This window comes from Suncus etruscus, chromosome 7 (genome assembly GCF_024139225.1).
Source record: "Suncus etruscus isolate mSunEtr1 chromosome 7, mSunEtr1.pri.cur, whole genome shotgun sequence".
Lineage (NCBI taxonomy): Eukaryota > Metazoa > Chordata > Mammalia > Eulipotyphla > Soricidae > Suncus > Suncus etruscus.
Window position 1 is genome coordinate 26,593,017 of NC_064854.1, and position 233,700 is coordinate 26,826,716.

General features: G+C 39.3%; 1 protein-coding gene, 2 non-coding genes and 2 pseudogenes across 3 annotated transcripts; 1 reads left to right on the forward strand and 4 right to left on the reverse strand.

Moving 5' to 3' along the window:
* Positions 1–8,413: 8,413 nt before the first annotated feature.
* On the reverse strand, positions 8,414–158,341 carry DNAJC1 (DnaJ heat shock protein family (Hsp40) member C1). Its single transcript, XM_049777841.1, has 12 exons — positions 158,097–158,341; positions 109,430–109,531; positions 108,900–108,946; positions 101,247–101,412; positions 100,290–100,387; positions 99,280–99,373; positions 68,400–68,490; positions 61,512–61,675; positions 27,403–27,522; positions 10,679–10,727; positions 9,469–9,866; positions 8,414–8,601 (listed from the first exon to the last, which is right to left on the reverse strand). Exons 1-12 carry the CDS (start codon positions 158,316–158,318, stop codon positions 8,533–8,535), a joined length of 1,620 nt encoding a protein of 539 aa, XP_049633798.1. The 5' UTR covers positions 158,319–158,341; the 3' UTR covers positions 8,414–8,532.
* On the reverse strand, positions 45,980–46,143 carry LOC126014576 (U1 spliceosomal RNA). The gene has a single exon (XR_007497602.1). It is a non-coding gene; the product is annotated as a U1 spliceosomal RNA (small nuclear RNA).
* On the reverse strand, positions 80,689–80,816 carry LOC126014943 (uncharacterized; annotated as a pseudogene).
* LOC126014934 (uncharacterized) lies at positions 122,680–122,798 on the forward strand (annotated as a pseudogene).
* On the reverse strand, positions 138,120–138,283 carry LOC126015280 (U1 spliceosomal RNA). The gene has a single exon (XR_007498161.1). It is a non-coding gene; the product is annotated as a U1 spliceosomal RNA (small nuclear RNA).
* Positions 158,342–233,700: the final 75,359 nt, after the last annotated feature.

A 233,700-nucleotide genomic window follows, 5' to 3' on the forward strand; every position in this document is an offset into this window, starting at 1 on the left:
CTTTCCTGCCCTTTCCATTCACACCTTTGCTCGCTTTATTGCTTTGTTGAACTGTAGTGGTGGGAATGGGCATCCTTGTGCTTAGTAAGCTCCCTACTGGCCTTATCTGTGTTTCTGAGTGGCTCCTGATGTTCTTGGCATTGCTTGAGAGGCAACTCCTGGGTGGGTAGAGTGCGGAGAGGGGATTATTTTTGGTTCTCACCATGGAGCTTGTCATGTGTCCTTTCTTACATTCAGGTATGTTCTTTCTGTATCAATTTTTTTTTTTTTTTTTGGGTTTTTGAGCTACACCCATTTGATGCTCAGGGGTTACTCCTGGCTGTCTGCTCAGATCGCTCCTGGCAGGCACGGAGGACCATATGGGATGCTGGGATTCAAACCACCGTCTGTCTGGATAGGCTGCGTGCAAGGCAAACGCTCTACCACTGTGCTATCACTCCAGCCTCAGACGTAAATTAATTTCACCAAACCTGTTTTGAAATGATTGGCCGGTCAGAAAATTTTTATTCCAGGGGCCGGGCGGTGGCGCTAAAAGGTAAGGTGCCTGCCTTGCCTGCGCTAGCCTTGGACGGACCGCGGTTCGATCCCCCGGTGCCCCATATGGTCCCCCAAGCCAGGAGCAACTTCTGAGCACATAGCCAGGAGTAACCCCTGAGAGTTACTGGGTGTAACCCAAAAACCAAAAAAAAAAAGAAAATTTTTATTCCGATTGATGTAACTCACTGATGACTCAACTCAGGGTCAGATCAGTACATGGCAAATGACTGTTTTACTGTCTTGTTGAGTTTGATTGGCTTGTGTTTGGGAAATTTTGCATCAGTGTTCATCAGGAATCTTGGCATGTAATATTTTTTGAGCATCTGACTTTGGTATCAGGTTGTTGCTGGTCTTAGTGAGTTTGTGTGTCTTCTCTACTCTTCGGGATTTTGGCAAGAGTTTGAGAATAATTGGCCTTAGCTCTTTGTGGGTGAAATTGCCAGTTATGCCACCTGGTCTGCAGTTTTCTTCATTGGGAGATTGCTGATTAGTGACTCAATCTCCTATGAAAATTGATCTGCTCAGAGCTTCAATTTCTGATTTGACTATTTCTTTTTTTTTTTTTTTTTTTTATTTATTTATTTTTTTTTTTGGTTTTTGGGTCTCACCCGGCAGTGCTCAGGAGTTACTCCTGGCTCCATGCTCAGAAGTCGCTCCTGGCGAGCACGGGGGACCATATGGGACGCCGGGATTCGAACCGATGACCTTTTGCATGAGAGGCAAACGCCTTACCTCCATGCTATCTCTCCGGCCCCTGATTTGACTATTTCTTAGAATTTTTTTTTATTTTTATTTTACTTTGTGAGTGTATTTAGAGTATAGTCCATTATACCATTAGTCTTTAGTATTTCTGTGATGTCAGTTTGTAAATCATCCTTATTTTTGTTTTTGGGCCACACCCTGGATCAGCTGTGTGCAGGGCAAATGCTCCACAGACTGTACAGTTCTGGCCCTTAAAAATTATTCTTTTCTGGGGCCAGAGAGATAGCATAGCAGTAGGACATTTGTCTTGCCATGTGGCTGACCTGAGATGGACCTGGGTTCAATTCCCAGCATCCCATATGGTTCGCTGAGCCTGCCAGGAGCAATTTCTGATTGCAGAGCCACAAGTAACCCCTGAACGTCATCGGGTGTGACCCCAAAACAAAACAGAATAAATTATTATTTCCTCTTAATGATTTGGGCTCCTTTGTCCCCTTGATTGAAAGGTCTGTTTTCTTTGCTTTTGTCCCCTTGATTGAAAGGTCTGTTTTCTTTGCTTTTTCAAAGACACAAGTTGCAGATTTAGTAGTCATCTTCTCAACTGTTTTTCTGTCATGTTCTGTCATGTCCCAATCTTTTTTCCCCTCCTAGTTTCTTTTAATGGGGGGGGGGGGTTGGGTTTTTGGGTTACACCCATCAGCGCTCAGGGATTACTCCTGGCTCTATGCTCAGAAATCGCTCCTGGCAGGCTCGGGACCATATGGGATGCTGGGATTCGAACCACCAACCTCCTGTACGCCAGGCAAACACCTTACCTTCATGCTATCTCTCCAGCCACCCTCCCCCTTAGTTTCTTAAATTACAAAAAGAAAATACTGCCTCAATGTCCATCTCACCTCTAACCTTCATTCATTCATTCATTCATTCATTCACTTATTTATCGGTTTTTTTTTGGCCACACCCAGTGACGCTCAGGGTTACTCCTGGCTATATGCTTAGAAATCGCCCCTGGCTTGGGGGACCATATGCGATACCGGGGGATCAAACTGCTCTGGCCCAAACCCTCCTTTTTTTTTTTTTTTTTTTAAACTTTGAGGTGACAGGCAGGGATCATGGCCCTGCCGATGTTGCCAAATTCCCAGCTTCCTTTAAAGTGTTTGAGTGTGTGTGTATTGTTTTTGGGGGGTCACACCTGGCAGTGTTCAGGGATATCTCCTGGCAGAATTTGATGGGACCATCTGGGGTGCATTTATTGTTCGGAAGAAGTTGGGGGAATAAGGGACGGATATTCCCCCCTCCCTCCTAGAGATGGACATTTTAAATTTGAGTTAAGCTGTCTGCTGCCCTGGGGTCAGATGTGACTGTGTGAGTGTAGCCTGGTTCCTAGTAGGTGCGTGCACTGAACACAGCCTGCAGTTCTGGGCTGATCACCTGCTGATCATGTCTGCAAGTCGGTACCTGCTCACAGTTTTTTGTGGTTGGGCTGTTGGTGGTCACACCCGCTGATATTCAGGGGTTATTCCTGACTGTGCTCAGGGATCACTCCTGATGATATCAAGGACTTTATGGGATGCCGGAAATCAAACCAAGTCCTTGTAAGGCCAGTGGGCATATTTCAGGTCATTTTCCCTGTGGTCTGAGGGTGCTGCTTGTTGCTGCTAGCCTGGATCTTCACTGCCAGCCTGAAGCCCCTCAATAGCAGGTAGTGGTAGATTGTCTGGGCTCAGCACCATGGGGGTAGGGGGCTGTTGGAGACCTCTGAGGCACTGGGGCTGCTGGCACTCAGGGAGCTCCCCAGGTCGTGCTTGGTTCTACTTTAAGGCTCCAGACAGCAGCGAGTTGGCCTTTGCATGCACTTCTGTGTCTTGAGTGGGGAGGTCAGATCCGTTCCCGGTCGCTGCCTGGACGGATCTGGAGCCGCGCACCTGGAGACAGCGCAGGTAGGGCTGTGGGTTTCTACGAGGCCTTCCCGAGCACTATCAGGATCCAGGTGGCCTGTGCGCCCGACCCTATTCAGATTGGAGTCTTGGGTCAAGCCATGGCCACTCACAGCCATTGCCTGGAGCCCCATTTCATTTCCCATTTCCATTTGGGCGTAGGACTGATGGTACATACGATCCAGGTGTGATGGGCACCCAACAGACCCGTCTGTAGACTCAGGCTGGCGTCGGAGGGAAATTGGCCTCAGCTTCCGGTCTTGTAGAGGACATATTTCAGGCAGGCAGGAATCCTTCCTGGGTCACCCCGAGCACCCACTCACCTGACCCTTAAGCTCTGCTCCCACTGCACCTGCTGTGCGTGATGGCACCCGCTCAGGGGTGCAGGGTGCAATTGGGAGGGGTCACCCTGGAGCAAACAGCTTCCTTCTGCCCCAGCCATCGGGACTGGGGCTCCTGGTCAAATCTTTGTTGTTTTGGGGCCGTGCTCAGCGGTGCCCAGGCCTCATTCCTGGTGATGCCGGCGTGCACCAGTCCTGAGCCATTTTCCAAGTCTCAGAGCTTCTTTTTCCTCCTGAGGGAAGGTGAATGCTCCAAGTAATTAATGCTCGAAGAACCCCTGGGTTATGGCCCACTGGTGCTCCAGGTCCGGAGGCGACATGGTGCCAGTGACGAACCAGTCAGGCATGGTTCTTGTAGCCTGGCTTTATCTCCTGGCTCCTGAGATTCAGGACTAAATGAGACCAAAGATCAGTCTGAGTTTGTTATTGGAAAGAAACAATGGCGACCCCATCTTTGATTACAAACTAAATCCCTTCCAGAATAGAGACCCTTATATTCTGCATGGAGCAGCAGGTGGTGTCCTGGAAGGTCTGTGTATTGTTAGCTCTTGGTGGGACCTGCAGCAAGAGCTCTTTTCCTCCCTTTTCCTGGGCTGTCCCTTCAATGCTGCCTTCCGCCCACATACCCCTTGTCTGCTGTGAGCCCAGCTATGTGGAATTCATGAGTTCAGACCACTTGTCAAAGAAAACCAGGCCCACCATTCTATTGTTCTGTGCAAAATTGTGCTTGTAAGTTTCGTTCTCCCCACTGTCCTGTCTCTGGCCTAGTGGACGTGTTTCTAGTGTTCAGAGCTGAGGAACCCTGTGGGTGGAGGCAGAGCCTGTCTGCTTTCAGGCCCAGCCTTCTCAGTAAACCTACATTTCCACCGGGCTAGTTTCCAGCAGAAGCCATCCTGCTAGGTGTCCCTGAGGGAGGTCTCTGTGAGTTGGGCAAGGGTGAAGTGGTGGGTGGTGCTGAGGCAGCAGGAATTGAACCATGGAATGCCCTGGGGTGCACCACCATGAGCAGGAACCTCACTTGTTTCCATGAAATCGTCTGAAGCTTGGAAAAAGTCAGACACTGAGTCTGCCTGTCCGTTTATTTGTTTTCAGTTGGTGCCAGCAGATGGATTTGTGGGAAGAGCCGAGGCCTGAGCTGGGTGCCTGGTTTTTCTGGTTCGGTGGCCTCCACAGGCCCTGCCAGGTGCTCCAGCCCCAGGGGTACAGGCTTGGAGCAAAGGGCACCTTGGCAAACTTGGAGGAGCTGAAAAGTGCAGGTTATAGGTGTCAGAAATTGGTGCTGGCTCCTTTCTTCCTCCAGGGCTGGGGTAGGGATGCTTCACGTCTGTGCTATCAAGACAGCCACTATCTAAGGGGCCCACTTTGGGTCCTCAGCTGAGCTCCTGGCCCCTGTACCAGGGTAGCCCTTTTTCTGGAGCCACCCTAGCCAGCAGCGCACTGCAGTCCTGGAGGGAAGCTAGAAGCTTTAATGGGCCCTTCCTGTCCCCTGGAAAAGCTGTCGAAGCTGAGTGCAGACTCGTGACCCACACTGACACCTCCAAGGGCAGCATCTCCCTTCTCCACATGGGCTACATGTTCTGTTCAGGGCCATGTCCCAGGCTGAGACCCACGTTTATAGAATAGGACGGGAGGGGGGGGTGATGGGGGGAGAGAGGGAAGAGTGGGGAACAAAGCACCTGCTATCTCATGCCAGAGGGACAGCACAGAAGGGGAGCTCTTTCCTTGCCCAGGGCCAACCTACGTTATATTCCTGATAGCCCACAAGGTCTTGTTTGCCAGGAGTAACCCCTGAGCGATGCTGGGTGTGACCTCAAAACAACAAACTGTGACAGTCTTAAACTTGTTACATTTCTGAACAGTAATGTGAAAATGCAAGTTTTCCTAGATAACAAAACATCCAGGTAAAAAAGCCTCTTTGAAGCCCTCATCCCATGAGCATTTTCCGGGAATTCTCTCCCCTCTGGACAAGGATGGCTCAGGGGTCCTGGGTGCCCTGCTTGGGATTGTTGGTGGATGATGCCAAGGTCCCTGAGGTGGGTTTCTTTTAGCCGGTACTGCATGCAGAATTTGGTTGCATGCAGTCTTTGGCTCTGGGAGTTTCTGCAATGAGGTCCTTTACGAGTCTTCCTGGGGATTTTCTTCCTGGGTCTCTGGGACTCCAATGATTCTTATGTTGTTTCTGTTGTTTATCAAAGACTTCTTATTTCCTCTGTTCACATTCTTTGAGTACTTTTTCCATTGTCTGAGCTTTAAGGCTCTTTTCCAATAAGTTGATATGCATCTCATCTTCTAGCTCACTGATTCTGTCCTCAGCTGCTGTTACTTTGTTGGAGAAGCTTTCCATTGAGATTTTCATTTCACCTGCCACATTTTTCAGTCCCATTATTTCACTCTGGAGTTTTCTGATTTCTATTTTTCATATCCTCTTGATTCTTATTTGTGGTTCCTTCAGCTTGATCCATGCTTTCTGTGAGTTCTATGAATATCCTCCACATTTGTTTTCTAAATTCCTTATCTGAAAGGCTAAATAAGTGGTTGGGACTTTTTGGGTCATTATAGTTGCCACCATCATTCTCTGTGCATGGTGTTGGCCTGCGTAGTTTCCCCATTGTCACACTTGTAGTCGTGCAGTGCTAGGGCTCATTGGCAAGGAGATGTGTGAGGCCGAGAAGCAAAGCAGAGCAGCGGTGCTCCTCTGTCTCTGCCCTTGGTCTAGGTCCCTGAGTTGGGAGGACTGGAGAGACCGACCAGCAATGGAACCTGCCTCGAGCTTCTACACACTGTCACACTGGGGTGCAGGCTGGCTGGGTGGATAATGGGTCAGGGGGAGGTGGGGTTAGGGCTTCCCCTCTGAGGGTCATTGTCCGCCCTGTTCCAGAACACATCTGTGGAACCCGGGCTGCTTTGTTTCCTGGTTCTCTCAGAAGGTATATGGGTGAGCTCATGTGGAGTGTGGCAGACATGGGGCTCTCTAGCTCCCCCCTGGCTTGTGGCTATAACACCTCACTTGGATCACCGTGATCTCTGGGATGAGCACCAGGGTAGCTACAAAGTTCTGTTGGCCTGGTTCCCCTGGGTGGTACTCTCAGGAGCAGGGAGGTCGGGTCAGCCCAGAGTGGCCCCTTCCTACCACAAATGCAAACAAGAATCTGGGGTCTCCACAGAGACCTGGGGACATGGCAAGGATGGGGGGCCTGTGCCCTTAGCTGCTTCCTCGGGGTGGTCTGTGTCACCAACAGGTGGCTGTTGGGGAGACAAGAGTGGTGACAGGGCTGAGAGGCATTTCTGGTTGTGGGAAGTGAGGGGCATACACAGACATGGGAGTCACATAGGCAGGGGTGTCCCTATGGTGGCCTTACCTGGGGCACAGGCAGTGAGACCCCAGAGCTCAGACCTGGCAAGTTCTCCACCTGAGGACAGAGCTGGGGGTAGGGGGCAAAGGGGGGTCTAGATCGATTCCAGACAAGCGGGGGTGGGGTAGGGGCTATGTCTGCGGCTCTTCTGCTTACCCCAACCAGATCCCAGAACTGGGAGGGGAAGAGGTCGCAAGAGTGGGGTCCCCAAAGAGAAGGTTCAGGAGGCTTTTGTGGAGGGTCTCAGCAGCAGCAACAGCCTTGGGAGCTGGTGCAGGGGCAATAGGAGTCAGCTCTAGTGTCCTTCCCTTCCAGACACACCTGAAACGAGGTGTTGCATGGGTCAGACAGACAGACAGACAGACAGACAGACAGACAGAGGCTCAGGGCCGCTTCAGGCCTTGACAGAACCAGTTGCTCCTCAGCCCTCAGTGCGCAGGTCAAGTTGGCTTGACAGATGGCTCATGACTTCCAGGGTCTGACTCAGGTTGGCTTGACTGATTACTCCCCGGATCTGACTCAAATGGTATCTAGGGGCAGCAGGCCACAGTGGCATGAGCCTTGGGAGTCAACTCCAGGAAGAACAGGATGTTCCCTATGTAAGCTCACACTCTAAAACAGGCAAAGCATTCCTCGTAACAGGCCGATCAACCCCACATACTCAATGCCCATATCCAACACCGAGAAATAATTTCTGCATTAATCTTTTTCACTGCAAGGAAAGAGTTTGAGTTTAGCCATCCTTGTGTGGCCGCCTCTTAGGTCAGAGTAGTACAGCAGCGAGATTCAGGTTTGACTCCTGAATTGGAAATCATGCGGATGGTGCTCCGTGCAATTCCTGAAGCTGAGATTTCTGTGTTTCTGTATTTCAACAAGAAGTTTAAGCTGGGGTGATGGCTCCAAAGGGCACTTGCCTGGCATGAGGAGACCCCCAAATTTTTTTGTTTGTTTTTGGCCTCACTTGGTGCTCCGGAGTTACTCCTCCTGGCTCTGCACTCATGGGTCATTCCTAGCGGTGCTCCGGGGATCCTATGGGATGCTGGAGATCAAATCTGGGTCAACAGTGTGCAAGGCAATTAAATACCCTACCTTATGCACTATCACTCCTGCCCCAGACCCCAGGTTTGACCCGTGGTAGCACATAGTCCCTCAAGCACCACCATTCCTTGAGCTTCAAGCTGGGAGCAACCCCTGACCAGGGACAACAGACATGCCTGAGTTGGAGGGTGCAGAGGTACTCATCTAGCCAGGAAGAGGCCCTGGATCAGCCACAGCCCAACAGTTGGTTGTTTGAAACAACAGTCCCCTCTTTTCACAACTGTTGCCGCAAAGCCAAGCTTTTCCCCCTCAGGCCCCGTGACTGGCCACCTCAAGGCTCTCTGGACAGTTCTCTGGACAAAGGAAGATGTTAGGGTTTGGTTTCCTCACTCTTATGTTCATTCAAAGTCACATTTACCTGATGAGAAAATAACCCGGCAAGTCTCCACTTCCTCTTTCCTTTTAACGTGTATATTAAACACGGTGGCACAACATTTGCTTTAAATTTTTTAATTATTATTTTACTAAGGCACGTGACGTAGAGAAATACTGAGGTACAGAATGCAAGTTTCTGCATAAGATTTTTAAAAAATTCTCTTGGAAAACGAACACCTTCCAGATTGTTCAGCTTTTCGCTTGTTTTTTCTTTTGTACCAGTTCAACCAGCAGCTTGTAGCGAGCAATACAGTCTTCCTGCAGAGGAAAGAGGGGTGAGCCACGGACTGCCTCCCTCCAACCCCCAAGGCACTGCCCTCAGCCATCCTTGTCATGGTGGGGGGGGGTCACCGCCTGGGTCAGGACTGTAGCATGCCAAGAACCCCAATTCCTCTACCATGTTCTGGGGGGGCTGTCAGACCCCCAGCAGAGACAAGGCCAGAATCTGCTAGTCTAGACTCCCTCAATCCAGCTGCCAGTCGCCTGAGTCCAGTTGCTGCCCTGGATGGGGGGACACAACCACGTGAGGTGGGGTGATTTTGGGGCGCTTTTGTTGCTCTCCTTTTGTTGCTCATCAAAACCCGCCTGTGTCTGGTTCTGATTCTGCTCCCTCTTCACTCCTGCTCTGGGGTATGGGGGTGACTAGAGCCGCAGAGCCCCCACAGTGGAGAGACTCTTGCTGCAGGGGTAGGGACAGGGACCACCCAGCAGGTCCGGCTCAGAACTTGGATGTAACAAAGGAGAGGCCAGAGCGATAGCACAGTGCAGAGGGCGCTGACTCGGGTTCGAGTCTGGCATTCCATAGGGTCCCTCAAGCCCTGTGACATCAGGTCGCCAGTGACGTCACAATTTCACTGTGAAGTTACACTGGCCACCACACAGGGCCCTCGGCAGGGCAGGGGCTCCCTTGAGGAAGGGTCCTGAGGGGAGAGACTTGTGCGAGAGAGGGTGAAGGAGTAAGTGGGAGAGAAGGGCAATCTGGGACAGATGGGGGAGGAAGGGAAACTGCTGGCAGGTGATCTTGGGGAACTCTTCCCTGGAGAGAGCACCCCCAGGCTCTCGAGTGACCATGTCCCGGGGTCACTCAGACTCGGGGCCCGGAGAAGCGGGGTGCCCTGCACCCACCTTGCTCTTGGACGGGACGCACTTGGCGATTCTGTCCCAGCGATCAGAGCACCCCTTGGGGTACTGCTGCAGGGCGGCTTCCAGAAGCTTCTGCTGGCTCTGCGTCCAAGGCTCCTCCGCCGCACCCCGCTCCTTTTTCGGGACCTCCTCATCGCTCCACCCGTTGGCTTCCAACACGTCAAAGTCCTTCTGCCTCTTCCCCCGGGGCCTCTCATCGGGCTCCCCCTTGGCGGCCCCGGGCTTCCTCCTCCGAGGCCTGCCGTCGGGGACCCCGGGCTCGGCCTCGGCCTCGGCCTCCTGCTCTTCGGGCGCCGGCTCCCCGCCTTCCCGCCAGGTGATGCAGTCGTCAGGCCTGGGGTTCTGGGGCGAGGCCGTGAGCTCCGAGAGCCGGACCAAACCTAGGAGCAGGGGGGTCAGCGTGGAAGGGCGCAGATGCCTCCAAAGTGCTCCACATGCTCCCACCCCAGCTCTGGAAAGATGTGACTGCTGCCTCTGGTGCCGCTCACCAGGCTGCCTAGCCGGGCGCTCGGGGGCTCGGAGGGGAGGCCTGACCCGGCAGAAGAACCTTCCACGCTGTCCCCGCTTTGGGACCTGCACCCGAGGGACCCAGAGCGCCCCACAAGGCCCCAGCCCTTCTTTCCTGCTCGGAGGGAGCAGCCAGGAGCAGACCCATGGGCAGACTTCGACGGGCAACGGTGCCCAGGTGCCTGCGGGCGCAAACAGCCTTGTCCCCCCTTCCAGCTGTGGAGCATGCACTTACAATGATCTTTCCTCCTGGGCATCACTCGGCCCCTAATTCTGTGGCCATTTTAAGTCCATCTTAGGGGCTGGAGTGGTAGCTCAGCGGTAGGGCATTTGCCTTGCTGACCCAGGATGGATTCAGTTCCATCCCTGGCATGCCAGATGGTCCCCTGAGACAGGAGCCAGGAACAGTGTCTGAGCCCAGAGCCAGGAGTAACTCCTGAGCGCCGCTGGGTGTCACTCCCCCCACCCAACAAAACAAAACAATCCATCTTAGTCCCTAATGGATGTGAGGGTGGAACTGGTGCCAACCCTGAGCCCCTTTTGCAGTGGTTTAAGGCTGAGGATGACACGGTGGGCCACACACAAGCGCCACGTAGATGCTCCTGAGCACCAAACCAAACTCTGGACAAGTGACTTGTTTGGAAGAAGCTGTGTTGCATGCAAGGGGTGGCATGGGCTCACTCACCTGGGGGACAGGTAACCAGGTCCTTCAGCTGCTTGGCCTTAGCCGTCACCTGTTGGAAACACAAAAGCCAAACTTTCTTACTCGCACTGACCCGCCCGAAGACCAGACACAGGTTCGCCTGAGCAGAAATGTTTGTTAGGGGTGAAGTCGAGAAAGACCCTCAGCCAGCCACCATCGAACAGGGGTGGGAGGTGTGTATTGGATTCATTTCCCCTTTATAAAAAGCAGATAAAAGCCCACACAGAGTGGGATTACAAATAGAGTAAGATGCATGACTGGATTTTGACCAAGACAAGATCTACATGACCAACACTTTAAGCAGAGCTGAGAGAATTCCAGTGACCTCAATAGTGTCTACAAGGCAGATAATCACAGTCTGTGTTTCCGATGCATATGTCTTAATATTTATTGTAGACTTTAGTTTTCTTAAATTTACCATTAATTTTACTATTAAACATTCCCATGATATATTATTAATAAACGATGGAGTAAAAATTACTTAACAGTTTTCATGATCAGCTCATTCTCTTCTGCATTTATCACAGAAACCATTCTTCCTCCCCACCCACTGTTAGGGATGTTTTAAAGTTGAGATAATGTCTTAGCATGATATTTGGCAGATATTAAGGGCTCGGTAAAGATGACCTAGTACGAATACTAATAGTAACATCTACAAATAAATGACATGGATCACTGATTTTTTCACACTAAGAGCAGAATTAGAAACGAGTAGGTAAGACCCTCACGTGTAACTGACCTGTTTGATCCTTGGCACCGTATCTGCCCCCGAGTCCTGCCAGGAGTTATCCCTGAGCACAGCCAGGAATAAACCCTGAGCACAGCTGTGGGTAGCACAAAAAACCCCAAAAGATCAAAATAAAATGGAAAATAAAAATAAACCTATTTTTCCATTCTGGAGAATCCTATGTTCCTAAATAAAATCTATTTTGCTTTAAAAAAAAATAACAAAAACCATTGGATCAATTAATGAGTTCACAGAACTATAAGGATACATAGTAAAACACAAAATTTTACTTTAAATTTTTTATCTATTTTTGGGTTTTGGTCCTCAGTGGTTCACACAGGAATCACTCATGGAATGGAGTGATTCTGCACTCAGAAATCACTCTTGGCGGGCTTAGGGAGTTTTCTGGGCTGACCCAGAGATTGATCGGGGCCAGCCGCATGCAAAACAAGTTCCCTACCCACTGCAGTATCTCTCTACCCCCCCTCCCCATTTTTATATCCTTGCAGTGAACAATTAAAAAATGAAATAAGTCTGTCATCCAAAACAGCATTTGTTTTCTGGCTACACTAGCTGTACTCAAGGATTACTTCTGGTGGGGTTCATATCATGAAACCATATACCCTACCCACAACTAAGTTTTTTTTTTTTTTTTTTTTTTTTTGTGGGGCACAACCTGCTTGCTCATGGCTTACTCCTGGCTCTATACTTAGAGGCAGGACTTGAGGGGCAATATGGAGTGTTGGGGATGAACCTATGTTGACTGCATGTATTATTACTCCAGTCACTCCATAAGTCTTTTTTTTTTTTTTCTTTTAGTTTTTGAGCCATACCCAGCAGTGCTCAGGGCTCTGTGCTCAGGAATCATTCCTGGTAGGCTCGTGGGATCATATGGGATGCCAGGGATAGAACCTAGGTCGGCTGCATGCAAGGCCAATAAAATGTCTCACCCACTGTGCTATCGTTCTGGTCCCACAAACTAATCTTAGTTTGATGTTATATCCCAAAACTTGGAACAGTTTATTAGTTCTAGTGGCTTTTTGAGGAGTTTATGTTTTTTTTACACATAAGTAAGTGAAGTGCAAGCAGATAATATGGCCACCAATAAATTTATCTCTCTCATTTATATATCTGATGTCTTTAGTGAAATGAGAGGGCTATTTGATATTGAAATATTTAATGTTCTCACATGTCCCATAATAAATTTTCAGCTACTGAATCATGCCATTATAGGAGGTCAGTGACAGGTTTATATTCAGCAAAGATTTCTAGCTTCCTCTTGGAAGACATCTATTTTGACATAGTCTTACACAGATGAGGTGTCTCTTCTTCAGTATCTGGCCATATAATATGGGCTATGAAACGGGGGGAAGATTCTGGATTAATTCCGTTGTATTCATGTGTGTACTAACAGTTACAAGGATTGCAGAATTGTGGGAAAACAGGTCCCCTTATATTCTGCTGTGAAATATACAACACATTTTTAACCTACAGCTGTACTCAGGTGAATTGTAAATTATCCCAAAGATTCTCATAAGGAAGTTTATTCTGGCAAGAGATAGTTTATTTTGGACAATAGAAGTTAGTGTGGAACAAATGAAGAAAATCAAACGAGGTCTCATTCTCAAAAGTGAAAACACAAGTGAGATAACCAAAAACTCAAGATGGACTCGCTGCATTTCTTGTTTTTTAGACCATACCCAGTGGCACTCGGGTTATTCCTAGCAGGCTCAGGGGACCATATGGGATGTCAGGGATCGAACCTGGGTAAGTCATGTGCAAAACAAACACCTAACCACTGTGCTATCACTCCAACCCCTTGATGCTATTTTTTTGGGGACCTCCCAAGGTCACACTATGAGGCATTCAGAAGGTTATATGGTGCCAGGGACTAAAGCCGGCATATGCTCTGACTGCTGTACTAGCTCCCAGCCTATGTCTCAACATCTTAAGTATAACTAAGTGTACGTGAAATCTAACTGTGAGGTTCACTGTTTTGTATTTAATTTTGTATTTTAGTGTGGCTTGAATTTATCACATAACTGAAAACTACTTGGCACTCAAAATCAAGAGCACATTATTAACTGGGCAGTAAATCAATTACCTGAAAATCTTTCCAACTGGTAGAAAGCATTGCTGTTGGATCTTTTTATTTGACTAGTGTCCTTAAATTTCCCCCTTCTGGATTCTCCTTCTGAGTAGAAGAATTCAAGAACTAGTGTACTTCTTAACCTATTATTGTTGAGTTGTTAGCCAGGTCTCCATCCTGGAAAGAAGATGCCACCACTGCTACTACTGATGTGTTCGCAACAGTCACCCTTTTCCTCACTTTCTTTTACTACACACTGTTGCCTGCAACTGGTTTCAGCTATTGAGAGGCCCTAGAAACTAAGACATTTCCTGATCCATGACTCCTGTGAGCTGTTTTTTCGAATTCCATAAGACCACGTTGCTGGCTGAAGTAATCTGGAATTTATCCTCTCTCAGATATTTAAAGTCTTAGGGGATATGTATACTTCCTTTGTATGTTTCTTAATTGTGTTTCCTCAATAGGTATAATTCTTTATATTATCATTATGTAGATATAGCTTCCCCTCTTCTCTTTAGATTTGCTAGTAGGAATTCATAGTATATAGCATAGATAGTATCAGAGTTTTGTGCTATCATATTCCCCTTAGGCTCCAACAGTATCCTTTGACTCCGTTCTTCTTGCCTGGGAGCATTAAAATCAGAGGATTTTAGAAACAAAGAGGAGTTATTATCCATTAGGAATGGGAACTCCAAAATTTCTTTTACAGGGGATCCTTCCACCTGAACATTTGCCATAGTGACTTGACTTAGGCTTTAGTCGCTTAGACATTGGCTGATCACCCCTGCACCCTGGGTCCCATCTATGGATCCAGCACAAGTTTCTGTACATACACCAATAATCGACCTGCTATCTGTCCTGTTCCAGGACAGGCCCTGGAACTGCCTGGGCACCAACTTGCCCCACAGTGGGATCATACACTACCCTGAATATGATGTAAAAACAGCAATGTCTTGCTTTGAACGCAAATTTCTCTGTCTCACCACCTCATCATCTCCTGGTGATGAAACCAGGAGACGCCTTAAAACATCCTGACTTCGACATACGATATGTGCTAGCACTAAGATCTCTAATTACTGACACCTTATGGGGACAACCGTGATTGAAGAGAACCTTTCCTGGGACCATAAAGACTTTGGGGTTAGAAAAATTAGTATGCCTGGAACCTATAGTTGGTCTTATAACAGGATGTTTCATGGATAGGGACACTGTTTTTAGGCCAAAAGTTATTTTTTTCTATTTTTCCAACTTTTGCTGCACCTATGCAAAATAATGCTGCCCCTTTTAACTTTTTTTTGGTTTTTGGGCCACACCTGGGGATGCTCAGGGGTTACTCCTGGCTATGCGCTCAGAAATCACTCCTGGATGGGGACCATATGGGACGCTGAGGGATCGAACCGCAGTCTGCTCATGGCTAGCGCTGGCAAGACAGATGCCTTGTACCACCACTCCGGCCTCCTCCTTTTATCTTTTAGATAGAGGCAGCCACCTTTTCTTAGGACCTTGGTGTGCAAATTACTTTGTTTTACCTCATATTTCTTTATTTTCTGCAAAGTCAAAAGGGGAGATGTTGGGTTAACCGGTTCCCATCCTATGTAGGATATGCTTATTACTCATTGGTATGAAGTACCTTTGGATGAAGGCATTCTTTGGATCAGGGTGTAGTCTTGTGTTTCTTAACAAAGATCCCAGGTCTTAGGGAAAAAAACATTTGCAGTTTTGGTTTTCCACCGCTGAGCTATCTGCTTCTTAGGCATGGAAGGCTTGTGTATAGAAGTTCCTAAACTTGTTTTATCACCTTAACTCTGTGTGGATTATTTCCTGCATCAGACTTTGCTTCCAGACTCGTATTTTTCCAATGCCCTGGGATTGGAGCATGAGGCTTCCACTTCAATAATGAAAGGGGACCTTCCATTAACTTCCTGGTTGCCTGTAAATAATAGAGATGACCTTTCCCTAGACAAAGTCCTTCTGCCACAGACAATAGTGTGGCTTTCAGTTAGTGTTAGTTCATCAGCAAGAAGCTGAAGCAAGTGCCACAGATCCACCCATCTTCCTCTTTTTAAAATGAATCATTTGAATTTTTAGCCCAAGAACACATTTTAAAATTGCATTAATACTTTTCAATATCTCCTCAAGGGCCAATAGTCTATTGAGTGGCTGTATCTCTAGATTCTAACATGAGGAGTTAAATGAATAATTCAGGGCAAAAATAAATCTCTACTATAAAGTATGGTGCTAATACCAGATCATAGATTATACTGGAAAATCAATTCCCTCATGAATAAAATCATCTATACCATTCAAAGTGCATGAGATAATAAGGAATAAATTAGATCCAGTTTGAAACACAGATCTACCCTCTGGTGAGAGAAGATTCCTGAGAAAGATTACAAAATCAGACTTCTTACAAAAGATTACAAAACCATCACTGAACGCTTAAATACTTTGTGCTCAAACTTATCCCATTTTAACTCAGTACTTCAAAATCCAGAACATTTCACCCTGAAGATATTATCTAGGTAAGATAAAGATCAGCACAGTCTTTTGTGTTTTAAATCAAGTTTTAGGTATATATTTTAAACCACAAGTGCAATGTATTTAAAGAAGAATCAGAAAATCTATGTCCTCCTCCTAGATTGCATTTAACTAGCTTTTTACAAACTTCCATCACTTTCTAGAACTCATACATGCAGTAAAAGTGATAGTGACTATTAAATAATTTTCATAATGCTATTTCTCTCAGCTTCCTTTTGGAATTGCATTTTACAGATAAAGAAACTGGAGGGGGGGAGGTGCTGGATAGATAATTCCTTTTTAGTCTGTTGTCCTACTATGGTTATCTTTGCTATGAATAAGTCAGAATGATCCATCTGGATCTCTCTATCCTGTGTTCAAAATCATTTTGTAAAAAACTTTATCCTCTCGTGCCATTAAGAGCTGACCCTGTGTTGAGGTGACCAGGTTCTGAACACAGAGAAAGTGTGCAGTGTCACACCCTGTTGGCAGGGAAGCCTTAAGGTGCTTGCTGTCATGCAGTAGCCCTGGGTTTGATCCCTGGCTTCCTATGGTCCCCCAAGTCTGCTAGAAGTGATTTGTAAATGCAGTCAGGAGTAAGTCCTGAGCACGTCTGGGTCCTCACTCCTTCCAAAAAAAAAAACAAAAAACCAAAAAAACCCAGTAACAAAACAAAAATACAGATGCAGAGTCAGGAGTAAGCACTGCGAATTTCTCCACACTTAAACACAACACACACAGATACACAAATAAACAAAAAACCAAAATCAAGTATCTAACAAAAATACAGATAAAGAATCTTAAGTTCAGTTGAGTCTGGGAGCCTCAGTGTCATACAGCTCACAAATAGGTGGATTTAAAATTAGTTTCTTTTCAATTCTGTTCTTCATACATTTCATTTCTTTTTAATTCAAATATTCTGTCACTCACTGGATGTGGCATCAGTGAAATTTCTTCCAGTTGTCAAAAGCCACATATTTTTTTTCTTTTTTTTTTTGGTTTTTGGGCCACACCTGGCGATGCTCAGGGTTACTCCTGGCTGTCTGCTCAGAAACAGCTCCTGGCAGGCACAGGGGACCATATGGGACACCGGGATTCGAACCAACCACCTTAGGTCCTGGATTGGCTGCATGCAAGGCAAATGCTGCTGTGCTATCTCTCCGGGCCCTAAAGGCCACATCTTGATTTAATGTAGGCCTGGCTTTACTTCTGGGTTCTCAATTCTGGCTTGCTGGTCTATTTGTCTTCACACCCATATCACACTGTTTTGATTTTTGTCTTTGTTTTGTAAGTTGCTTTTTCTTCTCTTACCAACAAAAATAAGGGTTTAAAACTATTTCTGGAGGACCAGAGAGATAGCATGGAGGTAAAGCGTTTGCCTTTCATGCAAAAGGTTGGTGGTTCAAATCCCGGCATCCCATATGGTCCCCTGAGCCTGCCAGGAGCGATTTCTGAGTGTAGAGCCAAGAGTAACCCCTGAGCAAAGCTGGGTGTGACCCAAAAAAAAAAAAAATTTTTTTTTCTGGAAATTAAAGTTTGTAAAATGTACAAATTTAGGGGGTCAAAAAGGTAGTAAATAGGAAAGGAGCTTGCTTTGCAGGCGGCTTTGATCCAGGTTCGATCCTTGGCTCCACACCTCAGCTCCATGATCCCAGGTTCCTGAGTGCAGCTGTGAGTGGCTCCACTATTCCATAACACCAAACGTATTACATCCCCAAGGCCAAATATACACACGTACACACAGTGATAGGGAACGATATTAAAGGTAACATGTTTAAATTAAACAAATTTTATTTTAAATATTTTAGTTTTTGGGTTTTGATTTTGGGTCACACCCAGCATTCTCAGGTACTCCTGGTTGTACACTTGCTGCATGCAAGGCAAGTGCCTAAACCCTTGGACCAGCTCTCCAACATCCAAAATTTGCTTTGAAAATGAAGATGGGGCTGGAGCAGTAGCACAGTGGTAAGGTGTTTACCTTGCACACAGCTGACCCAGGGAAGCACAGGCCAGGACAAGTGCTTGGATTCTTGGCAAAGGTGGCTGGGCTTCCTCTATACTCCTGGCTTCACCTTCTGCAGCCCCCCTGCACCTCTCAACAGGTGTGTGCACTTTTGCCTCAAAAGTCTTGATAAGCATTGGTCTATCTCTTCTCCCTGGAATATTTTTCTCAGACAAGCCTGCTCCACATCCTGCTCAAATCTGATCTCTCAGATCCGCCTCAGAACTCTGGATGTCAACTCTTTCGTCTCTGACCACTCACTGACGGTTTGGATTTCTCTTTCCTTCCATGCAGGCAGGTTCTTGGCACGGTCTATTAGGGCAATTTAGATGTCTGCATGGTTGAAGCTTAGCTGCAGTAAAATTGGTGATTCTAACTGTGTGGGAGGGAGATCTGAGTAGGAGTGCCAGTGAGCACATATTCCTTCAATTATACTCCTGAGGAGAAATTAGTAACCTTGTGCATCTGAGTGGACAACTGTGCTAGAGGAAGGGAAACGTGTTTTGGGGAACAATCTGCCACTGGCTTCCACAACTATATACTAAAAGACTGATCCAGATGGGAGCACAAGCCCACGCTTAAGCCAGTGTGTGGATAGAACTCGTGGTCCCAGAAGAGTACTGCCCTATATGAAACTATATAAAATACAAAAAATCCATTAGGGTAACAACATATAATTATGACCTGGTAAACAATGCTCAATAGAGAGACTAATACAATCCTGTGATTGCATTTTTTTTTTGTGCCACACAAGCAAATTCTTTGGCTTGATCACTACATCTTTAGCTAACTCAAATTTAGACTGTCCTTTTGTTATTGTTTTATTATTTTATTTTTTGGTTTTTGGTCACATTCAGTGATGCTCAGGGGTTACTCCTGGCTCTGTGCTTAGAAATTGCTCCTGACAGGTTCAGGGGACCATGTGAGATGTGGGGATCAAACTGGAGTCTGTCTTGAGTTGGCTGCGTGCAAGGCAAACTCCCTACTACTGTGCTTTCGCTCTGGCCCGTTACTGCTTGCTTTGAGTGGTGCTCAGGGGTTACTCCTGGCTCTGCAATCAGGAATCACTCCTGACAGTGCTCAGGAGACCATCAGGATTGAACTTGGTTGGCTGATTGCAAAGCAAATATACTCTTTTTTTTTTCGTTTTTGGGCCACACCCGGCGGTGCTCAGAGGTTACTCCTGCCTATCTGCTCAGAAATAGCTCCTGGCAGGCATGGAGGACCATATGGGATGCTGGGATTCGAACCAACCACCTTAGGTTCTGGGTCGGCTGCTTGCAAGGCAAACGCTACTGTGCTATCTCTCTGGCACCCCCTTTTTAAATTCATAAATATAAAAATGTTCAGGTTCTTAGACAGACCATCTTCTATCTAATCCTCCTCTTTTTCCCAGTATAGACTTACAGCTTCTCCTTTCTTGTGGATTCTTGGGACTGCCATTCACTGGGCTAGATCAGAGGATCGCAAACTTACTTAGTCTACTTGCTCCATTTCTGGGGGAAATATATTCTTCAGAGTCCCCCAGAAACCTACCTTCTTGAGGGAACAAAGCACCCATCAATTGCACCCATGGTTACCATCCCTGGATCATTCCAGGGGCATTGCCCACTTTAGAAAAACACAGGGCTAGATCCACACTATTGGTTTCCATGTCAACCTAACTCTTCTTTTTCTGGAATATCATTTAGTAACTTCCTAGGAAAGAACATGCATCCTCATGTATTTAGTACCACACTCTGCTATCAGAAGAGCAAAGGTCAAAGACCTTGCTCACCAGGGTCCAGTGTTGCTAAACACCTTGAAGCCATTCTGAGTTTCTGTAGTGTCTTTCTACCCTTGAAGCCTGAAAGCTCTTCTGTCATCTCTATGAACATGCATTTTCCCAGGACCTTTTAAATAGACATTATTTGACTCAGAAAGCCTCTTACCAATTGGTCTCAGGTGTTCCTAAAACCTGGAAAATATTTTCATTATAAGTTCTTCTAATTCTAATTCATTTTTTAAATGATCTATTCTTTTTCTTTTTTTTTGTTTTGGGAGTGCACTCAGGGGTTACTGCTAGCTCTGCTCTCAGAAATCGCTCCTGGCATGCTCAGGGGACCATATGGGATGCTGGGGATCGAACCCGGGTTCAACCCAGGCCTGCCCCGGGTCGGCCATGTGTACGGAAAACACCCTACTACTGTGCTATTGCTCCAGCCTGTAAATGATCTATTCTTTAGGAGATTTTTTAGATATACAACACTTTCAACTATCAAACTATTTATTCCCCTTTTCCTTTGTTCAAGAAGTTCAACATTTTTTTCTCTGAAATACTAATCAATACTAAGAAGGTAGCAACCTAAGATACAAAATATCAGAGAAAAGAGCTAGAGAAATTAAGTGTATAAGATGCTTTCCTTGCATGTTGTTGACCAGGTTCAATCCCCAGCATTCCATATGGTCTCCTGAGCATCATCAGGAGAGATTCTTAAGTATAGCAGGGGCCGGAGAGATAGCATGGAGGTAAGGCATTTGCCTTTCATGCAGAAGGTCATAGGTTTGAATCCCGGTGTCCCATATGGTCCCCAGAGCCTGCCAGGAGGAATTTCTGAGCGTGGAGCCAGGAGTAATCCCTGAGCACTGCGAGGTGTGACCCAAAAACCAAAAACCAAAAACCAAAAAAAAAAAAAAAAAGTATAGAGCCAGGAGTAAGTCTCTAGTTCTGCCAGGCATAGATCCCAAACAAACAAATCAAGATTTTATAGAAGATATGGTCAATATGCTGAACACTTGATGTATTAATGAGCTAACATAACTGTATTTTTGTGTAAATTAGGAGACAAATTATAAAAATGAGTGTAACTGGGGCTGGAGAATGCAGAAGGATGGTGGTTGAAATCCCTGCATCCCATATGGTTCCCCAACCTTGCTGGGGGCGATTCCTGAGCGTAGAGCCAGGAGTAGCCCCTTAGCGCTGCCAGGTGTGACCCAAAAACCAAAAATAAATAAATAAATAAATAAATAAATAAATAAATAAATGAGTGTAACGTATGGTTAGGGAACTGCAAATGGAAACAACACAGATATTATTTCACGCCAGTGAAAATGGTCCATATCTAAGTGTAGACAGCCAATATTTGGGTGATTGCTGTGAGAAGAAGCCTCATCTACTTTTTTCCCCCATCCACTTTTTCTTTGTTGTTTTTGGGCCAGACCCAGTGGTACTCAGGGGGTTCTGTGCTCAGAAATTGCTCCTGGCAAGCTTGAACCGGGGACCATATGAGATGCTGGGGATCGAACCCAGGTCTGTCCGGGGTCGGCCGTGTGCAAGGCAAACACCCTATCACTGTGCTATTGCTCTGGCCTACCCTCATCAACTGTTGGGAATATCATATAGTTCAGCCTCTATGGAAAGCAACATGGGAATCATTCACAAAACAGGAAATCTATCACACAACCACTTCTTGGCATCTACTCCCAACACACAAAACATATAAGGATATATGTAAAGGTTCACTGCAGCACTTAGTACGATAATCAAGATGATGGTACAGTGGGTAGGAAATTTGCTTTGCATGTTGCCAAACTGGGCTTGAACCCCAGCATCCCATATGCTCCCCAGAGCACCACCAGGAATGATTCCTGAGCGCAAAGCCAGGAGTAACCCTTGTGCATCAACAAACATGGCCCAAGATATGGAAAAAATCCAAATGCCCAACTATGAATGAATGGATCAAGCAGTTGTGGCATATATATGCAATGGAAAAGAATACCATGCAGCTCTAAGAGAGAACAAAGTTATGTGATTTACAACAATGTGAATAGAACTAGAGACGATCATACTGAGTCAGGAGGAAAGGGACAGATACAGAATGATCTTTTTTATTGGGGCGGGGGGGGGGGGGGAAACGCTACACCCGATGATGCTCAGGGGTTACTCCTGGCTATGCGCTCAGAAATCGCTCCTGGCTTGTGGGACCATATAGGGATGCCAGGGGATCAAACCGTGGTCTGTCCTAGGCTAGTGCAAGCAAGGCAGACACGCCTTACTGCTTGTGCTCTAGCTCCAGCCCTCAGAATGATCTCTTATAATGTTAGTTCATTAAAGATATACAGCATTAAAGATATACACAGTAGACTGATATTTTTCTGCTCATCTATTTAAACAAGTTCTCCCAACAGGCATCTCCTCTCTCAGTCGAGCCACATTAACATTGATAATGTTAGAGCCCCAGTTTTACTTTTCAGACACACGAGGGGGAAACCCATCTCACCACACCTTCTTACTTCTCACTGTGGCACTAAGCTAATTATAAACGTCTGTTTAAATTCACTCCCTGTTCTTTGTTTGGCTGCCTACCTGGATCTTTCCCAAGCCAAGAGAAAATCTCCACCAGTCTGTTATCACAAACAGAATGCAAGAGATTAGTGACAACTGAGAGAAGCAGAATCAGTTTACATCCTTTCAGTCAAGAGAATGATATTACTTCACAAGCGAGAAATCTGAGGCTCCCTGACCTTAATTTAGAAAATCTGCAGTTAATAATCACATTAAAGTTGATTTTACATGCCAGACAGTTTTTGTTTCCTCTGTTTTTCTAATTCGAGTGTCCTTTGTGCTTACCCAAATTATTTGCTGAAAGACTATATTAACATTGAAGGTTTTAAAATCTATAATCAAGTATGTCTTATATTGTAGGCATATCTAAATTAAAATATCCTTTGCATTAACTCTTTCCAGACCTAGATAACATTACTAGCACTTGCCCAAAATGGAATTCAGCAATATAATTAAATGCAAAATTACTACAAGAAACTCCCTTCTTAACTGAGAAATATAAGGGGCTTTTCAGTGTCATCTGTTAACAGAAACAGAAACACAAAGATTTGACCAGGGTAATCTCACCCCACCTCCCAAAAGGTCAATTCTTTCTCGAAGGAAAGAGAATGAAGCCGGAGGCTACACGTTTCGCTAGGAAAATGGGTCAGAGAACAGATGTGGAGAATTGGTCCAGGTGATGAGGCTAATACACAGAGAGCAGATGACAACAAACTGAACTTGGTTCCTTTTTCACAATCAAATACGTAAAGTAAACAAATCTAATTAACACCACCAGTGAGAGAGTTAAGTGCACTTCTGAAGTGTGGCTAGCTTTCTTCCACTTAACCTTCTACTCAAGGAACTGTCTTAGCCGGAACCCATTCCAGTGGCTTCCCTGGGACTGTTCTAAAACAAATAAGCTGGTTCTTCACTCACCTGTTCTCTTGTAGGCTGATTTATGGCCTTGCTGCATCTTTTTTTTTTTTTTTTTTTTTGGGTCACACCTGGCGGTGCTCAGGGGTTACTCCTGGCTGTCTGCTCAGAAATAGCTCCTGGCAGGCACGGGGGACCATATGGGACACCGGGATTCGATCCAACCACCTTTGGTCCTGGATCGGCTGCTTGCAAGGCAAACGCCACTGTGCTATCTCTCCGGGCCTGGCCTTGCTGCATCTTGTGTCTGCACAGTTACCAAAATGTCCAGTAGTGTGGACTACACACACAGAATGAAAACTGTCAATCTAGCGAATACATATACAGTGCCACGGAAGAAAAGTTGCAAAGGCATGTAGTGTTGAGCTTCAAGTTTAAATCTACAAAAAGCTTATTTTCCAGGTATTTCTGGTACTCTGAAAATAAAAACTCTACTTGAAAATGAATATCACAGATATAGAATCAGTTTCCCTTGGGTAAATCTTAAAAAAAAAAAAAAAACACAATTAAAACATATGGGATATGGGCCTGGAGAGATAGCACAGAGGCATTTGCCTTGCAAGCAGCCGATCCAGGACCAAAGGTGATTGGTTCGAATCCCGGTGTCCCATATGGTCCCCCATGCCTACCAGGAGCTATTTCTGAGCAGACAGCCAGGAGTAACCCCTGAGCGCCGCTGGGTGTGGCCCAAAAATCAAACAACAACAACAACAACAACAACAAAACCCCCCAAAAATATGAGATAAATTTGCAAAAGTTTTATTTATTTATTTATTTATTTATTTATTTACTTATTTATTTATTTTTTGCTTTTTGTTTTTTTGGGTCACACCCATCGGCAGCACTCAGGGGTCACTCCTGGCTTTGCGCTCAGAAGTTGCTCCTAGCAGGCTTGGGGAACCAATGCTGGGATTCGAACTGAGGTCAGTCCTGTGTTGGCCATGTAAATGCCTTACCACTGTGCTATCGCTCTAGTCCCATATTTGCAAAAGTTTTATAAGATGTTTTTATTTTCTTATCAAGCTGTTTTATATCAATAGATTTTTTTCCAGGTCTATGATAGTAACTAGCCTTCTCAAGCTTCTGTTGGTTTTATTATTATATATCCTTTGCATTCAAATTTTCACCTCTTAAAATGTAACACGGGCTGAAATGATAGTACAGAGGGTAGGGCATTTGCCTTGCACAAGGCCAACCCAGTTTCCATTCCCAGAATCCCACATAGTCCCCAAGGCTGCCAGGAATAACTCCTGAGAACAGAGCCAGGAGTAAAACTGAACACTTCTGGGTGTGACCGCCAAACCAAAACCAAACAAAAAAGTAATGATAAAAGCTAATTGAAAATATCACTCTACCTAGTTTCCAACGTTTTTGGTATTAACTACAGGGTATCCTGGAAATATTAAAAAATAATTTAATAAATATTAAAAAATATTTTCAAGGAAGATGGTAAGCCATTTTTCATTAAGTGATTTAGGGGCCCTTTTACATAAATAATTTATAATATCAGTGATTTGTGGGATGTCTTGAATTTGGGCAGACATTTATTGATGAAATCATTAGTTTATTTATCTTAAGGCTATTTGTAAAATATGATTAAAAATACATTACAGGGGCCAGAGCAGTGGCGCAAGTGGTAGGGTGTCTGCCTTGCACAAGCTAACCTAGGACAGACCATGGTTCGATCCCCCAGCATCCCATATGGTCTCCCAAGCCAGGGGCAATTTCTGAGCACATAGCCAGGAGTGACCCTTGAGCGTCACTGGGTGTGGCCCAAAAACCAAAATAAAACCCAAACAAAAACCAAAACAAAACAAAAACCCCAAAGTGCAAACATTACAGTAGCATTCTAGCTGAAGAAAATATATTCTTTTATTTTTTTGGTGGTGGGAGCCCACCCAGCACCGGGGTTTAGATTGTTCTAGGTTCAGTGATCAAAAATTGCTCCTGAGTGGCAGGCTCAGGGGACCATATGGGATGCTGAGGATCAAACCTAGGTCATCCGCATTCAAGGCAAATTCTTAGCTACTGTGCTTTTCCTCTGGCTCTGAAAATGTGTTTTTATAATTATTCTATAATCATTAAAGATGTCTAGTCTCTTCACAAAAAATAGCTCCCTTCCCCCGGTCAAAATAAAAAATCTATGGTCCAAGAACTATTTTTCCATTTGATCAGACTTTACTTCTGAAGTCAGAATAATGCAACAAATATTTAGAAAAACAGAAAACAGTCCTTTTGTTTTGGGACCACACTCACCGGGGCTTAGGGTTTATTTAGTCTTGGCTTTAAAATTGTTCCTAGTGGGGCCGAAGAGATAGCATGGACATAAGGCATTTGCCTCGCATGCAGAAGGACTGTGGTTCAAATCCTGGCATCCCATATGGTCCCCCGAGCCTCCAGGAGCGATTTCTGAGCATAGAGCCAGGAGTAACCCCTGAGCATTGCTGGGTATGATCCCTCCCCCCCAAAAAAAATTGTTCCTAGTGATTTTTTGGTGACCACATGGGATGTTCAGGACTGAGCCTGGGTTTGTCACATGCAAGGTAAACAACCTACCTGCTAAATATTGCTCTGGTCCCAGAAATGTAATTTAAGAAAGAAGAATCTCGGGGCCGGGCGGTGGCGCTGGAGGTAAGGTGCCTGCCTTACCTGCGCTAGCCTAGGAGACGGACCGCGGTTCGATCCCCCGGCGTCCCATATGGTCCCCCAAGCCAGGAGCGACTTCTGAGCGCATAGCCAGGAGTAACCCCTGAGCGTTACCGGGTGTGGCCCAAAAACCAAAAAAAAAAAAAAAAAAAAAAAGAAAGAAGAATCTCGTAATAAAAAATAGTTATATAAATTAAAATTTTCAAAAGTAGTTCCTATTCAGAAAAGTAGTTCCTTTTCATAAAAGAAAAAACTTTTAGCAATCATTATGCAGGATTTTAAGTGTGTATTATTAAAATATACCCCAATTGTGTGAAAAAAATTAAGAAAAGGCATTTGTAACATTTTTTTAGTATTTTTGGAAAAGTAGTCAAGAATACTTAGTATCATCTACAAAAATAAAAATTCTCCATTTTACAAACATTTACTGAATATACATATGTCATGCACCAGGCACTATGGTAGGTGGTTTTTGTAAAATTCTCTGCTCTACAGTTCCTTGACTTGGAACTTAACACAAAAACTGAACACAAAATGTTTTTTTGTTTGTTTGGGTTTTTGAGTCACACCCGGCAGCGCTCAGGGGTTACTCCTGGCTATACACTCAGAAATTGCTCCTGGCAGGCTCGGGGACCATATGGGATGCCGGGATTCGAACCACCATTCTTCTGCACTGCAAGGCAAACACCTTACTTCCATGCTATCTTGCGACCTCGTAACACAAAATGTTAAGTAGAAACTTTAAAAAAAATAATAATAATAAAAAAGAAACTTTTCCAGATAAAAATTTTGCCTATTGAATATAACATTCAGTTTCAGTAAGTTACAATAACCTAATCACAGATGACAATGCTAATTAATAATGGTAGTCTCTATGTTTGAATTATATATCTCTTCTATATAATATACAGATACAAGTTTTTATATAACTATACATAGCTTATATATACACAATATTGAATTATATATAACTAACAATAGCTATATAATGTCTATCTATCCTATTTTTGTTAAAAAACTTGTCAGAGTGGATGGTAGATACAATCCTTGAAATAAAAACAAACATAGAAATATCACTCATTTAAATAATGCAAACCACCTGTCTAAATATCTACAGCAATCTCTACTTCAGCGTTAAAAAGATCCAGCTGAAATACAACTTCTCCAAGTCGAATCAGTCTGAGAACTGTTTTTTCCACAGAGTCAGGGTCACTATAAACACAATAACTAGCATTGTGTTTCTGTGATTAGGTTACAGTAGCTTAAGTCTCCAAACACTGGAATTCCTCACACAGCTGCTAATTGTGATCAGGGGACTGGCTGACATCTGCTTCTAGCTTATTTCATTAATGGTTCACTTCCAGGTCCTAAAAGAATTGTAGCCTTTCTCCAAAGATAATGTTGGACCTATCTATGCCTGCCTGTTACAGTGGTGACTTGTTCTGGTTTGTCACTCTCCATACAATGCAAATCTGAGTAAACTCACATCTGTCACCGATCGACCCAATTCATGGGCAATCTTTTCCCATCGACCTGGAGTCCCTCCTGGGAACTTAACCATACTTCTAGTCAGCTGGCTGAGGTCCTCTTCTGTCCATTCAGGTGCCTGCACAACAGTCAAAAAAAAAAAGTTATCAGGATAATGTTTGGTGAAACATTTCATAAGTTTGAAACAAATTATTGCCAATATGCTTTAAGAGAACCATTAAAATGCTTTTCTGTAGGCAAATGTTTGAGTTGCATCTTTAACAAAATGCAAAGCTATAGCAAGCTTTTACATTTTTCCATGTATGCCAAATAAGAAAGCAAAAATATTGTGATGCTGGGCTTTTGAAGACATTAGGGTGAGGGATGACTCAGTTTTGCGTTAAAGTGAAGACCTGTTTTCTGCCTCTGAAATGCATCTGGTCACTGTTGTAAACAAATGAAAACCTAAATAAATAAATGTGCTAGTTAAAATCAGGACATACTTATTTTATCTGTTCTACAGAAAAGTAATTATAAAAGTAATCATTTCAAGGAGTTTGTCCAAATGCTAGCATTTTATGTTTCAATTAAAAACCCTTTTATGACTAGAACTCAAACCATCATGTATGTCACACAAAGAAACATTTTATATTTTTTTGGTTTTGGGACATACCCAGCATTGCTTAGGGAACCATATGGGATGTAAGAAATTGAACCTAGGTCAGCTGCGTGCAAGGTAAGTGCTCTCCCCTCTATATTATAAATCTTGCTCTAACATTTCTTTTTGAGCATTGAAGAGCTGAACAAAATTTTAAGTTGTATATAAAATCCCTTAAATGTTACAAAAACATTCTCTTGCAACAGCAAAAGTTCTAAGCAAACTGTCTCTATGTTTGATCAGTGTTAGGTGGTTAAACTAACAGTTGCATAAATAAAAAAAACTATCAACTATCAATTACCAAGTTAAAATTATTTTACCTTCCAATTTAGTACTATTTCTGACTAGAGGCAGTAACCACTCAGATATTAAACAACCGTCTTAGAGCAAGCAGAGAGGTGGAGGAAGCCCACCTTATTTTTCCTTTAATTAAAAAGAAAGCAAAAAAGGGAAGAAAAGCGTTGAGGAAACCTTTTCTAATCACCATTTCCGATAATGAACAGGCATACATCAGGCCGTTTGCATTACAGAACCATCAGTACAGAACAACAGTCAGAGGTGAGTGACCCCAGGGACTATCTCCACAGCTACAGCAAAGCTTCTCCCTGACACTAATCCTCCCTGTCATTCTCCCACTGTGTTCTAACCACACTGACATCCGCCTGCCTCACTGCAAGCTTAACGGGGCCTTTCCTGACTTTTTACTGTCTCCCCCAATCAATGGTTCAAGCGTGCTCTTTTCACCATGTCCAAATGGCAGCTTCACTCCTAATCAAAGTGCACTGCCCCCGTTAAAGGGCTTTCCGAAAGGCTCTCCCATTTGCATTCATTTGCAAAGCAAACTACTTTTATTCACTTTGTTCTGCTATCAAGAATGTTCCTTGAAGCAGATAAATTGGCATAAATACAACCTGCCACTTAAGAGTCAGTAAATAATAGCCAATAGTAGGGAGGATTTTATCAATCATTCTATATTGTATCCACTAAAAGCTGAAAGCCTTAAACATATTCATCAGTACAACCCTTACCATGCATGCACAAATTCACTTAGATAAAAAGGTGGCCCACATTGAGTATGCCTGGAATTTCTCTGATACTTAATGAATTATCAGAAATTCTCCAGGTCAGATCAGTGAGAAATGTATTTTTGTAAGAAGCTTATTTGTTTTAATTTATCTGGGAGAAAAACTATTATTCAGATATCATTTAGGGGCACGTAAACTTATAGCAAGGGCATACAATGAAAGCACCAAATTAACACAAAGCACTCAAGCCACAGAGTATATCAACATGATTTAGTGCTGTGTAAAGTCATCTTATTTTTGCATTAAAACAAAACGCAAAATTTTGGAGAGGGCAAAATTGGCTAATATGTCAGTAAAATATAAGCCATTGTTTCATATAACAAGCTAATTCTTTGAAATCGTTTCTATTTTTCATAGACTGGCTTTCCAAATATGCTGCCTGTTGAAAATGTATATTACAAATTAATTTGATTTTAATTGCTTGTTAATGAGACTAAAAACAGCCTGCTTTTTTATTTTTTGTTTTCTAGAGTAAAACAAATTTAAAATTCTTGATACTGAGAGTGCATTAAATCATTTTACCCCTAAGACCATCTTTCCTTTCAGTTTCATAGCTGTTTCACGGACATCGTTCTTTTTATTAATTTTTTTTAAAAAAAAGATCGATAATAAGTAGTACCCTAATCTGACATCTTTGAGGGAATCCTTTTTAGCAATTCATTACTCTCTCTCTTACAGCTGTAAGGCACTTTGGTGAATGTGTAATTCCTCAGCGATAGTTAGTTGTGTCTTTAGAAGTAACAGAGCCTACTGTGATCCAGCTTCTAGAGGCAGGCGCGAGGGTGGCCGTGGTGTGAATGCATTCTCCTTGTTCTAATCTGGAGCCAACTGGAGCTGTGAAAGTCAAATGAATGCATCAGCATACTGCTTTGCCACTTAAAACCATGTGTGTCCAATATTACTGAGACACTGGGCCAAAAATTCATCTCTCCAGTAAAGTAATGGAAGCTACCACATGGTGTGGGGACAGCTGTTTGACTGCACAAGCATTCCAATTTTGCATCAGAAAAGCCCCTCTCTGGGAATAAATCTCCATACTGAATACAAAATAAAAAGTCAAAAATTTCAAATGATTCAATAGTTTAAAATGTAACGAGCCCCAAATATATCTACAGAAGTTTACGAGCTGATAGGAAAAAAATGTAAATTGTTTTCCCAAATAATGTTCCTTTGGGATAGATTTCTGTTCTAAAGCAGCTATGTCTAAAGATTTGGTTTCTCTCAAATTCCTTAATATTCTTGGAAGGCAGGCTTCAGAGAGGGGGCGGGGGACACATAGTAGGTATTTTAAGTAACCTATAAATGCTTTTCCCCTCACAATGTTAGACAATAAAAATGTTAATTACAAGGTATATAATTACAACATTTTCTTACGTCAATTATAAAAGGTTCATATTTAATAAAAATTGAAATGAACAAAATTTCCAGTGAAACTACCTATTAATAGGTCATTATATAGGTTAAATCATAATGAGGTATTGCAATTTTGAACTTGCAACTTATAAATTGAGCTGCATCTATTAAAAACATTTAATCAGAACTTTTACCTAATCATTTACAGTCTGGAAAGACAGCATGTGCCTGGGTTTGATTCTGCACTCGTGGTTTCCCAATGAGCCCAGATGTGGTCTCCAAATAACTATTCTCTACTGATTTTGTGTTTTAGACTGCATTTGCTGAACAATTTTCTTTTTCAATTTAAAAATGGAGGTGATGGGGCCGGGAAGGTGGCGCTAGAGGTAAGGTGTCTGCCTTGCAAGCGCTAGCGTAGGACGGACCGAGGTTCAACCCCCCACCCCCGAGTCCCATATGGTCCCCCCAAGCCAGGGGCAATTTCTGAGCGCATAGCCAGTAACCCTTGAGTGTCAAACGGGTGTGGCCCAAAAAACAAACAAAAAAAAGTAAAAATAAATAAAAATAAATTTAAAAAAATGGAGGTGATAAGTGTCCTTGACTACATATGGGACAAGTAGTATGTTAAAAAAACAAAACAAAACAACTAAAGCATCTCAAAGGTCTCTTAAGACAAGAGCAATTTTTGGGGCAAGAGCAATAGCACAGCAGTAGGGCATTTTCCTTGCACACGGCTGACCCAGAATAGACCAGGATTTGATCCCTGGCATCCCATATGGTCCCCCAAACCTGCCAGGAGCAATTTCTGAGCACAGAGCCAGTAGTAACCCTTAAGCATTGCTGGGTGTGGCCCTGAACAAACAAACAAACAGAACAAAAAAAAAAAAAACTTTTTATTTTTTTTTTGGTTTTGGGGTCACACCCAGCGGCAGCGGCGTTTAGGGGTTACTCCTGGCTCTGCGCTCAGAAATCACTCCTGGTAGGCTCGGGGGACCATATGGGATGCTGGGATTTGAACCACCATCAGTCCTGAACTGGCTGTGTACAAGGCAAAAGCCCTACTGCTCTGCTATGCTATCTCTGGCTCCAAAAACTTTTTAGAAGGCTCCATCCTGAAGATGCCAAGTTGGCTCCTTCAGCAGCACTCATCACTTCCTGTGGTGCCTGGTAAGGCTTCCTTCTCGTTGGCTTGGCTACCATGTTCGAAGTGTGCCCTAAAGGTAGCAAAATCTTTCAAAAAGTTTGCCACCTAGGGTTGGAGAGATAGTATGTGGGTAAGGCTCTTGCCTTGCATATGGCTGGTTGAGTTCCATCCCAGCACCCCCACACTCACTAAGAGTGATCTCTGAGCATAGAGCCGGCAGTAAGCCCTAAATACTGCCAGGTATGGCCTCAAAATCAACAAAAACAAAAATTAAAGGAAAAAGGTTGCCACCGGCAAGGTAGATTCAGAAATTCAGAGTAAGTGATAAAACTTACAGCTTACACAAAAACTTACTTTGTTTTGGGGTTAAACCTGGGGGTGCTCCAGGGTGTTACTTCTGGCTCTGCACTCAGGAATCATTTCTGGCAGAGCCCGAGGGGGATGCTGGGGTTGAACCCATTTAGCTATGTTTAAGGGGAATGCCTGTTGAGGTTCATCGAGTAGGGAGTTTGCCTTGCACGCTGCTGACCAGGGTTTGATCTCCAGCACCCCATGTGGTTCCCCGAGCTGCCAGGAGTAATTCCTGAGTACAGAACCAGGAGTAATGACTGAGCAACTCTGGCTAAAAAGGCTGAAAAAAAAGGAAGCGCCTTAGCTCCATAACCACTGTCCTATCGCTCTGTTCTGAAATTTACAGTAATCAAAGAGCACTATGATGACCAAGTAGGGATCAGTGCATGCTTACACAGAACATCAGCTACTAAGCTAGTGTCCACCTAGCCTGGAGGATCAGAGGAAGCGACCACTGCATTCTAGTAACGATGTTAAGAATTAGACTGGTGGGCCCGGAGAGACAGCACAGCGGCGTTTGCCTTGCAAGCAGCCGATCCAGGACGTAAGGTTGGTTCGAATCCCGGTGTCCCATGTGGTCCCCTGTGCCTGCCAGGAGCTATTTCTGAGCAGACAGCCAGGAGTAACCCCTGAGCACCGCTGGGTGTGGCCCAAAAAACAAACAAACAAAAAAACCCAAAGAATTAGACTGGTGGGGCCGGCGAGGTGGCATTAGAGGTAAGGTGTCTGCCTCGCAAGCGCTAGCCAAGGAAGGACTGCGGTTCGATCCCCTAGCGTCCCATATGTTCCCCCCAAGCCAGGGGTAATTTCTGAGCGCTTAGCCAGGAGTAACCCCTGAGCATCAAACGGGTGTGGCCCCAAAAAACCAAAAAACCAGAAAACCAAACAAAAAGAATTAGACTGGTCAGCAGAAGGAAACTTCTCTTACCTACAGGTAGTTTGAGAAAATTAGTTCAAATTCCTTGTTCTCTCTCTTTTGGGAAGAAACAATAAACCCCACACAAAAATATCTTATCCACCCTTTCAAAAAGGATTTTTTAAAAACAGGTCATTAAGGTTTAGATGTTTTGGCATACTGTTAGGAGCTAATTAACACAGGAAAATTATGGCCAACTGCAAAGGCCTTGAGGTGAAAGCACATCTAAGATGCCTAGCAAAAGGATGGGAAAGACTGAAGCAGAGCAAGCAAAGAGGGCAGAGGGAGGAGATGAGGCCAGAGAGATAAGGAGGTCAAATCACATCAGGGTTTAGAGGTCACTGCAAAGTCGGGCTCATTCATTCTTTACTCTGCATGACACATGAAACAATTGGAGGGATTTCCCTCCTCTTTCAGCTGCTTGTGTGCTGATTCTGTTTGCTGAGAAGAGTTTATTTACCAAGGTGTGGGTGGGCCAGCTAGTCACTGATGAACTCTGTAAGCTGGAAGAGGAGATTCCCACAAGGCAGGAGTGAACGCAGGTGGAGGGGACACAGCTGGCCCAGGAGGACCGCACAGAAAACCACGTCAATTAAGTTGTGCTCCTTTACATTATGGGGCTAATAATTTACCACACTGGCCTGACAGTTGAGTGATGCTAATCTGTGGAATTTTCCTAACAAAGCTGGATTAAAAACAAAAACCAAACATCTACTTGGGAATTTTTTTTTCTCAACTAGTGTCGAATGTAAGTACAAAATTCTGCATGCTCAATACTTCCAAGGAGGACATAATAACTAGCTCAGGAGAGAAGCTACTTCAAGATACGGAGGAGAAAAGTAGGGCATCGGGGTCAAACACTTCAAATCCTGTTTGAGAAGTTTGTGAGTCAGAGCCCAGTACTGGAAGGTCTGCATAGCTGAGCTCTTAGATCAGGGATCTTCTTGGCTCCATAAAACTTTTTGCCTCTATTAGTTCTTTCCTTAGAGCAGTAAATTCAAGTTAGGACAGAGATCTGGACAAGGGCAACTAACTGCTTCTCTCACGATCTTTTATCCAGTCTTTCTGTCCCAGATCCACCTTCAGCTTGTGAGTTTTTATAACTTGAATTCCCCTCATCTCATAGCAAGGCCTCCCTCCCAGAGAGGAGGGAAACAAGACCCAAGTAGTTACTGATTGATTAACCACTGTGCTCCACCTTCTCAAGTTTTATCAATACTCTCCATCAGCCAGAATTGTTTCTTTCATTGTCTTTGTTCTCAGATTTATGCTGATTTACTCTCTCTCTCTCTCTCTCTCTCTCTCTCTCTCTCTCTCTCTCTCTCTCTCTCTCTCTCTCTCTCTCTCTCCCCTCTCTCTCCTCTCTCCTCTCTCTCTCCCCTCTCTCTCTCTCTCCTCTCTCTCTCTCCCCTCTCTCTCTCTCTCCCCCCCCCCCCCCGTTTTATTGGGGGTTAGGGGCACCCAATTGGTGCTCAGGGAATTGATAGTAGCTGCTCTGGCAATTCTCAGCTAACAGGTAACAGCCAGGGTGGTGAAGGCTACACCAAGAGATTCTTGGGGAATGAAGCCCTGTATTATCTCCCAATGCTCTTTATACCTATTTTTCTTTTCTATTTTGTTTTGATTTGGGGCCATACCAGTGACTGCTCTAGGGTTGCTCGTGGCTCTGCACTCAGGAATCACTCCTGGTGGAGCTTGGCAGACCAGACCTGTCATGTGCAAGTCAAATCCCAACCCACTGGACTATCTCTTCGGCCCATTTTGTGAGAAGTCACCAAAAAGTAATGATAAGTAAAGATGATATACTTAAAAATTTAAATGGAAAAATATGTGAAGTAGTATTAAAAACTGATAAGATCACATTATTCAAATACTTGAATGGGAATGTGAAATGTACGACTTTACCAACAAAACTTTGATAAAAAGGGCAGGTTGGCTCTTGTGACTCCATAACAATGGTTCTGTCTTAACTTACAACCTACCTAAGTTCCACTGCCATGCCTTCACAGCCTTCAGAAATAGTGAGGATTTCACAAAATTTAAACAAGACACCCTGTATAGATTTATTGAATATGATAGGAAATAGACACAAATGCACTTGTCTTGCCAAAGCCACTCAACTACTACTGCTGTCTAAATTCTTCAGCATCAGAGAACCCACTGTTTTAAAATATTACACATGGTCTTAGACAGTGACTCAATGAGTAATACATTAAATATTTGGCACTTAAAAATTATATTGATAAAGTGGAGCCCCACAGACTAGTTCCTCCCCCATTAGTTAATAAGGTCCAATAAATTAAAACGGGGTCTTTAAGGAATGAAATCCATTATACTACACATATTTAAAAAAGGGGTGATTATCCCCACTGTTTTTGCCATTTAGCAGCCCAATTTAGCCTGTTCTTAAATGTGGGAAGAATGAACAGCACCTCACTGTGGATTACTCAACCTTCATGCTGTGGATCTCATTAAGGCCTCAATGGCTGATATTATTGAAGCTACTGCCTCCATCTCATCAGCAAGTGGTAAATATTTTGTTACTATCAATTTTGTGCAGAGGCTTTGTTTTGTGTCTGTCAGTGGCCTCTTGAGTGCAGTTAGCCTTCACCTCCACAAAGATGAGGGACTTTTACTTTGCTGCACAAGGCCCTCAGAAGCCGTGTCATTGCAAACAGCGTTTGAGGGCAAGATCCTAGGTTCTGGCCTCTCCGGAATGAGAAGTATGACATCCTCTTGAGTTTTTTTCCTTTGAAATTCACCTCATTCAAGATACTCACAAGGGGAAGAGGCATCATCGCCTCACAGGTGGTGTAAGTGCCTGCCACCTTGGCTGACATCTTGAGAAGTACTTGGTGACCCAAATGTTACACACCTTTGATGCTGTCCGACGGTTGCTACTGACTTTCTCAGCTCTTACAACTTCTTTACATTTCTGGGGGGTTCTAGAAGAAATCTTTTGTCTCATTTACAAATTATATTTAAGCTTATTTATGTGACTATTTGCAAAGTAGCTCACCTTCAATGGGCCCCACTCTTTCTCTTACAACTAAAGACTCTAGAATTCTATACAAATGGCAAGATAATAGATGCTCCTGTGAGTGGCCCCCAAAGACTCTTTCCAGGGGACATTTGGCAACCTTCTCTGTGTTAGAATGTCAGTTGAGTAGGAGCAAGGGCTTTAAAGTGGCCAAACCACAAATAGCTAGACTTTCCTAAATCAGACTTTTCGTCTCAAACTCTTTATAGAGAGCACTTGGCTTCCATGTTTGAAGCCCTGGTTTTGATCCCAGGCACCACCGGAGTAAGACTGTTGATAAACATGGCAAAGGAAATCACAAATTGAGGGAAAATTAATAACAATACCTCTATGATTGCTTATCCATTTCCTATTGAGAAGATGTAAAAATATGGCTGCTATGCACGGACTTTGTTCTGTTTTATTATTTGGGGCAACACCTGATGGTGCTCAGAGCTTATTCCTGGCTCTGTGCTCAGGGATCATAATTGGCAAGGCTTGAGAGACATATGCCAACTTGTTATATAGTAAGTGCCCAAGAGAGGATTCTTGACTAATCTGATGATCAGACCCAGATCTGTACTACTGTACGAGGAGTATTGACATTCACATTCCTGTCACAAAACTGGCTCTATACTCAGGAATTCTTCCTGGCAGTGCTTGGGAAATCATATTAAAAGCTGGGAATTGAACTTGGGTTGGCCACGTGCAAGGCAAGTACCGTACCACCAATACTATTGCTCCAGTATTTGCTTCAGATGTATTACATAACTTAAACTATACAACCATCTGAGATAGTACTGTCCATGTTACATAACAATGAGAGGTTATATAATTGTCCAAGATCTCATAAATCTAATTCACTATTCAAAACCTATCCGTACTCCCCATTTCCTAGGGGGCAAATTCAAGTTTCTATTCATGAATTTAAAGACTGGGGATCCAGTTCTGGCCTCCCTCTCCAGTTTATTTCTATCACACATCATTATCCCTTAGATATTCAGAACCACTGGTGAAGCATTCAGTGTGTTTCTGCTCTCTGGCTTTTGGTTATTTCCCCTCTGTTCAAGAATCCTATCATCTGTATCATCTAGCTAATAATCTTCCTTCATTAGGAAGTTTTCCTCTGTGATGCTTTTCTAACTTCCAAGATACTGACGTTTCCCTTCTCTTATTCTCACTTTATGCCATTATGGAATTTTGTAAAAGTAAGTAAATTATATTATGACAGTATCTTTATGTAACTGTTTCTTTGTATAGAGTTCAGTCCCCTAAGTTTTGTGATTCTATCTTTCATTTACATATCTTTTGCAAATTATAAATGTATAATATAAATATAAATTATAAATTCATTATAAACGAATAACTGAACAATGAGGATTTGAGAGAAAAGTAGAAGAAATAAATGGATAAGAAATAGATGAGCACCCTATTAAGCTCCTCTTTGAAGGTAGGAAATTCTAAATGTATTATTAGAAGAGAATATAGCCCATACACAAGAGGGAAATGATAATAATTATCAATTTCTCCCTAGGAGGAAGGGTTCTCAAGATGTAGATCTCTTGCTCAATAAAGTTACAAGTCTACCAAATATACACTTTCAAGTCTCAAGGGACATTTTTATTTAGAATTTATAGCTCTTAAAGTTAAATGTGATCTCCAGGGAACAAGTTTTCTGTCTTCAAGCAGAAAAATTACTATATTATCTTATTTGGGAAAAATAACTGAAACCAAAAGAAATTGAAAGATTTTTTTTTTAAACACAGAATTTATGGTATGGGGAAAGTAGAAATCTGTAGTATTCTTTCCATTTTATTCAACTATGGTCATACATATTGGTTAATGGTTTTATTATTCAACAGAATAGCACTTGAGTCTTAGTTTATTAACTGTTATCCTCTTTGTACACTGAAATCTAATTACATTTTGTAAAGAATGATGGGCAATATTTTCTACTATATTCTTTTAGAACAGTCTAATATCAATGGCTTGTCATATTATTTAATAAGATTTAATAGCATTAAAAGGGATTGGAATCCATTTGACCTAACAATCTTCTCTCTTTCTATACACACACACACACACACACACACACACACACACACACACACACAAACACAGTGGTGCTCAGGGGTTGCTCCTGTCACTATACTTAGAAATCACTCCTGGCAGGCTGGGGGTGAGGTGGGTGGCCAGAGATCATATGGCATGCAGGGGATCGAAACCAGGTCGGTCAAATGCATGGTAAATGCCTTACCTGCTGAGCTATCATTTTGGCCCCATAATCCCATTCTTATAAGACATTACATTTTATTTTTTTAGCTCAGCAATCCATGATTAGTTGTTTAAGTTACAAATATGTATTAAGCTGTCACTGATGATGGGCATATAGAGTAAATCACAGAGTATGAACGTATATATTAGGAGCACTGGAGTGTTCATGTTGAGCATGTGGGAGGCCTGTGTTTGATCTCCAGCACTGCATAGTCCTCAATGATCTAGGAGCAACCCCTTAGCATCAGTGGGTGTGGGTCCCAAAACTTAAAAATAAAACACCTCTTCCCCAAACACACGTCAGGCTGGAGATGTGGGTCAAATGGCAGGCTTGCATATGCAAGGCTCTGGGCTCAATCCCTGGAACCAAAGCTCTGGCACCGCTCTGGTGACTCTGGTGGTTCACAAGGAGTGGCCCCCACAATATGCCATATATAAGGATCAAGATACATTTCATAATCTCCTTTCTAGTTTTATTTATTTATTTTGTTTGTTTGTTTTTGGGTCACACCCGGCAGCACTCAAGGGTTACTCCTGGCTCAACGCTCAGAAATCGCTCCTGGCAGGCTCAGGGGACCATATGGGATGCCGGGATTCGAACCACCGTCCTTCTGCATGCAAGGCAAACACCCTACCTCCATGCTATCTATCTCTCCATCCTCTCCTTTCTAGTTTTATTACATCATCTGAGAACAAAGTCCTAGATTCTCAGAAAAATAAAATCCTAAGTGTTCAGAAGACATTTGATGCATTGAGAGACTATATGGTCATTGAAAGTATCACCATTAAAAAGTGAAGGCTTCTGTAATTTACAGAGAAAAAAAAACCAAACAATCCAGGAGCCAGAGCGATAGCACAGCAGTAGGGCATTTGCCTTGCACACTGCTGATCCCAGAGAGACCCGGGTTCGATCCCCAACATTCCCCAGAGCCTGCCAGGAGTGATTTCTGAGTGCAAAGCCAGGAGTAACTCCTGAGTGCCACTGGCTGTGGCCCCTCCCCAAAATGTTTGTGATATTCTACTGTGAATACCTCTTCATTGAGGTGTCCCACCTACACCCTTATTATAGGACTTAAAAAAAAATCCTAGACTTGGGGCAATTAGAAAACAGTATTTACATTGCCTTCAGTCTGGGGTTTTGACTTTTGGGTTAATTGTTCAGAACCATTGAATTTTTCCCATTCTCCATTCAAAGAAAGGCAGTCTTTTAAGACTAGGTTTTATATAGGAGATTCAACTCTAGATCCCTATAGATCCAAAAGCACATATTTTGTCTTCTGGTACTAAAACTCCAGGTACCAAAGTATTCTGTGGTGTTAGTTTCTGCTTATTTCTGTGGTTTTGAATTGTTGTCACTGGCAGTAACACTACAATATATATATATATATATATATCCTTTAATTATTTTAATAAATAATATGATTATATTATTTTGTTTTTATTACTTAAATTTGAATCTAATGGGCAGGGATTGACACTGACAGTAATAGTTAATAGTTGGGAATGATCACTCTGGACAAAAAATGGTTGCTGAAAGGAGGTAAGGTCATATGCATGATATCCCTCAGGGGGACACTGGACATTGGTGGTAGGAAATGTACACAGGTAAAAGGTGTTGGGCATTGCATGACTAAAACTTGAACAACTTTGTATCTGTATTTCATAGTGTTTAAAAATAAATTAAAAAAAATTAGGGGCCGGCGGGTGGCGCTAGAGGTAAGGTGCCTGTTTTGCCTGCGCTAGCCTAGTATGGACCGCGGTTCAATCCCCTGGTGTCCCATATGGCCCCCCCAAGCCAGGAGTGACTTCTTAGAGCATAGCCAGGAGTAACCCCTGAGCGTCACAGGGTGTGGCCCAAAAACAAACAAACAAAAAAAAATTAAGGGCAGGATTCAATCTTTCAAGTTGCTAGGAAGTTCTCAAGAATTAATTTAGACTTAATTCCATGTCTAATCATTCACTTTGTCTATACCAATATAACATGTATAAGCATAGTTAACTTAGGGGTTTGTTTTTGGGCTGTACATGAAGATGCTCAGGACTTACTCCTGGCTCTGTGCTGGCAGACTTGGGAGAACAGATTGGGTGCCAGGGATCAAACTTGGGTATGCTCATGAAGGGTAAGTGTTTAGCCATTACATTTTACTCTGACCCTTACCCTATAGGTTTTGTTTGTTTGTTTTAGGTACTCCTAGCTTTATGTTCAGGGGCCATATGCAGTGCTAGGGTTAAAAATGGATTGGCCACATTCAAAGTAAGCATAGCTCCTTAACCCCTACTATCTCTCCAGTTTCTTAACCTATAATTTCTGGGACTATGGGAAGAATCCAGAGTTGTTTTAGAAGATACAAGAGCTAATGATTTGCAATTAGATGATTTGCATTAGAACACAAACAAATAGGGGCTGGAGGACAACACAGCGGGGAGGGCATTTGCCTTGCACAGGCAGGCCAGGATTTGATATCCAGTATCCCATATGGTCCCCATCAAAAATAATTCCTGAGTGCAGAGCTAGGAGTAACTCCTGAACACCACCAGATGTGGTCCAAAACCAAAAACCAAAAATGAAACAAACAAAAAAAGAACAGACAAACATAGAACACAAAGAAAAATATATTAGCATAAATACTCATGTTTGAAATCTAGATTTTATAGGTACTAACATTTCGACACATTCTTCTTACTCTTCACTTTCTATTTAATCCAGTTTCCTTAATTCAGAAAGATCCCTTTGACAGTTATTTTTGTTTTTGTTTTTGTGTCACACCCGGTGGCACTCCGGGGTTACTCCCGGCTCTACGCTCAGAAATTGCTCCTGGCAGGCTCGGGGAACATATGGGATGCTGGGATTTGAATCGCCGACCTTCTGTATGCAAGGCAAATAAATGCCTTGCCTTCATGCTAACTCTCCAGCCCATCTTTGACAGTTCTTAATAGTATTTCACTTGTGTCTCTCTTTCTTTTAACTGTTCATGATTTTTGCCTCCTCCAAAGATAGTCATGTGGAGCCCATCATTCCTGTCTAGTGAATGAGCGGGTAGATCTTGACGATTCATCCTCTCTCTCCTCTGACTCTGCTAGTTACCCCATTCAGTACTTAATTATCTGCTTCTCACACCAGCATAAGTTTCTAACTGGCATTACTCCTTCCTTATGAATCATTAAATATTTCTAAAATACAGACTTAATGATATCATTTTACTATCTACAAAATTGGATTAAAAACTTTAATTTCATACTTAAAATTGAGACTTGGCTGAACCCACTTTTACAAACTTGTTTCCCTTAGCTAAACGACATTACTCTCTATTTCCAGTAATATGCTTTGAATAGCTCTGTCTCAAGAGTGCTTTAAATCAGTCAAGTTCCTCTCTCCAAATGGTTTCTCCCACCCCACTTCCAAACTCTTCATAAGATACTTCTTCCCACGGTCCATGGGTAGAAATAAACTTGCTGTTTTCTGAATTGCAAATGTAATTTTAAAACACACAAAACACAGTATTCTTCAAAATATAGTTATTTAGGTTTTCAACTAGATGGAAGAGTAGGTAAAAACATGGATTATGAAAGTTAATGAAATGGGTTGGATCATGTTTCTGCCACTTAATTCTGGGAGTTATTTTCCTTTTTTGTATTTTAATTCTGTCATATATCATGAGAAAAATAACAGTATGTACCACCTGGAGTTGCTGGAGGATTACATGAGCAATGTAATATATAGATGGTACCAGTCACTTAACATATAGTAAAAATACGTCTCTTTGCATCAAGTAAACACATGATTTTCAATATTTGGGGGCAGTCAGCAAGTCTCTTTCTAGCTGAAAAAATATTACAACACAAAACCCCAGATAAGGGGCTGGAGAGATAGCATGGAGGTAAAGCGTTTGCCTTTCATGCAAGAGGTCATCGGTTCGAATCCCAGCGTCCCATATGGTCCCCTGTGCCTGCCAGGAGCAATTTCTGAGCATGGAGCCAGGAGTAACCCCTGAGCACTGCCGGGTGTGACCCAAAAACCACAAAAAAAAAAAAAAAAAAAAAAACCCAGATAATTAAAAAATATATATACACTCAAATAAGAAATAGTGCCACAAGAATGCAAATAGCCAAAAGATCACAGTAAGACAAATTTGTAACAAATAGAAATGACAGCCCAATGTAATAACATTTTTATTATTGACTTATTTTTTGGTTTTGGGGCCACACCCAGCAGAGCTCAGAGCTTATTCCTGTCCTTGTACTCAAGAGTTACTCCTGGTAATGCAAGGGGGACCATCTGAGTGCCAAGGATAGAACCTAGATTAGTTGCAAGAACACTATTTGGTCCTCTCTTGCTCTGAAATGGTATTTTTAAACATTTCATCTAAAAAAGGCAAAATGGGAGAACTGAGAACATAAAAGTTAAGAAACTATTAATGCATAAAACAAAATACCAGAGTAGGGTGGTTAGCTATGCGGCATTTCCAAGAGATCAATAAAAAAAGAGAAAAACAAAAGCTAAGAAAACTTAATTTATAAAAAAAGAAGCTAAAAGAAAGAACAACTGTAAATTTCCAAACATATGATTGTTACAAATTGGGGTTCAAGTACATATTTGAGAAAGTGGAGGATGAATAAGTCTTGTTTTAAATAATGCTAGATTGAAGATACATTCTCCCCTTTTTTGTTTTTGGGCCACACCTGGCAGTGCTCAGGACTGATTTCTGGCTCGACAGTCAGGGACCATTCCTGACAATGCTCAGGGAACCCTATGGGGAATGGAAACCCAGTCCACTGCATGGTGTGCAAGGCCCACCTGCTGTAATATTTCTTCAGCCCAAAGACACCTTTTTCTATGATGTGGCAGCTTCCTATGGGTTGCTACAAAGGAAAGATGTGAGGTCTTTGCAGCTATATCTTGAGCAACTCTCAGAGTAGTTATTAAATATGCAGCAAAGATGATCTGGCAGGAGTAAGATGGAAGATGGGCAGGATTACAGAGTGCAGTAAGAAAATTCCATCACAGCCCTACTATAATTTTTTTTTTTTTTTTAGCTTTTTGGGTCACACCCAGTGGTGCTCAGGGGTTACTCCTGGCTGTCTGCTCAGAAATAGCTCCTGGCAGGCACGGGGAACCCATGGGACACCGGGATTCGAACCAACCACCTTTGGTCCTGGATCGGCTGCTTGCAAGGCAAACACCGCTGTGCTATCTCTCCGGGCCCAGCCCTACTACAATTTAACATGGTCTCTCATAAGGTTCTTAGTTCAGCTATTGAAACTGTCAAAGGATGTTCTGATGAGCGACATATATGAACTCAGTAATTGGGAACACCCAGTAATATCTATCTCTCTAGTTGGAATGTAAATTCCAGGAGAAGAGGTTGTTATGTTCTCAAATGTTTCCCCAGGGTTCAGTTCAGTGCCTTGCACATGGTGGTCAGCAGATTAAGTATTAGCTGAAAGAATGAGTAAAACACAGTAAACACTTTTCAATCTTCACTGTAATAGCTGGATCATATGCAAACATTTTTCAAAAAGTCAGAATGAGAGGGACAAAGTTCTTAGAACACTTATATTAAATGAATATATTATTTGTATTAAAATATAAAAGTGAAAAGAAATATGTATCATCACTCAAATAAAGTTAATTTTCTTTTATTGTCACAAGCATGTGCCAATAATTGGATTCAAATATTTTTGTTGGTTCTATAAACTAAGTTGAAGAGTCTAATTCTTTTTTTTGCTTTTTGGGCCACACCTAGTGATGCTCAAGGGTTACTCCTGGCTATGTGCTCAGAAATTACTCCTGGCTTGGGGGACCATATGGGATGCTGGAGGATCAAACCACAGTTTGTTCTAGGTTAGCGCACGCAAGGCAAACACCCTACTGCTTACACCACCGCTCTGGCCCCCTGAAGAGTCAAATTATTGTTATTATTTTTTTTTTTTTGGTTTTTGGTTTATTTCCTGTGCCCTTAAACTTTCAGTTCTATGAGTAGTTTACTACTAAGTTCATTTTTTGTTTTGTTTTGTTTTGGGGCCATACCCAGCATAGCTCAGGGGTTATTCTTGCTCTGCACTCAGGAATCATTCTTGGCTATGCATGGGACACCTTATGAGATGCTAGTGATTGCACCCAGGTTGGCGCATGTAAGGCAAGAACCCTACCTACTATATTATTGCTCCAGGCCTACTACTGAGCTTTTGCTATTCATCTCAGTATTCAGAAAGTATAATCACATTATTCCACTCATGCAGGTTTAGGTTGTATGAGAAGATATGCAAAGAGACAATGGTCATTAAACAAGTTTTAGATAGTGACAGCAGAAAAGTAACTGTATTCTTTCTTCCTTTCTTCTTTCTTCTTTCTTTCTTTTTCTTTCCCTCCCTCCCTCCCTCCCTCCCTCCCTCCCTCCCTTCCTTCCTTCCTTCCTTCCCTCCCTTCCTTCCGTCCTTCCTTCCGTCCTTCTGTTTTTGTTTTTTGGGTCACACCCGGCAGCACTCAGGAGTTCCTCCAGGCTCAGAAATTGCTCCTGGCAGGCTTGGGGGACCATATGGGATGCCAAGATTTGAGCCACTGTTCTTCTGCATGCAAGGCAAATGCCCTACCTCCATGTTATTTATCTGGCCCCACTGTATTATTTCTTTTGGTATTTTAGTTCCTACACAGTGGTGCTTTGGGGGACCACATGATACCAGAGAAAAATACTGGGATTGGCTGCATGCAAAGACAGGAAATATGTATAATGTGTTTAAAGAAATGAACAATGTGGGCCCGGAGAGATAGCACAGCGGTGTTTGCCTTGCAAGCAGCCGATCCAGGACCAAAGGTGGTTGGTTCGAATCCCGGTGTCCCATATGGTCCCCTGAGCCTGCCAGGAGCTATTTCTGAGCAGACAGCCAGGAGTAACCCCTGAGCACCGCCGGGTGTGACCCAAAAAACAAAAAAAAAAAAAAAAAAAAAAAAAAAAAAAAGAAATGAACAATGTAAAACAATACAAGAATTAGAGATCTTTATAATTTACCAAAAAGATTAGAGAAAGTTTCATGTCTCATGTAGAGTCAACATTGAAATAAACTGAGTAGACAGGTTCAACACAGAAGCCATCCAGAATAATGACGGCCTGATACATATCGGATCAGAGCCTCAGAAGGAGGCAGAAGAGGGGACAAAGGTTACTATATAAAGTGGTAACTGGAAAATCAGCCTATTATCAATTAGTCAAACAAATTCCAAGGTATCACATGCATACCTAGACATGCATTGTGAGATGACAAGTTCTTTAACATTCCAGAAAGCAAAATACAGATTACTTTAAAAGCAGCAATCATTAGAGAAGTGACTTAGTGAAAATGGAAGTTAGAAGACAAATAGCATCAATGTGCTAGGAGATCATTGACAGCCTAGTATTTTGCAGTGAAGATGTTTTTTTTTAAGAGTGAAAGTAAAGGGGTAGAAATATAGTGCAGTGGATAGAGTGTTTGCCTTGAACACAGCTGGATGATACTCAAGCCCTGAGACCCTCCAGGAGTTATCCCACAAGCTAGGTGTGGCCCCAAAACAGGAGGCCAGAATTCAATACAGAATACAGAGGCCAGTACAGCAGATAGGGTGCTTGCCTTGTATGTGACTGACCTGGGTTTGATCCTTAGTATTCCATATGGTCTCCTGGGTATCGCCAAGAGGGAGCTAGGAATAATCCCTGAGCATTGCCAGATGTGGCCAAAAAAAACAAAACAAAACAACCCCAATCAAATAACAAAACAAAACAAAAAGAATGAAAGTAAAAATACACAGAAAAAAATTTTTATTTCAGGGGATAGCGCGAACACAGTCCCCCATCATCATAAATTATGCAGCTGAGTTTCCCACATTTGGGGAAATCGCAGGGGTCAGTACGCCCGGAGTGCAATGAGCGAGCCTCACCCTGGGGAAACCACCTTCCTGATCATGGAATTGCCCCTGCCAGGTAAGTATCACACAGAAAATTTTACCACAGACAATCTCTAGTTAGAACAGTCTAAAGGATGTACCTTAGGAAAAATAAACTGATTCCCAAAAGAAAATCTGAGAAATAAGAAAAAGAGAAAAGAAAAAGAATACTACTTGTAATGATTAAAACTAAGTCAACTAAAATACATTAACAATATAACAACTAAGGTAGAATAAAGAGTTATAATGTTCTGGGCCCGGAGAGATAGCACAGCAGTGTTTGCCTTGCAAGCAGCCGATCCAGGACCTAAGGTGGTTGGTTCGAATCCCGGTGTCCCATATGGTCCCCGTGCCTGCCAGAAGCTATTTCTGAGCAGACAGCCAGGAGTAACCCCTGAGCGTCAAATGGGTGTGGCCCAAAAACCAAAAAAAAAAAAAAAAAAAAAAAAGAGTTATAATGTTCCAACATCTTAATGTTATTTATGAAAATTTTGCAATTTCTATAGTAACAGATTTTGCAATTTGTGTATTAAAATAGAAATTGTATAACTTGCAGGCTAGTAGAAGGAAAAAAACAAATGGAAAAATAATCAGTCAAAAAGGAGGGAAGAAAGCACAGAAAAAGAAGCATGTTTAATTGGAGATATAATTAGTGTCAATGAGTGAGTAGTCAAATAAATCTGAAGTTCAGGGAAGAAGTCCTATGTAAATATATACACTTGGGAGTCATCAGCATAGAAATGGAATTTAAATCCAGAAGATCATTCTGAAAGGAAGAACAGGGAGAAAACAGAAATCTGAAGAAAAAGAAAAATGGGGGAGGAGAAAGATGGGATGTATTGGTGGTGGGAATGTTGCACTGGTGAAGGGGGGGTGTCCTTTATTATAACTGAAACCCAACTACAAACATGTTTGTAATCATGATGCTTAAATAAAAATATTAACTTAAAAAAATAAAGAAAAAGATAAAGCTCTGAGCATTCAGACATTCAGAAGGAAATAAAGGACATACTGACCTTGATTTTTAAAGAAACAAAGAGCTATACTGTTATAACAACAAAAATACCAAATGCTGATCAAATATTAGGCCACAAAGATAAAATAATGATAAATGTTTAGACACAGAAACCACTTCTGTGACAATCTGATTATGCAACAAAATATACCAAAAATGGTGTTGAGAACAAAAGGGTAGCCAATAATTATAAACCTAACAATATTAAATTTTTATAAGTTTTATTAATCTCTTCAAAGTAATTAAAGAAAATAAAATTGTGAATTATACTATTTAGAAATCTAAAGAGAACATTCATATAAAATGTCTGGTGATGATATAAGTACTCAGATGAAAATTTATAATGTTAAATGCATTTGTTAAAATGATATAAAATTAAATGGGAAAAAAGGCAAAAGGTGGGAAAAAGTAATGAATAAAAAGAAATTAAAAAAATTAAGGGTCTGCAGAGATAGCATGGAGGTAAGATTTTTGCCTTGCACACAGAAGGATGGTGGTTCAAACCCCGGCATCCCATATGGTCCCCTGTGCCTGCCAGGACCGATTTCTGAGCAGAGAATAAATAAAAAATACAATGAGATGACTTGCATACCTTAGAATGGTTGTACCATCCTAAGAAAATAAAGTATTTATTTATTTTTGGTTTTGGGCCACACCCGGTGATGCTCAGGGGTTACACCTGACTTTGTGCTCAGAAATCACTGCTGGCTTGGGGAACTGCTGTCCGTCCTAGGTTGGCGCATGCAAGGCAAACGTCCTACTGCCTGCACCACAGCTCCAGCCCCAGAAAATAAAGTATTTATAAACTGATGATAAAATACAAGAGCATTTGGATGCTTCGAAAAACTAACATTTCTAAAAAAACTAAAAGGAGTCCAGCTGGGAAGTGGCTTGCTTTGCATGCAGCTGGCCTACGTTCTATCCAGCACCTCATATGGTCCAGTCTACCAGGAATGATCCCTGAGTGCAGAGCAGTAAATCCACACATGTTCACAGCAGCAATATTCCCAATATCCAAAAAGCAAAATCAGCCCATATGTTTCATTGCTGTAGAGTGGAAAAAGAAACCATAGAATATGTTGTAAATATATATGTGTGTGTATATATTACATTTTGTATATATGTATGTATATTATACATAAATATATTATACATAAATAAATATATATACTGGCATATTATTCAGCCATCAAAACTATCAAGCCTATAATGTGGATAAACAGCAAATTATGCTGTAAAAGAAGGTAGGAACAAAAGTAACCTCTACTGAGATTTCATTTGTAGGAACTATCCCAGAGGTATGTCTAAAGAAACAGCTGCAAAAGTGGCTGCTAAGGCAGCTGGGGCAGGGCAGGAAAGGGAAGCAGTTCCTTGATGAGCAGAGTCCCACAAGGCTAAGGTCTAAGGGATGCACAGCATTGGCCTGTAAAAGTTAATTTGGGGGACTGAGAGATGGCTCAAAGGGCGAGAATAAATATTTGCAGTGGAAGCCCTTGGTTTAGTCCTCAAGCACAGCTGGAGGTGGGGGTGTAGTGGTGTCCCCAGCTCTGCCAGAGGTGTGTGGCCCTCCAGGTCCCCGCTGAGCAATAAATTGGCAGGATGAGAACTGCAGAATCCATCTGGGCACACACACACCCAACACCAATAGTGCCCACACACAGTTAAAGGAAGTTCGGTTTCATGTTAAGAGAATTTCTTCTCAATTAAAAATTCTTGTTTGAAAAAAAAAAAAACCACATTGGGAGAATCCACTAAAATGAAAAAAGACATTAAATACCTGGTATATTGACTGTATCATGGAACCACAAGAACTCTTATAAACTGGAGGTAGATGTATAAACTGATTAAAATTACTTAGGAAAACTGGGAATATTTAGTAGAGTTGAAACACATGTATATCCTGGCTCACAGCCTAGTAGGTATTGAAAAAAGTTTAAAGATTGAACTAATGAAGTTAACACTCATTTGATTTAGGCTACATTGGGTAGTGCTCAGGAGCTGCTCTCTACAGTGATTAAGAGGACAATGTGGTGCTGTGGCTCCTGCATGCAGGACAAACACTCCAGTCCTTTGAGCTCTCAATCTGGCCTAGCACTTTAAGGCACTGCGCTAAACACTAGGACACAAAGTAAAAAGACAAGGCCTTTCCCCTCTTCAACAGTCTGACAGATAAATACTTATAGCTGGTCCAATTGTTAATTACAATTAGAGGCAAGTCTAAATTTTATTTCTCTATCATTTCTAGAATTTCTTTTCAATATTGTTGCTTAAAGTCATTATAAAAAGGGTAATGATGACCAGGCCGGAGCAGTGGCTCAAGCGGTAGGGTGTCTAGCTTTATTAATGGTACTTTCCCATTATGTTAAAGCGCTAGAGAGCATGGCCTATCATTTACTCCTTAACATGCTTAAATATATCTTTCCTTGGTGTCTTTTCATTTTTTGGGGGGGGGCACAACTAGTGACACTAAGGAGCTAATTGCTACTGACTTGGGGGGTAATTTGGGATCAAACTGCAGTCCATCCTTGGCTAGCGCAGGCAAGGCAGACGCCTTACTGCTTGCACCACTATTCTGGCCCCTTGGTGTCTTTTCTTTTTTTGTTTTTGGGTCACACCTGGCAGCACTCAGGGGTTACTCCTGGCTCTATGCTCAGAAATTGCTCTTGGCAGACTCGGGGAACCATATGGGATGCTGGGCTTTCAACCACCGTCCTTCTGCATGCAGGGCAAACACCCTACCTCCATGCTATCTCTCCTGCCCCTTGGTGTCTTTTCTTAACATGTTTTTCTTCCAAGAATTAATTTCATATTTTTTTAGTATATTTAGGTGAGGAAAATGTGATTTTTCAGAAAATTTGATGGGGTCTGCACATGCCATTATCTTAACACAGATTCAACATGGAAGAGAAGAAACTGATCACGTTGATGAGGCAGTCAAACAAATGACAAGCAAATAAATTAGCATTCAGGAAAATATTTAGGAATTATACTTTAACCTCTCCTGATATAGTAAACTATATGTCTTATTTTTTTTTCAACCATAAGACACACCTTTTCCTCCTAAAAGTGTGTCTTATGGAGTTAATGCTGCCTGGAGGTTAAGCCTGAGTGCAGGGGAGGAGAGCATCTAAAAACTATGTTTGTCTTATGGTCAAGTGTGTCTTATAGAGAAAAAATATGGTAATTAATGGGACTGGATTAGGAAATACAATACAAAGCACAAAAACTTAATTTTGAGTTCAGAGCAATGGCGCAGCAGGAGGGAGTTTGCCTTGCATGCAGCTGACCCAGGACGAACTGCGGTTCGATCCTCCCAGTGTCCCATATAGTCCCCCAACCCAGGAGTGTTTTCTGAGCACATAGCCAGGAGTAACCCCTGAGCATCACTGGGTGTGGCCCCCCAAAACTCCAAAACAAAACAAAACAAACTTAATCCTATAATATACAATCAGAAAAAAAATACCTTATATGCTAATAGTGAAATCAGAAACACATGAAGATTTTGAAAAATTCTTTCTGCATACAACTACCTGGTTATATTTTAGGTATTATTGAAAATCTAGTCTTGAAAATAGAAATCTACCATGTTTACCATTTCTATTATCTCCTTCATCCTACAAAAATTTTAATTTATTTAAGTATGCCTTTGATATAACATCATAATCCTAACCGAGACAGAAATGGTTCATTTAGAGGGGCAGGGAATAAACAGGATATGGTATTCAGCCAATCAGTAATATATTACTTGACTGAAACAAGCAACAGGTTAGTTACTGGGAAGAGTGAAGCCTTCTCAGATTTCAAAGCAACATCAGTGTAATGAGAGTGAAGGCAGAACCGAGCAGGTGGCATGGGAGTTGCCATTATCTAAAGATGTCCAGGCTTAACTAAAGGCCTTCTTTAAAGACTTAATTGTCAACATCATCTCGCATTCTTCAAATTAACTACAAATGGTTTTCAATGTAGAAAAAAATTTTTTTTAAGCTTTTGGGCCACACCCAGAAGTACTCAGGGGTTATTCCCATCTCTTCACTCAAGAATCATTCCTGGTACTCAGGGGACGATATGAGATGCCAAGGACTGAACCTGGGCCAGTCATGTGCAAGGCAATCACCCTACTCATTAAACTATCTCTCTGGCTCTCAACATCGAAATTGAAAAACAAAACAAAACAAAATTACATATAAAAAATTAAATGTCATGTCAGAAATTATTATTCGTTTGTTTCTTTGTTTTTGGGGTTATACCCGGCAGTGCTCAGAGGTTACTCCTGGCTCTATGCTCAGAAATTGCTCCTGGCAGGCTTGGGGGACCATATGGGATGCTGAGATTCGAACCACCGTCCTTCTGCATGCAAGGCAAACACCCTACCTCTATGCTATCTCTCCAGCGCCTGAGAAATGATTATTAAAAACTTTCTCAGCTATCTATGAAAGTCTTTGAAATGAGATTTTATAAAACTAAAGATTAGGGCATGTTTATCTGTAGATGAAAACACACCAACATGACCGTATACCCATTACTTTTTAAGAAAGCTATCTAAGACAGGGTCGGGTTCAATTCCTGGCGTCCAATATGGTCCTCTGAGCCTGCCAGGAGTGATTTCTAAGTATAGAGCCAGGAGGAACCCCTGAGAGGCACTGGGTATGGCCCAAAAAACAAAAACAAAACAAAAACAAAACAAAACAAAAAACAAAAAAAAAAGAAAAAAAGAAAGAATGCAAGCTATCTAAGACAAGTTGTGTCAGCCCCTTGAATGTATATTTCACTTAATTTTCAGTATTTGCTTCCTATTAATACATATACATATATACATGCATAAATGTGATGCAAGCAAATTAATGTATAAATCTCAGGTATGTACTTCAGTTCTTACAAAGATAGTTTCTAACTCTATGCCTTTATTTTGTTTTAGTCTGTAAAACCTGACATCAAAACGGATTATTCTTTATTTTCCCCTCACTCAGTGAAAACTTCTCTAACAAGATGAGCTAAGAAGAATACATCACAGCATGGGGGCTAGAGAGACAGTGTGGGTAGGTCTTGCATACATCCTACCAAGTTTTGAACCTCTTCAGGAATAAGACCTGAGCACAGCAGGGTGTGGTTCCCCCCCCAAATAAAAGAAAGTAGCACAGCATAATATCAACACATTGTTTGCTTTTTATCACTCAAATGTGTGCTAGTTTCAGTGTAGACTGAAGTAATTTATGTGACTTCATTTGTGTCAGCAGAAAATCTGAATATAAATGAAATAGATTTGATGGGAAGAAAAAGATAACCTGGGAATAGTTAAAGATTTGGTGTGGACTTTGCTTTTGCCACAGATTATACTTTTCTTGGGCTTCAAGTAAAATTAAATAGGGGAGACAAGTTTATGGATTTGTGGGGCTGTGTACTACATTCCAAGGGAATAGAAGGTGGCTGTGTTGTTCACTGAGGCAAGATTGGGGCTGTGGTGAAGGTCCTGTTTAGGTGGGCATGACAGAGGACAGTTTCTTGTGGTTCTCATGCCAGGTCAGAATCTACAGATTCTGGCTGGAAGACAAATGAAAACTCACCATGGAAGGACTCAGGGCTGCTCATACGACTAAGTGGCCATTTCAAAGTGGTACTCTTTGTGGAGAGATCATTTGAATGATCCCACAGAATGATGACATGGATTTCTTCACTGATGCGGATGGGCTAAGAGCTATAAATTTGTTTGGAAACTTTGAGATTTGGGGAATAGGGGAGTTGGGGCCACAGTAGGTGGTGCTCATTTCTGGTAGTAGTGAGAACTTTACCCATGCTATCATCTTTCCAGTTCAAGAAGTCATTCTTTTTTTTGGGGTGGTGGTGGTGGTGGACTGGGCCACACACCTGGCAATGCTCAGGGGTTACTCCTGGCTCTGTGCTCAGAAAATGATCATGGCAGGCTCGGGTGACCATATACAGTGCCGGGGATTGAATCTGGCTTGGCTGCATGCAAGGCAAATGCTCTCTGCCTCATTTCAATCAGCATAATAGTTTCCATGTCCATACATATATAGGAAAATTTCATGACTTCATTTTTCCTAACAGCTGCAGAGTATTCCATTATGAATATGTACCACAGTTTCTTTCCTTCCTTCCTCCCTCCCTCCCTCCCTCCCTCCCTCCCTCCCTCCCTCCCTCCCTCCCTCCCTCCCTCCCTCTCTCCCTCTCTCTCTCTCTCTCTCTCTCTCTCTCTCTCTCTCTCTCTCTCTTTCTTTCTTCTTCTTTCTTTCTTTCTTTCTTTCTTCTTTCTTTCTTTCTTTCTTTCTTTCTTTCTTTCTTTCTTTCTTTCTTTCTTTCTTTCGTACCACAATTTCTTTGGCCATTTATCTGTTGAAGGGCATCTGGGTTGTTTCCAGATTCTGGCTATTCTAAATAGCGCTGCAATGATTACAGGCGTGCAGAGAGCATTATTGTATTGTGAAAAATCCCCTTTTTGCATATAATTTGGCTTACTAAAAATTCCACTTTTCTAAAGTCACATATATGAATGTTGTTTTCACACACATGCTTATTGGACTTACAATATAGAACTATATTGGGAATTAGGAAAAAACAAAATAACTTATAAATTATGCCAGGCAATCATAAAAATAACTTTAACTTCACTTTTCATCTAATATTCTAATTATTTGGACACCTGCTATTTTATTTTAAACTGTTTCTAATAAAGTATAGCTACATTATGGGAAAAATGATTTTAGTTAGATCTTTCCAAGAGGTTAAAAAGTGTACAAAATCCCATAGATAAATGCTTACTTTAGTTATACTACTCAAAGCATGTAAAGTTCCTTTTTAAAAGATGACAATTTATATATGATTAGCAAAATATAGCAGAGTAAGTATGAAAATCAAGCAAATTCTTGTAAAAGGGAGAATAAAGGTTGCAATGAGTTACTGTGAGTTAAAATGAGTTATTTAAAATGCAAAGCACAAAGAACAACATCTGATACTCAAATGATGTTAAAACTGATATTTATGAAAACTTTATACTTTCCTTTGTTGGCATAAAATTACTACAGTAAAATCAGCAACAAACAGTATTTTCCTTATGCAACTGACTTAACATGAGCTAACCAGAGGCATTGTACATATCTCTCACTGCTATGTACTGCACCCAGGACTCTCTTCCCTAGAAGTTCCTGTCTGCTTGTGCATGGTTTAGTTTGTGAGTTTACAGCAATGGTAGTGAGACCTTTATACATAAAACTAAGCCCCAGATTATGTCAGTAATATACAGTGAAACTCTAATTGGAACTCAGGCCTCCTAATCTCAAGACTCCAGGATTTGGGGTTGAGGGTATTGTGTAGGGTTCAAGCACAAGCTTATCTCACCCTGTGCACAACCCTAAACATCACTGGTTCCTATTGAGCACCATGTGGGGGACCTGGAGCAACACATCTGGGGACTCCAGCATGTAATTGTTTATCCTGGATGGCTGAAGGTCACCAAGAGTGATCCCCGGGGCTCTGAACACCACACTAGCAAGCCTCCACCACCTTGACCCCCCCCAAAAAAAAAATCCCACCAAAATCCAATGTTTTGATTTCTACTTTCCACATTAACACATTCTCTTCAGCAGAAATCACTATGATAAGTTACTTTGGACAAGTTGAATAATTTAACAAGTATTTATTGAGAGTATATATTTTATGATAGTTTAACATTGAAATTCAAATGAGAAAAGACTATGGCCTTTAAGCAAGGCAAACCAGAAAAGGATCAGCTGCATAATCACACTTCTGCATATAAAACTCTAATGTGATCTCACTTTTTTCTGGTTTTAAATTTTTCTCTTTAATTTTTTTTATAAAGGCACTATGATTCACAAAGTTGTTTCTTTCTTTTTTTGTTTTTTTGTTTTTGGGCCACACCCGGCGGTGCTCAGGGGTTACTCCTGGCTGTCTGCTCAGAAATAGCTCCTGGCAGGCATGTCCATATGGGACACCGGGATTCGAACCAACCACCTTTGGTCCTGGATCGGCTGCTTGCAAGGCAAACGCCACTATGCTATCTCTCCGGGCCCACAAAGTTGTTTCTTTTTTTTTGGTTTTTTGGGCCACACCCGGTAACGCTCAGGGGTTACTCCTGACTATGCGCTCAGAAGTTGCTCCTGGCTTGGGGGACCATATGGGACACCGGGGGATCGAACCGCGGTCCGGTCCGTTCAAGGCTAGAGCAAGCAAGGCAGGCACCTTACCTTTAGCGCCACTGCCCGGCCCCACAAAGTTGTTTCTTAATAGAGTTTTCTCTTTAAAGGAAATGGTAACTTACAAAATTATTCATAACTGAGATTTAGGTATATTATTCATCACCAATCCCACCACCAGAGTCAACTTCTCACCAGTGTTCCCCCCAGCCCAGCCTTCTTCCTCAACAGGTGCATTTTAAAGTTTGGTTGTTGTAGTTTGACTCTCATGTTCTCAGTGTTGCTGACTGAGGCCCATAACTACTGCCCGCAGTTCTCCCATCTACCTCTTCATACTTCCACTCTTGATTTCTTTCTTTCTCCATTTACACTCACATCAAGGGTGATCTCAGCATCCCTCCTTTTGTACAACTGAGTTCTCTTGCCCAGTTATTCAACATACCACCGATAAGTGAGATCTTCCTGTGTTTGTGTGACCTCACTTTAATTGATTACATATGTGATGTATTTTGAAGACAAAGTACATCTACTTTGAAACGCTATACTCTAAAATACTAGGAATTGGGTTCCAAATTATGAATTTAGTATTTTGTTAATATATCTAATAATAATAATAAAACTAAATTTGAATTTAGGAATATACAATTCAACCTCTAACACAAAATTCAGGAAAGACATGAAGTAAAAGGTTAAGATAATTTGAGGCATAGCCAAAAAAATTTACTAATAATATTAAATACAAATGGATTAATGCTCACCCAGGATTTAATAGACAGGAATACTTAAGTATCATTATAAAACTATATACAAATAGAAAGCAATTTATTAAATGGAAACCCAATAGGATTTAAAAGAAATACGGGGAAATTAAATACTTTGAACTGAGAGAAAATAAAAACAAGGTATTAAAATTTTGGGGACACAGCTAAAGGCACTATAAATGTTTAAATATGAATATGTTAAAGATATACCTACTTTTAATAAACCATTGTTCAAAGGCATTTATAGAATTACTAGAAAAGAGAAATTTATTAAATCAAGAGCTTTCAAATTTAGAAAGTAGCAAATCAAATGCAAAATAAGTAGATTAAAGAAAAATTAATAGCAAAACTTAATGAGATGCAAATCTGAAAAATGGAAACTAGAAAAAGAGTACAGTAGGTATGGAATTTGCCTTGTATTTGGCCAATCTGATTTCTATCCCCAGCCTTGTCAGGAGTGCTAGAGTACTTTACCAAAATAAAAACCAAGACAGAAAAATCTGGGGCCTGAGCAGTGGTGCAAGTGACTAGGCATCTGCCTTGCCCGCGCTACCCTAGGACAGACCTTGGTTTGATCCCCCAGCGACCCAAATGGTCCCCCAACACAGGAGCGATTTCTGAGCGCATAGCCAGGAGTAATCCCTGAGTGTCACTGGATATGGCAAAAAAATAAAAACAAACAAACAAACAAAAAACCCAGAAAAATCTAATGTCAGGGGTGAGATACCGGAGCAGTACAGATAACACAGACCACGACAGATTTAAAACGAAGGAATATCACTACCAGTGTTTGCCAGTAAACTCAACTTGGGATGAAAAAATAGAATCTTTTCAAAGATAACAAGCTATTTTTTAAAAAATCTAGATAAAGTGATATACAAATATTTGTAAGAAATACAAGAGAATACTTCCCAATATTTGAATTATGAATATTTCCCAAGATTGAAAGAGAAAACCTTCTCTCACTATTTAAATACTGGATTGGAAGTCAAATGCAATCAATAATGTCTCCTAAATTGTCCTAAATATAGACATATAGATTAATAGAACTGAACTAGTAAACCAAATAGGAACTCCAGTAATAAATCAGCACATATATAGTTCATTGATTTTCAACAAAGGTCCTGTGACAACTAGATGTGAAAAAAATCACCTTTTTAACAAGGGGTACTGGACTCGAATTTGTCAAATAAAAAAGAAAAAAAGTGTGAACCTTAACCTTCACCTTGCATTATATCCAAAGGCTGACTTAAATGGAGAACAGACAAATATGACTAAAACTATAACATTTCTAGATGATAATATAGGAGAAACTCTGATTTCTTCATGACATGAAGGGATCAGAGAGAGAATACTGAGTGCTGGACCTTGCCACGCCAGTGTCTGCTGTGTGAAGGCAAACTCCCTATCCCTCCAACTCTCTTTACATTTCTATCTAAAGTATTTAATCAAGTTGTTAGTGTTTGCTGAGATGTTTTGAACTGAATCTACTAATTAATTTCAGGGAGAACCGAAATCCTTGTATGATTGGTTTTTGAATCATGAACATGTTGTAAGACTCTTATGTCCTTTTCTTTTCACAGCAACATCTTTTGTCAAATTTATACTTAAGTATTTATTATTCTCTAAGTTATTATTCTATAAGTTTCTGATGTTCCTTATAAGTTTGCAGAAACACAACTGATTTCCATAATTGACCTGTTACTATACACATTTCGAAAATCATTACTTCCTGTAGCTTTTTTTATTCAAATAAATTTTTATATAAGTGATATTATTTTTAAATAAAGGTGGTTTTCTTTTTCCTTTCCATTTTGGCCAACAGTAATCTTTGAGCCCTGAGTCCAGAGCCAGAAATAAGGCCTGAACAACATCAAGTATGGCCCTGAACCGAAACCAACCAACCAACCAACCAACCGACCAACCAAAAAAATCCCAATGATAACAAGAAATTTATGTTATAGAAAAAGAGGTATAAAATAAAATGTAAGTCATAAACTGGTAGCCAAGATTTGTAAAACACAGGTAACAAAGAACTTACATCTAATGTATGTAAGAATTTTAAACTTTCTGATAAATTGAAGATTTGAATAGATTTTGGCAACTGACTTGAAGAGACTACATTCTAAAAGAAGGTATCTAGTATGCAATATGAACTTAATCCTGTGTACACCCAGCACCAGAGGGTAAGATTCACCTAATCTTCCCGATAGCAAACAAAAGAAGATATTTACATGAAAATTAAACACAACAGATACTCCCCATTATTAATCACTAGGGAATGGCAAATTACAATCACTATGTGATACTCCTACTCTTTCACCAGAATTGCTAAAAGGAATAAAAACAGCAAAGACTAGCCAGGATCTAGAGCAATGATAGTTCTCACAGTTTGTCAAAATGTAAAAATCGAACTGCCATGTGGGAAAACATTTTGGCTGTTTCTTAAATATTTAAGTGCATACTTCATCAGATATAGCAGTTGCTTACTCCATATAAGGCATTCACTTAAAAGAAATGAAAGCACATGGCCACTCAAGGACTTGGGCTTACATATTCTTAGTGGGTTTACTGGGAATGGCCAGAAACTAGAGAGAAATCAAGACCACCAATGGGTAAATGAATTAAGAAAACTAAACTCGGGGCCATAGACATAGCATAGTAGTAGGGTGTTTGCCTTGCATGTGGCTGACCCAGGACGGACCTGAGTTCAATTCCTGACATCCCATAGCCTGCCAGGAGCAATTTCTCAGCACAGAGCCAGGAGTAACCCCTGAGCACTGCTGGGTTTGGCTCCAAGCCCCCCTTTTCCCCCCAAAAAAAAGAAGAGAGAAAGAGAGAAAAAGAAGAAAGAAAAAACAAAACTCATACAACAGAACATATTACTTAATCCTACAAAGATACACTATCTGAACATGAAGAAACATAGATACACTCAGTGAAAAACACAACAAAGCACACATTGTATAATTCTGTATTTGTGGGTCTGTGCATGCTGAGTGACTGTAGTATCAGAAAATGAATTAATCAGAAGTGTAGGTCTGAAGATGAGATCCAGGGACCATGGATCAGAGAGCCTGCCCCACAAGTAGATGGCTAAAAATTTAAATCCCAGAGTGGTTACATGTGCTAAGTACGATCTGTTTAAGCTCTTCTGTTTGAATTTCAAAACTCAGGACTCAGGGGCCCTGGGCCCTGTCCATGATTTCTAGTAACACAGTAGGCAAACACTCCCAGTGAAGTACAAGAAAAAAGGGAAGTGCAAGTACCAGGTCAACAGTGGAATTTGGCAAGCACATGTGTGGGCATTGCAGTGAACCATTATCACTGCATTTTTCTAGCATCCCAGAACTGCAACTCAAGAGCCACAACTAAAGTCTGTAACTCTGAGCACAAACATGGCCAAATGCCTCAAGGAAAAGGAGTAAAAAGACCTTGGTAAGTCCCATAGCCATGACCCAGAGCCATGAAAACACACAAGCACCACAACCAGGAGTATGTGTGTGACCTAAGCACACAGCAAGATCATTAAGAACAAAGGGAAGAAAAAGGGGAGAGGGTATTTTATAAAAGATTTTAAGGGACAAGAAAAAAATGTTTATAGTAATAGATAGCTCAATAGCTTGATTCTCAAGATGGCTTCATAGATGCTTGCATGACAAAGGTAGGTGGGCCTTTAAAAGATGACTGAATCATAAGGGTGGGTAGGGTCTTCCTGAATGGGTTTAGTGCCCTTATAGAAGAGATTCCAGAGAGCTCTCTCACTTCCTCCACCATGTGAAGACTCTTAGAAATTAGGGATTAGGAATTTTTGCCTAGGTATTAGGAAGAGGGCCCTAAAAGATAGAGTCTGCCTTGATCTTGAACTTCCCAGTCTTCAGAACTTCAGAGAAATAAATGTTTGTTGTTGAAGTCACCCAGACTATTATACTTTTGCTATAGTAGCCTGATTGGACTATGAAAAAAAATTCCATTTATAATCATCAGACAGCAAATAAAACTAAACCATGATGTTAAAAGTTAGGACATTCTTGGGGCCAGAGCATTGGTACAGCATTAGGGCTTGCATGCGGCTGACCTAGGACGGACCACAGTTTGATCCCCAGTGTCCCATATGTTCCCCCAAGCCAGGAACGATTTCTGAATTTCTGAGTGTATAGCCAGGAGTTCCCTGAGCGTAACTGGGTGTGCCCCCCAAAACAAACAAATAAACAAATAAAAGTTAGGACACTCATTACCTCTGGGTGGAAAAGAAAGATAGAAACTAGATACTGGAGCTTTTGCCTTGCAGATGGCAGAGAGCTCAGTTTGATCTACAGCATCTTATATGAACCCAGAAACTACACCAGAGTAACCCCTAAGTGCAGAGCTAAGAGTAATCCCTGAGAGGCACCAGATGTAATCCCACAACCAAAAACCTAAAAAAGAAAGACAGAAAGAAAGAAAGGAAGGAAGGAAGGAAGGAAGGAAGGAAGGAAGGAAGGAAGGAAGGAAGGAAGGAAGGAAGGAAGGAAGGAAGGAAGGAAGGAAGGAAGGAAGGAAGGAAGGAAGGAAGGAAGGAAGGAAGGAAGAAAGAAAGAAAAGGAAGAAAGAAAGAAGAAAGAAAGGAAAGAAAGAAAGAAAGAAAGAAAGAAAGAAAGAAAGAAAGAAAGAAAGAAAGAAAGAAAGAAAGAAAGAAAGAAAGAAAGAAAGAAAGAAAGAAAAGAAAGAAGAAAGAAGGAAAGAAAGAAAAAAGAAAGAAAAAAGAAAGAAAAAGAAGGAAGGAAGGAAGGAAGGAAGGAAGGAAGGAAGGAAGGAAGGAAGGAAGAAGAAAGAAAGAGAGAGAGAGAAAGAAAGAGAGAAAGGAAGGAAGGAAGGAAGGAAGGAAGGAAGGAAGGAAGGAAGGAAGGAAGGAAGGAAGGAAGGAAGGAAGGAAGGAAGGAAGGAAGGAAGGAAGGAAGAAAAATAGAGACCAGAAAGAAGCCTGGTGAGGCTCTGGCCACAGATATTATTACTTGATTTCAGCAATAGTTAACATTATTCCACTTGAGCTGTATATCTGTATTTTTATTATTTCTCTCTATGTATTTAACTCAAAACACATTTTTTGTTTGTTTTTGGGTCACACCTGACAGTACTTGAGTACTTCTAGCTTTCTACTCAAAATCACGCCTAGTGGGATCAGTGGACTAAATGTGTTACTGGCACATCATACCCACTGTACTATTGTTCTAGATCCCTCAAAACACAATTTTTAAATGTCCAAGATGATAATACAGCAGGTAGAATATTTGTCTTACATAAGGCTGCCCCAGTTTTGACACTTGGCATGACTTATGCACCCCCTTAGCATCACCAGGAGTGACCCCTGAGCGCAGAGACAGAAATAAGCCCTGAGCGCCACCAGGTGTGGCTAAAAAACAAAAATACAATACAACAAAACAAAACAACAATAACCAAACAAAACTTTCCACATTTAAAAAAGATGATTACCTGTTTTTTTTGTGTTCTGTTCCTGTTTTCCAACCAATCATCCATTTGCTCCTCAATTTCTTCTATAGAAGTTCCATGATCATAAGACTGAATGTATGTACTTTCTAAAGGTGTGTATACTGGAAATTCAGGTTTCTGTTTTTTAACTTTAACTTTCTTCTGTTCTAAAAATGTTTTGAAAAGAAACAGTTATTAAAGTTTGTTAAGAATAGGGGCCAGGGCCCGGAGAGATAGCACAGCGGCGTTTGCCTTGCAAGCAGCCGATGCAGGACCTAAGGTGGTTGGTTTGAATCCCGGTGTCCCATATGATCCCCCATGCCTGCCAGGAGCTGTTTCTGAGCAGACAGCCAGGAGTAACTCCTGAGCACCGCCGGGTGTGGCTCAACCCCCCCCCCCCAAAACAAAACAAAACAAAACAAAACAAAAAGAATAGGGGCCAGAGATAGCATGGAGATAAGGCGTTTGCCTTTCATGCAGAAGGTCATTGGTTCAAATCCCGGCATCCCATATGGTCCCCCAAGCCTGCCAGGAGCGATTTCTGAGCATGGAGCCAGGAGTAACCCCTGAGCACTGCCAGGTGTGACCCAAAAACCAAAAAAAAAATTGTTAAGAATAAAAAGGGGGGCTGGAGTGATAGCACAGCAGTAAGACATTTGCCTTTCACGCGGTCATCACAGGACAGACCCCAGTTCAAATCCTGGCAACCCATATGATTCCCCCCAGAGCCTGCCAGGAGCGATTTCTGAGTGTATAGCTGGGAGTAACTCCTAAGCGGCACCGGTGTGACCCAAAAACTAACAAATGAAACAAAAAAGAGTAAAAAGAGGGGCCAGAGCGACAGCACAGTGATAGGGCGTTGGCCTTGCATGTGGCTGATCCAGGATGGACCTGGTTCAATCCCAGGCATCCCATATGGTCCTCCTAGCCAGGAGCAATTTCTGAGCACATAGCCAGGAGTAACCCGAGTGTCACCAGGTGTGGCCCAAAACACCAAAAAACCAAAAATAATAATAATTTCTACTATTTTATGCACAGATTGTCTTAAAGGAACACATATAGCATATTTTGTTATTGTGCAATAACTACTGAGTTATTTGCTTTCTTAGATATAGAGAGGCCATACTCTGATGTTGGGAGAAGGGTGGTGATGGTTTCAGGGAACATAAAGCCCCTAATATTGCTAAGAGGCCACCAGAGCTAGTTGGAGGGGTGTGTGTGGTGATAAGAATTAAACTCACGATCTCTTACACGTTAGGCATGTGTTCCACATGTGCTACACCATTTGAGCTATTTCCCTTGCCCCAGCAGTATTTTATTTATATTTTTGGTTTTGGGCCATATGCAGTGATGCTCAGGGATCACTCCTGATAGTGTTTGGGTTATCATATATGGTGCCAGGGACCAAACTGGGGTGAGATGCCAGCAAGGTGAGTGCCTTAATCTCTTTACTATCTCTCTAATTCCCCATGCTCTGTGTATTTGATTAGCAAGATCATAATAGTTAAACCTGAAAAAAAAAAAAAGAAAAGGAAAAGAGACTGTTATCAAAAGTAGCAAGAGAGAAATGAGATCCTACAAGTAGGGGCAAACAATTCAAATGTTAACAGACAAGAAAATAATGGCACAAGATTATTCAAATATTGATAGAAATGTCAATAAAAATACAATATTAAGTAATAATATCTTTCAGAAATGATAGGAATACCATGATAGCTGCACATGAAAGAAAATTGGCAGTATTTGTTATCAGCAAACAGAAAATCATAAAAGAACTTGTTTTGTATTCTGCAAACCCCATTTGAATCTTCAGTACCACATAAGGTCCCCTGAGAACCACCAAGAATAGTTGCTAAGCACAGCCAAGTATAGTCTAAATACGTCTTTCCCCAAATCATAAAAATGGGACCTGGAAATGACTTACTGGGAAAATATCTGCCATGTAAGCATAAGGTGAGGAGCAAGTTTGAACCCCAGCAGAGTCCCAAGTGTTGAGCAAGCTTCTAGAAGCTCTGTTGTTTGGGATGCCTGGTATCACAATAAATTGTGTGGTCTCTGGTGTCTGAAAATCAAATATGTGTGTTCTGTGGCAAGCATTATAATCCAAATATATAACCCTTAGCAAGCATTGAAATGAGTGTGGCCCATGTCACTGCAATAATGATAACAAAAGTAAAGGGGGGGGGGAAGTAAAGAGAAAATAAAAGGCAAGTCACAAAGAAGCTGGAGAGAATACAGGGGGTAAGATGCTTTCCTTGCATATGCCCAACATAGGTTCAATCCCCGCATCCCATATGGTCTCCTGAGCACTGCTAGGAATAATTCCTCAATGCAGGGCCAGGAGTAACCCCAAGCATCATCAGATGTGACCCCCAAATTAAGAGGTAATAAATGAAAAATCAAGCTACAGAAAAGGAGAAAGTATTATAAACTATGTCTTAAAAAAAGGAATTATATCTAGAATATATAAATAATTCATAAAATGCATTAGTAACTAAATAATCAAATAAAACAATGGTCAAAGGAATTAAGAAAAAAAACTGAGGACACAAAAATGGAAAACAAGCGCCTAAGCACCAGAAAGTGTGTTAATGTGTTTCAACACCACTAGGAGACCAACAGATGGCCAGTAGGTATAGGAAAAATTGTTCTTCATCAAATCATCAGGGAAATGCAAATCATATCACTTCATCCCAGGGAAACTGGCACACATCAAAAAGAGTAGAAGCTACTAGAGCTGGTAGGGATGCAGGGGAAAGGAGCTTTTATTCTCTATTGGTGGGGCTGTGTCTGGTTAAGTCTCTATGGAAAACAATGAAGCATTTAAAAAAATGAATGGAGTTTCTCTGTCCCAGATTCTATTTCTTGGCATCTACTCCAGGGCCTAATGTTTCTGGGCCATACCCTGCTGTGCTCAGTGATCTTCCTGGCTCTGTGCTCAGTGATCAATCCTGGCGAAGCTCAGGAGATCATGTGGTATCAGGGATAGGAGGGCTGCAGAAAGGGCTAACTGTGGGTCAGCTGCATGCAAGGCAAACCCCTACCTGCTGTCCTATATCTCTGCTCAAGTTTTTGTTTTTAAATCATATAAAGTACAGACTAAAAAGACAGGAAAATATTCAGATATATTTCTATCCTTCTACCATTCTCCTTGTGTGTAACCACTAAACTATAAATTGTTAAAGTGTAAAATTTATGTTATGTATTTTACCACAATAAAAATAATGGAGGCCATGGGGCCAGAGCAATAGTACAGCAGGTAGGGAGTTTGCCTTGCATATGGGCAACCTGGGTTTGGTCCCTGGAATCCCATATAGTCCCTTGAGACCACCAGGAGTGATCCTGAATAGTAGAGCCAGGAGTAAGCACTAAGCATCATTCAGTGTGGCTGAAAAGAAAAAAATAGGTATTGGATGTAGGTCTTACAATCAATTTCTCTTTTTATTCCTCATTCATGTGTTTTATTTCTTAAAGAAATTCCATTTAAATCACAAAACTGATTAGGAAATTTATAATCAAGAAATATGTGCCAAAATTTTCAAATATAGACAACAGTACTTTTGCATAGTCTTCTCAGAAGGATATTTATAAAAAAGCACTCTTCATATTTCTCCTTTGAAACACCATTTTTAAAGTGCACCACTACTCAGTGTAGTTCTAGGGTAGGCCTCAGAGGATACTGCACAATCTCAGCAGTAAAGCAGATAGACTTGAGGGCAGATTAGCAATTAGGTCATGAAAAACAGGCAGCATAAAATAGCACTGCTAATCTGCATGAGATGCATTTACTCAATTAAGCAGATGAAAATGTTATTATGAACTCAGTATTCCAATGACGGTCTTTAAAATCAAAAAGGATAGGGGCAAATGAAATGCACACTGGGGGATTTGGGGATTTTATGTATTAATTCTAAAGTATACAATGCAGAACACTGTAATGAAGTTAACAAAATAATTAAAAGATTCTTTCCATGTAACCATTAGAGACTACATTAAAAAATACATGACAGGTTCTGACATTAGTAATAGCAATGTGAAAGTTCTTTAATATTCTTAATGTTACACCACCTTTTCTAAATATACCACTGATGTTTTTAAAAAACATGAGAATGTCTAACCACTAGCCTAGCATGAGTACTGTTTTTCTTCTGCTCCCTGGCACTTACTTTTTCCATTTCAGTTCTAATAAATTGATAAGCTAGTGATGAATTTCAAATTTGAATACATTCTTACTGGCAAAGCTTTGTTCCATCTACCAACAAACTACAAACTGATCGAATGATCAGGGCCATCTCCTGCAAGAGGTATCCCCATTCAGGGGTCACAAATCAGGTTATATGGGGCTAGAAGCAAGAAGTTGTGGACTTTAAATTGATTGGCTGTTGTCTAGGGTGTTTCATAATGTCCTTTTATAGCTAGATATCTAGGGTGGTATGCTGTGGTTTATAGGGCATTGGGTTCTGCATCATTATTGCTGGGGGGCAGTATATTGTAGTTTATAGGATATTGGGTCTGCATTATTATTGTTGGGACAGAAACTTAGCCCTACATGGAACTTAGCCTTGTTTAGCCTTAAATGGAAACTTAACTTGAGGTTGTAAAAATGGAGTCCCTTGGGACAGAGCTATAGCAGGGCATTTGCCTTGCATGTGGCCAACACAGGACAACACTGGGTTGATTCCTAGCATCCCATATGGTCCCTCAAACCTGCCAGAAGTGATTTCTGAGCGCAAAGCCAGGAGTAATCCTTGAGTGGCACTGGGTATGACCCAAAAACAAAACAAAACAAAAAATGTAGTCCCTTCTGGCCCAGGTTTCACTGTGTTTCATTGCACATCTTTCTAATGACAATAAAACAAAATAATTTTCAAGTTGGTTTGGGAATTGCTATCAAACTCTTAAGGAGAACAAAAATTGTTGAAAAATTTTCGAAAAATGGTCAGATTCTTTAAAAAGAGTTTCCATATTGTGATATTTTATGCAAGTAACAATTACATAAAAGTTAAACTGGCATGTGGCTCAGTATATGAGCTCTTGACTACTGGCAACACATAAACACACACACATACCTGCCCACCCACATGCATCCACACCACACCCTTTTTTTTTTTTTTTTTTTTTTTGGTTTTTGAGTCACTCCCGGCTGTGCTCAGGGGTTACTCCTGGCTCTATGCTCAGAAATTGCTCCTGGATCGCTCAGGGGACCATATGGGGACCATGCTGGGATTCGAACCACCATCCCTCTGCATGCAAGGCAAACACACTACCTCCATGCTATCTCTCCAGCCCTACCATACCCATTTTTCTAGGGATGGCTTAGTAGCAGAAGTTTCTGCCTTGTAAATATGAAGTCATGAGTTAAATTCCTGTTCTCTCCAGCACACTGGCCAGGTGTTATATTAGTATTACAAATCAAGTTGTGTGACACTCCTGTGGGCAGTGAGCAACATAACCTAAAGTGTGTGAATTATGGTTGTTACAGAAAGTGGGAAGGGAAAATAACTATTTCAACAATTACTATCCAGTTTCTATTTTGATCTTAGGTCTTTTTAGAATAATAATAATTCTTTGCCCACTCCATCTCTCCAACATATACATCAACGAAGTTTTGTATATAATCAATATAATCCTAAATTCATCCCATTAATTATGATTCTTCTTTAATTTTGATTTTTTTGGGTTTTCAACAATATTTGGAGGCTACTCCTGCTTTGAGCTCAGGAATCCTCCGTGATCAGCTGGGGGACTATGCAGTGGCAAGGATGGAATCTAAGGCCCCACATGCAAGGCATATGTTCAGCCTTATTTGTGCCAGGGACTCTTTAGGGTACTTGGATAGACAAAGTAGTGGAAAAAATAGCTTCTCTAGTCTCATGGCCATTACATTCTATTGGGGAAAAGGATCATAGACACATGAAAAAATTCATTAATGTTTTTCAGTGTTCAGTGTTCTGAATAAAAATAAAGCAAGATAAAGGGGTAGTTTGTACGTGTACTGGGAAGATGAAGAAATGGAAACATTGGACAAAAAGATTTTCCTAAAGTCAATAAGAATGGTTTACAGTGTTCAATGAAAGATTTTAATACATAGATAATTCTGTTGGTTTTTCATATTACATCATAGTACAAGCAAAACAAAGACCTTCAGAACAAAGTCATTAATATTTTTAGGTCTCATTTAATACTGTAACGTTAAGTTAGATGATCAATTAGAAATATTTGGCACTGGAATCGGAGTAGCACAGCGGTAGGATGTTTGCCTTGCACGTGGTTGACCCAGGATGGACCGAGTTTGATCCTCAGCACCCCATATGGTCCCCCAAGCAAGGAGCGATTTCTGAATGCAGAGCCAGAAGTAACTCCTGAGCACTGCTGGGTGTGGTCCCCCAAAATATTTGGCACTAGTCAATAGCAATTACTGGAATAATTGGAACATTTTTGGGCTATTTAGATTTTGTATACCTTCAAATCATAAGGAATAATGTTGATTTTATTTCTTGTTATGGAATTAATGGTGGTAGGTCATTGCCGATACAGTATTTAGTGCACAGAATAATTAAGTGCAATGGGGGCTGGAGAGATAGCACGGAGGTAAGGTGTTTGCCTTTTATATAGAAGGTCAGTGGTTTGAATCCCGGCATCCCATATGGTCCCCTGAGCCTACCAGGAGCGATTTCTGAGCGTAGAGCCAGGAGTAACCCCTGAGTGCTGCCGGGTGTGACCCAGAAACCAAAAAAAAAAAAAAGAAAAAAAAAAGAATAATTACATGCAAACAACTGGTTAGAGTGACTCAATGCATGGAATTTTAAATTGCTGAATTTAAGAAAAAATGTAAACAGTTTTCTTTATGAGAGACTGCCAAACCAAGTAAGGCAATGTTTAAGAACCTACTTTGAAGTATTTCAAGTTCAGCTCTGGTCTGTGCATCTTCCTTTTCCTTCAGTCTTGTTTCTTTATATTTAGCATAAAACTGTCCCGCATCCTTAAAAGAAGTTACAAATAAATTACATGAAAAATCAGTTTGCTTGGATTTTCACAGTACTTCCTTTTAGAACAATATTAATTTAAATGTAACCTTTCTGTTTATGTCTTTCAATTTAGAATGAAGTGAGTAAGAATTCCTCTAAAGTTTCTTTTTAGAGACTGAGACCAAAGTTGTAGTACTTCAGAAATACAACAAATGGGGCTGGAGTGATAGCACATTGGTTAGGGCATTTGCCTTGGACATGGTCAACCTGTGTTCAATCCCTGGCATATGGTTTCCCTGAGCCTGCCAGGAGTGATTTCTGAGTGCAGTGCTAGAGTAACCTCTGAGCACTGCCAGGTATGGCCCAGAAACAAAACAAAACAAAAAGGAATGCAACAGATGTATCCCCTTCCTGTTTTCTTCCATTGTGTATTTTTATTCTATTGTAATATTGCTTGAGCAAAAAAGCAGAAAAACATCAAACTGAGTTCCCTCATATAATAAATTATGAAAACTAAAAAATAATAACAACACTATTTTCATATTAGTGCCTGAACTCCAAAAACTTTTCAAAATTATGTGCAAATCTGATTATGAAACCTATATGCCCACATAGATACAGGGAAAGATTGCTCTTCCTGCTACTCTTAGAGAGTAGGTCCGTTGGGACCAAAGTGATATCACAGTGGGTAGGGCATTTGCCTTGCAGACCTGGGTTCAATTCCTGGCATCCCATATGGTCTCCCAAGCATACCAGGAGTGACTCTTGAATGCAGAGCTAAAAGTAACTCCTGAGCATTTTTTTTTTAGGGTTTACTTCTGGCTCTGTGCCAAAAACCAAAGACAAAAATCCAAAAAAAAAAAAAAAAAAAAAAGACAAGAAAAGAAAAGGTCCCATCATGGACAGACACCTCATTGTCAACATGTAGTGATGAATGTCTTTAGGAATAATGGCACAGGGTCCAGATTGATAGGGTCTTCAATAATCACATAATAAAGACCTTCAATAATCACAGAATGAAAAAAAAAATCCAGGTTGATGCTCCAGGGCCTGTGTTTCCTAAAGTAGGCAAAACTGCCTGCAGGAATAATGCTGGAATGACCCAGGGGTCAGTTGAATTGTCTGGTGCCCAATGGGAGCACTGAGAAATTTGTTTTTTCTCCTGGAAAGGCGGCAGCAGGGCAAAGAAGTTTGGGGATTTCGGCTTTAAGTATATAAAGATGCCGAGAACGGAAAAAAGTGAAGCAGACTATTCTGTACCAGCCCAGAAAGAAAAGTCAGCTTCTATTCTATAGGAACACTACTATAGCAAGCAGGCAACGCTGTGTGGGGCTTTCATTTCTCCACTTATGCTCTCCCTCTGGCTAGAATATTTTGCTCCCTTGCCATTATTCCGATTTAATTAATCCTATTATCCTTGAAAAGTCCTTTCCAAGAGTTGAGTGAGTGAGTGGCTTAGTGGAAAAGCATATGCCTAGTATATATGAGGTCCTGGGTTAGACTCCTGGTAAAACACACACACACACACACACACACACACACACACACACACACACACTTCAAGTATCACTTTTTTTGTTTGTTTGTTTTTGTTTCTTGGGCCACTCCCAGTGACACTCAGGGATTACTCCTGGCTATGTGCTCAGAAATCGCTCCTGGCTCGAGGGGCCATATGGGATGCCCGGGATCGAACCCAGGTCCATCCTGGATCAGCTGCGTGCAAGGCAAATGCCCTAACGCTGTGCTATTGCTCCAGCCCCAAAGTATCACCTTTTTTTGCAAATTGTTCTGACCCTGGATGAGTAATTTTACCCTACATTACTACTTCTGTATTTAGATATACCTTGATGGTTCCTTATATACTAAGGTGTTCTCTCCTAGAGTAAGTACTTGTTCACTGAACTAAACTGAATTGAAATATTAAAAATAAATGAAAGGGCTTGATAACTGATGTGAAATAAGAGCAATCAAGGTAAGCTCCAGAATAAGATAAGACAGATTTTTTTTATTCTTAAGATAAGACAGATTTTTAAGAACCCTAAACAGAAAAATCAGACCCTTTTGAGGGAATTTTATTTCTACAAGAAGCAAAGGAACAAAAAAATTTTTTTTAGTTCTACTTTGATTCAGATATTTTATATGTTTTGGCAGCCTCAGCAGGTTGTGCTCAGGGCATACTTCTGGCTCCATACATAGGGATTGCTCCTGGCAGGTTCAGGGGGCTATCTGGGTATCAAGGATTGAATCTGGGGAGGCAACCAAGCACCTTACCCACTATACTACCTCTGTCCCCTTGATTCAGGAACTACAGAAGAGAATTATCACCTCCTAACTCTGACAGTCCAAGTTAAGGCTTCTTCCTACGGTCGATGACTCTTCTTAGATTTATATTAGAGCTTTCTGATCAGATCATAAATTAGGGAAATAACTAATTCTAAAACCACTGAATCAATAATAAACTATGTCTCTTATTTCTATCCCCCCTTTATGTGACCACATTTGCTTTTTGTTTCTGAAGCCATACTTGATATTGCTCAGTTCTTATGCCTGGCATTATAGTTAGAGATCACTTCTGGTGGGGCTCAGGAGACCATATTGTAGAGCTGGGGATCATTCCTGGGGTGGCCATGAGCAAGGCAAGCATCCTACCTGTGACTACTTCTAGTAGGATTCCCACAATCCCTGCATCAGAAACATCATTTGGGAGTATAGAAAAGAGCATGTGAAAAAATCCAACTTTTTTTTCTCCCCATGCTCACATGTACTTTAAATTTCAACAGGGTTTGAAATTAAGATATGAGAAACCTGTGGTCTTTCCAGATCCCTGAGAAAAACTCAATTCTGGAATATAATAATTGAGTGAATAGTATAAAATTGTTTCTTTTCAGAGCAGTTTTTAACAGTAAAAAATAGTTTATGAAGCATTGGTTTACTGAAGAGAGTAGAGACTCATGCAGATAATGAGCTGAGAAAGGCAGTACAAAGTGTTAATGCATGTGCTTTGTATGTGGAGAGAAACTGGTTTGATCCCTGGCATTTTATGGTTCCATGAGTACCACAAGGAGCAACCCTGAAGCATTCTACAAGGAGTAGCCCTGGGTACAACTCCACTACAAAACATAGAAGACAGTTCAATTACTTAGGAGAGGTAAAAGAAGCTGGGCATGGAAAATGAGGAAAGTGGTGGTGGGAAATGAACACTGGTAAAGGAATGGGTGTTGGACCATTGTATGACTGTAACAACTACGAGCAAACTTTTAGCTCTGTATCTTAGTGATTTAATAAAAAACAAAAATGCAATAAGCTAGATAGAAACCTAGCTTATTGGTGTAGTGCAGTGAGGCATAACAAAATTATTAAGAGCAAATTCTGGAGCCAGACTCTGTCGTTTACCAGCTATGTATAAAGAACTAACTTCTTTAGGGCTAAACGTTCTCATCCATAAAATGGAATAAATAAAAAGAGTAGGGTTCGATCCCTCGAATCCCATATGATTTCCCGAACCTGCCAGAAGTAGTTTCTGATGCAAAGTCAGGAATAACCCCTGAGTGCCGCTGGGTGTGGCCCAACTCTTCCCCAAATGGTAGATTCATAAAACTATTATAAAGATTAAAAATTAACAAAGGAGAAGAGTATTAGAGAGAGTACAGGAGTTAAGGCATTTGCCTTGTATGTGTCTGATTCTGGGTCAATCCCTGGTACTACATGGTACTCTGAACAATTCCTGAACATGGAGTTAGGAGCATGGAGGTCTGAGAACCAATGGGTGTGCTTCCCCTCAGTTTACATACATATACCTTTTTGTTAAAGATATATTATATAAACAATATGTTAAATCAACCAATTTAATTAAATTAATTAAAATCTATTATAAATTTATTATATTAATATTAATTTATAAATACAAATTACATCATATACAGTGTAATTTATACAGTATATACAATATGTAGTATAATATATATAGTATTATATATGATATGTTACATATATACACACACACCTTTATTGTTCAAATTTCATAACAGCAATGTTTACTAAGCACCTTATTAGGGGGAGTTATCCTAACCCACACTTAACCAGAATTCCTTTTATAGAATCTTGCTTATATGACTTTTATTTCTCTGCATCATCTCATTTAAAAAAACTTTTGTTAGGTAACTACAACCTTTTATTTTTCTAGTGGTCCTAGCAAATATGTGTATTTTTCTGCAAGTGCTTCTTTTCCTGCTATAACACAGAATCATTAAAAACTCATGTTTGTAGTATTCACTAAAACCAACATCACACTTATCTGAGGATAGTAATGCAATAATAAGAACTGTAATATATTCCAAACTAATTCTAAAGTTTTTTGTGTTTTTTTTTTTTTTGGGTCACACCCGGCAGTGCTCAGGGGTTACTCTTGGCTCTATGCTCAGAAATTGCTCCTGGCAGGCTTGGGGGACCATATGGAATGCCGGGATTCGAACCACCGTCCTTCTGCATGAAAGGCAAGCGCCTTACATCCATGCTATCTCTCCGGCCCCTAATTCCAAAGTTTTTAAAAACATTCCCTAACCTCACTGTTCTAGACCTTCTTTTCTTAAACTGTGGGTTGTAATCCTCCTATATAAGTTTGCATAACTTGAAACAATTTTTCTTAAAATAATTTTATTATTTATTACAAGCAAATGTTGGATTGGCATACATGTATATATACCTATATGCCTGGGGTTCCATAAAAATTTCTCAGGAAAATAAGGGTTGTGATGGGAAAAAGTCTAAGAAGATTATTTTAAGGAAATAAGCCTGTTTTTCTTTTGTGCCTTTATTTCTCCAGCATATATTTATATGTTCCTCTTGGTTATTTTTTTATAGCCTACTATAATTTTTTCAATTAAATCTACAACATAATTTCTCCAGGAAGCATTTTTGTTTTAATAAACCTAGTTAATAATAGTAATAATATTGTAACCCACAAACTACATTGTTGTACCCTTTAAAATATACCGCCAAACTATGAAGTTTTAAAGAAGAAAGCAATCAAATGCTGAGGCAGCTTGAGACTTTATATTAAAAGGAGCTGGAGATGAGAAGATTAGGGATAACCTGAAACTATTACAAACTGTCTTAAAGATGATGCTTATAGGGCACAAAAAAATAACATAAAGGTTAAGGTGCTTGCCTTGCATGTGGCTGGCCCTGGTTTGATCTCTGGTACCATATATATGGTCATCCAGAGATGGTGCAAACAATACCTCATGTAAAAAAGAAAAGAAAAAGAAAAAAAAAAGATGAGAAGGAAAAAAGGAGGATTATTATTATTATTATAAATTATTATTCTAGACATGAATTCTGATTTTGAACGAATAAAGAAGAGCTTTCTAACAATTTAAATTATGTGAAAAGGAAATAGACTGATACTGAAGGTAATATCCAGGAGGTTAATCTTTATGCTTTAAGTGGGATTTATGCATTCAAATAGATTTGAATAAGATCACTTGTTTTCAATCTTTTCCTTCCCTGTTGGGTTTACAACACCACACCTGGTGGTGCTTGGTTCACATGTAAGGCAAGAGCCTTATCCCCTATTAATTTCACATTTTCACATTCTTTATCAGGGGATAATGCATGTGAATACATGAAACTATTAAGTAGTGAAGAAATATTGTTGCACTTTGAATCCAGAATAAGCCCATTTACTTACAAAAGTCATTATGGTCTTAGGGATATAAACCTCTTAAACATTTTTGTAAATACTACCTGGCACACAATAGTTGCTTAATAAATATTTAATGAATGAATAAATGCTTGCTTTAATCAATTAGAACCCTGCATTGCCTACGTTTTACTTTATTACTATAATAAACCCATAAAGTTTACAAAGTTCCAGATAAAATTCTTCTATTTGAAAACAAGTCAACCTCATGGATAGAACACAAACATAAGTTTTTACTCTAAAAGCAATGTTTTTAAAAGTTAACAAAATTTGTAAGAAGGTTCAAAGCTGTCTGCATAGATATAAAAAGTGAGATCGATTTTACAGTAAAGAACTACGACACACTTGAAGAATTTATATGCTGTGAGTGTTCTTTGTATGTAGTAGTAGAACATGAACTCCAGTATAAGAATATTAAGCAGTTATATTTATTTATATTTATTGAACCACTACTGTATGCATTTTACTTTGTAAGACTATATGGATACCATATGATAAGCAATGCCCTTAATATTGAATATTAATCAAAACATAGAATATAAAGTACATGAAAGTAGGAATATTTTTTTTCATTTGGGGGGTTTGGGTCACAACCAGCAGTGTTCAGGGGTTACTCCTGGCCCCACGCTAAGAAATCGCTCCTGGGCCCGGAGAGATAGCACAGCAGTGTTTGCCTTGCAACAGCCGATCCAGGACCAAAGGTGATTGGTTCGAATCCCAGTGTCCCATATGGTCCCCCGTGCCTGCCAGGAGCTATTTCTGAGCAGACAGCCAGGAGTAACCCCTGAGCAACGCCGGGTGTGGCCCAAAAAGCCAAAAAAAAAAAAAAAAATCGCTCCTGGCAGGCTCAGGGGACCATATGGGATGCTGGGATTTGAATCACCAACCTTCTGCATGCAAGGCAAATGCCTTACCTCCATGCTATCTCTCCGGCCCTGGAATTTTTCTTTTGTTTTTTGTTTTTTGTTTTTTTTGTATTTTCAGAGCCTAGAAGAGTAGCTGGTACATAGTAAGCACTTGATACATATTTATTGATTGATATTGGAAGAGAGAGTGGTGCTCATCCAACATTCTATTTGTTTTCCCACAATTCTTTGTCCTCTTGAGATTAGGTGGGGTCATGGGGCTAGTTCTGGATGGGCTGTGGATGGAAATATCATGTGTCATTCCAAACCCAAGCACAAAAACTCATGTTATGCTCTAGTTCTTTACCCTTGTCATAATGAGCATGGAGGCCACGTGCTCCAGTTAGATGAAATCATCATTGTTCTGAGTCCTTTAACTGCTCACTAGAGAAGAATATCTCCTTTCTTACAGAAAGAATATACTATGCCACTGATAGAGAAGTGGTCTGAACTAGAAAAAGAAACGAAACTACCAGAATGTCAGCGTGATCTGGACCTTGGATTTTTGTTTGTTTGTTTGTTTGTTTGTTTTTAAGCGTTCAGCAGTTATTCCTGGCTCTGCATTCAGAAATCACTCCTAGCATGCTTCAGGAACCATAGGGAATGTTGGAATCGAACCCAGGTCTGTCCAGGGTTGGTCTCATGCCAGGCAAATGTCCTACTGCTGTGGTAGTGCTCTTGCCCCTGGAGTTATTTTATACTGATTCTAATCTATCTATCTATCTATCTATCTATCTATCTATCTATCTATCTCCCACTCTCTCTCTCTCTCTCTCTCTCTCTCTCTCTCTCTCTCTCTATATATATATATATATATATATATATATATATATATATAGCAAGTGCTATCAAGTTAGTACAGAAATCAGCGATGGAAAGTTCTTAGCTGATCTGATTAGAAAAGGCTACATAACAGCCACTATTTTACTAAGCCTTGAAGTAAGTTATGAGAGGAAGGTATGTTTATGCCATAAACCTTTCTTCTAACATTATTACATAGTTCATTTAAATGATTAAAATAACACACTGAACTGGCACTGTACATCAAGTTCCGTTTACCCTGATTTCTCCCGACAAGCTTCAAATGCTAAACAAAGCAAAGAAAACCTTAAAAAGAAAGGAGTTGACCTAGGTTGGCCTATGTGGGGCTATCTATGGTACCATGTGTCCTAATGGAAGTCAGAAATATGGTGAAGCACTGAAGAGAGGCAATAAAATGAAGAAGGCTCTATTGTTTACAATGACAGCACAAATCCCCTCTAAAGTTTGAAGCTTACCTTAACACAATAAAATAAAATATATTTCTGAAATCTTTCTGTAAATAAAATGCCCTCAGATTCTACCATCTTATTAACTATATTATACTCTCAGAATTACATGTAGTTACAATAAAATTACAATGAAAATTTCACAAAAACCTTAAAAACATTGTAAAAAATTGCAAATTTTGAATGATCAAACATTTTGGACAGAACCATAATTCTAAATTCACAAGAAATTATAGAAAACAATATAAGACAAAAAACCAAAATCTATGCCTTCCTTGTCTGAGCCAGTAGTGATTATGGTGAAAACTGATAGCAAGGCTTGATAGCTTCTTTTTTACATTTGGGCTCAGAGAGAGAGGAGACCATAAAAACCATCTATATAACTCAACTCAACAATTTTTCTGCAATTTTTATAGTCACTATGATCAGCCTGAATACTCTGATAGGTGATTTAAGATCAGACAGCTTATTCAGTCACTATTATGGTAGTTAACCAGTTGTTTAAAATAATTTAATCTTTCCTAAATTTTTCTAATATTTCATATTTCTGTTATCTGCTTTATGTATTATCTCAATTACACAGCTGTATCACTTGAGCAAGCAGCCTCATAAACCTGAGTCAATAATTTTTTATTCATAAAATGAGTCTGTGTATCTCTAACATTCTGAGTTTTTCCTTTGTTCGTTTTTGTTTTTCTGGGGCCACACCTGGTGGTGCTCAGAGATTACTGCTGACAGTCTTGGGGGATCATATGAGATGCCAGGGATTGAACCTGGGTCAGCTGCTGGCAAGGCAAATGCCCTACCCACTGTGCTATTGCTCTGGCAATTAACATCCAACATGTTTTTCTAAAAAATATTTTATAGCTCAAGCAAGAACCTATAAAATTCTATTTTCTGTTTTATAAATTAGAATTTATCTTTGGACTTCCAAAGAAACAGAATTTGTCTTTATGGCAGGGTGGTCTTCCCAGTTTTTCCTATAACCTTTTGTCATTTTGTTTTTTGGGTTTTCCAAGCAATATTCAGAGATTCTAGGAGCTACTCCAGTGATAACTCAGCTGACTAGATCAGAAAACTCAATTGTGGGCCCAGGGGTGCTGGTAGTAGCACGGTAATACTTGCTACTGAGAGGGGGGGCAGAACACTGAGCACAGGGTTGATCTCAAAACGTTACATGCAGGCATGTAAAATAGCCCTGTGAGCAAGTTTCCTGGGCACCTCCCTTACCATTCTTAACAAAGCATGGGGTTTCAACCTCATACATTTTTTCCTATCTTATTTTTTAAAAATTCATTTACACATTTCCTGAGCAAAGTATGTTTATTCATCAAGTTTTGTTGTTGGAGTACTAAAAGTAGCTTCCTCAATGGCTGGAGAGAGAGAGCACTGTGGGTAGGGCTTTGCATGCAGCTGACCCATGTTCAACCTCCCATATCTCATATGGTCACCCAAGTCGACAAGGAATGATTCCTGAGTTGCAGAGGCAGGAGTAACCCCTGACTACAGTTGGGCCCGGGTCCCCACCCCCCGCAAAACAAAACAACAAAAAAATAAGTTTTCTAGCCCCAGAGTTATTTATTACTAACTCTAGGAGGCCAGGCATCTTAGCTTACTTTAAATGCCCCTATTTTTTTTAATTTTTTTATATTTGGGCCACAACCTGTGACACTCAGAGTTTACTCCTGGCTACATACTCAGAAATAGTTCCTGGCTTGGGGGATCATATGGGACTCCAGGGGATCAAACTGCAGTCCATCTAGGTCAGCTGCTACCGCTGCACTACCACTTCAGCCCCATCCCCTGAATTTGTTTTTAAGTTTTCCTCTCTTATTAGCTGTGAAGAATATTTTGTTTACATGACTGTGATGAAGCCCCAGCAAACAGAAACAAAAGGACTAGATAGGAAGAGTACCCTCCAAGCTTGCCCCTAACCAGTTTCCATGATCAATGTTCTTGGGTGAGACAATCTCTCCATTTATTAAAGGTTCAGTAAATATTTACTCTCTTACAGAACTTTTATTTTAATTTTTTAAGAGAAAAGTCATTCACATAAGACAAAATTCTCTATTTTCCCAACCTTGGCTTCTAGACAACTATAAATCCTGATGGAAGAAGGGAAATGTATGCTGGAAATTTCTTTCTTTGTTTTGGCCCCTACTTTTTTTGACTCCCTCCTGCTTGAGCCACCAGTCCAACCCCTATGATGGACATTTCTTACAATTAACTGTAATTGAATGTGTTCACATAAGATCAGCTTGGTAGTGAGGTCACATGAATCTAGGACTTAAAAATGTATAAAATTTGCAGCTTTAGGCAATTGACAACTAAAGGAATTTTATATTTTAAAATTTATATTACTGACAACTATTAAATAACCATAAATTAAAGGTGATCACTTGAGATATTTGGTACCTACTAATTTCTTAGTAATCAAATTATTATGGGTCAAAATATATGAGCTTCCAATACAGACAGGTATGACAAAAATAAATTATAAGAGTTAAATTAGGGGTCGGGCGGTGGCGCTAAAGGTAAGGTGCCTGCCTTACCTGTGCTAGCCTAGGACGGACCGCGGTTCGATCCCCCGGTGTCCCATATGGTCCCCCAAGCCAGGAGCGACTTCTGAGCGCATAGCCAGGAGTAACCCCTGAGCGTCACCGGGTGTGGCCCAAAAACCAAAAAAAAAAAAAAAAAAAAAAAAAAAAAGAGTTAAATTAAAACATGTACATAGGGGGCCAGAGTGGTGGCACAAGCAGTAGGGTGTTTGCTTTGCATGCGATGACCTAGAACGGACTACAGTTCGATCTCTCGGCATCTCATATGGTCCCCTAAGCCAGGAGCAATTTCTGAGCACATAGCCAGGAGTAACCACTGAGTGTCACTGGGTGTAGCCCAAAAACCAAAAAATGTTGGGGCCGGAGAGATAGCACAATGGTATGGCATTTGCCTTGCATGCAGCCTATCCAGGATGAAGGTGGTTCGAATCCTGGCATCCCATATGGTCCCTGAGCCTGTCAGGAGCAATTTCTGTGTGCAGAGCCAGGAGTAGCCCCTGAGCACCACCAGCTGTGACACAAAACCCAAAATAAATTAAAAAAAAAAAACCCAACAATAATGTACACAGAATCGTTTATAATTCACCTGTATTTTGCTATTTCCATCATGACTAGGTAACTACCTACTTAACTAAAAAATATGGGAAGTATTTTGGAGACTAAAATAACTTCTTGCGAGTGACAGATTGACGATGATCAAGAAAGAAAATCAGTTTAGTCAAATCCCAGATCAAGGCTACTCCACTGAAAACTACCATAAGGATAGACATAAACAAAGATTATTAAATCACGAGGGCTATCCATTACCACTGAAAATTAGTTCTAGCCACAGAGTACATAATTCCTTGCAATAGTACAGAGGTAAGGCACTTGCCTTGCAGGTAGCCTGCCCTGGTTTGATTCCAGCATTGCATATTGTTTGTGGCGCATACCTGGGAGTGATCCTTGAGCTCTGCCAGATGTGCCCCCAAACAAACAAACAAAGCACACAATCCCACTCTTGATATAGGCCAAAGGCTCCTAGTTAAATTCTAATGCATATTCCATATATTATGCCCTGTTTTCTTAAGGCTCAAGGCACATTCTTTTCAAGTCTCCCAGCTTCTCTGCAATACCTATTTTCTCTGATGTCTTCTCATCACTTTCTTTAGAGCCCTGAAGTTTCCATTTACTCCTCAGTTTATACTTTCCCAATTCTATTTGATTTGTCTTTTTACTTTTCTTTCTATGCAGATGATAAAGGACAGATTACTGTGTCCCCATATAGAGATCATGCATCTTTCTGAGTGGGTCTTTCCATAGAAAATGACTGCTATTAATTTAATATTACCAAATATTTTACATTTGTCAACTATTTAAGTTTTTACTTCTTTGGCTTCAGTCTTCTAATCTATCAATTCTTATAATTCTCCCAAATATTTTTTTCAGAGCAAAGAAATACAATTTAGGAGTGGTGGTAATAAGGGTCTTCTCAAAAAACAATAGTAACTATATATTTTCACTCTACCTATCTGATCACAAGGCCACTGTATTTTTCTACCCATTATGTACTTTAACTTTCCTAAATGTGTATACATATCTTTGACAGATGTGTGTGATACAAATACTTGACTGCATGGTCAATGAACTTTATTCTGTCTAAATGTGCTTTATAGATTTTTTCATTAAGTTTATTTATTAGAGCATAAATTCCAAAATGGGAATTCTCAGAGTCTGGAGGTCTGGAACCTAGTCTGGCTATTAGCAAGATATATATGATATGTATTTTTGAAGTAATTACAGAATGTCTTTCTCAGTTCTCTTTAGTCTTTGATATTTTTTATTGTCCTAGGATAGAGGATGTATATGATATTAAACTGAGAAGAACAGATACTACACTCGATTTTAGCCAAAAGTCTGAGAAGTGATCTTTTTAGCCTTTATTATGTAAAAATTACTGTGTCCATCTGAAAAATTTTGCACACTATCTATTAGATAAAGTGTACATCCCACTTGCTCATTTATTTATTTTTTTGTTTTGTTTTGTTTTGGGGCAACACCTGGTGACGCTCAGGGATTACTCCTGGCTATGTGCTCAGAAATTGCTCCTGGCTTGGGGGACCATATGGGTCATCGGGAGATTGAACCAAGGTCTGTCCTAGGTTAGTACACGCAAGACAAATGCCCTACCGCTTGTACCACTGCTCTGGTCCCAAAGGCTGACTGTTTTTATTTTTGTTTGTTTTTTTTGGGATCACACCCGGTGGTGCTAAGCGGTTACTCCTGGCTCTGTGCTCAGAAATCACTCCTGGCAGGCTGAGGTACTATATGAGATGCTGGGATTTGAACCACAATCCGTCTTGGATTGGCTGCTTGCAAGGTAAATGCCCTACTGCTGTGCTATCTCTCTGGTCCCCACTTCCTCACTTTTTTTTCTTCTTTGGTTTTTGGGTCACACCCGGCAGCGCTCAGGGGTTACTCCTGGCTCTATGCTCAGAAATCGCTACTGGCAGGCTCGGGGACCATATGGGATGCCAGGATTCGAACCACAATCCTTCTGCGTCTAAGGCAAACATCTTACTGCTGTGCTATCTCTCTGGCCCAACACTTCCTCATTCTTTAAAAGTCAGTGCTGATGGTTCCTCTTTTTTGTTTTTGCTTTGCCACCCTAAAAAAAGATAGTCTTACCTCTCTGAATATTTTCAGAACTGGTTATAAAAGTGGGACACCATATTATGTCCAATTCAATTATTTTATTGCCAATAAAAGTCTTATAAGACATATTCATCTATATTGTCCTTTATAGTGCCTCATTCTAATAAATGTTTAATACCATTTTATTAAACTTTTTCTAAATATAAACCAATGAAGCTTTATATATAAAATGATATAATTATTCATATTTGTATTTTTGAGTAGGGATAGAAACAAGTTTGCCTTCACATGGCTAACCTACGATGGATTGTGGTTTGATTCCCCCAGTGTCCCATATGGTCCCCCAAGCCCGGAACGATTTCTGAGTGCATAGCCAGGAGTTGTTGTGTATGTAAATATTTTGGGGGATTACTATGTTGCTCACCCTAATCTGATTAGGTGATTGTGCCCTACCCTGGGGTGTGACCTGGCATTCTGCCCCCACCCTAGGGTAGGACCTGATTCTGCTTCCACCATTGGTTGGTATCTGATCCCACCATTGGGTGGGACCTGACTCTGGACTATAAGAGCAAGGGTCTGTGGAAGGCGAGGGCCTTTTGCTGGCTGGAACTGAATCTGAGTCTTTGGACTTCAGTTTTGTCCATCCGAATAAAGCAAATATTTCCACGAGCCTGATTGTCTGCGAGCTGTTTACCCGCCGTTTCACCTCAGAACCGTGGGCTAGACAGGGTGGCAGACGCGTGCTCCGAGCTGGAAGAAAAGGGCCTCATTCTCCATCCCTCCATCAGTCAACCTCTTCAGGGGCTGACCTGCTACATAATGGCGCCTGGACAGGGACCTGAACCCTGGACCCTCAGAACTGTAAGTGAAATACTTCATTGGAAATTTCCTATGCTGACCATCAAATGGTTTCTGTGGTTAGTCATGTGGATTTTACCACCCTTAGTCTTACGCATTGGTGCTCTAGTATACAAGTGGATCATTCCATTTTGTTTAAAACTAATTGGTTTTGATCTAAGGACAATCACTGCAGTTGGATGGTTGTGGTCTATATTTCAAATGAAAAGTGTAGTGTCTCTAGCCATCATAGTTTGTGGAATTTCTGTGTTGACTAACGTTATTATGAGCATAGTTATTTGCTGTTATTTCTATTTAGGAAATAGAAAGTGTAGAAATGGTGAGGCTAAAACCAGTATAGATAATAAGGAAATTTATCTGACGAAAACTCAGACCAAGGTGCAGGCTGACGAATCCAGCCCCACCATCAACAATATAGAAATTTTTGCTGGAAGAAAAACAACTCAGAATGTTAAGCCTGATTCTAGTGAATTGCTTGACAGTAGTGACTCAGATAATGATCTACCTCCAGTGCTAACTCCACGAAGTATGCCTCCTTCTAGTCACAAAATTGAATCGCAGAGCAGAGCAGATTCAAACGATGAACCACATGCTCGGTCTCAGAGCTCTATTCAGAATAATTTTGCTAATCAGGCCTTATCCCCTATAGACGGGGTAAATGTTTCTAACTATGTACCCTATCAGATGGAAGAATTAGATCGGTTTAAAAGATCATGTAAAGAAAATGGGCCAAAATTGCCATACAGTGTGGAGTTATTAAGACTTTGGAGTCATAACTCATCTTGGACTTTGTATGATTTTAAAAGAATCGCTGAAATATGCCTGTCGTCTAAACAGCGAACTGAATGGGAAATGTACTATTCAGAAGGCGTAAAAGCTAAATTATATAGTCCGATGGTATGAAAAAGCAAGTGGCAGGTGTTACTCTATCGTATGAATTATTAATGGCAGAAAATCAATTTGCAAATATTCAGACACAAGCAGCTTTACCTAAGGAAATCTTAAATTTAATCAGGGAGATTGCATTGTCAGCATGGGAAAAAATTGATTCTAACAGCATTGGTAGAGGAAACTTTTTAAAAATTACCCAAGGCCCTTATGAGTCATTTGCAGAGTTTGTAGGTAAGATTAAAAATGCTCTGAAGTTACAGGTGGAAGATGAGGAGATTAGAAACTTCCTAGTAAAATCATTGGCCTATCATAATGCAAATTCAGCCTGTAGATTAGTATTGAATACATTAAATGAAAAGTCAGATCTGAATGATTACCTTTATGCCTGCCGGAATGTCTATGTGGAACCCCAACCCTCACCCCACTTAGACTCAGTACAAACCATCCCAGTTACCAAGGGAACAATGACTTACTCCCCTCCGGGACAGAACACTTTCCGGAAACCAGGTCTTTGCCCAAAATGCAAAAGGGGTCGCCACTGGACGAAAGATTGCAGATCCAGAAACCTCATTAATAATAACCTAAGTAGAGGTTTCAACACAGTCCCCAGGAGGCAAATCGCCTGCTACCATTGTGGAAAACAGGGACATATCAAAAGAAATTGTCGTCTCCTTATAAATTCAGCTCCCCAAGAACACACATACAAGATGCAGGGAAACGCCTACAGGGCCTCCCCCCAGGCCCTTCCAAATCAGGGGCAAAGTTCACAGACAATAATCCTTCCAAGCCCAGCCCAAGAAAATTCATTACAATAAGGGAATTAATCCACTCTACTTCAGGGAGTGCCGGATTAGACATATTATGCCCAGAGGACATTACAATTTACCCAGGAGCATGCCCTTACATGTTAGAAACTGGCATTGTAGGCCCGCCACCCCCAGATACCATGGGTTTGATTCTTGGCAGAAGTTCCCTCAACATAAAGGGTATATCAGTAATCACTGGTGTCATTGACTCAGATTCCATGGGAGAAATCATTGTAGTTATTACTGTACCAGTTACATGGACCTTTAAAAAAGGAGAAGCGATTGCCCAGATAGTAATAGTGCCTTATGTCAAATTTGGGACTTCAGATAAGACTAGAATCGGAGGTTTTGGAAGCACAGATCCGGGTGCTGCTCAAAACCCAATCGTGGCTCTGGTTACTAAATGTAAAGATGAACACCCAATGATCAAACTTCACTTGGAAGGCAAATCTTTTGATGGAATGATAGATACGGGTGCTCAGGTTACCGTAATTTCTGATAAAGAATGGCCAGAAAATTGGCCTCTTCAGGAAATCCCGTATTCCCTAGAAGGAATAGGAGGCCTGAGTTCCTGTCTGTTGAGTACAAGGACTATACTATTTTACGGCCCAGAAAATCAAAAAGCAATAATCAGACCTCACGTGGGCCCATTTTCACCATCCCTGTGGGGCCCTGACCTACACAAACAGTGGAAAGCAGAATTCCACATCCCATTAGCTCCAGAAGAGCCCGAACCTTCTTTTGATTTAAAAACCAAAAATTTTTAGTGGGGGCCACTGCCGTAAAAACACCAGCACCAATAAAAATAAAATGGAAATCTGATGAACCAATTTGGACAGGTCAGTGGCCCCTTAAAACTGATAAATTAAAGGTGCTGACAGAATTAGTGGAGGAACAGCTAAGTTTAGGACATATTGAACCATCTTTTTCTCAATGGAATTCACCTATATTCACTATAAAAAAGAAATCCGGTAAATGGAGACTTTTGATGGATCTTAGAGCTATAAATTTATCCATGATACCTATGGGCAAATTGCAGACTGGTTTACCATCACCTGTAGTTATTCCAAAGGAATGGCCACTAATTATAATTGATCTGAAAGACTGCTTCTACCATATTCCTATCCACCCAGATGATAAAAAACGTTTTGCATTCTCAGTTCCTTCTCTCAATAATACCCATCCCTGCAGACGTTTCTAATGGACTGTTCTCCCCCAAGGCATGCTGAATTCCCCAACCATGTGTCAGTTTTTTGTAGATAAGGTTTTGAGCCCTGCTTGTGAAAAATTTCCTCAAGCCATGATATTTCATTATACAGATGATATCTTGCTCACAATGAACAACGAAACAGATTTACAGGAATTATACTCTTATGTTACTGACTGTTTACAAACATCAGGACTGAAAATAGCTTTAGAAAAAATACAGATAATGCCACCGTATCAATATTTGGGTTTTATTTTGGACCGGACGTCTATACGTCCACAAAAATTTTCTATCAAAAAAGAAAACCTCAGAACGCTTAATGATTTTCAGAGACTTTTAGGTGACGTAAATTGGCTCCGCCCTGCACTAGGAATCCCAAATGCAGAGTTATCTAATCTGTTTAAAACGTTGGAGGGTGACCCTGCTTTAGATAGCCCGAGAAATTTAACAACAGCTGCCAAAAATGAATTGGACATCTTCTTGAGCAGATTACAAAAATCGTTTCTCTCAAGATTCATCCCAGGAGAAAAGGTATTACTGTTAATCTTCCCTACTATAGAAACCCCCACAGGGGCCTTGATGCAACAGTCAGGACCTTTGGAATGGGTGTATTAACATAACAAACAACCTCGCTCAGTAGTCCCCTACTTGCAACTGATTTCAGAGATTATTATCAAGGCAAGACTCAGATCTATATCTTTACTAGGTTTTGACCCAGATATAATAGTTTTGCCAGTACCAAAAAAGGAAATTGAGTCAATATTGCCAATTAGTGAATCTCTACAAAGGGCCCTCTCAGATTTCACAGGAGAAATATCCTCCCATTATCCAGCAGGAAAAATTTGGGACTTTTTAAAGAAAACTCAGTTTGTTATTTCTTCAATTGTTCGGGATTCCCCTATTCCCAATGCCAAGGTTTTTTACATTGATGGATCCCAAAATGGAAAAGGAGGAATAACTGGAGACAACATTAATATGACCATAGATACCAAATATAAATCTGCACAGAAAGTTGAATTAGCAACATTAATTTACCTATTAGAAAATGTATCTGAAGCCATGAATATAGTTTCTGATTCTTTGTATGTGGTAAATTTATGTCATGTGATAGCCACTGCATCCCTTAATGCTAATAACCCGATCATACAGGACTTACTTAAACAATTACAGCAGCTTCTTCAAAAACAAACTGAGCCCATCTTCATCACACATATTAGAGCCCACTCAGGTCTTCCAGGACCTATGGCTCAAGGAAATAAAACTGCTGACTTGCTAGCAATGCCTATATTTAAATCACCTGTAGAGGAACATTCAGCCCTACACACAAATGCTCGCCGTTTACATGTGAATTACCAAATTCCATGGAGGCAAGCTAGAGAAATTGTAGAAAACTGCAACGTATGTGCACCGTTAACAAAAAAGACTCACATAGCAGGAGCAAACCCAAGAGGCTTACAATCTAACGAACTTTGGCAAATGGATATAACTCAAACAGATTTATTTCCAAGGAAACCTTATCTTCATGTTGTGGTGGACACTTATTCTCGGTTTATGTGGGCAATTCCTATGTCTTCTCAAAAATCTAAGGCTGCTTGTAGTTTTCTTTTACAATGTTTCTCTGTGATGGGTATTCCATATTCTATAAAAACTGATAATGGGCCAGCCTATGTTAGCAAAACTTTTGAATTTTTTTGTAAGGAATGGCAGATAAGACATCTCAGAGGAATTCCTTACAATTGTAGGGGACAGGCCATTGTAGAAAGGACTCACAGAACCTTAAAAACTCAATTGCAAAAAAATAGAAAAAGAGGTTTACCACCAACGGATTTGCTATCTTTGACTCTTATCACACTAAATTACTTTAACTTACCCCAAGGGGAAAGCTACACTGCAGCGGAAAGACATTTTAAAGAAGATATTCAGAGACAAGAAACAACCCATAAACCTATTTGGATCAAGGAGGATGAAAAATGGATAGCTGGCTATCTTCTCCTAAGAGGAAGGGGTTATGCCTATGTTTCTATAAATGATGACCCTCCCAAGAAATTTTGGGTTCCATTACGTCTTGTTAGAAATCGGGCTAGCACAAATGATCAGGTTCAGACTACAAACTCCCCTTCAGAGAAAAAACAGAATACTTCAGACACTAACAGCAGTAATATTACTAAGGTCTCTGGGGCAGGGAACGATTTAGCTGTCACACACCATACAATGAGTGAGACTGATGGTAGTGATAAACCCTTACACTCCGAGATGCAAAAGGAAAGACAGGAACCTGTCTTAACTGGACTCCAAAATATAGGAAACTCTTGCTACATGAACTCAATATTGCAATGCTTGTATAATATTTCAGACTTAACTCAGTATTTTTATAAAGATCATTATAAAAAGGATATTAACAAGAAAAATCCGATGGGGCATGAAGGTAAATTAGCCGAAGAATTTGGTCGGCTCATCAAAACCATGGGAAATGGATTTCATAGATATATCAACCCTGAAAGCTTCAAAGTAACAATTGGTTTACTTAATGACCAGTTTGCTGGACACAATCAGCAGGATCCTCACGAACTACTGATGTTCCTAATAGAGGGATTACATCAGGACTTGCTTACTGTAAATCTAATGACAGACAAAACTACACATCTCATGGGAAATGAAAATTATGAACAATTTAGTCCAGAACACCAAAAGGCTCATAAATCTATTATTTATGATCTCTTTCAAGGACAATTCAAATCTATACTCCAGTGTCTCACTTGCCACCAAAAGTCTGAGGTTTATGAGACATTTGTTCATTTGTCTTTGGCTATTACATCTACAGATAAATGTACATTACAGGAATGCCTCTCTGAATTTTTTAAGGAAGAAGAATTAAGAAATGACAACAAAGTTCTGTGCAACAGTTGCAAAAATAGAAGGGATTTTTCAAAGAAAACGTATTTATGGAAACTGCCACCAGTACTTATAATACACTTGAAACGTTTTGCTTTTGATGGCAAACAAATAAAAAAATTGCATACTTATGTAGATTTTCCTTTAGAAGACCTCAATTTAGAGGAATTCACTTCAGAGAATAAAAGCAAGATTAAGAAATACAACTTATCATCGGTGTCAAACCATTATGGTAAAGTTCACTATGGACACTGTACTTCATACTGTAAAATTGCTGCAAAACAACACTGGATCAATTTTGATGACAAGAAGATCAAAAAAGTCCCTAATACATTGGTGAAATCCACAGCAGCATACATCCTGTTTTATACTTCTTAGAGATCTACAATGAACACCAGATAATCATTTTACTTCCTTATCAGTTGCTATTAATGCTCTAGGATTCTTTCCACAGGCATGATCAATGAATATAGATTGAAAATCATGAATCCCCAATGTGTTTCCTTGTAGGATGGATTTATGTCTTAATTTCATTATTGCTCTAGGTCTCAGTTAATCATGAAATTTTACAAATTAATTTAGTCAAGGTTCACCTGAAAGAGAAATTTCTCATCATATTAATGTTGTTTTTCTTTCTAGGTATACTCATTTAACGACTTTCACTCTTTTTATTTTAACATCATTGCTTTATTTCCCTCAATTTAGGTTTTAAGATGCTGACATAATGATAATTTTAGGTGGACTTTCTTCACAGTGCTTCTTGCCTATGATTGATTATCATAAAGTTACTGTTATACAATAACTTCGTATATATACTGATATACACGTATAGTAGAGTTGTCCATGTTTGTATTACGCATGAAATTCTCTTTCAGATCTGCTAGGCAAAACCATAAAAAAAAATTTTTTTTAGTGAATTTGAAATGATTTATCTAAACAATTGCCGGCTATTACATTTAAAGGAGCTTTTAGTTGATTCAGCTGAATTCTCTTTTCTTTTGCTCTATTTTGGATCCTTTCCAACAAATATTTTTTAGTATGAGTGAGTGTTATGGCCATATTTTTTGTGAAGTCTGTGTATGTATGTCTTGTTTAGTGTCTGTCTGTTCTGCATATTTTGTATATAGTTTCCTTTTTCCTAACTTTATCTTCCCCAAATTAGTCTTCCTTATCCTTCCTTCTCTCTTCCTAGTCCTTAACATTTTAATTTTCAGGATTTCACATGTGCAACCCATCTCCTTCACCCACAACTACAAGCTTCCTGATCTCGGCTGGAAGAAGAAATCCGTGACTGTTGGAGTTTTACACCATATATGCTGCAAACTTGTTGGAAATGAAGCCACCTGGAATTTGTGTCACAATGTAACCCCAGAGAAAAGATCCATGGACAAGACCCACGGTCTCTGGATCCCAGTTAAACTGTGCTATCTGAATTTCTGGTTTTCCATCCACATACACAATGCTATTGTTGACCGTTTCTACAATGGCTACCCCAAGATTGCACCGATCCCAAAGGAAATACAGAAGCCCAACCAACTTATGATGTAATGATGTAACGCTTGGGGATGCCCCAACACATGGATGACTGTACTGGCCTTCCTTCTTCATTCAGCTTGATGTTATCTCCTGTACAAGGCTTCAACCCGCTTTTCCAGACCCATCAAGTGTCTTCTGCCGGTCTTTTTGGAGTTCCAGACCCCTCATATTTACAGATTGGTATTGAACTCTGTAGAAATTTCATCTGTTGTTTTTCCTATAACTGTAATCCTTTGAAGTTATATTTGGTACTACACTTCTTTTGACTATCGTAATTAATGTTTTTCTATTTTAGTTTTTAATATTAGGAATCGATGTTGTATTACATTAATGTTTTGCTTTCTTGACTTTAGGTTTGTGAGTTAGATATTATTGTCTATAATTTCCTAAATGATATTTTTGTCTGTTCTCAGGGTTTTTTGCTGGGCGCATCATAGGCAAAATACTAGGTTTATAGAAGGTTCCATCCATTTTGGATGGGCCCTCAAGTTGTTTATTTACACAGGGAGGGTCTCTGCCTTAAACATTTTGTTTTGGTTTGTGACTTAAGCTCCCATCTATAAATAGTCGACATCAATTTCAGACATCTTATGGACTTCAGACAGGATAAAGAACTTGGACTAAGTTCAGATACCTATTGATCATCATTGCAGTGGCTCCCCACTGTGCAGAGGGTGTATGAGCCTCTTCTTCTGAAATAAAGGCCTAGTTCAATGCCCTCAAAGATGGGCTTTCTGGTCTACCTGAACTTGAATGAAAATGGAGCTGGAGATATAGCATGGAGGTGAGGCGTTGGCCTTTCATGCAGAAGGTCATTGGTTCAAATGCCGGTATCTGCCAGGAGCGATTTCTGAACGTGGAGTCAGGAGTAACTCCTGAGCACTGCCAGGTGTGACCCAAAAACCAACAACAACAACAACAAATAAAGAAAAGGTGCTTCTCCTTGCCTGCTACACAACCTTTCTGGTGTCTCTTCGAAAGATCTATGTACGTCTTAGATTTATCTTGTCAGGAGCTTGTAGTTGATTCCTTGATACATGTTTCTGGTTTTAGACACCCTGTGCTTAGGTTAGAAGTTTTTCTTTACATTTTCCTGTGATGCGCTTATGCAAACAGCCGCTCTTTTATTAGTGACTAATTTTTCTTTTAATAATTGTAGACAATATTGTTTGTTTACTAAAAACAAAAGGGGGAATTGTTGTGTATGTAAATATTTTGGGGGATTACTATGTTGCTCACCCTAATCTGATTAGGTGATTGTGCCCTACCCTGGGGTGTGACCTGGCATTCTGCCCCCACCCTAGGGTAGGACCTGATTCTGCTTCCACCATTGGTTGGTATCTGATCCCACCATTGGGTGGGACCTGACTCTGGACTATAAGAGCAAGGGTCTGTGGAAGGCGAGGGCCTTTTGCTGGCTGGAACTGAATCTGGGTCTTTGGACTTCAGTTTTGTCCATCCGAATAAAGCAAATATTTCCACGAGCCTGATTGTCTGCGAGCTGTTTACCCGCCGTTTCACCTCAGAACCGTGGGCTAGACAGGGTGGCAGACGCGTGCTCCGAGCTGGAAGAAAAGGGCCTCATTCTCCATCCCTCCATCAGTCAACCTCTTCAGGGGCTGACCTGCTACAGGAGTAACCTCTGAGTGTCACTGGGTGTGGACAAAAACCAAAAACAAACAAAGGAAAATAAAAGCCTGTTTAGGGATCTTAGATGTTAAGGTGTAAAAAGTAAACTTGGGGCTTATGCTGAATCAGAACTGCTACTTTTCCAAAACCCACTGGACAATCATATATATACAAGAAACACAATAAAAGATTGAGTATTTTTTCCATACCCCTGAAAAGAGTGAGTATTTTAAGGAAGAATAGGAGAGGAAATGATTGAAGAACTAATGATGTGATAAGAACAAGATTAGGGTGAAAGCCATTTGAAGTCTGAATCTCCTGCTTTCAGTTGAGATGTTCATGTCTTTCTTTTCTTTTTAGGTCTGAACCAGGCAGTGCTTAGGGTTGACCCCCATCTGTGTTCAGGAGACCATGTGGTGCCAGGGACAGAACCTGGGCCTCCTGCATGAAAAATGTGTGCTCAGTACTTTGAGTTCTCTCTCTGCTCAGGAAAACTCCATTCATATCCAGAGATAACTAAATGAAGATAACCCTACAACTCAATTTTAACTAACTTCTCATGAAATTCTAGGTGACCACAACCCACCCACACACCCCAGGCAAATGCTCGCGCACGCGCGCGCGCGCGCACACACACACACACACACACACACACACACACACACACACACACACACACACACACACACACACCATATAAACCCTGTGGGTGTGGGTGGATTTTTTTTTGTATTTGTTTATTTTTGGGCCTCAGAGGTTACTCCTGACTATGAGCTCCAAAATCGTTCCTGGCTTGAGGGACCATATAGGACACAGGGGGATCAAACCACAGTCCGTCCTAGGCTATCGAGGGCAAGGCAGATGCCTTAATGCTTGTGCCACTGCTCCACCACATCCCTTGTTTTTTAAACATTACTTTATTTAAAAATAAAATTCTCCTGGGGTCAGAGAGATAGCACAGCGGTAGGCCATTTGCCTTGCAAGCGTCTGACCCAGGACCAATGGTGGTTTGAATCCCGGTATCCCATATGGTCCCCGTGCCTACCAGGAATGATTTCTGAACACAGAGCCAGGAGTAACCTCTGAGTGCCATCCAGTGTGGCCCCAAAACAAACAAACAAAAAATGAAACTCTCTTAACTGTTACCACCTTAAGTAGAATACTGCATGTTTACAGATATTGGTTGTGACCTGTTTCTGTCAGTGATACTTGTTTTTGTAATTATTTAATTAAATTAAATATTTTATAGAACGTAAGGTATAAGTGAGTAGAAAAGAGAGGCCTTTGAAAACCAAAAGGATACTATGTGAAACTAAAAATTGCTATTACCTTAAATAAATAAGTCATTTATAAAAGAGTGAGAAAATAGGGGCCCGGAGAGATAGCACAGCGTTTGCCTTGCAAGCAGCCGATCGAGGACCAAAGGTGGTTGGTTTGAATCCCGGTGTCCCATATGGTCCCCTGTGCCTGCCAGGAGCTATTTCTGAGCAGACAGCCAGGAGTAACCCCTGAGCACCGCCGGGTATGGCCCAAAAACCAAAAACCAAAAAAAAAAAAAGAGAATTGAGTTGGACAACCTTCTTCAACCAAGTTATCTGGGGAAGACTGAATAATAAAGGGGTTAAGGCACTTGTAATTCACGCGACTGAACCCAGTTCAATTCCTGGCACCAGTTATGGTCCTCCAAGCTCAGGAATGATCCCTGAGCCAATAGTAAATGTTGTATGGCCAAAAAATCAAAGTAACACAACAATAACAACAAACACCCAGAATCTGAGAGTACAGATCTGGCTTATGTAAGAAAAAAGCTCAAGGTCAGAGTGACTGTATAGGGGGTAAGACATTTATATTTGCCTTTCTGCTTCTGACCTAAGTTTGATCTCTGTCACTCAAAATAGTCCCCCATGCCTACCAGGAAAGATGATACCAGAGCACAGAGAGGAGGCCCTGAGGATAGGTGGGATGTCCTGAACCATTATTTTTTTCTTTTTTTTGGGGGGTGGGGTGCCACACCTGGCGGTGCTCAGGGGTTATTCCTGTTCAGAAATAGCTCCTGGCAGGCACGGGGGACCATATGGGACGCTGGGATTCGAACCAACCACCTCAGGTCCTGGGTTGGCTGCTTGCAAGGCAAACACTGCTGTGCTATCTTTCCGGCCCCACCATTTTTCTGTCATATCTTATAACAGACTGGAATGATAAACTTTTCCTCTTTCATTAAGTTTTACGTATACAGTATACAACAATGACTTTTTTTCAAATAAGCAACAAGACAATTTAAAAGCAAAATTTAAGAATTTAAGTTAGTAATTATCTCTAACAATACCTATGATTATATAAGTATTAACTATTAAGATGAACTTAATATAGAGGCTACCTCTAGCAAAGCTTGGAAGCCTGATACATGTCTCAGCATTATGGGGAAAGCTATGGTGCTGGGGCTGGAATCAAGAGCCTCCTGAGTGCTAAGCATGTACTTTACCACTTGAGCTATTTCTCTAGCCCGAAGATGAACTATATTAATGAAAAAAACAGAAAATAACTTTTTAAAAGCTAGAAAAAAATACTAGTGATTTTCTTTTTATTTTCCTATTAAATGTAAAATGTTTACTATGAGAAAAAAAGAATAAAACAAAATACTTGGAAGCATTTCCTTAAACGATTAGGATAAACAGCTCTACATACACAGAAAAAGCAGGCTTATATAGGTAGAAAATATATGACTTCCTATTTTTCTAATATTTATTTATTTATTTTGGTTTTTTGGTCACACTTGGTGATGCTCAGGGGTTACTCCGGGCTATGCGATCAGAAATTGCTCCTGGCTTGGGGAACCATATGGGACTCTGGGGATTGAACCGAGGTCCATCTGAGGTCAGCTGTGTGCAAGGCTAATGCCCTACCATTGCATCACTGCTCCGGCCCCTCTAATAGTTATTTTCTGAAATATATAAGTTACAACATCAAAAAAATCTCAACATTTGCACATAATGTTGTATGTAATATTACATACTTTAAGACATTACACTTATGTCCTAGAAATTTTCTAACACGATACAATAATTAAAACTAGCAAAATATGGGGCCATAGTGATAATCCAGGGGTCGGGCATTTGCCTTGCATGAGGCCAACATGGGCCAGATCTGGGATCTATCCCTGGCATCCCATATGGTCCCCTGAGCCTGCCAGGAGTGATTTCTGTGCCTGGAGCTGGGAGTAACCCCTGAGTGGCCCAAAATTAAAACAAACAAACAAACAAACAAAATAAGCAAAACAGGTATTGCAGAGTAGTAAGGCAGTTAGGTGTCTGCCTTACACACAGACGACCTGGGTTTGATCCCTGGTACTGCATATGGTCCCCTAAGTACCACCAGGTACAATTCCTGAGCACAGTCAGGAGTAAGCAAACAAAACAATTAGCTAAGACAGGGGTCTCAAACTCAATTTACCTGGGGGCCTCAGGAGGCAAAGTCAGGGAGAGGCAGGGCCGCATAAGGGATTTCACACACAAAAAAAGTCCTCAAACATCATTATTAACAGTTTTAATTATTTCTTCTGAACATGAATAACATTGAGTGAAGATCATGAACAGTTCTTCTGAACATGGCACCTTTTGCCTATTTCTTGCTGCCAGAGACTTGACAGCGCTTCTTCTCACAAATCTGAACCACATTTGGCTTTAGAGAGGAAGCAGTTGAGACCCTCAGTATGGCTTGAAGATGATCATCATTAAGTCTAGACCTGTACTTTGACTTATTGAAGTTCAATGTGGAGAATAACTTTTCACACAAATATGTGCTCCCAAAAAGGCACATGGTGCGCTTGAACATTCGGGAAAGCTCAGGGAAGCTTGGGGGCAATTCTCTCAAAAATTGCCCATGCATGTCTGCTTTTCCACTAATCTCCCTGAACTTGGCTTTGAGATCAGAGTTGTACTGAAGGTCAATGAGCTCCATTTGAAGCACAGGAGGGGCATCTTGCACATCAAAGGAAAAGGGGTCCACAAAAATTTGGAAAGTGGCTCTGTGCTTTTTGAAGCCTGCAAATCTGTGATCAAATTCCTTCTCTAGCTTAAAAATAGCATCAACATATTTGTCACCACTGAATGGTATGCCTGCATCCACAAATTCCTTGCATGCTGGGAAATGGCAAAGGTTTGTCTGAGAGAGCTGGGATTTCCATAACAAAAGTTTTGTGGAGAATGCTCTCACGTTGTCATAGGCAGCACTGATAAGCTGCCCTGGGCCTTGTAACATCTTTTTTTTTTTTGGTTTTTGGGTCACACCCGGCAGTGCTCAGGGGTTATTCCTGGCTCCAGGCTCAGAAATTGCTACTGGCAGGCAGGCACGGGGGACCATATGGGGCGCCGGGATTCGAACCGATGACCTCCTGCATGAAAGGCAAACGCCTTACCTCCATGCTATCTCTCTGGCCCCGCCTTGTAACATCTTGTTTAGTACATTTAGCTTATGTGTAATGTCAATAAGAAAAGCTAAGTCGATGAGCTATTTGTGATCACTCAACTCAGAAATAGCATTCCCATCCTTCTCCATGAAGGCTTTCACTTCTTCTCTCAACTCAAAAAACATTTTCAGGACATTTCCCCTGCTGAGCCAATGTACCTCGGTGAAATAGAGCACATCTCCATATTCTGACTCTATTTCTTCTAAAAAAGCATGGAACCTCCTGTGCTTTAAGCCCCTGGATCTGATTTGGTTGATGCATTTCACAACAACAGACATCGCATTGTCACACGGCAGGCATTAACTGCAAAGAGCCTGCTGATGGATAATGCAGTGAAGAGCAATGGCTTTCTCTACGCCCTCCTCTTCATGTTTTTATTGAACAAGTGCCACCTGTCCATTTTTCCTCCCTGTCATCAATGGCCCTGCATCAGTTATTATTCCAGCAAACCTCTTCCATGGCAAACCTGCATTCTCAATGGCATCACACAGATGCTGAAATATCTCATTAGCGGTGGTCTGGCCATGCATTGGAATTATTGTGAGCAGCTCCTCTGTCAATTCAAAATTGCAATCAACACCACAGATATAAATTGTGAGCTGTGCAGTGTCTGTTATATCTGTGCCCTCGTCAAGAGCAACTGAGTATGCATCAAAACATTTGGCTTTCTCACACAGTTGATGATAAATGTCACTTGACACGTTAGAAATGCGCTCTGCCACAGTGTTGGCAGAAAGACTGATTTTGCTAAACTGACCTTTCTTTTCTGGACAGATAATACTTGCAGCCTGTAACATGCATTTTTTAGCAATCTCTCCTTCTGTGAATGGTTTCCCTGCCTTAGCAATCATCTCACTAACCATGTAACTAGCTTCAACTGATGCAACATTCTCTTTGGTTGCTTTCTTGAAGAAATCTTGTTGCCTCATTAGACATGCTTTAAGACTGGCAACCCACTTGGCTCTCTCATTTCCTTGATATTTTGCACATTCCTCAGCATGTTTAGTTGAATAATGGCGTTTCAAGTTGTCTTTCTTGTGTACTGCAACTTTCTCTGAGCAAATAAGACATGTGGGGATGCCCCTGTGCTCAACAAAGAAATACTGCATCTCCCACTTTTCCTGAAATTGTCTGTGCTCGTCATCAATCTTTCTCTTCACTGCAGGCTTTGATGAAGTCATGATGAAGGTATGACAAAATCTAATTCTGCAATAAACTTCTCTCCCTTAGGCCTCCGATAATGCAAGGGACAGCGGGCAGGAGCAGCGTAAATGACGTCTGTGCTAGGCACAAAGTATTCACAATTATTCACTTACCGAATATTCGCAATAAAAAATCGCATTAGTAAGAAAAAAAAAGCATTGCAAAAAATCGCATTAAACATTTGCATACCCCGAACGGAACTGCTTGGGGTATGCGAATGTTTAATGTGATTTTTTTTACTAATGCGATTTTTATTGCTATTATTCGGTAAGCAAATAATCGCGAATACTGCAATATTTGAAGGCCGGTCGTGGGCCACAAAATGTTGTAAGGAGGATCGCAAACGGCCTCCGGGCTGCGAGTGTGAGACCCTTTGAGCTAAGCAATAGAATAAAATATTCTTTAGTTTACTACTGTATTTTCCGGTGTATAAGACGAATTTTGAAACAAAAAAATGTCAACCGAAAATCGGGGTCGTCTTATACACTGAGTATATCCCGAAAAATGTTTCAATATGCTGCTAAACGAAAACTGTCTGAATATTGCCACAAAACGAATTTTCCAACTCGATCCTGCACCAATCACTGCAAGGCTGCTCGACCGCCTCTCTAACTCAGCCAATCCAAGCAGGCTTTTTATGCATGCAAATTAGACAATGTTCTGGACCCAAATCTACACTGTCAAAAGCCTGCTCAGATTGGCCAGAGTCAGAGAGGAAGTCTATAACCTTTGAACCTTTGCTTGTTGTGATTGGCTCACTGTGGTTTATACAGTTGCAGCACAGGAACGTTTTGTCTGATACAGCGAATATAGGCCTAAACCTATGTTTTAACTGCAAAATTAGGGGGTCGTCTTATACGCCGGCAAATACGGTAAATAAAACCATAAGAGACATTACCATGTAAGTATAATATGCACCTACAGTTTGTTTGATCAAAACTATCAACAAATAAAAGACAGTATGGTAATAATATCCAGAGACAATAGAGATGAGAGTCAGGAGGACCATCCATGGCAGGAAGCTTGAAACAAGAGCTGTGAGTGCATTTAGAATAGAGAAGGGTCCATCATGACAATGAGAGTTGGAACTGATTACTCTGGACAAGAACTGGGTGCTGAAAGAAGGATACAATGACATGCATGGTATCCCTTCATTATCAATAATGCAAAGCACAGTGTCAAAACGGAAAAAGACACAGAGAAAAAGACAGAGAGAGAAAGAGAGACGTAAAATGTCTGCCCCAGAGATAGATGGAGGGGTAGGTGGGAGGGGACACTGGTGGTGATAAAGGTATGTTGATGAAAGGTTGTATTCATTCTATGACTGAAATTCAAGGATGAACAATTTTGTAACCATGGTGCTTAAATAAAAAATTTAAAAAAAATAGCAACAAAACTTAAGATTCCCAGTATGAGACAAAATGTCCTCAACTCTTATGCAAATAAAATGGAAAATAACATACATTTTACATAATGAGAGATGCTAATATAAAGACTCTTATACTGACTTAAATGCTATTTAAGTAAGTGATAAAACTGAGTTCTGTTTTATTTATTTTTTGTTTGTTTTTGGGCCACACCCGGCAGTGTTCAGGGGTTACTCCTGGCTGTCTGCTCAGAAATAGCTCCTGGCAGGCACGGGGGACCATATGGGACACCGGGATTCGAACCAACCACCTTTGGTCTGGATCGGCTGCTTGCAGGGCAAACACCGCTGTGCTATCTCTCCGGGCCCAAGTTCTGTTTTATTTAACTAGATATGGAGTAAGTTCTTATTGCCTTTTTTTTTTTTTTTTTTTTTTTGGTTTTTGGGTCACACCTGGCAATGTGCAGGGGTTACTCCTGGCTCTACACTCAGAAATCACTCCTGGCACGACACTAAGGGGACCATACGGGATGCCAGGATTTGAACCACCGATCTTTTGCATGCAAAGCAAATGCCTTACCTCCATACTCTCTCTGGCCCCAGTTTCTATTGCTTTTACATGAGTTCTAAAAACTTTATTTTTCATTTTTTATTGTCTGAAATTTGAAGATAATCTTGAAGCACCAATTATAGAATTGATACTACTGAAATAATTTTAAAACTATTCTAAATTAGATTTTCATGTGCAAAAACTCTGTTCAACTCAATTGGCATGATGAAACATCCTCTGTATATTGGTATTCAAATAACAGGCATGGCATAAGCTACCTCATGAATAAGTAAAATGAGAGCATCTAGTATTATATGAAAGCGGTACATTTTACCTGGATTAGATGAGGCAATGCTTTTAGTGTAAGGCAAAACCAAATTCCCAGCTTGCATGGAAGCAAATCATGCCATTGTGGTTTCATCAACAACCTGAAAGGGAAAGAAAAGAGAAACAAAATGTAGAAAGCTGAAGAGATAAATATGTTCATAAAAGTCATGAATAATTTTTTGCTATTTTCAACAAAAAATGAAGGCATTTTTTTCAACAAAATTTATGACTGCTAGAACCAAATCTGACTTTAATCATTAAACAGCACAGGCACAACAAATGCAGTACGTAGAGCAAGTAAAAGAACTGAGGCTAAGACTGGGAGGAAGAAGGCTCCTAATCAAGTAGAAGGATAAAGAAACAAAACCCCTCTTCCCAACCTGGACTTCTCTGTTGAACAAAATGAATTCTTAAGCCTTATGATTACTTCAGCTAAAAAGACTGAGCATCATCAAAGTGTTCTCAAGTGCTGACAAGCAGGTATGAAGACTGTAAACAAACCAATACATAAAAATTAATGTCATCTGCTGTTCAGGGAAACATCACTCACTGATGCCACCAGGACAGAAGACAGGCAGGACAGTCTCTGATCTCCATCTCACTCTAGTCCAGTTTCTGCCCTGCTGTGTCAATTTTAAGCCCTTTATTTCTTTCTATGAATCAATAGAAATAGTGGTATTTTTCCGAGTATGCTGCATATCTCTATATTGTCACTCTTCAGCGACACACTAAAGTGATCCAGATTCTGCTAGTAATTCTGAGGTCCAGTATAAAAATGTCAAATTGTGAGAATTTGGAGATTTTATTTCTCAAATACATATTAAACCTTTATCAGAAAAATAAAACCCTTTTGCTTAAGATTAGAATTAGTCTCATAAACTATGGCACAGTTAGTCTTCTGAATCTACTACAGTTGTAAATGATTTTAGCATATCTGAAATGAACATATGTACAAAACAGAATCACACTTAAGACATTTTAAAAGTTTCAAATGATAAAATTTTTATATGCTCCTACCTTTCATTTTTTTCTGAAGCACCAAGTTTTGAAAGATCTACATTCTTGCCTCCTGCCTTTTTTTTCTTTTCTCTCTTTTTTCTACTAAGAAGTTCATCCTTAATGTGGAAAGAATTACGGTTACAGGTTATCATTAATATGTACTCTTCAAGGATTATCAAGAATCTCCTATGAAGGGGAAACATTATAGAGGAGCATTTATGCAAATATATGTATGGTCCAATGTGATTAAGTAAAATCATCAATCTTTAACAATAACCGTTGCCATGGTATCCAGTCGTTAAACACACATGAAGTTCAGCGCTGTCAGTCATGTGAATCTCCATAGCAATCAAAGTTTTCTAAGGAGAAAGCATTCAACTTACTTTCTCTCATTTGCCCAACTTTAATAATGTCACTTCAAAAAGAATGAGTCAACCAACAGATGTTAATTCATGAGCACCGATAAATGTTTTACTGTCCTGAACATATAAATAAATATTATAGCAAAATAAACAATGTCATTTAAACAATAAAAGGCTAAGAAAAATAAAACTTTCTAACCAACTGATCTCTGATATTATAAATTTATGCCTAAGTTTTGTATAACATTTAAAAATAAAACTTTTTTATATACAGGGCCTGTGACAAAAATTTCTAAAATTGTTTTAGAAAAATTATTGTTTCTTGAAAGGTGATAATTAAGAGAATGTAGTTCTCTCTTCTCATTTTCAGAAGGTAATTGGACCTTCATAAAGTTTCATAACAAATTCATATACATTTTTAAAAAAGGATAATTGCTTCCACTGTCTTTGCACTTAGAATTGCACTTGAAATCATATACTGAAAACAAAGTACAAAGTAATTTGCATGAGAATATATAGGAAAATGTAAATTTTCATCAGTTGAAAAATAAATGTCTAAAATTCCTTATAAAATTAGGGAAGGCAGATTGTCTGATTTATTACCAATACTTACCAGTTGTTTCTCCAGGTAGATTGACCAAACCACAGCATAATGACCCACTGTGAGAATAATGAACAAAAGTAATGCCAGCTCAGCATTGCTCATTTTTCTCACCCGCCTGTAGTAGAATACAGGCTGTCTCCAATCGGGAAGTCCATTGATCAGAATCTCATCATACCTACAGTAGCAAATATAATATTTTTTTTGTTGAAGTTTAAATAAAAAAAAAAAAGCTATTAACAACCTGTATTTGTAAAGAGGGAAGAAAAAGGAATTTCTCTTCCAAATCAGTAACATTTTAATGATCAACATTACAATTGTCTATAAATTCAAAATTATGTAGATCTAGTCACAACTTTCAAAAGGGTACTTACTTGGCAATATGCTTATGGATACAAGGTCCTATTTGCACGGCACCCCAATGATGTGACTCTTCAAATGACAACTAAACTGAAGGAGCCATGTAGTCTACATATCTTTCATGGTCTGAAGTTAAGACCATACCATAAAAGTCGGCAACAAAGGAAAGAATCTCAATGGGAGGGAAAAAAAATCAAGATAGGCGCTCCATATGTTACCATGAAGTAATTATTAGTAGAATCAAATTCAGGATAAATTTTCTCAGAAGTATTTTAATTTACACAGTTCAGATTGAAATGTTTACATACATTATTAAAGGCTTTTAATGGTATAAAAAAAGCCTATAAAATGAGCGCCTCTTTATTTTGTCTTGCTAACACTTAAGAGAATGAAAAATTTCCAAATTAGAAAAAGAGGGCAACAACCAAAGTATGTGGCAGATTTCTCAATAAAAACTGTTTATCTGCAAACATTTAACTGGCAATTTCCTCATTTTTTGGCTTTGCTGGATGGGAAGAACTGAACAAATAAAAAGCCTTCCTAGAATGTCTTTTAAGTCAGTTTTCTTTACAAAATCTCAAGGGAAGTTAAATTTACCTCTAAAGTTACTGACGCTGTTTAAGATTAAAATGCTTAAGGTTAAAAATCAGGAATAACATTTATGATTATAAAACTCAAAATGATGACAAAAATTGTATATTCAAAAACACACGACCTGTTAATTGAACTTAGCACATTAAATATTCTAATCACACTATTTCCAGAATTAAATCTTCACTGAAAGGCCTAATTTGGTGCAACACATTGACCAAAATATTTTAATTAAAAATATTCCGAGTTAGTCGCAGGCCTAATTACAGGAATAGAAATAGGGCCTATATTGTCAGGCAGGTCAGTAGAACTCAGTAGTAGGTTTTTCTCAAGTAAATTGACCGATCTAGGAATAATAGCGCAGCTGCTAAACTGCCAGTCTTGACATGTAAATCAATTTAAATGCAACAACTGCACTAGCTACTTTGATAGTTATTAAATTGATACCTTAGAGATATGCAAAAAAATAAATAAAGCAAAGGATTTATTACAGACAACTTCAGTAGAAAATATTGATTATAAATTCAAATTTTATTAACAAATCTAGAATGTGACTTTTGGATCAACTTAAGCTATCGATAACAGAAGACCAGAAATAAACTATGTTCAAAATAAAAGACATTCATTAGTATTATTAAAAGTTAAAAAATGTGTAATATACAAGGAGCGACAAATTAAAGTATGATTGTGCAATAGCTAAACCAGATAAAATATGAAATTAGTATCTCCTCTTTCAATACTGATTACACTTCTTTAAGACTATTATCAAGGCATAATCTGATTTCATCAAAAACTATAGCTACTGTCCTCAAAAAAATTCATGTTTAAATCTCTCTTTGATAAAAAGATAACTTCCTTGAAATTAAAAACGGATTGTTAAAAAGATTTGAAATGATATCATACAAATTACACTCATAAAGTCCATGAATATTAAGCTCTGAATTTGTTCTAAACCTATTTTACTTCAGGTTTATTGAGAAGAAAGAAAGGTAAACATAACAATCATTATTTTCAGTTTAATCTCTTTAATACAATGTTTTCATGTAAAAAGTTTGGTTATTAAAAATAAAAATATGTAAGAAAATGGCAATGATTTCTTATGAAAAAACAGGATTAAATTATTAAGTTTGTTTCACATCTAAACCGTATTGAAAGAAAGCATGACAGCATTCATATCTATGAATCTCACTTGGGTTTTTCTTTATCATATGAAATGCTAGGTACCTATTAATAGATACAATTTTCTAACTCATATGTAAAGTGTATTTAGTGCACAACCAAATTCAAGATAGCAAAACCTAAGCATTGAACACATTACTCAGAACTAGATATCTACTAGGTCATGTGTGCCACTCTAAATAACATTCTCTAAGGATTAAGCTTAGAATCAATGCTCTATTGATTTTACTATCAATGAACATTATGGCTGAGAGGACTGGCCATTTAAGGGAAGATAGCTTCCATTATCATTCAATTTTTAGAATATACATGGAAAATGGTAAATCACTCCCCTTCTGAAAATACTGAAAAAAATTAAGTTATTTCTTAAAATATGTAGATACTTTGTCCATAAGTTATTTAAGAAAAAAATATGTTAAAACAACTAAAATTTGAATTGACAAATGCTTTTTCTACATTAAATATATAAAGTATATTATAGTTGACCTTAAGTTCTTCTTAATAATTTGTTAAAATGAGATTTATCTTTAAGACTGTACATGTTTTAATCTCTAAATGAACCTGGCTTAATCTCTATGAAAATTATACTAATGCAAAAAATTACATGAAAACATGAATCATTATCTTAGAAATGAAAAAGTTAAGCAATTTCAGATATCTAAAACACAACCTAATATGAATTTACTTCATTTGATTTTTTCAAATGTACACAATGAGCATAAAATAATGATTACATAACATTAGTGAGTTCCATTCTATAATCTGCAATTCATCAAATATATTTAGTCTAATACAAACATTGAAAATAAATCTGGAAAAATTTATTAACCAGTAAAAATATGTAAATTAAATATTAGCATATTTAGAGATAGAAAATAGTAATTATAAAACTAAAATAAAATTGTTCATTTCAAGCTTAAAACATTAATAGAGCACAGCAGGTAGGGCATTTGCCTTGCATGTAGCCCACCTGGGAAGGGATCCAGGTTCGATCCCCAGTATGCAATATAGTCCCCAGAACCTGCCAAGAGCAATTTCTGAGTGCAGAGCCATGAGTAACCCCTGAGCAAACCAGGTGTGACCCACCCCCTCCAAAAAAAAAAAATTTATGAACATCTTTCTAGGTCACATTTGATCTTTACAGTAAAAAAATTAATTATATAGATATCATAAATAGGAATTTAACTGACCAAATTCTATAAATTATGTTTTAGTATCTATTTGATGCATATATATACCAGAACTTTGGTATACAGCATTTTCTACAGTAATAGTTATTTTCTATTTAGCAGTTAAGGAACGTAGCAAGATAGATTCCTTATTCTCAGATTAACTGTGTTTTTCTTTAAACATATATATCTTATCATATAACTGATAATATGTTAATATGTTAAGCAAAGTTTTAATAACTGATAATAGAATTGTTAAAAATCTATTAGTGGATTAGGTTTAGAAAATATACTTTTAATTGGTTTTGTAAATAAAACATTTTAAATTAAAAGATTTTCTGAATCTACTTTTATAACTGTAGTAACATGAACTAGAGCAACAGAAAAAATAAAGTTGCACATTGTGTTAGCAAAAGAATATTAAAAATGTGCAATAGATTTTCAACAAAAGTACCTGCTACTAAAGCATATTATGTTCTAGGACACATATAATTATGTCCTAACTGATATCTACTCAGTTCTAATATTAGCTAATACTCAGTGTACTTGTGAAGAAATTTGTTAGAACATAGCTGAGTTGCTACTCCCCCAAAATGAGAATTATGTAAAGAATTCAAAAAGGGGTGCTAGGCTAGATTTCTCTAGACTAGATAAGGAAAATGTACAGTTCCAAGTTACAGTTTATGTCTTTAGTAAGGGAAAAAAAAACATTTGTTTATTCATTATTGTATTCTTAGGAATTACTCAAGAAAAATGAAAAGCATCTGTTTATAAAAGTTGATGGCAGCATTGTTCATCATTGCCAGCAAGTGGAAACAACCTAAATCTCATTGGTGCATTCACCATAATCCATAAGGTGGATTATGAGATACAATTCAACCACACAAAATAATGAACGGCTGGTAAATGCCATAATATAGATGAAAGTAAATTATGCTATGATAAAAAACTGTCACATGTAAAAGATGACCTACAGCATTACTTTATCTGAAGTGTACAGAAAAGACAAATTCAGAGATACAGAAAGGAGATGAGTGATGGAGGCTGGTATGAGAGGAAGAACTGCTTGCAAGGAGGTTTAAGATAGCTGAAAATGATGGAAATTGTGGTCATTAGTACGACTATAAATTTACTAAACATCATTGACTTGAACATTTAAAATAGCATTTAAAAAATTTTAAATTTTTTATTTGTTTGGGGGCATTCCCATTGACTCTGTGCTCAGGGGTTGCTTCTCAAGTACTCAGGGTATTACGTGTACTGGGGATAAAAAGAACCCTGGGCTGATAGAACTCCAGGATGCAAAGCCTACACTCAGTCCTCTGAGCACACTTGGAAGCCTAAAATACCTGTTCTTTATGAAAAGCTAACCTAAATCAAAACATTTTAAAAATAAAATTGTCTTTACTTTTAAAAAGGGTTATTTGAGGCCAAAAAAATGGTTCAGTGGGTAAAGTATTTGCCACCCCTACCAAGTCTGCCAGAATGCAGAACCAGGAATAAGATGAGCACTGCACAGTGTGGCCCCCTAACAAAAACAAACAGGGCTGGAGAGATAGCACAGCAGCGTTTGCCTTGCAAGCAGCAGACCCAGGACTTAAAGTGATTGATTTGAGTCCAGCGTTTCATATGGTCCATCCTCCCTGCCAGACAGGAGCTATTTCTGAGCAGATAACCAGGAGTAACCCCTGAGCACTGCTGGGTGTGGCCCAAAAACCAAAAAACAACCCACAAAAACACAAACAAAAAACCCCAAACAGTTATTCAATTTGTTTGATCAATTTTATTGCTATTACCTTCTCTAAAGTACCTGATATCAGGGGGCCTGAGTGATAGCAGTAGGTAAGGTGTGTGCCTTGCATACAGCTGACCTGGGTTTGGTCCCTGGCATCTCACCTGGTCCCCTGAGCCTGCCAAGAGTAATTTCTGAGCGAGCCAGGAGTAACCCCTGAGCACCTCTGAGCATGACCCACAAACCAAAAACCAAAAAAAAAAAAAAAAAAAAAAAAAAAAAAAGAATGTACCTGATTTCAGTGAAAATACAATTATTTATAAGGAAAATTATTAAAATAACTGATAATTTCCCATATTGCTAATTTCTAGACAGTTTCACACTTAAAAGCATTATTTAATGAATAATTATAATATATAAATGGGGTACCAAAAGCCAATTGTCAGTATCAGGACAAAACTTTTCTTTTTTTTTTTTTTGTTTTTTGGGGCACACCCGGTGTTCAGGGGTTACTCCTGGCTGTCTGCTCAGAAATAGCTCCTGGCAGGCACGGGGGACCATATGGGACACCAGGATTCGAACCAACCACCTTTGGTCCTGGATCGGCTGCTTGCAAGGCAAACGCTGCTGTGCTATCTCTCCTGGCCGCAAAACTTTTTTTTTAACAGATTAAACCATGTGCTCTTTTCCCCCCTAAAGGAATGATAAATAGTTAGGTAATTGTCTGTTGAGGTGCATGCATTTCTCCTATAAGTTTAAATACTCATAGGTCATCTGGCCTCAGGCATAAGCTTTAGAGAAATGGTCCTCAGCTTGATTAGTTAAGACTTTTGCCTCAAGGAAAACCAGTTACCAAAGAGTTACTTGTGCCTCAAGGGGTATAAATACTATAGCTGTTTGTGTAACTGTCAGATCCACTTTTTCTACTAACACTGAAAAAACGCAGAGGGAATTAATCCCAAAAAAAAGAAAATGTTAGAATGTTTTTTGTTGTTAAAAAAAAAAAAAAGAATGTTTTTTGTTGATAAAGAGACAATTAGACCTATAACGTGATTTGTGAAGGTTTCTGTGAAGATCTAATTTCTGTACTGAAAGAAATTGTTACAAAGTTTACTGACATTTATGATGATAACCAAAAGACAAAATCTGATGCCCAAAATATAGGGAGACCAAATAAATCCAACTCATTAGACACATTTTTTGATGTGTGAAATAAACGAGGGACTCAATGGGAAAAACCAACTAGAAAATATGTGTAGACGGACCAACATTTCTTTCAACACACTTCTAGGACTCTTTCAACACTATGGATTATCTCAAACTAGAGGAATGTCGACTGTGGTATCTGGACCAATGCCAGTCCTTGTTATAAAGCAAAGAACTCAGTCAACGGAGTGTATCCTGAATCTTGCTTTGGGATGTGACAAACTGAAGTATTCAAATTGAAGAGTTAAGATGAGAAGCAGGAGTGGTAGTTAACGCGTTAAGATACCGAATAATTCCAGACAATGCACTGGGAAATTATTAAGAATGTCACTGCAAACTGGGGGGCTGTCTCTAGTAGCTCCCACAGAGAAGTGGGTGTGGGAGGTATTTAGACTGATGTTAAAATCCCAAAGACAAAGTTGGGTTTCCTCCCCTTCTATTTCTCCTCTTACCGTGGGGCAATCATTTTCAAAGTATAGACACCCTGTAGCTTATGGGTGTCGCAGTTTAGCAGATCACAAGCATTGCTACTCAATTTAAAAACAACTAGAAAAAAATATACCAGCCTGCTTTACAGGCCAAGGGAGTGTTTGGTGAAATTTTTAATTGTTTGTCTATCCTGAGACTTGATACAAAATGCAATGCTTATTGTGGGTCTGATTTTAAAAGTTGGAAGCCAATTGTCAAATTCCACACTTTCTAAGGATGCTATGGAAGGGTCCTCTGCCAATCTTTGAAGTCTCTGGCACAATGCATATTATTACTATATATATTATTACTCTTCTGAAATGGTGGAGCTGAGTCTCAGGATAAGGGATGAGTCTCAGGATGAGGATGAAATTCAGTGGTGGAGGACAAGGGAACGAGAAGGAGGTGAAGGAAATGGGAAGAAGAAACAGGTAATTAGCTTCTGCTCCTATTTTCTGCAGACTTATGCATGTCTGTTCTTCCACTCACAAACAGGGCTTCTTAGTTTGAGAGTGAAGAAACATAAAGAAACAGTAATATCTGGAAAATCACAATGGCCCACTTATAAAAGATTTAAGAGATAGAAACAACAAAAAGAGCACCACTGTGCAGAGGAGTTGTTACTGATCTCTTAAAAAAAAAAGGTGGGCATTTGTTTTAAGCCAAGTGGTATTCAAATTTCCTAGGGAAATAAAGATATAAAAATCATAGCTAATGAAGCAATGACTGCTAATTTATGACTTGTGATCTTAAACTCTATAAGAACTGAATCAATCAGTGAGTATGTAACCAAAATTAGTGCTGCAATTAACATACATTTTAGAACATATTTCTGGGAAGAAACAAAAGAAAAATACGAACTTACAATAAATAAAATTTTAATGAGACAATTCTTCCCTTTACAAATGGAGAGGCATCAAACTTGAAAGTCTTAATTCAAAAGCAGAAATGAACACTCACCTCTGCCTTCGCTCATCATCCTTTAAAACTTCATAAATGGCCACCAGCTAAAACAGAAGCATTACTTTAAAATAAAAATCGTCTCAACTATAAGACATCGCTTAGAAAGGGCAAACACACTATAATTATGTACAACAGGAAATCATATATCCTCATATCAAAAATGAATAGATGAAAAATGGATGTCTTTAAGTAGTACCTTAAGGGGTGAAAAATGATTCATATACAAATGTGTTCTTTGTGAAAGATGCAAAAATTATAAAATAATAAACTATTTTAAAATGAGCTTTTTTAAAAAAGCAAAAGCTACAATTTAAATATGAAAATTGTAACAATCAAGATCCTCCAGAATTTAGACTAATATCAATGTTGAAAAAATATATTTTGTTAAAAAAAATCCTCAAACTCCAAAGATATACATTTGTATTATTTTCAAGTGGAAATATTCTACAGATACATTTTATGTCCATGATCAAGTTTTTCTGTAAATTTCTCATGAAATATATGTAATAACAGCACATTTCACTTACTTGTCTAAACTGAGTTTCTGCATTTTCATCCTTATTCTTGTCTGGATGCAAAGTTAGTGAAAGCTTACGATATGCTTTTCTAATGTCTGAGGATGAAGCATCCTGGAGGTGGTGGGGGAAGGGGGAAAAACACAAAGCAAACTTTGTCAGAAAGAGAAATTCCCAGAACCTTGTTAAGATCTGAGAAGACAGCCAACCAAGTGCAGGACCCCAGGCAATGTAATTTGAGCAATCAGCCTAACAACCAGGCGGTGCGGCCTGACCCACATGACTGAACAATTATTCAATCTAATTTGGCTCTCCTCTTAACTTTTCATTACCATACAGTCACTTAAAGAAGACAGTATTTGGCAAAACTTTTCAAACACTTGTCTTCCTAAAATTAACCAATAAATCTTTTTTTAGTAATTACAAGATCAAAAAGAAACAAATTAAAAATTAATACAGCCGTGTTCCTTCAAAGAAAGTCTTTATTTGAGAATCTTAAAGCCAATTTCTGGATCCCAGGCTTACCATATGTGGTTTCTTCATTGTTATTTATATTGAATTACTAGCCAGCAACAACCTATGGAATTTCAGTTTCGCATGTCAAAAAGTGTGCCTACTTGAGGGCAGCTACATTTGCTTTTAACCAAAGTAATAGTGAGAAATAGTTCTATACATTATCTTACTTTTGGCGTTAAAAGGTGTTTTTGATGTTTTGCAAAATATAAGATTGCCCGCAATTTATATATTGCTAATGTAGTTTAAATACACTTTAAAAGCCACTCGTTCAGTAAGAGTACGTTGGATTATATGAACATTAAAATTTCACTTTATGCAATTTTGTGTGCACAGGTAAACTAAACATCATTTTACAAGACCAGTATATATTATATATTAACATACTGTTATGTAGGACTTAAAAATATCTCCTGGGCTGGAGAGACACTACAGTGGAGAGGGTGTTTGCCTTGCAAATGTGGCTGACCCAGGCTCAGTTTCTGTCATCCCATTTGGTCTTCTCTGAACCACCAGAAGTTAAAACCTGAGCACTGCCAGGTATGGCCCCAAAACAAAAATAAAACCCCTAAAAACAAAACCCCTCCATTTCCACTATGTTAAAATGTTATCCCAATAATAATAGAGTAAAATGACAGTAAATAAAATATATCTATGATTTTATCATTAAATATTTCGCAACTTTTTAAAACCACCTTTTAAAAAATCTCAAATAACTGAAAATGAAAACAAAAATCTGTGTACCTAGGACTAAATAGCTGTTAAGGAAATAGAATTGTAGAGAGGCAAAGTGAGACTATAATTAGTCTGTCAAGACTTCCTTTACAAACCATTATTTTCACTACCAATTTTCTAGGAGCTTACTGCTCCAGGCTCTAATTATTCTTAAAAGTTTCAACAAAGGTGTAAATATTTTTGTCACTTGTGGAAGGCCAAGGAGCTATAAAATTAGCAAAGTAAGTTTTGCAGGCAATATAGCTGTGATTTTCATTCTAATTGGTTTCATGGAATGAACACTTTCTCTACCTTAAACTATAGGTAAACTGTGGCCAAAGCAGATGATCATTTACTGGAAATTCTTGTTGGAGATTATGTTGAGTGAAGAAATCAAGTATCATTAAAAATATTCTCTAACTGGAATTTTAATTTGGATGATATGAAATTGAATTCTATCATATAAAAATTATTTCAAAGAGATTATTTACTTCCTAATCTTATAAAGTAATATCTCATGGCATTATCTGTGAGTTATTTAAAAATGACTAAAAGTCACATTACCGGAACCCTTTTGTAGTTTTACCATGACCCAAATACTGCCAAAGTAGGTATCTTGAATATAAATATGACCAGATGGTTCTCCTATTTCTAGTCTTTTGTAACTCCCAAATGCTTTCATCATCTGTCTCTTTTCCAAGCTTTTTAGCTTTATCTCCCTCCAGGTTGGTCCATCCTCCTGTCCCCTATCAGGAAGCTGTTCACTCAGCTCATGTTATTGTTTTGCACTGAGCAATAAACAAAGACAATTCTCTCCAGACTGGACTCTCAGGCTATACACACAGGCCTTCTTTTCTCTGGATGATTGTCCCAGTAGGATTATTTGACTACAAATCTTATGTTTAAAAAAAATAATGGAGATTTTCCTATGACCAAGACATCCACAGACAAGTTGCACAGCAAAGAGCTTATATATGTGTCTAAGTTGAGTTAACTACTTAGTGAATTGCATAGATTCGAATCTATGACCACGTGGTGTTGGACATTTAACTTAGCATATAAGTGTGAGGGCAGGAGAGATAGGATTATTACTGGTGACACTCTGAAGTTGCCAGGGCTGTGTTAATTTATAGAAGCATTTTATATCATATTTGTTTGACAAAGCTAAATGTCAGAATATTTGTTTCACATACTCAGTGGGAATATGGGAGACCTTTTATCTTGCAATGACAACATTTGATTGGGCCATAGGCAAAGTGACCATCATTAAGACTGTCACCTGCTTTTCTGTACAAGACAGCCAAGAAGATGCCATGGAACACAATCTCCGGAGCCCAAACCCAATAAGGGCCCCAGCCAATGAGGTGAGTGCTGATCCTGCCGTGTGTTTGGGCATAAGAACGCCATTATAAAGGACTGCTGCCTTGCTTCCTGCTTTTCTGCAGACAGCCAAGAAGATGCCATTGAACACAATCTCCAGGGCCCAAACCCAGTAAGGGCCCCAGCCAATAAGGTGGGTGCTGATCCCTGCTGTATGTTTGGGCATAAGAGAGCCATTATAAAGGACTGCTGCCTTGCTCCCTGTCTGCTTTTCTGCACAAGACAGCCAAGATGATGCCATTGAACACAATCTCCAGGGCCCAAACTAGGTAAGGGCCCAAACCAAGTAAGGGCCCACGCACATCTTCTAACCCACGAACCCCCGCACAGCACATAGTAAAAACCACTATATAAGTGTTGCAATGGGGAAACAATGCAGGACAACACCAAACATAGAGAATGAAGATGACCTGAAAAGTACCAACCACCTAGTTAGCCTCTCAGATAAGAAGTTTAGAGTATTAATATGGAGGATGCTCAAAGAATTCAAAGCAAGCATAGATTGAGGTGAACAGACCATAATGATAGAACTCAAAACTGAAAAAGGAGGTCCAAAAAACTTGGTAGATGAAATGAAAACCTCAATGAAAAGCCTCTCCAATGGAGTAACAGAAGCTGAGAATGGGGTCAGTGAGCCAGAGGATGAGATGCAGAACAACTCCATACAGCAGAAGAGATTGGAAAAGAACCTTAAAGCAAACGATCAGACAATGAACAAACTACTCAAAAAAAAAAAAAAAAAAAGACAAAAAAAATAACAACGTGAACAGATGAAAATAGAAGTCTTTTATAAACTCAACAGAAACAACATAGGAATCATTGGAGTCCCAGAGACCCAGGAAGAGAATATTAAGAAGAGCTGGAGAAAGTGTGAGAAGAGGAAGGGGAAGAGGAAGAGGAAGAAGAAGAAGAGGAGGAGGTAGTGGAAAAGAGGGAAAAAGAATAAAGAGAAGGGACTGGAGAGATAGCATGAAGGTAAGGCATTTGCCTTGCATGCAGAAGGACGGTGGTTCAAATCCCAGCATCCCATATGATCCCCCAAGGCTACCAGGAGCGATTTCTGAGGTAGAGCCAGGAGTAACCCCTGAGCGTTGCCGGATTTGACCAAAAAATAAATAAATAAATAAATAAATAAATAAATAAATAAATAAATAAATAAAGAGAAAGAAGAGGAGGAGGAGGAGGAGGAGAGGAAAAAGAGGAAGAAAAGGAGGTAGAAAAAGAGGAAGAGATATTAAAATTAAAAAAAAGTTTGGAAACAAAAAAAAAGAAAAAGAGGAAGAGAAAGTATAAAGGAAAAGAAAAAAGAAGACAAGAAAAGAGGGAGAAGGGGAAGACGAGGAAGAAGAAAATGAAGAGGAGGAGAAAAAGAAGAGGAGGAAGTAGAAGAGGAGGAAAAAGAATAAGAGAAAGAAGAGAAAGGAAGGAAAAGAAGAGAAGAAAAAAATGGACTGAGGATTTATTTTTAATTTCTTTTCTTATAATAGTGTCTTTGTTTAAGCACCATGGTTATAAACATGTTTGTAGTTGGATTTCAGTTAAAAAAAAAAAAAAGAACTCTCAATAATATAGATAATATGACTCTAACAGCTCAGAGAAGATTCTGTTGTTCAGTCCTAGGGAATTTTACAATACTTGTTGTTATTCATCTCAATTTAACCTCAATCTTATGTTACATTTCAGAACAAATTGAGCTAATAATTTATGTACTGCCATTCAAGGAATGTTTATATAAATAAATAACTTTTATGGTCCTAAACTAAATTTAGAATTAACATAATTAATTGATAATTTTCTCTTTGTATAGATTTCCAGAAGTCTAAAATTTCTACCATTTTAGTACACTTTTTTCACTTTATATGTGGCTTATATATCGTAATTATTGACAGCAATTATATAAGAAAATATTGGTTATATATGAAAGTATATTTTACATAATATTAAGAGATATGAAGATGGCTTTCCTGGTAGGCATTTGTTAGATAGAATAGTAATCATAGAAAAATAACAGGAAATGTTTAATGGGTTTGGTTAGCTGGTACTCTATAGTCAATTGTTAATAAACAAATGACTGAGCACCAAAAAAAAAAAAAAATGTCAACATGAAGAGATCTACTGAGCTTATTTACCAAGATATTTTTTCCCTTCCAAGTATGATGTGGGATTGGGTATGCTGGACATGAATTATAGTAATATGTAAATGAACTAAGGAAAGGATATATGATCATCCTTTAAAAAATAACATCCGGGCCCGGAGAGATAGCACAGCGGCATTTGCCATGCAAGCAGCCAATCCAGGACCAAAGGTGGTTGGTTCGAATCCCGGTGTCCCATATGGTCCCCCGTGCCTGCCAGGAGCTATTTCTGAGCAGACAGCCAGGAGTAGCCCCTGAGCATCAAATGAGTGTGGCCCAAAAACCAAAAAAAAAAAAAAAAAAAAAGTAATGTCAGTCAAAATGAAAAAGGATGAAAAGTCAGAAAATCTGGAAAGATTAAAGAACTCTAAGTTAGTTCCTACACTGCCTGGAATGATACTAAACATATAGCTGGGAGTAAGTACAAACACTTCCCACCCATGGAAAGTGAAAAACTGAGTAGAAATATATGGGCCAGAGAGATAACACTGCGCTAGGGCATTTGCCTTGCATGCGACCTACACAGGACAGATGGTGGTTTGAATCTCAACATCCCATATGGCCCCCCCAAAACTGCCAGGAGCAACTTCTGAGCTCAGTCAAGAGTAAACCCTGAGCACTGCCAGGTGTGACCCAAATACCAAAAAAAAGAAAAAGAAATATAAGAAGACGAGACAATTAAAACAAAATAAAAACTCCCAACTTTCAATAAAGAAAGTCCCAAACTCAAAAACTGAACAATGTTGTTAGTAATTTATTTGGGGGGGGGGGGACATGAAGTGAGGATAGGAGGGACTCTCTAGTGTTACTCAGGAGACCTGGAGGACCCAACTGCAATTCTTGGCCAGCTGTGTTGGCAGGACACTTCTTTGCTGTACCCCCATGAAGCCCATGTGGTTCTGGGACTCAAACTTGACATAAGGCATGTACTATTGTGCTATTACTGTAGTATTTCCCAGCCCTACTAAATACTATCAAATAGCTAATGAAGTCTTCAGTCTTCCTTCAACTCTTCCCAAAAGTAAAAGAGAAAAGAATACTTGCTAACTCATCCTATGAGAGCTGATACCAAAGCCAGGCTAACAACACTAACAACAAAACTATACAGAAATATTCCTTTATGCCGGATTTCAATAAACTTTTAGTTAACAAAATCTAGCAATATTAAAAGGATTATTTATCAATCAACAGTTTTTGCCTGTGGACTGATACAAGTTGAAGGATTACTTGTTGAAAATCACTACTATAAACCGTGACCAAATGAAATTTATGCCAAGAGTAAAGGTAATCTATGAATGAAAAAAATCAATGAATATATAACAATGTAATTGTGCTAGAGAGATAGTACAGTTTTGTTTTTTGTTAAAGTAAAAATAGATTTTATTTGGAAGTACTGAGGAAGGAAGGACAGGATAAGAAAGAGAGAATAATGAATAAAATGCAAGCTTCTCCAAAAGTGGAGAGAAACCTGGTATACAACCCAGCATATAAGTAGGACAGTGTGCATCTCAAGAGGTGAGATGCAGGCGACATGTGTTCTGGCACCATATACCCAAGAAGCACATGTGTCTCGCTTATTTCATAGTTTTATGTGGTCTTTCTCCCTTTTCTATTTTTTCTCCCTTTTCTATTCTGCATAAAACAAAGAAAGAGAGAAATCTCATTTGTAGAATTCTAAAAGATAAAACTATAAGGCATGATAAAGGAATGATTTATTCTACTTCATTGCTCCGTGGTTAATTTAGGACTGTAACCAGAGAGAAGATATACTATAATTTCTTTTTCCTGTTACAAGATAGTCTAATTTCTATGATTCAGGAAGCAAATAAGCAATCAATAAAAGCAAATTGATATCAGAATATATATTTTCATGCTGGATGTCTCTTGTATGCCTTTTTTTTTTTTTTGTAGCTTTGGAAGCCACAAATTTCAAGACTCTTATTCCTTTGAGGGAATTTCATACTGCAAATAGAAATACTTACAAATTAGAAAGTATCAAATATTTGTCTCTTAAAAATGAATATTTTGCTCTTGCATGTTTGTCACACTTGACTTGTTGACCAAAATTTCATCAATTCACCTGTAATGATTCAAGTCTACCATTGCAAAGATCTCAAGAGAAAAAAAAATGAAAAGGCAGATATAAGCTAATAAATTCTAAAATCCATTTCTTCTATGGCTCAAAGATTGGTCATGGCTTGAATGGGGTGGGAAGGTTATGGCAAAGTTAAGTGGAGAACAACTGTGAAAGATGTGGAGGAAAAATGTGTCTGTGGTTTATAAGAGAAAAGAGTTTCACTATTTCATGTGATCTGGGAAGACAGGTAAAGGCTACTGATGCTAGTGCGTCTTTGGGCATCATCTTAGGGGAGATAAGGTAATGGAATAAAAGGTTCTACAATAAACAACATAAGAGTCTATTTATCAGGTCTTACAAAGGTGATAAATAGAATGGTCATTAGAGAATACCAAGCATCTGCTATCAGCACGTGCATTTTAATTTATACTCATATAATAAAGTGTGTGTATAGTACTTGGATAAAATATGGAATATATCTGGTTCCAGGAAATATCCTAAAAAAAGATTATGTAATTGTTAAATAGTAAGGTTAATATTCTATCTAATTAGGATAAATGAACATATAATAATCAAAAAATCTAAATGAGTTTAATTTTATTTATAATTTATCTAAAGAATAATAAATCATTAAATTCAATGTTCTGAAGTAAATAAAAATAACTTAAGAGTAAGGACCATGCTATAGAAATTATACAGTCTGAAATTTAATGGAAAATTTTTGTTTGTTTGTTTTGGGGCCCTAGAGATCAGGGGTTACTCCTGGCTCTGTGCTCAGGAATTACTACTGGAGGGTTCAAGGGACCATATGGATGCCAGGGATCGAACCCAGGTCAGTCACGTGCAAGGCAAACACCCTCCCCACTGTGCTGAAATTAAGTTAAAATAGTATTTTTATAGGCTATGGGAATGGCTCAAAGAACTGGAGTACACTATTAGAAGACCATGAGGTAAAACTAGATGATATGGGAAGTTGGACTAAGAGTTGTAGCACAGCACAAATATTTAGGCAAAATCTAAAACAAATTTGAATAAAGCCAATCTATTTCTAAACACTGATCATCATACAAAATGATACATTGTTACATAGATATGCAACATAAATAACATTATATAAATACATAACAAATAATCAAATAAAGAGCATTTTCCCTTAATTCTCCCAATAGAGAAGTTCCAGACTACTAATCTGGCCTGCTTCTCAAGCCTATGTTACCCTGGAATAGTAATTCCCTTTCTTTCTCTCTGCTTTTTCCACTCTGAAGAAGTCATGTCTCTCTTGAATACACATTCTTTCATGTTTTATATACAGTTTGCCTCATGACAGGACTATTATTCAACTATGATTATAAAATATAAATTTGTTAACGGTTTTTCTTGTTTGGTTTTTCAGGCCACACCCGTTTGATGCTCAGGGGTTACTCCTGGCTAAGTGCTTGGGGGGGACCATATGGGACGCCGGGGGATCGAACGGTGGTCGCAATCTTTCCTTGGCTAGCGCTTGCAAGGCAGATACCTTACCTCAAGCGCCATCTCACCGGCCCCAAAGGTTCTATTTTTATATCAACTAATGTTTAAGGGTCAATGAATTCGAAGATTCTATAAAACTTATTTTTGCAGACCACTATACTGACATCTGGATGCAAATACATTTCTTTCATAAATCAAGCCTACTTCACTAAAAAAGCATTAATATAAAATTTATATTTAAAGGTGAATTAAAATAACCTTTACTATAAAAAGCACACCAATATTAATTAAATTAACGTGACCTTTCACTTAGTGGTATTTACCTTCATAAAAATGAAAGACTACAGACTAATTTCAGAGAATTTGTTCATCAATATACTTTGTTCTCTACTTCTAAAAGTCGAGGGCTAAGGAGATAGCTCAAAAGGGTGGGAGTGGAGGTTTTGCACATTTGAGATATCAAGTTCAGTCAACAGAACTACACACCCTCTACCCTTGAAGTCCTGGGTATAGTCCTCCAGGTTCAAAGCACCATGAAAAAATTTCTATTAAAAAAATAAAAGGAATATATTACTAGAAAAGTCATCATTTTTCCCCTTAAAAATGTAATTTTTAGAGACTGGAGATTCATGCATTTTTGGGGACAACTCAAAAATCATTTATATAACACAATTTCATATAAAGACCTCTTTTAAAACAAATCAAGATTTAAGAAACCAATTTAAGATTTCTAGGCTGCCTGATTTCTCTTATACACACACACACACACACACACACACACACACACACATTATATAATAAAAATTAACTGGGAAGAATTGCTAAGTACTAGAAATAGATAATATTTTCAAAATAACAAGAGAATCAAATTGTTTCTAGCTGCTTAATGATTATATTTAAAATTATACTGAAGGCAATCCAGTAATAGATATAAAAATAAAAAGTTGAACAGAGTAAAAGACAAACCATACTCAATCACATATATAATAAATGGAATGTTGAACTGCCCAGATATATTAAAAATTGACCATCTGTATTCTTAAGTCTGTATTGACAGTAAATACGTAAGCTAAGACAATGCCCTTTATTTTTATAAAATAAATAAATAAAATAAAAGACATGTATCAGGGATTAAAATGGGCCTTAGTGTGCAAAGCATACACTCCAACCCATTGAATTTCTAGTCCTCAATATGGTTCATTAAGCAATATAACAATTGCTACAGATTTCATTGTCTATTATTATATGTTAAACATACAATTTAATAAAGACTAATGCTAATGTAGGCTACATTGCTTGGTTTTTAGTTTTGGGGCCATACCTGGTGGACTTCAGGAAACTTTATGGGGTGCTGGGGATCAAACCCAGGTTGGTTGTGTTCAAGGCAAACATCTTACTGTTGTACTTTCTCTCCAGCACACATATTTCAGTAAATTGACTTACAGGACTAGGAAGATGAGTATCTTTTGCATGTAAAAGCCTCAGGACCCATAGGTGACATAGTTTATTTCATGCTTCTTCCAAGCTAAGCCAATAGTAACCCCTATGTACTACTCAGTGTGGTTCAGAAGCCAAGAAAAACTATTAGTTTGTGAAAAGAGAAATAAGATCATCCCTTTCTACTTGACTAGCCTGAGGTTTTGCTGTTTATGAATACTGATAAAATGTATTGCAATGATGTTTACACTATGAATGCTGAGTTTTATTTATCACATAATAAACTTTACTAGACAGTGTTAGTCAACAAAACACTTTAAGTATTGATATTACCAGAAACATAAAAAACTAAGCAAATTAAACTTTAAATATTGAGATGGTACTCCATAACAATATGCTGGTTAAAAAGGAAAAACACAACTCAGCCACCTCAATATAAAATAGAGGAATTTTTCCTTCACCAATTCAAAACAATTTTCAACTTGCCTTTAGCAAATAGCAGCTGCATGCTTTAATCTTTTTCCCCTTGAAAAAGGTTTGACATGTAAAATTAACTGGATACATAAACTGACTTCTTCATAGGGCAAAAGCTTCAGAGCAATGGCAAATACTTTGGATTCCCTTTAGTAAGACATTCCCCAAATTGCAATTTAAACTGAAACTTCATCATATTTGAACTGACTTAATTTTATCAGTAATACTATTGGTGAGCTACTATTATAGGTATTTATGAAAACATAGCAATTCTTTTCCTTGAAAATGTTCTATCCTTAAGAAAAAGAATATCTGTTTTGAGCTCATTTCCTCACACAAATGAGCTAATTCAATACAATTATAGTTGTTTAAATTTAACATTGATTTAAAAAGTGCTTGAAAAGTATTAGTCATTTCTTAAACATGTGCTTTTTCACTAGAGCTCAAAAATCAGATAATCAGATAAGCAATCAGATAAGAAAAAAAGCAGCGCACACCTTTCTACTTAGAAGACTCTTACTACAGAAGTGAAGAACAAGCAATTAACATGGCAATGTTAGCAACTTTGTATATCCCCAGCTATGAATATATACCAATTAGTTTGGTGAAAAATAAAATCAAACTATCACTTAAATATAACTATCAAAAGCTAAGACAACTATTTTGCTTTATTTAAGAATTTTAGTGAAGGGGGCCAGAGAGATAGCACAGGGGTAGAGCATTTGTCTTGCAAGTAGCCAATCCAGGATGGATGGTGATTCGAAACCCAACATCCCATTTAGTCCCCCATGCCTGCCAGGAGAGATTTCTGAGCACAGAGCCAGGAGTAACCCTGAGCGCCGCTGGGTGTGACCCCAAAACCAACTAACCAAACAAACAAACAAAAGAATGTTAGTGAAGAAAGTAAAAATCACTGCAAACATCTCATGTTTCTTATATAATATTCTAGTATATATTCTTTCAATACAAATGATTATCACATATTATATAAACCAAATATTGCCTGTTTCCCTCTAATACTTTGAATAGAAATGTAAAAAAATACAATCAATTTTTTCTTATTGTTCACAAATAAGATATTAAAATCTACTTTTGACATTCTAAATGGAATACTGAGATTAAGTCATTTTTTTAACCTAAAAAATGACAATGTAATTTCTATATATTATAGATCCCTTATGTGACTATAAAAGGAAAACATTTCCGCTAAGAATATTTACTACAGGGGGTGGGGAAAAAAAGAATATTTACCATGAAAATTATGTGTGCTTTTTCAAAAAATATTTTAAAGGGAAAGCTGAATTGGGAAAAATACTGTGTTCTCTTTTTATTTTATTTTTTGGTTTTTGTGTCACACCCAGCAGCACTCAGTACTCCTGGTTCTCTGCTCAGGAATCACTCCTGGCAGGCTCAGGGGACCATATGGGATGCCGAGATTTGAACCACCTACTTTCTGCGTGCAAGGCAAATGCCTTACCTCCATGCTATCTCTCCAGTCCCTACTTGTGTTCTCTTAAGAACTGAAATGTTGAATGATAAATGGGTGTAATAACTAACAATAAAGAACATGTTTAACTATGGTTAATACTTTAAGTACCTGATCTGATTTCTTACTAATTATCTTTTAATAACTTGTTAAATAATAGCATTTGTTAGGAACATTTCAGGAACAATTTCAATATACTCCTTTTTTAAAAAACATACCAATAATGAAATAGAATTTTAAGACACAGGCATTTTCCCCAAAATTATTAGTGGACTTGATTTTCCTATTTTAATTAATATTCCCATTTAAGATTATTAAAAACTTACTCTGATCCAATATATTATGTAAAATAATAATAAAGCATATTACTGAAAGATGCAGCAAAATGTATCATTTTCCTTGGAAAGTACGGAAGCTCCATCTAGAGGCTTCTCCCTACTACTGTCACTTGCCATATCAGTAATATCACCTAAGAATGTAATATTAAAATGTCAGAGGTTCCTTTTGTATCTACCCTTTTGTAAATTCATAATGAGCTCTTGCCCTAACCTTTTCAGGGCAGCTCTAGCTCCATCACTGCCATCAAGTTAGAAAGACATTTATGTTTCCTGTAGCACTTAACATCTTTTTAAGGTTCAAGAAAGGGGTATGTGTGTTCTTTTCTCCCTGTGCTATTTATCTTAGTCTAAGAAAAAAGAAAATAAAGTTGCCTTTTGTATCTAGACAATGGTACCACACATTGTTAGCAACCTGAAACTTTTTCAGGATGTTCTTATTTTGCAAGTCATATACTTTGAATTAAATAATTATTTAGTTTAATGATAGAAAAGCCTATGATCATGATAGGAATCATAGTTAGGGAAAGATGAATAATAATCAAAATTAATCAATTCTAGTGTATTAGAACATAAAGCATACAAGTATATATAATATATTAATAAATTTTATGTCTAAAAGAAATTAAAACCAATGTGATTAAAATATTTTAACTGCCGCCCAAAATAATATCGGTCTGTATAAAGTAAACTCTTTCATTGTACACTCAAAATTCAAAATTACAAATCTCACCATAATGTCTTCAGTAGCAATGGAATGAAGGATTGTTAGCATTAAGGGGGAAAAAAGGAAAAAAGAAAGAAACTTCAATGAGGAAACAAGTCATTGCTTCAAATAAAAATTACTTAGTACATATTTTAATAAATATTTTTTTCTTCTTAAGGAACATACACTTTCTGAATTACATTGTAGGAATTAAAACTGAAGAAACTGTGAAAGTCAGAGAAAAAAAGACAAATTGAACTCATGTCTCAATCATAGCTCCATAGGTGAATGAGGTTGTCACTCATAACAAAATTTTCAAATAATTTAAAAATAATTTGGGTCGGGGCTGGAGAGATAGCATGGACGTAAGGTGTTTGCCTTTCCTGCAGAAGGCCATTGGTTCAAATCCCGGCATCCCATATGATCCCCCGTGCCTGCCAGGAGCGATTTCTGAGCGTGGAGCCAGGAGTAAACCCTGATCACTGGCCGGGTGTGACCCCAAAACAAACAAACAAACAAACAAACAACTTTTTGGGTCTATGGCCATACCACCCTGAACACACCCAATCTTGTCTGATCTCAGAAGCTAAGCAGGGTCGGGCCTGGTTAGTACTTGGGTGGGAGACCGCCTGGGAATACAGGGTACTGTAGGCTTTAATTAAATTTTATTTAAAAAAAAAAGAAAATAATTTGGTATAAAATAATGAGTAGAAAAACAATGAAATCTCATAGTCATGTTTAAAACTCTTCCCAATGGCCAAAATACATATTAATAGAAAATTTCTGGGCTGCTGGCAAGATAATACAGCAATTAAGGTGATCCACATGGTCCTCTGAGTCTACCAGGAATAAGACCTGAGCACTACTGGGTATGGTTAAAAGCAAAACCAAAAAAGTCCATTCTTGTAGAAGTACATACAAACATATACAACGTATATATACGTATATATGCACGCACCAAGGAAATTTGGAATACTCTAGCTTTATTCTTTGATTAGATTTTTTAACTCAGAAACTTATTAATAAATCAAAGAAGTTGAGTTACTATAGCTTTGCTTTCAGAAATAAAAACTCAATTAACACAACAATAGAGCGGCAGCCCAGATTTACTAAATTCCTACCATATTCCACATATTTTTTAAATGTTATTATATAATTATCGCAACAATCCTTTAAGAAGGTACTACTAAAAGTTCATGGCATACTTAAATAGGTGACATTTATATATTTTTAAATTATAGTATACTTCAACAAAGCTGGTAATATCAAAGTACTAGAAAAAAAAACTAAAAATTTTCATTCCTCAACCCTTCTTAAGTTTTGGTAAATTTGTAGTTCTGAAATGTCACTACAATCTAGTTTTAGAATTGTTCCATCAGTCCAAACAGATTTCTATTGCCTATCTCTTCTGGACATTTCATATACATGGAAGGGATAAAATTTTAAGAAACAAAACTTGGAGCAAAAATTTTTTTTGCAAAAGATTCTGCATTTCAAGTTTTTCCTAAAAGTTATAAACATGCTTTGCTCATGTGTAATGATAGTGTGACGTAGCACCTACCCTTCTTTCCTTCTTTCTGTTTTTGTTTTTGGTCCAGACCCATTGATGCTCAGGAGTTACTCCTGGCTATGTGCTCAGAAATTGCTCCTGGCTTGGGGGGACCATATGGGATGCCAGGGGATCGAACCTCCATCCGTCTTCGCTAGTGCTTGCAAGGCAGACACCTTACCTCTAGCACCACTGCTCCGGCCCATCCTTTCCTTCTTTCTGACAATTTCCACTCTTACATTGCTTAATAAACATTATTCTCATAATTGACTTTTCTTCCTATACTAATTCCATTACATATTCTGAGAGTTTAACAACAACAACAAAATCCCACAAAAATAATACTCAACACATACCCTTTAAGTTAAGATGAGTTTATCTTAAATGTACAAAACATTTTATTAAATTTTTTTTAGTTTTTATTGTTTCCTTGGGATGTCATGATTTACAATAGTGTTAATTTTAGGTTTTAGGTGTACAATACTACTACACACCTACTAGCAGAATGCCAATGTCCCCTTTTGCCTTGGCAGATCATACCTACAGATAAATGCCAATGTTCCCTCCTTGCTTGTCATACTGAGTTCTTTTGGCAGAATCTCAGTATTTGTTTTCACTGGCCACTGTATTCCCTTTCTTTATTACTCAACATTTGAATGAAATCACCTGGTATTTGTCCTTCTTCTGACTCACTTTACTTAACATGAATGACATTCTACAGTTCTACCTAAGCTGTAGCAAAATTTTACCTTTTATTATAGTGGAACAGTATTTCATTGTGTATATATACCATAGCTTCTATATTCTCTTCTGTTATTGGGTTCCTGGATTGTTTCCAGATCCTGGCCATTACAGTTAAGTAACGAATATAGGTGTGGATATATCTTTTTGAATTTATGATCTTATATTCTTGGGATAGATGCCAAGGAGTGCAATTATTGGATCACGTGGTAGCTCTGTTTTCAGCTTTGGCAAGGGCTGCCCAACAGTATTTGGATCCACTAGGGCAATCCCTGGCAGTGCTTGGGAGGCAATGTGCCACCAACAACTGAACCCAGGGCCCTCTGCAAGCCAGGCATATGCTACAGCCAAACCTTTGAACTATTTTCCCAGTCCTTTCTTCAATTTTTTTGAGAAATCTCTATACTGTTTGAAAAACATTTTTTGTTGTTATTTTTGGGCCACACCCTGTGACATTCAGGGGTACTCCAGGCTATGCATTCAGAAATCGCTCCTGGCTTGGGGGACCATATAGGAATCCAGGGAATTGAACCTCAATCTGTCCTAAATCAGATGTGTGCAAGACAATGCCTTACCACTGTGCCACAGCTCCGGCCCCTGAAAAACATTGTTTTTTGGGGGGGTCATGCCCCGCCAGCGCTCAGAGGTTACTCCTCTGCAAGCAAGCGCCTTACCTCCATGCTATCTCTCCGGCCCCTGAAAAACATTTTTAAAACTGATGCAGGGGCTTGGATAGTACAAGGTTTATAGCAGATCCCAGTTCAATCTTTAGCACCACATCAGGTCCCCCCAAATGCCTCCAGGAGTAGTCCTTGAACACAGAATCAGGAATAAGTCACGAACACTGCTAGGTATGTCCCCAACCTCCCAAAAAGGAAACAAACTAATGTCAAATCCATTTAAGAAATATCTCTAAAAATTTGGAATTATATCCTCCAAGAGCATTCTAATATTCCCCAAATTGTGGAGCTAGTCTTGACTATTTTCTTTCAGTCTATACTCAGCTTATTAGCAAATTCCGATGGTTATTTTTTCCTTCACATTTCAGAGCTTTAAAGTTTTCTTACAAAGATCATACACAAAATAAAAAATATTTATCAGGAATATTTAATTGATCGAGTTAATATCAAACACAAGTTGCAATAAAAAAGGGGAAGCAATGGCAGAGATTCACACATTTAACCCATCTGCAAAACCAGCTCCAGCACACAACACCCCAGAGTGTCTTAATAAAAGGTGCCGCAGAATGCGCAGATGAGTCTCCAAGCTGGCATTGCAGGAGTTTTCTCTATCTGGTTCACAGTTTTCTCTCTGTTTAAGGAAGCAGGTTACTTCCTCATAACCAACTACTTGAATCCCACAAACCTTCTGAAAAAAACAAAACAAAACAAAACAAAAAAAAACCCTGGTGATGACCGTATGTCTGGTGGCTTTTATATCTTTTATAGTGCTAAAGGAAAATGAAACTTCTTTGAAGATCTTCTGATGGCTATTTCTTTTGGGAGGTGGGTGGGTGGGCTCACACCTGGCGGCGCTCAGGGGTTACTCCTGGCTCTGTGCTCAGAAATCACTCCCGGCCGTCTTGGGGGACCATATGGGTCCCGGGTCAGTCTCATGCAAGGCAAATGCCCTATAGCTATGCATGCTATCACTCCGGCCCTCTGATGGTTATTTCACCAGAACATTGATGCCTCTCCAAGCCACCATCCTTTATTTGCTTAAGCCATTAAAACACCTTTTAACGTATCTCCCAACTTCAGCACTTCCTTGGCCCATGTCCCTGTTCTGAGCACAGCAGTCAGGTCAAAACAAAAGTCAATTTAGTTAAAACCTTTCAATGTTTTTTTCATTTTACTCAACAGTGAGTTCTAGATGGCTAATTTTGAAAATAACATCGTAAATTTATAATCTTAAACTTATAATAACCTAAACAACTTAAAGCTATTTAGCTAAGTACTAAGACATTTTTGTTTTTGTTTTCTGTTTCTAGGCCACACTCAAATGCTCAGGGGTTACTCCTGGCTCTGCACTCAGGAATTACTCCAGGGAGGTTTCTGGGGACAATCTGGGAAAGGGGATCGAACCCAGGCCAGCTATGTGCAAAGCAAATGCCCATTGTACTATCACTCAGGACCCCATGAAAGAGGATATATTTTAAGTCATATATCTGATCAGTATATCGCAACAAGAAAGGCAAACAATGCTATTTTTTAAATGGCAAAGATTTTAATTAGTTCTCATAAGATATACAAATGGCTTAACACATGAAAAGATGCTGGATCACCATCAGTCATCAAGGAAATGCATGCTAATACCGCAACAGATTCTAATCTACAACTACTAGAATAAATATGATATTGTCTTGGTTTCTTTTGTTTTAGGCCACACCAACTGTGCTCATGGCTTCCTCATGGCTCTGCACTCTGGGATCAGTTCTGGTGATCTTGGGGAGCCATATGGGAGTCTAGGGTTTGAACCTGATCAGATGCATACAAGGCAAATACCTTACCTCACTGTCCTATTTTGATGGCCCATAATGTGATTTTTAATAGAAAATATTAAGTGAAGATGCGGAGAAATCAGGACATTGCATATTGTTGATGGAAAATTAAATAATGCAGCCATTGTGGAAAATAGTATGAAAGTTCTTCAAAAAGTTAATCACTGGAGGTAGTACAGGAGACCAGAGTGTGCCTCATATGTAGTAGACAATACGTGATTTAATTTCCAGCCTCCCACCCTGTAAATCATGGTGTCAGGGGTCAGTCTTGAGCACAGAGCCAGAAATAGCCCCTATGTACCTTGAGGTGTGGCCCAACACACACACACACACACACACACACACACACACCCATAAGTCAATCACCAAATTATATTATGCAATTCTTTTCATAATATATGCAAAATAATTGAAAGCATGGTCTAAAACAGTTGTAGACTGTTACCAATGACTGATACCAATGACCATGGTATCATTAGTCAAAATAGCTAAAAGAAGGAAACAATCCAAGTTCATCAATAAATTTATGTGTATACTATAAAAATGTCATGTATCCATACAATGAACTATTATTAACTCATAAAAAGCAATGCTGTAACATGGAAAAAGTTAGATGGCTATCAAATAAACCTTTGTCTGATTCCATTTTTTATGAGGTATCCAGAATAGGCAAATTCATAGAGAACAAAACTGACTAGAAGTTACCAGGGACTGGGAGCTAACTAAAAAATTTCAGTTTGGGGTGACTTAGAACTCTGAAAATGTCTGGCAGTCAAGTGGTACAATAACACTATGCATATACTGGGTGCTACTTAAACATATACTTCCAATTACTAGGCCAGTAAAACCCCCTGAACACTACATGGTCCCAAAACTCAACCTCCATAAAATTAAAATGACAATTTTTGTGATGCCTATTTTATCCTATTTTTTAAAAGTCTACAATCATAATAAAATCCCTAAAGACCTAAAAATGGCTGAGCATGTTACCGAGACTTGATTTCTTATTATTATCTCTCTGATCTCATCTTCCACATTTCCCTCTGACTTTTCACATGTCTGACTCTTTTGATGTCCCTTACACACAGGGCACAGTCCTGCTCAAAAATTTGGCATCTGCTAACCCCTGGACCTAAAATGGCTTTACTCCTTTACCTTTATGGCTTATACCTCTTCATTTCATTGGGGATCTACTAGGGTCACCCTTCAGGGAAGAGTGCTTTTACTAGTTTGCTTATAACTGCAATTCTTTCCAAACCTTTTCTCGCCGTCTCTGCTTTACTTCTTCCTCTAACATTTTAACAATTCACTGGAATATGTAGTTCTATATTTCATGTTATTTATTGTTCGTCTCTTCTACCAAAATGAAAATGTACAAAAATCTACAATTGTTTGTTTCATTATATGTCCCTAAAATAGTGCCAGGTCAGGGAGATAACTCTGGTCTATAGTAATAGAGCACATTCTTTGTTTATACAAAGTTAATGTTACCCACAAATTTAATAAATGAAATAAGATACTGTGAACACCTAATGATCAATAAGTATTACATGGTCAATAAATAATAATTATTCTAGTCCCAAATATAAGACTACAACTTATATATAACATCATAAAGTTAAATATAAGATTAATGAAGATTTGTACTTCTTTATTTTTCCTGTTTCAATACTTCTATTATACCTCTAAGCAGTTTAATTAAGTCAACTAGAATAAACCAAAAAGTCTTTCCTTACTCCTTAATCTTTGCTAGAAATGTGGAGGATGCTCATTTTCAACTAAAATCTATTCTATATGAGCTGACTTTATTTCTTTTTGGTGGGGGAAGCTATGTTTAATTTAGCTTTTGTATGCGCACATTTTTGTTTTTCTACATGTAAGTAATATTTAATTGGGAAGGTAAATAAGGACTGAATGAGCCAAGTGGGTGATACATGAAAGTTCAGTGAGTCTGTCTAGGTTCAATATCAGTCCTGAACAGTGATCTTAGAAACATAGGGCTAAGAACGAATGCAAAATATTCACAGGTTGAAAGTACAATGGAATGTATCATCTCTCAGTGATGACTGGCCTCACCAAGACTCAGAAATAAATTAAGTGACTCCCAAAGGCTTTTTCTAGCTTTGAGATGTTCAACAGAGGGCAGCTATCCTCTAGAACAATCTGCTTTCATTTCCCATGCCATACTCATTTTTTATGGTATCTCTCAAATATTTTAACAGGCCTACTGGAGGTATAATTTACAAACACTGACAGCATATGACTCAATTGACTTTCAATAAATTCTTCCAGCTGTGCAACTTTTACCACAGTCCAGTTTTAGAACACTTTTTTTCACTCAAATTTTCCTTATGCCCATCTGCATTCAATCTCTAATCTCCAACTGAAAGCAAGTACTACCTTTATTTTCTGTCTCTTTAATTTTACCTTTCTTAGAAAATTCATATAAGTGGAATTGTGCCAAGTGTAGTCTTATGTTATCTGACTTCATTCACTTAGTGTAAGGCTTTGAGGTTCATATATGCTGCACGTATCAGTCATTCTTTTCCCTCCTGGAATACTGAGGACTTCCTTATTTTATACCACCATAATCCAGGTTCATCTCCAGTCTCTTCTGGCTCCGTTCTGGCATCAATCATTTTTCCAGGTGGCTCTAGTTCTTTTTATTTATTCCCTGAATTTTTTTCAATTTCATTTTTATTTATGTAATTTTTATAGATAATTTAAAATTCTATTTGATACTTTTGAAATTAGGATATAGGCTAAGTCCCTGTAATGAGAGTCTAAAAATTACAGTGCGTAAGTAAGAAAATTAGCTTGCTTCTCATGTGGATAGTCTAGAAATAAGAAGTGCATAGCTGGAGGAACAGATCGACATATACCTTAATCTCTGTGTGCGAATTCTAATTCAAGTTTTCATTAACTATCGTTACACAAAGGGAATTGGGCCATGGGAACACAGGTATGCCTGCTTAGGACACAGAAGCATCACACATGACTTCTACTACATCAGGATCTACACCTTAGCCCTGGTCACATCATTTCCAAAGAAAGATAGTACAAGTATTTCTTATTTTATTTGATTTTTGAGTCACATCCAGAGAGGTATTCCTAGCTCTGCACTCAGAAATCGCTCCTGGCAGGCTCAGGGAACCGACTATATGGGATGCTGGGATTCGAACCACTGTCCGTCCTGAATCAGCTGCTTGCAAGGCCAACGCCCTACCTCTGTGCTAGCTCTCCAGTCCCGAGTATTTTCAAGCATGGCAACCATACACCAAATAATCAGCAAGGAAATCTTTGTAGATAACTTGCATAGCAGAATTTTGTGCCAATTAGACACCAGTTTCACTAAATTTTCCACTGGAGGATTTATTCTTTTTTTTTTTTTTTTGGTTTTTGGGCCACACCCTGTGACACTCACGGGTTACTCCTGGCTATGCGCTCAGAAGTTGCTCCTGGCTTCTTGGGGGACCATATGGGACGCCGGGGGATCGAACCGCGGTCCGTCCTAGGCTAGCGAAGGCAAGGCAGGCACCTTACCTCCAGCGCCACCGCCCGGCCCCTGGAGGATTTATTCTATATAAGTAATATAACTTAGGATCACAAACTTGCTGAGACAGACTTATGGCTACTACAACCTTGCAATAGAGCACCAAAACATCCCGAGGAATGTTTATTTTTGTCAGCTGAGCAAGACACTTAAAAGTTCCCCCTCATAGTTTATTCAGTACTTTGTTTCAAGTGAGGGAATCAGTCACTCAGGATCAGTCCATCACATTACAGTTATATGTGCTGCCCACTCTTTCAAAACTGTTCAAGGTTTCTTGAACAGTAATTGCAGATCAAAAAACAAAATGCAGGTTAAAAAATAAGTCAACAGGGCCAGACCAGAGTAATAGAACAGCGAGTAGGGTGCTTGCCTTGCACATGGCCAAACTGGATATATCACCGAACCCCACATAATTACCCCATTCCTGCCAGGAGCGATTCCTGAGCACAGGTGTGTGTGGCCTCAAAACAAATATGTCTTAATCCATATAAATTAGAAGGAGCATGATTCTTACCACAAAGTGGAAATGTTATTACTTCTAAACAAATCTGACAATCCTGGCCTTTCATATTATAAAAAAGAAAAAAAGAAAAAAAAATCACTGACTTTTTGAAAAGAGTGATTTTTTTTGAAAGGTCTTTTAAAAAAAAACAACACAACAATGTCACCATTTTTCAAATCAACTTCCAACTTTGTTTAGAGCTTTATAAATCGCACAGTTAATGGAAATGAAGTAGTATTAAAAACTTGCAGTTTATGAAATTAGCCTCGGGGAATGAAAATCCAGAAATAAACTGTATATGCACACACACAATGACAAAAGAACAGGAAAGTCTACCTATTGTTGGTGGATTGGGGGGCTTGTTACTGGTTGTGTGTTATGGTTTCTCAATTCTGTACAAACCAAAATTCCCCTAAGAAGAAATCTTGTAGCATCCAATAATTAAACTGTTCTAATTATAGTATAGGTGGTTAATGTGCCTCCTAAAGACAAATGCAGTACAATGAATGAAACCAAGAGTTATCAGTTTTCATTTTAACACTAACCACAAACAGTAAACACAGGCTGTCTAGGAAGGAAGTAACTGTATCTCTATTACCAGAGAAAAATCCAAAAGGAGGTACATAACAGGCAACCAAAATTATCTTTTAATGTTCCACTCAATACTAAGATTCTACTCGTTACAGTGTTACTCACTAATAGAAGTCTGAAATACTCCAAGCACTTGATTAGAGCTCATATTCTCTCAAAATTGTTAGATTCAGGTTTGTCTCTGACATTTGTTTTGAAATGTAATTCTTAGCTTTCTCTGTTGGGTACAGTAACATTTAGGAATACTTGTGTCCTTACATTTTAGTTTATTTCCTTAAAGTTTCAGCTATTATGCCAGTGTTGACAAAAATGGAAGAAATGAAGATTTCTCCAGTCTGAAATATGACACTGAAGAACAGCAACTCACAAATCAGACGGATCTTTACTCTTTTTCAGTGAAAGCAAGTTGAACCTCTCTAGTTGAAATGAAAAAGATAAGACATTTTTACCCTATCGATACAGAATAGGGCCTGAGAGGTAGTACAGAAGTTGAGGAACTTGCCTTGTATGTGCCTGCAGCAGTGGTTAGAATTCTTACAATGCAAATGCTTCCCCAGCACAGCCAGGCAGCCCCTGACTACAAAACCGGATGTGGCTTCTCAAGCAACAAAATTAATACAGAATATATTCTACACAGTCATATATGAACAGGGAAAAGAGGTGGTATGATGCACATGTACAGTATTAGTAAAACAATGCTCTCTCCATGTTAAAAACACACAAAAGCCCAGGGACTGCTCAGTGGCATGAGGCAACAGGTACAATGAAGGCACCACCCCAAATGCCAAGGCAATTCTAGTGGTAGTGTCATTCGCCCCCATGCCCCATATGTGATTTCTGGAGCACTGCAACTAAGTGTGTGCAAGAACCACAACTACGGCATATCAAATTCTGGTGAATACAATAATTAAGTGTTTAACCACAGGTAAGTACTACAATCAAGTGTATGAACATCGCAAGCACTAAGTCTGCATGACACCCAGCCACAGTGGCAGCAGCAACAGGGGAGAAGAGAAATGAAAAGGAAAGTAAAAGAAAAAAAAGAAAAGAAACAATATCAATAGAAAGTAAAGGGATTATAAATTAATGTAGCTGGGACAAAAAGTAATTTGGCTGTGTTAAACACATTTTTACTAATATTTACTATTATATTTCATTCTTTTTGAAGATGCAGATTTCAACGAACTAGATAGATTTCACCATCTAATGTTTGGAAAACACTGCTCTCAAAATTGTGGCAATATAAGACAAATCAATAGGTTGTTCACCATGAAATTGTTTAAAATTAAAAAAATGAATATAATGCATATGTCTATTAATAGGTAAGTAACTAAAATGTATTATGAAGCAGTTAAAGATTTAAACTAAAAGGGCCAGAGTGATAGCACAGCAGTAGGCATTTGCCTTGCATGTGGCTGACCCAGGATGGACCTGTGTTCAATACCTGGCAACCCATATGGTCCCCCAAGTCAGGAGCAATTTCTGAGCATATAGCCAGGAGTAACCCCTGAGTGTCACTGGGTGTGGTCCCAAAACAAAAAAAAATACAAAACAAAGATTTAAATCAAAGATCTTTATATAGTATGTACATTCTTTTTTTGTTTTGTTTTGTTTTGTTTTGTGGGTCACACCCAGCAGTGCTCAGGAGTTACTCCTGGCTCTGCACTCAGAAAACACCCCTTGCAAGTTTGGGAAACCATATGGGATAACGGGAATCGAACCACCACCTCCTGGGTTGGCCACATGCAAGGCAAATGCCCTACCACTATGTTATCTCTCTGGCCCAGTATGTATATCCTTAAAAATGACTGTAAAAAAAGAGAGGCATAACAATAGTTTCAGAATGACATCACTTCAGTAGATTTTCAGCACTACATTATATAATATGCATATATGTATAAATTTAAAAATGAACTAAAGTATATATATATGTTTAATCTCACAGTGGGAAGGGTTGTTGAGATAGAAAAGACTGACTATGAAATATTTAGATCTATACATAATGTTTTGATTTTTAAAGATTCAAATGTTGAGAAAATATTTGGAAGAAGAAGTAGAGTAGAAGGGGTGTAGAGCTGACAAAGAATGAACTATATAGATGAGTAAGAACCACACATATATTATCCATACACTTGAGTCAAAGAATGGGGGGACTGCAAAAAGCTAAAATCATAAAGGTGAAGGAAAGATTAGGGAGGTATGTGGCAACAGCTGGGTGGGGGGGTTGCTGGAGAGAGAATGAAATGGGCTAGAAAGGCAGGAAGAAAAGGCCTAACAACTGGTAAACGGATCCATTTCTCATTGGTGGTTCAACTGTATAAATAAAAGGGTGGCAGCTTAGTGGGAAAGTACTTAGCAACTGTTTACACAGACAACAGAAAGTGCCACTAGAGTGGCAAATTGAACTGTGCAAGGCCAATTAACCCTTTCACCTTGGTGTTTTATACTAGCTATCTTACTTACTGTGCTTCTGTTAGATTTACACTGATATGTGTTAAGACCAAATGCAATTATAAATCATTGTTACGTGTATTGATGAATTCTACAAATTCCATGAAGTACATCCATTTTATTTAGTGTTCTGAATACCTTCCTTGCTACTCTCATCTGGTTTTAATTAAGAAACACTTTTAAAAAGAAGAGAGGTTATCCAGAAACTCAAACTACATATGTCCTTTATTAAACTATAAATTGATTGCTATTCAAGTTTTTTGTCTAATGGATTTGTAAAGTTGGGCATGTTGTTTTTTTTCTAAATAAATTAAGGGAAAATGAGGAGGCAATATATTTAAATGGATAAAAATACAATGAGAAAATCCTAATTAGCATTAAAGAGATTTAAAAAGTAAAAATAACCAGCATCTGCACAAGCAGTTATATTTGTAATTTACTTTGCATCTTGAATGGCTGTGTAAATTTAAAAAATCTTAACAGCAGGGGCCAGAACAGTGGCGCAAGCGGTAGGGCATTTGCCTTGCACGTGCTAACCTAGGATGGACCACAGTTCGATCCCCCAGCGTCCCATATGGTCTCCAAACCAGGAGTGATTTCTGAGTGCATAGCCAGGAGTAATCCCTGAGCCTCACTGGGTGACAAAACAGTCTTAACAACAATAGGCTTATTGCTAGCAATCAGTGTTTCTGATCCCATTATAGCTATGAATCTTCTTTAAACTTTACATTTGAGGGTCGGAGAGATAGCATGGAGGTAGGGTGTTTGCCTTGCATGCAGAAGGACGGTTGTTTGAATCCCGGCATCCCATATATTCCCCCGAGCCTGCCAGGAGTGATTTCTGAGTGTAGATCCAGGAGTAACCCCTGAGCACAGCTGGGTGTGACCCAAAAACCAAACAATAATAATAATAAACTTTACATTTGAGAGCAATGAAAATATCTACTGCATATTCCAAAACACCTTGAAAAACATTCTATACTAGAACTATACTGTAACTATTTAGGAAATGACTAATGCTGTGAAACACTGGTATATGTATAAAGAAAGGCCTAGCTTCTATGGGCCAATAATAAAAGTTTGTAATTATATAATAGAAAATTAAGGTAATTCATAAACATGTTTGTTTATTAATTTGTTTAGGGGGGCTCAGGAATCTCTCCTGACAAGTTTGGGGGACTATATATGTGATACTGGGGATCAAAATTGGGTAGATCAGGTGCAAGGCAGGTGCCCTACTCATTACTCTCCAGTCTATATATACATGTTTATTAACCCCAAAGCTCTCTTTTGGGGGGCTGGAGAAGTAGAAGAGCATGTAGAACACTTGCTTGCATGAAGTCCACTTGGGTTTTATCTTAACACCACATAAGGTCCCCTGAATACACCGCCAGGAGTTTTAAGCCCTGAACACAGTCAGCTGTACCTCTTGCCCCCAAAGAACCCCTCTTTTCCTATCCTAACCTATCCTATCCTACCCCTATTTTGCTATTCATAGCTCCCAAAGTTACTGTTAGCTAAAATTCCATGTTAGTTTTCTCTGGTAATAAATACTACTATGGAATGTTGAGAGTAGTCATTTGTTTTTGTTTTTCTGTTTTAGTCAAATGCTATGGTAAGAAACATCTATAAAATGCTACTGTTGTTTTGGGGCCACCCAGCTGTGCTCAGGAGTTCCAGCTCTTCACTCAGGTCAGGGCACCATAAGTGGAGTTAGAGACTGAACCTGGGTCAGACCACGTGCAAGGTAAACAACTTACCACTGTACTATCTCTCCCCTGACCCCCAACCATTGAATTTTTTTTAGATGGGGCTTAATAGTAAGCACAGTGTACTTTGTAAACCCATGAAGATCAATATGAGATCAAAAAGGTTGCACCTGCCTTTTGAGTTTAGAGATGTTACCAGTTCTGATTTTTCCTGGTGCTATCCCAGGAGAAACAAAGAGTTGGGTCTTCCTCTTGATACAAAGTTAATTGATTTCTAAGATTACATTAAACTCAGCAGAGAAAGAGAAAGAGAGTGTCTTTTTCTTTCTTGAAGTCTTTTTTAGAATGCAGGCCAGCCAGTAGGTTCCCTTCATTATTTTCTAGCACAACAGCGAAAGTCACCTAATCCAAACAAGCAGCATCAGTAACAAGGAGACAAGGCCAGAGATAAGCAGCAGAAAGGGTAATCTATTCTCTTAAAGAGACAGTGCATGGTGAAGGGGGCGGGGTATTATATTTATGACTGAAACCCAACTACGAACATGCTTGTAATCATGGTGCTTAAATAAAGGAGAGAGAGAGAGAGAGAGAGAGAGAGAGAGAGAGAGAGAGAGAGAGAGAGAGAGAGAGAGAGAGCACGCATCACAATTATTCTGAGGAGGAGGGAGAGGGGAGAGAGGAGAGAGAGAGAGGAGAGAGAGAGAGAAAGAGAGAGAGAGAAAGAGAGAGGAGAGAGAGAGAGAGAGAGAGAGAGAGAGAGAGAGAGAGAGAGAGAGAGAGAGAGAGAGAGAGAGAGAGAGCATAACAATTCTTCTGAGCAGGTACCCAGAGATCCTGAACCTGTTGAAACTCTACTCTGGACCAATCCTCAAAGTTCTAGAATTAAGTGCTTAAATAAATATCGGATAAGATCCAGGCATGATTTAGTGATTAAAACAAAGAAACAAACAGGAGCCAGGAGAAATAGCACAGCAGTAGGGCTTTTTTTTGCCTTGCAAGCGGCAAGGTTCGAATCCTGGCATCTAATATGTTCCCCCATGCCTGCCAGGAGTGATTTCTGAGCACAGAGCCAGGAGTAACCCCTAAGCGCCCGCCGCCGGGTGAGGCCCACAAAACAAACAAACAAACAAACAAACAAAACCAAAAAAACCAACAACACAAAAAAATAAAAAAAGATATGCCAAGAAAACATTATTACCTAAATGTTGTGATACAAATAATATAATTAAAATGTTATTTCTCTAAAGCAAATATTACCAAATTTTCTTCAGAAATTTATGTCCCTGTTAGATAAATTCTAACATAAATCAAGATTAGAATTCTAAAAGAGAAATGCTTTCTAGAATTAGTACCTATTATTTTAACCCAAGCAAGGATTATATGGCTTGAAGATCTCTATTCCTATTTCTCTTCTGAATACTGTACTCCAATATCTGCAGCCAATTTTGGATCAGAGTTTAGGATTGATAAGGGACTTAATACCAGAAACAGAAGCTAGTAGTTAATTCCTATTATTATTTTTCATGTTAACGAAAGCATCTTAATAATTCAATATTTTTAAAAGCCAGGAGAAAAAAATTGTAGGGCTGGACCTACATATAATCATCACTCTGAGTCTCCACCTCAGCACCTGATAATGAAAACTGATAACTAGTCTTTTCTCTCTTTTGGAAAGCTGTAAAATAATATAACATAAAAATTATTTGAAAAAATGGGACCAGAGAGATAGCATGGAGGTAAGGCATTTGCCTTGCATGCAGAAGGCCGGTGGTTCGAATCCCGGCATCCCATATGGTCCCCCGAGTCTGCCAGGAGCAATTTCTGAGTGTAGAGCCAGGAGTAACCTGAGTGCTGCAGGGTGTGACCCAAAAAACAAAAACAAAAAAAAAGTATTTGAAAAGTATACATTAACATTTTTAAAATTTCTAAGTGTCAAGAGGGAAAATTGCACAGACAAGTTACTTTTCTATATTATGTCTACCAAATCAATACATAAGACGGCATTTAACTACAAAAGCTTAAAGAAAACATTTTCCTTTGTTTTGGGTCCACACTCGGCAGTGCGAGTTTACTCCTGGCTCTGCGCTCAGGAATAGCACCTGGCAGGCTTGGGGGACCATATATGAGATGCCAGGGATTGAACCCAGGTCCATCCTAGTTAGGCAGCATTGTAAGCAAATGCCCTACCACTGGAGTGCTATCACTCCAGCCCCATTAAAGAAAATATTTTAAATAGGATGTCCAGGTTCTTTCTATGTAAGAAATTTTTGTTATCTAGAGAAGCATCACTAACTTTCATCCTAAAGTTCTTCTATTCCTCAAAGGTCCTTCCTCCTTCTTTTCCTCACCAACCCAATATATCAGGATAATTTTTTTTTTCAGGGGATAGCGCGAACGCAGTCCCCCACTACCACAAATTATGCAGTCGAGTTTCCCACATTTGGGGAAATCGCAGGGGTCAGCAAACCTGGAGTGCAGTGGGTGAGCCTTGCCCTGGGGAAACCACCTTCGTGATCATGGTATCTCCCCTGCCAGGTAAGTATATATCAGGATAATTTTTCTTGACTCTTTTTAATAAACAATAATCAAGAATTACTAAAGAATATAAAATACAAAGAGCAACCTAGAATTCTATCTCCCTCCACCAAAACAGGAAAATTTTAGAAAGGAAGGAAGGAGGCCTACTCACCACCAGCAAGTTCAACAAGAATTTCCATTCTCTTTTGGTTTAAATTTTTTTTTATTATTAAGACTCTGTGGTTTACAAAGTTGTTCATAATAGAGTTGTTTCAGGAACCAATTCCACCACCAATGTGTCCCCCACTGTTTTAATTCTTTTTTGAAGCAAATTTTGTAGTAGACATATATTGATAAAGTAATTTTTGAATTCAGAAAATCTCTCCTTTCAGTAAAGTGGGAAGGTCAATTAGCAAATGAACAGAGGAGCTCAGAACCTGGAAAGACAGGGAGAGCAACTTCCTTCAGTGGATATTACCCAATCTAACTGACAGCACAAACAGGCTTCCTGATTACAGACACATGCGCAACCCACAACTGATAGAATTTTGTCTTGCATCATTATTTCCTGTCTATAAAGAAAAGAAATCCTCTCACATTCTTCTTTCAAAAATCTCATAAAACAGCACAGAGCTGGAGAATAATAAATGAAGGCTCTATTAAGATAGCAGAGGTTTCTGAAATAAGCACATTCATAGACATAAAAATATATTAGTGATTACCAAAGAACTGAGGGAATTCTGGAAATTATAAATTCTAGGTTAATAAGCCTTGATGAAATTCTGGTTGGGATGATGTAAATTCTAAAAATAGTCAGTGATAATGGTTATACAACACTATGAATGCTCTTAATGTCATGGAATTATAAGCTTAAAATTATTCAAATGTTAACTTTTATGTAATATATATTTTACTTCAATTAAAAACAAACCTAAGGTTGCTAGCTTTCCAAACTGACATAAAAATTCTCACAAAGAGGGGCCGGAGAGATTGCAGAGCAGTAGGGCGCTTGCCTGGAGTGTGGCTGACCCAGGACCAGGGTGGTTCAAATCCTAGCATCCCATATGGTCCGCCTGTCAGGAGAAATTTCTGAGCAGAGAGCCAGGAGTAATCCCTGAGCGCCACTGGGTGTGGCTCAAAAACAAACAAAATTCTCACAAAGAGGGGCTAGAGAAATAAATAGCACAGAAGGTATGGTATTTTGTCATGAACGTGGCCAACCTCAGCAGCTCATATAATCCCCTAAGTACCACCAGGAATAAATGACCTTTGAGTGCAGAGCCAGGAATAACCCAAGTGCCATCAGGTGTAGCTCCCCCCCCCCCAACAAAAAAAAAACAACAAAAATATTCTCACAAAGAAACACTGGGAAGCAGAAAACTTTTAAAAGTTATGGTATGGGGCCGGGCGGTGGCGCTGGAGGTAAGGTGCCTGCCTTGCCTGCGCTAGCCTAGGACGGACCTCGGTTCGATCCCCCGGCGTCCCATATGGTCCCCCAAGAAGCCAGGAGCAACTTCTGAGCGCATAGCCAGGAGTAACCCCTGAGCGTCACAGGGTGTGGCCCAAAAACCAAAAAAAAAAAAAAAAGTTATGGTATGATGGGGCCAGAGAGATAGCATGGAGGTAAGGCGTTTGGCTTTCATGCAGGAGGTCATCGGTTCAAATCCCGGCGTTCCATATGGTCCCCCGTGCCTGCCAGGAGCAATTTCTGAGCCTGGAGCCAGGAATAACCCCTGAGCACTGCCAGGTGTGACCCAAAAACCACACACACACACACACAAAAAGTTATGGTATGAGCAGTTACTGAGTAAAAACGATTATATATGAAAATCCTTTGAAATGGTGTAAAATTGCGGTTTACCAGAGGTGTTTCAAATTTCCATGTTTCTCTGATTTTATATAAAACTTAAATGAAAAATTTAGTCATATATAAGAATCGTAATTACAACGAGCTACTTGTAACAGTGAAAAATACCCAAAAATAAAGATCTAATTTTTCATCTCTATTCTATAAGTTAATGGTTCATATATCCCCACTTTTTATAGCAATCTAGTTATTTCCTAGCATTTCATTTTACTTTATGGGGATTACTATATAAACTGTTTGTTTTCATAGTAGTTGTTCTAAAAATTACTTTATTATCTTAATGTATCAAGATCTATTACAGACTAATAGTGATCTAATTATAGAAATGTAAATGCATTATACAGAAATATTTCTTCCATCCTCTTATATATACATATACATATATATATCCTTATAAGGATAGTAACCTTTATATAAATTCAACAAGTATTATTGTTTTATCTTATTACTCTTTATTTTAAATTTTATTCATTTATATTCTTGTTTTTGGGGGGCCACATTCAGTAGTGCTCAGGGCTAATCCTGGCTCTGTGCTTTGGGATCACTTCTAGTGAATCTTGGGTTGCATGCAAGACAAGCACCTTACCCAGTGTTTTTCTCTCTCTTCCTTTCTCTTTTTCTCTCTCTGGCCTCTGTAATTGGTTTTTAATTAGTTAAACTATATCATAATGCTTCATGTTTATTTACATATTTATTTTTTCTGTTAGTTTTTCTTCATATATACTGATTTATATACTGACTTAATTTTTTTTCATTTCTTTTCAGCATAAAGAATTTCACCTAACATTTCTTGTCAGGCATAACTACTAGCAATTAATTCCTTTAATCTTTATTTTTCTTTAAATGTCTTTCTTTTGTCCTGTTTTTGAAAGACAATTTTTCTAGGATTTTTCTAGGATATAGAAGTTTTAGTTACATTTTCTCTCATATTTTTACTTTCAGTCCTTTAAAAATGCCATCCCATTATTTTATGGCCTCCCATTATTTCTGATGAGATGTCAGCTGCTAGTCATATTCTTTTCAAGCTGTACATAAAAAATTCTATTTTCAAGATTTTATTTTGGGGCCTTACTCATCAGTGCTCAAGGATGACTCCTAGCGCAGCACTCAGGATCAGTGTTGGTAGGCTTGGGAGATCACATGTAGTGTCAGGGATCAAACTCAGGTTGGCCTTGTGCAAGCACTACTGGTTATACTATCTTCTCCAGCTACTATTTGGTTTTACTTTTAAAATGCCTATGGCCTTTATTGATATTTTCTTTATCATCATACTATAAGAAGAACCTTATTTTCTTTTTTTTTTAGTTTTTTTTTTTTTGGGGGGGGCACACCCGGCGTTGCTCAGGGGTTACTCCTGGCTGTCTGCTCAGAAATAGGCACGGGGGACCATATGGGACACTGGGATTCGAACCAACCACCTTTGGTCCTGGATCGGCTGCTTGCAAGGCAAACGCCGCTGTGCTATCTCTCCGGGCCCAAGAACCTTATTTTCTTTATTTCTTTGGATATACTTATACCAACTCTGAAGTTTAGCATGTAATAATATGTGAACATACTTAATGAGTTTCTATTAATTTTTTCCCAAGTGTGAGTCATACTTTATCATTCTTTGTATGTGGTGTGATATTTTGTTGAAAACTGGGTATATCTGACAATATATTTGAGCCTTCAATTCTGATTTCCCTTTGAATTGGAACTTGTCTTGATGCTTTCTTTTTTTCTTAGTGAGTTAGCCTCAAACTACTCTATGTGATTTGGGGTTGCTATAAAATCTGTGATGGGTTTGTTCCCCTGGGTTTTATCTTTAAGCCTTTCTCTATATTGCTCCTGTGTCAGAAACACTTAATGATTGTCAACCATTGGTCAGAAGTCGTATACAAACATATTGGCCGGTAAGGCTCTCAATTTGGGGGGTCAGGGTGGGAGGTACTCCCAACCAGGAACTTTATCTAGCAGTGGTCTGAAACCAAGTGGTATTGTGAACTGAACTTCACACATGTAAGGTGTGTGCTCTACTACTTTTCACCACTTACCTAGGTCAGGAGTCCAAAATTTTAAAATGGATCTTTGTCTTGGTTGGTGAATGGAATTTATTCAGAGTTTAAGTACTTTACGTGTCCTCTGAGGCTCTTGTTTTCTTTGGGACCCTCTTGTGTCTCCTCCGAATATGCACAGGCCTAGAAATGTGTGCATTGTTTAGCTAGGAATGTCTAAAAGATTTAACTCCATTTTGAGTGTGCATAACGTCTTTTTTTAATTTAATTTTAATTTTTGTTTGGGTTTTTGGGCTACACCCAGTGATGCTCAGGGGTTACTCCTGGCTATGCGCTCAGAAATCGCTTCTGGCTTGGGGAACCATATGGGATGCTGGAGGATCAAACCGAGGTCCTGTCTGTCCTAGGCTAGTGTGGGCAAGGCAGATGCCTCACCACTTGCGTCACCACTCCAGCCCCTACATAAAATCTTATAAATATGCAGTTTTCATGTTCACCATGGATATATGGGATCTTACCAAGGTCTGCACTGACAGGCATATCAATTGAGTGTCCTATTAATTTTCTGACCACTCTGCTAAATAACTATTTCCCATATTAGAATAACAATCACAGGCAGGTTGTGAAACAGACATTATTCCTTTACCACTGAAGTAGTACTCTTGAACTCAGGAACAAGAGAACTTTCTGTGTTTCAGTACAAATCAGTCAGCCTCATTTAGCAGGGAAATTGATGGTTCTCTTAGCTGAACTTGTCCAGACTAAATTCTGAGAGCTAGAAGTAGGATGGTTGCAATCTCAGGCAAAATGTTATGGTCTCGCATATCTCTTACCTGAAAGTTACAAACTTATTAAGTTAGACAAATCCTCAACTTGTCATATGCATGTGATCACCATTCATTGAAAATAGTTATTTAGAAAATTTTTGCTGATTTATCATTGTTTTGTGGGTAGCAGATTTGGCTAAGCACCTTACTCCAGTTCTTTTTTAGCCAGGGGCCATATGGCCTTCTAAAGAGTCCCAAAGATAGTTCAAAAGTGCACACAGGTGAAGATCACATAAATGGGGGCCACAGCACAAGACCAAAGGCCAAGTAGTAGTATAGGGGTTGGAAAGGTACAGGAAGAAAACAAAATTAGAAGAAACTATAACTGGAAAAAGGTTGAGAAACACTGCTCTAAATATGGTCATCAAATATTTATCATATGACCAATCATGAAAAAATAAGTGAAATTCTGCACTTATATATGAATCTTAAACCCAGGAGACAGAGTGATAGCACAGAAGGTAGGGTGTTTGCCTAGAATGCAGCCAATCCAGGACCAAACCAGTTTCGATTCCCAGCATCACATATGGTACCCTGGCCTGCCAGGAGTAACCTGAGAGCTGTCAGGTGTGGCCCATAAACCGAAACCAAAACCAAAACCAAAAAAAAAAAAAAAAAAAAAAAAAAGCTTAAAGAGTATTCAGGGTCAAAATTCCAGGGTAAATATATATTGTATATACTTGAGATATTTCCTTCCATAAAATTAAAAAAAGAAAATTATAAATGCAGAGTTGTAATTAAAAAGACTATGGTAGAGAAAAGTGTTCAACCAGGAGGAGGAGATAGCACTGAAAGGTGGTAAAGAGCTATGTATGAAACCCTATTAATTAGCAACAGTGATTGTGAACTGCAGTTCAAAAACATATAGCTAAATATCCCTACACACAAAAAACTCACAGGGGCTGGAGAAATAGTATAGTGGGTAGGCTGCTTGCCTTGCCTGTGGTCGACCTGGATTAAATCTCCCGAATCCCATACGATACACTAAACACCCTAGGAATGCAGAGCCAGAAATAAATCAAAACAAAACAAAACAAAAACAAAAACAAAAACAAAAAACCTAACTCACAGCCATAAACACAGTTTAAGATATAGGCCTACCAGGTCCTATACAAATTGGTAAAAGAAATGAGAAGTTTAATCCTCAAGAGAAATGAGGACCCAAGAATTCTCTATAAAAGACCCAGGATGAAAGTCCAGCCCAGAGTTTAGTGATTGAGTCACAGACCACAGACACTATCTTCTGTGAAAACGATAAAAAAAGTAGGATGGCTACTGTCTGAAGCTCCAGCTTATGAAACGCTATGTAACCAAAAACCTTCAGATGTCTTCCATGACTTAAGACCCACAGCAGTGACCAGGTCAATGACCAGCAGTGACGAGGCCACATTCATTGCTGATGGTCTTAAGTGATTGCTGATTTGCAATGGCTGGAATATAATCTCAGAAGGGAGACCCAAAAGCTGCCAATTTGACCTGATTCTCTTCCAAATACCTCAAGGAAAAGAGCAAAAGCCCCTAGCAGGGTGTGGGGGTTAAGAGTAGAGAGAAGCGGTCTCATTTCAGTTAAGATGAGCCTGGAAGATCAAATTCTAATTATTCATTCATTTATTTATTTATTCTAATTATGAAAGAGAAATTATTTCCTTCACAGTTTAGCCACCCATGTGCTACATTCATAATAATCTAAAAATCCAAAATGTTTACAGACAAAGGTAGGTGTGAAGCAGACAATCTGCACAAGTATACACAACGAGTCCTATCGGTCTATAAAATTTTTGTTTTTGTTTTTGGGAGGCACTAGGGTTATTCCTGGCTCTGCACTCGGAAATCGCTCCTGGCAGGCTCGGTGGACCATATGGAACACTAGGGATCAAACCCGGGTCCATCCTGGATCAGCTGCATGCAAGGCAAATGCCCTACCACTGTGCTACCAGTCCAGCCTGGTCTAACAATTTCTGAGTACAGCTTTAATTAAAATCAAACCTGTGGCCCTCATGATCAAAGTTAACAGAGCCCAATGATTTCAACTCCCCAAAATTTCCTATTGTGGCATCCCAGGAATAAGTATTAGTCTCAAATCAAGGTTAGTGTGATTCCAAAACAACTATGGGTAATGTGTTTCAGGCCTTCTTTTTTTTATCTCAAGACTGTGAAAACAGAGCTCTCAGTTTATCTGTATTTTTTTCAAACAAATTTACTGAGCTACCACTTATATATGATGAATTCTACCTATATTTCCCTACTTCCGAATATCACTACTGTTGTAGAACAAGTAATTATCTCCCCTGTGCATCTTTTTTTTTTTCTTTTTGGTTTTTGGGTCACACCTGGCAGCGCTCAGGGGCCACTCCTGGCTCTACGCTCAGAAATTGCTCCTGGCAGGCTAGGAGAACTATATGGGATGCCAGGATTCACTGTCCTTCTGCATGCAAGGCAAGCGCCTTACCTCCATGCCATCTTTCTGGTCCCCTCCCCTGTGCATCTTATATTAAGGCACAAAAATAACTTAGAGAGTATATATATATATTCAGATATACTCTTGAAGAAGAATGCAAATTAAGTTGAAAGTAGGGATAAGAATTATGATTTGGGCTTTACATAAGAACAATTTCCACTGGGTACTATTATCCCCAAACTGAACAGATTGTCTATAATGCCCACTGTTAGATATAATCAACACAGATTGGATAACCATTGCTGGGAATCTACAGAAGAAATTACAAAATGAAGAAATAGGTTAGCTATTAATCAGGAATTTATTACTGATTCTTTTTTGTTTGGGGGTCACACTGGCAGTACTTGTGGGTTACTGCAGACTCTGTGCTCAAGGGTTGCTCTTGGTGGTGACCGGGGACCATGTAGGGCCAGGACTTATGCCTGGGATAAGTTCCTGGTCGTGCTCGGAGGACCATCCAAGAGGCCAGGGATTGAACATAGGTCAGCTGCATAAAGGCAAGGGCCCTACCTGCTATACTATTGCTCAGAACTACTATTGGTTATTTAACTTTTGTTTGTTACCCTCAACATATAATTTTAACCTCTCTGATTCCACACCATTTTCCTTCTTGTATTAGGACTATTTAACACATCAGTCAGATAAAAGAATAGAGGAGGAGCCAGAGAGATAGCTCAGTGAACTGTAAACTAAGACATACTTTGCAAGCTGGGACCCTGACTCAAGCCTCTGCAACCTATGGCCCCTCTACCAGAAACAACTAGCAGACAGTCAAGAGAAGCCCCAAAGTGCTAGTAGGTGAGCTTCATAAAACAAACATGCAGCAGAATAATAGATATTAAAATCTACTTCTTTATTTGCTTGTGAAATCCCAAAAGGCAAAGGTAAATGACTGATACTCAGTCTAAAGGAAAGTTATCTATCTTATTAGGAGCTATGGCGAGGTGGCAGAGAATACAGTAAAGTAAGAATGACTTTGAAATTTGTGGTATAAAGTAACAAAGGGCCAAAAGATTGCTATGCAAACAGAACTGCATTTGAAATCTTTTAAAAAAGTCATTTAATTAAATAAAGACATCAGGCTGGAAAATGATTGACTTGCATGCAGCAGACCCAAGTTAATTAGATCCCCTACACTCCCTGTCAGGTTCCCTGAACCCTGACAGGAGTGATTGCTAGGTGCAGAGCCAGGAGTCAGCTCTGAGCACAGTCAGGTAGGGGCCAACTCTTCCTCACAAAAAAAAAGGGGGAAAGATACTATAAAAATCAAAACAATCAAGATGAATATTTCATAACAACTAATATCTTGATGAATGAGTTTCAGAGTGCATTGAAAGAACAGGCAGCTATTAAAAGTTAAAAATCAAAAGTTAAAATTAAAAGTTAAAATCACAAGGTAACAATACATATTCTTGTACAAGTTAGCACTAAAAACCCATGATGCTATTAATAACACCTAAAAGAAGCACAGAATATAAGAGGTATTTGTGATACATGGATGGAAACAGAGTGTGTCACACAGAGTAAAATCATTCAGGAAGGACAGATGCAAACTGATTTTATTAATTCATAAGTGGGATATAACGAACACTGCACATAGGAAATAACTAATGGCCAAAGGCAACAGCACCTGTGAGCTATCTATGGAATTGAGTTTATCAAGTGTACATGTGTGGATGGAGAACTGCAGGGAGGACTGGGAGGAGGAAAGAGCATAGATGAGAGAGACCTTGAGACAAAGATAGAGGAATGGATACTCTGGGGGCGGAAGTGTGCTAGAATGCTATATGCATGAAACCTTATAATCAACAATACTGGAAATTACAGTGCCTCAAATACAATTAAATATATATACATATATATAGCAGGCAAGTCAACCAAAGTAATTACCAATTTAAACGGATTAATTCAAAACACCCTTAGCAAGTAGACCTACAAAATGAAAAAAACAAAAACAGAAAACCTACACTGCATTAAAATACACACAGGCACACAAAATGAACTATAAAGTGTGTTCATGAAAAAAAAAAGAAAGTCTAATCAATTATTTTCTTTGACAATATCGATCTATCTTGCAACACAGGATAGTTTACTTTAATTCTCTAAGCTATGAGTGCAGAGCTAGGAGTAAGCCATGAGCAACAGCCGGGAACAGTAAAAACAAAACCCAAAATTAATATTAGTTTAGCCTGCAATTGTTTTATTTTTCAACTCTTTGTGGCTCCACCCAGAATTTCTCAGTGCTTACTTCCAGTTCTGTGCTCAGTTTCCACTCCTGTTGAGGTTTGGGAGACAATACGTGGTACTAGGGATTGAACCCAACTCAGCTGTATGCAAGGTGTCTTACACATTGTACTATTTCTCCAGCCCTTTGCCTGTCTTAATGTGGTTTCTAGAAACAATTTAAGTATTGATGAGCTTGCCTGATGTAGATTACATATATATACATTATGCACATGTATACTGAATTGTCTGTGCTAAGGATTCAATGATATAAAAAGCCTGTCATCTGTGAAAAGTAACTGTCAGAACTTGCAAGCAAAATCCAGTCTAATTTCATAGTGCCATAAAATATGCGTTTGGATAACTCAGAATTTGTATTAAGCTATATATTCCAAAATCATTTACATTCTCTTCACACAGAAGACTGCAACAGATCATTAAAGCATCCCTCTGAGTTATTGCAAACTCTGCAAATGCTGAATGGTCATTCCATCATCCAGAGTACGTAATCAAGTGATTTAAGGATGTCAATCCATCAAAGACTTCCTGTTATCTTTTATATTTAGGTTCTTTGTCAACATGTTAACTGCTTTGTTTTTATATATGCTAAATAAAGATATTTTTTCTAAATAAAGATCTTTAGTACAAAATTTGTTTGATAAGCTGTTATCAGGCAGTGTGTGTCTGTGTGTGTGTGTGTGTGTGTGTGTCTGTGCGCGCGCGCGTGCTAGCACACTTATGAATTTTCCCTTGGGAGAAAAGCAGCCGAGCTGCATGCCTTCACAGTGCTTCTTCAACCTCTTTCATACTATGATATTTTACAGAAATTCTGTCTAATGCTGGAATAACTGCTTGGTTGTTCAAAAGAAGGCCTCACAGTGCATTTACTTGTTGAATACCATTGGGTAGTGTGGCTGTAAAGGAACTTCAAAACACTGCCAGACGTCTCTGACCCACAGTTTAGTCTCACCTGGCTCATTTTGATCTTACTTATTATGCCTATAGTTGTGAAAATACAACCCCTCAACATCTTTAATGGCAATGTCCAAAGAAGGCCACAAGATGGAGATATTACTCCATTAGAGTTTACTTTTAGGCGGATGCATTTCTTTGTGTACATTTACCTCTGCAGGCCCTACTTTCTTCCTCAGGGCATGCTCAGCTACTACTAGTATCTCTAGCATTTATTCTGGTTCCACTGTCAGCCTAATTTTTCTCTCTTTATAAAAGAAATATTATGTACCAAACACTTTGTAGATTCATTAAAAGCAGGAATAAAATGGAATCTCTTCTAGCTTAAGATTCAGCAACCTCTAATAATATTTTTATTTATACATTTTTTTCCTGTAGGCAAAAAGTATTCAAAATTTTTTTTCTACCTGGGCCAGAACAGCTGAGGTAGTAGAACACACATTGACATGTGTAAGAAACCGAGTTTAACTCTATCACCTCTAGGAGTGTCCATCTTTTTTCCACTGTTGCTGGTCTATACGCATTGTGGGGTGTGGCCCCTTGCATACATTCTTCTGCCTTCTAAAATTATGGATTTACTTCATGAGGCCATTGGTCAGAACTCCTCCAAAACTCCTCATACAAACCACTGTCTGAGTTTTACCTGAAATTTATATTCTCATCTCTTTATTCAACCAAACTATACTTAGAAAGGCCTATTAACTCAATTTCATTACCAAATAGTTATATGAAATCCAAATAATTATAGATATAAGTAAGAGATCATGTCAAGGACTGGAGCAGCAATACAGTGCGTAAGGTGTTTATCTTGCATGCAACTGATTGATCTCAGGTATCCCATATGGTACCCAAACTTCAACAGAAATGATTCCTGAGAGTGGAACCAGAAGTAAACCCTGAGCACTCTCTAGTGTGTCTTCCCTCTGGTCCTCCCCCCAAAAAGTAGAAATCTAATTATCTAAAAAAAATTGTTTTTGGTTTTATGGGCCACACCAGGTGGTTAATCCTGGTTCTGCGCTCAGGGGTCATTCCTGGTGCTGGGGAATCATATGGGATGCCAGGGATTGAAACAAAAGGTGCTGAGGATGGAGCCTGCGTTGACCTGTATAAGTCTGTACTATCTCCCCCAATCCCAGGCTTTGGATCCCTCCATTAACAAATCATTTTAGATCCTACATTGAAAATAGGGAGACTACTATAACATGGCAACTTCCACCTATGAGCTCAGTAGAGTCCCCGCAGGTTCCCAGAGATCACCCACTAAGTATGGTCCTCCAGTCATCTAACTGTGAAAAGATCCCGATTTCTGAAAAGGACTGTGACTAGGTTTGAGAATGTCCTGTTGACTTGACATCTTTTCACATCCAAAAAACCTGAGCAGGCACAGAAAACAGGCTGGTAGAAATGATACAATACTTAAATACATATAGTGTTTATAATGATTATAAAGTGACTGGTAAATTAGATGACATATAGGGACCCAAAGAGCTTATTAATAAGTTTTGTCCTCTGTGCTCTCTCTAATCTAGATTTAAAGACAGCAAGCTCAAGAGAAAAGTCATGCCAGGAAAAGTGCCTTATAGAGAATCATGATTTCCCATTGCTTAAAGCTGTTTTGATTGATTGGTTCTCTTTAATCAAGCAAAATAGGCCAATGGCAATCTTCTGCCAACAAGGTAATTCACTGCTTGATGGAAAAATGTAAGCAACGTACCAAGAGATCAGCAGTGTTTCCTTAGGGAAGTCTCTGACCACCAAATAAAGGACAAGTGAGCAATAATTGTCCTTCCCTTACACAGGCTTATTTTCTTTACACTTTATAAACTCTGTACATCTGAGATACAATTAAGCTTAAAAGATTAATTCCAATTTAATACCTGAAGTCCAAATATCTTGTAAGCACTTACTAATCGCTTTTCTTATGTTCACCGAGATTCAACATTCTTTTGAACAAAAGGATGAAGTTATTAATACTGCAAAATTTATGAAAACTTAGTTTGTCACAATTTCAATGAACATATTTCTTAATGAATACGACACACTTATTTTTGGCTAGACACAGGTATGAGAAAGACTTGGTCCAGGAGATAATTATTTTAAAATAATTAATTGCCACTGACCCCATGAATCCAGATATCCAAGGAATGGGAACTGTTAGTGGAAACATAAATATAACATAGTGAATTAGAATTTAAGATAAGTGTGGAAGGTATTTCAATATATCTCCCTAATTTATCACTTCTTCTACCCTATCTTCTCCAAAAAGATGCAACATTCAAATTAGAATATCATGAAAATAATTAAAATCATTCCAAAACAGGTTGAACCTCTCTCTGATACATCATCTCTATACATGAAACCCCTAAGACTTCTAGAATCCTTTCCAAGATTTACATTTAGAATCAGCCTCAACGGGGCCGGCGAGGTGGCGCTAGAAGTAAGGTGTCTGCTTTACAAGCGCTAGCCAAGGAAAGGACCACGGTTCGATCCCCCGGCGTCCCATATGGTCCCCCCAAGCCAGGGGCAATTTCTGAGCACATAGCCAGGAGTAAGCCCTGAGCATCAAAAGGGTGTGGCCCGAAAAACCAAAAAAAAAAAAAAAAAAAAAAAAAAAAAGAATCAGCCTCAAACCTTAAAAATAGACAGGAAAAGATTTCTTCACTGTATCAAGCTCTAAAGGTGAATTACAAAAATAACTTCTGAAAGGAAGTTAACTTCTGATAGTATAGGGTACTAAGGTACTTGGCTTGTACATAGTTCAATAGAGTTTGATCCTGGTGCTACCTAAGTTCTCCCAGCACCACCAGAAGTGATCCCTGAACATAGAGATAGATGTATATCTTAAGATCCAAAGGGTATGGCCCCAAACAAAAATTAAATGTAGATGCATATATCCATATATATGTGTATGTGTAAAAGTTTGAGTAGAAATCTTCCAGAAACTATTAACTTGGGGTATTAATGTTTAGTTTGGTTATCATATTCATATTTTTCATTTAATAAGAATGTAAGCATATGTTGTATATCTAATTATGGAGTAAATATATTTTTACCCTAAAAATGAGTCAATAATTGTGAGCTCAATCCCTACCATTACTTGGTTGCAACACCAAGAGCAAACACTGAGCCAGGAATAGTCTCTGAACACCTTGGAAAGTGACCCTAACACAAAAGGAGAGTTGGGGATGTGACTCAGCATTAAGTAGAATACATGTCTCCTATATAGGTGGTTGTGAATACGATCCCTGCTGCTGAAAAATAAGTTAATAAGGGAGCTAACACAGAAGGCTCATAAGACACGAAATAGCTTGCTGAAGTGCTACAAGTCATTCATTTCTATCCTAATAATGCGATTAAATATATTAGATCTGGTGGGTATGAGGATAAAATTGGTATCTCTTCGGTCACTATCATCCTGGCCACAGTTTGGAGAATGAAAATCTCAAAATAGTTTTCTAAATTAAACTGTATCCAATTATTATCTTTACTCTCTCCTAAACTCATTTTTCTAGACAAGCTAATATTGATCATTACACTGAATTCCAACAAGTTAACTCAATTCTCAGAATTCACTTGAATTGTCACCAACTGATCACTTTTCTCTCTTCAAAATTCTTGACTTGAAAGAGACCATCTTTTCTTGATTTGCTTCCTATTTCATATCAAGTCCATCTCCATCTCTTTTGCTGGTTCCTTCTCTTTGCTGATCTATGACTTAAAGTTTGGAATACCCTTGGTTTGACAACTCTTTTTTTCTATTTTTACTTTCATTCTCCAGGTAAATATATTTAGTCTTGTGGCTGTCAAACACCTTTTAATTATCCGAGAAAATTTCTATGTATAGGCCAAAGCTCTCTCTTTGTAACTTCAGACTTCTATAACTAACTCCATGCCAGCTTTGCTTGAATGTATAATGGCCTTAAAATTATCATGGCCATAACCAAATTCCTATTTCCCTCCCCAACAATCCTACTTAATTCTGGCTGCTTCAACTCAGTAAGTGACAACTAGAATTAAACCAGTGTTCCTTCAGTTACTGAGGCTAAAAGCTTTAGAATTACCATCAGCTTACACCATTCAAAATATTAGTAAATTATATTAGATCCATACTCATAAATTAATATATAATATATGTTCAATTTACTCCAGAATTTCACCACTTTGTACCCCTAGGTTCACTTCACATTCTAAACAATTATTCCCACTAAGCAATTAATGATTTAAATACATATGATCCTCAACATAAAAAAAGTGATCCTGGGGCCGGAGAAGTGGTGTAGCAGTACAGCGTTTGTCTTGCATGTGGCTGACCTAGGACAGACAACGGTTCGATCCCCCAGTGTCCCATTTGGTCCCCCAAGCTAGGAACGATTTCTGAGTGCACAGCCAGGAGTAATCTCTGAGTGTCACTGGGTGTGGCCTCCCCCAAAAAACTAAACAAACAAACAAAAATGTGATCTTTCTAGTGCTGGTGAGACACACGGTAGGCAAGAGATTTGCTTGTCTTACAAGCAGCCAACCCCTGGTTTCATTCCCAGCACCACATAGCATCATCAGGAGTGATCCCTGAGTGCAGAGTTACAAATAAGCCAATGGCATTTGCCTTGCATGGGACTGACCCATGATGGACAGTAATTCGATCCTCCAGTGTCCCATATGGTCCCTAAAACCAGGAGTGATTTCTGAGCACATAGCCAGGGGCATCTGAGCATCACAAAAAACAAACAAACAAAAAACAAACAAAAAAAAGAAAGAAAGAAAAAGAAAAGAAAAAAAGAAGAATAAGCCTTGAGATCACCAGGTGAGGCCCCCAAATCAAAACAGCAAAAAGTGATCATCCAGAAATTTAAGTCAAATCAAGAACTTGTTTTGTTTTGAGGCCACAGCTAGTGGTACTCAGGGATTACTCCTGCCTCTGCACTCAGGAATTCCTCCTGGTGGGCTCAGAGGACCCATAAAGAATGCCGGGGAAAGAACCTCGGGTCGTTAGCATGCAAGGAAAATGTCCTATCCCAAATCAAGGACTTCTTATGTTCATCACCCCAGTACACCCAACTGGATCCCAACATATTTATGAGTATGGATCTACAACAGGGGTGGCAAACAGGATTTTTACCCTCACTCAAAATGGCAAAATGCAATATGTGTTTAATATATTATTGTTAAAATTATATGCTTTTGTGTGAGTGTTTGTCTGTTTTGGTAGGTCACTGCATGGTGTGGCTCTCTGACTCTCACAGATTAAAATTTTGGCTCTTTGTGTCAAACTTGTTTGCCAACCCTGATACAACGTATTTATAAGAACAAAACTACTTATAATTGCTTACAGATACATCAGCATCCCAACTTCCCAACTTCCAGGACTTGGATTTCTTCTCCTACTGTTCCTTTATTCAATTGGCTCTAGCCACACATGCTGCTTCATGATTCCTTCAGCTTACACAATTCTGCCCTTCCTTAAGAGCTTTCTCCATGAATGCAAATGATCCCATTCTCCTCCTTCCTTCATTGATCTTTGCTGATCATCAGATCTTTATATTTATTTGGTTGGTCAGTTAAGTGTTTTCCTGCTACCTAAACATAAATTTCCTAGTGTCAAAGCTTGTTTTGTGAACTCCAGCATTTAAAAATTCATAGACACAAATATATCTCTATTGCATGAATAATAACAAAAAGGATTTGTGCTGAGAGTTTAGCTACTAACTATATTCTAGATTCTAAAGTAGGTAGTACCTATTTCTAAAGAAAAGGTAGGCTCCCTCACACCTCGTCTAGTCATCAAAAAAAATTGTTTGGCTCAGGCCAGTGAGTTGGCGCAGCAGTAGGGTGTTTGTCTTGCACATGGCAGCCCCAGGATGGACCGCAGTTCGATCCCCCCAGGAGCAATTTCTGGGTGCAGTCAGGAGTAACCTGAGCATCCCCAGGTGTGGCCCCCAAACAAACAAACAAACAAACAAACAAAATTGGTTGGCTCTGGCTAAGGAGCTTTAAGGACTTTATTTTTTTTAATATCTTCTTTATTTAAGTACCTTGATTATAAACATGATTGTAGTTGGGTTTCAGTTATAGAAAGAACATCCCCCTTCACCAGTGCAACCTTCCCACTACCAATGCCCCATATTCATCCTCCCCCACCTCTTGCCTGTATTTGAGCCAGGCATTCTACTTCTCTCATTCATTAACATTGTCATGATAGTTGTCAGTATAGTTATTTCTCTAACTGCACTCATTACAATGTGAGCCGGTCCTTCTAGCCCTCATCTCTATTATCTCTGGGTATTATTACCTTACTGTCTTTTATTTTTCTTAAAGCCCATAGATGAGTGAGACTATTCTGTGTCTATCTCCCTCTGCCTTATTTCACTCAGCATAATAGATTCCATGTACTTTTAAGGAATTCAAAAAAAAAAAAAAAAAGGCTGTATTGATGCTTGAGAGATAGTACAGTGGGTAAAGTCCTTTTTCTGCATGCTGCCCACTCAGGTTCAGTCCCTCCAGCACTGCCAGGAGTGATCCCTGAGTATAGGGCTAGGATAAAACTGATAAAACAGGCTGTATTAACAAGCTATACACAGAGGGGACCACTTATACTAGCAGCCCAGGGGAACAAAGGAGGGAGATATGGGATGCATGCTGGGAACAGGGTTGGAGGGAGGACAACACTGGTGGTGGGAATGCCCCTAATTCAATGTCACTATGTACCTAAAATATTACTGTGAAAGATTTATAATTCATTTTGGTCATAATAAAAATTATTTTAAAAAAAGCAGGCTATATTTTACTTTGCACAAGGCTGACCCTTGTTCCAATCCAGGTACTGCATATGGTTCCAAACATACCAAAAATCAACTCTGAGCACAGAGCCAGGAACAGCCCTAAGCACCTCTGGGTATAATCCTAGCCTCCATCCCACAAAAACAGGCTATCAAATTTCTGAGCCCTGAAAATATTCCAAAAATGTTAAGAGTCCAAGTTAGGAGCCAGAGAGATAGTACAATTGCCTTGAACATGGCTGGCCGACCAGGTTCAATCCCACTGTACCATATGATCTCCTGAGCATTGTCAGGAGTGATTCCTGAGTAGAGCTAAGAGGAGCCCCTGGACATCTCTGGGTGTGACACACACACACACACACACACACACACACACACACACACATTCCTGAGTAGAGCTAAGAGGAAGCCCTGGACATCTCTGGGTGACATACACACACACACACACACACACACACACACACACACTCCTGAGTAGAGCTAAGAGGAACCCCTGGACATCTCTGGGTGTGACACACACACACACACACACACACACACACAAAACCACACATATACACACACACCAAATAAACCCGAGTCAAAGTTAAGTAATTTTTAAAAGAAAAAAGAAATTGTCCCAATTTGTTTTGCTGTTTTAAAAAAAAAAATCTCTGTGAATTTTTTCCACTTCAATATGACAGTGACTGGTTAGAGAAACACAGTTTTTTACATTCTATCTTCACATACAATCCTACATCTTTGACCATCCTCTTAAATGTACTGGTTGTTTATACTGACTCATTCGGAAAATTAAATTACATTAAATTATAAAATTATGTGATCATTCATATGCAAAATTAAATTATACAATTAAAAATTTATACTTCTGTTAAATTTCTGTGTTCTCTCATGAGGACTAAATTTTGCATGAATAACTAGAAAGCATCTTCAAGATCTTTCCATAGGTTATGCAGGAGACTAGTTACATAATTTAATCAAGCATGACTAATTTTAATATTCTCTTAAACTAAAGGCATTTTAATAAGCTAGTCGTCACAGTTATATGTTTATTTATTTTATTGGGGAGTTGGACATACCCAGCGATGCTCAGAGATTACTACTGGCTTTGCACTCAGGATCCACTCCTGGCGGTGCGCAGGGGAACATATGGCATCGGTCAGCCACATGCAAAGCAAATACCGTATCCCTATCCTATCACTCTGGCCCCTACATTCATTATTTCTGCGCTCACAATCATAAACTTGGAAAATATATTTTGCTTTGATGTCACGAATTGGCACTAGGGAAAGATAGCCAAATAGATCTGTCACTTCTGTTTATTAGACTTCTTAGTATAAAATACTTGTCCTTCATAACCATAATGAAAGAGGAATTTACTAAAAAAAAATCCTAATGTCAAGGCAAAGAATATCCACTTTGTATTTATAAATGAAATATCATTTATTGTTGGCCTCAACTTGGCACTGCCTTAAAAAGATGCATTTGATATTAAGTCAAGTGAAATGTGTCTTGGCAGTAGATATGTTATGTGTGCATGTGTTTAAAGGTTCCACAAGTATCCCAAGCACTTTATGAACGACTCCGCCACGTTGTCTGAACGGTCTTTCATCCCCAGAATTTCCAAACCAGTGACCTATATCTATCCTCTGCTTCACAGAAAGGATTGACCAAGGCCCCTCGCTGACATCTCCCGAGGCAGAAGTAAAAGTGAAAAAAGTCACAAGCTACCAAAGACAAAAAAAAGAAAAGGAAAAGAAACTGGCCCGAGATCCTGGTGCCACTGTGGGCCCATCTTGCAAGCATTCAGAGGACAATCCGGGGAAGTTTCCCGGGCTCAGGCAGTGGGTTTCACCACTCGTCCAGGGGGAGCTGAACTACGGATCCTCCAGTTCCCCAACCCCCAAAACACACCGGTGACCCCGATCTAGGAGGCCAGGAAAGATTCCCAATTGCAGCGTTCAGCAATCCGACCCCAGTGCATTCATTCCCTTCTTCCAGGAGGCTCGGTGCAATGAAAAGGTGCAAACTAGGGGCATTCTTGCCCACTTCAGAAACATGTCAGGAAAAGGGGAGCAGTCAAAGCTTCTACCCCTACACCCAACACCTTCCAGCTGGAGATTGGCAGAGCTCAGAAGCCGCTTTGGAGACACGGGGCATCCTGTCAGTCAGAGCATTTGCAAGCAGGCTGAGAGGCCTCCTGGACTGAGGGAGGGCGATGCCGCATACCGAGCAGGAGTCGGGGATGCTCCGGTGTATATGTGTGTGGGGTATCCCCCAACTTACCTGCTTGTACCCTGAGAAACTAATAGAAGAGAAATGCCGCAGACCAAGCTGAAGTCGAGGATGCTCAGGTGTGTTGGGGGAAGGTGTCCCCCAACTTACCTGCTTGCACCCCGAAGAACTGATAGAAGCGGTATGCCACATACCAAGCTGGAGTCAGGGATGTTCTGGTGTGTGTGTGTGTGTGTGTGTGTGTGTGTGTGTGTGTGTGTGTGTTGGGGGTATCCCCACCTTACCTGCTGCACCCCGAGAAACTGATAGATAGAAGAGAAACGCCGCATAGCAAGCTGGAATCGGGGTGTGTGTGTGTGCGCGTGTGGGGGTCTCCCCCAACTTACCTGCTTGCACCCCAAAGAACTTATAGAAGAGAAATGCCACATACCAAGCTGAACTCGGGGATGCTCGGGGATGTGTGTGGGTGGGGGGGTGAACCCCAACTTACCTGCTGCACCCCGAGGAACTGATAGAAGTTGAGCTGCACCTCCTCCACCAAGTCGAACAACTCCAGGTCTCCGCTCTCCCAGGCGCGCGCCGGCCCCGCGCCCGCCGCCAGCAGCAGCAGCAGCAGCAGCAGCAGCAGCGGGGGCAGCAGCGGCCGCCACCTCAGCAGGCGGAGCGGCGGCGGAGGCTGCCGCGGGGCGGCCGGGGACGAGGGAGCCGTCATCGCCAAAGGTCGGCCCCCGTTTCCCTCCGAGGCGCCGCGCGGACGTGGCGGCAGCTCCTGTCAGGCAGGGTCCGCTTCCGTCGGGCAGCGGCGGCGGGCCCAGGGCGGCTCTCCCCCGACTCTCACCCCCGGGGCCTACCAACAGCTGGAAGGCGCTCGCCGCTGGAAGGCGCCGGGCGGCCCAGGGGGAGCGGCTTCCCTGGCGTCTCAGCCTATCCCGGGCGGCGCTTCCGGTGACGTCACGTCGCCTGGCAACGGAGAGGCGTGGCGTGGCGGGGCCGGAAGTGGGGCCGGCGTCTCGTCACGTCTCGTCTGGTCCGGTCTTGTCTCTGCCCCTCAGGCTGGTGCCCTGAGGAGTTGGGAGGAAATCGATCTCTCTCTCTCGGCTCCTCCTCCTTCTCCCCTGGGCGCGCATGCGCGTGCGCGCACTCGGCCCCGCAGTTCACTTTCTCGCCGATCTGAGCGAGACGTGGACGTTTTTGCAGACGTGACGCGTCTACCTGCAGGCGCCTTCCAGATTCCTAGTTTGTTTTGTTTTGTTTTGTTTTGGGTTTTTTTTTACCCCTGAAATCGATCTCTGAGGAGACTTGGAAAGGAAAGGCAGATTTGAAGAGTGATTTTAAAATTTTTTTATTGATATCTTTATTTAAACACCTTGGTTACAAATATGATTGTGGTTGGGTTTCAGTCATGTAAAGAACACCCCCTTTCACCGGTGCAATATTTCCATCACCAATACCCCAAATCTTCCTCCTTCCCAACCCACCCCAGCCTGTACTCTAGACAGGCTTTCCACTTCCTTCATTCATTCACATGGTTAGGATAGTTCTCAATGTAGTTTTTTTTTTTTTAATAATTAGGATGCCATTGCATCCTTTTTTTTATTATTATTTATTAATTTATTTATTTATTGGTTTTTCGGTCCACCCGGCAACGCTCAGGGGTTACTCCTGGCTCTATGCTCAGAAATCGCTCCTGACAGGCTCGGGGGACCTTATGGGATGCCGGGATTAGAAACCATCGTCCTTCTGCATGCAAGGCAAACGCCCTTACCTCCATGCTATCTCTCCGACCCCTCAATGCAGTTATTTTTCTAATTGCACTCATCATTCTTTTGAAGATTGATTGATTGATTGATTGTGGCCTTGCTTTTCTTGCACCTCAACCATTCGGCAAATATTTGGGAGTACCTGAAGCTGAGGCCCAATTTTGGGAGGGAGGAGAGTCTGGCAAATGGAGACTGTGATTCGAGAGGGGAAGTAGAGAATCAAAGTTGGAACAAAGACAGAGCCTCCTGTTTTTTCACATGGAATAGAAGCTCTGAGGCACACCCTAAAGTAGAGTCAGACATGGTGCCTCTCAAGTTTGGGAGAGATGGAGCCTGTAACCCACTTCTGATGAAGGGTTTTCCTTTCCAGATCTGTTTCTGAGGTCTGTTTGGAGATGGGTTTTTCTTTTCATAATGAGGCCTGTTTCTAAGCCTATTTTGAAACTGCGAAGTTCGCTGGACCGTTCAGTCAAGATAATTCAAGATCAAGCTTGATGAAAAGGCTGCAGCAGGCTGAAAGTGATATCAGCCTCATCCTGAAGAACAGAACCAACATCTGGATTACAGGCCTGAAGCATACTTAGACTGGGCCTTAGACCAGTATCTCCAGACTGGTTCTCGCTAGGGTGCTAGATAAACTTCATCACACTTGGTCCTCTGCCTTGTGCGCTGATGTATTAAATTAAATGAATTTTTAAAAAATGGTATTTCTATTTAAGTGTTCTGCCTACAGGTTGTCTTCCTTCGATAGGCTTACGGGAAAAGGACAGAAAAGAAAACAGAACATTTTTTTTACAATCTCAGTAGCCTATGCCATGCTGGCTGGTTTTAGTTTTAAATCTAGGACTTACCTTCATATGGGTTCATTTATAGCCTAAAGAAACAAAGCCAAAAACTTTCCTCTTGCCCACCAAGATTTCATCCATTAAATCTCCCATTATTTCTATCCAGTCTCTCTTGCAGTGGAGATGTCAGGGGTAGGCCAGGGATCAATAACAGGAGGGCCTTACATGCCAGGCATATGTTCTGTCACCAAGCCTCATTCCTAGTCCTGGTTCAGTGTCTTTAATTTCTTCCATCTACCAGGATTGCTTTCTCTTGTGTGAACCTTATTTTCCTTGTAGCCTTTGCACCTTTTCTCCTCCCTGTAGTAGGAAGGAACAAAACATGCCTAAGTCAGGTTGCTTGGATAGCTCTGAATATTTTTGAATATATTTTTTTTGTTTTGTGCCACACCCGACAAAACTCAGGGGTTTCTCCTGGCTTTACATAGACTCAAGAATCATACCTGAGGCCCGAGAGATAGCATGGAGATAAGGCGTTTGCCTTGCATGCAGAAGGATGGTGGTTCGAATCCCGGCATCCTATATGGTCCCCCGAGCCTATCAGGAGTGATTTCTGAGCCTAGAGCAAGGTGTAACCCCTGAGCGCTGCTGGGTGTGACCCAAAAGCCAAAAACAAAACAAACAAACAAACAAACAAAAAAAACACACACACCTGAAAATGCTTCAGGGACCATATAGAATGACAGGCATCAAATCTGAGTCCTTACCCTCTGTACTATGCCTCCATCTTTACCTATTTCTGAAATTTTGATGCTATGCTTTTCCCATTTTTAACTCAGTTTAATTAAGTTCAAGTGGATTATGATAAAACTACTTTCATTCTCAGAGTAGGAGTACAAAATGCCTGACAAAGGTTAGAAAAACACTATCAGGGAAGTCTTACTAAAGAAATGTCATTATTTCAAGGTTATGAAAATATCTTTAAATAATCATAATAAATACAAGTCTATCTTGGTTTGAAATAGTATATAGGCTTGATCACATTTATTTTTTTATTTTTTACTTAAAAATGATTTCTGGGCCACACCTGGCAGTGGTCAGGGCTTATTCCTTGCTTTGCACTCACGAATTACTCCTGATGGACTCAGGAGACCATCTGGGGTGCCTGGCATTGAACCTGGGTTGACTGAAGGCAATGCAAATGTCCTACCCATTTGACTACCTTTCTGGCCCCTTGATCATATTTTAAATTCATCATGAGGCTTCTATTTCCAGTGTGTCTTTGCAAACAAAATACTATAGCCTGGTATTCCTCACAGTTCTGGGAGCTGGAAATTCTAAGATCAAAGAGCCAATTCTGACTAAATGTTCAGGCTGTAGATCATCGACCAATTCTGACTAAATGTTCAGGCTGTAGAAGACTGCTATCTTACTGTACATAGTAAGGGTAAGGAAATGGGGCAGGGTGAGAGAAAAAGAAAAGGAAGTGTGTGAGAGAGAGAGAGAGGAAGAAAGAGAAAAAAGAGAGGAAGAAAGAAAGGAAGAGGGAGGAAGAAAGAGTGAGAAAGGGAGAGAGAGACAGAGAGAGAGAGAGGTAACATATTTTATAAGGACTGACCCCACTTTTGGCTCTACTGCCAACCTCCAAGTACTTTCCAATCCGGATTAGAGCTTCAGTTTATGAGTTGAGGGAGGAATCCTGGCATTTAGTTCATAACAAGGCTTTTCCTCTTTTCTGTGTGTCCCCAGTGCCAAGTACAGTGCACAGCCCATGATAGCCTTGTTATTTGGGTTGAACCCTCTGATATCCTACTATATCTCCAACAACATGTTTTTAATTTGCCTTTTTGGTTTTTTTGGCCAAACCCAGCAGAGATCAGGGGTTATTCTGGGCTGTGCACTCAGAAATTGCCCCTCGAAGGCTCGGGGGACCACATGGGATGCTGTGGATCAAACTGGGTCTTTTTCCAGGTTGGCCAGATGCAAGGCAAGCGCCTTACTGCTGTGCTTTCACTCTGGCTCCTAATTTGCTTTATGATACATGCTTTCTTTTCTTTTTTTCCCTTCCTTCCCCCCTCCTGATACATGCTTTCTTGATGTGAAATCATTATCTACCAAGTTACTAAACTAGTTTACTATCCATTCAATGAGTAAAACATAAGATGAACATAATAATCTTAAATTTTTCATATAATTTTTTATATAATATTCCAACATTGATTTGATGGTTGAACTTGCTGCAATATGACATTTGAAACTGATGTCATCTGCCACAAATATAAAATCTTTATCTGGATCTTTTGGCAGACAGTTCAGTCTTGAGTATACCTCCTCTGAGGAGATCCTGTTTTCTTTTCCAGGCCTACCTAACTAGGAGTCTAGTTAATAGAGTATTGCAGTTGCTTCTCACTACATAAAGCTTTGCTTTTGAAGTTTCTTCTTAGCTGCAGTGAGACTCGCCCACTATTAAAATGAGGTTATAGCTTGTTTGAGTTCAGGTTTCTGCAAAGGCCTCACTGATATTCACATTTAGACTTCCAATTTAGTATTTTCACATGAGTCACTGTGTCCCAAAGGATAATTCAGTTGAATCAATTGTCTTGCTCAAGGCCTGAACTTAACTAAACTGACAATCATCAACTGTTTTCTTTTCTGGTGACATTTACTAATTCTGGACATGAGTTGGTCAAGCTTGGTCTGGGCAGAGGGATTTTTACACTGAGGAAAAAAAAAAGCCTGTGAAACACTGAGTGGGCATTTAAGTTGTATTATGAACTGGAAATATGCAGGAACTCAAACATAGTGAGTTCTTCTACAAGACCACTGCTGAACTCAGGAGTGTTGCAAAAAGCTAAAGGACTCACCCCGACAAAGCAAAATCTCCCCATATTCTCTCAATTATAGAAAATAAACATAATTTAAAAGAGGTACCTATCTTAAATACCCAGCAATCTTTTTTGTTTGTTTTCTGAATCATGTCCATTAAGGACTTAATCCTGACTTACCGCTCAGAGGTCATCCCTGGCTCACTGCTCAGAGGCCTTGTGGTGCCAGAGATTGAACTCAGTCTTTCCACATACAAAAAAGTGTGACCCAGCCCACTAAACTATCTCTTTGGTTCCTATAGATTATTTTCCTAATTTTTATTATAACACTGTGACTTCTCAAGTTGTTCATAATATAGTTGTTTCAGGTGTTAAGTATTCAAACACCAATCCCACCACTCCCGTGACCTTTCTTTCACTAGTGTCCCCAGTTTCCTTCCCACCACCATAGTCTGCCTCCATGCAGGCACAAACAAATAGACTTCAGATTATTTGTTACAACACAAAGGCAAATGAACTTTGAAATGATTGTTTTATCTCTCCTTTGTATTACTAAAGTCATTGATTGTGGGCTATGGTTGGTGCTAGTCGAGACTTGAGTGCTACTGTTCAGGCTCACTGAGTTCGGCAGATTTCTTTGTAACTTTTTTTGTTTTTTGGGTCACACCCAGCAGCACTGAGGGGTTACTCCTGGCTCTATGCTCAGAAATTGATCCTGGCAGGCTCAGGGGACCATATGGGATGCTGGGATTCGAACCACAATCCTTCTGTATGCAAGGCAAATGCACTACCTCCATGCTATCTCTCCGGCCCCGATTTCTCTGTAACTTTATATCAGATTTACTGTCCTAGTACTGGGTTGACCCCATTATAAAATACTAAGATATACTGTGGCCACAAATTTTGTGGATTGTAAATTTGATAAGGTTAAATGTGGTGCTGGGCCATCTCTGTAGGTGTGGTGCTGGGCAGAAGGGGGAATCTGTCTCCTTCCTTTAATAGCCTAAACCAATCTACCTGGAAAGTATTGGGGCCATTATTTTCTTCTGGAGCTTGGTGGGAGAGCTTCTAGAAAGATGGCTACAGTGTGTGGGTACTCACTATATTATATATATATATATATATTTGGCAGATAGTTTAAGACATGAGAAGAACACAAAAATCTAACAAGTAATCAAGAAGACAAATAGGTTGTAGTCTACATGTAATAAGACAAATATTAAAGCCAGATCAGACTTTAAAACAACTATTACAAAATATAGTGATAGATAACAAAATAGAAGTAAAATTGAACAAAATTGATCAAAAGTCACAGAATTTTTATAGAACTGAATCTGTCTGAGGGAGAATCTCAATTGAATATTAGGGTATCTATAGTCAAGAATACAGTGAATCAAATGGATAGTCTAGCCACACATTAGAAACAGTAGAATAGTGGGTTCATAACTTTGAGGATGGGTGGTGAGAAAAAAATACAAATCTGCAGAAAGATGAAAAGCTAAAATGAAACTTAAAAGGCATATGGGACACAAGAAATAAATCAACATATGTGTAACTGGAGTCCTAGAATAAAAAAGAGAGAAAAAGAAGGCAGAAGCAATATTTGTGGACAAATAGCTCAGAATTTCATAAAAATTAATGAAAGACATAAAACTACAGATTTAAAAAATCAACTCAAAATAAATCATAGAACAAAGCATAAGAGCAAAAACTATAAAACTTAATTAATAAATTGGGTCAGAAATGCTCAAAGGGAGGAAGTGTATGCCTCGAATGCTGGACCCCTGGTTTTGGTCCACCTAGCCCCCCAAGCACTTCTGGGAATAACTCCTGATCACCACCAGGGTGGCACAAGAATAAAAAAGATGAAACATATGAGTGAAATTAGGAGTAAATCTTAGTGACTTTGGGTTAACCCATGATTTCTTAAATATGACACTAAAAGCATGTAAGAAGAGAAACCACATAGATTGAATTCATTGAAATTTAATCCTTTTATTTTTTATCATACAGGAGGCCCAAATTTGATCCCTGGCATTGTATGTGTTTTTTTTTTTTAATAAATTGAGAATGACCCTTGAGCACAATGCTAGGAGTAGCCCCCACATTTTGAATTGTCACCCACAAACAAACAAAGTGAAATGTTAATAGAATGGAACATAGAATTTGTGAAGCATATGTCCAATAAGGGACTCATATTTGTTTGTAAATATATATAGGTATAATATGATGTGAAGAAGACTTTTTTTGTTTGTTTTGTCTTGAGCCACACATCAGGCAATGCTCAGAGGTCACTCCTGACACTGCACTCAGGAATTACTCCTGATGATGCTCAGGGGACCAGATGGGATGCTGGGGTTTGAAGCCAGGTTGGCAGTGTGCCAGGCAAGCACCCTACCCTCTGTACTATCTCTCCAACCCTGTGAAGAAGTCTGATAGCTTAACATTTCTTAGAAATCAATGAAAAGATGCTCAATATCATTAGTGCTTAAGAAAATGAAAATCAAGGGCTAGAGAAAGCGCAGTGGATAGGGCAATTGCCTTGTAGCTGCTGACCTGGCCTGAATTCCCAGCATCCCTTTGGTCCCAGCAATAATCCCTGAATGTCATTAGGTGTGTCCACACCCCCCAAAAAGACAATGCAGCTCTAAAGGCTGGAAAAACTTACTTGCACACAACTGAACCGGGCTCAATTCCCAGAACCCCATAAGAGTTCCAAACCATGTTAGGAGTGATCCTTGAGTGTTGATTCAGCAGTAAGCCCTGAGCACCACCAGTTGTGGCCCCAAAACAAAATCAGAAAAAAGAAAAGGAACAAAAAGAAAATTCAAATCAAAACTACAAAGAGATACTGCTTTTCACACTTAGGATGGCTATAATTAAGAAGACAAAAAATGGGGCCGGGCGGTGGCGCTCGAGGTAAGGTGCCTGCCTTACCTGCGCTAGCCTAGGAGACGGACCGCGGTTCGATCCCCCGGCGTCCCATATGGTCCCCCAAGCCAGGAGCGACTTCTGAGCGCATAGCCAGGAGTAACCCCTGAGCGTCACCGGGTGTGGCCCAAAAACCAAAAAAAAAAAAAAAAAAGAAGACAAAAAATAAAATGTTAGTAAAAGTTGATGTAAACGCAAAGTGATGCAGCCTTTGAGAATACAATTTTGAACCTCTGCAAAAAGAAAAAAAACATACCCCAAGGATCAGAAAAAAAAAAGTCATAGCTTGAGTCATATACTCATAATCCCATTCCTAAAATATGAAAAACATGGGTTAAAGAAATGTTCAGAAAGTACTATTATAATAATAATTGAGCAATTGCACATAAACAAATGAATGAACAAAATATGATACACCTATCAATGAAACATTATTATTCACAACAAAAGGAAATTATGTACCAAACATGGTACAACATGGATGAACCTTAAAAAAGACTATTCATGGATGATTGTTAAGAAAAGGACAATAGGGGCCGGGTAGGTGGCGCTGGAGGTAAGGTGTCTGTCTGCCTTGCAAGCGCTAGCCAAGGAAGGACCGCGGTTCGATCCCCCGGCGTCCCATATGGTCCCCCCAAGCCAGGGGCGATTTCTGAGCACATAGCCAGGAGTAACCCCTGAGCGTCAAACGGGTGTGGCCCAAAAACCAAAAAAAAAAAAGAAAAGGACAATAGTCATAAAATACCACATGGCATATGCTTCCATTGACATAAACATCTAGAAGAGGTAAACTTATTAGACAAACAAATAGGTTAGTGATAACACAGAGTAGGGAAAGATTGGGAATTAGCTAGTAATGGGTATGGAATTATTTTTAGAGATTATAAATATTCTAAAAATAGCTGTAGTAATGTTAGCATTACTCCAAGGATATCCAACAGACACTTGTTTATTTACTTTTTATGGGCACACTATGTGATGTGTTAATTATAGCTCAAGGCTATATACAAGGAAATGGAGACTCTTAGGGTTACTGATCAGCAGTAAGTCACTACTGTCCCTTAAAGGGTGAAGACATGAGTTACCAGACACCCTGCCCCTTGTAACTGCCACAGGAGGGCTGTTTGCTGGGGGTGAGGGTGGAGCTGGGGAGTGGGGTGGGTGTATATAAAGCCGAGAGTGAAGTGCTAGGGCCCTCTGGATTGTTCTTGCTAGATGGTCACTGCTGCCTCTGAATTGCTAAAGAAACTGTTTACCAGACTCCCGGCTCCTGCTGCCTTTTGCCACCTCTGTTTTGCAACCTCCTGTTACCTTTTACTGCCTCTTCGACTGCTCCGGACCTAACAGCTATATAAGTCAAAATAAATAAATAAATAAATAAATAAATAAATAAATAAATAAATAAATAAATAAATAAATAAATAAATAAAAGAGAGAAGAAAGATAAAGAAAAAAGAAACCCCAATAATGCCATTGAGTAAGCAAATTCCAAACGACATAGCTGAAAAACAAAAAGCAAAACATAATCATAGTCCAATTATAGAAAAGTTCTCAAGGTACCAGGAGGGAATTAATTTTTTGGTTTTGTTTTATTGATCCACACCAGACTATGGTGTGACTCAGGACTAACTCCTGAGCCAGGGTGTCAGGGATTAAACCCAGGTCAGCCACAGGCAGGATAAGTGCCCTACCCACTAGTTTAATATTTTTGTTTAAACTCCATAAAACACATCTTATTTGTGATGCTCCAGGAAAATTCAATTCAGGATAAGCAGCTGAAATCTAATTAAGAACAGTACCCAGTTGAATAAAAGAAAGAAAAAATATTCACATTCAACAACTTAGTCACTAAAGACTCTTTCATAGGTCACCATTCTATCCCAAAGCTCTCTATTTTAAGATAATTATATTTTCTACTTAATACGGACTTCATTGTGTCACACAAATAAAACCCAGAAAAAAATTTTATTCTAACGTCTCCAACAATTCAAGATTATCATTCATTTTTCCAAAGATTTCAGAAAACTCCTTGAATCACTTTCTTTTTAAATTGGAAATAAAATTTTTCTCCTGCTCTTTTTAGTCAACCGAGGATGATATTTTCTTTTACAGACTCCTCAATTCAGCTTGAGCACAGCAATGGTTGTTTTATCCTCATACAAAAGCTCTAATTAGTCTGCCAGAGAATATTTTAACAGACCTCTTCATCATCTATTCTTTCAGGTTGAACAGCCTGGCTTTGGCATTCTGCCTTTGAGCCCTAATATTGTTTGTGATGCCAAATTGGTACACAAAGGAAGACAATACAAAGTTGCTATTCACCTCAGTCAACAGGCCACCACTAAGGTATTACTTTATGCAGAGATATTCCATGCTTCATAAATGCCTATTATTAAATACACCCAAAAGACGATGATTAAAGAATAATACTAAATTTGCAATGTAATCAAGATGGAGATAAATAAAGATTCAGAAAAATACCGTTTCAGATGGTAAGATACAGAAAATTTTAATTCTCTCACTGTTCCCGTGGCCCATTTCCACTTTTCCACTTACAATATATAATGCTCTATTAATTTTGATCAACAGAGAAGGGTTTTTAGTGCCAAGTCTCCATAATTAGTCTTTTTTATTTAAAAAACAAAAACAAAAACCTTACCACAAAACACAAGTAACAATCATTTCACCACCAGGGGGCAAATAAATTTTTCCAGGAGAAGGTAATTTTTGAATAGTCTTAAGGAATTACATGTGTTATTGTTGGAATTTCAATAGCTATCAATTACAAGGGAGATATTCTATATTATACTTTAAAACTGAAGGAAAAATAATGTTTATCTGTAGGAAAACTGTACAAGTTTCATCACCAGATATCTTGTTATTTACTATAATTTTTGGTACTGCCTTCCCTTTTGCTTTTCTTTCATCTCTCTACAATTGAAAAAGGAGTGCAAGAAGCAGACTTCCTTATTTTTATTTTTTTGAACCACACTCAGCAGTGCTCAGGGCTTACTCTGGTTGTGCTCAGGGGACCATATGGGGTACTTGCAAGGCGAATTGCCTTACATGTTATATATCTATCTCTCCAGTCCCAAGAGAATCAGAAGTTTTGCCCATGCTGGCTTTCACATGATTATTGATTCTTGTGTATCTTAACCAAAGGTTTCTCAGGAGCCAGGCTCACCACTTTGACCTTGGAGTATCAATAAAGCTCTACAAATTTCTACTGGATTTTCAGTAAACTTAATATATGATTAACTCATTTACCTTGGAATTTACCTTCTTCTAAATCAGACTTAATTGACTTTTGATTAAGGATTTGCTATTAATTAATTTTGTAATGTAAAATTTTATTAATTACTAACAAGTGCACTAATTAACAATAATCTTTGTGGGTTGCTTCTATGTTTGTTTGCTTGTTTGTTTTTGACATTTCTAGCAGTGCTGGGAGTCACCAGGGCTATACACAGTGGTATTAGGATCACACGGTGGCAATAATCAACCTAGGACCTGTGTATCTTCAGCCCTTTGAAATATCTAGGTTGCCCTCAAAAATCTCCTATTTTTATTTTGGGGGTCCGGAGAGAGAACATGGAGGTAGGGCATTTGCCTTACATACAGAAGGACAGTGGTTCGAATCCTGGCATCCCATATGGTCTCCCAAGCCTGCCAGGAGCAATTTCTGAGCATAGAGCCAGGAGTAACTCCTGAGTGCCGCAGGAATGACCAAAAAAAAAAAAAAAAAGCCAAAATATACTATTTTTATTTTGGGACCATACTTCATAGTACTCAGGGCTTACTCTGGCTCTCCACTCAGGGATCGCTTCATGTGGGCTTGGGTTCAACCCTGGGCTGTCCATGTGCAAGGCAAATGCTGTACCCACTGTACTATCCCTCTAGCTCACAAATAATTTCTTTGAGCATTTATTATCATTGAATTTCTTTCCTTTTTTTTTTTTTTTTTTTTGGTTTTTCGGGTCACACCGTGTGATGCTCAGGGGTTATTCCTGGCTATGCGCTCAGAAATTGCTCCTGGCTTGGGGGGACCATATGGGACGCCGGGGATCGAACCGCGGTCCTTTCTTGGCTAGCGCTTGCAAGGCAGACACCTTACCTCTAGCGCCACCTCGCCGGCCCCTGAATTTCTTTCCTTTATGATAACATGCCATACAACTATTTCCATATTTATTTTATACTTTCAGTGCTGCTTCTCCAACTCCACTATTGATGTCAGTAAACCCTACATTGAGTTCCAATCCTCCTTTTGAAGTTTCAATTTCATGTTTTCTTAGCAATATCTCAGCATTGTTTCCAGTGAGGATTGTCTTATCTCTTGTTTTGTTTCTTTATATCCCAACAAATCCATCCAGTATTTGTCGTTTTTCCTTTTGACTCCACTTAGCATGACACCCTCCAATTTCATCCAGTTTGAGTTGAATTCCATTCGTTATCACTGAATTCACTGGTAATGCAGCACTATCATTGGAAATAACTAATAGATAATAATGAAATGGTCAGCATGAAATTATTGGTAAGAAGAAGAATTTGGTCCACTGGTGTTAATGGTGCATAGTTTAATGGTGCATACTTAATTTTTAGGATTATTTGATTTCTTTCTCTTTTGTTGGGGGACCACACCTGACAGTACTCAGGTGTTATCTCTACTGGCTTTGTGCTCACGGATCACTCCTGGGGGACCATATGGGATGCCAGGAATTGAAGCTGAGATGGCTACATATAAGCTATATGCCCTACCCACTGTATTATCTCTCTGGTCCCTATTGATTATCTCTCACTTACAACTTGGTAAAAAAATTCTGCAATGCAGCAAACCAGAATTTTAAAAGAAAGGATTCTGTGGTGTGAGGGAAATGCCTCATTTTATCTGCCTGGGCTTCTTTTGTTTCCCTTTTTTCCTGCTCTTAAGAACTTACCTGGACCACAATTCCCTGAAATTACTGTCTTAATGTAATACTTGCCATCAGATTTGGAGCAGAATGGAAATATACCAGTCTGCTCTATGTTCTTTCAACAACTGCCTACCTCCAGCATGGTCCCTACTTCCCCACTCAATCCCTGCATTAGGGCTGTCGCCAGCAGATGTAGCATTAGATTAGAGGCCTGCTTCCATGTTCATCTATAGAAATTCTCACTATTGATAAGGAAGAGAGTTTTCACCAGAATACAGATATGTTGACCTGGGCCTTCCCTATGGTATTTTGGTAAGCAGCCTAACAGATGTAAACACCTCCTAACCATGCTCCGAGGTCGGTATTATTATTACCAGTTTTCAGCTGATAAAAAACCTAGCAGGATGGAGGCAAGTTTCATGCCCACAGTACAAAACAAATGAGCAGCAAAAAGAAAGTCCTGGGCACCTTTTCAGACATGTTTCCAGAAACTACAACTTTAAACAAAACAGTCAATTGCTGAACTTGTCTGTCCATAGACTAGTTAATGTAAACAAGAGTTATTTCTGGTCCTGAAACCAAACAGAGCCTAGAATACAGGCTCAGTGGTGCAACATTTACATTGTGTGTGTGTGTGTGTGTGTGTGTGTGTGTGTGTGTGGTGGGGAAGGGACTAGATTTCTGTCCCAGCTCTGCAATAAACAATGTCCCCCACCAACCAATTCTCAAACCCCCCAAAATCACTTTCATTCATTCATTTACTCATTTATTCATTATTTTATCCTCCAACATACCTATTCCATTTCAGGGTTGAAGGTGGTTGCATAATAGTTATTTGGTTTTGCTTGTTTTGGAATCTCACCCTGTGGTGCCATACCTGGTACTGTTTGAGGGACCATATGTAGTGTTAGAATCTGAATTAGTGTTGTGAGTGCAGCTGCATGCAAGATCACCTTTGTACTATCTCTCCAGCCCTTAGTGGCTGGAACCTATCCCAACAACTAGGGGTGTTAGGGGTACAAGACCTCATCAAGTCAAGACTCCCTTTATTTGCAGAGAGCCATCATAACCATATCCACACTCACTCTGGCTGAAATAGAAATATTAGGGAGGCTGGTGGAGGAGCCTTTTTTATCACTCCACTAATTAATAAAGAGATATCTCACTCTCCTTGAATCTAAAATAGAATGGAAATACGTTGTTTCAGTTCAATAAAAAAAATATTTTTCTGGAAGAGAAGCCAGTAACATCTTACAGTAACTCTCTCTCTCTGTCTCTCTGTCTCTCTCTCTCTGTCTCTCTCTCTCCCTCATAGAATGATGTTTACAACAACAAAAAATTCTAAATTCACATAAAAACTGGCCGGGAGCCTTTTTCCTTTCAATACTTCACACAGAGACTGAATGCTCTACTTCCCTATGTGGTTCTGGTATTGTTTTCTGTATTCTGGTTTCCTCCACACCAGATCTTTGCAAAGATTTTTATTTCCTACTGGGAGAACCATGTTTTAGAGCTTACACAACTCTTCTCTGGTGGAGTAGTTTGTTCATCTATAAAATGTTGTCTCTTAATCTTTGGTATCATCTTTATGCACCATTGGCATTCAGAGCAAAAAAAAATCAATTACTATTAGAATCAAAGATTAATGTGTGGAGTAACTACAATGCTATCAATTTAGGAATTGAACAATTTCAAATAACAAATCCATTAATAATTTCAAAATAATAAGGACTCTTAGTTCCCTCAAATAAAAGCTTATCTGAGTAGTATTAAGCCCTTGGAAGACACACACACACACACACACACACACACACACACACACACACACACACACACACAGCCTGAAAGGTTTTTTTGAGTTCTTTTTGACTCAGACCTCTCTTCCATTGTGCATGACACATTCTTGAAGAAGTGCAATAATTCTTTAACTGGCTGAACTTCTTGTTTGCTGAGAAGTACTTTCTCCTGACACCAGAAAGATTAACTCCAGTTGAAATGTTCCACAAGTATAGCATTTCATGAATGTGAGAACAGAGAACATTCGAAACCAGGAGTTGGCAAACGTCTTCTGGAAATGGCCAGGAAACCATTCATTTAGGTGTGAGCCAAATGGTTTCTGCTGCAACTAGTTAACTTACCTCCGTTGCATGAAAATAGTCAATATGTTGTTGCTGAAATTTCCACCAAAGCCGGAGAAAAGTCAATCAGCACCTTGAGAAGTGGGAAAACACTGTTCAATTATCTCAGCAGACCCAGTGGAGTTGGTGCTCCAGAACTAAGCCCCAATTAGGCAAGAGCTTTCGTAGAATATTCAAGGAGAGATGGGGCATTTGCACAGCTGATGGGAGAGCACAGAAGCAGAACTTCCTGAATATATTAATTTGTGGAGTAGGGTCTGGTTCACCTCAAGGAAATGAGCACTTTCAGGGGACATTCCCAGGTGACCAAGATTTTAAAGCAAGACTCTGACCATCTCATGGACAACCCGAGCACTCTCCAAGTTAATGTTGTTCATATTCAGCTTCCCCTTGGCGCTCCTGTTTTCTGGTTTTAGCTGCTTGAAATGATTCTGTTTAAATATGGGCAGGGGGCTATTTTCTCATTGATGGAAGCAAACTGAAGGGCCTCTGGTTAAAACAAACAAATAAAAAATCCAACCTAACAACATAAAACCAGGGGCCCAGAGTGATAGCACAGTGGGTGGGGTATTGATTTGACCAGATTTGGTCCCCTGAGCCTGCCAAGTGTAATTTTTGAGCTCAGAGCCAGGTTAGTGCCACCACATATGGTCTACAAACAAAAAATCTAGACAAAACAAAGTGAAAATAATCAAATAAACAATAAAACCAAGCCCTTTATAGAAATTCACATATAAATTTTATTAAAATTTTTAACAGGCGGGGCCGGAGAGATAGCATGGAGCTAAGGCATTTGCCTTGCATGCAGAAGGTCATTGGTTCGAATCCCAGCATCCCATATGGTCCCCTGAGCCTGCCAGGAGGGATTTCTGAGCATAGAGCCAGGAGTAACCCTTGAGTGCTTCCATGTATGACCCAAAAAATGTTTTTAACAGGCATGTTTTAATTTTTTAATTTTTTAAAAATATTTATTAGTTATGAGCTGTATAAAAACAGGTGAAGGACAGATTTTGGTCAGTGAGACTAGATTTTGTCCTTTTTATAATCTGTTCACCAGAACCCAAGTCTATAGAAAAATAGAAACATCCAAGTCTGTGATGTGGAATGCTCTGGAATCTTGAATTAGGCAGAGATGAGTCAAATGCTAGCTGTGTGATGTTGGATATGTTTAAAAACATTTCCTCATTAAGGCCTGGGTATAGTACAGAAGGTACTGTCTTGCCTTACATGGCAAAACCCAGTTTTGATTCCTGATATCACCTATAGTTTCCAGAGCCCTGCCAGGAGTGATCACTGAGTTTGCCAGGAGTAAAGTCCAAAACATTCCTGGGTGTGACCCAAACACCCACCCACAAAAAAAAAAAACAAACCAAAAAATCCTGTCCTGGGGAGATAGTGCAGGGTTAGTACACTTGCCTCAATGTAGATGCTAATTTGCTCTTCATATCATCTAGGGTTCCCTAGCCCTGCCTGGAAGAGTCCGTGAGCAGAGTCAGGCATACTTCCTGAGCACAGCCAGTGTGGTCCCAAAACAAAGACAAAAACAAAACTAGCCAAATTCTTATGCAAAAGTGAGAAAAGAATAACTACACTATAGGAATGTCATGGCTATTAAAGGAAATAGTATATTTAGTTTTGGCACATGCCAATGTATGAACGTTTCAAGGAGAGTCACAAAATGTCATTTTCCCACAAATCTCTATGCCCACATAGAATTCACAGCAGGCTATTTACTAAATTAGCCTCGAAAGGGGTGAAAACCAGAGCTGCCCTGTGCCCATCCCTTCTTCCCTTCAAAGTCACCAGCAAACCCTATTTCTCTAGCTGTAAACTTGACCCAGAATCCAACCTCATCTCCACAATGACTTGTGAAATGCTTTCCTGACACCAGATGCTAAGTAAAAAGAAGTCAGCTAGGACTGGGAGCTGGTATAACAGATTCCATCCTGGCACCATATTCCCCCATACCCACATCATATTACTACCTCCTCAGGCCCAAACACTGAAACACCCAGCCCAGAAACACCAGGAGTAACCCAGGGTTCTCTGGGTAGCACTTAGGAGGTTCAAACAAAAGAAACACAGAGAGACAGCTTGAAGGATGAAGTGCACATTTTACATACTGGAGGCCTGCGTTTGGTCCCTGAGCATGATCAAGAGCAAAGTACCCAGTCAGGAGTAGCCCCCGAAGCCCAAGGACAAGCCAACTCTTATCCCACTCTGAATAAAAATCAGCTAAGGGTCAGGGAGCTAGTTCAGGCAGTAGGGTACATGCTTTATTTCTCTTCAGTCCTGAATTTTATCCTCAGCACTGCATGTTCCACCCTGCTGCACCATCAAAAGATTTTATATTAAAAAAAAAAAGTGGTCTTGGATTCAGTGCATTGCTGGGATTGAATGGTCCTGCCCCTCATCAGTACTGCTAGTTGTGGGCTAGTAAAAGAAAATAGCTTAGAGCTGGACTGCTAGCATAGCTGGTAGGGCTTTTGCCTTGCATGTGGCCACATGGGTTTGATGCCCAGCATCCCATATGGTTCCCCCGAGCCTGCCAGGAGTGATTTCTGAGTGCAGAGCCAGGAGCAATCCCTGAGAGCCATCAAATGTGGCCCCAAACAAACTAATTTAAAAGGAAAAACAGATTTAAAACTAATGTGTGCTGGTATGAGAATGGAGAATCATTACAAAATTATGAATTATGAAATTCAGAAGATCTAATATTGATAACATTCATTTAATCTAAAGCCCATGTTTTAAAGGTTCAAAATTCAAATTATAGTATTTTTCATAGCAATTATTTTTTCTTACCCAACATCCACATGCGTTCCATTCACTGCAATTCTTGTTCCTGTAGTTTGGTCACTCATAGTTTGGAGGAGTTCCTGGATCTTTCTTTTTTTTTCTTACTGTTGGTATTTCTGAAGAATGCGAGTCAGTTGTTTTACAGGATATTTCTTAGTTCAGGTCTGTTTTCTAGTGATTCAATTCAAAATCTTACACAACAGGCAAGACCTTTACATTAATGACAATTTGACCTTTTGGTGTCTGACGTCAGTTTCCCATTATTGGCTATGCAGTTCAAGCAAGTTCAGTTAAGGCAGTGACCTTATTCATTAGTGAACTAAAAAAGAAAAATCACCTTTGTGAGTTATCATTTCCCTCTTTATAATTATCTCCATGGAGATAATTTGTTTTTGCCCCAAACAAACAAATTAAAAAATTTCCAGCTACCTATTTCCCAAGAAACTCACTAGAAATACTCTGTCTAACATATATATAGTTTAGGAAATGTAAAATTTTAAGCATAAATTTTAGGACCAGAGAGATAATAGAGCAAGTAGCATTTGCCTTTCATGCCATTAACCTAGATTCAAACCTTACATCACATATAGTCCCTTAAGTATCAGAAATGATCTCTGAGCTCAGAGCCAGGATTAAGCCCTGAGCACCACCAGGTAAACATGTAAGTTATAGTAAGTGTGATTATTGCACTGAAGTTTTATGCATTACTTTAAAAGTTCTTTTTTATAACTTGAATTTCAGATCCAGAAGGCTATTCAGTTATTAATTATTCAGTATTTCTCTTAGATTGTGGATCATAATCATCACACACTCTGAGAATTTAAGGGAAAATCTGGATAAGGTCAAGTTGGGGAGCTAGGCCATTTCTGTCAGAGGTTATACAAGGTGTTTTCAGTTGCTCTAGTTCATGCAGAAAGGGAATCTATGGAAATACTTTTAGGCTGTGAGAAAGCCCTAGTTATCAAACTACCAACCATTCATTTTAGCATCTATTGGTGCTTTTCTTTTCATCTTATCTGAGCAGGCATCAAACCTAGGGCCTCATGTATGAAAGCAGGTACTCTATCACTGAGCTACATCTTTGATGCATTGAAGGGGACAAGTCCACACCTGGCTGTGTTCAGATCCTACTACTGGAATTGTGCTCAGGGATCACTTCTATCACTTCTAGAGGAGCACCATGGCTCATATGGGAGGCAGAGAATCAAACACAAGTCAGCCATATGCAAAGAAAGCACATTACCTGCTGTAGTGGATATCCTCTGATTTTTGGGCAAGTCACACCTGGCAATTCTTAGGTATTACTCCAGATTCTGAACTCAGAAATTATTCTGACAGTGCTTGAGGGACCCAGTGGGATGCTGGGGATCTATTCTTTTTTTTTTTTTTCCCACCGTTCCCCCGCTGGGAATCAATTCTAGGTTAGTTACATACCAGGAAAAAAAAAACCCTTACAGGAATATCACTCTGGCCACTTTGAATTTTATACACTAAATTATTGGTACAATTGTGGAAAAATAGTGGGTTTTGTTTCTCATTCTGTTATTCCTTCCATGTTTAGTATTTTAATCTTGTAAAAATTTTTTCTTTTCTTTTTCATACTCCATATTCCATACTCCACTCCATATTCTCAGACTCTCATCCTCTTGTTCTGTTTCTTAGTCTCTCCTCCTTCCACCCTCTCCAGCCCTTTATTTTATGCTTCTGTAGATTTAAGAAAGTAATACATTTGCCCAAGACACTTAGCTCAAATAAATCTGTCTTGGATCTGAAGTAGCTCAATGTCTTCATGCCTTTTGAGATTTTGTATAGACAGAAACAGGACTTTTAGCTGCGTATATCAAATCTGTACTTATCTTCTGGGGCATTAGAGATGGGACATAACATTACCCTCACCTTTATATTAAATATTTAGGAGACAAATGCATAAGATTAAGGTTAAGTAAGAGGGCTTTGTATGGGCCCGGATGGATAGCACAGTGGCGTTTGCCTTGCAAGCAGCCGATTCAGGACCAAAGGTGGTTGGTTCGAATCCCGGCGTCCCATATGGTCCCCTGTGCCTGCCAGGAGCTATTTCTGAGCAGACAGCCAGGAGCAACCTCTGAGCACTGCCGGGTGTGGCCCAAAAACCAAAAAAAAAAAAAAAAAAAAGAGGGCTATGTATATTTGGAAATAATATATTTTATTTACTTTGTGGGGGGGAGCACCCAGTGGTGCTCAGTGCTCTATGCTCAGGGATTATTCTTGGAAGGGAACTATATACGATGAGAGGGATCAAATCCAGGTAGGTCACTTGCAAAGCAAGTGCCTTACCCACTGTACTATCACTCTAGCGCACATAATTTTTGGTGTTATTTTTTTTTAAAAGATAATTGGCATGCATGTTAAGCTGTAAGTCTGCTTCCTTTCAGGAGATATAGTGATATGCATAATAATCCTTTAGTAACAATATTGTAAACCACAGTGTCCAAAAGAAAATGGGAGAGAGAGAAAGAGAGATAGAAGAAAAATATCTGCCTCTAAAAATATTTGCCACAGAGGCAGGTAGGGGGGAGGGTAGGGGGTAGGAGGACAGGAAGGAAACTGGGGTTATTGGTGGCGAGAGATGTGCACTGGTAAAGGGTGTTGGGCACTGTGTGACTGAAACACAATCATAAGCAACTTTTTGTATCTCACGGTGATGGTGATTCAATTAAAATTTTATTTAAAAATAAAACAAAATCGCTTCATTTCAAACACATGAGGACTGGATTCTTTTTATTTCTCCCCTTCTAGTTGCTTTTGATTGTAGCCAATCTTGAATCTGGTAGTTGTTATTAATTCTTCAGTAGACATTCGTTTATGTTATATGTTATATACCTAAAATAGGAATTTAAGACAATCAAAATATATTTTGATTGAGGAATATAGTGAGTGTTGGGGTGGGGAAATCAGAAGTCTGCCTACTCACTTCCCATGCCCCAGTTCTCAGGAAAAACCTTTCCTAGAATTGTCATCAGCCAGAGCCAGTCCATTTTCCTTCCAGAAAAGTTATGGGCCAGCCCTGGACAATGTGGACTGTTCTCAACTTCTTGCCTCAAGGCAGCATAAATCTAAAGGGCCTTTCCAGGTACAGAATTCCCTCTAGGCTCCCACATTTCAGCTTCTCTATCTCCCGAACCTGTTTTCTTCCCTTTATTGAAGGCTGAGCTCCATGGCACTTGCCAAGCCATACCTGTGTATCGACCCCCGTCTCAGAGTCTGCTTCCCAGGGAAACTGACCTTGGTCAACTTTCGACAATTTGAAGTGAAAAACATTCCTATTCATATGTTAGAGTGTTGTCCTATATCACTCAGAAAAGTATTTAATTTACCAGATAACAGGAAAAAATAATTTGGTTGATATTTTGTTTGTTTGATATCACAATAGAGGAGTAGTTTAAGAACATATGAGAAAGTAAATAAAACTCAGGACTCAAAGCTTTCAAATGTGTTATCAGTATGATTTTATATTTAGAAAATAAAGTGTGTTATTGATGTATTTTCTTTTATTCACTTTCAAAAATAAAAGAGTCGAGCTTAAAGCAATGGTTGTTTCTCTTAGAAGAGACAAATAGTTGGTAACTTCCTCTAGGTTCAGTTATGAAAATTAGCCTTCACAGATACATATAAATATATTATTTCATATCATACCCATATATGCATATATATGTATTTGCTGCTTTCTTATAAAAAGTTCAAAAAAGAAGGATTGGAGAGATAGCACAGTGGGAAAAGTGTTTATTTATCTTGCATGCAGTTGTCCTGGGTTTGATCCCTAGCACCCAATATTGTTCCTTCCCCTATTTTTTGAGCCTCACCAGGAGTGATCCTTGAGCACAAAGCCAGGAGCAAACCCTGAGCACTGCCAGAAGTGGTGGGGGGAAAACAACAACAAAATAAATAAATGACAATTTTAAACTTAAAAATAAAATTCTAAGAATCCATCATGTTTTGCAATTTAACAAGAAGTTGGTAAATTAATTAATGAAATATTAAAATACTAAATATACTTTTTTTTTTTTTTTTTTGGTTTTTGGGCCACACCCGGTGGTGCTCAGGGGTTACTCCTGGCTGTTTGCTCAGAAATAGCTCCTGGCAGGCACGGGGGACCATATGGGACACCGGGATTCGAACCAACCACCTTTGGTCCTGGATCGGCTGCTTGCAAGGCAAACGCCGCTGTGCTATCTCTCCAGGCCCACTAAATATACTTCTTATGGCTCTCCAAATTCATACAGATATACTAATTTCATAGCCCCATATTCCAATTTTTATGGCTAAGAATACTGATATTTTAAAAACAAATTTAATTCTTCTAAGCCATTAAGTGAGTTGGATCAGAATCCAACTGATGACCTGATGTTAGAATCCATGTTAAGATCTAACTTCTCATTGCACATACTTTCTGGTTTCTAGAGAAAAGAGTGGACAAGATAAGACTATAGAAAATGGTTCTAGAACAAGGGGCAAGAATTATGACCTTCAATATTCAAAGTAATGTTTTATTTAGGTTTGTTTCAGGATTAGATACCGTATAAGTGATACTTTTTAAATGTGTTTTATTCATACTTTGTAATATAATACCAAAAACAGTTCTAAAGATTGTGAATTTATTTATTTATTTGTTTATTTTTTGGGTGCTCAGGGGTTACTCCTGGCTCTATGCTCAGAAGTCACTCCTGGCAAGCTCAAGGGTCCGTCCTATGTTGTCCACATGCAAGGCAAACGCCTTACCATTGTCCTATCACTCCAGCCCCCAAGATAGTTGAATTTCAAAACAATATTCTTAAAATAAGCAGTCCAGTGGGTAAACACAGCAACCAGAGAGGCCTCTGCTTGGCACAGAGATGCTCTAACCTCTATTCTATCTTTCTGGTCTATGCTAGTAGTTATAATGATGAAGAAACAAATTTGAGATCTGAGCCTTAAAGTTCTCTGCTAGTACTGGGCATTACACTCAGATCTCACTGAGGCTTCCACACATGTCTATTGGGGAAACCTGCCCAAAGATTCCCTTAAGAAGGAAGAATTCCAAATCATAAATTATCACCTAATGACCAAAATTAAAAATACATACATACTACATATAGTATTTATGTAAGTGGTTTAGATTAAACAGAACAATACATTCTTGTGATTAAACCTAAAGAGAACCATCCATTAAAAAGTTAAAATACGGGGCCAAAGCAATAGCACAGTGAGTGGGCCATCTGCCTTGCATGTGGACCCGGGTTTGAGCCTGCCAGGAGTGATTCCTGAGCTTAAAGCTGGGCCAGGAGTAGTTCCTGAGTGTCCCCCCCCCCAAAAAAAAATGAAGTTAAAATACTTAAATTATTCACTACAATTTAGTACTTAGGTGATAAAATAACATAATTAAAATATTTTATTTTATTTTTAAAATAAATTCTTTAATTGTACCACCATGTAATACACAGAAAGTTGTTCATGATTGAATTTCAGTCAAACAATGTCCAACACTCTTCACCAGTGCATATTTCCCATCACCAATGATCCTGCACTTCCCCACTCCTCCTTGCTTGCCTTTGTGGCAGATATTTCTCTTATTCTCTTTCTCTCTCTTCTGTTTTCTTTCTTTCATTTAGATGCTGTGGCTTGCAATAGTGTTACTGAAGGGGTATCATGCATATCATTTTATTTCCTATCAGCACTCAGTTCTTGTCCAGAGTAAGTCACATAATTTTAAAGTTTAAAAAGTTGGTACAATCCATATCACCATATGATTAAAAGCTGGCTTAAGGGGGCGGGGGAGGAGAAAAAAAAAAAAGCTGGCTTAAAGTCATAGCAAGAAGAGCTTTGGCAACCAAAAAGACAAGAAAGATTTTTTTTCTAAAAAATAATTTTCTAATTATAAAAATAACATACCAGCTAGAAAATTAGGATATAAATTGAGAATAATAACTGCCTAGATTCTGATAATCAAGAAATCAGTATTTTAACATTTTGGTGTAATATAAAGCAATTTCTTCTGTATATTCTTTCCAGTTTTGAGTGAGGTAACACAACATATAAAAGAAGACACCTCATCAACAAGTTCTATCGAAATGACCCAGGCACATTTCTTATATACCTTCCAAATCTTTCCAGAGATAGCTGTGCCTATGAAAGCAAATACATGTGTATTCCCCTTTTCCCTTTTTCAGAAATAATAGCACATCATGTTTATGGTCATACGCTTTATATTTTTCATTTAATGACACATCTTGGAGATCTTCATATCCATTAGCAAAGAACTTCCTTATTTGGGCCCGGAGAGATAGCACAGCAGCATTTGCCTTGCAAGCAGCTGATCCAGGACCAAAGGTGGTTGGTTCGAATCCTGAACCAAAAAAAAAAAAAAAAAAGAAAAGAAAATAAGGAAGTTCTTTTTTTTTTTTTTTGGTTTTTGGGCCACACCCGGTGGTGCTCAGGGGTTACTCCTGGCTGTCTGCTCAGAAATACCTCCTGGCAAGCATGGGGGACCATATGGGACACCGGGATTCGAACCAACCACCTTTGGTCCTGGATTGGCTGCTTGCAAGGCAAACGCCGCTGTGCTATCTCTCCAGGCCCGAACTTTCTTATTTTCTTAAGTTACTAATGAGTAACTGATTCTGTTTGGTGAGTTTTCCTGTAACACCCTGCAGTGCTCAGACACTGCCAGCTCAGTGCTGGGGACTTGCTCTAGCAGAGTTTGGAGGACCAGGTAGTAGCTTCATGATGCTTAATCTGAATTGGCTCCTGATGATACAGATGAAAAATCTTTTTTCAAGACTTTTTTTTTTCATGAAATATTATTATAGCAATTTACCTTGTTATGACTGTGTGAGTATATATTTTGAGTAAATTCCTATTATTAGTCACAAAGTTGTAAAAGATTACCCTCCAGGAAAGTTTTGAACTTTCCATTTTGATAGTGAATTTTGTGTGAATTTGATTTGACCCAGGGTCACAGATCTCTGAATCAATGTGTGTCTGGGAGTGGTTTACATTTGAACTAGAAAATTGCTTCCCCGAGGTTGGTAAGCGTCAGCCAGCCCATTAGGGGCCTGATGAGAACAAAAATGTGGAGGAAGGAGGAATTTATTCCTCCTTTTTCCCTGACTCATTGCTTGAGCTAGGACATGACATCTCATATCCTGCCCTCATAGTGGGATTTACCTTTCCTCAGGCTTTCGGTCTTGGATTATGTTTCCTGGTCTCCTGCTCACAGATGCTCACAGATTCAGGGTCTTGTCAGGGTGAGCCAATTCCTCTTAATAAATCTCCTTTTAAATCCTCTTGCTTCTCTTTCTCTGGAGAGCAATAAGTCCTTTTCTGTTGATATATAGATATAGATAGATCATTCGGTGATAAATGGCAAGATCATAGAATCTCCTTCCCACTAAAGTCTTCCTAAGGCAGAGGCAGTGCGCAAACTGTTTTCAAACTCAGCATAGCAAACTTAGCCTGCATTCTTGTAAAAGTGTTAGTCAATAACAGAAGGGTGTGAGTGTCATTAAGCATATTTTCAGCTGCTAATGAGAAGTGGTTTATGGGTTCTCCACTTAATCATGGAGTCCTGTATTCTAGAATACTAGACTTGTGATAAGGTTTGTGGGGAGTGGGGAGTGAAGGATCTCAGGTGGGGTGGGGAGAGTAAAGGGAAAATGAGATACAATTCTATTTTCATATATATACATATATATATGTATATTAGGACCACACCCAGCGGTGCTCAGGGATTACTCCTGACTCTGTACTCAGGAATCACTCCTGACAGTGCTTGGGGTACCATAAGGGATGCTGGGGATCAAACCCAGGTCTGTTGCACATAACACAAGTGCCCTACCCACTGTACTATGACTCTGGCCCTGAGATACGATTCTCATCTGCCTCTAATATGTTCACTTGGGAATTTAGCAAAAGCTGGTGTGAAAGTCAAACATAACTGTTCTTCACCTTGGCTTCTGTTTCTCTTGCTGGGAAGATGAGAATTTGAGAGGTACAATGAGGAAAAACTCTTGCCCTATTAAAAAATGTTTCTTGACAAATTGGAATTAAAAATAAAAAAAAATTAAAGGGGCAGGACTGATAGCACAGTGGTAGGGCGGTTGCCTTGCAGACAGCCGACTAGGTTTGATCCCTGACATCCCATATGATCCCCTGAGTCTGCCAAGAGTGATTTCTGAGTGTAGAGCAAGGAGTAACCCGAGTGCCACCAGGTGTGCCTCCCCCATCAATAACAACAATATCAACAAAAGGAAGTTAAAAACTATAGAAGACATAAAGAGTACATCATACATAGTAAATAGAAAGTTCCCTGAAGAACTCCACTCTGCTCTTTTCTTTCTTCAGGTTTGGTCAGAAGACTTTATGATATGATGGTGCACAGAGAGCAGTGAGCAAAGTAATTTTACAATACCACCAGTCCAGTCTCACGGGCAAAACGAATTATAAGTATAAATAGGTACCATACAGCAAGTATGGTATTTACCTTGCACACAGCCAACTCAGTCAATCCCCAAATTCCATGTGGTTCCCCCAAGTCCTGCCAGGACTGAACTCAGAGTAGGAATAAACCTTGGCACCACTAGATGTGACTCCAAAACAAAATAAACAAAAAAAAGTATAAATAGAAAAAAGACTATCTCTCCTCCTCTTCTAGGACCTCTTTTCTTAGTAGTTTATCAGAAGCACCAGGTCAATTGCAGCATAGTTTCTAAATCATAGCCATAGGCGTGAACCCAAAGACAAGTCTACCGAATTCCTCAATTGCTACTGTATCCAGATCTGAGAACTCCCAGTTCTGGCACAAAAGAGACAAAATCAGAATATAAATAAATAAATAAATAAATAAAAAGTGAAGCTCAGTCATTAGGCTAATTAATACAAATGAAGCCAGCACATCAACCTCTTGGTTAGACAGGAAATCTGGTAAAGTCATGGTTATTTATTCTTTTCATCAAGCATGTAAGAGAAAGAAAAACACATTAATCTTTAGTTTGCCTCAACAATCTTATAAGCATTCAGAAATGTTCAACATAACATTAGGAGAGCTCACATTATTATTTATTTTTTGTTTTTTGTTTTTTCGGCCACACCCGTTTGATGCTCAGGGGTTACTCCTGGCTAAGCGCTCAGAAATTGCCCCTGGTTTGGGGAAACCATATGGGACGCCAGAGGATTAAACCGTGGTCCTTCCTTGGCTAGCGCTTGCAAGGCAGACACCTTACCTCTAGTGCCACCTCGCCTGCCCAAGAGCTCACATTATTGAGTAAGGCAAACTCATCAGAAGACAGGGCACTTTGGAGATTACTTTAGGAAACAGCAATGATTTCCAGAGTCTCTGTTTATGTTATCATTTCAGGTTTAAATCTGTAAGAATGTAGTAATTAATATCTATAAACTAATAAATAAAAGAACATGAAAGTATAGTTGTAATTACACATGACAGAACCAAGTCAATCTCAAATCAAATTCTCTGATCATATTTACCATAGCAGAAGGGTCATTGTCCTTTAGCTGTAAAAGCCATCTCCTTTCAATTGCATCTTAAACTCCTATTTAAGAAATTTAAGAAAACAGACAGCTTCAAGAATAAACTGTGGGTGCCAAAGGGAGGGATGAATAGATCCGAAGTTGGTAGTACATACCTTGAATGTACAAGAACCCCAGTTTGACTCCCAGGGCTGCCTGATCACTGCTGGGTGTGGCCTGTGGTCACCACCCACGAGCACTGATGGGACTTTCTTAGCATTTGAACCATTTGACCTGATTCAATTGTCAGTGTATTGCTGTGAGTGTTCCTGGGCCCCCTGAGCACTAGCTGGGAGGCATGCCCCTAACAAGAGTCAACTCCGGAATTTAATTATGACTTAGATAAAAACTTGGGTTTGAAGAGCTCACTTTCAGTTTTCTTTTGTTTGGTTGCTTGTCTTTTGGTCAAACTTGATGTTGCTCTGAGTTTATTCTGGGGTTTGCACTCTGGGATCCCTTCTGGTGGTCTCAGTGAACCATATGTGGTGTAGGGGATTAAAGATGGGTTGGCCGCACGCAAGTCAAGTGCCCTACCAGCTGTACTATTGCTCTGGCTAGTGAAGAGCTCAATTTTATTGTATTTTTTTTTATTTAAATACTGTAGTTACAAGGTTGCTCATAATACAGTTGATCCCCCTACAGATAAAGTTATTCATTATTGAATTACAGTCATACAATGTACAACAACCTTCACCAGTGCACATTTCTCATCACCAATATTGTTTCCCTCCCCCCTCACCTGCCTCTGGAGCAGGCATTTTACTTCTCTCTCTCTCTCTCTCTCTCTCTCTCTCTCTCTCTCTCTCTCTCTCTCTCTCTCTCTTACTCTTTCTCCCTCCCTCCCTCTCTTTCTCTCCCACCCTCTCTCCTTTTTTGACCCTGTGGTTTGAACTATTACTAATGAAGGGGTGCCAAGCATGTCACTTTATTCCCTTTCAGCACTCAGTTCTTGTCCAGAGTGATCAGTACCAACTATCATCGTCAAAGTGTACCCTTCTCTACTCTAATTGCACTCAGAGCTCTTTGTGGCAAATTTCCTACCATGGACTTTCCTACAGATAGAGTGAGATTATTCTATAGCTATCCCTCTCACTCTGACTCATTTCACTCAGCATAATAATCTTCATATCCACCCATGTGTAAGCAAACTTCATGACTTCTTTTTTCCTAAAGACTGCATAGTATTCCATTGTGTAGATATACCCAGTTTCTTTAGTCATTCATCTGTTGTTGGGCACCTGGGTTATTTTCAGATTCTGACTATTATAAATAGTGCTGTGATTAATATAGGAATGCAGAGGGCATTTTTATATTGTGTTTTTGTGTTTCTAGAGTATGTCCCTAAGATCAGATGAAATGAAGAGGTCAATTTTAGTTGGGGAAATGGAGATAAAAATGAATGAAATTTTCAAAATAATAATGAATGCAAATGTATTATAAAAAAAGGTCTGAACTGAGCTTGATAACCAACGAAGGGGATCAAGAAGAATCGAGCTGCACTATTGATGAGAAAAGAGAACTTTGCCCACATTTCAAACAGGCTGACTTCAAATAGCTAGCTTCAGTGAGCAGGACCTGTGAATGGGGCTGCTGAGTCTGGGAGACACAACATGACCATGGAGTGCTTTCGTGACATGCTGGAGATGGTCAGAGAGTCCCTTTGTAACTAAGGAGCATAAGCCAAATGTACTCAGTCCTTGAGATGGTCCAGAACCTGCCTTAAAATAACATGTTTTGAAGTTTCTGCTTCTGCTCTATGCCAGCTGCCTACAAATGCCCTAACTCTTATCAGATATTTTATAAAACAGAGCACATGTTTTTGTTCTGAATCCAGTTCTGGAGCATGGGGTCCACTGGGTTCACTGTGCTTTCCCACTTCTTGAGGTTTGATGCTTGGTTATTCATTGGCTTTGGGTAGGAATTTCCACAACACCATTACTGGAAAATTAGAAAGTTCAGATAAATAGTCAAATTATTTTTAGAGCATATGGACCTGGAGACAACCACATTACCATATTTCACTGCATAATTGTCACAACTTTGTTTTATAGCCACACTTAGCTGTGCTCAGGGTTTATTATTCTTTTTTTTTTCTTGGTTTTTGGGTCACACCCGGCAGTGCTCAGGGGTCACTCCTGGCTCCATGCTCAGAAATCACTCCTGGCAGGCTTGGGGGACCATATGGGATGCCGGGATTCGAACCAATGACCTTCTGCATAAAAGGCAAACACCTTACCTCCATGCCATCTCTCCAGCCCCGGGTTTATTATTCTTACTTCTGCACTCTGGGATCACTCTTGGTAATGCTTGAAGGACCATATTGGATACTAGATATCTTTGGCCCCTATAATTGTCACAGATCTTATGCTGATTTTATTTTGGGGGTTTTTGGTCAGACCTGGTGGCTCTCAGAAATCTCTCCTGGAAGGCTCGGGGAACCATATGGGGTGCTGGAATTAGAACCACTGTCTGTCTTGCCACTGTGCTATCTCTTTGGCCCCTTATGCTGAGTTTTTTTTGGGGGGTTTGGTTTTTGGGTCACATCCGGCAGGGCTCAGGGGTTCCTACTGGCTCTACGCTCAGAAATCGCTCCTGGAGGCTCGGGGGACCATATGGGATACTGGGATTTGAACCACCGTAAGGCAAACGCCTTAACTTCATGCTATCCAGCCCCTGATTTTTTTTTAATACCAAAAATAGTGGGATAAAGCTTTAAACGTTTTGAGCCACTATTAAATATAACTTATTAGTAAACTGTCCTTTGTGTAGTTTGTGCATTTCAAACTGAGCTGCACCATTTCTTTGTGACAGTTTAGTCCATATTTTTCTCATCTGAAAAATAAATATGTATACAATAGCTGTTACTAATTTGTGCATTATAATAAAAATTTTACACTTGAGAAAATTTACTTGTGTTTAGACTTAAAGATCTTGGGGAGTGTTTGGGCCACACCTGGCAGTGCTCTGAGGTTACTCCTGGCTTTGTGCTCAAGGATGCCGAGGACTGAACCTGGGTCGGTTGCATGCAAGGCAACCACCCTACCAATGTATTATTGCTCTGACTCCAGGCTTACAATATTTAATCATTTGTGTCAGGAAATTCTTGTGTCTCCACTATTTGTTTCACTGGTTTTCTTTTCTGGTTGCCTCCTCTGTGTTACTCACTCCATTGCTCTGCCACCGTGTGGCATCTTCAGACCTACAAGTGAGTGCAAAATTTCCATCTTTTTGAAGCTTTGACTACTGTTTTATGTGGTATAATCTTTGTTCGTTTGTTTTGGGTCACACCCAGTGGTGTTAAGTGGTTACCTGGCTTTGCACTCAGAAATTGCTTCTAGCATACTTGGGGGACCATCTGGGATGCCAGGATTCAAACCACCATTTATCCTGAATCGGCTGTGTGCAAAGCAAACACCCTATCACTGTGCTATCTTTCCGGCCTATGTAGTATAAGGTCTTAACTTTTGGGGGGAAGGGAAGGCTTAATTTAATGGTGCTGCATATGTGGTGCTGGGGATCAAACCTAGTCAACTGTGTAGGAGGCAAGTGCTTGACCACGCTATCTTTCTGGCCCTAATGTTCCAGCTCATAATTTTCCATTTGCTTAATAGTTCTGAGGACAGGAACTAAGTAATTCCAGTGGATGTGAATTGGTAACCACACTCATCATTTACTGCTAGAAACAGTGCAAGTAGTCTTTACAAAACTTGTTCATGTGGACTGACGATGAGCATGCACTGAGAATTCTAGGTTAGTAGCTCATAATGCTCCCTCCAGAAGACAAATGTCAATTGTGAGCTGGTGAATATTCTGCTGCTCTGTTACTTTGTTAGTGGTAAGTCATGTTGAAAGGTTATTAGACCAATTTTTGGATGGAAAAAAACATGATGTGATAATTATGCACTGAAACATGGTAATTAGGATAAACAGAAATATTTCATAACTATGAAAGATTTACTTCAAATGATAATTTTTACCACTTTAAATGTGCAAGCACCCAATAATTTAGTCTTAAAAACTGATAAAAACAATTAAAAGAAGGCAAAGTCACATGCATAACCTAGCATTTAATAATAACTCAGTAATTGGTAAATATAGGATAACTGGGGAAACTGGTGGTGGAAAATAAACATTGATGAAGGGATGAGTGTTGGAACATCATATGACCGAAACTTTTTTAAAACTTTATTTATTTATTTATTTATTTATTGGTTTTTGGGCACACCCAGCAGTGCTGGACCTGACTCTGCACTCAGAAATTACCCCTGACAGGCTGGGGACCCATATGGGATGCCGGGAATTGAACCAGGTCCCTCCTGGGTTGGCCACATGCAAGGCAAAAATGCCTTACTTCTTTTTTTTTTTTTTTTTTTTTTTTTTTTTAATTTTTTTTTTATTTAAACACCTTGATTACATACATGATTGTGTTTGGGTTTCAGTCATAAAAGGAACACCACCCATCACCAGTGCAACATTCCCATCACCCAAGTCCCAAATCACCCTCCTCCCCACCCAACCCCTGCCTGTACCCTAAACAGGCTCTACATTTCCCTCATACATTCTCAATATTAGGACAGTTCAAAATGTAGTTATTTCTCTAACTAAACTCATCACTCTTTGTGGTGAGCTTCCTGAGGTGAGCTGGAACTTCCAGCTCTTTTCTCTTTTGTGTCTGAAAATTATTATTACAAGGGTGTCTTTCATTTTTCTTAAAACCCATAGATGAGTGAGACCATTCTGCGTTTTTCTCTCTCTCTCTGACTTATTTCACTCAGCATAATAGATTCCATGTACATCCATGTATAGGAAAATTTCATGACTTCATCTCTCCTGACAGCTGCATAATATTCCATTGTGTATATGTACCACAGTTTCTTTAGCCATTCATCTGTTGAAGGGCATCTTGGTTGTTTCCAGAGTCTTGCTATGGTAAATAGAGCTGCAATGAATATAGGTGTAAGGAAGGGGTTTTTGTATTGTATTTTTGTGTTCCTAGGGTATATTCCTAGGAGTGGTATAGCTGGATCGTATGGGAGCTCGATTTCCAGTTTTTGGAGGAATCTCCATATCGCTTTCCATAAAGGTTGAACTAGACAGCATTCCCACCAGCAGTGGATAAGAGTTCCTTTCTCTCCACATCCCCGCCAACACTGTTTATTCTCATTCTTTGTGATGTGTGCCATTCTCTGGGGTGTGAGGTGGTATCTCATCGTTGTTTTGATTTGCATCTCCCTGATGATTAGTGATGTGGAACATTTTTTCATGTGTCTTTTGGCCATGCGTATTTCTTCTTTGTCAAAGTGTCTGTTCATTTCTTCTCCCCATTTTTTGATGGGGTTAGATGTTTTTTTCTTGTAAAGTTCTGTCAGTGCCTTGTATATTTTGGAGATTAGCCCCTTATCTGATGGGTATTGGGTGAATAGTTTCTCCCACTCAGTGGGTGGCTCTTGTATCCTGGGCACTATTTCCTTTGAGGTGCAGAAGCTTCTCAGCTTAATATATTCCCATCTGTTAATCTCTGCTTTCACTTGCTTGGAGAGTGCAGTTTCCTCCTTGAAGATGCCTGTAATGTCCTGTAGTGTTTTGCCTATGTGCTGTTCTATATATCTTATGGTTTTGGGGCTGATATCGAGGTCTTTAATCCATTTGGATTTTACCTTTGTACATGATGTTAGCTGGGGGTCTAAGTTTAATTTTTTGCAAGTGGCTATCCAATTGTGCCAACACCACTTGTTGAAGAGGCTTTCCCTGCTCCATTTAGGATTTCCTGCTCCTTTATCAAAAATTAGATGGTTGTATCTCTGGGGAACATTTTCTGAGTATTCAAGCCTATTCCACTGATCTGAGGACCTATCCTTATTCCAATACCATGCTGTTTTGATAACTGTTGCTTTGTAGTACAGTTTAAAGTTGGGAAAAGTAATTCCTCCCATATTCTTTTTCCCAATGATTGCTTTAGCTATTCGAGGGTGTTTATTGTTCCAAATGAATTTCAAAAGTGTCTGATCCACTTCTTTGAAGAATGTCATGGGTATCTTTAGAGGGATGGCATTAAATCTGTATAATGCCTTGGGGAGTATTGACATTTTGATGATGTTAATCCTGCCAATCCATGAGCAGGGTATGTGTTTCCATTTCCGTGTGTCCTCTCTTATTTCTTGGAGCAGAGTTTTATAGTTTTCTTTGTATAGGTCCTTCACATATTTAGTCAAGTTGATTCCAAGATATTTGAGTTTGTGTGGTACTATTGTGAATGGGGTTGTTTTCTTAATGTCCATTTCTTCTTTATTACTGTTGGTGTATAGAAAGGCCATTGATTTTTGTGTGTTAATTTTGTAGCCTGCCACCTTGCTATATGAGTCTATTGTTTCTAGAAGCTTTTTGATAGAGTCTTTAGGGTTTTCTAAGTAGAGTATCATGTCATCTGCAAACAGTGAGAGCTTGACTTCTTCCTTTCCTATCTGGATTCCCTTGATATCCTTTTCTTGCCTAATCGCTATAGCAAGTACTTCCAGTGCTATGTTGAATAGGAGTGGTGAGAGAGGACAGCCTTGTCTTGTGCCAGAATTTAGAGGGAAGGCTTTCAGTTTTTCTCCATTGAGGATAATATTTGCCACTGGCTTGTGGTAGATGGCCTTCACTATATTGAGAAAGGTTCCCTCCATTCCCATCTTGCTGAGAGTTTTGATCAAGAATGGGTGTTGGACCTTATCAAATGCTTTCTCTGCATCTATTGATATGATCATGTGGTTTTTATTTTTCTTGTTATTGATGTTGTGTATTATGTTGATAGATTTACGGATGTTAAACCAGCCTTGCATTCCTGGGATGAAACCTACTTGATCGTAGTGGATGATCTTCTTAATGAGGCATTGAATCCTATTTGCCAGGATTTTGTTGAGGATCTTTGCATCTGCATTCATCAGTGATATTGGTCTGTAATTTTCTTTTTTGGTAGCGTCTCTGTCTGGTTTAGGTATCAAGGTGATGTTGGCTTCATAAAAGCTATTTGGAAGTGTTTCTGTTTGTTCAATTTCATGAAAGAGTCTTGCCAAGATTGGCAGTAGTTCCTCTTGGAAAGTTTGATAGAATTCATTAGTGAATCCATCTGGACCTGGGCTTTTGTTTTTCGGCAGACATTTGATTACTGTTTTAATTTCATCAATGGTGATGGGGGTGTTTAGATATGCTACATCCTCTTCCTTCAACCGTGGAAGATTATAAGAGTCCAAGAATTTATCCATTTCTTCCAGGTTCTCATTTTTAGTGGCGTAGAGTTTTTCAAAGTAGTTTCTGATTACCCTTTGAATCTCTGTCATATCAGTAGTGATCTCTCCTTTTTCATTCCTGATACGAGTTATCAAGTTTCTCTCTCTCTCTTTCTTTGTTAGGTTTGCCAGTGGTCTATCAATCTTGTTTATTTTTTCAAAGAACCAACTTCTGCTTTCGTTGATCTTTCGGATTGTTTTTTGAGTTTCCACTTCGTTGATTTCTGCTCTCAGCTTTGTTATTTCCTTCTGTCTTCCTGTTCTTGGGTCCTTTTGTTGAGCATTTTCTAGTTCTATTAGCTGTGTCATTAAGCTACTCAGGTAAGCTCCTTCTTCCTTCCTGATGTGTGCTTGCAAAGCTATAAATTTTCCTCTCAGTACTGCTTTTGCTGTGTCCCATAAGTTCTGAGAGTTTGTGTCTTTATTGTCATTTGTTTCCAGGAACCTTTTTATTTCCTCCTTGATTTCATCTCGGACCCACTGGTTATTGAGCATGAGGCTGTTTAACTTCCAGGTGTTAAAGTGTTTCTTCTGAGTCCCTTTGGAGTTCACAAATAATTTCAGAGCCTTGTGGTCAGCGAAGGTAGTCTGCAAAATTTCTATCCTCTTGATCTTATGGAGGTATGTTTTATGTGCCAGCATGTAGTCTATCCTGGAGAATGTCCCATGTACATTGGAGAAGAATGTGTATCCAGGTTTCTGGGGATGGAGTGTCCTATATATATCCACTAGGCCTCTTTCTTCCATTTCTCTCCTCAGGTCTAGTATATTCTTGTTGGGTTTCAGTCTGGTTGACCTGTCCAGTGTTGACAAAGCCGTGTTTAGGTCCCCCACAATTATTGTGTTGTTGTTGATATTATTTTTCAGATTTGTCAGCAGTTGTATTAAATATTTTGCTGGCCCCTCATTCGGTGCATATATGTTTAGGAGAGTGAATTCTTCCTGCTCTACGTACCCCTTGATTAATATAAAATGTCCGTCTTTGTCCCTTACAACCTTCCTGAGTATAAAGTTTGCATTATCTGATATTAGTATGGCCACTCCAGCTTTTTTATGGGTGTTGTTTGCTTGGATAACTTTTCTCCAGCCTTTTATTTTGAGTCTATGTTTGTTCTGACTATTCAGGTGCGTTTCTTGTAGGCAGCAGAAGGTTGGATTGAGTTTTTTGATCCATTTAGCCACTCTGTGTCTCTTAACTGGTGCATTTAGTCCATTGACGTTGAGAGAAAGAATTGTCCTGGGATTTAACGCCATCTTTATTTCAAAATTTGGTGTGTCTTTTGGGTAGTCTTGTCTTAGATTAGGTCTTTCAGTTTTTCTCTTAAGACTGGTTTTGTGTCTGTGAAGTTTCTGAGCTGTTTTTTGTCTGTGAAACCATGTATTCTTCCATCAAACCGGAAAGTGAGTTTTGCTGGGTATAGTATTCTGGGTGAAGCATTCATTTCATTCAGTCTTGTCACAATATCCCACCACTGCTTTCTGGCATTGAGCGTTTCTGGTGACAGGTCTGCTGTAAATCTCAGGGAAGCTTGCTTGAACATGATTTCCCCTTTTGATCTTGCTGTTTTCAGAATTCTGTCTCTATCTGTGGGATTTGTCATTGTGACTAGGATGTGTCTTGGGGTGGTTTTTCTGGGGTCTCTTTTGGTTGGTACTCTTCGGGCATGCAGGATTTGATCACATATATTCTTTAGCTCTGGAAGTTTCTCTTTAATGATGTTCTTGACCATTGATTCTTCCTGGAAATTTTCTTCCTGGGTCTCTGGGACTCCAATGATTCTTAAGTTGTTTCTGTTGATCTTATCATAGACTTCTATTTTCGTCTGTTCCCATTCTTTGACTAATTTTTCCATTGTCTGCTCATTTGCTTTAAGTTTTTTGTCCAATCTCTCCTGCTGTATGGAATTGTTATGTATCTCATCTTCCACAGCACCAAGTCTATTCTCAGCTTCTGATACCCTGTCCCAGAGCTTATCCATTTTGTCATTCACTTCGTTTACTGAGTTTTTCAGGCCTGTTAGTTGACATGTTATTTCAGTTTGGAGTTTTGTCATTTCTGCCTTCATATTTTCTTGGTTCTTATTAGTGTTCTGTTCAACTCGATCCATGGTTTCTTGGAGTCTGTTGAGCACCTTCCATATTGCTAGTCTAAAGTCCTTATCTGAGAGGTTGATTAGTTGTTCAGTCATTATCTGGTCCTCAGAATTGTCATCTTCATTCTCTATGTCTGATGCTGGCCTGCGCTGTTTCCCCATTGTCACATTTGTATTGTGGGTTTTTCTACGTGTTGTAGTGGTATTCATTGTCTATATGATGTAGGCAGCACACTCCTCTGGCTCCTCCCTTTCTGGATGGGCTGACTTGCCTCTAAGGGAGGGGAGTCCTCCGTGGATGAAGCCTCACACTGGGTCAAATCTTAGGCCCGAGCATGTAACAGAGAAGACAGTCCAGAGAGAAATGTTTGCTTCTGTGATATAGCGCCGTTCTTAGTGTGATTTTTCCTTCTTGTTGCAATGGAGTTCTTTCCTTAGAAAGAGTGCACGGCCGCGTAGCGAAGCGGAGCGGCCGTGCTCCTCTGAGCCTCTTTTTGCCCCACTCGCAAGAGTTTCACGCAAGAGGACAGTAGACAGACATAGACAGGTCACACTCACAGTCTTTCACAGCTGAGCCCCACTGGGCCGGTGTACTTTCGCGGATTTTCCCCGCCTGGTGTCACACACAGGGAGCCAGCTTTTGCAAAGGATAGCCGGCTTTTATGCTCTGAAGTCCCTCCCTGAAAATGGCGTCTGGGCGAGCGAGGTTTCTGGAGGCTCTTTTTGCCCCACTCGCAAGAGTTTCACGCAAGAGGACAGTAGACAGACATAGACAGGTCACACTCACAGTCTTTCACAGCTGAGCCCCACTGGGCCGGTGTACTTTCGCGGATTTTCCCCGCCTGGTGTCACACACAGGGAGCCCAAAAATGCCTTACTTCTGTGCTTTCTCTCCATCCCCATATGATCAAAACTTAAACTATCAACAACTTTTTAACTCTGCGGTTCACAGTGATTTAATAAAAATACTTTAAAGCAAAAGTAATTAAAATTAGGGCCGGAGAGATAGCACAGCAGTAGGGCGTTTGCCTTGCATACAGAAGGATGGTGGTTTGAATCTTGGCATCCCATATGGTCCCATGAGCCTGCCAGGAGTGATTTCTGAACATAGAGTCCGGAGTAACCCCTGAGCGCTGCCAGGTATGATAGTTAAAAAAAAAAAAAACACACCAAAAAACCGAAAATCCAAAACAAAAACAAAAAACTAGAATTAAATTATTAATTAAAATTTAAATATCATGATTTAAATATGACCTATGGACATCTATTGGATAGTACATTTTAAACACTTTCAAAAAAGGGCCATGTAGTAATTGTAAATCAAAGAAACAATACATTACTTGATTAAAATTAAAAGTTTATTTTTGTTTTTGGAGAAACTTTTGGGCTATGCTTAGCATCACTAAAAGACTATTCCTTGCTCTGTTTTCAGGAGCCATCCCTTGAGGTACATGTGGGGCCACATGCATTGCAGGGATCAGACTAGGTCAGCCACATGCAAAACCCGTGCACTGGCCCACATAACTTTTCTAACATATAGTACTATAAGTTAGCAACCATTACCAACAAGAGACCAGGAAAAACTTCACATTTGAAAAACAATTTTAACATGTTTAAGTAATGAACAAAGAAGTCATTAGTACATTTAAACTAGTTTGGACTAGACAACAATTAATATAAAAACTTGTGAGATTACAGGTAAAACAATACTTATTGAAAAAATATGATCAAAGACAATCCTATTAGAAAAAAGATAAAATTAATAATTTACACACATTTTAAAATGACTCTCTAAGGAGGGTATATTACACTTCTCCAGAGAAACAGAACCAATAGGAGACAGGATAGATAGGGAGTTGATAAGTAGATAGAAAAAAATCACAAGTAGAGGAATAGATAGATAGGGAGCTAGTTAGCTAGGGATATATACATATATAGATGATAGATAGATACGGATTATTCACATCAGTGATTATGTATGTCTCAGATTAAAGGTTAGCGACAAGAAGAGTCTATATTGCAGCTAATGTCTACAGGCAGCAAGCTAGGGAAATTCTCTTGGAGCAAAAGTGGTGTGTTTTTGTTCTGGTCTGACCTTTTTCATTCATTTGGGCGAAAAACACCAGCATTGAAAAGAGCAATCAATTTTATTTAAGCCCACAAATTTACTACTAATCCATCAAAAACATGTTCACAGAAACACCTGAATCTTGTATCAATACTTTGGGTTTCTAGTGATCCAGTTAAATCTACACATAAAATTAACTATCACGTTAGCTAAAGATGTAAGTGTTCCCACAGAACTTTTAACAGAAATGTAACATGTGTGAGAATATTTTTTATCATGTTGGGATTGAGACAGTTTTAAAATAAGATACCCAAAAGTACAAACTATGAAGGAAAATTCTGACTACATTAAAATAGTAAGTGAAAACTTCTGTGTTGCAAATGATTCTGTATTTTGTTTGTTTGGGGTTTTTTGGTTTTTTTTTTGGGTCATACTCGGCAGTGTTCAGGGTTACTCGTGGCTCTGCGCTCAGAAATCTCTCCTGGCAGGCACGGGGGACAATATGGGATGCCGGGATTTGAACCACCGTTTATCATGGATCAGCTTTTTGCAAGGCAAATGCCCTGCCGCTGTGCAGTCTCTCGGTCCCCGTTCCGTATTTTTGTTTGTTTGTTTGTTTTGGTTTTGGGGCCACACCCGGTGACGCTCAGGGGTTACTCCTAGCTATGAGCTCAGAAATCACTCCTGGCTTGGGGGACAATATGGGACGTCGGGATCGAACAAAGGTCCGTCCTGGATCAGTCGCATGAAAGACAAACGCCCTACCGCTGCTCTATCGCTTGGGTCCCTGATTCTGTATTTTAAAATGAATGAAAATAAAAAAGCCAAGAAACATTTCAAACTCCATGCAAACACTGCTTTTAGAAAAATCAGCCAGTAACACTGCTTATATGAAAGTTTCAAGTATACAAAATAATATATATCTATTATAGTAATATATGATTGCACTAGTATAGTTATAATATATGGTTATAGGCCAAAGTAGCAATGGTATAAGGATAGAAATACACTTCAGGAATACTCCAGGAATTTAAAAAGTATCAGCACATTTTAATTTGTTCTTAATCCAAGGTGGGTACCAATTTGTGTTAGATTATTCTTTGTACTTTTAGAATTAAAATAAATGACTAAGAAATTAAATCGTCAGATTATATGATCTCTTGGAAATCAGTGAAAAAGTAAAAGCCACCATTTGTATTATAAGAGACAAGTACTAGATTTATAAATATCTACAAGTTAAATTTACAGACTGAATAAATGGAATATTAATTTAATCACAAGTAACTGAGTATGTTATTCTGTCTCACAGCCTCTTTTAGCCATTAAAAAAGCACTGAAGAGAATTTTTCCTCTTTACATGTGAAATATGTCTTCATTCTCTCTAGACTATGAGGCCCACAGGCATACTTATTGTAAAACCATTAAGATTAGGGGAATTAACTTCCCAAAATCAAAGATTTATATTTTATATATTAAATAGACTTGTAAAGTTAGACTCACATATATATTGTATCAATAAAAAACAGGAAGTGCCTACTCTATCAGGCATTATTTTTAGATGATTTGGATAAGCCATGAACAGAAACACAAAGTAGTCTTAAATCATGGGTCTAATCTGTACTAAGCTTTTTCTCTGACATCACCAGAGTATCTAATTACTAATGCCTGACTCAGGAAAAATATTGCTATTTAAGTTGTCAAGCTATTAGAAGCTTTATAAGTCTGTGTGTGTCTGTGTGTGTTTTAAGTTGTCAAGCTATTAGAGGCTTTACAAGTTGTGTGTGTGTGTGTGTGTGTGTGTGTGTGTGTGTGTGTGTGTGTGTGTGTGAATTTGGGGGGAAATCTGGGAGTTGGAGTCATGTAATTCCCTCAAAGACTGCACAGAAAGTTAAGGAGTTAATTCTGTTTCTGTTGGATGTGGTGGTGGAATTTTTTCTTCCAGACTGTTCACACATGTCTGTTTCCCTAAAAGCACCCAAATTTTATAAATTTAGTATAAATGTGTTTGACCACAAAAGCTAACTATCCAAATCTTTAAACTTACACAAAGTCCTGGCAAGGAAAAATTCACAAGCATCAAGATTAATTAAAATAGAAACATAAGGGGCCGGCGAGGTGGCGCTAGAGGTAAGGTGTCTGCCTTGCAAGCGCTAGCCAAGGAAGGACCACGGTTTGATGCCCCAGCGTCCCATATGGTCCCCCCAAGCCAGGGGCAATTTCTGAGTGCTTAGCCAGGAGTAACCCCTGAGCATCAAATGGGTGTGGCCCGAAAAACCAAAAAAAAAAAAAAAAAAAGAAACATAAGTTATTAGAAAACTACCTAGGCATTTCTTGTTTTTTCTTTTTTGTTCGTCTGTTTTGAGGGCCACACCCAATGGTGCTCAGAGCTTACTTCTGGCTTTGTACTCAGGGATCACTCTTGGAGGGGTGTAGGGGACAATATGGGGTAACAGGGATTAAATTTTGGCTAGCTGTATGCAAGGCAATTGCCTTACCCACTGTGCTATCTTTCCAGCTCTGTTTCCTTTATTTTATATAAAATCTTTATTTAAGCACCATGATTACAAACATGATTGTAGTTGGGTTTCAGTCATAAACAGAACACCCCCCTTCACCAGTGCAATATTTCCACCACCAATGCCCCCCCCCTCAACCCTTGCCTGTGTTTGAGACAGAAATTCTACTTCTCTCACTCATTAAGATTGTCATGATAGTTGTTAGTGTCGTTATTTCCCTAACTGCACCACTACTCTCTCTGGTGATCTTCATATTGTGAGCCGGTCCTTCTGGCCCTCATCTCTACTGTCTCTGGGGATTATTATAATAATGTCCTTAATTTTTCTTAAAACCCATAGATCAGTGAGACTATTTTGTGTCTATTTTTCTGCCTCTGACTTATTTTACTCAGCATAATAATTCCATGTCCATCCATGTCTAGGAAAATTTCATGACTTCATTTCCTGACAGCTGCATAATATTCCATTGTGTATTATATGTACCACAATTTCTTTAGCCATTCATCTGTTGAAGGTCATCTTGGTTGTTTCCAGAGTCTGGCTATTGTAAATAGTGCTGCGATGAATATAGGTGTGAGGAAGGGATTTTTGAATTGTATTTTTGTGTTCCTAGGGAATAGCTGGTTCATATGGGAACTCAATTTCCAGGTTTTTGAGGAATCTCCATTTTGTTTTTCATAAAGGCTGGACTAGACAGCGTTCCCACCAGCAGTAAATCAGAGTTCCTTTCTCTCCACATCCCCGCCAGCACTGATTGTTCTTGTTCTTTGTGATGGATGCCAGTTTTGTGATGTGAGATGGTACCTCATTGTAGTTTTGATTTGCATTTCCCTGATGGTTAGTGCTGTGGAGCATTTTTTCATGTGTCTTTTGGGCATTGGTATTTCTTCTTTGAGGAAGTGTCTGTTCATTTCTTCTCCCCATTTTTTGATGGGGCTAGATGTTTTATTCTTGTTAAGTTCTGTCAGTGCCTTGTATATTTTGGATATTAGCACCTTATCTGATCGGTATTTGAGTGAACAGTTTCTTCCATTCTGTCAGTGGTTTTTGTATACTAGGCACTATTTCTTTTGAGGTGCAGAAGCTTCTCAGCTTCATATAGTCCCATTTGTTTATCTCTGCTTCCACTTTTTTGGAGAGTACTGTTTCCTCCTTGAAGATGTCTTTAATTCTTTTTTTTCTTTTTGTTTTTGGGCCACACTTGGTGGTGCTCAAGGGTTACACCTGGCTCTGTGCTCAGAAATTACTCCTGGCAGGCTAGGAGATGAGATGGGATGCCGGGATATAACCTGGTTGGTGAAGTGCAAGGCAAATGTCCTACTGCAATGCGATTGCTTGAGTCTGGAACACAATACTTTTTGTTTGTTTGTTTGGATTGTACCCTACAGTGCTTAGGCATTATTCCTGGCTCTGCACTCAGAAATTTCTCCTGACAGGGTCAGAGGACCATATGGGCTGCCAGGTATCAAACCTGGGTAGACAGCTTGTAATGCAAATACTCTTCCTGCTGTGCTATCCCTCGTGCCCATAATAACACAAAACTGTTATTTATTTAGTTAGTTATTTTAGTTATGTATTGAAACCATTGTTTCAGTGTTCTTCATAGTTGGATTGCAGGCATACAATGTTTCAGGCAGGACCACTTCCCACCACCAGTGTCGACCTCTGTCCACCAATGTTCCCCGAGTACATCCCATGCCACCACTCCTGCCCCCTAGCTGGCCAGCATAACAGACCCATTTTAAGCTTTGATTGTTAAAGTTTGAATCTCTTAGTTCCATTATTGTTGACTTTGGCTTGGATATTTAGTTCTGTCCTTTATTTAACACCACCAATGCACACCTGATACCTCTTAGCCTCTGGCCCCTGGCCTTTCATATTTGTGTTTCTTCTTCTGCACTCAATTTCTTTTCTTCTCCTAGATACACTCTGGGGACAAGAATATTCTAGAAAAGTCCCATTTAAATCATTGCATTTTTTCATGTTGTTATTCTAAATACCACATATATTGGGGCTGGAGTGGTGGCACAGGTGGTAGGGCATTTGCCCGGCACGTGTTAGCCTAGGATGGACCGTGGTTTGATCCCCCAACATTCCATATGGTCCCCTAATCCAGGAGCGATTTCTGAATGCATAGCCAGGAGTAACCCCTGAGCATCACCAGATGTGACCCCAAAATAAAAAACAAAAACAGAACAAAAAATACCACATATAAGTGATATTATTCTCTATTTATACTTCTCCTTTGGATTACTTCATTTAACATAATACCTTCCAATTCCATCCATGTTGCCGCAAATTGCATGATTGCATCATTCCTTATAGTTACATAGTATTCTATTTTATATATGTTCCACATCTTCATTTACCCATCTATTGTTGGACATGTAGGTTGATGCCAACTGTTAGCTATTATACTAAGTGCTAAAATAAATAGTGGTGTGCATACATCATTTTGGGTGAGTGTTTTTTCTGTCCTGGAGATAGATTATACAAAAACAGGATTGCTGGATCATATGGTAGATTGATTCTGAGTTTACAAAGAACCCTCCATACTGCTTTTCATAGGGGTTAGACCAGGCAACATTTCTACCAACAGAAGATGAGAGTATCCTTCTCACCAAATCCCCACCAACACAAATTGTTCCTGATATTTTTGATGTGTGCCATCCTCACTGATGTAATATGATGTCTTATTGTTGTCTTGATTTAGACTTCTCTAAAGATAAGTAATGATGAGTATTTTTTTCATGTACCTTATTGGCCATCTATTGGCCTTCCTCAGAGAAGTGTTCATTTCCTTTCCCCATTTCTTATGGGGTTTTTAGGTTTTTGTGGGCAGTTTGTGAGCACTTTGCATAGCATAGATATTAGTCATTTATCTGATGATAACAAAATACTTTTTTAATGGGCCGGAGCAATAGCACAGTGGGTAGGGAATTTGCCTTGCATGTGGCTGACCCAGGACTGACCTGGGTTCATTCCCCAGCATTCCATATGGTCCCTTGAGTGCAGAGCCAGGACTAACCCCTGAGCATTGCTCAGTGTGACACAAAAAACAAACAACAACAACAATTTGGTTATTTCTTCTCTTAGAGTTCCCATTGTAAGTTTTTTAAATTGAGTTTAATTTTAAAACTACACATTCAGTCACACCAAAAATCGAAAAACAATTTTTTTACACATAAATTTTTTCAACATAATTTTTAAAAATCGGAGAGGAGCCAAATAGATAATACAGTGGGTTGCATCGTTAGCCTTGCATGTGGCCAACCCAGGTTTCATTCCAGTACTCCATCTGAGAGCCATCCAGCTCTAGGTATTCATTTATACTGTGTAGCTGAATGGACAGAACTCTGTGGTGAATTGAGAACAACATTGTGTGTGGAGTGAATCTATGATCAAAAGTATTAATAATTAAATATTATGAAATAGGCAACTAAAGCATACAGTGAAATCACAAGTCTGATTATTAGAAGGTTCAATAAGTAAGTAGACACATTTTAGTAAAAACTACTTTGACCACATAATTTGGTTTGAGATCATGTTTCTCTCTTTATCCTTTCTCGGGGGGTGCCTCTTTATTACCCGTTTTCTTTGGACGTCTCCCAAGAGGTGCTCACGAGATCTGTCAATCAGGCCTTAGATGTTTAAGGCAAATACCCGACGATGCTGCTTGGCTCTGGAGTGCTGCGGATTCCTGGGCTACCTTGGGTGCTCGAGAGCCTCTCCAACTGCACTGGAGGTGTTGGGAGACCTGTGGTATGGGCAATTCAAATCAGGTCACACTTGCAGGGCATGCCCCCTAAACACTGAGCTATTTTCTCCATGCCTCTTAAAAACAACAACAACAACAACAACCTGGGGCTAGAGCTATGACGCAGCAGTAGGGCATTTGCCTTGCATTCCACTGACCAAGGATGGAACAAGGTTAGATCCCCCCACTCCCATGTCCCATTTGGTCCCCGGAGCTAGGAGTGATTTCTGAGTGCAGAGCCAATAATAACCCTGAGTGTCACCAGCATTGCCAGGTGACCCCTAGAAACAACAAAAAAGAATTTACAGCAAGTATTTATTTAAGAAAATAATCAAGCAAGTACCTTCTCCTCTAGGTGGGATGAATCTTTTATTTACAAACAAAAGGAACTAACTAGTCTCCTGCAGGGCATGGGACTTTTGAAGCTTGAATTTCAGAATCTGTGCTTCTAAAATTCAGCTTTGGGTTGTGTAGTTGGTTATTTATTTTTGTCTTTTTTGTGGGGGTAGTAGGAGGACTCACCTGACAGTGCTCGGGGATCACTCTTGGGAGTGCTCAAGATACCCTTTGTAGTAGTATCAGGGATCAAACTCAGGTCAGTATGTGCAAGGCAAACACCATAACTCTGTGTACTGTGTTTTTCTGATCCCTATAACTGGTTTTTATAAACTAACATAATCCAAAACTGCTCAAATAAATACAAATCCCACAAATGGGGCTAAAGATATTCATTCAAATGTATTTTAATATTAAAATACATACAACAATAAAAACCTAGAACTAGTCTTATAACCCACAAAAGTCCCAAATACATTCACAACAGCTTCTATATTATTTATGAATATAAATTTTTGTATACAAAAATATATAATGCCCTGTTTAAGATTGAACTAATGTGAATAGAAATTTCAAATGTTTTAAAAGGGAGCAAGGCACTTTAATGTGAAAAGCACCAAGAGCAAGCCAGGATTTCACAACTGAACCTCTGTCATGTTATTTTGGAGGGGGGGGGCACGAGGGGCTGGGTCACTCCTGGACACCCTCAGGAGTTACTCCTGGCTCTGTGTTCAGAAATCGCTCCTGACAGGCTCCGTGGGGTGTCAGGGCTCAAACCCTGGTCAATCTCAGGTCAGTGACGTGCAAGGCAAACACCCTATTCACTGTGCTATAGCTCTGGCCCCTCTGTCAGTTTTGGGTAAGGCTGTGGGGTAGGTAGGTTCCCCCACCCTTCTCCAATTTTACTTTTTATTCTCCACCCACCATCCTGAGTGAAGTCTACGAAAGCCGTGAAGAGGGAGAGAACTTAGCAACTCTCCCTTTTCTTGGGTATCTATATAAACAAGAGAAGACAAAGGTGGTCTGGTGGGGGTTTTCCTTCCATAGAATAGCTTGGAGCCTTCCTCTGCACTTATGCTGCCAGGTCAGCCTTAATTTGGAGAAGAACCAAATTGAGATGAGGCTGAGTCATTTAGATATGACCATATCTGAGTATTCAAATGACTGTTAGTGCAAAAGCAAACTTCTCTCTTTGACTTAACTTGGCCTTGGTATTAGTGATCTAATTGTTTGAATAGGTGTGTATGTATGTATGTATGTATGTATGTATGTATGTATGTATGTATGTGTGTGTGTGTGTACTCTTCCCAAGGGTAGACACATAGTAAAGTGATGAATCACTTTTATTTGCCCACAAACTTTAATTGAAAGCCAGACATTCTCTTTTTTGGCTCTGAGGCTAAGTAGCCTATTTTTGTTATTTTTACCCCCAGAGGTATCCCAATGCTTTGGTATTTGGGGGTATTACAACACATGACTTTCTTTAATCAAATATGCTATTTGTTCCATTCAACACTGAGTCAAGCACTCTGGATAATCTGCTATAAAAACACAAAATAATACCACAGTCGCTGGATGAAAGCCAGCTGTAGAAGTCAACTAGGAGAAAGAAAGTGATGGCTCTCCCCAGGTAGTCTGGTCTTGTCAGGCCTGAAAACTCTGGGGCCTTCTCAGAATGAGGTCTAGGGACCTTTCTGTTTAAAGTCACAGCAATTCACAGTCAAATACGACACCCTTTGATAGAAAAAGGTTCACAATTTAAACTTATCAAAAAGTCAAGCCACCCAAGTTATTCCAGGCATTTAGATCCTTGACCATGGAGCTCCTGGCAAAATGTCATAGTAATGTCAGCCCACTAGGATCACTTGATGGAAACGTTGCATAGAAGGCCACCAAGCTCAGCACCACTAACACCAACCACAGCCTACTAAATCCTTAGACACTGACTCTAGGAACGCCATTGAGAGATACAATAATTATTACAAATTGACCCTCATTGATTAAGTTTTGATGATTCCATCTACCTTTGTGCTATAACAAGAAATAAGAAGTACATTTGTTTTCGAGGGGAAAGGTTAGGGTTGGAAACTGAGGAAGGCACTGATCGAAGGAAGGTCACACTGGTGGAAGAATTGGCGTTTGAACACTTAAAGCCTGAAACAACTGTATAATGAACATCTTGACAAGTCACAATGTTATAATAATAATTTTTAAAAAGTGAACTAGGCAGGCCCTGAAACTCAGATATGTCACATATTTGCAGACTCCTTAGGACAAATCAACCCTAGCTACAAATGGTGCATAAGTTGTCAAGTTTCATGTCATCTAAGCCAGTTGACTATGTCAGAATGACTGTATTTGGAAAAATTATCAAATGCCAGCCAATAAAGTTCCTTCATAATGAATGGAGTCTAATCAACGTAACTGGGCTTTTTCTTACTGGAACCTGTGTTCAAGATGTTTAGATAGCAGAAGTGGAGATTAATATTCCTGGCTATGGTGATCACAGAACAGGGGCAAAGATGCCTATTAGTAACCCTAGATCTAGAAGCTATCAAACTCTCAGATAAAGTACCACTGGGATAATGGCTTATTCATATCTGCTTTTGCTGTCATATCCAAAAATTTATCCAAAAAATGACCAAGTCAAGTATAAAGCACTTTTCTATATTTTTTTTCACAGCAGTTTCAGGTCTAAGTTCTTTAATCATTTCTAGTTTATTTTTATGAGTGGGGCAAAGTAGATGCTTGATTTAATTAATTCCCTTGCATAGATTATCCAATTTTCATACCACTGTGCATTGAAGAGAATAAATATTTTTCTTTATTAAATACTGAATATTCTTGATTCTTTTTAAATCAAATATTAGTTGAGCATATATTCATGAAGTTTTTCTGGGTTTTTTTTGTTTTTGGTTACACCCAGCAATGCTCAGGGCTGACTCCTGACTCTGCACTCAAAGGTCATTCCTGATGGGCTATAAGACCATATGGGATACCAGGGATTGGTCCTGGGATCAGCCATATACAAAGCAAGTGCCCTACCTACTGTATTATCACTCTAGCACTTCCTGGAGTTATTTGTAGGCTTTAATTCTGTTTTTAGATTTTTCTTTTTTGGTTTTGGTCACACCTGGCAGATCTCAGAAGTTACTCCTGGCTCTGAGCTCAGAAATCGCTCCTCACAGGCTCAGGGGACAATATGGAATGCTGGGATTCAAACCACTGTCCTGCATGCAAGGCAAACACCCTGTCTCCAGGCTATCTCTCTGGCTCCCTGCACCATACTGTTTTAATTACTCTAGCTTTGTATGTTTTTGAAAACTCCAAGTATTGAACAATTCTCATTGAGACTAGAAACTATGCTAACATGGTTTTTGTGTCCTTCTGACTTTCCCATTATTTGTAATAAAATTTATTGATCCCTCTTCCTTCCATTCTGAAAGGACCTTATTAATAATATAGCACTATACTGAGAAACAAAATAGACTTTCACCAATAGACTTATATTATCTCAAAATGATTAAACTAAAAAGGATATAATGAGCCAAACATTTTTAGTCAAACAAACCCTACTTCAAAAGACAGAATACTTGGAACCCATCACAGAATGACCAGAAGAGCAAAACTATTGTGAGAGAAGCAAGTATGGGTAGGTGGGATCCTTGATGATCAATGTTCCCTTTCTCTCACACTGAGGATATCCTGAAAAGCATCTTGGAAACTAGAACTCAAGGGCAATCCTACTACTTTACGAATAAGGAGTCTGGGTCCCCTAATGTTAACTTGCCCAAATCCCTACAATTAGTGAGTGTCAGGTAGCTACTTAATGGGTTTTGGTGAACAGAATCCTGTAGAATGAAAGTTGAGGGGGGGGGGAGGGAATTCTATTCACCAGGACCCATTATCATGGCTCCACCTCCACAAATGACAAGGGATATCAAACAGCATTACCAAGTATTTTTCTTCAGAAACAATAAATTGCTCTCTCCCAATCATGCTTTGCTTGAGTGTTGTAAGATAAAGACTAGCTTGTCTTCTCTCTCAGCACAGTGCAAATGATTATTGTAAGAGGTCACACAAAGAATAATCGTGTAATGTGAGAAAGCTATCTAATGATTACACCTAGTTTCATTAAGTTGAAAAATAAAGGCAATCAGTTAAGAGATGTGCTACATCCAATTTTTTTAATTGCTTGTATGTATTCTAAGGTTACATACTGTCCTTTGAAGTAAACTAAATAGAAATGTGTAAAGCAGTAGTTGAGACTATCAATCCTCTTCATTAGTATTAACAAAGTCCATGTGATTTTTTTAAGGAATACAACCTAAACAAGGCAGACTTCTACATTTCTTATCCTGAAATTGTTCCTTTAGAAATTAGAAGCCAAAGAAAGTGATAGGCTTTAAAAATTTAAGCGAAGTTAAAATGGGAACATTTTTCTTTAAAAAATTTAGCATTCTGGATACAATATAGTTATTTTTAAAAGTAAATCGAAGTACAAGATAAACAAAATTAAGCATACATTCATAAAAATAATACAATCTTTACCCTGAAAGTGGTAAGAAATTCAAACATGTTATTTTAATATCAAGGTCTATTAATGTATTAGTAATAGATGTCAATACAAAATAGATGTCAAGTAATCAATAATATCAGTAAATGGGAATATATTCCTCTCAAACTCACACATATTTTATTTCATTTTATGGAAATCTGTCTCCAGAGGTGTTTTAAGATCAAATATTTGATCTTAAAAATAATATGCATATCAGTCTCTTTGTGATCACATCTGGTTATAACTTTGATGCCCAGTGGATTTTACCATTATATCTTATCATAAAATATTATAACATAGAAACCTGAAAGTTTTCTTCTGGTCAAGTCTCTATGGGTTAAAATGTGAGTTTTCTGAAGGCAGGATCTCTACCTTGTTCTGCCTTATTCATCTTTATCCCCAGAAGCTAGGTTATAAATTACTAATGAATTTTTGGAATTTCCTCTGGAAGCTTGCAGTCAGAGGAAGAGAAAACAAGGAAATAAGCTAAAATCTGGCAATAAGAAGAGTATCCTAGGTCCAGCTTAGAGGTAGAAATCATTTCTATCTGACAGGATAAAAAAAAAATTGCACATTAAGGTTGGCCACTCAACATCCTATGATGAGTTGTATTTTGCCAAATTAAAAATAAAAGGTGCTGGGGCCGGGCGGTGGCGCTGGAGGTAAGGTGCCTGCCTTACCTGCGCTAGCCTAGGAGACGGACCGCGGTTCGATCCCCCGGCGTCCCATATGGTCCCCCAAGCCAGGAGCGACTTCTGAGCGCATAGCCAGGAGTAACCCCTGAGCGTTACCGGGTGTGGCCCAAAAACCAAAAAAAAATAAATAAATAAATAAAAAAAAAAATAAAAGGTGCTTAGAAAGATAAGACCTTTGCTGAATGACTCCTTTATGACAAAGAAATTGCCTGCTTAATTCCTAAAAATAATTTTTTCTGAATATATTCTTCTGATGTTAATATAGTCATTTTAGACTTTGTTGTATTTAGTGTAGATATGTAGACACTTCTCCATTTGCTTTACTTTAAATTATTTTAGTTTTAAATTGTGTTCTTTCTAGAAGGCATAGCATTAGCTATTGTTTGTTTATTTGTTTGGGTTTTGGGCCACACCCTGTGACACTCAGGGATTACTCCTGGCTATGCGCTCAGAAATTGCTCCTGACTTGGAGGACCATATGGGACACCGGGTGATTGAACTGTGGTCCATCCTGGTCAGCTACGTGCAAGGCAAATGCCCTACCACTGTGCTATGTATTGCTCCAGCCCCAGAATTGCTATTGTTTTTGTACTAAAGTTGATCATTTCTAACAATAGTTATTTATATTTATTTTGACTAAAAAAAGAAGTGAATTTACATCTTTGAATTTTTCTATTTGGTTCATTTAAAAACTTTCATGATTTTATCAGGTTTTGTAAGATAATTATTCTTTTTCGTTTTTTTAAGTTATAAGCATGAATTCATTTGAAGGTTGAGTTGTGGAAATTTTTTTCCTTTATTAATGTCTTTATTTATACAATTTGATTACAAACATATTTGTAGTTGAGTTTCAGTCATATAAAGAACACCCCTCTTCACCAGTGCGACATTCCCATCACCAATGCCTCAAATCTCCCACCTCCCTACCCCCCTCCCCTCGCCTGTATTTGAGACAGGCATTCTACTTTCCTCATTCATTCACATTGTTATATTAGTAAAATATTTTTGGTGGTTGCTTTATAGTACTACTTTGTTGTTGTTGTTGTTGTTTTTGGGTCATCCCCAGCAGCAGCACTCAGGGGCTATTCCTGGCTCTACACTCAGAAATCACCCCTGGCAGGCTCGGGGGAACATATGAGATGCTGGGATTTGAACCACCATTCTTCTGCATGCAAGGCAAAGACCTTACCACTGTGCTATCTCTCCCTCCGGCCCAGTACTACATTATTAATTTAAACACACACACACACACACACACACTTAAGTTGCTAAAAAAACAAAGGGTGCAAAGATATTTTAAGGAGTTCATCTTTAAAAAATAATTGCTATCATTACTCTGTTCTGTTATCAGTCTGAGGTATAGACAATATTGGGGTACTTGGAAGTGAGATTGAAAAGGAAAGAAATTTGTATTTGTGAGGAATTTGTTATGTGTAGAGTACTGGGTGTTGTATCATTAGCTCTCTTGCAAGAATGCTGTAGGGAAGACATGAAGTACACAGAAGTGAGTTATTAGGTAGAAATGAGGAGGCGAAGGAGGGCCTGAGCCTGCTTTGAAAAGGACTTTGAAGTCATGGTTCTATAAAGATTTTAGGGAGAAGAATGATATCATTCTACATGACACACTTTTCCTTATCACCATTAGTAATAATTTATCACTCTTCTCCTTCAGTCCAGTATCTCATACCTACATGATTCAATGTTATTATTTAATTTTTTTTTGTTTTTGTTTTTGGGCCACACTCAGCAGCACTCAGGGGTTACTCCTGGCTCTACACTCAGAAATCGCTCCTGGCAGGCTCGGGGGACCATGTGGGATGCCGGGATTTGAACCACCATTGTTCTGCACGCAAGGCAAACGCCTTACTTCCATGTTATCTCTCCGGCCCCTTATTTAATCTTTTTTCTTTTTACTGATTTTAGCCCATGTTATGGACTTCTAGGCACTCTACAGACTGGAGTTATGTTTTTATTTTACCATCTAAGCATCTTCTAATGTTTTTAAGTTCTTCGTGATTTCTTTATATTACTGATGTCCTGTTTTTGATATTTTAATTGAAGAAGCCCAAATGCTTTTCCTTTATAAAATTATTTTCTTTCATTGTTACAGGACCCTTATTCAGAACTTTAACATTTACTAACTCTTTAGAATGCAAATTTTATTCTATTTTTCTTTTATTCATTTTATTGGACGACTAAATATCAAATCCTGTTGCTGCATCCGCTGTTTTAGAACTTAGGGCTTTCCATCACAAGCTCTGTTTAATTCTGTGTCTATATCTGTCATCATATTTTATAATAATAAATTTCTCTGCCTTACTTTCCCCCCTTGTATGTGTTTTTAAATACAGGATCTTACTACTAGCTGAAAGTCTGCTTATCTGTTGAAAGCATCTGTCTTTATTGCTCATTTCTTCTGTTTACTTACTGATTTATTATCTAACTCTTAGGTACAAACTGATTCTAATGGACTCACATTGCTCTTTGCTTCTTTGTAGGTGGCCACTAAGAAGATTTGAGATCAAATTTTTCATACAATTATAACATGCATGGACAAAAGGATATAACACATCTGGATCTTTGGGTAAGTATTTGGTAGCTTATGAGTTAGAAAAAATGGAAATGAATTTCTTTTGTTATTGATACTACAAATGGATCTTAGATTGGACTATAAACAGCGATAGTTGAAAGTAAAGCAGCATGCGGGTGAATTTTCTTGGTTATACTAACAGACATGGCAGAGTTTAAGGTCAAACCCAGCTTTATTTAACATCTTTGTAAATAATCTAGAAGACTGATTTAAAATAAAAAAAAAAAAACACTCACACAACAAAACCTTTAATGGCATGTTTAAGTGACTTCAAGCTGGGAAGTATTAAACATGATAGGAGGGGAAAGACTAGTGTAGATGGGGCTAATAAATGTTTTTCCCTCATTAAGCAGATAAAAGAATAAAATAGTACCTTAGTGTGAGCACAATGTCAAGCAAACTTATAAACATTTTTAAATAAGTAAAGGAAGAAGACAAGTGACAGGACAGCAACCACAGAAAACAATCGTTAACGTAGTGTGGTTTGCAGCTTAAAATGGTTATTATTTAGACTTCTCTTAAAATGGCTCTGATTTCTACTGGGATTACATACAATTTGCTGACCAAAAATGCCAATGGGATACAGAATTGATATTGCTATGCTAGGTATAAACTCATGTGCACAAGTTGATGCATTCTGTACTTCATGTTTGCTCTGTTAACCTAAAAAGTAAGAAGTCAATAAAAAGGCAACACAAAATTTATTTGGGACTTAAGCCATTATAATGCAGTATATACTTGTTCAGGTGGAAAATCTAAAATGTACTCCAAGGAAGAATAAAGTTGAAGTTTTTTTTTTGGTTTTTTTTTTTTTTTTTTTTGGTTTTTGGGCCACACCCTGTGACGCTCAGGGGTTACTCCTGGCTATGCGCTCAGAAGTTGCTCCTGGCTTCTTGGGGGACCATATGGGACGCCGGGGGATCGAACCGCGGTCCGTGCGCAGGCAAGGCAGGCACCTTAGCTCCAGCGCCACCGCCCGGCCCCGAAGTTTTTTTTTTTTAAAGGAAGGAAAATAAAGAGGAAATTGGTTAAAATTGTTTAGGACAAACTAACCAGTATAACCAGTCTTGGCTCTACATAATTGGTTATTGATTTTTTAGAAAGAATGAAAAGGGAACTGATTGATTTGTTATAGCTAACAGTCCCTAATTATCTTGACCCTGATGGCTTCCTAACAATGCTTGTTTAATGGTTTCTTAAAATAATTGTTTTGGTTCAGTCCAAAGGTCTCTGGACCAATTCTAAGGGCCTTTGGCCCAGCTCACAGGACACAGGCAGTACAACGCCAATGGAAAGACTCCCAAGCTCCATTCTAAAAATAGCTTCATGGGTGTCAACTTTTCACATTGGTTTTAATAAAAAAAATGTTAACATACGGGGATAAGAGTGATAGTATAGTGGATAGGGCATTTGCCTTGCACACTGTCCACTCTAGTGAAATCCCTGGAACCACATATAGGTTATTAAGCCCTGCCAGGAAAGATCTCTGAATGCACAACCAGGAGTAGGCACTGAGCATCACTAGGAACTGTTTCTCTCCTGTCCCCCACGCTCCAAAAAAAATTAACACATGGGAAAAATTAATTTGGATATGTTGGACATATTCATATTTAAATATGAATTTAAATACGTATCTGATGACATAAGTACCACCTCACAACAAGAGAAGTTCCCACATCTCCCAAACTTTCTTTTGCCACCCTACTCTCACAGGTACCTCTGGCAAAAAAAAAAAAAAAAAAAAAAAAAAAGGTTTGTATTTTGAAGGGTTGCATATAAATGAAATAATACATTTTAAAACTTTTTGTCACTTTTCGAAGTGGATTTTATAAACTGTGCTGAAAAACATATCCACAAAATTTAAAGTGGACGCTATAATAGTGCTAATCAAATACATAATGTTGAAATTCTAGAACTTTCCTCTTACAAACCCCTCCCATAGTTCCCAAAGGTCCTAGAAACCACCTTTGACTTTCTGCTTCTAATAGTTTAACTCTGAGAATCGTCATGGAAGTGGGACCAGGCTTGTTGTATTTGTCCTTTTGTGAGTGATTCATTTCATTTAGTGTAGTGGTCACACCATTCATCCATGTTGTAGCATACAGCAGAACGTCCTTTGTTGGCTAAACAATATTCTGTGGCATTTACATACTGTGTGTATGTATGTATGTATGTATGTATGTATGTATGTATGTATGTGTGTGTGTGTTTTGTTTGAGGGTCTCACACCTGGCGATGTTCAGGGGTTACTTCTGCTTTCACTCAAGAATTACTCTTCGCAGGGGCCGGAGCAGTGGCGCAAGGGGTAAGGCATCTGCCTTGCCTGTGCTAGCCTAGGACAGATCATGGTGATTCAATCCCCCAGTGTCCTATATGGTCCCCAAGCCAGGAGTGATTTCTGAACGCATAGCCAGGAGTAACCCCCAAGTGTTACCGGGTGTGGCCCAAAACTAAATAAACAAACAAAAGAATACTCTTAGCAGTGCTCAGAGGACCATATTGGATTTGGATGATTGAACCTAGGTTGTCCATAAGGCAAGCACCCTACCCGCTGGCCTATTACAGCACCCTACCCGCTGGCCTATTACTTCAGCCCTGATTTTCTTTATTCAATCTTTTGTGAATGGAGATTTAAATAGTTTCCATCTTCTTCAATTAACCTGGTCATGTAAATATCTCTTCATGACCCTGTTTGTAATTCTTTTGGATACATGCCCAGAAATGAGATCAATGTATTAAATTGTAAGTCAACTTTTTTTTTTTTTTTAGGAACCTCTTTACTGTTTTTCATAGTGACCACACCACTTTATATTTCCCTAAACAAAAGTCTAATCTATTCACATACTAACCAACACTTGCTATTTTCTAGATTTTAAAAAATGGTTACTCTAATGGCTATAATGGACATTGCAATGTGGTTTTGGTTTTTATTTCCCTATTAATTATATTGAGCATTTTTCATATGCTACTAGTTATTTGTATATTCTCAAAGGGAGATGACTGTTCAAGTTCTTTGCCTAATTTTCAATCAGTTATTTTTTCACTTTGTTGAGATGTAAGAGTTCTTTATATGCCCTGAATATGAGTCCCTTATTAGATGGGTTGCAATCTTTTTTCTCATCCCTGTAGGTCCCCTTTTCAAGCAGTTGATTTCATGCTGTTTTTTTTTCTGGCACAGAAGTTTTTCAGTTAGAGAAAAGCTATTTGTCTATTTTTGCTTTTGTTGTCTACATTTCTGTCATAGCAAATAAATCATTGCTATATTAAATGTAATGAATTTTCTTTATTGTTTTGTGGCATTTAAAGGTCTTTCTTTAATCTATATTGAAAAACTTTTGTATATGATATCAGATCAGCTTTCTGTTCTTCCTTTGTTTCTCCTCCTCCTCCTCCTCCTCCTCCTCCTCCTCCTCCTCCTCCTTTTTTAGGGAATATGGACCTATTTTCCTAGCACCATTGCTTTCTCTTCACTGTGTTGTGTTCCCTTAGCACTTTTGTTTGAAGATTGTTTGACCATATTTATGAATGTTTATTTCTAGGCTTCGTATTCCATTTTATTGATCTATATGTCTATCTATACCAGTGCTCTTTTATTTTCAATATGGTAGTTTTGAGGTATGTTTTTGTGAGGAGCTATTTAGGTCATAGTCTGCGCTTAGGATTTTATATTCCTGGCTCTGTGCTCAGGAATCACCCCTGGCAGTGATTGGTGGATCATATATGGTGCCAGGTAGTGAAATGGGACAGTCACATATAAGGCAAGCCCCTTATTTTTTAGCTTTCTGGCCCCTGTAATGGTTTTTAGACATCAAATGTGACACCTCAGCCTTTTTTTTCTCTGTGTCTGATTGTTTTGGCCATTTGAATGCTTTAAGATTATATATGTGTTTTAGACTTTGTTATTTCTGTTGTTGCTAGGAGGCTGAAACAACTGAAACTGCTAGCATCTCAACAAAATCAAGTTCTATCTTTTTTTGATAGACCAAAAGCCACCATTTTATTTTCCTAGTTGTTTTATATTGTGCGTTCTATATTTGAGACCAATGGCACATTGCTAAAATATATGCACATTCATCTTAATAGTCACTTACCTCATTTTTAATTTCAATGCTGACTTATCTATAAACAGTATATGATGGAGTTTTCACAAACAGCAATCCCAGAGTCTTCTGATAGGGAAATTCAATTTATTCACATTTATTTGATTTTTAACATTTTTTTATTTTATGCTTATCAGTTTATTTAAATTCCTCTTTTTTCTTTCCTTGTTTTTATTATATATGATCAATGTTTCATTAAAAATCTTCCTGAGTTTTAGAGTATCTGCTATGTATTTATATTTAGCAGGTATCTTTTTTACTTTATTCAGTCTTTATAATTATTTTAGTTTTATTGTACTGCTCTAATGATAATCTTTAAATAATTATTTCTCTATAAATATGACAAAAGTCAAATACTTATTATTTCCCTCAACTAGAAGAAATTTTTTCATTTCCATTCTGAACCTGTAAAGATCATAGAATATTTTGTTTCACCAAGATCTTTCTGATCTGTTCACTCTCTATCCAATACTCCCCACCAAATAAATGAACAAATAAAATATCTCCTTGGTTTTGCTAAGAAAATGCTGTTTTAGATCTATATTAAGTTTTTCTTGGTAGAGAACTTCTTTATTTAGACATTTATTCAACAATAGTTATTAAGAATTGACTGTAGGCCAGATACAGCTTTAATTTTTAGAGGTGTGACCATGTGCAAATATAGTATGAAAGTTAGACAAAATTAAGTTAACAGGTTAACAAAACAAAGAAAAACAGGCTTATAATAAATGATAAAAAAAAAAGTGACAGAGGACTTTCAAATTGACCAGACTAGGCTCGAAGAAAACTTTTGTTGTAAAGATTTGTGTCTGGGATCAACCCAGAATTAAAAGAAGTCCTAAAGGAACTGGTCGGCTGAACACAATTCAGGCAAAAAGGAATATGTGTACAAAAATGAGATATCTGGGGTCTCAGACATAGGCAAGAGACACAGAACCATAGGAAAGAAATTAATACTTCTTCTGAGTATGAATTCAAACTTTTATTTTTTTAAACTCCAAGTTTTCTGAAGGAAAAATCCAAACATTTAAGGAGAATAATATCAAGATTTTTTATCTCTCTTTCGATTGTTTCTGCAATTATCCATACAATGCTAATATTACTTCATCTATACATATACCCACATCTACCCAGAAAACTGAAGAAAGTCAAGAAATCATTCCATTCTTAAGTATTTCATTATGGATTTTATCACCACACACAACCCTCTTGATGCTCTGTAAAGTAAATAAATATCCAGTCTGTGATGTGGATCCCTTCATTGTCTCATAATTGCTTTTGGAATTTGTCCAAATCAGAATTCCAAAGTGGTCCATATATCACATAGCTTGACAGGTCTTTCAAGCTCCTTTTAATCTGTATTCACACTCTTTTTTCCCTCCTTGTAATTTATTCATATTGAAGAAACAAACTTGATTTTCCTCTGGCACCTCCTACAGAATAGATTTTTACTGACTTCATTTCTGATAGTATTTAACATGTTCTTTCTCATCCCTTAGATGAAAAGAAGCTTTATAAGTTAGATGGTGACAAATTATGGAGACGTAGGTTTTAGTTGTCTTGTTTATATGTTTGGGGGGAGGTGCAGAGATAAATCAGTTTATTTGAAGGACATCCAAGCAAAGCTCTCAAATAAATCAATAAGCTGTAGTTCAGTGGAGGTGATATGAATCAGAGTAAACATTTTGAAAGTAATTGGCATGTAGATGACCTTTAAAGCCAGAGGATTAAAAAAAAGCTGACTTAGGGAGATAATGTAAGTAGAACCAAAAACTGTATGCTAGCATGGGTCATGTGAACAGAGGAGGGGCAAAAGAGATTTGAAGACCTGCCTTGGGTGGGAGGAGGAAACGAGAAGAGTATAATAGTGTCTTGAAATGCCAGAAAAGAAAGTGTTTTAAGAAGGAGTAAACTGTTCCCCTTCAGACCTGTGCTAATGCTACAGATACAGTAAGAAGATGGTTGAAAGAGATGAGCCTGGTCTCAGAAAACAAGGAGGACTTAGTAGAGAAAAGAAATAATGGAAGTGAGGACAAGGATGTAGGGTTTCCAAGGAAGCAATATTATGAGAGAATCTTAAACATACTTGTAGGGCTTCTGTGATGAAAAGGAAGAAAATAAGGGCTCAGAAAATATGAGAGTGTGACTGGAGTCTAATTATCCATATGATAACCTCTCACTAAGAGTTACACTACTATTCTCCGACACATTCTCATTGTCCCCCTACATTTAAAGAAAGAAATACATCTTGCTAGAGGTAGCATAAAATTCAGCATCTGCCCTATTTCTCAGACATTTAAAAATATAGAAAAATTACTTTATTTAAAAACCATGTATCACAGAGAGCCAGAGCTATAGCACAGCAGTATGGCATGTGCCTTGCACATGGCCAACTCAGGATGGGCCCCGGTTTGATTCCCTGCATCCCATATGGTCCCCTGAGCCTGCCAGGAGCAATTTCTGAGTACAGAGCCAGGAGTAACCCTCAAATGCTGCCGGGTGTGGCCTCAAAAAACCAAAAACCAAACCAAAACAACCAAAACATCTATCAGAGAGTTGGCATAGTTGTTTATAATACATTTGTTTCTAATGTAACTGGGATAGATATTACTGAAAATGAAAAGCAAAAGAAAAAAAGAAGAAAGAAAAAAGTACAGCAACAAGAAAATGTGTGAAAATTATTGTATCTCACAACGAGGTCCTTAAGTCATTGTCAGAAGGTTTGGTAAATTCTTGTTGCTAGTTGATCATTCTGTTACTTCTTTTGTTTCTGAACATTAGAGGGGCTTCAGAGACACACTGGGGTCTCAACTGGCGCTTTCCTGTGGGGATGACAGAATTAAACCAAAATGGAGTTGTGCAGCTGCAAATGCTGTTACGTGGTCCTGGAATTCCAAGCACTATTGCTGATAGTGCAGCCTTGTAGGATGCTAGGGCTTCCTCAAGTACAGGAAGATGGAGTGAGGGTGCCCACACTCACTCCAATGGTGTGAGTCCTCGTGATGTCACTTATATACCAACATAACTGGAGTTTTGGTCAGATTGGTTCTCTGCAGAGTCATAGAGAAGTGGTGAAAATGAGGCCATAGGCAAAGTGGCAACTGTGGGATACTATTTCCTTATACTTTTAATTTCTTTCAATCTTAAAGTGTTCTTTGATTTCAATTTGTTTGCTGTTTTTTTCTGTAGGTACTTCACTAAGAAAGATAGGGTGGTTCTATATTTTTCTGAGCTTTTTAATGATTGTTAAAAATGCCGTTTCTTTTGTCATATTTGGTTGTGTGTATTTTTTGGATCCTATGCATTCCTCTAAATGTGATTTTACTATTTTCTAACTTTCAAGGTCTACAAATGAGGAGATTGACTCTTGATTCACTTTCCTCTCAAGAAGAACCATTTTTCTTTGAAAGACTGTAAGACTTCATCCTTAGGCTGAAAAATCAGCCCGAGTGAAAAACAAATTATTTCACTGGAGTAACTTTTTTGCTATCCTGGCCTTGACGTGATTATCCTGACCCATCAAATATCAAAGTCTTTCTCCATTCTTTTTCTTGTAGGACTTCTAAAAGTTATTATCTTCTCTCCCCCACTCCAAGTTTGATGATTTGCTCTACATATGGTAGAGTATATTTTCAGTTTTAGTCTATTTGAACTCTGATGGAGTATTTAGTCATGACCTCTTTTTTTTTGTTGTTTTTAAGTTCATTGGAGCTGGAGTGATAGCACCGTGGTAGGGCATTTGCCTTGCACACGCTGACCCAGTACGGACCTACGTTCTATCCCCCAGTATCCTATATGGAACCCCAAGCCAGGAGTGATTTCTGAACACATAGCCAGGAGTAACCCCTGAGTGCCACCAGGTATGGCCCCCCAAAAAGAAAACATAAGTTCATTAAAAGTTTTTTATGGGACAATTCTTAACATCCTTGGGGGTAACTGGGGCTATACATTATGGTGCTCAAGAGTCTCTGCAATGTGAAGCATCCAACCCAGAGTCTTGAAGATGCAAGACATGTGCTCCTACCACTTGAGCCACACCTCTACCCCGCAACTCATTGACTTTTAAAACCAAAAAACACGGGCTCCCTGTGTGTGACACCAGGCGGGGAAAATCCGCGAAAGTACACCGGCCCAGTGGGGCTCAGCTGTGAAAGACTGTGAGTGTGACCTGTCTATGTCTGTCTACTGTCCTCTTGCGTGAAACTCTTGCGAGTGGGGCAAAAAGAGCCTCCAGAAACCTCGCTTGCCCAGACGCCATTTTCAGGGAGGGACTTCAGAGCATAAAAGCCGGCTATCCTTTGCAAAAGCTGGCTCCCTGTGTGTGACACCAGGCGGGGAAAATCCGCGAAAGTACACCGGCCCAGTGGGGCTCAGCTGTGAAAGACTGTGAGTGTGACCTGTCTATGTCTGTCTACTGTCCTCTTGCGTGAAACTCTTGCGAGTGGGGCAAAAAGAGCCTCCAGAAACCTCGCTCGCCCAGACGCCATTTTCAGGGAGGGACTTCAGAGCATAAAAACTGGCTATCCTTTGCAAAAGCTGGCTCCCTGTGTGTGACACCAGGCGGGGAAAATCCGCGAAAGTACACCGGCCCAGTGGGGCTCAGCTGTGAAAGACTGTGAGTGTGACCTGTCTATGTCTGTCTACTGTCCTCTTGCGTGAAACTCTTGCGAGTGGGGCAAAAAGAGCCTCCAGAAACCTCGCTCGCCCAGACGCCATTTTCAGGGAGGGACTTCAGAGCATAAAAGCCGGCTATCCTTTGCAAAAGCTGGCTCCCTGTGTGTGACACCAGGCGGGGAAAATCCGCGAAAGTACACCGGCCCAGTGGGGCTCAGCTGTGAAAGACTGTGAGTGTGACCTGTCTATGTCTGTCTACTGTCCTCTTGCGTGAAACTCTTGCGAGTGGGGCAAAAAGAGCCTCCAGAAACCTCGCTCGCCCAGACGCCATTTTCAGGGAGGGACTTCAGAGCATAAAAGCCGGCTATCCTTTGCAAAAGCTGGCTCCCTGTGTGTGACACCAGGCGGGGAAAATCCGCGAAAGTACACCGGCCCAGTGGGGCTCAGCTGTGAAAGACTGTGAGTGTGACCTGTCTATGTCTGTCTACTGTCCTCTTGCGTGAAACTCTTGCGAGTGGGGCAAAAAGAGGCTCAGAGGAGCACGGCCGCTCCGCTTCGCTACGCGGCCGTGCACTCTTTCTAAGGAAAGAACTCCATTGCAACAAGAAGGAAAAATCACACTAAGAACGGCGCTATATCACAGAAGCAAACATTTCTCTCTGGACTGTCTTCTCTGTTACATGCTCGGGCCTAAGATTTGACCCAGTGTGAGGCTTCATCCACGGAGGACTCCCCTCCCTTAGAGGCAAGTCAGCCCATCCAGAAAGGGAGGAGCCAGAGGAGTGTGCTGCCTACATCATATAGACAATGAATACCACTACAACACGTAGAAAAACCCACAATACAAATGTGACAATGGGGAAACAGCGCAGGCCAGCATCAGACATAGAGAATGAAGATGACAATTCTGAGGACCAGATAATGACTGAACAACTAATCAACCTCTCAGATAAGGACTTTAGACTAGCAATATGGAAGGTGCTCAACAGACTCCAAGAAACCATGGATCGAGTTGAACAGAACACTAATAAGAACCAAGAAAATATGAAGGCAGAAATGACAAAACTCCAAACTGAAATAACATGTCAACTAACAGGCCTGAAAAACTCAGTAAACGAAGTGAATGACAAAATGGATAAGCTCTGGGACAGGGTATCAGAAGCTGAGAATAGACTTGGTGCTGTGGAAGATGAGATACATAACAATTCCATACAGCAGGAGAGATTGGACAAAAAACTTAAAGCAAATGAGCAGACAATGGAAAAATTAGTCAAAGAATGGGAACAGACGAAAATAGAAGTCTATGATAAGATCAACAGAAACAACTTAAGAATCATTGGAGTCCCAGAGACCCAGGAAGAAAATTTCCAGGAAGAATCAATGGTCAAGAACATCATTAAAGAGAAACTTCCAGAGCTAAAGAATATATGTGATCAAATCCTGCATGCCCGAAGAGTACCAACCAAAAGAGACCCCAGAAAAACCACCCCAAGACACATCCTAGTCACAATGACAAATCCCACAGATAGAGACAGAATTCTGAAAACAGCAAGATCAAAAGGGGAAATCATGTTCAAGCAAGCTTCCCTGAGATTTACAGCAGACCTGTCACCAGAAACGCTCAATGCCAGAAAGCAGTGGTGGGATATTGTGACAAGACTGAATGAAATGAATGCTTCACCCAGAATACTATACCCAGCAAAACTCACTTTCCGGTTTGATGGAAGAATACATGGTTTCACAGACAAAAAACAGCTCAGAAACTTCACAGACACAAAACCAGTCTTAAGAGAAAAACTGAAAGACCTAATCTAAGACAAGACTACCCAAAAGACACACCAAATTTTGAAATAAAGATGGCGTTAAATCCCAGGACAATTCTTTCTCTCAACGTCAATGGACTAAATGCACCAGTTAAGAGACACAGAGTGGCTAAATGGATCAAAAAACTCAATCCAACCTTCTGCTGCCTACAAGAAACGCACCTGAATAGTCAGAACAAACATAGACTCAAAATAAAAGGCTGGAGAAAAGTTATCCAAGCAAACAACACCCATAAAAAAGCTGGAGTGGCCATACTAATATCAGATAATGCAAACTTTATACTCAGGAAGGTTGTAAGGGACAAAGACGGACATTTTATATTAATCAAGGGGTACGTAGAGCAGGAAGAATTCACTCTCCTAAACATATATGCACCGAATGAGGGGCCAACAAAATATTTAATACAACTGCTGACAAATCTGAAAAATAATATCAACAACAACACAATAATTGTGGGGGACCTAAACACGGCTTTGTCAACACTGGACAGGTCAACCAGACTGAAACCCAACAAGAATATACTAGACCTGAGGAGAGAAATGGAAGAAAGAGGCCTAGTGGATATATATAGGACACTCCATCCCCAGAAACCTGGATACACATTCTTCTCCAATGTACATGGGACATTCTCCAGGATAGACTACATGCTGGCACATAAAACATACCTCCATAAGATCAAGAGGATAGAAATTTTGCAGACTACCTTCGCTGACCACAAGGCTCTGAAATTATTTGTGAACTCCAAAGGGACTCAGAAGAAACACTTTAACACCTGGAAGTTAAACAGCCTCATGCTCAATAACCAGTGGGTCCGAGATGAAATCAAGGAGGAAATAAAAAGGTTCCTGGAAACAAATGACAATAAAGACACAAACTCTCAGAACTTATGGGACACAGCAAAAGCAGTACTGAGAGGAAAATTTATAGCTTTGCAAGCACACATCAGGAAGGAAGAAGGAGCTTACCTGAGTAGCTTAATGACACAGCTAATAGAACTAGAAAATGCTCAACAAAAGGACCCAAGAACAGGAAGACAGAAGGAAATAACAAAGCTGAGAGCAGAAATCAACGAAGTGGAAACTCAAAAAACAATCCGAAAGATCAACGAAAGCAGAAGTTGGTTCTTTGAAAAAATAAACAAGATTGATAGACCACTGGCAAACCTAACAAAGAAAGAGAGAGAGAGAAACTTGATAACTCGTATCAGGAATGAAAAAGGAGAGATCACTACTGATATGACAGAGATTCAAAGGGTAATCAGAAACTACTTTGAAAAACTCTACGCCACTAAAAATGAGAACCTGGAAGAAATGGATAAATTCTTGGACTCATAATCTTCCACGGTTGAAGGAAGAGGATGTAGCATATCTAAACACCCCCATCACCATTGATGAAATTAAAACAGTAATCAAATGTCTGCCGAAAAACAAAAGCCCAGGTCCAGATGGATTCACTAATGAATTCTATCAAACTTTCCAAGAGGAACTACTGCCAATCTTGGCAAGACTCTTTCATGAAATTGAACAAACAGAAACACTTCCAAATAGCTTTTATGAAGCCAACATCACCTTGATACCTAAACCAGACAGAGACGCTACCAAAAAAGAAAATTACAGACCAATATCACTGATGAATGCAGATGCAAAGATCCTCAACAAAATCCTGGCAAATAGGATTCAATGCCTCGTTAAGAAGATCATCCACTACGATCAAGTAGGTTTCATCCCAGGAATGCAAGGCTGGTTTAACATCCGTAAATCTATCAACATAATACACAACATCAATAACAAGAAAAATAAAAACCACATGATCATATCAATAGATGCAGAGAAAGCATTTGATAAGGTCCAACACCCATTCTTGATCAAAACTCTCAGCAAGATGGGAATGGAGGGAACCTTTCTCAATATAGTGAAGGCCATCTACCACAAGCCAGTGGCAAATATTATCCTCAATGGAGAAAAACTGAAAGCCTTCCCTCTAAATTCTGGCACAAGACAAGGCTGTCCTCTCTCACCACTCCTATTCAACATAGCACTGGAAGTACTTGCTATAGCGATTAGGCAAGAAAAGGATATCAAGGGAATCCAGATAGGAAAGGAAGAAGTCAAGCTCTCACTGTTTGCAGATGACATGATACTCTACTTAGAAAACCCTAAAGACTCTATCAAAAAGCTTCTAGAAACAATAGACTCATATAGCAAGGTGGCAGGCTACAAAATTAACACACAAAAATCAATGGCCTTTCTATACACCAACAGTAATAAAGAAGAAATGGACATTAAGAAAACAACCCCCATTCACAATAGTACCACACAAACTCAAATATCTTGGAATCAACTTGACTAAATATGTGAAGGACCTATACAAAGAAAACTATAAAACTCTGCTCCAAGAAATAAGAGAGGACACACGGAAATGGAAACACATACCCTGCTCATGGATTGGCAGGATTAACATCATCAAAATGTCAATACTCCCCAAGGCATTATACAGATTTAATGCCATCCCTCTAAAGATACCCATGACATTCTTCAAAGAAGTGGATCAGACACTTTTGAAATTCATTTGGAACAATAAACACCCTCGAATAGCTAAAGCAATCATTGGGAAAAAGAATATGGGAGGAATTACTTTTCCCAACTTTAAACTGTACTACAAAGCAACAGTTATCAAAACAGCATGGTATTGGAATAAGGATAGGTCCTCAGATCAGTGGAATAGGCTTGAATACTCAGAAAATGTTCCCCAGAGATACAACCATCTAATTTTTGATAAAGGAGCAGGAAATCCTAAATGGAGCAGGGAAAGCCTCTTCAACAAGTGGTGTTGGCACAATTGGATAGCCACTTGCAAAAAATTAAACTTAGACCCCCAGCTAACATCATGTACAAAGGTAAAATCCAAATGGATTAAAGACCTCGATATCAGCCCCAAAACCATAAGATATATAGAACAGCACATAGGCAAAACACTACAGGACATTACAGGCATCTTCAAGGAGGAAACTGCACTCTCCAAGCAAGTGAAAGCAGAGATTAACAGATGGGAATATATTAAGCTGAGAAGCTTCTGCACCTCAAAGGAAATAGTGCCCAGGATACAAGAGCCACCCACTGAGTGGGAGAAACTATTCACCCAATACCCATCAGATAAGGGGCTAATCTCCAAAATATACAAGGCACTGACAGAACTTTACAAGAAAAAAACATCTAACCCCATCAAAAAATGGGGAGAAGAAATGAACAGACACTTTGACAAAGAAGAAATACGCATGGCCAAAAGACACATGAAAAAATGTTCCACATCACTAATCATCAGGGAGATGCAAATCAAAACAACGATGAGATACCACCTCACACCCCAGAGAATGGCACACATCACAAAGAATGAGAATAAACAGTGTTGGCGGGGATGTGGAGAGAAAGGAACTCTTATCCACTGCTGGTGGGAATGCTGTCTAGTTCAACCTTTATGGAAAGCGATATGGAGATTCCTCCAAAAACTGGAAATCGAGCTCCCATACGATCCAGCTATACCACTCCTAGGAATATACCCTAGGAACACAAAAATACAATACAAAAACCCCTTTCTTACACCTATATTCATTGCAGCTCTATTTACCATAGCAAGACTCTGGAAACAACCAAGATGCCCTTCAACAGATGAATGGCTAAAGAAACTGTGGTACATATACACAATGGAATATTATGCAGCTGTCAGGAGAGATGAAGTCATGAAATTTTCCTATACATGGATGTACATGGAATCTATTATGCTGAGTGAAATAAGTCAGAGAGAGAGAGAAAAACGCAGAATGGTCTCACTCATCTATGGGTTTTAAGAAAAATGAAAGACACCCTTGTAATAATAATTTTCAGACACAAAAGAGAAAAGAGCTGGAAGTTCCAGCTCACCTCAGGAAGCTCACCACAAAGAGTGATGAGTTTAGTTAGAGAAATAACTACATTTTGAACTGTCCTAATATTGAGAATGTATGAGGGAAATGTAGAGCCTGTTTAGGGTACAGGCGGGGGTTGGGTGGGGAGGAGGGTGATTTGGGACTTGGGTGATGGGAATGTTGCACTGGTGATGGGTGGTGTTCCTTTTATGACTGAAACCCAAACACAATCATGTATGTAATCAAGGTGTTTAAATAAAAAAAAAATTAAAAAAAAAAAATAAAACCAAAAAACACAAAATCAAGTTACATCCTTTACAAGATCTTCTATTTTTCTTTAAGAGTATGTCCTTTAGCCACTTTCCATGGTTTTAACTTTTATTTTACTCACCAGTGAAGTCTGTATTCTTAGTCACCAACTGCTTTGAGCATTTGGTAGCATACCTACTTCAAATGATAAATGGTTTGTGATCTTGTTGGCTGATTCATGTTCTCCATCACAGTAATCAGTATAACATTTCTCAATAAGTAGAGAACTGAGATTTATAGGCAGTGGGAGAAGAGAGGCTCTATTTAATTGCTGGCATCCCTCACCCTAGGTACAGGGAGATCTATTGTCTTAATCCCTTGCCCAGCATCGAAACAAGCATCCTTGGCAACATTTAGTCTTATCTTGGAGCACTGATGCTCTGAATGGTAATTTATGCCCCAGAAGACAAAGCATCAGATATAATTAGGCCCTCCTCCAGGTTCCAACAATAATGACTAATTTTCTGAGAAGTCTTGGAATGAAAAAGAAAGGGACTCAAGAATTTGAGCTCCAAATCTCCTTTGATTTGAGTTTTAAGTCTGTAACTTCTATACTATTACCCTAGAGCACAAGCACCACATGTTGGCACATTAAATATAAATATTACATGGAACATATGATTCCTGGGATAGTTGTTAAGTAAATAGAATTAATTGATGTATATAATTAGCTTGACTCATAGTGAAAGCAAATTATACTTTAAAATAAATTTTACAAGAAATAAACTTTACATAAAGTATCACATTTAAGAAAACAACCATTAGAGATTAAAGAGTAAGACTCAACATCAAATTTGGGTTTGTAGTTTAAAATTACTATATGATAGCTCAATAGGTTGAGCACATGATTTGCATTCAGGAGTCCCAGATTCAATCTCCAGCATGGTGTGACCTTCAAAAAAAAATACCACTAGGAAAAACTCCCAAACACAGAGCTGGCAATTGTCCCAGAGTACTGCAAGGTATGACCCAAAACAACAACAAAACTAAAGTTATCACATGAAAGAAGCTGTATATTTGTTACTAGATAATTTTTATTAAAATTTGCTAATTCCATCAATAAGTTTAAATGGGGCTAGAGGAAATTCAACATATTGGATGTTTCAACCTGAGCAGACATCCTCAATTCCTCTGTCCAGTAGGTCCCTAAAATAGCAGAGATGCAGTTTAACTCATCCTCACCCCACTAGCTCAACAAGTTTAAATCACTTTGTTTTAATTAATGTTTCTAAATAAGTTAACAAAATGTTCGTCAGTTTAGACCCTAATCTGGGCTTCCCTCCATGTGATGCAAACAGTGACCAGCGCCAGGGACTTAATGCTCTCATGCTAAAATCCACAGTGAGCTGGACTCCGGGGAGACCAGGGAAGCTAAACAAACATTTGGGTCCTTCTAATAGCTTACTATTCTCCGTATTTTTCTATCAAAATAAAGCCTATCATAAATTCTTCTTTTGGGTAGTGATCACATCCTTTTGTGCTCAGGGGTTACTCCCAGTTCAGTGCTCAGGATTCCCTCCTGGGGACAGTGCAGTGCTAAATATCTAATTCTGGTATCCTACATGCAAAGCATATGCTCAGCCTATTGAGTTCTCTTTAGCCCTCTGTTACTATTCTTCCTTGCAAGAGACAAAGGAAGCTTTGATTAGGACCAGTTGGGTTTCTTTTTTTTTTTGGGTTTTGGGCCACACCGGTGGTGCTCAGGGGTTACTCCTGGCTGTCTGCTCAGAAATAGCTCCTGGCAGGCACGGGGGACCATATGGGACACCGGGATTCGAACCAACCACCTTTGGTCCTGGATCGGCTGCTTGCAAGGCAAATGCCACTGTGCTATCTCTCACTGTGCTATCTCTCCGGGACCAGTTGGGTTTCTACCTGTATTGATGCTTCTCTTTTTAAACTAATTGCCTTTTATATATGCAGTTTCCTCACTTCCATTATCTCTCTTCTTCTTTTTCCTTGTTGCATTTTTATTTTTCATTAAATTACTAAGGGTATTGCAATTGCAATGACTTAAATTAATCATTCCCTTATGAATAGGAAATTCATCTCTTACAATGGTAGTTGATGTGTTTGGATAACCAATTGATTATAATAAACTAATAATTAGCTCATCTACCATCTAAAACTAGAGGCAATAAACTCTTTAATCCTGTAGAGAAATGGAATTTGACCCTCTCACCATCCAACAGCCTATGACTGTTCTTGGTTTTTACCAGCCTATTGTTCTTTTTGTTTGTTTTTTGGCTACTTCTGGTGCACTCCTGGGGTTACTCCTGGCTCTGTGCTCAGAATTCGCTTCTGGCAGGCTTGGGGGAACATATGGGATGCTGGGATTCGAACCACAGTCCATCCTGGGTCGGCTGCATGCAAAACAAATGCCCTACTGCTATGCTATCTCTCCGGCCCCAGCCTGTTGTTCTTTTAAGCAATGTAATATGTATGAAGTGAATGCACTTTTCTTCTTTGAGGTAACAGTGATTATAAATCAATATAAGACAATATGCTATAGAGGTAGAATTTTACACTTTTCCAAAATCTTGTACTACACTTCACCCACAACCAAAGTGCCAATGTCCCTGTACTAGTCTATTGTATCCTTTCTCCTTTTTAATTCTCTTTCTTTCTGGTAATCTCAGGCCTCCTACCAGAATCCAAGGGCATGTTTTCAAAGGCCTTGTCTTTGTTTTCCTATATTCCACCTATGAGTGAGATCATTCAGTATTTTTCTTTCTCCTTTTGACTGCCTTTACTTAGCATAACACCCTTCTGATTCATCCATGCTATTGCACAAGGCAAGATTTTATTTCATTAATAACCGAGTAATAATCTATCATGTACATATACTGCATTTTCTTTATCCATTTATTGGACAGTGGTTTCAATAGCACTACAGTGACCATCAATGTGCATGTAACTGAAGTGGGCATGTGTGTGTTCTTGAAGAAACAACCAACAGTGGATTAGCTAGATCATATGGTAATTCCATTTTTAATATTTTGAGAAACTTCCACATCATTTTATGAAGAGGCTAGATTAGTTAAATTTCTACCAACAATGTTCATTTTTTCTCTAAAAGATGTATATATGGGCTTTTTTTTTGTGGGATGTGAGGGAAAGATACCTAAAAATTCTCAGGGGTTACTCCTGGTTCATACTTAAGAATCATTCTGGCAGTGCTTGGGAGGGCATATGGTATGCCAGGAATTGAGCCCAGGAGGACCACATGCAAGGCAAGTGCCCTAACTACCTACTGTACTATATTGTATTATATTGCTATACTGTATTGCTCTGGCCTTTATCTGGTCATTTTTGATATAGGTCATATCATAGATATGGGGCTTATTTAAATTGAAGTTAAACTAGTTTGCAATAGTTCTGAAGTTTTACAATGTATGGCATGTGAATATTTGCCGCATTTAGAAGGATGCCTATTGTTTCAATGATGGTTTCTTTTGCTGTATAAAGCTTTTTTTAAAATGTAATTTTATATGTTTTCATTTCCTTTGCCATTGGAGTTGAATCCCTGAACATATCACTAAAGCCAATATCAAAGAGTATTCTTCCATGAAATTGAATCCATGTCTTATACCATACACAAAAGTTAACTCAAAATGGATTAAATGGACCAGTGAGACAGGACAGAAGTTACAGTGCTTGCCTTGTACCTGACCCTGGTTTAATCCCCAACACCATATATGGTTCCCCAAGTGTATTTCCTGAGCACAGAGCTATAAGTAAGCCCTGAACACAACTAGCTGTGTCCTCCCACTGCAAATGGATTAAAGACTTGGATGTTAGTCCTAAAACCATAAGATACATGGAAGAAAAAGGTAAGTGACTATACTTTTTTTTAGCTGACTCCATGTTATTCTAAATTCTGCCTTACATTTACCCTACCTACGTAGCATCAGAGTCAACTAAGTTTGTACCTGATTCCATTTTTTGGTGGAGAAAGACCCCAAAGTAACAGTTATTAAACCCATGTCAAATGACTCATGAGGTACAGCATGTAGAGGGAGCATTGCAGATGATTCTATTGAAGTCATTTTGAGCCACGGTGAAAGATTTTTCAAATTGTGTGTATGTGAACCCCCCAAAAATAAAACCAAATCGAAATTCTACACTCTAATTGGACTGTAGAAAGCTGATAGAGAAGATAAATGAGGATGATGCACTTCATCAACTCATTGATTCTTCTTCTTTTTTTTTTTTTTTAACAAAACTCACACACACACCTGCCTGTTGCTGGATCTCAGTTGTATTCTGTGTATCTAGTTCAATATTTGTACATTATTACTCCACTCTTGTAATCACTGTGAATTGATAAGTATTGATATCTGAGAAGTACCAGCATCTGGTTAGTCTTACATCACTACACTTGAAGATTCTCTTTGTTATTCTAGTTCCTTTGCTTTTTCAGGGGCAGGAATCTAACCCTTTTGTTTTCTACTCTTTCTGTTTGTTGCAAAGTCAGACTCTATAGAGATGTCTTGGAAAGGTTTGTTTGCAATATTTTAGTCCATTTTATTTTTATTCATGCTTCCTTATTTAGAATTTCCTCAAACTTCCTGCTCTAAGATAACTTCCCTTATTGTTCTGTTCTATTATCATTTCTTTAAAAAGAAAAATTCCTGCTATTTTAGTGAGACCTTGGGAAACAGGAGAAGCAAACAGAAACATCCATTTATATCTGGAAATAGGGGCCTCAAGTTTTTACAAGGACCTGATAACCAAATGAAGGCCATAGGATTCCTATTATTCTCTTTCAACTCCTTCCACCTCTCCCTGTTTCTATGTCCAAACATTTAACCCACAGGTAAACTGCAAGTGAACGCATGCTATTTAAATAAAAGAACAGCAGTATGGCAGCAATTTTTATGATATTTATTCTATTACTCTCTTAGATTCAAAAAACATTTGCCAAGTATATCCTGGATGGTTGGCATTACTGCACTGTGGATGTAGGCACCAGAAGAAATAATTCAAGCACAGCAAACAGTAGACAATGACGTGAAAATAAAATTCACATTATGTGTGTGAGAGAGAGAAAGAATGAGAGAGAGAGAGAGAGAGAGAGAGAGAGAGAGAGAGAGAGAGAGAGAGAGAGAGAGAGAAAGGCAGAGACAGAGAGACACAGAGAAAAACTGAGCTTATGGATCTAAGTGATGGTGATCAGTAGGGTGGCAGAGTTTCTGGGTCTGAGAACTCTCCATAGGTTCAGTAATGGCAACTTAGGGCCTTGTAAACAAGAAACTCTAACTAGTGACAGCAGCTCATTAGAGGACAGTTTCTTGTGATATGCAAAGCTGACAGATCCTAAATGGCAAGGACTCTGCTTATTTGCATGACTTTTAAAAATAACTGGATCTGTGAAAAATTGGATTTGGCACCACTGTGGTTTTGAACTAGCAGTTTCAGTCTATAGTAAAGAAATAAACAATTGAGGGAGTTGATACACCAAGACCATTCTTAGCTCATTTTTGTAATAGCATTTGTTCCATCAAGTTCCTAAATCTTGCAGCCTGCAAATATAATTTATAAGAATGCATTGGAACAAAGAAAATCACATAAAGACTAAACAGCTTGCCTCTCCTTTGAAGCTGTATTTCTTTTCATTTTGTATAATTCAAAATAAACCCAAACAATTTAATTTTATTTGACTTCAAAACAATTTGCATTGAGTGGAAACTAAGACACTTGGGTCTGGCAGCCAAGTGCACACAGCTCAGTCAGAAAGACCTGAATCTTATGTCTAGCTTCCCAGACAAGATAACTTCTATCAGCTTTTCTGTCTTTATTTTAGTACCCAGTGTAGGATTGGACAAAATGAGGCAAGTAGAACAAAATGCTAGATGCTTCTGACCTGTATGTCAACTGAAGGGACTACAGAGAGGAAATTAGAATGTGAGTGTGAGTCAGAAATAAGATATTCTGGGGGCCGGGCGGTGGCGCTAGAGGTAAGGTGCCTGCCTTGCCTGCGCTAGCCTAGGATGGACCGAGGTTCGATCCCCCGGCGTCCCATATGGTCCCCCAAGCCAGGAGCGACTTCTGAGCGCATAGCCAGGAGTAACCCCTGAGTGTCACCGGGTGTGGCCCCCCCCCAAAAAAAGAAGATATTCCCACCCCACTTACAGTGGGGATGCAGGAATTATTTGTGATCCATGCCAAAGCCATTGCCACTTAGATATAAAGGCTTAAGCATTAAAGAGAATTTTGCAAGGAGATTATGACTAATTTTCTTTGGAAAGGTCAGCTACATAGTTTTGACTTCTCCCTCCACCTCTCTGCATGGGAAGTTATTGTCTTCATTTTTCTATACAGCTTTCCGTGGAATCCTGGGCACATCAACAAGCTGGACTCCCAGTTGTAAAGAGAATCAAAGCAGATTTGTGCTTAGCATGGCTTACAGCATAATTGTACAGCCCACAGAGTCTGTTGGCCAGTTGCTCTGATGGTGTAAGCTAGGAAAAGGTGGCTGAGCTTGGACTGGGCTACACTCTGAGAACAAAGTGTAAAAGCACGTGAAAGGCTTTGGATCAGACAGTAGGTCCCACCAGAGTGAGTTGGTTCTAGCTAATAGGACCGTCAGAAAAGTGGAATGAAAGTGAGATAGCACATTGGAGGTACACACAAGAAACCTAGACAGAAAAGTAATAGTCAACTATGACTGTTTTCCTGGCCAACTTTAGGGTACCACTACATTCTCAACCATATTTGATACTAGACATTTGAGATATGGATGTTCTCTGAGTGGAACCTGCAGGTTGGATTTCAAGAGCACGGAGTGTTGGAGTGTTTTTGGTTTATTCTTTGAGGAGTTGGGAGTCACACCTGGCAGTGCTCAAGGCTTACTTCTGGCAAGCTCAGGGGACCATGTGGAGTACTGGGGATGGAAAAAAGGACAGCTGTGTTCAAGGCAAGCACCCTACCTGTTGTACTATGCAGCTCTGTATTTCAAAGAATTTGGGAAAAAGAATGTATATTATAAAGAATGCCTATTTGACTAATAAGCTGATTTCAAGGATAGTAGCTTTCATTTTACTATTTTTTTTACTTAGTTATCTAATGTTTACTGAGCTCCCATTCCTCATTACCTATGCATTATAAATGGTGCAATCATTTGTCAAGATGGTTTAATTTCTCTTAGAGGTATTAAAGTTCAATATTGAAGTAATTTTATCTTCTCAAATTAATTGACTCTCATCTAATTTAAAGATTGACATCTTAAAGACCTTAAGGATGAATGTAAAGATATTCCAGGAATAGCCATATATTGATCACATATTAAAACTATAAAATGCCAAATATATTTTAAAGATGTGACTACAAATGGAATAAAGTCCTTGAAATTAGATTCTGGTGGAAGTCTCTAGAATATGGGCCTCAAAGGTATTGGACTTCATTGGCAAAAAAGTCCAAAACCCAGACATTGACTTCATTAGCAAAAGAAGTAAAAACCACACAAACCAAAATTAAAAGGAACTATATAAAATATTTTATTTTTGCATAAGAAGCTCAGGCTAAAATAAAAAGATAACCTCTAAATATGAGAAAATATTTTTATGCCATACTCCAGATAAAGGGCACTATTCAAGTTATGTAAAATGCTCACAAAGCTCAATAACAGAAAAGTCAATAAATAACTCAATTTGAAAAATGGGAGAGGACAGGGGCTGGAACGGTGACACAAGTGGTAAGGCGTCTGTCTGCCTTGCATGCTCTAGCCTAGGACAGGCCACGGTTTGTTTGATTCCCCAGCGTCTCATATGGTTTCCCA

Coding starts and splice junctions, on each gene's coding strand:
- DNAJC1 (XM_049777841.1), bottom strand. CDS start 158,318: ATGACGGCTCCCTCGTCCCCGGCCGCCCCGCGGCAGCCTCCGCCGCCG. Junction 100,388..101,246: donor TCTACCTGGAGAAACAACTG/GTAAGTATTGGT, acceptor TTCCACATTAAG/GATGAACTTCTTAGTAGAAA. Junction 9,867..10,678: donor CCTGGTTACCTGTCCCCCAG/GTGAGTGAGCCC, acceptor CCCTGCTCCTAG/GTTTGGTCCGGCTCTCGGAG.